This window comes from Alnus glutinosa, chromosome 12, assembly GCF_958979055.1.
Source record: "Alnus glutinosa chromosome 12, dhAlnGlut1.1, whole genome shotgun sequence".
In the NCBI taxonomy this organism is placed as follows: domain Eukaryota; kingdom Viridiplantae; phylum Streptophyta; class Magnoliopsida; order Fagales; family Betulaceae; genus Alnus; species Alnus glutinosa.
The window spans coordinates 17,043,584-17,331,941 of NC_084897.1; the positions used below are offsets into that span (position 1 = coordinate 17,043,584).

General features: G+C 38.4%; 9 protein-coding genes and 1 long non-coding RNA gene across 18 annotated transcripts; 4 read left to right on the forward strand and 6 right to left on the reverse strand.

Moving 5' to 3' along the window:
- Positions 1–522: 522 nt before the first annotated feature.
- Positions 523–3,732, reverse strand: LOC133852117 (uncharacterized). Its single transcript, XR_009895894.1, has 3 exons — positions 3,281–3,732; positions 2,118–2,153; positions 523–846 (listed from the first exon to the last, which is right to left on the reverse strand). It is a non-coding gene; the product is annotated as an uncharacterized LOC133852117 (long non-coding RNA).
- A 1,569-nt stretch (positions 3,733–5,301) lies between these two features.
- On the reverse strand, positions 5,302–8,536 carry LOC133883042 (large ribosomal subunit protein uL14x/uL14z/uL14y). The gene is made up of 4 exons (XM_062322222.1): positions 8,387–8,536; positions 7,488–7,772; positions 6,837–6,878; positions 5,302–5,516 (listed from the first exon to the last, which is right to left on the reverse strand). The coding sequence occupies exons 1-4, from the start codon at positions 8,397–8,399 to the stop codon at positions 5,434–5,436; spliced, it is 423 nt and encodes a 140-aa protein (XP_062178206.1). The 5' UTR covers positions 8,400–8,536; the 3' UTR covers positions 5,302–5,433.
- Positions 8,537–11,690: 3,154 nt separating this feature from the next.
- On the reverse strand, positions 11,691–48,835 carry LOC133851359 (peroxisomal ATPase PEX1). Of its 2 annotated transcripts, XM_062287741.1 has the most exons (17): positions 48,439–48,835; positions 48,108–48,281; positions 46,562–46,661; positions 42,087–42,578; positions 40,658–41,395; positions 38,700–38,791; positions 37,769–37,842; positions 37,355–37,577; positions 34,928–35,021; positions 34,621–34,775; positions 33,878–34,108; positions 22,137–22,337; positions 16,902–17,027; positions 16,725–16,786; positions 13,565–13,682; positions 12,524–12,808; positions 11,692–12,292 (listed from the first exon to the last, which is right to left on the reverse strand). In XM_062287741.1, exons 1-17 carry the CDS (start codon positions 48,640–48,642, stop codon positions 12,254–12,256), a joined length of 3,408 nt encoding a protein of 1,135 aa, XP_062143725.1. In that variant the 5' UTR covers positions 48,643–48,835; the 3' UTR covers positions 11,692–12,253. The 2 variants fall into 2 exon arrangements, with proteins under 2 accessions (XP_062143726.1, XP_062143725.1); XM_062287742.1 differs by lacking the exon at positions 48,439–48,835 and having other exon boundaries at positions 11,691–12,292; positions 46,566–46,661; positions 48,108–48,151.
- Positions 48,836–61,701: 12,866 nt separating this feature from the next.
- On the forward strand, positions 61,702–85,255 carry LOC133851619 (histone-lysine N-methyltransferase SUVR4). 3 transcript variants are annotated; one of them, XM_062288118.1, is made up of 9 exons: positions 61,702–61,966; positions 63,390–63,498; positions 63,778–64,979; positions 65,416–65,681; positions 68,778–68,844; positions 69,019–69,069; positions 79,838–79,932; positions 84,581–84,768; positions 84,865–85,255. In XM_062288118.1, exons 2-8 carry the CDS (start codon positions 63,459–63,461, stop codon positions 84,585–84,587), a joined length of 1,728 nt encoding a protein of 575 aa, XP_062144102.1. In that variant the 5' UTR covers positions 61,702–61,966; positions 63,390–63,458; the 3' UTR covers positions 84,588–84,768; positions 84,865–85,255. The 3 variants fall into 3 exon arrangements, with proteins under 3 accessions (XP_062144102.1, XP_062144101.1, XP_062144103.1); XM_062288117.1 differs by having other exon boundaries at positions 63,390–64,979; XM_062288119.1 differs by lacking the exons at positions 61,702–61,966; positions 63,390–63,498 and adding an exon at positions 63,599–63,692 and having other exon boundaries at positions 84,865–85,254.
- Positions 85,256–85,901: 646 nt separating this feature from the next.
- Positions 85,902–87,587, reverse strand: LOC133851620 (plasmodesmata-located protein 3-like). Its single transcript, XM_062288120.1, has 2 exons — positions 86,566–87,587; positions 85,902–86,189 (listed from the first exon to the last, which is right to left on the reverse strand). The coding sequence occupies exons 1-2, from the start codon at positions 87,332–87,334 to the stop codon at positions 86,056–86,058; spliced, it is 903 nt and encodes a 300-aa protein (XP_062144104.1). The 5' UTR covers positions 87,335–87,587; the 3' UTR covers positions 85,902–86,055.
- A 1,843-nt stretch (positions 87,588–89,430) lies between these two features.
- Positions 89,431–90,450, forward strand: LOC133852599 (uncharacterized). Its single transcript, XM_062289371.1, has one exon. The coding sequence runs from the start codon at positions 89,431–89,433 to the stop codon at positions 90,448–90,450; it is 1,020 nt and encodes a 339-aa protein (XP_062145355.1).
- A 15,315-nt stretch (positions 90,451–105,765) lies between these two features.
- LOC133851402 (hypothetical protein At1g04090-like) lies at positions 105,766–110,213 on the forward strand. The gene is made up of 2 exons (XM_062287814.1): positions 105,766–106,174; positions 108,348–110,213. Exons 1-2 carry the CDS (start codon positions 106,072–106,074, stop codon positions 109,946–109,948), a joined length of 1,704 nt encoding a protein of 567 aa, XP_062143798.1. The 5' UTR covers positions 105,766–106,071; the 3' UTR covers positions 109,949–110,213.
- A 1,050-nt stretch (positions 110,214–111,263) lies between these two features.
- LOC133851618 (protein CHROMATIN REMODELING 20) lies at positions 111,264–200,351 on the reverse strand. 6 transcript variants are annotated; one of them, XM_062288113.1, is made up of 27 exons: positions 200,107–200,351; positions 194,398–194,591; positions 178,829–178,997; positions 176,013–176,075; positions 170,206–170,301; positions 170,036–170,128; positions 159,857–160,047; positions 159,498–159,777; positions 147,830–147,943; positions 147,099–147,182; positions 146,387–146,929; positions 143,570–143,859; positions 142,484–142,574; positions 142,169–142,405; positions 141,539–141,658; positions 140,754–140,920; positions 137,063–137,204; positions 134,581–134,730; positions 134,431–134,486; positions 134,059–134,344; positions 124,485–124,587; positions 122,840–122,901; positions 118,297–118,523; positions 117,411–117,614; positions 116,739–116,817; positions 116,397–116,665; positions 111,264–111,987 (listed from the first exon to the last, which is right to left on the reverse strand). In XM_062288113.1, exons 3-27 carry the CDS (start codon positions 178,946–178,948, stop codon positions 111,603–111,605), a joined length of 4,452 nt encoding a protein of 1,483 aa, XP_062144097.1. In that variant the 5' UTR covers positions 178,949–178,997; positions 194,398–194,591; positions 200,107–200,351; the 3' UTR covers positions 111,264–111,602. The 6 variants fall into 6 exon arrangements, with proteins under 6 accessions (XP_062144097.1, XP_062144096.1, XP_062144100.1 ...); XM_062288112.1 differs by lacking the exon at positions 194,398–194,591 and having other exon boundaries at positions 178,829–178,950; XM_062288116.1 differs by lacking the exon at positions 194,398–194,591 and having other exon boundaries at positions 146,387–146,830.
- Positions 200,352–239,753: 39,402 nt separating this feature from the next.
- Positions 239,754–272,192, forward strand: LOC133851400 (probable inactive ATP-dependent zinc metalloprotease FTSHI 5, chloroplastic). Its single transcript, XM_062287812.1, has 19 exons — positions 239,754–241,002; positions 241,835–242,306; positions 243,191–243,391; positions 243,474–243,767; positions 243,870–244,139; positions 244,980–245,069; positions 245,158–245,289; positions 246,259–246,432; positions 253,687–253,808; positions 254,324–254,525; positions 255,078–255,206; positions 265,433–265,615; positions 266,710–266,829; positions 268,134–268,319; positions 268,462–268,536; positions 269,423–269,482; positions 269,869–269,976; positions 270,819–270,899; positions 271,859–272,192. Exons 1-19 carry the CDS (start codon positions 239,933–239,935, stop codon positions 271,931–271,933), a joined length of 4,044 nt encoding a protein of 1,347 aa, XP_062143796.1. The 5' UTR covers positions 239,754–239,932; the 3' UTR covers positions 271,934–272,192.
- Positions 272,193–272,861: 669 nt separating this feature from the next.
- Positions 272,862–276,427, reverse strand: LOC133851114 (leucine-rich repeat receptor-like protein kinase PXL1). The gene is made up of 2 exons (XM_062287429.1): positions 273,539–276,427; positions 272,862–273,439 (listed from the first exon to the last, which is right to left on the reverse strand). The coding sequence occupies exons 1-2, from the start codon at positions 276,180–276,182 to the stop codon at positions 273,042–273,044; spliced, it is 3,042 nt and encodes a 1,013-aa protein (XP_062143413.1). The 5' UTR covers positions 276,183–276,427; the 3' UTR covers positions 272,862–273,041.
- Positions 276,428–288,358: the final 11,931 nt, after the last annotated feature.

The following is a 288,358-nucleotide window of genomic DNA, read 5'->3' on the forward strand; positions in this document are numbered from 1 at the left end:
TGGTCATGGCAAAAAACAAGAGTTTTTTGTCCACTAATAAGCACTCGACACGTCAGTTTAGCACACCAAAGCACTATAGGATGAAAACACCCAATCACACCAAATTTATCCCAACCGCTGAAATCCCATCCCCATTCCCCATCACCACCGTTGCCACCACAACCACAGTCACCACCAATGGGACGGCCAGCGGAGTCGGAGTCAACCTGGGCCGACGGTGAGTGACAGCCCGGACAGCAGGGTTGGCCCGAAGGCCACCCCCAGACCTCAGGGATGGCCGCGCGGCCTGGTGGCAGCCACCCTAAATTCCGGCTTGGAGCAGTGGCGATGGCGGCGGCGTTTGGGCTAGGATGGTTTTTTTTTTTTTTAAGACTAAAAGAGTGAAGGGGAGAGTTTAATCCAATGTTTTGCTAGGTTTTGTTAATATTTATTTTCTTTTGAGGTGTCAATTTATTATTGGAGGGTAAAAACCAAAAGGTTTTTGCCACTGTTTAATTGAAGTTATTCCCTTTACATCAAGAATTTGCCTTAATCAATTATTTAGATAGTTAGGATGTTGCAAACCTTACAATATTCTGCTTAGGAATTGTCACGCCCCCGTTTTGGGAAATAAGGGAAACGCGAACTTGAGTACTAAAAGTAAATATTTAAAATGGAAGCGTGCATTTACAACATATAAATTTAAAACTTCCTATTTTTAAACCTTTCTATTAATAACACTTTGAATTCTCTAAAAGAAACAAAACATACTATACAAAACTAGGGTCCGGCCGGTTCATCACGAACTATCGCTCTCAGCAAGGTCTATGCCCTTACAAGGAAAAGACTTCGTCTTACTGTTGACATCTGGAAAGGGGTGGAGGAAAAAGGGGTGAGTTCGACAACTCAGTAAGGAAAATACAACACCAGGGGAAAAACATATGTTATAAACATTTATGCCATAATCTTTAGTAATGCATAATGACAGATTTATTCTACTCACTGATAAGAATTAATTTCACATATGATGAGTTACATAATGAATATTGTCTTACAACCTGAACCAAATATATGTTGATTTTAATTTATTTTAGATGATTTAAGTGTTTTTTTTTTTTTTTTTAATATATAAGATTTCGATGATGTTTAGAAGTATGAATGTGATATGGGATTTTAGATTGAGTATAAGTTGGAGATTCAAGTTATGAAAAGTTGTCTGAGAAGTGATATGCTAGGCTGTTTATGTTTTATAAGAAAACACAAATTAAAGCATGATTCATAAAATGAAATGTATTGTTTTAAGACAGGTGGCATGGCATATGAACAATTAAATAGAATTTGTAGAATATGAATAATGATATAAGAATGACAGTTTATAAATGAGAATGACAGTTTATTATGATCCAGTATATTCTTTTTATCAGTTTTCTCTTTAATCCTTTCTCTGTGGTTTAACCCTTTACAGACTCTAAACCGCTGTTACCCGTGAGCGGAGCACGTTGGCTTTTGTCACACAGACCTATGGACTCAGCCTGTCGTCACAGGGGAGAGCCGGTTCCGAGTTGGGGATCTTCCCTAGGTGAAGGCCAACATCGGCTGGTAGCACACACCAACACATGGTATGCTTGCCATGCTACCCTATGGGTACCAATCCTAACTGTAATAGTGCCTCAGGGTTAAACAGTTACTGCACATGAACGATTTTCTGTAATACTGTAGGCTCTGCTTTATCTGTATACTTTGCTTTAAAACAGTATGAGCCGCGTTCATAACTGTAGTCATGTGCAGAATTTAAAACTTTATATTCTCTTTTCTTTCAAAACTGTATTCTTGAATAGAGTCATATACTTTGGAATTCTCTGTAATCATATCTTTCAAATGCTCTCTTTTTCATCATTGTAAGTATGCATAATTCATAACTTTGAAATACCTTTGATCATATATGCATAAATCAAAACTTTAAAATGATCTTAATCATAACTGTAATTTATGCACAAATTCTTGAATAATAACATATGAGTAATAAAAGCTTGTCATTAAAAATCACATACGTAAATGCTTTGTAAAATCCCCAACACTTTTTCAAAAGATTTATAATAAAATCTTGTTGGGGGTTTTTCGGTGTTGTATCCCCTTACCTGGACTTTCCATTAGCGTCAGAATCGACCTTTTACCTAGATCAAGCACAAGGATGGATTTAGCGGAGCGTTCTGAAATTCAATTCTAAAACTTAAACTAATTTATCCTATATATATATATATATATACAAAATCTCTATCCAAAATTAAAACATATGAGATTTAATACAAAGTCTACCAATTCAACTAAATCCCAAACCCAAGACAAATCCTCCCAAAATCACTCACGATCAAAATAGTAACCATAACTCAATACTCTCAAAACACAGAGCATGATCCTAAACTTAGTAAATCCACAATCATCCCAATATCTAGTCTTCAAATACCACTAAACTTCCAATAGTTGAACACAACCCGAACACTTACTAAATCACCCAAATCAAAACATCACCATACTCATAATTGGTCAGAACACTATATTCACATACTAATTTAACCAACTTAAACCAGCAATCTCTTTAAAAACCATTAATCCTCAATTTAAGCATTAAATCAACCAACAGCAAAACTTATAAATTGATTTGGTCAGAACAACCTAAATACCAACACATATCTCTCAAATATAACATAACTGAAATAGAAACACCAAAACCCATGCCTACAAATAAAATAACCAAAACAATACATAGTCGGCCAAAGAACCCATAAACAGTTCACAGCACAATCCTCCAAATAACATTCCAATACCTATCCAATTGAAACAACCCAAAACAAATCTCCAAAACACCCATCAACAAATAATAGTATTTCAGCCAAGATCAACAAACAGGAACCACAATACTCAATACCACTAAAACAGAGACCCAACTCAAGATTATCAATGCATAACCTTCACTGAATTGGTCCAAATAGGAAACTAAACCAAACCTACAAATCAGTCCATCACAGTCAACAACATAGACAATTTCAACCTCAAAACCATTTGTCCATAAGCATCATAAATCCAAACACTACTTAATCGGTTAAGACACCCAAGAACTCAAATATGCCAAAGCACTCATACACCCACTGAATCAGCCAAGAACAGAAAACAAAGTACTACAAACACCCAATCAACTTATTTAAACACAATCGTTTGAAAAGCCCCAAATTAATCAAACCCTAATTCCATAATAAGCAAATTAACCCCTAAAAATAAAACATCATAGGCTATAAGAAATTACCCCAAGGATTTTCATAGAAAATCCACCGGAAAAGCCACTGATTCCGCCGGAAAAGTCGCCGGAAAATGCTTAAAAACCGGGTCTTCCTCTCGGGTCTGATGGGTCAGGGGCTTCGGGTCTTCGTCTGGGTTGCTGCACACAGGTCACAACTCGCCGGAAACCACTGCTAGAATCACCGGACATCGCCGAAAAACCGCCATGGAGAACCGGGTCTCACTCGGGTTCAATGATTCACGGCTTCAGAGGATCAGGTTGCGGGTTTGGCGGGTCGCACGGACTTCACGGCTTCACGATTAGAGCTCCTCCATCGCCGGACTTCAATCCCAGCTGCCGATCATGGAGGATGGGAGCTCCTGGGCTCACGGGTCCACAAACCGCCCCGTCGGGTCACCCACTCACGGATCCACCGAACCCCCCTCTCTCCCGATCTCACAGTCTTCCCCCCTATCTCACGCTCCCTGACTCTCTCTTTCCCCCCCCCCCTCAGTCTCTCGATCTCCCTCTCAGTCTCTCTGTGTCTCCGTTTCGGGCGACCAGAAGAAAAGAAACGAAGAAGGAAGAAGAATAGAAAGGAAGAAAGAACAGAGGGTATCGGGCAGGGAGAATAAAAGATAAAAAAAAATTAGTTTTTATAAAAAGAAGAAACTTGCTGATGAAGTTTGAACAAAACTTATCAATTAAGTTTACTTGACTTATTTAGTAAGTTATATATATATATATATATATATATATATATATATTAAAAAAGAAAAAAGAAAATTGGGATATTACAGGAATCATATTCAATGATTCATTCGGTTTTTTCTTCCGATCCACACTTTAATAAAACTACACTTTAATAAAACTACACTGTTTTTCTAGCACATGAAAAATATATATTTTTTAAATAGTTATATTAAAAAATCATGCATTTCTCACTTACTGATTAAAAAATTGTATGTTTCTCACATGTTAAAGGACACATGACAAATTTATAGATTAAACTACAAAAAATTGAGGGCATCAATTCTGTTAATCTTTGGGGGTGGCTTTTTTCTTTTGTGAAAAAAATAATTTTTTAGTTTATATATTTAATATATTTATATTTTTGACATAAATTTTCTACAAACTGGTTTGTAGAAAACTCATACAAATCAACTTCTAAAAGTAACATTGTCCATTAAACTACTAAAAAAACATGTGAAAAATACATTCAATTAAAAAAAAAGTGTTTCTCACATGCAAGAAACGCATGTCACTCTAATAGTTGGTTTGTATAAAATTTCCGACATACCAGTTTGTAGGAAATTTATGTCATTTATTAAAATTGGCATATATCGTCATTTTATTAATTACAACGTTACACCAAACGAAATCCGTCAAATGTTTTAACTAAATTTTACTCTGAAAACTAAATTATTTTTGGCATATCTCATATGAGAAGGGATTGAATCTGCTTTTCTGCATATGGATCGTGCATATTCAATGATTAATTTTAAAAAATGATGTTAGAATTGTATAATAGTAGTATAAAAGTTGTAAATGTATCATATCTCATCTCATATATGTCTAAATTCTCTTTTATACGACAATAAACAATTTGTAATTTAGGTCAATTACAAAAATTAATTTAGCATTTATCCCTCATAAATACTACAAACATTTTAAAAAAAAAAATCAAAATCATGAAAATAATTTAATCATACATAATAACGTAACAAGCTAACAACAAATAATAGTAATAATTTATAATTATTATTTTAATAAGAGTGGTACTATTCCCATAGGACAGAAATTTCTTAATTTCTTAAACTTCTAGAAAATTCTTAAGAGCTTCTAAAAGTGACATGTCTCTTACTAGAAGAGAAGCACATTTCTCACAATATGGCGTGTCTTTTAGATGCCGGATTAATTGTAGGAGTTCCTACCATCCAATTTGTAAAAAAATTATATCCATTTCATTATTTGGCATAATATAACTTAGAAATTATTCCCAACTAAAAGAAACCAAGGAAATGAGAGGCAACAGAACTCCAACCAGGTGTAAAAAGATAGACTTTTCAATATCTATGGTAAAACTTAACCTCGTTAAGCTAAATCCTCAGCATTAAGCCAGACGGTTCAGAACATCAAAAAAACCATTCTAAAGAGTTCAGTGACAAAAATCCCAACATTTAAACAATGGCATTGGCGGCACTCGCAATCCTTGGCCATAGATCAGCACACTCCTTTCCAATTGGCCCAGTAATAGCAGACCCTGCAACCAGAACACATCATGCACAAAGAGTTTAGAACTACAAAAACAAAAACAAAAAAACAAAAAAAAAAAAGAAAGAATCCATAAGAAATGAATTCCATTAAAGATCACCCAACTTAATTAACATAATAAAAAAAAAAATGAAACAAATAGTAACTACGTACTAACTCAGCAACATCTCCCATAGACCATATAGTTCCCAAATGCGGCAGCTCAAAATGGCTTGGCAGAATTGATATGCTATTTTAAAATACTGCAGCTAGCTTAACACCATAGTGTTTACGAATTCTCCAGCTTAAAGCTCCAGCTTAAAGGACAACGACCTACCCATTACTTGCTAGTAAAATGAAACAGGAGACGGCATCTATAGTGGAAGGCGGTGAAATGCTGGCAAGGTCCAGCATTTTTTACTATCTACCTCCTTTTTAATCATCTCAATAATCTATAGTTAAGTGGCTTAAAAACAAAATATTAATTTTGTTCCCTTTTGATCCTTATATGTGTTACACCATATGTTTTAACCCGTTCATTTCATTTCACAACTTATCTGACGTGTTTGAAACACCACCATTCTCCAAGTATACCCCTAAACCCAAGGGTACAAGACAACTAGATTCTATGCCTCAACAGGTTCAAACAAATTCCCAACCATATGATCACCAAATTTTTATAAAATTCATCAGATGAAAAGGGTATTATAATCAGTACTAACAACTCCAAAAGATCAATGGTTAAGGCACACAAAACACTGATAATTCAGGAAAAAAAAAATCCAGCTACTAGCCAACAAGCTTTTGCTCAAATGGCACCTCCTCACCCTATAAGAAGAGGATGAAGGGTGCCGGAATGGGTTCTAAATCATTACATGCTTGTGTAACTTACTGAAAAAAAATATATGCTACCAACAAAGCTATGAAATGCTAACCAACAGGCCCCGTAAGTTTTACTATAAGCATCATATAATTGAATTGTTATTAGTATTTTCATTATAATAATAATTATTGTTATTATTTTTTTCTTTGACAACAGGGGTGTCCCCACCTTCGGTGAGACTAATCCCCTGTAGGGAACTAGCGCAGCAACCCACCGCCACGACTCCCCACTTAAATCACGAGTTTTATCCCGGGGGGAATCGAACCCGAGACCGTGCGCCTCACCACACAATCCCTTGCTCGCCCTTACCACTAGGCCACCTCGTGGGTGGTATTATTGTTATTATTATAACGATTATCTTTATTATCATTACTACTAATATTATATTATTTGTGCTTGGACAGTTCAAAATCAAAATAACTAAAACTGAATTCATGATGGCTGTACCTTTCATTTCGCCCTTGGGGTTGACAATAACACCAGCATTATCTGCATTTGAATGAAGAGCTCTTTATCAGAAAACTTGAGGAACAGAGAGATTCTCCTAAGAAAAATGTGATCAAGAAATATGACAATTTTAACTACAGATGCAAGAAGATAATACACCAGAAGTTATGTTCATGACAAGCAGGTGATAAAAACTAAACTATAGGTACTAGTTTAGATACACAGAATTTCCATGCAAGGATAAGAGGTAAAGTGCATTGTTAATTCCATAAATGCCTCTACATTGTCCCAAAGAAGATGCATTAGTTTCACTAATATATTCATGCTTGCATGCCACAACAATTACTATGATATTGAACGAGAGCAAGCATCATAATTACCTATTGCTTTCTAATGCCTAATTGCATATAGATCAGTTTTTTAAAAAAAATAAAAAAAATAATAATCTGTTATAAAACTCTTAGATAAAGTGAAATTTTTAGAACAAAGAACAAACCAATAATATAGAACCTTCCAAAATAGTTTGTTCTTAAAGCATCCTAACCTGTTGTTAGGCAAAATTGGTCCAATTTTCTACACTCCTTATGACGTCTTAACAAACAAACAAATGATATAAACATATCCATATCAACATATACAGAAAATAGCAACCTTCGAAGTACATAAAAACACCATCCTTTCGGCGCCACGGCTTGCGCTGCCTCACAATAACAGCAGGCAAGACCTTCTTTCGGAGGTCGGGCTTCCCTTTCTTGACAGTGGCCATCACCATGTCACCAACACAAGCGGACGGCAGGCGGTTGAGGCGACCCTTGATCCCCTTCACAGATATTATGTAAAGGTTCTTGGCCCCGGTGTTGTCTGCACAATTCACAGTTGCTGCGACTGGAAGACCCAGCGACATCCGGAACTTGTTCCCAGCACTTCCTCCACGTCCTGCAATTTAATAAATATAAACAATCATGAATACATGAATGGAAACCATATCCCCTATTTCGTATTGGGGAAAAGTTCAGAAAACTTGAAGAGTTTCATAACCTCACTCAGCTAATCCCAATAAAACTCAAACATACTCTTTCCCAAATGAAACTTTTGAAGTTTAGAATAAAAAAATCCCACTTGAATTCACGTAAGTAAAATGCATTGCTAAGTAGAGTTGTAGTTTTGGATTTCTGGGAGCTAAAAAGGAAAAAAGCATGAGAATATTTTTAGCCCAAACGTATAAATTGTGTGCGCGCTTCCTTCCTTATGTTTCAAAAAATTTCTACGATAAACCAGCAACCAAGGAGAACGAGAGAGATTGACTTCCACAAACAATTGTCAGAAAGCAATAAACTAGAACCAAATTCTCTGTTTGGTAACTAGGACTCAAAAAAAAAAAAAACTGTTGCTGAGAGAGCCAAATAGAACGCCGAAACATGGCCTAACTTTTTGGAAACCAAAATTCTGAGAAACAATCCCATTTCTTTTCTTCAGTTTTCTTTCCACAGTTTTCTGAGCATCCAAACAGAGAATAACACTAAAACCTAATTGGAGATAGAGAGAGGCACCTCGCTTCGACATGGCTGAGGAGATTGGGCGGCTTCAGATCTGTAGAACAAGAAGACTTCAATCGAGGTTTCGGCTCTATAGGAGATTTTATATTTAGAATTTGTTAGGGTTTTCGCTTTGCAGTTTGGGCCGGGTAAGCTGGCCTTCTTTTACCCGATTGGGGTAATTACCTTTTTTTTTTTTTTTTGAAGAGATTGGGGTAATTACCTGATTCTGGGTTTTACTTTTTTCTTTTTTCTTTTTTCTTTTTTCTTTTTTCTTTTTTCTTTTTTCTTTTTTCTTTTTTCTTTTTTCCAGCTTATATGCTTTTGTTTTAAAAAAATCTCCTATAAAAAAAAGAGTCCAGCTTTAACTAAAACAAAATTTGGTTAAGTCGACGTTTACTGTAGAATTTTTTTTCTTTTTCTTTTTTTTTTAATATTGTTTAAAGGGCAGGAAACCTCTCTTTTCAACGGCGCGAGAAGGAGGAAAAGAAAAATACAACTCTCTATTTTGATTAGGGGTGAAAATAAAAGTAGATAATAATCACATGCATCTGCTATCCGCATCTAACCGCTATCCGTTATTCTCTAACGGATGCGGTTTTAAGGTATGCAAATACAATTAATAACCGCATCCGCATTCCATTTACATTATATATATATATATATATATATATATATATATATATATATATATATATATATATAATTAAATTCAGTAAAACAACGTCATTTTGAATTCAGTAAGTTTAGGATCTTTAGATTATGTTAGATTTTTTTTCACTATAATCTCAAAGTTATACCTCACTACATTTACTTCTTCCTCTCTTTTTTCTTCTCTTTGAGTAATCCAAATATCAATTACTTTATAAAACAATGACCATCTATAACTGATAATCATGAATTGTGTAGCAAGTGAAATCTTAATTTATTTAAGCTTACATATAGTAATAACCGCATTATTTAAGTTTGCATATAGATTTGGATTGTAATCCAAAATGATCATTGCCGCATATGCGGTTAGCGAATAATAACCGCATTTAATGGTGCCACAATAACCGCGCAGATGCATATATCTAAAAGTGATAACTGCATTATGCGAATGCAGATATTACTAACAACCGCATCTGCATCCGTATTTTCACCCTTAATTTTGACTTCCTCATAATCAAAACAAATTATCCTTAATAATAGGGTTAAATATCTCAAAGACACCTATAGTTAAGTATAAGGCCCTAACTACAAGCCTTTAAAACAAGAAAAACCTTTTTATTGTGAACACAAGAAAAAATGACGTCGACTCTGGATAAATGGAAATCAGACCCTTATTTCCAATTGCAAATTGAAGGATCTGGAATTCCACCAAAACCTAGTTAGATATAGGGCCCATTGTTACTAAAGCCCAAGAGAGGCCCAACAGCCTAATTCAAGCCCAAATAAGGCTCGTAGCCACAAAGGTCCTGAAGGAGCCCAGAGGGTCGATAAAGTCTCCTCCCCCCTAGGTAAACAGAACTAACCTAATTCCTTTCTCTCTACACACTCCAAAGGGGTTCTTTTCCTGTGAAGAAATTTCTTGCCCTCAAACTCTCTATTTTTTCCTTTCCATAGCTCAAAAACACTGACTTCGGTGTCGATGTGCCTCTGGTTAGAGGACCGCTGGCCTTTTGACGACCCCTCTTCATCTTCTTTAGGTTGCAAAGGAAGGCTTAGTCTACCGTGCGGATGTTGGACAATTTTGGATTTAACACAAGTTGTTAAGGATAAAATCCCAAGAATTGATAGAGAGGGGACGGTTAAAAAAAAAAAAAACAGCAGAAAAGTATATTTTTGTTTTTAAAATTGATTTTTTTATATTAAAAATGAGGGAGAGGGGACGTTCGGCCTCTCTATCAATTCCCTAAAATCCCATGATTCAAGCTGACTGACAGCCCAACTCATATCCATTTTTTGCGCCCAAGCAGCTCTACATGCTTCTTGTGTAGCAAGCCCTCCTTAGCCGTATTTTACTTCTCTTCCAGCTTAATCTAACTCCTAAGATTTAAGCAAGCATAGCTGTGTTCTCTCATGACAACCAAAGATATATATCCTCTCAATTCCTTCTTTTTTGTTTACTTGTATCACTACATTAAAAGCTTTCCTCTTTTGTGCTTTAGATTCTGAACTTACTGTAAAGGGCTCTCTTCATCTTTGGCTTTACATGAGAAGAACAACTACTCTAGTGTTGGTTAAAATAATCAAAACAGATTTCTTATAATTCTTTCACAGATGTTGTCCAAGACTTCATTGACAAGTTCGTTTTTTAGAAACTCGTGCGTTTCTAGAAAATGAAGTTTTGATTGGATTGACGTAGATTTATATTAAATTTTTGGACGGAAGATAGACGAAGGTACTATCTTTGTTTTTAACTATAAGCAAGGTACCATCAACGATATAAATTAAAAACGATGTGAGAAAAAATAAAGTCGTTAAACTCCATGTAGGGGTAAAAGGTCTTTAGCCAAAGAGAAGAAAACTTGATTTAAAGATGGCCTAAGGGGAGTAGCCAACCACAGACCCGGCCTCCAAGGGTGGTCGAGTCACCCCTAACTACTGCCTTTTGGGGTGGTTGAACCAACCCGAAAGAGCTATGGAGTTGGTTCGGCTACCCCAAAACCAAGGTGTTTTTTTTTTTTTTTTTTAACATGTAATTTTTTATTTGAGGGTAAAATTGTGATTTAATAAGGGCCTTGTCAGAAAAATGACAAGAATTTGTAGCGATAAATCATTTTATTACAAAGGCATGCCACAATGACTTATAAGCTAATTTTGAAAATAAATAATTTTTTTGTTACAAGTTCAAATCCCATCGACTAATTTAGTAATTTTTCCTAAATAAATAATTATGCTTTTTACATTGTTATTTGGGGAAAAAAAATATATTGAGCTGTATATATATGTGTATATATAAAATCAAATGTTTACTAAGTTTTGATTTTCTTTGCATAAGAATAAATTTTGGTAATCTTCAAAAAATTCATATAAATTCCATCACCTCACAAGAATGTACATATTTATAGAATAGAAATGTTTGCTTTCCATCTTTCTTTAAAGAATGAGTAGTGCTATTCTTCACGCCTATTTCACACCGGCTAATGTAACATCTTTTAAATGACTTTCATTTTTTCTCTTTTCTTTTTTTTTCTTTTTCTTTTTTTTTTTTGGTTGTTTTAAGTGACTAACATGAGAAGTCACTTAAAACACACAATGTCAACCAAAGTAAAATGAGTGATAAATGAATATGAAGAATAGCAGTACTACTCTTACAAAATTCCTCCTATATGCCTCAGCTAATTAAACTTGGTCTTATAATAATGCCAAACATCGAATTCTACAATGAGATCACAAATCCTCAATTTACATTTATTTCACATTCTCCAAAGTTCACTCTCTCAAATGAGATATGTTATTTCTCCAACTCTTGTCCATCTTTTTTTTAAATCTACTAGTGAACAAATTCAATGATAGATTTGAAAAAAATGTGAATGGAGTTAGACGAGAAATAAAAATAGCATATCTCTTCTCAAATTAAATCTAATATGGACATGTACAGACCTAATCAAAGTTTTTTATTCAATTGGATACTTTAATTTTATGTTTTGAGTTTAGAGATATTACAATCAATTGGGATTTCTACATTTTAAACCAACCCCCCCCCCCCCAAGAGAAATTAAAAATGAATATAAGAAACGAACAGGAGGATATATATGTAAGACGAGTAATGCTAGCGGTGATGTATCCCCCAAAGCCTATGTGGTGTTGTCCCCCATATTTGGTGCATGGAGATTGGTCGGTACACCATATAGCACATTCCACTCATCCGGTTGGTTACAAGAGCTCTGTTATTTGTCACGCTAGAGTTGCCCTCTTGCCTTTGGCATCTCTTGTCTGCAAATAAATTCTGTTAGTCACAATATGCTTTTCTATAAAATTGAGAGTAATGCTATTTAGTAGACTACTATACGACTGCCATACAACTGGGATGACGTGACAATGAAAATCATCCCTTCATTTTTCTTTTTACAAAGCCTTTGCTAATCCAAAAGCCAATTCTTACTGTCACAACATTCCACAAAAGCTACTAAAAAGAAATGGAGAGAGAGAGAGAGAGAGAGAGACCTGTGCAGCAACAGATCTCTTTGAACCCAGAAACTCTCCGTAAATGCTATACAGTCTCAGCTTCTCCGTTTCTGAAACAGAGGGTCTTGCCTTAGAAGCAGTAGATTTCAAAAGAGCATCAGTTATTACTGGCTTTCTATTTGGCTCATTGGCATCCGCACTGCCCAAAAGCTCATGAACTGCAGCAAGCTGTGCATCTGAAAGCAGAGCTTGGAGGTCAGCCCCACTAAATCCTTCTGCTATACGAGCTATGGCATCTAAATCAACGTCCTTGGCCAATGGTAGCTGCATTAATTGATAAAAAAGCATTACAATATCATATTTTAACTTGACAGAACAAGTAGACATAAAGAAGGCTTCATGATGTGGCTGAAAATACAATAAATAATTAATGATAATATTTTTCATTAGTCATCTTAATATTTCCACAAAATTCTAGTTTTGCTAGAAGGGACTTAAGGGTCTTATCAAGAGAAAAATATTGGGTCAAGCCACAGATTCTTGAGATGTAAGGCTCCAAATAGGAGTTTGGCCAAATCCAGATTATAGGGCAACTATCTCAGATTAAAGTTCCAATCAGTGTGAAAGAGGTATAGCATCTTGTGATCTTTTAACCAATGCAAAGGATATTTGCGTGAGGCTTGGCAGAACCCTGATGTAACTGAATTACCAGTTACTCTGAGCAAAATAGACTATCATATGGTTAATTAGGGTTTCTAACACTTCAAAGAAAGATTTGGCATCACGTGAAGAAAGCAAGCTTATAGGTGGATCCAATTTCTTAATTTTAGTTTATAATTAGCAGAAGCTATGACTGGTTCAGGGCATCTGAAATGAATATTTCAAGGCAATCCTTTATCCCCATTTATTATAGAATTTATAGTGGTTGTGAGTTGTAAAAATGGGGGAACTATCCTCCTCACATTCAAATCTATTAAAAGTTAACGTTTACACGGGAATTAAGAACTATGCATTAATTAGTCTGTGCAAAACTAAATAGAGACTAAAAGAGGTGTACATTAATTATATAGCCTTACATACCTTTCTAGAGAGAACTGTAAGAATATCCAACCTCTCACGCGGGGATGGAAAATCGCAGAATAGAAGGCGATCTAGCCTACCAGGTCTCAACAGTGCAGCGTCAAGTAAATCTGGTCTACTGATTGACATGAAAAATGTATGTTAATTTTCTATCAGACATAGTAATCAATAAAAAAGCAATGTTGGAAACAAGACAGGGTAAAGATGATAGAAACATTCCAAGATGGTGACCTCGTTTTGCACATAAGCATAGGAAACTATGAAATAAATCTAAGGAAGCAATATGCACTAGCTTTTTAACTTGCAGCTGCCAATCTCGTGTATGTTGCTGATTAAAATCAGTTCGACTTAATTAGTGCCCCAATGGAAGACCACCTGTATTGTTATCATTAAACTGCAGTGAGCCTCCTGAAATTCATAATCATGCTGGCACTCCACCTCTACAAGTTTATGCTTTCCACCAGTGAAGGTATAAAAATGCCACTTAATGTCCAGGAAATGACCTCTCCATTTACTTTACTGTGTTCCTCTCATGGACATGGGCTCGTAGGATATATTTGCTATGTTGCAGATCAGCTCAACGGGGCTAGGAGGGGGCATGAAGGCAGCATCAAAAGTTACTTTATTCCTGTAGTTTCAGAATTTCCAGCAAGCACAGGCAAAGACAACAGGCATGGACAAAATTTCCAGTGCCTACGAAATTAAGGCCTAAAGCTCTAGATCCATGAAAGTAGAGTATTATAGGACGAGCCAAGGCTTTGTGCTACCACTACAGCTCCAGGATATTTTAGCACAAGAAATCCCTAGCTTCGAAAAGTGGCTTTACAGCATGTATTTGGAAACCTTTTTCATAGCCTTAAGCAAGGTTATATGTCGCTTCCCCTCCCCCTTCAGCGCACGGGGTTCTGTTGAAGGTCTTGTCCAGATTGACTAACCGAAGAAAGTAATAATTACCGGTAAACGTAATTAGATTTGAGACATTAGATTTTGAGATTTTTCTCTAACAATTACCAGTAAAGGTACTTGCGCCAACTTGCCACAAGGCTTATAACAGTTCTTATACTGAAAAATAATTACTGCTCCATGATGTAATTAAAGAAACAGGAAAAATTGAATAGTGCCCATCAAAACTCCTTTAGCAAACTTAATCAGCAAAGTTTTCTAATAGTATTAGAGAAATTGTCCCAAAAGTCCCTGAATTTCGCCTCTATGACAGACAAGGACCTGAGTTTCTAATTTTAACAATTAAAGTCCTGAATTTTGCCCTCGAGACAAATAGGTCCCTCCAAAATTTTCATTTAGTTTTTAAGGGAAAATTGGCCGCCTGTTATATTATTCACACCAGACCAATGAAAACGTGACACGAGTATCAAGATACACATAAGCCTGCCACATAGGCAATGACGCCTAAAAATTAATAAAAAAAAATGGTGGAGATCCACCTGATTGCCACCCTCCACCCCATAGAGGGAGGTGGTGGAGGGTGGCTCCACCCCCACAGAGGGCCAGCAGGGGTGGCTCCACCGCCGCCCACCTAATGGGGGGGAGATCCACCCCACAGAGGGGCAGGGTTAGAGAACTCCACCCTTGCACACCTTTGCAAGGGTGGCTCTCCAACCCCCACAAAGGGGTTGAAGGGGTGGCTCCACCCCCGCCCACCTCTGTGGAGGTGGAGAACCACCCCCTCCACTCCTTTGTTGGGTGGATCTCCACCCCCACTACCCCCTCTGTAAGGTGAGGAGGGGGGAGGGGGGAGGGGGGAGGGGGGGGGGGGGGTGGAGCCACCCTCTACCGCCTCCCTCTATGGGGTTGAGTGGTGGTGGGGTGGATCTTCATCCTTTTTTCTTTTCCCCCTCTTTTTTTGTTTTTAAAATTTTTTACGTAATTTCCTATGTGGTAGGCTGAGTGTATTTGGATACATGTGTCACGTTTTCATTGGTCTGACATGGACAATATGACGTGTGGAAAGTATTCCATTAATGATTGGACAAAAATCTGCGGACTGACCTATTTGTCACTCGAGCAGAGCTCAAAATTTTAATTATCAGAATTAGAAACTCGGGTCCTTTTCTGTTACAGAGGCAAAACTTAGGAAGAAAATTTTCCTAGTATTGAAGACAAAGTTAACCTGCTTACCAGATTAATATCAAGAAATTTATTATCTAAGAGGAATCTAAAATCAGTATTAGGGGAAAATACAACTTAACCCATCTGTGGTTGGACAGTAAAACATGCAACTCCCCCAAAATTTATTTTGTGATACCAAAAGTTCCAATGGTCCATATTAAAGTAAAAAGACTAGCACGTGACCATATAGCCAATTATACGATACCTTCTCCTATGACATTTTAACACCCTCCCGAAACCGATCTCTTTCTTCATGATAAAAACTAACGAAAAGAAAAACATAAAAGCAAAAACTTTACATAATGATTAAGAGAAAAGAGAAGAAAAAGATAGAGGAAATAATATAGGCTAATTAGGTCACAAATATATAATCAATTTCCACACCCGAAACAGACAAAATTGCAAAAGAAAAATATTTACCTTTCTTTCCTTTTCCCACATTTTCCCAGCAGCCAAAACCTAATTACCTGCTTTTTCTCTACTAACAGTTCATTGTTTTAACATCAAAGACAGGTCCTACTCTTCCTCACTTCATTGAAAACAATTCCAATGCAAATACGTCCTAAAGCAACAACAAAGATACCAAATCCAAACATTAATAATATAGAAATAGCACCAGAAGAAGTTGAAACAGAGGACTCGTCTTCGTTTACACTAAACTTAGTGTGATTTCATCAGGGCTGTCACTCAAGCAAAGCCACCAGATACAACTACCAGCAGTCCACAATGACTCCATCTCCAATGATTTTGAGACTCGTATCCATATCCAAAAGTAAATGAATCTCATTTTTCACCTCCAACGGTCACTTCCACAACAACAACTCTTCCAATGGAAGTCGTAAATGTGATGGGTGATGCAGCGCTATATGTTTTGTTTAGGTCATGTGTAAGGTTTCTTCAATTAATCCAGATGAAACGGGGGTTTAGTGTCACAAACTAAATTTCAGGGGGTTTCCATGTTTTACAGCCTGACCACATGGGGGTAAAACATAAATATCCCATAATATTGTGATTATTGTGAGGAGAGACTAACCTTGTTGCAGCAAAAACGAATACACCAGTCAAAACTTCAACACCATCTAATTCCGTTAGAAACTGCAAAGAAGGGAATTTATTTATTTATGAACAACAATGCAAAGAAGGGAAATGTAACCATTAGAAGATTAATTCAAAGCGAACAGAAGGTGGTATAGGCACACAAGAGACTGACCTGATTAACAACACGATCAGTTACTCCAGTATTATCATGCCCTCTTTTTGGGGCAATAGAATCAAATTCATCGAAAAAGAGAAGGCATGGTGCTGCAGCAGCTGCTTTTGAGAAAATATCCCGAACCTGAAACCAACATATAGGCATCAGCAGCAGGAGTATGCCTTACACTTCACTTACAAAAAGTCATTCAACATATTTCCAGAAACAAGAACCCACCAAAAGATATAGGGCCTCATTATATATGTTCTATCTTCAACTCATTGTTGATTTACTCGTCTATTATAGAGTCCAGTAAAAATAAAGTATTACATAACAAAAGGAAGCAAAGAAATAAATACAGAACACTTGATCTCAATTTTGTTTCTAGTTCCTGAGACCAAAAACTTGATCTTTTTTTTTTAACAACTAAAACAATTTATGGAGAATTAAAAGGGTGTCTGACTTAGTAAACATGACACATACAGGGGAAACACCAAACAATTGAGACCTAAAATTATAATCATCAAAGAAATCTGCAAAAGAATGGACTGAAGAACCGCCAAAAGTCCCATCTACTTCTAAAGCGTGTGCAGATAAGAAATTTCAGCTTTGGCAAGGAAAGCTCAATATCTTCAAGGTTCTAGAATTTCTCTCTTTAATACACCATGAGGCATGAAGGGGTCACATTCCAAATATAGAGTCCCTATGCCGTCTGAAACATCCTTTCCAACAGGCCAGCAAACCCACCCCTGTCCAGGGCATAACAAACACTAAAGTGAACAAAGAAAGTAAGAGAGACCACATATATCTTGTTATACAGCAAAAAGGATATACACTAACTCTTCACTCCTTCGCACATTGAATGCCAATTCATAAGAATCATCCTCCTCCTTGATAAAGTTATCAACAGTAATAATCTTAGCAAGAGCAGCTGCCTAGACAAAGAAAACCACTCTCCTCTGCACCTTTGACCTACCAAATGCTTTTTCCCTAGGAAGCATTGTCCACATCACCTCTTAACACTTTACAATAAGTTTAACTTAAAAAAAATTCTATGTTTAGAAGGAACTCACGACTCACGAGTCTATCATAAGCATCTCTACTTACCTCCTCTGAATACAGCAAATCTAAAAAGGACATTAAAGCTTCAGTTCACTATCTTGCACAGACCTCACATCTTGGGCATTAATGGTACTAACTGTCAGTAGTTCATACCTCATAATCCATCACCAATTCAACCTTCTCAGCCCCAATATTATATAGAGGATGGAACAAGTTTTGGAGAAAATCTCACTACACCACAGGTCAAGCCAAAACCAAACCCTAATACAATCCCCTATCCAAAATTTAACGAATTCTGTGGAACCTCATTCAAACACTCCTAATGTGCTTCCTCATTCCCAACCCATAAGATCCCCTAACAATGCCAGAGCACCATTGACTCCAGTTCACCTTTTACTTCACCTTCACTAAACTTCCTTATGCCCAAACCCCCAGACTGAATAGGAGAACAAACCTTATCCCAATTTACAAGACGATATTTGACTTCCTCCCCTACAGCACCTCACAAAAGTCTCTTTGGAGCTTCTCAAGCCTTTTAGAAAAATTGGCATTGGGAATAAAGATAAGAAATATGTGGTCAGATTTGATAATGTACTCTTGAATAAATTAATCTTCTGCCTTTACAAAGATGAAACAACTTGAACCCGATCAATCTCCTTTCCATCCACTCCACAAGTGCATCCCACAAGACCCTTTCCTTTCCTTAAGCCAAGAGGTAAACCTAAATGAGACATCAGAGGTAATCGAACCTTACATCCTATTAAACCAGCAAAATCCTCAGACCCTTACACCTTTCTGGCTGGCATTAATTCAATCTTCCAAAAGTTGACCTTCAATCCTGAAAATCACCTCAAACACATTGAGCAAATTTCTGGGTTGATTTGCATCTGCATCACAAACAATAAGACAGTTATCCAACAAGAGGTATGCAAGAATAGATCATTGCAAACCAAGGGAAAAACTTTTTGCTTCACTTAATCAGGTAGGAAGTGGCAGTTCACAAACTGAGGGTTTAGCTTCAATCTCTTTCAAACTGTTTAGCAACTTGGAATTTTCAGCACTAGTAACCATATTGAGTAGCAAATAATACTGAGAAACAGAACTTGAAATTCTAAAGGAGATTAGATGTCCAACATTAGAAACCAAATATGTGTTAAGAGTCCCACATTGCCAAGGTATACTTGGGTTGTGGGCTTTATAAGCTTTGAACAAACCTCTTCCCTTAAGGTGCCTTTTGTGGAAGAGTAAGGTTCAATGGACTTTATCATGGTATCAGAGCTTTAGGGCCTTGGACAATATTGGGCCTTCCCTCCCGTTGTGCACGTGTTTGGACAATAGTGCCACACGTGAGGGGGTGCGTTAAGAGTCCCACATTGTCAAGGTATACTTGGGTTGTGGGCTTTATAAGCTTTGAGCAAACCTCTTCCCTTAAGGTGCCTTTTGTGGAAGAGTAAGGTTCAATGGAATTTATCAATATGATCAAATACTGGTAGCAAAAATAGAGAATACCACTTCTTCAAGTACTGGTGGATTTCAAACTCTTAATTCTGGGCTTTTCATAATGACATAGGACCAGATTTGTGATGACACAATAACAAGAGAGAGAAGGAAAGATAACCCTAATCCACAAGGGTTTGCCTGAGAATAAAACTCCCAACAAAGAGTACCAAACTCCAAATAAATTCATACACCCACCCCAACAAAACCCTAATGAATATTACAAGCTTCATATAACCATCAGCCAACTAGGTATCCAAGTTATCCTGGCCTCCAATAAAACCCAGAAATAGAACAAGTCCGGTCTTATTACAAAACACAAAAACCCATAAATCTAGCCCACTCCAAATTTTATTTAATATTATGATTCTGAAAATCAAAATTCACTAATAAGTATTTAATACTTAGCGTCTTGACTGCCAACAAATGTCTTCGGTAGCTTGGCGCCTCCATCCCTACTGCCTCCATCAGTGAGAAGCACTTTTTTAAAATGATGCTATCCCCAACTCATAAGCACACTTGTGAAGGATCCCAAAGCTTGACTTGAGAACAAACAACTGCCACCAACTACACAAAATTTCAGTGAATTATTGAAGCTACCAGTGTAATTGATCACAACTTCAGGATCAACCTCAATGAATTATGGCATAATGGGCTTCCAGATGATGCAGGATTCAAGTGTAAAATAACTGGCTGTAGTTATACTTTGCACTCCATGTGTTCAATAAAGGCCTTATCAAGTCTCTCAACTCAATCGTGCAAGATTCAAATTCAGTAAGAATATCAAGAGTACCCTCCATTCGCTAAAATGTTGCCTTGGTCTCCGCATAATTGTTGCCAAACTCCAAACCAAGGGTATTAAATTCTTCTTTCTTCACCATGGTTCGAAAAACTTATGTGCAAACTAGAGAAAATTTAGGCTCTGATAGAAGGACCTGGATTTTGTTATGAAACAATTACAGGAAAGAGAAGGAAAAATAACCTTGGGACACAAGGGTTTGCTAGAGAATCAAATCTCATGGCCAACAAAGAATAACAAACACCAAAATCCATAAACCGACAATTAGAACACCCTAATGCCTATTGCAACCTATTATAACCATCAGGCAACTTGGTCCCTACATTATCTTGTGCTTCGATTAAACCCATGAATGGAAAAAGCTCGGCCTTATTGCAAAACATGAAATCCCTATAATAAACACACATCAATCTGGCCCATTCCAGAATTTATTGAATTGCTAAAACACCATTACTGACTGAAATTAAAAATATTGAATGTTATAAATCTGAAAATTCCCTAATAAAGTTTATTTATTGTTCTCAATGTTCCTGCATGTAAAGTTCTAAAATAAAGAGATTCCCAAAATTCTTTGAGAATATTTTAGATTGAAATCTCCACTCTAGCTTCCAAATCATCAAGCCTTTGAGATAAATGCTCCAACTGAAGTTTAATCTCCTTCAACATCTGCCATTTTTTTTTAATGTAAAGCCATGGATAAATCTACTTGGATACCACTGAGGTACAAAAAGGTTGCAAAAGTTGAAATTTGCTGCAACTAGCCAGCTAGAGAACAAGTTCTAGTAATCCGGCAATGTTCTTTTCCAGAGTTTTTGTTAAAACTATATAGAAATACATCCATGGCTGCATTTTCACAGATGGAATCACAAAGCATTCATTAGCTATACTCTTATATGTATCCTGGTTCCCATACTGTGGCTACTATTCGCATTCCAAAGCATAAACACTGATGATAAAAGAAACAGTTCAATATCACTATAAATATTAAACAGCTCCCAAAAATTCCAGCACAGCATGAAAAGATATGAATGCCTACTGAAATTCAATTGTTTCTCTTCAGTGCTGCGTTAAATTGGCTAGCCTCTCAAAGATTAATTCAGCCAAGTCAGCATTAAACTCCAGAACATCATGAATGAATACTCCAGGGTGAAGTAATGCAAAGGCCTGGAGACTGTATACCGCTGACTGTGCCATCCAGCTATGAGTTTCAACAAATATCATGTCCTCTATGCTAAGCCTAGTGTAACAATACAAATATGCTGCTACAGCTATGTTAGCTCAGACTTTTCTACTTGGTCTATAAAATTTAAAACTTAGCATTAAAACTGAGGTTCCTAGGTACACATTATTTTTAGAGGATAAACTACAGCATTTATTTGCATGGAAAATATAATTAAAATGATAGTACTGAAGTCTCAAAGGAACTAAAGGGAATAGAAGAAAGCCAAACCATAGAGAAACTAATAAAACTGGGTTTAAGAAGAAGATGATAGAAGGTGATGAAGACAATGACAATAATTGTTCTTCTTGTTCTTATTGTTGGCATCATAATCATTTTAACCTTCCATATAAGAATCCTGTATCAAAAAAATTTGTGTAGAGAATACCACCAAAACTCTTACTCCCAAAAGTACTTTTCACATATTGATTACATATGTACAGAACTACAAAGAAAGATTACTACCATGAGGCATACATAATTTTTGTAGAAAACAAAAGCATACAGCCAATAAATCAAGAAATATGAGAACCCTCGGAAAAATAAGACTGATAAATTACATAAATTTGAAAAATCAGGGGCTACTAAATATAATTTGAAACTTCAGGAAAAAAAAAAATCTATAAAATTAGTATACAGAAGATGGTAGTAAGGAAAGGTTTAATTGGCCTCTTACAGCTTGCTCAGAAGCACCAATATATTTGTTTAAAAGCTCGGGCCCTTTCACTGATATAAATCGCAAGGAACAAGCAGCAGCAGCAGCACCCACTATATGTGTCTTGCCACAACCAGGAGGCCCATATAAGAGAATGTTTGACCGCAACCTTAAAGGAGCTTGTGAAAAGGTATTTGGGAACTTTGAAGGCAACTCAATGATCTGACATTGACATTATGAATCAACAAAGGAAGAGAATAAGAAAATACTAATGAAAGGTTAGAAGAAATTCTAAACCAATTTGGTTCGATAAAGAGGTATATGATGAGCACTTGTGAAAATGAGAGGAATTAAGAAAAAGACCAAGCTATTCTAATAACAGGAGTAATTATTTGCTTCTATCTTTAGTCTCCTTATAAAACAGTTGACATGTTGACACCAAAATAATTGTTGTTTCTATTATTTTTACCTAATTTACTCACCCAATCGACATGCACAAACGATCAGCTCATCCTTTTACCAAGTACATGAAAAGCAATGAAATTCAATTTCTTCCAGCCAAAAAGAAAGAAAATGAAATTGAGCTTCCAGGATAAGCTGGCAATTGACGACCATGGTTTTTACAACTATTGCTACGTCATAATGTCAAAATTTCAGATGTCAAAACACACGTGAACTCCTTAGGAGATGTTTTTCTATTACTTTGGTTTCTGACAAGTGTTTCTGGAAACGAGAACGAAAAATAGTTGTGTTGTTTTTTTACCGAAAATGGTTTTTAAGAACATAAGACAGAACTTGCGTCTGGTTAGGTATTAAGTCCATTTTCTATGTTTTCTTCCTCATATAAGTGACCAAGTATTTTTTTTTCTCAACCAAACAATAAGGGTAAATACGTCTTTTTAAGCGTTTTAGAGTTTTAAGTACTCGTATACAAACCATTTTACCCTCACAGCAATATCACTCTTCTGCTGCCATCTCTCTCTCTCTCTCTCTCAACCATCATCACACCTCCTTATAACCATCATCGGAGCCCCCACCGCAGCACTTTCAGCCATCTCTTTCCTCAGCTCTCTCGCCTTTTTTTTTCTCAGCCAACCTTGCCAAAAAAAACCCTCGCTGGAGGGGTGGCCGTAGTCTATGACCAAGCTATGACCACCCCTTTCCTCAACTCCCTTGCTTTTTCTTTTTATTTTTTCAGTCACCCCTAGTCAGAAAACCTTTGGCCAAGAGGGTGGCCAAAGCACCTTCCGACCACCCTTGTCGGCCATCCTTCTAATCCGGTGACCGATCTGGCTGTTGTTTGGTAACCAGTAGTGAGAAGAGAGAAAGAAAAGAAGGAAAAAAAAAAACAGAGATAAAAACCCAAGCATGCCGTTGATAGGATTCAATTTTCGAATGAAGCACTGTACACTTATAGTGGTTGTGCATATGTTTTCTGCCCTTTAAAATGTTTTCTGTCCTCTACGTTTCAGTTTCTGAAAACATAAAAATAAATAAATAAATAAAATGTTTTTGGTTTTTGCTTCTGTGCTGTTTTCTGTTTTCTACAAATTGTTTTTGGAAACAAGAAGCCAAACGCTGCCACCACCAGCAAAAACAGTTTTTTGGTCTTTGAAAACCAGTTACCAAACAGGCCCATGCATCCAGAGTTCGTTATCTGAGGTCTTTCAATGAATTGTCACATTTTCGTAAAATTTTCAAGTGTTCAGGCATTTAAGAAGCAGGGACAAATAGATATTTCCCACATTTCATACTTTTCACCAAAATGTAAACATCAGCATATTACACATGGAGATTTTCCAAATATGTGAAAAAGGGTTGCAAATACTAAATGGGCTTAGATCTGAGGATCAATTTCTTGATGGCTTTGTTCTGGTGGCATACATGAATTTTGCGTCCGAAGGTCTTGGGAGGTCATCTTTATCCAGATTAGTTGCCGCGTACTTCTCTGGGTTTCCCATACCTTGGATAAATTTTATTTTTATTTATGCTCTGTATGAGAAGCAGTTTATTGTAAAAGAATTGTATTTTAGCCGCCGCAGGCTTGTTCATTCCTTACAAGTGCTTTCACTCAATGGATGACTGCCAGAGGTGTTGGGATGTAGCATAGGAAGTGTTAACTCTCTCTCAATGGCGAGTTCGTCCCGTTGGTGGTCAGTAGAGTCTAAGGAGTTTGCTTTGTCGGTGGTGGGTGGATTCACAGGCATTAGGATCTATGAAAAACGAAAAGGAGTGACAAGGTCCATTCTTATAGGCAAGGATGAGGCTGCCTGGTTGCTTAAGTCTTTTCATGATCTGGTTATGGTTCATGACTGTAGAGTGTTTTGGAATCAATCCGTTTCGGGATTTCCGCGGATTCTTGCGCAGCAATGTGCAAATAGGCATGGTTACTTTCTGACCATAGAAGAATATGAGGGTAGAAGAAGGAAAGGTTCTGTCTTGATGCCTAAAGGGAAATTTGGTGAAGGGTGGAAGCGTTTCGGGGAGGAGCTTCGTTTAGCTTTTAATAGTCTACATGCTGGCAGTACAAGCTATTCGAAGCATTTTCAAGTAAAGGAAGTGTCAAAGCCTAAGCCTAATTCTGAGATGAGGAGGAGCTATGCTGAAGTTTTGAGAGCTTCTCTGCCGAAGGATAAGGCGTCATATTCTTTTACCGAGGAAGATTTCCAGACCCGGGCGACGTCTTCGGCAAAGGGTTCTCATGATCAGCTGCTCGTAACGGCAAAGCTGATTACAGCAGAATCTGCTAGGTTGAAGATAGAAAAGTTGGTGAATGATTTTCCGGCGAATCCTGCTGGGCTGAAGATAGGAAAGATGGTGAAGGATTTTCCGGCGAAACCTGCTGAGTTGAAGATTCAAAACTCACTCTCTGCTTTGTCGGATAGCGAGTCTGCTCAGACCTAAGGGGTAGGGTGGCGGGCTCTAGCCCCTCTATGTTGCCCTCTGCGCCACGCAAGTCACATTTCGGTGATTGCCTCAATCTGCGCAGCATCAGGAAGACGTAGGAGACGTTGCATGAGGAAATCGGGTATTGTGTGAAAGGTTTGCATTTGTTGGAAGACGAGTTGATGGGTAGTGGTTCAAAGCTTCCCGGTCCCAACTCTTTTCCCAGGACCCAGTCTAATTCCTTGGGCTCCAGTCTTCCTCAGCCCAAATCCATGATGCCCGCAAGACCCTCTTCGACCCGAGGTCCACCAAAGCTAGCCCAACTTTCTAAAGGTAAAGCCCCCTTGCATTTTCCCATCAAGAGGCCCAAGTTTTTGTTTAAGTCCAAGGCTGGGTCGGTTCTTCGCCCTATTCCAACTCCCCAGTTCTCGTTGGACGTCGGTGCTTCTACTTCCGTTGTGCAGTCGGAGTCGTTGGGTATGGGTTCGGCCATTTCGAGGTCCGTGTTTAGACCAGGAGTTCCTGGCCGGGTTTATCAGCGTCGGAAAATACAGAATCATCATTCTTCGGCTGTTTGGAAAGTTAAGCCGAGGCAGACCAAACCGGATGCGGGATTGAGTCAGAGCAGGGAGAAGGAGGCGGTCTCTTTGATGATTGGGGAAGAGGACACCTCTCTGGCACCCGAGGAGGTGCTGTGTGGTGGGGTAGGAGAGCCAAAAGTCTTGCAATTAGCTGGTAGACAGTCGGAGGAGTTATCAGTCTCTTTTCTTGGGCTGGAATCAGACGGCTTTCATTAGTCTGGGCTCGGCTCATCTGTAGTTAGAGAGACCACCGATTTAGGAGAGAAGGGTTCTGTCGTTGGAAATGGAGTCAGTATGGCTTTGTCGGAAGAGGGTGGAAGTTTATTGATGGCTCCGCAGATATCTAGTTCGCAGGTGTGTGCTGGATTGGATAGTTCTGGGTTTGGTGTGGATTTAGTGGCTCAGAGGCAAGAAGTAGGCAGTCTTGAGCTGGTATTTTTTCCACATTTTAAGGTAAAGTGGGTATCGGTTCAGAAGCATTTTCAGTGGGACCTCTAGTGGAGAAATGTCTCTGGGAAGGAACAGGAGACAAAATGGAGAGTGGGTCTACTTTTAAAGGCGTGGTGGCTGAGGAGGGAGCTCATCTAGAATGTTCTTCGTTTTTGCTAGAGCACAGTCCTGAAGGCCTCTTGCTTCAAGACAAGGTAAGGGATGGTAAGGGGGAGTTAGAGAGTTATGAGCCAATAGTTATTACTCCACCGGCTGTGGAAGGTGAAGATGGGCAGAGGGTGTCGCCTAGATGGGTGGTGGAAAGAATTAAAAGGTTTTATCCAATTATTGGGCTATCTTGTGGTTGTTTCGAGGACAGATTGTTGGCTTTGTTTGAGGAGATTGAAGCGGCTAGAGACCTCTCTTTGGCTGAACCTAAGACCAAGTATTCGCCTTCACAAGGGGTGAAAGGGCAGAGGGAATTAAATAGGCTGGCTTGGTCTATTAACTATGAGAAGAAAGGGGATCATTCTAGAAGAGGCAGGCATAAGGGTAGGGGTCCATCTTGCTTATATGACGCCTAAAATATTAATGTGGAACGTTAGAGGGCTTAATGCGATTGAGAAAAGATTGGAGATTAGAGGGCTTATAAGGGTTTGGAAGGCGGATATTGTATGCTTGGTGGAGACAAAGATGGTTGTTATCTCTAGGGAGGTGGTACGAAGTTTATGGGGTTGCTATCATGTTGATTGGTGCTACTTGGGTGCCAATGGAGCATCGGGTGGGATTTTGTTAATGTGGGATAGAAGGGTGGTGGAGAAAGTGGAGGAGTGTCTAGGTAGATACATTGTTGCTTGTTCTTTGCGCAACACTAGAGAAAACGTAGTTTGGGCTTTTGGGGGGGTTTATGGTCCGAATGATGACAGGGAGAGGAGGGATTTGTGGGCTGAGTTAGCTAGATTGATGAGTTGGTGGTATATGCCTTGGTGTATTGGGGGAGATTTTAATGTGGTTCGTTTTCCTAGTGAGAGATCTAGTGGTGCTGGCTTCTCTGCAGCTATGGAAGAGTTTCAGACTTCATATTCATGCATAATTTGGTGGACCTACCCCTTGAAAATGGCCAGTTTACTTGGTCTAATAATCAGGAAGATCATATTTGGTCTAGAATCGATAGGTTCTTAGTTTCTCCGGAGTGGGAGGAACGCTTTCTTGAAGTGTCACAGAAGAGATTGACAAGACTTCTCTCCGATCATTTTCCTTTGTTATTGGATTGTGGGACAACAAGACGAGGAAACAGGTATTTTAAGTTTGAAAACATGTGGCTGAAATTCGAGGGTTTTGTTGAGCAGGTTAAAAAGTGGTGGATGTCTTATGAGTTTTCTGGTTTGCCAAGTTTCATTTTGGCTAATAAGTTGAAGGCTTTGAAGTGTGATTTGAAGAAATGGAATGAATAAGTGTTTGGTGATATAGGGAAGAAGAAGAAAGAATTATTGGAGGGTATTAGAGAGCTGGAGTTAATTGAAGAATGCCGTTTCCTAGAAGAGGATGAAAAAGTTCGAAGGGTAGATATGTCGAGAGAGCTGGAGAAGACTCTTCTTTTTGAGGATATGAGCTGGAAGCAAAAATCTAGAGCTTTGTGGTTAAAAGAGGGGGACAAGAACACAATTTTTTCACAGGGTGGCCAACTCACACTGTAAATTCAATCAAGTGGATTCTTTGAATATTAACGGTATAATTTCCAGGAATCTTGCAGAGATTAAGGAGCATTTAGTTCAATTTTACAACAATCTGTACTTTGAGAATTGTTCTTGGCGGCCTAGGGTGGAGGGTCTATCTTTTTTATCCATTGATGCGGATGAGAGCATTTGGCTAGAAAGAGCATTTGAGGAGAAGGAGGTGTGGGAGGTAATCAGAGATTTGAATGGAGATAAGGCGTCGGGTCCTGACGGATTCACTGCGGCTTTCTTTCAGAAGTGTTGGGATTTTTTAAAAACTGACATTATGGATGTTTTTGCAGAATTTCATGCTCGAGGCAAGTTTGAAAAGAGTTTGAATGCTACTTTTGTCTCTTTGATTCCTAAGAAGACTGGTGCCATGGATGTGAGAAATTTTCGCCCTATTAGTTTGGCAGGGGGGATTTACAAGATTATTTCAAAGGTTCTTGCAAACAGATTTAAATCCGTTTTGGGCAAGATTATCTCCAACACTCAGAATGCGTTTATTGGTGGTCGACAAATATTAGACTCTGTGCTTATTGCAAATGAATTAGGCTTGACAATTTTTGACACGACCCGCGAACCCGGCACTAACACGACACGAAAAAACCAGGTTTGGGTTTGTTATTATCTAGTTCGGGTCATAATTGGGTCAACACGATTATAACCCGGTTAATTTTTTTTTGGCCCGCTTTAGCCTTTAGGCCCAACCGTGACCGTCAGATGTCCCTCTCCCAAACCCTAATCACACCTGATCTTGCCTTGGCCTTTGACATCCGAAACCACAACAATAATACCCCAACCCAGCAACAAGCGCCGCCGCCTCCTTCCAATCCTTTGCCAGCTTCCGCCACCACTCCTCCGCACCCCAGCTCCGCCGAGTTCACTGCCGATTCAGCGGACTTGGGTTCTGGGGCCGCCGGGGAGGAGCCCGCGCGAGCCCTCAAGCGGCAGCTCCACAAGCGGTTTGTGGACGCCGTCGTGCACTTGGGGATCAAGAATTCGGTCCCCAAGACAATATTGCAGCTGATGAGTGTGGATGGGGCCGCAGCTGATGAGTGTGGATGGGGCCGATGGGCTTACCAGGGAGAACGTGGCCAGCCATTTGCAGAAGTACCGCCCCTATCTCAAGCGAATGGAGGGGCTCTCTGGCGGCGGCGAGGGTGCTGGTGGCGGTGGTGGCGCCGGTGGATTGTCTGCAACCACGGATCCCGCCACTGACCATTTGTTCGAGAGCTCACCGGTGCCGCCGCATTTCCTGCATCTGGGGTGACCTAATTCGAACCATTTCTTCACACGCAGCAAGCAGTAAACAGGTTCGTCCATTCGTGGCCTGTGGGAGTCGGGGTGGCAACTAAACGGGTTCGTCGGGTAACCCGAGTAATAGGTGCGTCGTGTTCGGGTTACATGTTTAGACCCGATTAATATTCGGGTCGGGTTCGTGTTATACCTGTTTATGCAATCGGGTTGACCCGAACCCGACTCGTTTACCCGAATTGCCAAGTCTAAAATGAATGTGTGGATAGTCATATTCGATCGGGGGACCCAGGACTCCTGTGTAAGCTAGATTTGGGGAAGGCATATGATCATGTGAACTGGGATTTCCTGCTTCATTTGTTGCAGAGATGTAGTTTGGGGGAAAAATGGAGGGATTGGATACGTTTTTGTATTTCTACGGTAAGATTTTCTATTCTTGTAAAATGGAACCCCGTCAGATTTTTTTAGTAGCTCTCGTAGTTTACGACAAGGAGATCCTCTTTCTCCTTTGTTGTTTGTGGTGGTTATGGAGGCTTTGAGTCGGATGCTGACTGCCGCATTGGATCAGGGTAATTTGACAGGGTTTTCAGTGGGTTCCAGAGATTTCGAGGCCTTAGTTGTGAATCATCTTCTGTTTGATGATGACACATTGATCTTTTGCGGTGCTCAAGAAGAACAAATTCGACATCTGAGATGTATCTTCTTATGCTTTGAGGCAATTTCTGGTTTGAGAATTAATTTAGGAAAATCAGAAATTGTTCCAATTGGTGAAGTAGAGGATGTCGAAAGGTTGGCTAATCTTCTTGGATGTCGGGTTGCATCTTTGCCTATGACTTACTTGGGTTTGCCTTTGGGGGATTCTTACAAGTCCACTTCAATTTGGAATAGTGTTATTGAAAAATGGAAAGGAGGTTGGAAGGTTGGAAGCGGATGTATTTGTCGAAGGGTGCCCAGTTGACTCTTATTAATAGTACGCTCTCTAATATTCCTACATATTACTTATCTTTTTTCCTATTCTAGTGAGGGTGGCTAATCGTCTTGATAAAATTCAAAAAGATTTTCTTTGGGGTGGCATTGGTGACGAGGCCAAATTTCATCTAGTGAATTGGAACAAGATTTGTACTCCTTTGCATGCAGGTGGGTTGGGAGCTCACAACTTCATCCAGTTCAATCGAGCACTCTTGGGTAAGTGGTTGTGGAGATATGGTAGGGAGAGAGAGGCTTTATGGCGATCGGTGATTGATGCCAAATTTGAGAGTTTAAAGGGTGGGTGGTGCTCAAAAGAGGTTTCGGGTTCTTTTGGAGTGGGTGTATGGAAACATATAAGGAGGGGACGGGAGAAATTTCGCAATTTTGTTCGTTTTGAAGTGGGGAATGGTTCAAATATTAGTTTTTGGCATGATTGGTGGTGTGGGGATAGTTCCTTGAAGCAATGCGTTCCAGCTCTTTTTAGTATAATAAGGAACAAAGATGCAATGGTGGCGAATAATTTGGTTGTTCATAATGGTGTAATTCAGTGGAATGTTCTCTTTACGCGACAAATCCAGGATTGGGAGATGGATATGGTCCTTTCTTTCTTCGATCGACTATACTCCATTTCGGCTCGACATGGAGAGGGTGACAAGTTAGTGTGGAATCCCTCTAAAAAATGTTTATTTGAGGTGAGATCCTTCTATGAAGAGCTTATTAGGAAAGATGGCCCATCTTTTCCATCTTTTCCCTGGAAGAATATTTGGCGTGTTAAGGCTCCAACAAGGGTGGCTTTCTTCGTATGGTCAGCTACTTTGGGTAAAATATTGACGCATGATAACTTGTGTAAGAAGACTGTTATAGTGATTGAGTGGTGTTGTTTATGTAAGAAGAGTGGGGAGTCTATTGATCACTTGTTGCTTCACTGTGAAGTCGCCCGAGATCTTTGGAGCTACATTCTTATTTTATTTGGGGTAGAATGGGTTATGCCACGAACGGTGTTGGAGTTGTTGAAAAGTTGGGGGGCGGCGATTGGGTGTGGTCATGCTAAAGAGGCTTGGCGGTTAGCTCCTCTGTGCTTGTTGTGGTGTATTTGGAGGGAGCGAAATACATGGCTGTTTGAAGATATAGAGACATCTATGGTGGAGCTACGGAAGCGGTTGCTCAATACGTTATATATTTGGATAGCGCCCTATCATAGTTTGAGTGTTTTTACTTATGTAGACTTTTTAAATTTATTCTTTGTTCGTTCATTTTAGGGGTTCTCTTGTATACTTCCCGTGTATAAGGGTTGCGCCCCTCTGCGCGTTTTTTTATAAATTGCAATTACTTATCAAAAAAAAAAAACTAAATGGTACAACACCAAGTGGAAAAGAAGACTTAGAACCAGGAGAAAACAACAAAGTCAGAAGCATAAAACTCTAGCCGGGGCAAGGCAAGAGGGCCTATGATGTGATGTTTTAGTCTCTGGGTTTTGTGGGCTGGTTTTGTCGGGGTCTTTGGGTTTCCTCTTGTTTTTGAGTTTTTCGGGTGTTTTTCCTCCCTCCCCTCTCTCTCCTGTTTTGGTTTCCTCTTTGTATACTCCATGTATGCTTAAGGACACCTTTTACGCTTTTTATAAAGTTCTCTACTTATTTATCAAAAAAATATATATATCAGAGAAACTTCACTTAACTCCCCTGAACTTTTATTACTTTTGCAATCTCCCGCTCAAAGTTCAAAAACTCTCAATTTAATGTATCGAAATTACAATTTGTTGTAATCTCTTCCGTTAAGATTAGGGGTTAATTCAGACCGTCAAAGCCCCACTAGAAGCTGAATAACACCATTCCACGTGTTGACATTCCCACAAGCTACACATAACACAAATTGAAATGAACTCCAATTTAGATTCTTGCAAACAAATAATATTTGTCTTCCACTGTTTGAGCAAGTTTTTGACTCTTAAGGCGTTTGTCACCTTCATTCAACCCTTTCACATTCAATAATAACACTTAGACTCCATAAAGAACCAAGCATTGCCCTCCCCTTAACTATGCCTTGGCTAGAATTACACCTTTCGAATCATAGTTGATGGAACAAGATAATTTTTTTAATTCTCTATTTTCTTTGTTGCCCAGTTTGGAACTAGAGGTCGACTCCTTCTGAGAGTGGCTCGCTTCGATGGCTGTGAGTAAGGCCATAAATTCCTCTTTGAAGCCCTCACCCGATAGCCCCACAAGATGCTGGATTTCCATCACTTTTTGCAATATCCAAGATGAAGACTTTGCCCCTGCACTTTTCTCATTCGCAAATGGGAAGCAAGAACCAAGCGGGATGGCATCCTCCCCAGAGAGCACTTCCAAATCCAAACCGGCAGTATTACATTAACAAGAGGACCGCTCTTATCGCCGGCAAAACCATCGAAGAAGCACTAAGCCAAGCGGAGCAACCCGCCGCTTGACCCACTCCCAAACCTGAGCCTGTACCCGAAGGAGAGGTCTCCTTGGTCCAAATCTTTCTCACCCACTTAAACATGGGCTTAAGTTGGAACAAACGTTTCACTTGACTTGGGTACAAGCCAGTCTTACTTTTGATCGCCTGATGGGCTTTTATGTGCATATTCAGGCTTTGGGCAACAACATGTGATTTTAAAGCAATATGGGCCTGCGCTGAGTGATTGGGCTTCTCCGTTACAGTTTCAGCATGAACCACTTTACTTTCTAAAACCCGGTCCACTTCCCCTAACAGATCCTCCAGTTGTCTTCTCAAAATTACGAAGGGCCCCATTGACGCATGCCATACCATTCCCTCTTATTCCCACGTGTCGTACAACAACGCGAACGCGGGGACCGGTTGCTACTGCATTCCCTCCTTGAACGTTGTCATTATGGACCTAAGGTACAGGTCATAAGACTGCAACGGTCCTTGCGTTGCCATCCTTGTGGGACGAAGAGCCCATCGTACACACCACAGACTGCCTCACACCCGTCTCTATCGACACTCGTTACGCCGTCACCCCCAGCGCCGATGGGCCGTCCTGCTTCAGCCCCGCGATACCTAACACCTCCGCATAGGTCCTACTATCAACACCTTTCTCCCGCATCTTTCCCATTGACACCAAAGGAACGCCACCCACGGCGTTCGACAACGAACCACTAATGGGCTAGCATGGATACGGATCTCTGCTCCCCTCACCGAAAGACACATCGAGAAAAGCCACCACCTTTCTAAGCTCAATGGCACAACTTCTCTAGCACCTTCACACCCCTCTGAGATTACAATGAACCCTCGCCATCCGCCAACCCCATACTCCACCACCACCAAATACCGGCCAAACCTATTAGAGCAACGCTGTGCTAAGGCCTTGCTCCCACCCCTCGGCAATTTAAAAAACTCTGTCAATTCCTCTCCCTAGACCAGCATCTCCACCGTGATCAACTGCCATGCAACACTCCCCTTACCCAAGTACACTATTTGAGATACCCCTCAACTCTTTTCAACCAAACGCAACACAAATACCCCTTCTGCAGCTCAAAAGCTTGGTCTCTACCAAAAACCAACTCAAAAAACCCATCATAGACAACCAACAACCGTGGACTACAACCACGCCAGCAACCATGAAGAGACACAGCAAAAGAAAGATGTCAGCACAAGCCTACACGCACCGACAAGAGAGGGAGGATAGAAGAAATGATGGTTGATTTCTCTTAATTACATAAAAATTCTATTTTTTAACTTAATAATCATTAATGTCTGAATTAATGATTATTAAGTTAATATATATATAATGAAAACCACACAAAGCTTGCAATATAAAACAATCAAAACTTAAAAACTATAAATCAAAAAGAAAAGAGGCAAGTTAGCGATTTAACACAACACATTGAAAATACTAATGAAAATTCATGACTACAAAATTAGGAAGCAAATAGAAATATTTTACCTCTATAATAGCATTCCGAATGTCAGTAAGACCACCAACATCATCCCACCCGGAGCGACCGACTTCAGGAGCAGATTTAGTGATGTCACGCATGGCAACTGGAAGGAATTCATGCATTGCCAGGGAAAAATCTTCCTTGAGTAATGTGGGTTTTTCATCCTTGTCAAATGCAGAATGAGAAGGCAAAAAACGAGCAATGGCAGCATGAACAGATCTATCAACCAGTATTTCCTGAAAGAATGTGATTGTTTAACATTTATGGTTTCAAAAGCAGCATCTAAAGTGCTTCGCATGTTTCATTGGGAAATTACCCATAATTCCCCCCCCCCCCCCCCCCCCCCCCACCAAAAAAAAAGTAAGCACTTGAGCCAAAGTTCGGGGGTTAAAGCTGGCCCTATTTTGAAAACAGAAAATTCATGATCCTAGGATAAAGGTATGATAAGGCTCTTCTTCCTTGGTTTGCTAGCAAGACATCATTTTCACTTCAAAATTGACCTTAGTCACCATTTCTAGCTGTACTTTCTGCAAATAGTTCCATGTTTTCAGGTTAAGAAAAAGAGCAGTAAACATGCTCCGAAGCTCTCACCTATATAACCATGTTTTAAAGAGAGCACATAATAGAAAGTGCCAAAGAGCAACAGATAAGGTTGAAAACTGCAGTACTATGATGACCATTAAGGCTTGCAATAGAAGATGCTTCTTGCAAATATAAAATGATACTAAATATGAATCAAGCTCGATACCAGATCATATGCATCATAGCCATCACATTTGGAAGCTATATCTAGCAAGATTTCATCAGAACATTGTAAGGAACGCCTCTGAATTTCATGCTTCAATATAGCCCCACGTTCTAAGGCAGCAGGAGCAGGCAGTTGAACATGGAAGTCAAACCTTCCTGATAATGACCAAATTCACAAACGCAACAATTCAGTATATGATTTTGAAGGAGTAAGATGAACCTTGCACCACCAACTGCAAAACGAACCTTGCACCACCAACTGCAAATATAGGACATTACCCATGTTATACATGTAAGAAGATACAAACCTGAAGAGCTCAATGATTGTGGTATAGTCTCTAGTGACTTGACAGAAGCTACGAAGGCAATAGGACCAATTCCACATAAGCTCTTCCTCTTTTCCTGTTCGGTGTAAATAAATCCTATTAGTTGACAAATGGCTAAAGACAACAAAATTTAGCCACAGCCACTGTTTTTAAAACAACTTTCAGAACAAAAATTTAGTACATTGCATTGGTATCATCAAGAGCCAGTACAACAAATAACAAGAAAAAAAGTTCCATGTACGTACTTGAACAATAAATAATTAATTAAGAGCTGCAAAGACAATATATATATAAAAAAAAAATTAAAAAAATAATAATAATAATAATCTTCACTCAATTCTAAAAAGAAAAGATTGCCTTTTAAGAGAAGCAAGATAAAGATCAAGGAGCACTACAACATGGAAGATGGTGCCTATCTGCATTTTTTGGTATATTTGGAGAGAAAGAAACCTTAGGTGTTTTGAGAACCTAGAGAGCTCCCTAGAGGAGGTGTTAGAGTTGTTTCTCCATACGTTGTATCTCTGGTCGATGGCTTTTTTGTACCCTTTATCAATCAGCTTTGCTGATTTTCTTGTTTCTTTTTCCTTTTCTAGTTAGGTGTTTCCTGTTGTATACTTCTAGTGTATGTAGGGGCGCCTTACGCTTTCAATAAAACTAAATTTACTTATCAAAAAAAAAAGAGAAGCAAGATAATTAGAATAGAAAATCTACATATTGAGATCATGCATTTACATTCATTCCTCCTTTAAGGTTTGCCCTATTTTCAAACTACTACAAGCCCAAAGTGGCTGAAGGGTCATAAATTCATATGATTAGGATTACTTACCAAAACATTGAATTATATAGCATTTTCTATTAGCTCTGTTGCAATCTAGTGTGACAGGGAAAAGATATTACTATGATTATCATCTTGGTAACCCATAAAAACTTCAATAAGTTATTATCTACAAGCATTTATTCTTCCTGGTCAAGTGTGTAAAAGTAACTACTTACCACTTATGTCTACATCATTAAGTAGACTGATTGCAAGGGAAACTCGAGGTAAACCATAAAATACAACAGCAAAGGTGAGGGTGAAAGAGGTGTGACTCCGATATACTTTAGGGCTTATCATTGGCAAGCTGGCAATGTGCAATCATAACTTGTTACTAGTGCATTAGTCTACTTCAAAGTAAATTCATACTAGAATTTATGGAGACTCCAACTCATGGCCAGACTTGGCACCTCCCACCAACCCTGTCAGCCTCTCTCCTTCTTTACCTCTCCCCCACGTCTCCTATCTTTCTCACCTTCTTTCTCTCTCTCGGATCCTTTATCTCTTCCAAAATATTGATCATCAAATTGATTTTTGCAAGTAAGGAAACTGGGGATCATAATCAAATCTTGATCTTAGGATTACAAGACTGTTATTCTGAGCTTCTAGTTCTCTGCATCTCTAATCTTTTAATTAACCGATAATTAAAAGAAATGTAATTTTTTCAAATATTACATAAAGACATACCTCAGTTTTATGGATAGGGTTCAGTAATCTTGGGTGCATCACAAAGAAAAATCTCTAGTGTTAGTGTTAGTGTGTCTGTCAACTAGATATACATTGTTGGCCCATTTCATAAAGCTTGTCCTTTCTTATAGTTACTAAAATGATATTGGACCAAGTTGTTTGTGATGTCTTTGTTCAAGTCATGGTTACCCCAATTTCAGGTAATTTATTCTCTTCGGCATGTGAAAGGACCGCAATTGGTTGAATTTTATCTGGCAAGCCTACACATAGGAGAGTTAGTTTTAATATGTATGTCAATTCCATATACATTATTGGCCCACTCCCTAATAACTTTAGCTTTTGGGATTGATGGTTTCTAGCATCTAGTGAATACAAGAGCTCATTTAAAGGAGTCCTTTTCAGGGAGCTTCCGCTTCAAATTGACCATTTTATTTCCTTCTCTTCCCATAGTTTAGCTTAATGAACATTTTATCCTTGTAATTCCTTTTCTGCATTCAAATGGCTAAATCACAAATAAACTCCTTGTTTTAGGGATAATTGCAGACTATCTCCTTGTCTTGTGGAAAATACCACTAAACTCCCTTGTAGTGCAGAGTAAAATGATATCTTCTTACTTTCTAATTGACATATCCTCCCACACGATGCATACATGTCACTTTAGGAAAAAGATGGCCCTCAGTGGGGCTTAAAAATTCAAGAGTCAGCACAGCAATTATGTTCTTGGATTCTGAACCAGAACAGCTCTGTTCTTACCCTTTTTGAGGGCTAATATTTGTGTTTCTTATGCACATACTTGTCACGTGGGAGAATCCATCAATTGGGACAATAAATATGATGATTTCACATAATCAGCATCAGCGCTACCATTCCAGGAAATGTGGAATTAATAAACCAAACATAATCATTACCCCATATTCATCCATAATGTCCGTCAGAAATTCTGTAAGTGCAACAACAGATGTTGAAGGTTGAGATCCTTCCAAGTCGGAAGAGGATGAAATAATGCCGTCGAGATCATCAAAGATGACAATTGAAGGTGCGTGATCCAAAGCATCAGATATATAGCTGGAAAGTTCTTTTTGAATGATCACGGCCTTTTCTGAAGCAAGTCGAGTGCAAGAGACAAAAATGCTGCATACACAAACCTATGTTAGAGTAGTTTATACAGATTTCATTCCAGGAGCCCCCGTCTTGATTTAGTTTTTTTGGGAGGTACAAAGAAGTTCAATCCATGGAGTCAGCTCTCAAAACCAGCATTTCAAATATGTCAATTACCAACTAAGAGAGGAAAAAACCTTAACGCATTAAACATAAGTCCATACATGTGTGCTAAGAAGCCTTCATGATCTTCAAGGAATTTAGCAACAGCTCTTGCTAAAAATGTCTTTCCAGAACCCTAGTAGTCAAAGGTGTGCCAATTTAAAATATTAACTTCGATATTGATATCAAAATAGTTAGATATAATAAATAAAACCAAGAATGTAAATACAGAGAACTATCTTATTATTTTACACTCCAAACTTTATGAGAACTTTGAACACGGATATTTAAAAGAAAAATGCAAAAAACACAGGCATAATACCTGTAGGTGTAGCCATCAATTTAGCTGGTACTAACTATGTTGAGTTAAGTTAAGCTAAGTTGAGACTTATAAATAGATGGTTTCAGAAAACAAGCATGTAGTTCAAAATTTACACTCTTCAAAAATGTAAATAATTGGTGAATCACTAGTATAAGAGAACAAAAACACCTTAATCCAAAATCTATGCACATCATAATCAACCGTTTCTTGTTACATGGGCATACAGAACCTAATTTGGAAAATTGTATACCAACCTAGACAGAGCTTTTCTTTCTAATTAAGTACCAACAGGCCCCAAATTATGCATTACCCAGACTTTAGAACAATTTTCAAAGAGTGTGCTTGAAAGCCTTGAAAGAATTTTTAAATCCAGAGGGGCCTAAACAGAATAATGGGGATCAAAATCAACTGAAATTTTTGTGTTCAAATTTCAATTTCCAAGCTTTTGTAAATTTGAGTTAATTAGCCGAGTTCAGAAGACAACTAATAAAAATGAGAATTACTTGAGGAAGCATGCAATATAAAGCTATGCAATGGGTTTCATAAACAGAAGAGCACGCAAGTTATTTTGCCAATTCCCATGACATCTAATCTAGCGGCAGTGACAAGATTCTTTGCCCTTCAAATATTATATCACCAAAAGAAAATCAAAATTTAAAAGATGGACTCACCGGAGGTCCATATATTAGAACATGCCCAGGGAGAGGAAGATTGTAAGAACTGAACCACATCCCAGAAGAAGGAGATAACAAGACCATCATCCCTGCATTTGGAACAACTTATAAGGGAAAGACCAAGCTTTTGACTAGGGGAGGAAAAATGGTTTAGCGTCCTCATGGTCATCCATGAGAGAGAGAAAAACAATTTTACACGGAAAAAAATGTGAAAGTTCAATCCAGGACCTAATTAAAATGTCCGTGTAAGGAAGTAATGACAGCATGTCAGTGAAGATGTTGAAGATTCATTCAAGGATTAATTGCAAGTTGCACTGCCAGCATCCATGGAAAGTAAACATACAAAATAAGTCCTGAAATGAGATGCACAGGGTAAGAGTAGAAAACGTAATCATGTTTTCCAAACTTCCAGCAGAGTACAACTTGAGGTTGGGCATAAGAAGTATGTGAGTGGATATTGGGTGTTGGGATTGCTCTGTTTCAAGCACAATTGCATGTAATGCTGCGAATTTATGCATACAAAGTAAACCTCAGCCTTACTGAACCATAATCCACCAGACCACCAAATGGCAAATGGTATGTCACATTTACAATTTTTTTTTTTTTTTTGATAAGTAAAAAGACTTTATTAATGAAAGCGTAAGGCGCCCCTAAGTACACATGAAGTATACACAAAAACAACCAAAGCTAACCCGCAAAAACCCAATAGAACCAACGAAACCCGAACCCCCGAAATCGAAGAAGGACCCCAAAACAAACTACAATAGCACCCAACTAAGAACAAAACAACCCACCACCCACCCACTAAAGCACACAAACCTACAACATGTGTGCCTTGTCTTTCCTACTCCTAGAGATTTACAATATGTTGCAGTATGTCACATAAACATGTGCTAAAAACATGCTCAAAATAGGACCCAGCACAATATATTCATTACGCCTCTGGAGTATATCATGCTTTAAATAGGACCTTAGCCTTTGCAGAGCCAGGAAACTAAAAAATTGAATGGTTGATGAAGCCAGATTAAAGGAAACAGTAAAAGAGTAGAGAACAAGAAGTAACAGTCTTTTAACCACGGGAGTGAAGACAAGCAGGAAGAGACATTCATAACAATAAAAAATAATAATAATAAAAATAAATAAATAAATAAAGCCATCTATGCACACAAATCTTCTGCAGTGATACCATACAGTAAAACGATATGTACTCTTCATAGAAGAGTTGGGCTAAGTACAATAGAGGAACTTCATTCCAAATTAATTTTAGCCATAGTTTTGGAACATCAGGCTTCTTACTTGCTCCCTATTACAAACATCCTACAGAGGCTTATTCCTTAAAACCTTTACTTTCCAGTAACAAACTCAGCTAGCCTGACCTTGAGAGATGTCTCCCATTATCCTGATCAGAAGGCTAAAAGATTGGTCAGACACATTTCTACACTGTCACCATCATATATGCCTTGGTGATACTACCTTTTAAAATACACGATTCCCAGCACCTAAACATTGAACCAAAACTTCAATATGACTAGTCATCTGTAACAACCAGGTTAATAAAATCTAAAACCAAAGTCTATAATCACACATCACCTAAATATTGAACCAAAACTTCAATATGACTAGTCATCTGTAACAACCAGGTTAATAAAATCTAAAATCAAAGTCTATAATCACACATCAAATTAATTTTTGGCCCATAAGATCTGCAATAGAAACAACCTTGAGATTCTGACATGTGTTAAGAGATAAGGAGATGTATATCGTTTTTCATAAATCTCCAACCCGACCTTTTGCTGTCTCCATCATCACACACGCTCGTAAACATGTGTGTCAGAGTCTACACAGCCATTACAGAACATCTATTGTATATTTCGCGCAATGGACAACAGAAGCTTCACAAAAGTAAAAATTGATAGAAGGTATTGAGTAAAGAATTTCAAAAATAAAACACTTACTATTAATAACATCAGATGCAGTTGTCCCCATCCAACTCAAGGAAGATAGATCTGAACTAATGTCTTTGTCAGAGGCTCTCTCTTGGACAGCATAGAAGGAGACAGGGTTCCCTAAATTCAGATTTTCAAGCGCACCACCCAGACTATTGTTCTTTTGATCAAAAGCAATCTCATATGCATTAACTTTTCCACCATGAAGAGATTCATCGAAAATAATCAATAAATACGAGATTTCGATCGGCATTTCCATAGTCTTACTTCTTTCTTCCAAAGAACCATCGGATGAAGCCTGTAACTTTCCATTAGTCCCACGCTTACAACCTTTCACCTCAAAGTGAAGCAAAGTTTCATTTCCCAAAAGCAATGGACTAATGTCTGCTCCTCCATTTGAAGCAATAGCATCAACTTGCGCCAGAAACCATGCCCGGAGAAGACACTGTAATCCGTTTCCACTGTCAGACTGACAAGCATCCCTCTCATCCTCCTTACGAGGAGATTCATAACAAAGAGCAGCAACAACTTCGTCATGGATAGACCAATCTACATGATCCACATAGGAGCCCGAGCTAGTTTCCAGAAGCATGTTTTTTACCTTGCGACTTTTATGGGTATCAAGCACTTCTAGACCATTTTTCTCAAGAACTTTATTCTTCCCAAACTTCTTAAAGTGGCAAGGAGAAAGCGAGAGAAATGGGATATCCTTTTTCAAATTAACATTGCATGCCCTTAGACAAACCCCTGAAAGCATGAGAGCATTTTCATTTGAACAATCTGTTTAATAAATGAATTGTTGAACTACGAGAAAATCTTAAATAGGATAACTTCTATACAAAATGCTTCTCTTTTAAAAATAAAAAATAAAAGCACCAAGCTTACTACGACTAATTGGCCATTCAGAGGAAGACAAGATCAAGCCACGGATAATACCAACTCATGAACTTAAAGCTAGAGAAAAGTAATATGAAACTTTAACAAATCTACATGATAAAAATGCATCCAAAAATTAAAATCAGGAGACTAGAAATAATTTGGCAGAAGACTGCAATGGCAGCGGAAGGAAGATGAGCACCACTAAGTTTGGCATTTAGGCAGCACTAACCAGCCAAACCACATAAGGGGTTCAAAACTCAAATTGCTAGATAGAATAAAGAAAGAGTAACAATGCAATAGTATGACAGTTGGCATATGAACAAGCCTGGAAATGAAATTCCAGTATAAAAATGGGCAAAGATCCTTTACAGTTGATATGCATTGTCACATTTCCAAGGTGCCACAAAATATGACTGGAGTTTTTGGGATCATTGTGTACAACTTTTTCCCTTTTAAGTTTATCGATAATGATCAGATAGCCATTTCAAAGTAATTGGAAAGGAAGCAAAAAGGATGAAGGTAAAGAGACTTTATTGGATGTCAGGAAAAAGTAGCATACATGAATGCAAGCCAACTCCCAAATAAAGACGAAGAGACTTTGCAATCATTACATGTCCTTTAGCCACCGATTCTGAAATTAAAAGGTGAACAACTGATTGACGATTTTTCTTCTTGTCAGTTAAATTTCCAATGTCAGCAACCTTTGGAGTTGAACTGCTTTTTGTTCTCAAGGCATCATTATCAGAATTTTTTAAGCTTTCTTCTGGTGATGACCTTGGAATTATAACAACCAACTGAGGAGAATCTAATGAGAAGCTTTTAGCTGTTTCTGAGTGAATAAAAGCAACAGAAGTGAGCGCCACACCAAGCTCAACACCATTAACATAACTTCTGTGAATAAATCTCCTGTCTGGATCTTGAATGCGCAATAGTGCCCTTGCAAAATGTTGTTCTTTAGTAGAAGATTGCATGTAATGACCTTCCTGTGAGTTCACATTTTTCTTGCGTCTCTTTGGAGCAACTGCAACTTCAGTTCCTGGCACAAGTTGCACTGAGAAAATCTCACAAGTCAGAGAAAGTTCCAGCAGGCTAGCATATATAACCTCAACTATCATGGTTTATTAACCATATGAAATAAAATATTCAAAAATTTATGATCTTGCAAAACCATGCATGACGAGATCTTCAAGGTTCACAAATACAGTTAATATGTTATCAATACTAGGAAAGAGAAGACAAGAGAAGGAAAATTGATTCAAGCACTATATGAAACTAATGGCCATAATCACTGGTTTCCAGCAGCTTGCTATAGAACTAATAATCATTAAATCTGCAGCTTAAATTAAAAATGAAAATGATTCTCATAACCGATACAGTGTCAGTTCCCATATATTACTAAAACGGCACAGAAAATACTAATCAATAAAAATTATGAGGCTTTATATCTCCAACTTTCCAGTGTCAGTAAATATCTCCAACTTCATAATCACACTAACTAAAATAAAATATATTTGTGAACAGAAAGGAACATACTTTGCCACAGAAGACAATTTGATACTTAATTTGCAACAGGAAATAAATGAAACTTTGTTTCTTTAACATGGCAAGGCCCAGTCCTTTTAGTCTTCCCAATAAAACCAAATCAAAAACTCCTAGAAATGCTGAATTTTAAAAGTTACAATAAGTTCCAACCTATTTGGGTGGAGTTTGATAGGTCTCACCAACATACGCTTCTTCTGACAAAACTTTACGTATTTCGGCACAGATGTTTTAAAGAAATTTAACAAAAGAGATCCATCTATACTTTCCAATATTGCACAAGAAACCATATAGAGGTAGTAATGCAATTTTAATTATAAATATTTACACCTTTTCTCAAAAAATTGTAAATAAAATATAGAATGGAAGACAACAGCATAAGCAATAGAGAAAAAAGGACAAAATAATTTTGGTGTGGTTTGGCCTTAGAGGCCTACGTCCACCACTAGGAAGTGCCCTAGGCTACATCTTTATTGTATTTACATGCTCTATTTATAGGGAAATTGTGGTAGGTGAGGTAAACTAGAAAAGGTAATCAAATCCTAGAGATTGATTACAGACCTACAAGGAAAAAAATCAAGGCTTTACAAGGAAAATATTCTAAATATTCTAACATCTCCCCTCAAAGTCAAGGTGGAAGCTTGAGTTTGGAAATAAAATAATTGCATTTATTTTTATAATATGGTGAGGCAAGGACAAATATTTGGGTGTGAGCTAGAGCCAGAATCAAGTGTGACTTGAAGCAAAATCTGGGCGTGAAATTGGCGGAGAGATTTGGTGATGCGGGCAAGAGAAGGCAGAGAGATTCGTACACGATGGCAAACAGTCGCCGAAGGTGGCAATCTGCCGTATACGACGACAACGAAAGGAAGGGTCGGGCGGTTGCCAAGTAGTGGCTGGCGATGGGCCAGCGGTGGCATCAGGCTGGACAATGGCCGGGCAGTGTCAACGATTGGCTAAGACGGCAGGTGGCTAGCGTAGACGAACCGAGAAGTGGCCGGCAGTGGCGGCCGGATAATGGCTAGCGGTGACATTGGCACAATGGCAGGATAACTGGACCAACTATGGGCCAAATATGGTCAACTTGGGCCCAAGACTGGGTCAACTTTAGCCAAAAGACGGGGTTGACTTGGGCAAAAATTCTAGGCCCACTTGGGCCAACTATCGAATCAAGTAACCCGAGAATCCAATGCGAGCGTGCAGCGCGTGAGAAATTATAGACGCGTGAGGCAAGCGCATGGAGCCTCTTGGAAACGTCGTGTGGGTGCGTGGAACTTTTATTTGGGCTGATTCTCGTGGTGTTGCATAGATCAGCTTTCGACCTTTCAATTGGTGTGCTCACAGAATTGATAAGATGCTTGGAAGGCAGTGATCTGAAGGAGACATTGGTTGAACGGTTGTGAGGGATATCCGGAAGAATGCCGAGAGTGAGGCACTGCCAAGAAGAATGCCGGAAAAGGGAAGAGAAAAAAAAAACGGAGTCCACAGGAAAGTGGCTTTGATTCTATGTAGAAATTTGTAATAAAATATAGAATGGAAGACAATAGCCTAAGCAATATAGAACAAAGGACAATAATTTTGGGGTAGTTCACCCTTAGAGACCTACGTCCACCACTGGGAATTGCTCTAAGGCTACTTCTAACATCTCCCCTCAAACTCAAGGTGAAAGCTTAAGTTTGGAAAGAAAAATAATTGCAGTTTTTTTTATGATATGGTGAGGCAATGACAAATATCTAGGCATGAGCTCGACCTCTAGATGTGTTGATGAAGCAAATGAGGATCGTGTGCGGCAGTACCAAAAATTGGTTCATGAGCTCAGATAGAGCCAGAATCAGGTGTGACGTGAAGCAAAATCATCTAGGTGTGAAACCGGCGGGGAGATTTGGTGATGCTGGCAGAAGAAGGCAGAGTGGTCGTACACGGTGGCAAGACTAGCCAACTTGAGCCAAAAGACTAGGCCCACTTGAGCCAATTATCGGATCAAGTAATCCGAGAATCCAATGCGCACGTGTAGTGCATGAGAAATTGTAGATGCACGAGGCTGGCGTGTGGAGCCTCTTGGTGACGCCGTGTGGGCACATGAGACCTCTGTTTGGGCTAATTCTGGTAGTGTTGCGTAGATCAACTTCTGACCTTTTAATTGGTGTGCTCACAGACTTGATAAGCTGCTTGGAACACAATGATCTCAAGGATACAATGGTTGAACGGCTATGAGGGATACCGAGAAGAACGTCGAGAGGGAGGCACTGCCGGGAAGAACGCTAGAAAAGGGAAGAGAAAAAAACGGAGTCCACAGGAAAGCGGCTCTGATACTGTTTAGAAATTTGTAATAAAATAGATTGGAAGATAATAGCAAAAGCAATAGAGAAAGGTCACAATAATTGTGGGGTGGTTTGACCTTAGAGGCCTACATATACCACTGAAAAGTGCCCTAGGGCTACATCTTTATTCAAATAACTTGAATAATACAATTGAGTTACATGATCTATTTATAGGAAAATTGTAACAGGTGAGGTAGAGTAGAAAATGTAATCAAATCCTAGAGATTTGCTTACAAACCTACAAGGAAAATAAATCAAGGCTTAACAAGGGAAATATTCTAAATATTCTAACAAAATTATGTTTCATTTGTTTTATCAGAGATCCATCTAGTTGTAGTGATTAAGATGATGTTCTATCACATACGCTCAAATAGCAGACTAATTAACATAGATATTATCCAGCTATATTGGCTAATATCTATGAAAAAATCAATCTTTTTATTTACTCATTCGTATAAGATACATATCCACATTGGATATCTATCAAATATAGATACGTCAAGTATTTTGAGGTATCTGAGCTTCATAGCTCATAGAGTACCACGATATTCGTTGCCTAAAAAATATCCAGGATGATAAAACAAAGTGCATCTTAACTCTCACCAAACACTCAATATGTGCTTATATTTGCTTACTCATAGCTTCCACTACAAAAACAAATAACATATTTAAAGACAACACAATATGTACTATAAAAATACCAAAAAAAAATTAAAGAGAAAAGACAATTAAAGATGTGATCCAAAACTATGTTGACGAATTTGGGGCGCCTTTTACGCTTTTTATAAAATTCTCTACTTACTTATCAAAAAAAAACTATGTTGACAAATCATGCATGCAACGATAAGGTTCCCAACTACATAATCTGATAAATAAATGCTTCAACTCAAAAATTAACATGTGCAAACATGGAATTCAAACAATATCTCAATCTCTAAAAATGTAGAAGATCATCAATTTCAGATACCAAGAATTCAGGTTTTTTAGCCTCTTCAGAGTAACTGAATGAGTAAAACCGATAATAATGTAACAGACAAGTTAGTTAATTCATGGGTGAGAAATGGCAGCAATTCTCCAATGAAGTACCAGTAAAGTTCTTTAAACTTCAGGTGAACCAAGTAGCGTTACCATTTGAGTGAGAACAGGAAAACAGGAATTACTAGATATATCTTACCCACCGCTTTCTTGGGAAAGGCTGAAACCACAAGGAATGTAATGACAGTGCGGCCATGCAACCACAAAGGAAATTTCATTGCTTCATGGACAATTCTGACCTGTATTTAGTAAAAGAAGGCATTACTAATGCTAAAATGTGCAAAGAAGAGGCTATACTCTGCTACAAAAAGGCAAATAACTAGAAAATGGATTTTATGGAAATGAAAATAAAAAATCAAACAGCACTACTTTAAAACTGTTCTAAAGGCATAGTTCCATATGGACATCAGATCCACTTCAAAAGCAGTAATAGTACATTTGGGATGAGGGAGAAAATAGTTTTGGATGTACAGAGGAGGAAAAGAAGACTCTTTACATGACCAAAAAATGAAACCAGACCATCCATAAAGAACTCTAGAGCTATGCAAAACAGAGCAAATAAACCCCAGTATTTAGGATTGTCTCACCTAGAAACTTAAAGAATGTCCCTATTGGCTAGAAATTAAGCATGTTCAAAGAGGATAAAAAATTGTGTGATCTCTTCCATGTATAAAACTCAAGGCAGAGAACTGAACTAGCCCAAATTGGATTGTCTCCTTGTTGCTTATTTCTTTGAGAAGAGAATCAAATAGTTTTAGAGACCTAAAAGTTCAGCTATCAAGTTTTAACTTTGAAGCAAACGAATACGTTCTGCCTAAAAATATAGACATCAACTACCACCAATCTGAAAAAAGTCTGCAACAAGAACAGCTCAAAGACTATTCCGTAGAGCTTGCAAGTAGAACAATATAGTTCCTATGCTTTTCATGCATAACATTAGGATTATATGATTTCTGGGTAGAACTCCACGCTGCTCAAATCTGTACAACTTGTATGTTGTTTGATAGTCTTGCAATAAGTTTGAATGTTGAATTCAATGGCTCATTATTCATCAAGGTATGACACGCCAGGAATAGCACCTCCAAGGCACTTATAAACCCCATCAAATCTCCAAGTATATTTTCATATGCGATTGCAACTTTTTATACTAGCTTTTATTAAGTGTTTGGACATTTCCAAGCTCATAACTACATATGCCTTCAGGCTACTATGTTTTCCAAACAAAACTCTTGGATCATGTTAACTATGTAGAGAACAACTTCTTCCAGCTCAAATCTTTATAAATTACTGTTTGAACATTTTCAACCCTTCTCTTCGCTTATGGTTGGCCTTTGTCTGATAACAATAGAACACAAGATTGAGTCATGTAGAAGTATACAACAGCCACAATTTAGGATCCAAGAATGGATACAATAATCATCCAGCTGAGATCAAACAAACGAACCAAGATTTCCTTTTAGGTTTCCAAAACCCATTTTGTTTATATCAACAAAGTAGTTCCACAAATAATCTCCTTTTAATTACTACTCTGTACCATAAACTGGCACGCGGCACCTAGTTCTTGAAAGGAAAATTAAAAAAGAAAACAAAAACAAAAAACCCAATAAAAGAATAACCACAGCAAAGGGATTATTTGGGTTTAACCGGACACCAAGAAAGATTCACAGAATATGTAAGAAATGTACCTGGTTCAATATAGCTACCTCTGCATGCTCCGAATTAAGCTCCAAAACTTCCCAATCATCCTCACTGTGGGGTTCTATAGTAACCATAGTAGCCTTTGGCACATTGGAAACAGCTCGAACTTGAACTGTAGCATGATCTGGCAAGGAAATGCATTCCGCGAATTGCTGGGCAACCTATAGTGGAGTCGAAAAACAACAACATTTATTTTCCATCGAACACAAAGAAGAGCCTTTAGCACATAATATACACTATAATTGAATAGCTCGGTACAGATAAGTAAGCTATTGGGCACAAACATGGCGGGGTCGGAGAGGAAATGAGGAGGGGTACCTCAATTGCGGAAGAAGTGGACGTGGCGCCGGACCAAGCGACGCGCCAGAGCTGGTGATCCTTGAGAGAGCGAAGCTCGAGAGCGAGAACCTGAGGGAGATGGCCGAGACCGGAGCGGGTGGATTCAAGGGTTTGGATCAGAGGAAGAGGTAGCGACACGAAGCAGTTCTCAATTCCCCCCACCAACCTCACCTCCAACTCCATCCAATTCAGTTCACAGTTTCTGAGAGAGCGATAGAGATTTTTGCCTATTAGAAGAAGATAGGGAGTCAGACTTGGCAAAATTGTTGTCCCTCTCGAAGCCTTTTCGAACTCCGAGGACGGGTTGGTTGTCTGCCCCTCCTCTCGCCAGCGTCTTACGCACCGCTTTGCACTGTGTTCACTGTCGTTTGTCGGATGGCTAAAGCTTGGATGAACATAATTCTTAACATATTCGTATTTTTTTTTTAAATTCCAACCGTTATTTAATTATCATTTTCAACAATTTAATTTTTATTATATTTTTTGTTTTAAAAATGATAAATATTTATATAAAAAAAAAAATCTCAATTATTTAATTTAAAAGTATTTATTGGACTTGCCAATAAACTTTAACTAAAAGGGGACTATTCTTATACAACCTCTTTTACACAACTTCCACATAACCAAAATATATTGGTGGATGAATCAAAAAAAAAAAAAAAAAGGAGTGATTAGTGCACAACTGTTGTGCACCACTCTAGAGACATGGGATGGGTTCCACATGGGACCCACCCTATGTCTCTAAGACCTTGCACAACAAGAGTCATTTTTCAAAAAAAAAACACACACACACACATATTGGTGGGACCCATGCATGTGGGTCCCACCATACATAGATCCCACCAATATATCTTTGCTTATGTAGAAATTATCAAAAGGAATGTGAAAAAATCATTTTTCTAACTAAAATGGTATTTCTTCTTTTTGTAGCAAATGGAGAGTAAGATGATGAATTCATGTCACATCGATTGCATGTGATAACTTATTAATAAATAAATAAATATTGATTAGGACTTCAAAAAAATGGATTCGACTTGGCTGCTATAGTTTAAAGTAGTTTTAATTTTAAACTACAGCACCTAATCCTATAAAAAAATGAAAGGCCGAGAATTAATTAAGCTTTTTTTTTAAAGCAAACCTTGTTTTTTAAAAGTTATGTGTTTTTTTCTAATTAAAAAGGCAGTAAAGGGTGACCAGTGTAATTACCTTATTTGGACGTGACCATCGAGGTTTCCACCCGGCACCCGCTGTGGAATGTTCAGTTTGAGCCATAACTATTGCCTTGAAATGCGAGTCTATCACCAAAGTCCACCAAAATGCAAGTTGGTAAACTCTCTTTTTAGTAGCATCTGGTTCACGGACTGCTACCGCAAGCAAGTTCGAATCCATGACCGCTATGAAGAAAAGCGGGGGAGGAATTGAACCTTATCCCCTGCTGCTTTACTAACTCGACTACCACCTTGGTGATTTTTAAAAGTTATGTTGTGTGAAGCAAACGTTTGCTTAATGTTTCTTTTTTACACCGTTGAAGCAATTTGGGCAAGAAAAATAGGGTTTTGGTTAAATTTTTGCAATTTTCAATCTCCACATGAAGAAAAAATTTTGCTTAGTAAACTATTTCTCAATAGGCCAAAGGAATTGGGACATTTGAAGGAAAACCCATGGAGGAACATGTGAAGAATAGCGCCAAGTGCTCTGCTGGACGAGGACAAACTCATTTCTCTTGCTTCTTTTAGCGGCTACAAATTATAATTGGGGAAGCAACTCAAAAAATAAGAAAGGCTACCATTAGATCTCTTATACAACACGACACTACTCACTACCACTTGCTTACCAAAGGCAGAGTAGTTGATCTTATTTATAGCCAAAATGCATAGTCTTATACGATGAGCTTAGATAACTAAAGCAACAAAGCCAAAAGGCTTTTCATACAGGCTTAGTACCATAAGAGATGTGAATTCATAATATTTATCTCTATCAATTGAGGGATCCATATATTGGTATTTATAACCATTATACAACCTTACAACTTCTACATCAATAATGAAATGTTACAACTATTCATCCTCTATCTAATTATACATATTCTAACATATGAATTAATGAGAGGTTACAACTATTCATCACCTATCTAATTATACATATTTTAACATATGAATTAATGAGAAGTGATATCTCTTCAATTATCTAATCATTTTCTTTAACTGTACAAATTATATGAATGGTCTCTTCATTGGAATGTTTGTCATTAACACTTTGAGTTGGAACTTTAACAGTCTTCACTATATAACTATGTTTTGAATTGAACTGTGCTTCAACACGTCCCCTCAAACTCAACGGTAACGAATGAACATTGAGTTTGGTACGGATATTGATAAACCGAGTAGACACAAGGGGCTTGGTAAACACATTGGCGTGTTGATATTTACTGGAGAGAAAATAGATTCGAAGATGCCAAGATGCAACTTTATCCCGAACAAATTGACACTCAATGTCTATGTATTTTGTACAAGCATGAAACATCGGATTCGCCATGGGATATGTAGCACTTATATTATCACACCAAAGAATAGGACATTATGGTTGAGAAACACCAATTTCGGTTAAGATAGAGGACAACCATGTGGGCTCCATTGTAGCATATGCAAGAGCACAGTTCTCAACCTCTTTGCTAGACTGAGAAACCGTGCTTTGCTTCTTAGCCGACCAATAAATTAAATTTGAGCTCGAATATATACAATAACCACCAGTAGATTTCCTACCATCTGGGCAACCTGTCCAATGTACATCAGAATATGCTGAGAGAGTTGTATTAGAAGACTATCGAATAAGAAAATATCATAAGAGAGAGTCACCTTTAAATATTATAGTATTCGTTTGATTGTGGTCAAATGAGTGAATGTAGGTTGCTGCATAATTGGCAAACCTTATTAACAACAAACATAATGGCAGGACAAGTGAAATAGAGATATTGTAATAAACCTACGATACTATAATATAAACTTAGATCATCAAAGGAATCTCCATCCAACTTGTGCAAATGATGTGTTGAAGACATGGGAGATGTCATGGACTTAGCAGTGAGCATGTTAGCTTTTTGTAATAGAGACATAATGTGACGTTATTGAGAAAGCATGGGACCATTCGGTACCTTGGTAACCTCCACACCCAACAAATAATGGAGAGGATTGATGTGGTCGTTGTGTGTACAAAAATATCAATAACAAAATTACCACTCGCAATAGTACGAATCTTTATAGGATAGGACTATATTGAGGGTGTTGAACCTCAAAGACTGCGTAGGTATTATTATCAAGCTTTTCGAGATTAAATATAACTTAATTTAAAAGATGTTTGATTTTTGTTTTCTACATATAAATACATAAAAGTAAAAGACATAAATGTAAATAGAGTAAGGATGAGAAAAATAATAGGAGATTGATTTCACCACTCACCGCATAACAATGGTCAACCATAAATTAACAAGAAAAATTAATACTATGCATGATATATGGCTCGTCTTACTCGAGTAGTCAATAAATTACCTCTAAATAATAAATAGGGATAATTACACTTTACCCCCTTGTTTTATTCACGAGTTGGCAATTTAGCCCCCAATGTATCAAAATTGTTAGATGATCCTTCCGAACTTGCCAACGTGTGGCAAAATTTACCTTCCGTCCACTCATCCATCAGTTTGAGCGGAAAGTTGATCACGTGCAACTCAAGTGACCTTTTAATGCATTTTACCTTCCAAAAATACCCTCGTTTATTTCAGCCTTCTAAAAGCGCGTGAGCATCAGCCACAACCCCAGCCGGCCCTTGGTCCCGTCATCGACGTTGCTACTGCACGCGACACACAACGACTTCACGAGCGGGAGGAAGATCCCGCCTACAAGGGCGAGCATAAACAGAGCTCCCATAACCGAATGCAGAAACAGAGCTCCCATAACCCTTCGTGGTACGATTCGGTTATGGTCTTCAACAAAAAAAAATACTCCTGACAAATCGCACCCTAACCCTAAGGACGAGCTCCCAAACAAGGACACAAACTAGTACACATCGAACTCATAGGGCATGGCCAAGGGCCACGTGGCACTGTCTTCGGAGATTCTCTGCACCTTCAACCGCGACATATATCTCATTATATGCAAGCATATGATCTTTTGTACAAAACCTCTCTCACCCATCAGAAATAAAGAAAAAAGAACATGATCTCTTTCTCTCTGTCTCTCTTTCACTAATCCTCATCAAAAATAGGGTGGAAGAAATGAGCGACAACACATTGGCCACTGAGCGAGAAGATGGAAGCAAAAGAGTGAGCCAACCCCACCACTATGCCCAACTTCACCTGGCCCCTCTTGGGAATCGAACGGCCAAAAAGCCTCGGAGAGAAGCCTCCACCATTGGCCATAGCACTCCTAGCATCTGCCATCTATGTTCTTCTTTCCCTTGATTCTTTTTGAAGATCCTAAGGACGATAGCAAAGGTTGTTGGAGTGGTGATGACTGATGAGTGATGAGTCTCTTACTTGTGGGTGTTTGGTGTGGTGGGAATTTGACAAATGTTATATAGGGGCCAGTGTAATAAAATGCCCTTCAATGTTGGCGATAACTACAAGCCCTGCCCTTTGCTTTGAACTACAATTGTTTAAGGTTTTTGTCATTCTCGCATGTTCTAGTAGTGTGAACCGATTACCTGAAGACTTGAACCCGTGTACCCCGGGTGAAGCCGAACCAATCTCATCCAACCCTCTCAACCTAGGCACCTCCACAAGTATGCCCACCAACTTCAATGTGTGGTCTGGTCTTTAGTAAGCCATGAGTTTGATGAAATTGATCGCAACTAGTGATCAATATCTCTGTTCACCTTTATGGTCGTCAGTAACTAGTGATAGATGGTAAGATACATCATTGAGATAACAATTATAAACCATTGTATATCTGACTAGTTCTGTTTAACCGCATTGGTGGCATGCATTGGGTTTTGTAAAGGGATTGACATATATATCCCTCGGGTGTGATATTCTTCTTGTTTTGAAGGGGCGATCACCGATTCAAGCATATACAGATTTTATGAGGAACTTCAGAGATACATTTAGATTGTTTCTTGGGGTTATCATAACAGTACGATGATACCATGAAAATTTGGTATAGTCGCAGATATCCCTTGATAATAAAACAGGAGCTCAATGTATGGACTGTTCATTTTACAGGGAGTTCAAGTCGGGATGGGTCCAGCTGGTGAACTAAGATACCCTTCATGCCCTTCCTAGAAGCTAACATGGGCTTGGCACTCACGTGAACTTGGAGAGTTTTAGTGCTATGATAAGGTAGGCAGAAAGTTCAGCTTCTTTTACAAGCTTGTTCTGTAGTTGTAACTGTAGGAGGTTGCACTGATGTTCAATTTTTTCTGTTATAGTGTTATAGCTACTCTATCTGCTTGCTCTTTGGTGCATGCATTGGGTAAGATACATCACTGAGATAAAATACATCAGCCAAGTGTTTTTGTTTTCGGAGGATTCGTTGATTTTGTAAATCATTTTCGTGTGTGTTTCTCTTTAGTAGCTTCCACGAAAAGACCTCATGAGAACTGTGTTTCTGGAAACGGTGGAGTTAGAGAAAAGCAGGTGAGGCCGAGCCCAGAGGTCAGGTCGCCTTCTTCGTCGAACGTCTCAGTTAGGAAAAAGATGGTAAGCTAATATTTCTTTTCTTTTCTTTTTAATGCATGTGCGGGTATAAGGTCTAGATGGGGCAGGGGTATTTTGGGAAGAAAAACGCACTTAAACAGTCACGTGCAACTCACGTGATCGACTTTCCGTTCAAATTGACGAGTGAGTGGACGGAAGGTAAATTTTGCCACACGTTGGCAAGTTCGAAAGGGTCATCTAACAATTTTGGTACATTGGAGGGTTAATCGTCACCCTGTGGATAAAACAGGGGGGTAAAGTGTAATTATCCCTAATAAATATAATTCTTCTTCGGTTAGAACGGACCATCCACCTAACTACTAAGATGCGGTACTACCCGTCTTCCCTAGGTATGGACTAGCTACATCTTTAATATGATACACACAATCAATAGAATAGTATAATCCATATTTGGTTGGTACGACCTGTCTATCTAAATTACACTAAATTAGGGTGTAATACAATCCGTCTTTCCTAGGCATGACCTATCTAATAATCTTGATCATATATCAATTAAAACTGTTGTATAACAATCATTCACATAATTACAGAAAATACGAAGGATTGAGTTCAATCAATATAAAAGACTTTCTAAGACAATATAAGAAATTCATAATGATTGAATATAAATATTAAGATTAATTATCATAGTTATACAACCATCATGCATATAAAAAATCTCAAATTAAAATACAATTAAATCATTATTACTTGGAAATGGCTACATCAACACTCTAGTATGAATTTAGCCGCTCATCGTGGTGTTGGGATGACCTCCTGTCATGTTATTCTCTTCTTCAACTTGTCAAGCCTCTAAGAAGAATTTTCTGCCTAAAGCTAAGCACACATTCTCTTGAAGCTTAGGGGGTCTATTTATAGAGATTATAGGATGCCTAAAAGTCCTAGGAATACAAGAAAAATCGGAATTTAGTCTCTTAGTCCAAGTAAGAGATTGAAAAATCAATCAAATGAGGAAAATGATTCCAAATTCATCCAGATTTGTGATATTTTATTGCAGGGTAATTTTAGAATAGTAAATGTCCAAATTACGCAAAAATTATCTATGACTTATTTGTTGCATTGTTTATTAGCTTTCCAACGCCATCAATTCCATTGCAACCCAAGATCTGAGCAGAAAGTTATGATCAAAACATTAAGACGTATGCAAAATCCAAATTTGAATCCAATCCGATTTTGACTCTTATTGGAAAAATTCTGATTTAATCATTCCATTAATTTGATTAAACTTAACCGCATCATATAGGTCCTCTATTATGATTGGAAAAATTTAATCATATTTTCTAGATCTTCTCAAAGTGTGCTTTAAGCCCAAAATCAATGGAATTAATTGCATGTTTATTTAAAACTTGAAAACAATAAAACAACATAAAATCAAACAAAAACAAATAACAATGCTAAGAAATTAACATATGCAAGTTAAGGGGCTTGAATGTGTAACATTCGACGCTTATCAAGGATCAAGGTCCTTCATCGCAAACTCCATTCAAAGCTGGACAAGTAGATCCTCAATGGATGAAGAAAAAGGCCCAGTTCAACAATTTAATAATTTTTTTTTATTCTAAAAATGATAAATATATATATATATATATATATATGAAAATCTCAATTATTTAATTTAAAAGTATTTATTAGACTTGCCAATGAACTTTAACTAAAATGGTATTTCTTCATTTTGTAGCAAATGGAGAGTAAGATGATGAATTCATATCACATCGGTTGCATGTGATAACTTATTAATAAAAAAAAAATAATAATTGACTGAGACTTCAAAAAAAATCTATGTAGTATAAGATCTAATTTTTCTTAATTTTTTTTTTTTGTCAAAATATATAATTTTGAATAACAAATAGATAAAGCAACATTTATGTTGGTAACCACCCTTTGTAATTCCTAGCACTAACTACAGTTATATGCACCTCCTTTAACTATATTGTGTGAAAAGGAAAAAAAAAAAAAAAAAAAAAAGTACTTCAAATTCAAATTGATATAGTGTTGAACTGTTGTGGGCACTCTTGTATTTATTTTTTTAAAAAAAGTTATAAAAAATTGCAAAGATTCGGGAATGGATATTTTTGCAAATTCTGTTCAATTATGACCAACACCTAAATCCTAACAATTTTTTTTTCCACAAAAAGTGAGAGATATTTTGGGAATTTTAACATGATTTAATGAAAAATTCTAACGAATGATTGAAATTGAAAAAAATTAAAAAAATGAATACTTTAAACTGACACTTTTTAAATTTTAGGTACATTTTCTCAAAAGTAATGAAAAATCAAAAATTATAAGTGAAGTTCTCCCATATGGTGATGGGTCACATGTCACACTCTAATCCCATAAAGGGATCAAGGAAGTGATTTTGTGCTCTCGAGTGTGTAGTATAAGATTTATAAACTCTTCAGTAAATCCAAAGCAATAAAAATAATATTCTTAATAATCCAAAATAGTTTTAACCAAACTATTAATCCACAACAATTGAAAAACATACTTAACCATTGTTAATGAAAACTCTTATTGGCTACTCTATGTGCCACCAAGCACTTATTCTAAAATCTTGTTGTGACCCATCTCACTTACTGATTACCCCGGCTTTCTACATTCTGATCGACATCATCTGGCAAAAAATAATAATAAATAAATAAAATAAAATTGTGAGTTTGGAAAACTCAGTAAATAGATACACAAAACAACTTTTTGTCCCAACAAAGTTTAAAATAAGGAAAAATATATTTTACCCCCTACAATTTGACAACTTTTTCAGTTTTGCCTCCGATGTTTAAAAAGTGGCAATGTACCCCAACAAAATTTCTAAAATTCTCAATGTAAGCACTCTGACCATTTTATATTTTTTTATGACTTAGTCCCATTTTCAGCCCAAATTGGAACTCATAGTTGGCCTTCATATTTGACTCATAGTTGGTATTGTTTTGTCTAATTGTTTGGCCCATTTTCAACATATTGTTGTTAAAGGCTCATCTTTAGTCACCGTTGCAGGCTGCCATCAACTCCGGTCACCGCCCACCACTGTCTCCTGACGCCACAATTTCGTTGCTTTTCTAGTCACCATCTCTAGCGATTTTCTGGCCATCTCCAGTTTACCAAAAAAAAAAAAAAAAACTCTTTTCAAACTCAAACTTCAAAAAACCATTACGTTGAATTTGATGGGGGATGTTAAAAAATATGATAATAATAGAAAACCTTATCATAAATAGGATTAAATTACCTTAAATTTTGGGATTTGACGTTGATTGAATTACTCTAAATGAAGAGATTTAGTTAGGATTATGTTAGATTTGAAGAAATTCAAATCATTTTTAAAGTCTATAAATAGGTCTTTTGTTCATAATCATATGAAGCAATAAGATCACATTATAGCCCTATAGAGTTTTATTTTAGTGGTGAACGTAGATGTCTAGCAACGAATCACTCGTAAAATCCTTGTTTCATCTTTCTCTCTTTGTTCCACTATTTTATTTATTTATTATTTCATTATGAATTTATTCAACTAGAGCCAAATTAGTCACTAAAATTTTTTTAACACCATTCAATTGCATGCTGACTTGAGTAATAAAAGAGTTATAAGACTATTATTTTATTTTATTTTATTTTTTGATAAAAAGATCATCTCCATATTATCCATTTTGTGGTTATAATTTAAAGTTGGTGCATATAATGGTGTACATAAAGTCAATACTTGCATTTTTTTTTTTAAAAAAAAAATTAAATAATGTACTATCATGTACACTGTTAGATTCACCAGAAGTCCATAGGGCTTCATTCAATCTAAAATTCCAAATGGAGGACAATCCAGAGATAATTGAGAAAGAACTATCTGTCAAGGAGGAACTGAACTCCCTTTTTGAATAGGAAGCTTTGCACTGAAGACAACGAGCAAAAGAGAATTGGTTGAGGTATGGGGATCAAAACTCAAAGTACTTTCATGTTTATGCTAGCCAGAAAAATCGCATAAAGCATTGAGATGATATAGGATATGGAAGGCTGGGTATGTTGGACAAAAGAGGACAGTGAAGATGCCTTTATATTCAGTACTACAATAACCTCTTCACTGCTGGAGATGACCTTGATCTGGAGGGCTGTGTTGGTGCACTTGACTGCAAGGTGACACCAACGATGAATCATAAATTACTGGCAGAAATCACAGTGAACGAAATTTTTGTGGTTTTATAACAAATGGCTCCCCTGAAAGCTCCTAGCCTTGACGGGTATTCTGTATGCTTCTATTAGCACAAATGGGCAACAATACACACTGAGGTATGCTCAGCTATTCTTAATTTCTTTCATACTGGAATGTTGGATAGTAAGATAAATAAAACCCATTTTGCTCTTATTCTTAAAACCTAGCAACCTGAAAGTGTGTCTGAGTTCAAACCTATTAGCCTTTGTAATGTGTTGCACAAATTAATTTCTAAAGTTCTAGCTAACCGGCTTAAATTAGTGTTACCATAAATTATATCCTGCACATAGAGTGTTTTTATTCCAGGTCAATTAATCACAGACAACATTTTGGCGGCTTTTGAGACCTTGCACTCTATGCAAACTCAAATGTGGAGCAAAACTGGGTTCATGAGCTTTAAACTTGATATGAGTAAAGCTTATGACCGAGTTGAATGGCCTTTCTTAGAGGCAGTCATACGGAAGTTGGGGTTTGTGGAGCAATGGATAAAACTTATTATGGTTTGTGTTCACTCAGTCTCCTACTCTATCCTTATTAATGGAGGCTCAGTGGGAGATATTCAGCCATCACGAGGGATTCGCCAAGGGGATCCCATTTCCCACTACCTCTTATTAATATGCGCAGAGGCCTTTAGTGCTTTATTACAACAAGCTGAGAGGAAGGGGGTAATCACTGGTGTTCCTACCTCTCCGAGGGGTCCAAGCTTGAGTCATTTGTTTTTTGAGGATGACTGCATACTTTTCTGAAAGGCGAACTCAGTTGAATGGAGAAGAATTATGAGGATTTTGGGCATCTATGAAAAAGGCTCTTAGCAATAATACCAGCCAAGAGAGGAAGTAGGAGATTTTGAGATTATTAAGGCTGATTGAAACCCATAAGATTGATACCTATCTTGGGCTTCCTTCCTTCGTGGGCAAGTCAAAGGTACGGGCTTTCAGCTTCATAAAAGATAGGGTGATGAAGAAGATTAGTAATTGGAAGGTTAAGTTTTTGTCCCAAGCCGGAAAAGAAGTGCTGCTAAAAGCGGTAATCCAGGCGATAGTGACATACAACATGTGTGTTTTTCAACTTCCCACTACTTTATGCAAGGAGATAAACAGTTTGATGCAGAATTTTTGGTGGAACCATATGGCAAAAAAATAAAAAATCCACTGGATGTCCTAGAAAGATTGGGGCGATCCAAAGCAGTGGGAGGCATAGGCTTTCGAGATTTGGTGCGTTTCAATCAGGCTTTACTTGCTAAGCAAAGGTGAAGGTTAATCCAAAACCCTTCATCTCTCATAGCGCAAATCATTTGAGCCAAATACCATCCGCGGTGCTGTTTTATGGAGGCATCCTTAGGCACTTGGCTTTCCTTTGCTTGGCGAAGCATCTGGAATTCCAGGGAGCTATTGCATCATGGATTAGTATGGCGGGTGGAAAATGGTTGTAAAATAACGGTTTGGGGGGGACCAATGGCTGCCCACTCCACAAACTTATCAAGTGCAATCTCATCCCTGAGTTATTGATTGACAGTCTTTGGTGGCCTCTTTGACTAACCCTATTTCCAAAAGCTAGAATGTGGATTTAATTCAAGAGGTATTTTTGGGTGATGAAGCTCAAGTCTTTGCAGATATCCCAGTTAGCCCACTGCTGCTTGAAGATAAACTAATTTGGCATGGAGCCACTAGTAGCATTTTTACGATGCGCAATGCTTACCACTTGGGAAAAGAAGTACAAGAACATGTGGCAGCTCAAAGCTCAAATTCTAGTGCAGGATAGGATATGTGGAAGGCTTTATGGGCTAAGGAAGTTTCAGATCTAGTGAAAATGCTTACTTGGAGGGCCTGCCATAATATTCTTCCTACACGTTTAAGTCTTTTCGAGTGGGAGATATTAGAAGATGCCAAGTGTCCATGCCGTGGAGTTGAGGAGGAATTTTTAATTCATGCCTCTGGACATGCCTAGCAGCCCAAGATATGTGGGGTAGCAAAACACCCCCATTCTAGAAGTGTAGTGGTATAGGTTTGAATTTAAGGGAATATTTGAAGATTGTTTACAACGTTTCAGCAAAGAGAGTATAGAGTTGTTGGCAGTGGTGGCATGTGGAATATGGTTTAGAAGGAATAAGTATGTTTTTGAAGGGGTTTTTTTTACCCATCTAGATGAAGTATATACTACAATGATCAAATTCGTACGGGAATATAAGGAGTGTAAGCAGATGGACTAGCTTGTGAACCACTCTGTAATAGAAATTGGCCCTAGTCGAGAACGTGTGATGTGGAGTCCTCCCTCAACTGGTTTTATAAAGATTAATTGGGACGCTGCCATAAATAAAACAAAGGGCTATATTGGTTTGGGAATAATAGTTAGGGATTGCATGGGACTTTTTTTGGGGGCTCGAAGTCTCACTAAAATTTTGCTAGTGGACACCAAGATTGCAGAAACCATAGTTGCACCGGAGGCCGTTCAGTTCGCGAAAGAGGTTGGATTTCTTGATGTCATTTTTGAAGAAGATGCAGCTCATATGATTTCAAAAATTAGCTCAATTCCTCCTTATCTCTCTAAACCTGGACACTTTCTGGAAAGTATTCATATTGAGAAGCAAAGTTTACGTACTTGTAATTTTCCTTTTGCTTATAGAGAAGCCAACTCAACATTCCATTGTTTTGCCAAAGAGGTTGCTTATACTACGATTGATTTGTGTTGGCTGGAGGATACTCCTATTAGTATATCCAATATTGTTTTTAGGAAAGCCCTACGTCCCTAGATCCTTGCCTTTCTGAGAGTCAAGTGTTTCGATTTTTTTGTTTTGTATGAAGATTATGATAATTTCTATTAAAAAAAAAATAAAGAAACGCCATGAAATGGATTCTGTCTAGAAAATATTAACTCAATGACCATTTATATCATAATAAAATTTATGAAATTAAGTTGGGACTTTAGTTGATCGAATTAAGTTGAATTCAATTAGATATGCTAAGATCTTAAAAATAAAAAATAAAAAATTAGATATGCTACGATGAGGCATAACGACATAATAATATCCTTATTTAGCGCACGTGACGTTTTTCTTTATATTACGTAAACTTCTTTTTTTATCTCTCTATTTTATTGGTCGATTATAAAAGTGTATTTTGAAAGAAAAAACAAATAATTTTGTTGGGATTCTGGAGAACAAATCAAACACGGAAAGGTCCGATATACATAACCATTTCCCGCACAACTCTCCCGCTCTCCCATGTACTCTCATCACTAACAAAATATCGTGGCCCACAGTTAACAGACACGTCATCAAGTACAAAATGATATCCTGGACTTCACCGCGCCCGATAAAGCAAAACACGACCCCACCGAATCCGATCGCCTCTCTCTCGCTGTTTCGTGGAGAAGTATATATAAATCTGCGTCTCTCCGATTCGCTGCGTATTAAAAACATTCCAACCGTGGGCCCTCAGATAGTCCATTTTCATCGAATTTCTGGGCCCCGAAATACTATCAGAATTCCACGCCAAAGTCTCTTTTGCATTTCGTAGCGGGCTCTCAGATAAGACCTTTCAGAGGGAGCTCTCTCTCTCTCTCTCGGATTATCGGTTCTTCGGAGACTCAAGTTTCCCGGATTTGTATGTTCGAGAAAACCTTCCGATTATCTCAGTCTCTCTTTTTTATGTTGTTGTTTGGTTACTGAGAAAAGCCTCCGGAAAGAAGAGGAAACTTCGTGAAAGTTAGGGTTTGATAAAACTTTTTAGATGTACTTGTAAAAGTATTTTGACGTGACATAAAAATAAAAGTTGTGAAAGTAGTTTGAAAAAGTATTTTGATGAGATATAAAAATGAAAAATAGTGAAAGTAGTTTCGAGTGTTTTGCACTCGTTTTTGTTTTTAATTTTATTCTTTCGGCGAAAAGCAAAAAGCTCCGTAAATAGCGTTTGATAACGAGGATTATCTTGAACTAATATTTATTCTAAATGCATTTATTATTTTCTCTGATCTTGTTTTCTGCTGCATGATTTCAGTTTCTCCCTTTTTAATGTTGTTGTTTGGTTACTGTGAAAAATCTTTGGAGAAGTGGAAAATTGCCTGAAAGTTATTATTTGTAACTACATTGTTTATGCAATCTGCGATTTTTTCTTTCTCGGTTTTGGCTTTCTGTTACATTATTTCGGTTTCTCTCTTTTTGTGCTGTCGTTTGGCTAACTGAGAAATGAAGTTGGCAAAGAGGAGGAAAATTGTGTGGAAGTTGTTACTTTGAACTCGATTCTCAATTCCAAACGCGCTTGTTTCTTTTTCTCTGTTCTTGTTTTTCGTTACATTATGTCTAACACCAAACAGAGAGTTATTTTTGGTTACCACTATGTATTTTGAGTCTTTGGTTACTGGTTAGTGAGCATGTTTGTGGAAAATTGTTTTTTGGTTGGTGAGAATGCGTTTGAGAAGGGGAGAGAAAGTTGGACATTTGCAATGGTTAGTTTAAAGAAGTTTATTTGTATGACTAGTTGTTGTTTGATTATCTGAATGAGACTAAAGTGAATTAACGTTTGGGTAGGGAACTGTGACAAGCATCATGAACAAGGCATGTGTAATGTGTGTAAAAAGATAAAGAAGCCAATGTTAACACATATCCTTAATAACATGGAGAATCTAGTGGGTGGGTAAGAAGGTTCCATCCATCATGCCATTGAACCCATAATTTCCCATTAAATGTAGAACATTTGGCATGTGATCCTTTAGTGGGAATATATATTTCTTTAGTGGGAATATATTTGGCGGAATGTCACCCTTTTACTATCTTTTCTCAGAAGAAGTACAGTTGGTAATTCCTATAGTTTGTCTGTTTTTGTTATATAGCCTCTCTTTATTGGTTGAGTGTGGTTATGCATCTCAATTCTCATGGAAATCAATTGTATTCTATTATGTCCATGTTCCTCTTGAAATAAGTCCGTTTAGACTTGGTTTTGTTTTTATCAATAGGTTATAATAGATGATGCTCAAACACGCGCGCACACACACACACACACGTAATCTAATCAATCACATATTTTGCAGTGAGTCCAGTCCAAAGGGTGGATGATGCCATGGACTTCAATGTGAAACAAGGGAATCATTTATTCAGTTATGCACTATATTTGGGAAGCCTTGGATAATGAATATGCAGGTATTGTTTTTTTCATTGAGACATTCAACTATTCAATAGACAGGAGCATGGAGGTTTAAGACGTGGTGAGTTAGTGAAAATTTAATTCTCCATTATTTTTGGGTTTGGTCATGGCTGCCGAACCGAGTGTTTTCAAGGCCTTCAGTTTCAGGGCCTTCAATGCAACGAGGGCCTTGGGAATTCCTGATAAAGAGGTGAAACCAGTGCTAAAGAATCTCTTAAAAGTCTTTGATAATAATTGGGAACTAATTGAAGAAGACAATTTTCGGACACTTGTAGACGCGTACTTTGAGCTAAAGGAAAATAGCAAAGATGATATGCAACATAATGATGGGTTTGAAAGATCAATAAAAAGAAAGCATTTGGAAGAACAAGAAGATTGGGTTTCATCTTCCCAACTGCCCAACACTCATTTGATTGGCAAAGGGAAGGACCCCATTTCATCCCTTGTGGTCACTGAAGATAGATCTATTGTTGTTAATTCTTCTTCCAGTACGGGTATAGATGTCTGTGATGCTTTACCTATTACAAGACCAAAGAAGAGAGCTCTTGGGATACATAATTCCAAAACAGGTTCAAATTGTAATGGTTCAGACTGTTCTGGGCATATAAATTCACATAATTTGGTTCAGACTGCTGTGGAAAAGAATGAAATACCTACAAAAATTTCTGGACAGGGTACCGTGGAGCTATCTCAACCTTGTTTAAGAGACAGCAGAACTGTAGGTACTTCCCAACTGCCCAACACTCATTTGATTGGCAAAGGGAAGGACCCCATTTCGTCTCTTGTGGTCACTGAAGATAGATCTATTGTTGTTAATTCTTCTTCCAGTATGGGTATAGATGTCTGTAATGCTTTACCTATTACAAGACCAAAGAAGAGAGCTCTTGGGATACATAATTCCAAAACAGGTTCAAATCGTAATGGTTCAGACTGTTCTGGGCATATAAATTCACATAATTTGGTTCATGATGAAAGGAGGCCCTTCTGTAATTCTCCTGATATAACAAAAGGTTCAGAAAAAGTGAAAATATCATTGGTATATGAAAATAGCAGTGAAAGTCTTCCAAAATTCAATTACATTCCACATAATATAATTTATGAGCATGCCAATGTAAATATTTCACTGGCTCGGATTGTGGATGAGGATTGCTGTTCAGGTTGTTCAGGAGACTGTCTTTCATCGTCAATTCCGTGTGCATGTGCTCGTGAAACTGGTGGAGAGTTTGCCTACACTCCAAAGGGTCTGCTGAAGGAAGAATTTTTAAGCGCTTGTGCGTCTATGAAGAAAGAACCTCAAGAGCGCCATTTTGTTTATTGTCAGGACTGTCCATTAGAGAGGACTAAGAATGAGTTAATGCCTGAACAATGCAAGGGCCATTTGGTCAGAAAGTTTATTAAAGAATGCTGGAGAAAATGTGGATGTGACATGTCGTGTGGAAATCGAATAGTACAGCGAGGTATAACAAGCAAGTTGCAGGTGAGATTTCCCTTGAATTTCTGACAGTGGAAACAGCTTGACTTCCCATCGTTCACTAAGCTAATCAATTAATTACTTCTGCTAGTGTGTGGAAGCCAGTGCAAGTTAGAATGATATCAAAATATCGTTTTAACTGAGGTCAATAATCATTGTGTACTGAAACAATTTCAGGATTAATTTTTTAGCATGTGTTATTTTGGACTCCAGGAAAGTTTTTCTGCTGAAAATACCTGTTGTTTTTGTAGTTGTTTACGGCAATAACTGGTTCATTTGTATAAATCCAATGGTAATTAATTTTTTCAAAGCTACATATGTTATACTATTATATATGTTATGATAACAATAGTAACAACAATAACTACAATTTCTTATTGGTGATATTTATTCAATATGATAGTTCTCATCAGTTTATTCTTTATGACTTTTAAATTTTCAGGTGTTCTGGACTCTTGAAGGAAAAGGATGGGGACTTAGAACACTTGAGGACTTGCCTAAGGGAAGTTTTGTTTGTGAATACATCGGGGAAGTACTGACCAACATGGAGTTGTATGACCGGGTCCTGCAAAGCAGTGGCAATGAGAGACATACATATCCAGTAACACTTGATGCAGATTGGGGCTCAGAAGGAGTTTTAAGGGATGAAGAGGCACTTTGTCTGGATGCGACATGTCATGGAAATGTCGCAAGGTTCATCAACCATAGGTAGGATTTTTGTTTTGTTTTGTTTTTTGAAATGCCTTTCTGCAATTTAGCGGTTTATTTGTTGCTATTGTTTTTTGTCTTCATCTTGGTAGATTATGGTTTTCTATTTTTAAATTAATCTAGGAAGTTAATGTTAAAAAATTTCTTTTTTGTTTTTAGATTTTTCACGAGCAAAGTTCTTTGTTCCATGATTATGGTTGTTTATTGGAGTTGCCTATCATCTAGAATTGATGGCACATTTAGATGAGACATTAGAAAATATTATTACTAGTTCAAGGCTCTCCTAGTTTTATCCTGCCATGTAAATTGAAAGTTTTGAAAACAGACTTGAAAAAAATGAAATCATGAGATTTTTGGTAATGTTGAGAAGCAGAAAAAGCTTCTCTTGGATGAACTCCGAGATCTTGATGTTATTGCAGAAAAAAGAACTTTATCTGATATCAAGAAGTCGAGAAGGCCGAGATCATTAGCAGTTTGAAGAGGACAACTTGATGTTATTGCAGAAAAAGAACTTTATCCGATATTGAGAAGTCGAGAAGGCTGAGATCATTAGCAGTTTGAAGAGGACAACTCTAATGGAAGAGGTAAGCTGGAGACAGAAGTCGAGGGCTCTTTGGTTGAGAGTAGGAGATAATAATACAAAATTCTTTCATCGTGTGGCTAATTTGAATAGAAGAAACAATATTATGATTCTTTAGAGGTTAATGGCTCTTCTTCTTCAGATGCTACAGAAATAAGTAAGCACATTGTGCAATTTTACACTCTTCTCTACTCTAGAACAATTTACTTGGTGACCTTAATTGGATGGTCTTCTGTTTGATTCTATTGGTGATAAGGAGGCTACATGGATAGCAATGGACATCAAAAAAATTTCGTCCTATTACTTTAATGGGTGACGTCTACAAAATTATCTTGGAAGTCCTAGCTAACAGGTTGAAAACGGTGTTGGAGGAGGTTATTTCCAAGACTCAGAATGCCTTCATTAGGGGAGACAGATCATGGACTTAGTCCTTATTGCCAATGAATGCCTTGATAGTAAAATCAGATCACCGAAACCAGATGTGCCTTGTAACTTGGATATAGAAAAGGCCTATGATCATGTTAATTGGAGTTTCCTGCTGTATATGTTGGGGAGATTTGGTTTTCGGGTGAAATGGTGTGAGTGGATATCACGTTGTTTCTCTATGGTGCGTTTCTTTGTTTTGATTAATGGTACTCTCATTGGCTTCTTTAACAGTTCTAGTGGCTTGAGACAAGGGATCCTTTTTCTCCCCTGCTCTTTGTCATTGTTATGGAGGCTTTGAGCATATTGTTGTTCCCTACAGTGAATAGGGGGCTTTTATCAAGTTTTTGGTGGGTTCTAGGAGTAATGATGAATTCTTAGTGTCTCATCTCCTTTTTGCGGATGATACCTTGATCTTTTGTGAGGTAAACCCTGATCATCGCTGTAATTTGAGGTGCCTTTTCCTATGCTTTGAAGCTGTCTCTAGTTTGATTATTATTATTGTTTTTTGATAAGTAAGAGTAATTTTATAAAAGATGAAGGCGCCCCTGAGTATAAAGGGAGTATACAAGAGGACGCAATAACAGAAAGACCAAAAAACACAAGAGAAACAAGAGAAAAACACCCACAAAGACCCAACCACAACAGAAAACCCAAACCACCCAAACAAAAACCCAAAAACCCTCTATAACATTACATCACAGCGAATCTCTTGCTTTTGCCCGAGTAGAACCAAGACTCCTACATCATAATTGATATCGTACTCAAGGTTATGAAGTTCTCTATTCCCTTTAACCTTAGGAGTGGAGACTGGGACCTCAAGACTCTGCCCCTCAACCACTTGAGCCATGACATTCAAAAAACCCTTTACGTTCCTCTCAAAGGAAATCCCTACAGTTTGGAGGCACAACTCAGCATCAAACACTGCCCCAAGAGAACCTACAACCTCTTCGGAAACACCTCCCCTCAAAGATTCATGCGGCGGGGAAGAATGGTTGCTTGGAAGAAGGAACCCACGTCGATAAAAGTTGACCGGAGGCTCCCTAACTGCCACGGACTCCAAATGTGGCGAATGATGATGGCCCAGCGGAGAAGGAGACGTGGTGATCGCCGCCAAAGACTCAGCTAACAAAAACTTGTTCAATTGCGCATCCTTTCGCTTTCGAGAATACCTAATCAACGACTTAGACTCCGAAGGATAGATAGGCGCCCTAGACTCCGACATCACGGGAAGCGAGAGACGAAGCCGTTCACCTAACTCTTCTGCCCCTGAGGAAACATCGGGAAAAACGGACCCACAACCTGCTTTCCAGGCTTGGGGAACTTTCGCCTGACCCAGAGCCACCGCAGGAGAAGCTTGCTGTGAAGAACACAAGACCCCTGAGAAGTCACGTACATAAACTAGATCTGGGGCAAGCGAACCAAGGTCCTGGCTCATCAACTCTGGAGAAGAGAGGGGAGGGACTAGTGAAGAAGGTTCTGGTCCCGATATAGCAGAGACCTCACTCGGCTTGGACAGAGACCCAGCCAGATCAGAAGCACCACTGGCAGAATCTAGAGACACTGGAGAAGACACTTGACTAGAGGATGTTAACTGGGATGACAAACCAGACCCCACTGAAACAAACCCGACTGGGGGTGGCTCAACAACCGTCGGAGAAGCCATTGGCGCCTTGACGACTGGCCAGAAGAACCCACCGCTTCTGGCACAGGAGAAAAGGTTGCTGAAGGCGAGGAGACGCCTGACCCGAGAGATCAAAACCCACACCTGCTGAGAAAGAATCGGAACCAGAACTCAGAACAAGACCCGACTTATTGGCCATCTTAACACTGGGCCTAAAACCCCATTTTTTGGATCCAACCCGTAACTGGGCCCAAGCTGGTGAAGATGTATTAATTACTGATGGTGCTAGATTACTCTGCTTAATTTATAATTACTTGTGTCGAAAGAAAATTATTATGCTGAATCACTGATCAACTATCAATATGATATCACCATATGGTTTGGTGGACTTCATTATTTATTTTATTTATTTCCAATTTCTCATTTTCTATGTGATTCACTTATATAAATTATGTTTCTATTGTTCCAGATGTTTTGATGCGAACTTGGTCGATATTCCAGTTGAAGTGGAGACTCCTGATCGTCACTATTATCATGTACGGATTTGGCTGGCTTTTTTTGCATTTATTTCCTTTTTATTTATCTTTATTTAGAAGTAAAGGATTTTTTTTTTTTTTTTACATTTTCTTTAGGGAGGGTTTGGGTGGGGGGTTGTAACCTTTCAATAAAGAATTGTATCTAAAGAGCTTGCTTGCTTTCCTTGTTTGCAGCTTGCCTTTTTTACTACCAGGAAAGTGAGTGCTTTTGAAGAGCTGTCATGGGTAAGTAAGATCATTTTCTGAAAGTAATTTTATTGGAGTTGCTCATCTAAAGAAAAGAAAAAAAGACTGTAAAAGGTTTTTTGATTGAAAATTGTTGGATTTAACCTCCTTATAGAAAAAGAACTATGATGTGCAGTGATAACTTTGATTGCAAACTTAGGTGTAGGAAATATCTAATGTTTATATGCTAGGCAACTAAGCTTTCATATGCTGTCCTCAAGGAAATTGATGATTTCTCTGAAATTATCTAGCATTTCTTATGTCAACCTGACCTATACCCCAGGACCATGCTCTGTTAGGTCTAAGAGTACTTATAGTAGCTTCTTTAAAGCCTCTTTCCTTCCCTAAATATAGGAAAATTCTCAAAAATTCACAAAAAGCCACATGCAACAGATACCCTATATATTCCCTAAACATTGGGTAAGTTACAATGCTACCAAATGCATTGGGGTAGCACTTTAGCTTCCTTATCTATTATTTTAAATATTCATCTTTCCTCTCTCCTCTTTTGTGTTTCATTGGGGACTATGTTTGAATTTTGTAAAAGAGATGAGGATGCAAGCTTGCATTTTGTAAAGAAAGAATATTTTAATGGTATAAGAAAAGATAATGGAAGTTATTGTTGACTGTATTTAGATATGGAAGTAAAAAGTAGTTTCGTTCACTAAATTTAAGAAAAATTAAAGGGTAACTGCTGAGAGTGCTCTAAGGGTATGATTTTATTCCAGCCGGGTTAGAGGCAAGAAGTTGGGGGTTTGATGTAGCATTTTTTTGGCCTTTTGAGTTTTTCGGGTGTTCTTCCTTTGTTTCATGTTTTTCTTTTGTTGTGGTGTCCTTTTTGTATACTTCCTGTATGCTTAGGGGCGCCTTTACGCTTTTTTAATGCTATTTTGTTTATTTTTTTTTGATAAGTAAAAATTCATTAAAAAGCGCAGAGGGGCGCAACCCTAGTACACATGAAGTATACAAAGGAGCCCCTAATTAGAGGACCGAAACGAACAAGAAAGTAAAAAATCAGCGTACGGCAAACTACTCACGCTATACGCCGACACCCAAAGATATAACATATTAAGCACATTTCTACAAAGAGCCCCAACCTGAACCTCCATATCCTCAAAAAGCCTAGAATTTTTCTCACGCTACAAGCCCCACAAAACACAAAGAGGAACCTGCTTCCAAATACGATGAACAGGACCACGACCCAGCAAAGATCCCCAAGCACTTAATAAATCCAAGACACTATTAGGCATAACCCACTCCACCCCAAACAAACTATAAAAGAAGCTCCAAACAACCGAGCCACGTCACAATGGAGAAGAAGGTGATCAACGGATTCCCCATGCTTTTTACACATAACACACCACTCAACCACCACAATGCCACGCCTTCGAAGGTTGTCATGAGTTAAAATCTTTCCTAACGCTGCTGTCCATACAAAGAACGCAACCCGCTTCGGAGCTTTAACACGCCATATACCCTTCCAAGGAAAAGAAACCGCCTCGTGACAAGCTAAAGCTTTATAGTAGGTCTTCACTTCAAAATTCCTCCTCTTGGAAAGAATCCACACCGCCCTATCAACCTCCCCATGTCGAACCCGAGTAGAGTATAATTGTTCAAAGAAGGCCATCACCATCTCCAACTCCCAATCCTGAGCATTGCGCGTAAAGAGAACATTCCAATGGGCCACACCTCCTACCATAGACAAATTATCCACCACCCAAGCGTCAGGAAAACGATTTCGTTTATTACCTATAAAAAAAAAGGGTTTGATTTTATTTTCATTCCTTTTTCATGTTTTTTGTTCCTCTGCACTAAATGTGGAATATATTATTTTACCTTGCACAACTTCTTGTTATTCTCAAGCTGTCCCAAACTCGTCTCGATTATTTTCTACTTTATTCTAGTTAATCTCTTGTGGCTTCTATTATTATAAATGCTTAATAATTTATTAAGCATTTAGTTTTTTAGAAGAGCCTTGTTTTGGTGGAGTTGAGCCAAAAAATTTTCCTCTTTCGTTTCCTTGGAAAGATAAATGTTACTTCCTCCCCTTTGTGAAGGTAAGATCCGTATCTTTTCCTTTTTAATAACATAAAGAAAAAGAAAAACATTCATTAAAGGGGCTCACTTGACATCTTTTCATTCGAGTTACTTGGCATGAACAGGAGCCTTTTCAGTTGCAAGGCCGGGTTGTTCGCAAACATTCTGGGCTCCTTGCTTTCTATTCTATTACAAGTTTTATGCCGTTAAAAGTCATATGTATGCTAATATTGTTGTGTAATTTATATGGCTGATTCTGAATTCCTAATTTAATATCACTAGCTTATGACCCATGCTATGCGCGGTATTTTTTTATAATTTATTTGAAAGGTCTTTGTTAGAATAATATATTAGGGTTTGAGGGTATTGTGGTCATTGTAATATTCTCCAAAGCCTATATAATAATGTGTGAGGTAGGCTACGTAAGATAATATAACGTGCCTCCTCTTTCTTTTCACAAAACCCTAATAACATGGTATCAGAGCCTAAGGTTTAATCTTAGGGTTTAATTCCGTTCTTCATACTATACCCTATTCTCTAAAATATATATATATATATATATATATTTTTTTTTTCTTTCTTTTCCCTCGTTTGTCGTCATTCACGACAGAACCATAGAAACTCCAAAGACCTGATTGTGTTGCATCTCGAAGGAATCTAAGGCACTGGGCTTCATGCCCGTGTCTGGCAAGCGGCGGCGGCGCAATCACGGTTGTTAGCGGCGTGATCTCGCCATCATGGTTTGCTCCGTTGGTTGTCGCCGGTGTTGGTTGCGATGGCCGGAGCTGTGCTTAGTGGTGGCGTCGGTGCAGTCTGTGGAGGTTGACGTCTTCTGCGGTTGCCGGAGCCATGTTTAGTGGTGGTGTGGCTCTCCCGGTGGTTGTTCAGTGCGTGGGTTCAGTGGAGATTGGACTGACGTGGTCACCGGCCGTCTCGGTTGTCGCTGCAGAGGATCTGCGTCGGGCCGGGTCACTCAAACCCGCACGGGTCAGCCCAGTCCATTCGGTTCAGTTCCGTCCGCTCCGTGTTCCGGTCAACCCGACCCGCTCTTAACTCGATCCGGTTCATCCAGTTCCAGACCCGGTTCAGACATTCCGGATCCGGTTCATCCAGTTCCCGACCCGGTTCAGCCCATTTTAGACCCGTTCAGCTTGGTTCAGGTCGGTTCAGGCCCATTTTACACACTTTATTGCTTGTGTTGTGTTTTTGGGCTTTCTTCTTCTTGTTGGTACACTTTGGGGTAGTTTCGACTCAGCATGACTACTCCTACTAAATCAGATATACCCACTTCGGCTTCTATGGGTAATATACCACTGACATCCGTGAAATTAAATGGCAAAAATTATGTCTATTGGGCACGTTTTGTTGAGGTATCCTTGCGCGGGAAGGATTTGTATACTCATTTGCAATCAGGCAAACCGACTGATTCTACTTCCACCAGCCTTTGGGATCAGGAAGACAATCAGATTATCTCTCTTATGTTGAACAGTGTTGAACCTCACATTGGATCCTCGTGTATTTATCTTCCTACTGCCAAGGATATTTGGGATCATCTTAGTCATATGTATTCTGGTACTGGCAATATTACTTTTTTTTTTTTTGATAAGTAAGAAGAACTTTTATAAAAAAAGCGTAAGGCGCCCCTAGGTACACAGGAAGTATACACAGGAACAACCAAAGCTAACCCAAAAAAACCCACAACACAAATGCCCCAGAACACAAAAGAACCAAACAAAATACAAAAGAACCCAACTAAGAACAATAAAACCCACTACCCGTCAAAGCACAACAGACCTACAACATATGTGCCTTGCCTTTCCTACGCCTAGAGGGGTAATTCGCGTCACCATAGTTAATGGAACTATGCAAATTTAGAAGCTCCCTTTTCCCTTTAGACTTTTGACGCGCAAAAAACTGGAACTCCTCCTCCATGGCATCCCGAATAGCCAAAGCCTCCTCCCCAAAATCCCCATCCATCGCCCAATCTAATGGCAAACCATCCCAATAATCATCTTCATCCTCCTCCCACACCACAATCTCCCCGTTATGATCAAAGCCAACAGGCCAATTCCGAGTTTGGGAGAAACCATTCAAGCAACCACTCGAAGGGGAAGAAGGACCTACCACCCCGTCATTGTTGACCTCCTGAAGCGCCATGGTAGGGACTGAAATCGGGGGAATATTGAGAAACCCCTTCCTAAAAAGGCCCTGATTCACTGACGTCATTGCCTTCTTTATTGCAGGAGGTTTTGCCGCCTTCTCAGCTGGCGGCACTCCACCTGAAACCCTCTTAACAACGAAGCCAACTGACATCTTCACAGCTTGCAAAGAGTCAGAAAGTAGCCCATCATTCCACTTCACAGAATGCCTTTCCCTCAATTTTTTTGCCCTTCTGTAGTAACACTGGAAGGGCTTAGAAGCCACCACAGGGAGGGGAGAGCGCAGCTTCTCTCCTAAAAGAGCTGCACCAGCGAGCGACGGAGCGGCAGAGAGGGGATTAGGAAACTGAAGCTTCCCCAAAGGAGTAAACTTAAAAGAAGTAGAAGCTGAACCCCCCGGAAAACCCAGATCCGGTGCCGGAGAAGGGGGGAAACCGAACCTATTAAAGGCTGGATTCACACTCGAGCAAGAAACCGCCGAAGGCACCTGGGACCTGCTCGACTCACCCCCGGAAAAAGACTCCGTTCCTGTATCTGTCCCTGTAACTGTCGCCGACGAGGACTCCGGCCTAGGATAGATCCCGACATCAGCCGAAGATGCTGGACTCACGCCCACTTTATCTCCCAACGCTGACACCTCCAAACCCCCAGGAAGAATCCGATTTAGAATCAACCCAGAGGACATCTCCGTTGTCGTCTCCGGCGAGGTTGGCGGCGGACAGGAAACTTTAGGTTTCCGCTTGATTCGGGTCACGCGAAAACCTAAAGGTTTTCGAAACAGCCCCGACCCGGTAAATCGGCTCAGAACTCTCCCCACGGCCCGGCCCAAAGCCAAATAAAAACCAGAACCCAACTTACGCCACGTCCGCGATCTCGAAATTTCAAATTTCAAATGAGAGTCCTTACCTTGCGGACATACAATCTGGTCTTTGCCCAACATATCAAGCCGGTGAGCCTCCAAGGAAAAGCAATCCACCGCCGATCTCGGAATATCCTCTGCATGCCGCACTGCCGGAAGAAGATCGAACTCGTAAGGTGTCGCCCGCGAAGCCCTTAGCCTGGACCGACCATCACCCACTATGGGCATCTTCTTCGCAACAGCGGTCGAATCTGCCCTCACAACCTCCGCAAAAGAAGGCCCCGTCCACTTTGGAGCCAGGCCCAGAGTCATCCGAACTTCCTCCACAACCTTCTTCTCCGGTGTAGATGAGGAGCCGAGCCTGCCACTCACCGAACCTGAGACAAAATCGACAACCTTTCTCAGCTCGTCTGAGAATTTAAGCCATCCCCACCCTCTACTCGCATTTATGAAGTCTGCAAACAATACTTTGGACTCGAGCAAGGTGCTCAGCCTGTGAACGAGTATTACAATCAGGTTGTGGTCATCTGTCAGGAGCGGGACATGTATCAACCACTCTCAATTGATCTACAGAAAATGGGCAAGCAACGTCAAGATGTGGATGTGGTTCGCTTTCTTCTCGGTTTGAAACCTGAGTATGAGTCAGTTCGTGCACAGATCTTGGGTAGTTCAGATCTCCCATCTCTTCTTGAGGTTTTTTCTCGTATTCAGCGTGCTACTCTATCTGATCATGGCCCTGTGTTGAATTCTGACCGTGAGGGTGATCGCGCTGCTTTTATTGCTGCCCGTGGTGGTTCTGGTAGTTCCCGTGGAGGACGTGTCAGTAGAGGTGGTCGTGGTTTTCGCGGTGGACGTGATTCTCGAGGTAGTGGTCGTACGGGCGGTCGTGGGTCTCGCAAATGCACTCATTGTGGCTGAAACAATCATTCTGTGGATTATTGTTGGGATCTACATGGCACACCATCTGGGTTTGCCAATCAGGTGTCTTCTCAAGCAGATTCTCTAGCCACCTCTGGACCCCCTGCTCCGTCCAGCCTCAATTTGGAGTGTGATGTCATCTCCAATCCGAAAGATGAGTATGCTCAGTTCTTGGCCCATAAGCAAGCTTCTTCCTCTTCCACTGCTACTCTTGCTCAGTCAGGTACTGCATCTCACTGTCTTTTATCCTCCACTAGCAACCCATGGGTTATCGATTCTGGCGCAAATGAACACATGACTGGTTCGTCCACTTCCCTTTCTGATTATCATTCTGTTGTTACACCTAAAAGTGTCACTCTTGCTAATGGTTCCCTCTCCCAAGTGGCCGGCTCAGGCACTACCCATTTGAGTCCTGACATTGAGTTGTTGTCCGTTCTACATGTTCCCGGTTTTCCATTTAATTTGTTATCTATTAGTAAAATTACCAAAGCCCTTCATTGTTCAGTTAGTTTTTACCCCTCTTTGTGCATTTTTCAGGATCTCAAGACGAAGAAGATGATTGGTATGGGGCATGAAGTTGGTGGCTTATATTATCTGGACCTCGCACCTACACCCGCCTCTCACGCTTTGCAGTCCTCGGCCTCCGCTCTTCAATGGCATTGTCGTCTTGGTCATCCGTCTCTTCCTACTTTGAAGCATCAAGTCCCAAGTCTTCGTTCTGAGTTATCTGTGTCTTGTGAAGCTTGTCAGCTTAGTAAGCATCGTCGTGTTTCTTTTCCGTCTAGAGTTGTCCGTAGGGTTTTGAGTCCTTTTGAGTTGGTTCATTCTGATGTATGGGGTCCCATTAATATCGCGTCCAATAAATTCCATTATTTTGTGACTTTTGTGGATGATTTTTCCCGTATGACATGGTTATTTTTAATGAAAAATCGTACTGAGCTATTCTCTATTTTTCAAATTTTCCGCAATATGGTTAAAACTCAATTTGCTCAGAAAATCCGTCTCTTGCGTTCGGATAATGCCAAAGAATACACATCCGGTCATTTTACCTCTTATTTGTCTGATAAAGGCATTATCCATCAAACCTCTTGTGCTCACACTTCACAACAAAATGGTGTGGCCGAACGCAAGAATCGTCATTTATTGGATGTTACACGTTGTCTCTTGTCTCATATGCATGTCCCCAAACAATTTTGGAGTGATGCTGTTCTCACTGCTTGTTATCTCATTAATAGGATGCCCTCCTCGGTCTTAGATGGTGTTTCTCCTCGTTCCCTTTTATATCCTTCTTCCTCCCCGTTCTCCTTGCCCCTTAAGGTATTTGGGTGTGTTTGCTATGTCCATAATTTAGGTCCCGGTTTTGATAAACTTGACCCTCGTGCTACTAAATGTGTATTTCTTGGATATTCCTCCACTCAGAAAGGATATCGTTGCTATAGTCCTGTTCTTCGACGCTACTTCACTAGCGCCGATGTCACATTTGTTGAGTCTCTCCCCTATTTCCCTGCTACAACTTCTTTGGGTGACTCTTTTCTTGCACCTGATGTTGCGTCCATTCCGTTGCCTGTTCCATTTCTCTCTGAGCCTGCCTCTGCTCCTCCAGTCTTGTCGCCACCACACTCGCCTGCCCCACTCCAGGTTTATACGTGTCGACCACGCCCATTAGCTCATGCTCCTCCACCATCATCCTCACCGTCTTCAGATCCAGTGTTTCCACCTGCATCAGACTCCTTGCCCATTGCCCTACGGAAAGGTACACGTTCTTGCACTACTCACCATCCTATCAGTCAGTTTGTATCCACTAGTTCTTTATCTCCTTCACTATCTTGTTTTATTTCCCACCTCTCTAGTATTTCCATTCCAAAGACAGTGCATGATGTTTTATCTCACTCCGGTTGGAGGCAAGCTATGGAATTGGAAATGAGCGCCTTGCATCAAAATGGGACGTGAGAGCTTGTTCCTTTACCACCTCATAAGAAGACTGTTGGTTGCAAATGGGTCTTCACAGTTAAGTTTAATCCTGATGGTTCTGTTGACCGATTGAAAGCTCGGCTGGTTGCTAAAGGCTATACACAAACGTATGGTATTGATTATGATGAAACTTTCTCACCCGTTGCCAAAATTTCTTCTGTTCGTGTTCTTATTTCTTTGGCTGCTACTCTGGATTGGCCCTTGTTTCAATTGGATGTCAAAAATGCCTTTTTGCATGGGGATTTGCATGAGGAGGTTTATATGGAGCAACCACCTGGGTTTGTTGCTCAGGGGGAGTCTCCAGGCCGTGTCTGTAAGTTGAAAAAGGCATTGTATGGTCTCAAGCAATCACCGAGGGCATGGTTTGGAAAATTCTCTGAAGCAATATTGAAGTTTGGTCTTCAGAGATGTCAGACGGATCATTCAGTATTTCACTTACACACTAGTGCAGGCTATATATTTCTTGTGGTATATGTAGATGATATTGTTATTACTGGAGATGATTCAGAAGGCATTGCTCGTTTAAAACAGTTTCTACAACAGCAGTTTCATACAAAGGATTTGGGCAAACTTCGATATTTCCTAGGTATTGAAGTTGCTAGATCTCGAACAGGTATCAACTTATCTCAGAGAAAGTATGCACTTGATTTATTAGAAGAGACAGGTCTCTTGGGTTCTCGACCAGTTGATGTTCCGATGGATCCAAATAAGAAATTATTGAAGGGTGAAGGTGAATTATTGAAGATCCAGGCAGGTACCGCCGTCTAGTTGGGAAGTTGAACCATCTTACTATCACCAGGCCAGATATCTCATATGCAGTTAGTGTTGTTAGTCAGTTCTTGGAGGCTCCTCGGGTTTCACATTGGGAAGCTATTACTCGCATTCTTCGGTATTTGAAGAGAGCCCCTGGTCTAGGAATACTTTATAGACCAAATGGACATCTTAGAGTCGAAGGTTTTACTGATGCAGATTGGGCAGGTTCTCCTTCAGATAGACGATCTACTACAGGTTATTGCACATTCTTTGGTGGTAATCTTGTCACTTGGAAGAGTAAGAAACAAATAGTAGTGGCACGATCTAGTGCTGAAGCAGAGTACAGGGCAATGGCTCATACTGCTACTGAATTGACCTGGTTACAACATTTCCTTCAAGAGATTGGGTTCTCAGCTCCTACTCCTATTCCGTTATTTTGTGATAATCAGGCTGCTTTACATATTGCATCTAACCCAGTTTTTCATGAAAGGACTAAGCATATTGAGGTTGATTGTCATTTCATCAGAGACAAGATACTCGATGGAGATATATCTACAGCATACGTGAAGTCTGGAGACCAGTTAGCTGATGTGTTTACAAAAGCTTTGTGTCGGAACCAGTTAGAGTGTATTTGTAACAAGCTGGGCTTATATGATATATATGCTCCAGCTTGAGGGGGAGTGTTAGAATAATATATTAGGGTTTGAGGGTATTGTGGTCATTGTAATATTCTCCAAAGCCTATATAATAATGTGTGAGGTAGGCTACGTAAGATAATATAACGTGCCGCCTCTTTCTTTTCACAAAACCCTAATAACAGTCTTAAAGAGATTATGAGTAACAAATTCCTTCCCCTCACTCAACTGACTAATTGGCTACCAAAATGTCAATAAAAATTAAAAAAAAAAAAAAACATAAGCCATATAAAAACTTTGAAAAACCAATGTTGTCCATCAATTAAGCACGTAAACAATGTACATTACATAAAAAAGAAACCTAAAAAAATAACTGCGTAGACTAAAAGATTGTCATACCTGATATAAAACATAACGATAGGAAACTCTCCTATCTCACCATCATTTCAATGAATTAAGTGTAAATTTCTCAAAAGGGAAAACAATTAATTTGAATAAAAAATAACATATAAATTACAAAAGGAAATAAAGACAAAAAATAGAAATTGTATGGAGATGGGTAAGAGATGGTTAGAGGATGGATATTTAAGAGCATCCATAGGTATAAGAAAACAAGTGTCTTTTCCGTATACTTTTTTAGGTTTCAATGAAATTCATAGGTATAAGAAAAAGTCTTGTCAAGTAGAGATTTTGTATTTCATCCATCCTTGGCATATATAAAGTGGAAGAAATTACTTTTAGAACAGAAGTAAAAAGTAATATAAAAATTTAAACTGAAAATAAGGACAAAAAATGAATCCAAAAGTATAGAATCACAGAAAATAGGGACAAACAAACGAATTATTAACCATTCTCTTTTGAACATGGCCCTGCAAACACAATTTCCAAAATCCAATCAATGTTTTTTTAAAGAAAAGATTTCATCAAATAAACTAATTGCAAATTAACAACTAACAAAATCCATCTCAATCTCTCTCTTGATCATGGAAAGAGATCGAGTACTCGTCAAAGTCAAGGGTGAGAGAGAGATATTTGAGCTTTTAGGGTGAAACAGACGTGAGAAACTTACGTTCGATGTAAAGCTGACGTTTATTCTGAAGCTTACGTTTAATGCGAGGGGGAAGCGATGTTTGAATGAAAGTGTGAAATAGTGTTTGAGTGAAAGTGTGAAACATGGTTTGATTGGTGTCTTAAACCAAGTCTGAAACCGATGTCTTGGGAAGATAAGGGATGTGACTTAAATGCAAGTTTGCATTGTTTTTAATTTAAGGGACATTTCTCAATACTTTTAAGCCACCACTTGTCGCAATGATAGGCTCCCCTCTTATTGATTCCACTAGTGTGTATATATATATATATATATATGATATGATATGATATGATTGATGGTCTGGATTTCCTAATTGCTTCGATTATCTACATGAAATTGTTGGCAGGATTATGGGATCGACTTTGCTGATCAGAATCATCCTGTTAAGGCATTTCGTTGCTGTTGTGGAAGTGCGTACTGCCGTGAGATGAAGCAAAAAAGGTGAGTTTCTCCTGTGATTATTTTTGTTTCATTGGGTGATTGTTTTAGCATTTTATTGTGGCTCAGTTTGAGTAAGAAAGGCTAGAAAAAGAATGACAAAATTGCATTTCCCTCACTTTTTGCATAATTTAGTATTAGGTGTGCCACGGGCCTCCCCCTATCTGTTTTCCCACAGGAAACAGTTTCCCTCAAATCTCTTTCTTCACGTTTGATTGCTTGATGCACCATTATAAAGGGCTATATTAGAGCTGAGCCAAGCCGAGCTTGGGACTGCCAGATTCGGCTCAAATACATAGAATAGTGGCTTGAGCTCAGCTCGAGCTCGAGCTGAGTTTTGAAGGGTTGTCGAATTCAACTTGTTAAGAGCCTAGCCGAGTTTGAGCTTGGCTTGAACTTGGCTAGCTTAACAAGCCGAGCCTCCAATCAAGCTCGAGCTCGATTGGAGTTTTATAATAATTTTTGTTGGGTGCTTTTTGTGGGTTGGCTTTGGTTATTCCTGTGTATACTCATTTTGTACTTATGGGCGCTTTACACTTTTTCTAATAAAACTTTTTTTATATAAAAAAAAAATTATTTCAAAAAATATATATATTAAAATTCAGTACAATTTTAACTTTGATCTATATTTCAGATTCTAAATGGAACGTTTGTAGTTTTACATATATTATGTTTATTATGTTAATATTTTTACACTATAATTATAGAATCTTATATTTATAAAACTCACACACACACACACACATATATATATATACACGAGCGAGCTAACGATTCGAGCCGAATGAGTCGAATTGAACTTATACAAGCCAAGCTTACGAGCTTTGTTCGAGTTGAGCCAAATTTATACGAGTATGTCTCATTTAATATACGAGCAGATTATTGTGTTTATGAACGGCTCATTTATTTTTAGAACAGAGACCGAATTGAGTTTAAGCGAGCCGAGTCGAACCGAGTTTACGAGACGCCGGGCTCATCTGGCACCCTTAACCATTAAAGTTTGAGTATGTTATATTTTTTAAAATGCATGGTAGACTAGGAAAGCAACTTTCCTTTCTTTTCACTTTTCCTCTATGGCTTTCTTTCACCCTACGAGGTAGGAGCTAGAATTCTCGTGTTTCATGAGAATTGTAATTCTACTCACGGGAATTGTAATTCTTGGGTTGGGTTGGGTCACATCTCTCTCTCTCTCTCTACATCCCTGACCTAGCGTCGGCGCGTGAGAGTGCATCAAGCTAGGAGACCCTCTCTCTTTGCTTCCTTATCTTTGTTGTGAAGTCGGGGTGTGAGTTCCGTCTTTCTGGTTCTTGTGTATCCTTTGTATCGCGCATAGGGGCATCAACCAGTGGTTTCTCTTTGTGGGCTCCTTTCCGTCGGCGACTATTTAACATTCTCTGGGTCGTCCGTTCTGCGTTTTGGGGGTGTCTTGAGATGGAGAAAGTTTTCTTGTGGAGTCGAAGATTTTTGTCTTCTCGGTTCTGGATGGGGCGTCAAGGCTGAGGGTGGGGGAGAGGAGAAAAAGTTTTTCTGGCAAAATCGTCATCAGTCCACAGTGCTCGGAGTGGCTTGCGTCGACGCTGGAGATTCTATTGGGTTTCCCGGAAGATCAAGAGTTCATCAAATCCTTCAGGGAAGGGTCGAAAATTTTGATTGCTCGGAGAGGTAGTAACCATGCTAGCCGTTTCCTTGAGGCAGCAGTATTCGGTTTGGGTGGCCGGAAAGGACTTATTTTGATCCCGGAAGGCTGTGGTGGGTAGGGTTGGCTCAAATTCTCAGACGAGCTGATAAAGGCCGCTGTTTTCCTTTCTGCCAAAATGGACTGGGGAGCTGGGTCCCCGTATGTGTCGGTCAATAATGAGAGGAAGGAAGAAGAGACAAAGATGGGAATGTTTCCTTGCTGGAAGGGTCCCTCCTTTGTGGAGGTGTTGAGGTCAGGTTCGGTGCCTTTCGTGGGGGGTAGTCGTTCCAGGTTGAGCGCTGCGTCGGCGGAGCCATGTGTTCTGGATTTTCATTTTTCTCCCGTCGGTGAGGCATGCAGAGGACGATTTGAGAACGGCGGTGGATTGCTTCTCTTTGGAATCACCTCCTCTTGAACTGTTGGACAAAGACCGGCTTATCTGTCCTCTAGGTAAGAAGCTTCTCTCACATTCGAATTTGAAATTCGAATTTTCAAAACGTCGCATGTGGAGAAAGCTGGGCAACGGGTTTAACTTGGCTCTGGGTTGAGCTGTAAAGAATATTTTGGACTGTTTTGTCGGGACTGGGCTGGGTCGTAAACGTTCGGGTTTTCGGTTAGCCCGATTCCTCCCGAAACTTTTAGCCTCCCGTTCATCGAAAATCATGCCGGAGATGTCACCGGAGATTTCTTTTGGGATTCCTTTGGTCCGTCCTTATTTTGGTGGCTTGGAGGATGCTTCGTTGGATACCATAGAGTGTGTGGGTATGTCATTGTCGGGTTTGCTTGGGTGTCCTCTTTTGTCGGAGACGATGGAGGTTGTTCCAGAAACAGTCGATACAGGGACTGGACCTTTGGGTGTTAGTGTTGTACGAATGGATAAGAACGGGGTTGAACCAGAGGGCTTCGATGGTGTCTCTGGGGGCTTGAGGAAGGCTAGAGAGGAGCTCGCTCCTGGGGTTTCTCTGGCTCTGTCTTCTTCCAGGGGTGGTTCTGTAGCCGGGCTAAGTCTTCCTTCGGTATTCCTTAGGTTTTCGGGTTCTGTAGTTGGACTTTCTGAGACTTCTTCTCTTCTTCCAGCACTGGAGACGTCTTCCACCCATACAGATTCCTTCTCTTCGGCTGAGATGGATGAGAAGTTGATGTCGGAGTGGGAGATAGATGTTAGGAAGAAGGTTGCTGGGTTTTGGGAGAGGTTGTCCCAGGAGTATGCGGGGAATGTGTCTGAGGAGCATAACGAGAGGTTCAGGGCTATTACGGAAGAAATGATTAAGCGTCAGAAGACTAAGGGCAAGAAAGAGCTTCTGAATCTGCAAAGCTCCGTTAATTATGGCGACTCTAAAATTTCTTCTAGGTGTAGGAAAGGCAAGACCCATATGATGTAGGGTTGTTTGCCTTGGGGTTTTTTGTGGTTTGTTTCTCGGGGCCTTAAGGTTAGGTTGTTTTGTGGGCTTCTTCTTGTTGGGTCGGTGGTGAGGCTTTTGCTTCTTGTATACTCCGTGTGTACTAGGGGTGCCTTACGCTGTTTTTTTAATAAAATTGCAATAACTTACCAAAAAAAAAATTTGTAATTCTTGGAATTTTGTCAAATGAACAACTCAATTTTCATAAATTCTCAAGATATAATTCCCAACTTTATTCGAGCGGCTCATGACTGGGAGGTGGATGTCTTGGCTTCCTTATTCACTTTTTTGTATTCCATTAGAGTGAGAAGGGAAGGGGAAGACAAGCTTGGTGGGCCCCTTCTCACATAGGGAAGTTTGATGTTAAATCCTTCTATAGGGTCATTGCTTGTAAAGATGAAGCTCATTTTCCCTGGAAAAGTATTTGGTGGACCAAGGTTCCTTTGAAAGTGGTTTTTTTCGCTTGGTCGGCGGCTTTAGGAAGATTCTTTTCATGGACAATCTTAGAAAGAGGCATGTCATCATGATTGATAAGTGTTGTATGTGCAAAAGGAATGAGGAATCCATGGACCATCTTCTTTTCACACACATATATATTAATTGCTAAAACTGATCAACACTGCCATAGCAATTAGGTTGTTTACTAGTAGTAAAATTGAAACAGCTAAATTTTTTGTTCTCCCCCTCTTCATGGCGAATGTGGTATGCATGGACAAAACAATAGGTATATAACAGCTTCATCGGAAGAGCTTGCCCCTTTCTCCATCGGGAATAGTTTAACTTGGCCTTTTGGCATGGTTTTTTCTTGCGACTTCTGGTCATCACATAATGGTCCCAAAATGCATCAAGAATTGAATTTAATGTGGGACATCAAGAATTGAAAATGCATTGAGAAATAGAGCTTTTGTCTATAGAAAAAAATATGAAAAGTCTTTTTAAAAAATGACCTCATTTTCAAGCTTCCTCTAAAATGCAGTTTTGTGCTTTTTTAAAAAGTACTTCTGAAGTTTTTTTTTAATGAAACGAACCCTTTTTGCTTGACGCATCTCTTTATGTATTAAAAGTACTTTTTTAAGCTTCTTAACACAATTCCAAACAAGCTCTTAGACAAGGAAAGTGGCACGTGAACAATTTTCACACTAACCTCTGACAACAATATTCCTGATGTTTACTTATAAAAAAAAAACAATATTCCTGATGCTAAGGCTTTTAGTGTAAAATGGAACATCAAATAGGAGTGTGTTCATAACACTAGTAAAGGCTGCATTGCATAGTATTTTTGAAGTTTTCATTTCCCTCTATTAAACTACTCACAAGTCTCATGACATGATTTGAATTCGGCTCCTTCGTCAGGCCTAATAAAAGCTGGATCTTGAAAAGAAATCAATCTGTAGCTTTTGATTCTCTTGTAAAATGGACCTAAACTAACTGGAAAGGGTCAACCATCTTATAGGAGAAAAGGAATACTTGGTTCATGTGCTCTGCTTCATATTTGAAATTGAACAGTTGACTTAATTCGGCAGTTTTTTTACTTATTTTTTTTCCCTGATAACTTTAAAATTTTCTTGTACAGGAGCTAGATGGCAACTTTGCACACATTTTGTTTTTGTGGATAAAGATTGTACTAAAGGAAAACTCTTGAGAGATGAATGGAGATATTTTGAGAAATTGCACGAGGATGTATTTCATACACAGGGTTTTTGAATGGAGTCGTCCCTGTCAGTTTTGGAGGGCAAGCAAGCAGGCAGTGGGGGAGCATTTGTAAGTATTAATTTCCAATAGCTGTTTGGGTCTTCCTCATCAATCATGGCTGCTTATTGAAAAAGTGACTCGTTTTATTTTATTGACGGAATGCAGATTTTGTATCGTTGGCTCAACTTCATTGCATAGCTTGTCATGGCATACCATGTACGTCCTACAATTTTAGGAAATTTCAGTTTACTTTTAAGAGCGTAGAACTACTTCATTTAGTCTCATTCTTCTGACTCTCTCAAAATTGTGGACCCATGTTTAGTTTTGTAATAAACTTCCTTCAAATATCTGTGGCACTGATGGGGTTTAAAAGGGGAGGAGGTAATCTTCTGGAGTTATAGTAGGGTGGCGATTCGGTATTTTAGGTGACAACACTGACAAGGCAAAGGGTATGTGAACACTAGTTTTTGTTTTTATTTTTTTGAATGAGGAAAGTATTTGTATTAATTCGAAAAAAAAAGATGTATCACAAAAGTCAAGCAAATACAGTGGTCCTAATCCCTAATTTACATTACAACTTGCTCCTATATTCGAGAAGACACCAAATATTCTATTCTCCTTTAGGGGAGAGAAATTCTAGACGAACCCTAGAAAACATACACCCTCACATCTTGAGAGACTAGAACCAGTAGTTAATTAAACAATTTCTGGTGGCCAATCCAATGGGTCGGGCCATTTATTTGAACCATTTGCAATACTTTTTAGGTTGTTCCTTTACACTATTCCGATTGTATTGGGGCTTTTGTCAGGTTGCCCACCCCTTTATTTGTATTCTATTTTTTATGTAATGTTCCCTTTTCCTTTTCCCTTTATTGAATAGATAAAAATAATAAAAAATAATGATGATGATAATAATAAAAGCAAGGCTAAGATGAATTCACAATAATTCCTAAGCCTTGTATTAAATAAGCACTTGCAAAAGGCGTAACCATGATGCATCCAAAGTCAAATTAGTGAAAAGAATAGAGAATACGTGCTCAATTTTCTTCCCAACCACATCCACTCTTACCAATCCTATCCTTCAATAAATCAGACTCTCTCTACCATTATAAATATTTCTTCTTCTTTTAAAAAAAAAGGAAAAAAAAAGGAAAAAAAAACAGATGAGGAAGTCCACCCACCAGGGCCGCCACAGAAACAGATAAGAGTATAACCTGCATCATATAATACGTGCTCCCAAATAAGAGTATATAGCCCTAGCTTGCAGAATAACTGCTGCATTTTACTACCAAATAACATAACAGAGACAAGGATGGAGAAAAACTAAGAATCTGTGATCGATGATCTATATATACTTTAATCATCCTCTTTCTTCCCCCACGATCTGATAAGCAACAAGAAAATAAACCCAAGAAATAAAGCTGCTGCCCCTCCCACAACAATTGCTGCTGCTTTCCCATTGCTATTGTTGTTGCCTCTCTGACCATTCTCTGGAAAAGAATAATAATAAAAAAAAGGTCTCAATCTGGGGCAGTTTTACGTCAGATAGTAATAACAATGGGATATGTTATTCCTATGTCACGATAGCATTAATAATGATGATGGTGATTGTTATGGAAGAAAACCATTTATATAACTTCAATATAACAATTTTATGGATGAAGAAATACCCAATAATCTTTCACTAGCTAAAAAGACAAATACGACATTTCAAATAAAAACCAAAGAAGTATTTGCGGTCCGAAAAGAAATTCTTCCATTTATAGCATGCGCTTTTTATATGCACAAGAAACACAACTTTTAAGAGACGATTAACCTAATTTGTAAGAAATTTATATCTTTTGCAGCCCGAGATGTGAAGTTTACCTGGGTGTGGATTGATTGGTTTCCCGTCTGGGTAGAAGGTATAGCTTATAAAGCACTTGTCCAAATAGATTTCACCCGAAACTGATTCCCCACATTCTTCCTGGGCTATTTGCTCTGCGCTGCTCACGCATTCCCCACACTCACAACCTCCTAAATCACCCTCGCACTGTGCCATCATCTGCACCGAGTCATAACTAGTTGCATAGAACCCGTTATTGTGCACGACACCGTTGATCAGAGTGGCAAACGCCGTGTCCCGGAGCTTTGCAAATCCATCGACCACCGCCTTAGACTCCCCACAAGTCTTGTAGTGCAAGTTTGCTTCGGAAGTGCTGGTTTCATGAAAACCATCGGCTTCATAGTATGTGTAACACCCATAAAGCTGAACCCGGGCTGCCATTGCTTGGCTGCACAAGGTGTTTGACATTTGAGAAAGTTCGTTAACGCAGCTGTAACACTCTTCACCACTGATATCCCCCCTGCACTGAAAGAAACCGGAAATGGCCGTCTCGCTTTCGCCTTCAACGGCTTTGAAGAACTTTGATTGAGAGGAGTGCGCGAGGAGGTCTTGGAAAAGAGAGGAAAGGGAAAGGGCTTGTGATTGTGACTTAGTTGGGTCTGTGAATGTCTGGCTTGCGCAATCCTTGTATACTAAGGTGGCGTAATCTGAAGAGGATTCAAGAGGCTGCGGGAAGAAGAGAGCCAAAAAAAGTATAAGAACCAGGGCATAAGATGGAAGAGAGAATGATATCAAGGACGTTGAACTCATTTTTGATGGCTTTGCTGCTACATTGGGTTGTAAAAAAGCATGAGTTGGGTTGCCTGAATATGGATAACTATCATTTTGGAGAAGATGGCTTGGGCAGTTGGGTTTTGAGCTTGGTTTTTCCTGCCTAATGTACCAAACTATGGATGAATATGTTATTTCTAGAATTTGTCACCAATACTTCAAATATTAATGAAAGGTGAAGAATCCTCCACTTTAATTTACGTACAACACCCATCTAAATGAGTCAAGCACTCAAGCCAAATTAAACTTGGTTGGACCTCAAATTGTTGATTATTTAGAACGGACAAAAATTTCTTTAAAATTGGGGTGGAGGAATTTTTTCTAACTCAATCTGTAAAATATATATATATATATTTTATTAATGCTATTAGAAAAGCGTGAGTCTCAACCCATCTCATTAATTTTTTCTCCTAATTATTTGTGTAATGTCAATTACCCTAATCCAATTACTCATTGGACCATACACTCCAAACTAATAATTGAAATTCAATACATCAATTAAAAATAAAAGAAATGCAGATCAAATAACAGATGCGGAACTATATGAAAACTATCGTCGATTCCAACTGTGTATATTATCCAAACCTTTACATTTATATAAAGTTTATTTTGGTAATATCTATGCATCAGGGCGCTAGTACTCAACCACTAGCTAGGAATCCTGATTGAGCCAAATCAAATATTGTAATTAACATTTGTTGAAAAAATGAGAAAAAAGAAGAAGAAGAAGATACTTTCTGCTTGTAAAAACATGTCCAAAATTCCTAGTTTTTATGGCCATGCATAAGCCTCCATCGATACGAAATTACAGCCCCATAATACTAAATAATTAAGCTTTTGTTCAAATAAATGGAAAATCTGTTCTTAACCAGAGCTTCCCTTCGGTTGCAATCCACCAGCAAAAACGTCTTTGGTGCCCTCTAGATTTCTATATATTTTTTTTCTATGCAAAAACGGGTAGGAGTAACATCCTTATATGGGCCTGACGAATGACAAGAGGGACTTACACGAATAATACATAGGGCAATTAATGAACTCCTGGGGTAGAACATATCCGGAGCAAAACCCATAAGGAACACCATAATATATTGTATAAGCAATTAAGTGGTCGAAAACTGATATTGCTTCTGACAAATCTATGGTTATGTTCAAAATGCTCTGTTTCGATGTCATCTTTTTGAGATGAATTGGCTTGAAATTAATGCAATGGGGGTACTTATACAAGGGATTATCATGTGTTTTCTGCAAAAATGGTATTGAAATAACGTCTTTATTTAATTTGTATTATATTTGGATGAAAAGGAATCGATAACATAATTTTTGGAGGGAATGTTAGTTCAGAAGATAATTTAAGGTCAGAGTTGCTTCCAAGAATTAATGAGTTTAAACTTTAAAGATTCTGATTTGATTTAGAGTTTGGTGTATTCCTAATACAATTCAATTTTAGAAAACCTAGCTTTTTTTTTTTTTTTTTTTTTTTTAATTGTTTTTAATTTTTTTTCTTCCCAAAAATAAAAGGGCTGCTAAAGTTAGAACCAAATGAGAGCTAGGACAGATGTGGGTGATATAATGAGTGGGGTTAGTTCTTAAATTAAGGAGAAAAATGAAAAAAGAAAATGCAGTCAAACCCAGATGGGGAAAGACAGGTATGACAAACCTGAATAAATCAGGGTAGTTATTAAGGTAGTTAATTTCCTCTATTTTAAGTTCTAGAAAAGAGCTATAAGGTACAAATCCAGATAGCCTCATTTTCTCAATTAAATTAAATTCTACCATTTTTCCTTTTCTCTATTTTTCTTTTTTGTGAAGAAATTACGATCACACAAACACAAACACAAAAACATGAACATCCATTTATATTTCTAACGAACCTCAAACAACGCAACCGCGGAACCTTCGGCCCTCCAATAAAAGCCTCACGAGCGAGTCACCGCCCTCGATCTCCCTTCCCTTCATCTCTTTCTCCAACAACTTCTTCACGAAAATCCATCAAACACTTTCTCACCACGGCGCATATTAGCATCCTCACGGCCGCCGCCTCCGTTCTTGTTATTATCGTCGGCGTGATCGACGTTATGTCGTTCCAACTTTTGCAGATAAATTTGGTCTCGGCGCAAGACCTGGAGCCGCTGTCCAAGTCGATGCAGACGTACGCCGTCGCGTGGCTCCACCCGGAGCGCAGATTGTTGACACGTGTCGACAGAGACGGCCACACCAATCCCAAGTGGGACGAGAAATTCTTGTTCCGCGTCGACGACAAGTTCCTCAACAAAGAAAACTCCGCTGTCATGATCGAGATATACTCTTCGTCGTGGCTGCGCGACACCCTCATCGGCGCCGTTCGCGTCCTCATTAGCAATCTCCTCCTTCCCTCGTCTCGCACCGAAGGCAAATCCAAAATGCGGTTCTTCGCGCTTCAGGTCTCCCGCCCCTCCGGCCGGCCGAAAGGGATTCTTAACATCGGCGTCGCGCTCCTCGACAGCACCTTGGGTAGCATGTCGATGATATATAGCGAGCTTAGCTCGTCGGCCGCTGGCAATAAGGACCCACAAAACCCCAGGGATGAGAAAGTCGAGAGAACCCATTCCAAGATCCAGCGGAAGCGCTCCCTGAGCGAAGGAACCGATCTATTGGGCGAAGGATACACTATGAAAATGAGCTCCATATACGATGAGTCGGAGGTCGCAGCGCCGGACAAGGGCGGGACTGCGCTGTCCTCCGATGTGGGCCAAGTGGTCCCTGCAGCGGTAGGGAAGGAACTGCGTTTGACAACCGGCGCCGGCGAGGACGAGTTGGAGAGCTCTCTGTGGGATGAATGGACGGATCATAGTAGCGTGGAGGGGCTGAAGACGAAGATCGCCAGGTGGCAGATGACCCTTCCGCCCATATTTGATAACGAGTACCAAAAGTTTGGGTCGCCGAGCAAAAAGCGCACCGGGCACCGGCGGAGCCGCTCGGCCGGTGGCGGGTTGTTTTCGTGCTTTGGAAATGCTTATGGGTTTGAATTTTCCATTGCTTGTGGTGGTGGCATTAGAAAGAAAAGGATCGACAGTGCGAGAGTTCGTCTGATTAGCGCATCAGAAATTACTTTTTGATGATCAGTTTTATATATTTATATATAAAATATATATAAATTGAGAGTAAATAGAATTTGGTGAAGGGCGCCGGAAGGCAGCAGATCACAGTAGGGAATGAATGACTCTGGCCTCTCTTCCATTTCATTATTTATTTAATATATTTATGTATTTACATTTGTTTTTCTTTTTTCGTTGGGTTTTTAAACAAAACGAGAGGCATTGAGGCGTTGAGCCTTCAAGCGAATGTAAAAATGGACGTACTGCGTCTTTTATGAGTCTATGACAATAATATAAAGAGGAAGGATAGAAAATCATATTTTTATCCTATATATATATATATAGTTATTTTATAATTTTGGAGGGACCGTCTCAATTATTCTTTGAATTAATTTTTGTTAAAAAAAATTAAATACCTTTGACCCCGGTGACTTAGAGACATTATTTTCTTCGCCTGTGATTTATTTTGTATCACAAATAATATCTCGTTTATGGGTAAAAATAGAGATGATATTTTCGTTCAAAAACTTAACGAAAGTATACGTCATTGGCCTTAAAAAACCAACATGTATCCTTATGCCTAACTAAAAATAATAATTTTTTTTTAAAAAAAATAAATTAAAAACTTTTAAATAAATAAAAATAAAAATAAAAATAAAAACTTCTTTTAAAAAAAAGGGTGGCTCGAGCCAACCCTTTTGGCATAATGGAGGTAGCTTCAGGCACTCCTAGGGCCAATCTGGAATCACCCCCACAAGGCCAAAAAAAGAAAAAAAGAAAACTTAGGGTTTGGCTAATGGGGGGGTGGCCACACCCCATGCCAAACGGGGGTTGGGGGTGGTTTCGACTATTCCCATTTTTCGCTATGGGGGTTGCTCGAGCCACCCCTCTAGTTATTTATTTATTTATTTTCCTTACAAAGAGTATTCTTTTAATGTTCTTTTATTTTATTTTATTTATTTTTATATATGTTTTTAATATTTTTAATTATTTTATTGTTTAATTTTATTTTTAATCGGTCATAGGACACATGTCAATTTCTTAAGAGTGCTGACATGGACTTCAGCCAATTTTTGGATGGAAGTACTATATTTATCTTTAACCATAAACGAGACGAAGGTACTATATATGTAATATGAAATGATGCACATGCGACAAAAAAATAAAGTGTTTAAACTACATGGAACAAAAAAGTATTTAATAAAAAAAATATAAAATTAATCGATATTGCCACGTCAGCATTATAAAATAGCATTACTCATATATAGGGGTGGGTATCGGGGAATCGGGGACGGTAGGGGGTTTTCCGCCTACCGTCCCGACTTTGTCGGTGAAGTCGGTAATTTCACCGACTTCTTTCCGACATGGTCTATTTCGACTATTATCATCGCCGGTTAACCGGCGATGGTAACGGTCGGTAATCGGGTAGAGAGAGGGGCTTTGCAGTTATTTTGTTTTCAGGCCAAATCAGTCTGACCGATGAGAAAAATAAAGACGAAAATGAAAGAGAGCAGATGAGGAAGACGCAAATGAAAGAGAGCAGATGGCTGGTTCTTGTTGTTCAGAGAATAGTCACCTTGTGGCTTATGCAGCAGGTTGGAGACTATTTTTGGAGACCAATGGGTGTTTTTGATAATTTTTGAGAGAGAGCAGTGGCCATAGCCCCTCCCACAGTGAGCCAGCCTGGAGTAGTAGCCGGTGTACGAAGTTGAAAATGAAAATAGTGGAGAAAGAAATAGAGGGCAGATAGAAGATGCATGGAAGAAAGTGAAAAAAAAATAAAAAATTGTCCTGATCCTAAGCTGACAGACAAGGGAGTCTTTGGTAAACTAAAAAGTAAACTTTTAAAAGTACTAGAAAAAAAAAACACCAAAAAAAATATTTCTCAAAAGTAGACAAGAGACATCTCAACCTGAAAATGATAGTAAAAAATAATATGTCAGAAAAAGAAACAAAATTCATTCATAGAAGAGAGAAAATTTTGTTTTTGAGAAAAGAAATCTTCTTTTACACGCCTCTACTGGCTCTACACGTCTAAGCAAATTAAAGGTTGACAAAGGAAATTAAAATTTATAGAAGAATATTTAACACAATTTAATGAGCAAGAGTTGGATGGATTGTCGAACCACAATGAGCAATTATTTTATTATATATATATATAGACTAAGACGTTCCTACATTGTTTAGTTGCAGGCACACTGCTCCAAAAAAGCAGTGTTCTCAACCCCTAGACTAAGACGTCCCTAGACTAAGACGTGTTCTCACAAAATTGACTCAGCCGTGTTCTCGAGCTTTGCGTCTAACATGTTAATCTATGGCGTGTCAGTCTTAAAAGATGCGCGTAGATAATTAATAAACTTCAATAACCAAATACACGTAAATAAGAAAGAAGGCATAAAAGAAGCGTCAGTTTTGCTAGTTTACCCTTAAACGTGACTCACGGCTCAGCAAGAGATTGAGAAAGAATGAGTTTCCGACGTTGGCAACAAGAAGAGAGAAACAGATAATCAGCCTTTTAGCCTTCAGGTTTGGTTAGGTTTTTGAATTTTTTAAGAGTGGAATATATAGGATGGAATAACAAAGAAGGAGGAGGAGGCGGATAGCGTCTGGTTTTACTTTTTGTATTACAAAACGGTTGTCTTTTTATTAATATATATATATATATATATAAGTAAACAATATAGTCGGTTCGGGTCGGTGCGAAAACCGACTGCACGGCCCTCATTTCGCCTACCGGCCGAACCGACGTCGGTAGGCGAAATCTGTACCGCTTACCGGCTACCGGATGTCGGTGGTGGCTCGGTGTCGACGCGGTGATGGTCGGAGGGCGGCCGGCGGGCGGCAGGCGGCCAATCTGCACAGTCCTACTCATATATAAAGATCTCGTATGATTCTTTATTGTCTAATGAATCTACCTCTTTCTTCTTTTTTTTTCTTTATTATTATTATTATTATGAGGAAAAATTTTCAAATAGCACAGTTCAATCTTCCGACATCCGGTATACATGTACTAGTATTTGATCTTAAGATCCCACGAATGCAAGTCTACTGCTGTAACTAAAATTGTAGGCATTTCCCAGTTCTACTCAGAATTTCCCGAATGAGCTCAATAGTTTTTTTAATGAATAAGAATTAGGGTTAAAAACAAACATTTTCTCCGAAGTGTGTTGGAAAAAGTTCTTTCAACCTAATCTATAAAATTGACATATGTCTATTTTATATGTAAGAAACACATACTTTTTAAATTGTAGGCATTTCCCAATTCTATGTAGAATTTTCCGAATGAGTTCGATCAATAGTTTTTTTAATGAATAAAAATTAGGGTTAAAAATAATTGAAAATATATATACACTTTACCCCCCTCCTATTTCACATTTTTTTCAATTTTGCCTCCAGAGTAAAAAAATTTGCAATGTATTCCAACCAAGTTTTAAAAATTTTCAATGTTATATCTATCCGTTACTTAAGTTTGTCTTTTTTGACAGAAATAGACCAATGTGCACGCGCGATGCACGTGAGTTTTTAAGAGAAAATCTCTCCAAAATATCCCTAAAAATTATATATATATATATATATATATATTTTTTTTTAATAAAGAAAAACCAAAAATAAAAATAAAAAATGGGGGTGGCTTCGATGGACCATTTGAGGGTGGCCAACCACCCCCCATTCGGCCCGCCTAAGGGTGGGGAACCATCTCTATGGGCTATGGGGTGGTTCGGCCACCTCCATGTGGCCAAATGGGGGTAGCCGAAACCATCCCCAAAGGGTTTGGGGGTGGTTGAGCCACTCCCTAGCCGAATCCACCCCCCAATTTTTCTTTTTATTTTTTTGAGTGTTGATTTTTTTTTTTTTTTTTTTTTTTTTAAGAAGATTTTTTAGAGAAATTTCGGGGAGAATTTAATTATCTTAAAAACTCATGTGTGATTTATTTTCGTAAAAAAGGACAGACTTAAGTAAAGGATGTGCAACATTGAAATTTTTTTAAACTTGGTTGGGGTGCATTGCAAATTTTTTCATTTTAGATGCAAGATTGAAAAATTGGTGAAACATTGGGGGGCAAGGTGTATTTTTTCCAAAAATAATGATTTTCTCTAAATTGGATTGTAAGAAGTTCTTTCAACTAAATCTATAAAAAGTGTCGTCAAAAATATATACTTTTTAAAATATAGCAAGAACAAAGTTAGAAGAGACATGTTTTTTTAATAAAATTTCTTACAATTCTGTTTTTATTATTTAAAAAACGTGTGCTTCTTTCATTTAAAATGAATATATGTCATTTTTATAGATCGAATCTCCAATCCAGTTTGAAAAAAAGAAAAAGAAAGTCCAATTCAAAAATGTTCCCTCCAGTTTTTATGTTTATCAAAACCCTCTATACATTTTATAATGATACTTGGCATTATATAAATATATAATTAATAATGGCTTGGTTAAAAACGTAAGGAATATACAAATGGAGTGTCTCAGAAAAGAACATGCATGGTTACTAGCTTCTATAGTACTCTGTGAAACCATTCTTGCTACACAAACGTGTGTATATCCATACAAGCTCTATTTCTCTCTCGTTTTCTTGAGTGGTGATCAGGCACTTAGACCGTAGGTATTGCTCTAGACTCTAGTAGCGTACGTACGTACGTACTTTATCACCGGGAGAAGAATGTTGGAAGCTTAAGATCGAGCAAAGGCACCGGAACAACTGCATCAGATCTTATTTTTTATATAATTGAGAGCAAAGTATATATATATATATATTATATATGCTGTGGGAACACTTTGGTCTCAAAAAAAGGAAAGAAAAAATAAAGAGATAATAGTAAATTCCAATACACATATACATATACAGTGGACAATAACGTCGTTTATACAGTAAGTGGCGTCACTTTTTTTTTTTTATTTAAAAAACAATTGCGTCGTTTGCATTGAAAGGATAGATTTTTTTACATAATGTCGTTTATATATAAACGACGTAACAAAACATTAGTTTGCACGCAAAATGCCTTTTTTTTAGTGACATGCGTGTTATTCAATGAATTTTAAACCCCAGAGTCGCTAGTTTTTGAGTTTTTCCTTTAATTTGGTTGTGCTTAATTTTGTACTGAAGATTGGGTAATACTACTCAGTCTACTCATGGCACTTTATTAACCCTATGACCCTTGTTTTGTAGACACTACAAAAAAACAAAGGCATTCGCCACGTGGCTACAGTAGCGGTTACTGTAGCCACGTGGCCAGGTTGCCACGTGTCATAATGACAATGTGACAACATGCAGGTAGGAGACAATTCACCATGTGTATTATCTACACGCGGCCATATGGCCACGTGTATTTATTACACGTGTCCATATGGCCGTGTGTAATAAATACACGTGGCCATATGGCCGCGTGTAGATAATACACGCGGCCAGACGGACACATGTATTTATGCATGTGTTCAGATTACCAAGTGGATTTATAAACGTGTCTGTCAGGCTGACAGTCCGGACACATGTATTTATTACATGTGTCCGTATGGCCGCATGAATTTTATACACGCATCCATGTAGCCACGTGTTCCAATGACATATGGCCATATGTGTGCCACGTGTCTTGAGACACGTGGCAAAATGTTTTTTTGGGGAAAAAAAAAAACAAAAACAAATATAGTTAAGGTTTTGCACACTATGCATACTAATATTCTATATACATGCATAATGACTCGAAATGTACACTATATATGCATATAAATTCTTGTATTTAATTTTTAATTTAATTTAATTTTAAAAAAAAAACTAAAATCTTAATATTATTACTATATATATCCTAACCTTAAATTTATGCTTTATATATAGGGTTTATAGCTATATATAGTATAAATATACACTTAGGGTTAGAGTTTATGGCTATATATAGTATATACACTTAGGGTTTATGGCTATATAGTAGATACACTTAGGGTTAGGGTTTATGGCTATATATAGTATAAATATACACTTAGGGTTTATGGCTATATATAATACATACACTTATTATTAGGGTTTATAGCTATATATAGTAGATACACTTAGGGTTAGGGTTTATGGCTATATATAGTACAAACACTTAGGGTTAGGGTTTATGGCTATATATAGTACATATATACACTTAGGGTCAAAAAGTTCTTTAAAATTCACGTATGCATCTGTTTCCAGGGAAGCTCCGATCTCGATGGACATGCCCATTTATTGTTCGATCAGTTTTTCCTCATGGGGCCATTGAGATTGAGGATCCAAGGAATGACAGTACTTTCAAGGTGAACGGACAAAGACTGAAGCAATTTTTGGAGTTGTAGAGCCTGGAGGTTGAGACGACTCTTTTGGAGGATCCGAGCTACTCGGAGTAATTGTCGTCAGGATGGAGAGTTTGGCTGAAGACTGAAAACTTAGTGCTTGTGGGAGGCAACCCTCATTATTTTTCATTATCATTTGATCTTGTTTCTTCTATTTTAGTTGTAATTTTCAGGACAGTGTCTGCCGTTCAAGTTTGGGGGAGCATTCTCTTGCAGTGTGCCCATCTTGCATCGCCCATTTCGGTATTGTATTTCTAGTCACGTTGGGGACAATGTGTCATTTTAGTTTGGGGGTGGGTTAGACATTTCTGTCTGTTATTGTTGATTGTTTTTGTTGATATTTTGATTTGACTGCTTTCATTTTCAAAAATATATATATATATATAATTTTTTTTTTTTTTTTGCTAAGTTGAGCATGGTTACATTTTACTATGGTTTGCATATCATTGGTTTGTTTAACATGTTAAATTTTGCATGTCATTAAAATCTGAAATCTGTTGACTCATCTGTTGGATTAAAGAGACTTGACATGTTTAAATCATTTATCACAAGCACTCTAGCATAGGATTTGTGAGGCATGAAATTTGATTTGAGAATGTGTGTCTTGAGACTTGTAGGATGATTTGTTGATAAAACCTTGGCTTATTATCAAAAATAATAATAATAAAAAATTTTGATTAGAATAATATCACAAATTTGAGTTCTCATTGAGTAATCGGGCCTCTTGCCTCACTAAGCATTGATTGTTTGCGTAAAAAGATGAGAATTTCAGGTTGGTTGTTTGTTGGCTAGTTTGACTTCGTAACCTTTTTGACTTGAGTAATTAAGCCCCTAGGGATGTTTTTACATCTAGTGCCCTAAAACCATCTGGTTTGGGAGTCACTGGCCCAACACTCGTTACATAGGTCAATTAGAAAGCTTAAGGGAGTCAAGCATTGCACAACCGACACAAAAATAATGAATAAAAGTAATTGCACAGTTAAGCCTTGGTTATATTCATCTGATGGAACTCCTGTGAGTTTTTGGATACACATGCTTTGAGAAAAATTGAAACATCATGATTCTATGTTATTCACACCTTACACTTTTGAACATGTACTGTCTCAATATTCCAACTGTGAGTTGATCGATTTTTGATAACCTGATGATGTGATATTCATTTTGTTAAACATGCTCATGATATGCGAACCATGTGTTTGTATGAGGATTTTTACTCAATTAGTAATATAGCATTTCAATGTTTGTGGGTATCCTTTTTGGCAAACCCTCACGAGACTGCACTCGTTCACTAGGGAGTTCTAGGGGTTTAAAAGGCTTATTGCATGTGCTAAATGCAATCGTCTCTCCCACGAAAGAGGATTTATATTTCATGCTTGATTTTGTTTTTGTTTTTCATTTTGTTTTTCTAAGGGACTAGCAAAATGTAAGTTTGTAGGTATTTAATGAGTGCCAAATATTGCATATTTGGACCCCTTGATTTATATTTGTTAGACCTTTGGCCTTGTTACTTTCTGATGTTTTGGCTAGTTTTTGTGTTTTTGTGTTTCGTAGGACATTAAGAGAGAAATGACAAAATTTCAAGGAAAAATACTCTGAAATTCGGAAATCCTGGAAAGTCGATCGATCGAATGTTAAGTTCGATCGATCGAAATTTTGCCTGATGTCGATTGATCGAAATTTTGACCGATGTCGATCGATCGAAATTTCCCAGAACTGACTTTTGCAGACGCGCACCAGAACGCCCAATCCGGGGCTTCTCCATGACAAAAAACATTTCTCCCTCTGATTTTCGCAGGAGAACACGCTGGTTTCGTGACCTTGGTTGTCTTTAGCAAGAGAGGAACCCTAGAAAGGGTAGATGAGTCATTTTATATGGGTTTCTAACCATAATTTCCTTTTATAGAGCCATAGCCATGCCTCATTGTTGGAGAGCAATTTTTTCTCAGAGCAGTAGTTAGGTTTAATTTCGTGCATTTTGTAGTTTATTTCAGTAGCTCTTTTCTTTAGACATTTGTCTTTGTAAAGCTTTTCTTCTATTTTTATGTTTGTTTTTCAAGTTTTTGTGGTGTTCTTAGTCATGGGAGGCTAGAACTCTCAACTAAGGTTGAGGATGAAACCTCTCCATTGATGACACTCACACTCTTGTAGTACTACTTGCACATTTAATGCTATATCATTATGTTGTTCAAGTTCCATTAATTTAATGCTTTATCTTTTGCAATGAATGTGGTTGGTGGTAGAAATAGGACATTTAATGTGTTTCAACCGATGGATACATTGTTTTATCGGTTTGAAAGATGATATCATACAATGGATGATTTGATTTCAAGTGGGTACTTTTTGTGATTTATCTTTGAGTTGGATTCATTTAATGGTTCTATGGTTTATGGTTAAGAAACTTGAATGACACCCTAAGCTTAATGTTTTTTGGGTGTTCAAGTGGAAACCAAGAGTGTGAGTTGTTGGATTTGGTTTGGTGAATTCCTTAGCCTTAGTCCCTTTTTACATATTTCATTTCTTCCTCTTGAACTTAGCATTTTTGGTGCATGTTTAACCCTCAAACTCTTGAAACTAGGTTAGAATGAGGTTGATTAAGCAAAACACTAACTTTTGACCATTGACCTCGTACTTGCATAATGCTATATTGCAAACGATTTGTGCGCTTGCGAGTATTCTTTAAATCTCACAACACAATGCGTAGGCGACCTGTGAACGGATGAAGCGGATGTGAGAGCAGAATGACCTCCCCCATTGTCTGGGATCCAAAAGTTATGCCAGATTTAATCACGATGAGGTGAGAACAAATATATGTATATGTTTTTTCATATTTGTGCCTAATTGTTTTTCATTTTTTACATTAAATGAATATTATTGTTTGTTATATATTTCAACTAGATGGGGACATGCATCTACATCTGGCACACCCCCCATTCGCGCCGAGTCGTTCGTGAAGACGCACACAAGGAAGGACGGCACTTACCTGAATGAACGTACACGGGTCCTATGCGTATGCTATTGATCTATTTTACTAATATTTTTAAGTTATGTTTATAGTAAAGTATGTATTCAATACATGTGTATTTTATGTTGACTTTGTTCGCAGGAGAGGATGACCCAGGGTTTATCCAGTGACCCTGCCGTCACACAGAGTGTCTTAGAAGACACGGTGCATTGGGCATCGAACGATGCGTATGAACAGGCGGTTGGGAGGCCTGAGTACGCGGGGAGGGTTCGGCAGGTTGGGCAGAACGTTACTCCTGTTTGTGGGACGTGTTTCTCGTACAGGACTCGCTCACAAGGGGGACCATCTGAGGGCACATCTCAAGATTGGGCCATACATGCCCGGAAGATGGAGGAAATGGAGGCGATGCTACGGGCCGAGAGAGAGAGGAATGACGCCTACACGTGGCAGACTATCAACCGCGTGTACAAATATACACGTGGCACAGTGGCCATGTGTTTTACGGTACATGCAGCTGACTGTTTGCCACATGTAATATATGCGTGGCAGATTGTCAGGCGCGTGTTTCATGTGCCACGTGGCACAGTGGCCACGTGTATTTACTGTACACGTGGCGAATTGTACATTTAGCAACAACCGGATCTACCACGCCTCGCATACGTGGCAAACTGTTTGCCACATGTATAGCCTCCGTACACGTGGCGACCTGCAAGTGGCGAAAAACAATTTTTTTTTGTAGTGAGAGAATATAATTGGGTAATACTACTCAGGGCACTTTATTAACCCCCTCCTTTTTTTTTGACATGTTCACACAAGAGGGGGAGGGGGATTCGAACTAGTAACCTCCCCTTAATGAGGCGTGGTCTCCAGTCAATTGAGTTACTCATTGGGGACACTTTATTAACCCTATGACCCTTGTTTTGTAGAGAATATAACTATAACGTATAGTATTTGATGATAGTAACATACCATAACCACTTCTTTTCATCAGTTAGATGACTAATTAACACGACCGTGCTCTCTCACGCGTAACTGTCTAGCCAGGCTCGAGCGTATATGGTAAGCCTAGCTTGAATCAAGGTTGTGGCTCCGCTTGGCCCAACCTGAATTTGACTGTTTCTCAAGAAACTTTGAGTCGCATGTGAGAAGTACATAATTTTTAAAGAAATGAGAAATGCTAGAGTTCCTTCTAAGAGCACTAGCAACAGATTCTCAACCATTTTCCCTAATTTAGGGAAAATTTAGGGAATCAAACCATCTTTTTTTCCCTATACAAAAATACTCCACAACAGCTTCTATTCACCTTTCCCTATATCAGTTAAATAATATTTTTGGCCTTTTACTCTTTTTATTTTATTTTATTTTATTTTTACTTTATTCCTTAAGCTGCCGCATCTTTTTACCTCTTCTTCTTTGAAGCCATTGATGCCATTTCTTTTCTTTTTCTTCCAGTTCTCTCACCTCTGTCTTCTTCTCCCTCTCGTTTGTCTCTCTCTTTTCTTTTCTTTTTCCATAAAATCTCTTCTTTTCTCTCTCTCTCTCTCTCTCTCTCGTCTCCATCTTCTTTCTATTTCGTCTATCTATTTTTTTTTCTTTCTTCCATAAACTCTTCTCTCTCTCTCTTGTCTGCATCTTCTTTTTTACTCAATCGCTCTCATGTTCTTTGTTTCTTCGTTTTTTTCTTTTGTTCACTCATCTGTTTTTGATTGAGAATGAGAGAGGACAGAGAACAAGAGAGAGACAGAGGCGTGAAGGGAAGAGCGTCGTTGTCCATCTCTGTCCATCTCCGCCGACGGCATCAGAAGCTTCAAGGAGGAGGAAGGGGATTTTGTGGGAGTTGAGGTGGGTGGGTGGCGGCGGCAAGACCCGCAAGGAGAGAGGTTGAAGATGACTGAATGAGTGAGGAGAGAGAGAGCTGTTTTTTTTTTAGGTTGAGGATGCGTAGAGAGAGAGGAGAGAGACAAACGTTTTTTGCCATTAAAATAAGTTGTTGGGAAGCTACAGTGCTTCCCAATCTGTAGCTTCCCAAGGGTGACCCTCTAAAATAGGGTAACTGCTGTGACTTGATTTTTTGTGACTTTTTTCAAATTTTCCTTATTTTAGGGAATAGAACTACTTATAGGACATCTGCTACTAGTACTCTAATATCTTATGGAAGGACATAAATATAATTAAAGAGGATTCGGCTTCCATGCGGTAGTAAAAAACTACCGCATGGTGCTGTGAAATTTGTGTGGTCTACATTTTGCTAAGTTTGGCATTTTTCCTTTTCAATATATTTTCTTTACCAGCTATAAATGTGTTCACTTCATTTTTGCTTTTTCTTTACTGTTTCTCTCTCTGGTTTACTCCATTACAAACCAAGCTTCACAAACTTGCCGAGGTCCCTCTCTCTTCCATCTATAAACGCATATACAAAACCCACCAAGTCACCAACCATTTTACCCACCTTTGCTTTTCTGTCCTTAAATCCACCCCATCTCTCTCTCTCTCTCCCTCTTCACTTTCCCTTCTTCAAGATTAGAAGCCAGATCCCTAAGTTAACCCCCTTGATCTTCTTCCTTGAGCACCTAGAGAAGCAAAGGAACGGCATCTTTTCAAAACCAACAGAGAGTCAATATGTATAGATAGAACAATGTAAACCTCAAACAATACAAAGCTACAAAAACCCAGATGCCCCAAAAAATACAGTTGGAGAGGAGTAGTTTACAAGAAGGGATTGTGGCCTCAGGTGGGCCAAAAAGAATTCAGAGAATGATTAAAAAAAAAAAAATGGTGAGGAAGGCCAGACTTGAGTCTCTGTATATATATATATATATACAAAGAAATCAAAGTAAAATTTGTATTTTAGGATCCAACGGACAAGTGGGTCACGAGATCTTTCCATGGAACCGCCACCGTTAACAGTATGCCTTGGCTTTGAGTCTTTGACCAGTAGTCTCTCACGCCCAGTGAAGTGGAATGGGCATTACCGGCGCTCTCATTGCGCCAATCTGCCTCTCCCAAATGCAGGTTTCGGAAACTCTGCTCAATATCAAACACCGCCAGAAGAAGTGATCAAGCATCGTTATTTCGACAAACAAAAAGATTTTCTCTCTAACTCTCCCTTCGTTTTTCTCTCAGAAAAGCAAAGGTGGGTAAAATGACTGGTGGGTTTTGTATATGTGTTTATAGATGGAGGAGAGAGTGGCCTCAGCAAGCTTGGAAAGCTTAGTTTGCAATGGAGAAAACCAGAGAGAGAAACAGTAAACGAAAAGTAAAAATGGAAGTGAACGCATTTTTTTATAGCTGGTCAAGAAAATATATTGAAAAAGAAAAATGCCAACCTGGCAAAATGTTGACCACAAAAATTTACAGCACCATGCGGTAGTTTTCTACTACCGCATGAAAGCCAGATCTAATTAAAGAATTATATCTGTGTCCTTCTAAATAACATGGATGTAATTTTTTAATTTTTTTTATTACATTTATGTCATTTCAGGAAGACACCAGAAAGAGCTCTAACATTCCTCTCAGAGAAATACTGTAGAAACAAATTACAAAAAGAAACAAAAATAAAAACAAACTAACAACTGAAAAACCCAATTAAGACAGACAACTACCACATCACCAGAGAAAACTAAGAAAAAGGAAGTCACTTGAAAATGCAGCCTTGCGTCCCACTAAGATGAATAAAACCATCCAGAATAAGAGAATCCTAAATACTTAGATCTAGTCCAATTTTAAAAGAATCAAACAAACTAAAAATAAAAAAGTACTACAAAAATGGAATCTCCATTACAGACAATGAGTCTGAAGCCAGTTAAGTTGAAAACCACGACACAACAACACCCAACAAAAATATAAAAATATTTTGAGTCTTTGTTAAGAATTGATATATGGACACTCAATACAGAAAATGATCATCTTCTGGTACTTTTGGAGTCTTTTTATTTATTTATTTATTTCTTATTATCAAAATATTGGTGGGTTAGAAGTTAGAACAGACGTCGCACCCAAAGCAGATGGGGGCGGCTGAAGTGGTTAAAAGTTTGAAGTCCAATGGGGCGGCTCTGTGCTGAAATTTATTTGAACTAACCTCATCATTATCACGCATGCCGTACGGCATTCATCTGACGGTGACAATTTGGTGGATTGGATCATGACAATGATAATATATATATATATATATATATAGAGCAATGCAACCAATCCTTTTCCTTTGAACAAAACATCATGCATCTTCCACTGTGGATTACGAACATATATATATATACCCACCAACTTCAATCATTTTGCTTCTTCTTTTCTCTTTTACATCTAAAATATCTAAGATGTAAGCCCTATCCAAACTAGAGCAATCTTATGGATTATTATTATTATTATTTTTTAATTATTTTTTATATTTAGATTTTAAAATTATTATTGAATCAAAATTTAATAATAATTTATATTGAAGTAAAGATAATTTTTTTTTTAAAAACATAAAAATAAAAATAAAAATCATCACTTCCCCTCTCCAATTCTTCATAAGCTGCTTTAATTAACAAGAACAACATCATTTTAACTTTCTAGAGGCCAGGGAGTTTCTCTTTCTCTCTCTCTTAAAAAAATTATTATTTATTTTGTAAGCGAGAGTTTCTCTTTTTAAATCTTTAATTAAGAAACTCCTCCTTTTTTTTTTTTTTCTTTTTTTTTTTTTTTTAATTTTTTTTAATTTTTAATTTTTTATGGTTAATGGCATCATATATTAGACGATAAGAGAGAGAATTTGTGATGGTTTCTTCTTCAAGTAAAAGCAAATCAAAAAGCTTTACAAAAGTAGGAACGACGCATTGGAAATCCTGATCAACTTCATCTATCTATATTTGACGACAGCATTAATTTCCAATTTTTTGAAGAACTAAATTTTTTAATATCAGATAAATATTAAAATAATATGAAACTTAAAATTTTTAATACCGTTAGCATTATTCAAAAATAATATGCGACTTAATTCTCACAATCATGAGAAGCTACAAAATATAGAGATCGAGAAGAAAACAACGTATATTTTTTTTATTTATTTTTTTAAGTTACGCATCAAAGTTTGTTCCAGTTTTGAGAAATGGGAATTGATTGAATAGAGTACACTTTTTTTTTTTTTTTTTTTTCTTTTTCTTTTTCTTTTTCTTTAAAGTAAGGAAGGGGGACCAACGTCATTTCCCCCTTTGAGTGTTCATTCAATTTCAAGCTATCATAGATGTCCAATTCGATACGCGCTTCTCTGAGCGCGTGAACATCACAGAAAGGCTGATTTTACCTTTTTCGGGCATAAAGATGGGATAAGATAAATAAGCTGAGATAACATAGTTTTTTGACTTATAAAGGGGAGAAACTAGAAAGCAATAATTGTTGCTTTATTATCTACAAAATAATAATAATAATAATAATTGCTTTCAAATGATTTGCATCTCGTTTCTGGTGAGTTTTATGATAAATTCTATTTCGATTTTTTTTTTTAATTGGCACAACTACCAAGCCTTTTGACTAACAATTTGGTTGAGATCCAATAAAAAAAAAAATACAGGAATTTTTTTGAAATTTTTTTAATGATTCAGTTTTAATTTTAATTTTTCATAAAAAATATAAAACAAAGTTGAAAAAATAGGACCCTAGGGGAGATTGGAGGAGGATTCCAAAGAGTTGGAGGAAAAAAAATGTGATCGGATAGAGGGTTAATAATTTGTGTTCGTGCATCAGGTTTAATTGTGTTGACGTATAGGTATAAAATATATAGGTCAATTTTAATTTGATTAATTTAATTAAACGAATTAGACTGTTTAACTCGAACATTCTAATTTTGTGTTAATTTCGAGTTGATTAAAAATAATTAGCCATAATAAGAGTTTTATAAAAAAAAGAAGTTATTAGTGTAGGTAGGTAGCCCCCGCCTGTTAAGTACGATCTCAAATAAATAGTTTTTTCTGATAAAAAGGATAAGTGAGGTATAGGTGGCTTCCTTTCTGACTGGACAAACCAATAACTCCAAAAGGAAAGAAACCACGTCGGCGCTTCAATTTTGACGCACGTTCCTCCTCTCTCACTCAACGTCTCTCTCTCTCTCTCTCTCTCGCTTTCGCTGCAACCGAAGAAAAAGGTTCAAAGTGTTACCGGGTCTATCTCTACCTCTCTCTCTCTCTCTCTCTCTCTCTCCTGTGCCTGTGAATTTTCTTGGAGTTATAGAGGGAGAGGGGACTGTCAACGTTACTATCACTCTCTCTCTCTGCATATGTTCTTGGAAATACAGAGAAAGGTGGAAGAGATTGACTGAGGATCAAAAACTTTGGAAATAGTTTCTGGGTTTTGTTGAAAATTCTTTAGCTTGTTAGGGCGAGTGAATTTGCATCGTTAAGATGTTTGGGTGTCAGTGTTTGTGCTGGGAAACTGAGTCCGAGTTCTATTCATCTGAGCCTGAGCCTTTCTCTCTGCCTGCACCTCTCCCAGACTGGCCAGAAGGTATATGCCTCTCGAAACAAAGTTTAGTTAATTTTTCATGACTCCCAAGAATTTCTTTTTGGAAAATTATTTGTGGGTTTTTGTTCTTTTGTGGTGAATAAGTAATATGTTTTGGGAGTAGCTTGCATGCAAAGATGGGATATATGGGTTTGAATGACTTGTTTTTCCGATTTACTCGTACTTTTTGTTTTTATTTGTTTTAGTTATGATGATTATGATCATGATCAGTTTGATTTTGTGAGTTAATTTCTGTGGTTGTTTGTGCTCTTAGAAATACGTTTATGGGTATCTGGTGTTGATTTGTGGGAATATGCTGTTAGATGCCTCTCTCTCTCTCTCTCTCTCACCTTGTTCTGGTGGTAGTGAGTTAGGTGCTTTTGTTTTCAGTAAAGTAATGGGTCATTATGCGTTTTTTGAGATAGAGGTACCTGCCCTGTCTGCAGATCATGCTGATATTATGGTTCATGGATCTAGTGCCTTCAGATTAAAAAAAGAAAAAAAGAAAAAAACCTTATTCAAATATATGAATAATACATAAATCAATTTCAGTTAAAACTAATTTTTATATTTCAGTCCTTTCCCCTTAATAATATCAGCTAATTATACTGGTAACATTATTATTTTTTTAATAAAATTGGTCATTTTCAAAACAAAAAAACATTTGATTAAAAACTTCTCTCTTTTTTATTTTTTTTATAACATTATTCATGCAATCTCTATATCTCTGACTAAGAAACTTGTTTCCTATTATGTTTCACATTATTGCTCAGGTTTTACTTCATTAATATTAGCGCATTCTGTGTGAATTACTCCATTAAACCACAATATGGTATATCATTTTATGCCATAGTCCATTAAAGAACCAGGTTTTACTTAAAAATGCTGCTCTTTATATAATTTTTCATTTATATCTATACTTGTCAAATTTGAATGATTAGCATGCAGTTTTGTCTTCTTGTATTAGCTGATAGATCTTGTTCAACACATTGATGAATTTGATCAAAATTTTGATATGTAGAGAATCTTGGCTGCCTCGAATGTTGAAATTTGCCCTGAATATGAATTCAAATCAATCTTATGATGATTAACGATATCGAATTTCCAATTTTGGTTTTAAGCATGGGACAAAGGGCATATTTTTTTTTTAGAAAACTAATAGTGTATGAGGAAATTTACAAAACTAATGGCACTTATTAGCATTGTAAATTGAATGAACTGCTCAGATTGTCCCTTTCTTCAATTGATAAAACTGGTGGGTGGAGTTCCTTTTCTTAATCATCATATTTATGAAGTGTCTTTGTTTTCTGGAAAGTTGTAGAAAGACTTTTTATCCACTATAGAAAACATCGATAAATAATTAGTTCTCATTTTAATATTTTAGTATTAAATTCTTGGAATTTCCATCTGTTATTTGTGCTTTCTCTCAAGAAACTTTAATAGATTTCATGTGCTGAAGCTCATTGAACCCATCAAAGACTGCCATGGAACTCCTTATTGCCGTAGTCCATGTTTGATGGATATTTTAGAAAAATTTTGCTCCATCAATGCAGCACCCTTATGCCTGCTTTAAGCTTTTATTATAAAATGGTTTTTTTCACATTATGATTCATAATACGGACACCATCTTTTCAATTGCACCTGATATTTGCATGCATCATCTGACGCATCTCTAAATGGCTGGGGTGAAATCTGACATGAAGAAGAATAGCACAAAGTGGAGACCGCAAATCTGTTTGTAATTCACAATTTTTTTTTTTTTTTTTTTTATGTATAATAATTTATTAGAAGAAAGGCAAAGCCCTCGTGAAAAGTACAGAAGAGAATACAACCACCCTAATGTTGTTCAAAATCTAATTATAATTCAATAATTCACCATCTTTTCCTCCTTTTTTTGAATTCTCAAGTTTTTATGAAGGCGTTGGTCTTTTCTGAAAAAAAAAGCTGCAATTTCTGACAGTTATTTAAATCCAACAAGTTGTGTTTCGAATTAGTTAGTATATTAAGAGTAGATGTCTTGGGTAATAATACAGGAGCATCTTATTTGCCACAATGTATAAAGTATTACTTCAATTATATTATTGTTCACTTGTAGTTAACTTTTCACTGTGCCCTTCAAAAGTATCATGAATATTATCAGCTTGCTGTTCTAAATTGTGTAGTGTCATCTACTCAGGCCAAGGTTTTGCTACTGGAAGAATATGCTTAGGTGAAATAGAAGTTCTCAAAATCACCGAGTTTGAGAGCATTTGGAGCTGCGATCTGTTGCATGGAAAAACAAAAGGTCACGCATTCTACAAACCTGTGGGGATCCCAGATGGCTTTTTCTGCCTTGGTCACTACTGCCAGCCCACTAACCAGCCATTGAGAGGGCATGTTCTTGTGGCTCGTAGTGCCGCTTCTCCTGAGGAGGAAGTTGGTTCTATCCATGAGCCACTATTAGGCTTGCCAGCTCTAAGAAAACCCCTTGACTACACACTAATCTGGAGTGCAGAAACACAGCACAATGGTTGTGGTTACTTTTGGCTTCCAAACCCTCCAGTGGGTTATAAAGCGATGGGATTTGTGGTTAATGACAAGCCTGAGCAGCCCAAGCTTGAAGAAGTTAGATGTGTCCGAGTGGATCTTACAGAAAGTTGTGAAACATGTGATCTTTTACTTGCCACAGATTCAAAGTCTTCCAAGTACCCATTTCAGGTTTGGAACACAAGACCCTGTAAAAGGGGCATGTTGTGTAGAGGTGTTTCTATTGGGACGTTCTACTGCACCACCTACTTGGATCCTGAAGAAGAGTTGGATATCGCATGCTTGAAGAATCTTGATTCAACCCTACATGCTATGCCAAATCTGAACCAGATTCATGCGCTAATTAAGCAGTATGGGCCAACCGTTTTCTTCCATCCTGATGAGGTTTATTTGCCTTCATCAGTGCAATGGTTTTTCAAGAATGGGGCACTTCTATACCAAGATGGCAATCAGATGGGTGAACTCATTGATTACAGGGGCTCAAACTTGCCTAGTGGTGAGACAAACGATGGAGCATTTTGGATAGATTTGCCAAACGATGATGAAGCGAGAGGCAATCTCAAGAACGGAAACTTAGAAAGTGCAGAGCTCTATGTTCATGTAAAACCAGCACTGGGAGGAACTTTTACTGATATAATGATGTGGGTTTTTTGCCCTTTCAATGGACCTGCCACCATTAAAGTTGGGTTAGTGAGTATTGCTATGAGCAAGATAGGGGAACATGTTGGTGACTGGGAGCACTTCACCCTCCGTGTGAGCAACCTCACTGGAGAACTTTGGAGTGTGTTCTTCTCGCAGCATAGTGGCGGTGAATGGGTAGATGCTTTTAACTTGGAGTTTGTTGAAGGGAATAAGCCCGCCGTATATTCATCAAAAAGCGGTCACGCTAGCTTCCCACATCCAGGGACATACCTTCAGGGGTCATCGAAGCTGGGAATAGGAGTGAGAAATGATGCTGCCAGAAGCAAATTTATTGTTGATTCGAGCACTAAGTATCAGATTATTGCAGCTGAGTATCTTGGTGATGGAATCATTAAGGAACCATGTTGGTTGGAATATATGAGAGAATGGGGTCCAACTATTGTGTATGATTCGCGATCAGAACTCGAAAAGTTAATTGATCTTCTTCCACTCTTTGTTAGATTTTCAGTGGAGAATATATTTGAATTGTTTCCAACAGAGCTTTATGGTGAAGAAGGGCCAACTGGCCCAAAGGAGAAGGATAATTGGGAAGGAGACGAAATATGCTAGCTTTTCCTTTCAAAAGTATTATCTGATCATTTTCTTCCCCACTTCAGATGTGTTAGAAGGGATTGGTGTAGTTACTTCAGTCACCAGATTTCTGCCAAATCAGGATAATTGGGAAGCAAGATAGATGTGTATCCTGGTAGATTTACTGCCAGTGTAACAAATATGACATGTAATTCTTGTTGGTTCATCCATTTGTCGAGTGCAGTGAACAAATGCTTTCACTGCTTGCAGGGATCCTACTCCTATAAGATAAATTCTGTTCCAATTGGTTTTCTTCATTAATTATTGGCTAAATTTCCTAGGGTTAGACTCGTATTTTATTTTATTTTTTGAGAAGAAAGTTAATATTTCCATTAATCAAACTGGAGTACAACCAACAGAATGTTACATAAGTTACCACCAAACTGAGTTAAAAGGTTCAGACCAATACAGACAAATGTTACAAATAAACTTAGCCCAAACAATAAGAACTAGGTTAAAACACCACATAGCAACCTGTCAAAAACAACACCTTTTGTATCAAATCATCTACCAAAGTGCAATTTTGTCCTCCAATAAAAAATAATAATAAAAAAACAAAAAAAAGGTAGTTTAACCACTTCAAAAATAACCCCAACCCAAAAAGTGAATTGAGAGAGTGGCCAACCACTCACTCCCAAACTGTTGGCCCACTAAGGCCTCCAAGAGTGACTTAACCACCTCTTCAAACATCTTTGTGAGTGGCTGACCCACTCCAGTAAATGCCAATTTAAGGATGATCAACCAGTCCTTCAAGTCAACTCTAGAGGTGACACAACCACCACCAAGTTTTTTTTTTTTTTTTTTTTATAAGTTTTTAAAATTAATTTATTTGAAAGAAGAATGTAATTTCATAATCTCAGTCAGAAAAATTGACAAAATTTGTACAAAATGATCAATTTGATATAGGAGCATACAACGAGAATCTTTTAAATACTTTCCTTATCATAGGGATCGGATCAGTTTGATACAAGTCCAAACCCTAGGGGCCAATCTAATAATGTAGCCTTAATTATTCAATAAACCAAAATCACTTGGCTGAATTAACTCTTGCAAATTCTACTAGAATCGGGGCATGTCATCAATTAATCAGGGTTTCCCCTGCATACCCATTATGCAGCACGTGCACAACGGGGTTCAGGATCATCCGGCCACCATGCAATTTATGTCACAGAGCTGCCTAAGAGTCGCAGAGAAGAAACAAATTGGTACTTTGTATAGTCTTTAAGGACTATTAAACCAAAAAAAAAAAAAAAAAAAAATCCTAAGCAGAAAAGATGTTTTAACACTACGTAAATTACAACATCAATGCCACAAACGGGACTAGTAATTTCATTAGAGTTTATTATACTGAGTTCAAATTTACAACGGCCAAATTCCCACCAGTACAAATCACAAAACAACTATTTCAAAAGTAAAAACCCTTGCCCCTCGACAAAAAAACAAGGAAAACATAACCAAACAAAAGGGAGAAACCTCTGAATATAATAAAGGCAGGAATTTAGGACCTATAACTACAAAAAAAGAAGTTACTATTGTGCTCAAAAGGGCATTGAACTCGTAGCTTTTGCCATTTATAATCACAAGCTAATTACATCAGATCAACAACGTATCAATAAAATGGAGGGCATGCTCTTCACCTTGCTACTCTGCCATCCCGGTTAAGGTCCTCCCAGCTTATCTCCTGGGCACATTCCCCACAAACTGTACTGCAACCCACTTTGGTGCCCTGGCTTCTAAGGGTCAGCAAGTGTGAAAGGTTAGTGCATTTCCGCTGTACCATACGATTCCTCATCTGGGATTCTGAGAGGCTGCTGGTCTCATCAGGTGCAGGAGGGGGCATGCTTGACACTGCCGCTCTTTGCTCGCATGCAGATTCATTTACAGGAACTCGCTGCACTTCCTCCCATTCCATTGTTCTCTGGTATACTTCCCAAGCCATGTCTTGCTCTTCTTTTGATAGCTTTTCTTCCTCATTCTCTTGCAAAAGGGTCTCATGTTCATGGTAGTTGGAAATCCATCTGGAATCAAGGGAATGCATTGAGACAATCTATCAAATGCTTGAAAATTCTTTCGAGATGCTGAATTAAAATAACAATACATAAGAAAGCTAGTGAAGCCGACAATATGAGCAGTAACTCCAGTTTAACTTCAGATGGTTTGGCTTGAACTCTGCCCATGTCATACCTCATTGTCATATCTTTTTGCACAGCTAGTTTCAAGCCTGGATGAAGGATGAGGACTATGGTATCCTATTGGTTATGGACGAGCTTGCTTAATATACTATGGATGATGTGTCTTGGTCATGTGATTTGTGGATTAATTGTATTAATCTATAAAACTTGAGTAAGGGTTAGATATAAGTTTGTACACTGGAGATCGACTTTGAAATCTAATGGATTTAGGTTAAGCAGGATAAAGACTATGCATACAAATGCAAATTTATAAAAACGAAGAGTAAAATGAAGAGATTGGTAAAATTAGATGGTCCAAAGATACCAACATGGTTAGATTATACAGAGATTGTGGGGAACATTTCTCATATAATAGGAGCAGGAAAGATGAAGCAGAGCGGTGCATCTGAGATACCATATCAGATCATGTGATTCAAAATGTTAATTAACTAAAGAAAAATTTTATAGACTTACGGTAAGATCAGTAAGCTTTGGTTCAAAATGTTGGTTAATAAGAAACAATATGTCTATAAAATAATGTTAGTAGACATGAGAATGGTCAGGTGGGATGTATGGAACCACCAAGGAAGATAGGACAAGGAACGAAATCAATCCTGAGAAGGTAGGATGACACCAATTAAGAATAAAATGAGGAAGAGGATTTTCAGATAGGAAAAACTACACTTCCTCAAACTTACACCCAAATTGCAATGTCTCCCCAAACTTTAAAAATTTGCAATTGTACGCCGAATCTACCTAGCCCTTTTCCTTAGCCCCTCATCTGTAATAATTTTCGGTTAAATCTGATGGAAAATGTTTATTATACCCCTATCATTTATGTGAAAATACATTGCCTTGAGATTAAAAAAACTTCCATGGTTATGGGTCTAAAATTTACGTCAAATTTAACGGAAAATCCTAACGGGGAGGGGGCTAAGTGAAAGGGTTAGGTAGTTTGGGGGGTGCAACTTTTTAAATTTTGTGAGGGGAATTGCAGTTTGGGTGTAAGTTTGGAAACCCTTTCAGATAATTTGAACTAGTATAAATGCACTAGTACTAAAAAGTGTTGAAAAGATTTCTATGAAATAAGTCCAGCAGAGATGAGGAACTTGTGAAATGGAGGTCCACAGATGCACCAATACAAAAATCTAAGTTATATTAGGGGAAAATACACTTCCCACCCCCAAACTACTAAGTACTAACCCCTCTTACACTTGGACCAACAAATTTTAAGAAAAATACGACACTTACCTCTCTCCAACTACCACTTCGTTAGAAATCACACTATCTGTCAATATTTGGTGTTAAAATGGTTGAAAAATCCCTCACATGCCCTACACATGATTTTTTTTCTTTCTTTTTTCCAAAATGCCCTTACAATTTATTAAAAATAAATAAATAAATAAATAACAGCCTGTGGGGGGGTGGTTCGGCCACCCTTGAAATAGAACATGGGGTGGCTCTCATGGCTGAGTGGTGGTTTGGCAACCCCATCAATTTTTTATTTTCCCAATTGTTTTTAATTTTAAAAAAAATATATATTTTTAAGGACATTTTGGAAAGTTAAGTAAAAAAGAGTCACGTGTGACGCTAAAATGCTCTATCCAATCCCTCAATTTCTCCCAAAATCCGCATTTCTTTAACAAATAAAGAAAGAACTCCCAAGTTACATGATCGTATGCCTTCTCCAAATCGAACTTGCACAACACCCGAGTTCCCTGATCTAATCCGACTATCCAAACATTCATTAGCGATTAGCACTGAATCCAATATTTGTCTACCTCTAGTGAAAGCATTCTGCGAGTTAGAGATAATCTTCCCCAACACTGACTTTAGTCTGTTTGATAAAACCTTGGCAATAATTTTGTACACCCCACCCGCTAAGCTAATTGGCCGGACATCCTTAACGTCCACAGCTCCTACATTCTTTGGAATAAGAGAAACAAGTGTTGGTCGCCAAATGAATCGAACCAGAGTGAACCGGTCAGGAATGTCATTGAACCGGCTAAGACAACATGAAACCAAGGTAATCTGTACTCAGAATAAGGATATCCTTATCCCTAAGAAGAATAAGTAGCACCACAAACCAAACAAGAATAGCCTTCTCCACAACTCGCCAGAAAAACTGCTGGCAACGATCAGACTTCACTGGAAACCATAATATATAGTCGGCGACACCAACTACATCCTCCAATGGGCCAACAAACAACCACCCACGCCACAAACAATGCCGGTGAGCACTGGCTCCAGCTGCAATAGTGATGAGAATTCTTTGGCGACACTCAGAACGTGCCGACGACCACTACAACGACGATGAACACTCTTCGGAACAACCACGAATCCAACGACACCAACTACGACCGCTATACTTCTCAGAAACACCTCATACAACACCAAAGATCACAAAACGCAGCTGTGAAAGGCTACAAAGCTACTAGAACTCGCCGGAGACGGCGAGACAGTGCTGAAAAACACCACCCCGAAAACTCAGAGCTCATTGGCGACACCAACTACTACCTCCATAGAACCAAACAACAACAAAACTTGTCTCCGGCCACTGCACGCAGCACCAACCACCACAGAAAACGCTGATCACCACCACAGAACAACAAACTACACCAAAAAAAAACCAACCCAAAATGACTCTGAAACTGGACGGTTTCAATATTTTTTATTTTTATTTTTGTTTATTTATTTATTTTTGTTTATTTTTTCACATAGCACGATGAATTGCTCTTCTAGAGCGCTATCAGGGCATTGCCCGTGTGGGTGTGGGCTAACCCACAGGGGCAGGGCTGCCACCAAAAAAAAAGAGAAAAACCAATCTAGGGTTTTGCTAAGGATCTAAACATGCTCTGATACCATGTAGAAAAGCAGAGAGAAATATTCTAATTGCTTGATTTTGTGCCACAAGGCTACATTGGTTAAAGAGGAAAAACCTAAAACCTAACATGGAAAGGAATAATAAAGTTATTACAATGTAATCAAATCAACATAAATAAGCATTATTTACGGTGGATCAAATATTCAGCAAAACTTCAACACTTTGTTCTTCCTGATCCTAAGTATTTATGCACAAGCAACGAAAAATCTTGCCCCAAACAAGTTGGATATTGAAGGGAAGCGGGCAGATTCTGAAAGGAAGATAGAAAAGGGAAGAAAAAAAATTCCCTACCCCTTTTTTCTCTCCTCGGCTTTGGGTTTTGGTGTGATAAAGGAGGGAGGGAGGAAGCGTGGTGTAACAATTATGGGTGTCCGCCGAACCAATTCAGCAAATCATATGGGTGGACGAAGCACAATGCTAGTCATGGAGGGTTGAAGGAAGAGAAGCAACCTTATGTTTCGTCCGTGGTAAAGGTGCAAGGAAAGAGCGGTGAGAGAAATGTTAAAAAAAAAACAAGAGAAAAGAAAAGAGAAATAATAAAAAAAAGTTATGCATTAAACTACAATATCACACCACGAGCGGTGAGAGAAATGTTCAACAAAAAAAAAAAACAAGAGAAAAGAAAAGAGAAATAATAATAAAAAGTTATACATTGAGCTACAGTTCATGCCACGTGGCGTGATATTGTAGTTCAATAGGTTTTGCATTTTTGGGTTTACATAAGTTGATGGATGCATTTTTTGCCATTTTAGCTTAAAAAGGGAAATGACTAAGCCATCAGGAGTGCTCTAATAAGTTCAAACTTTGACCTTGTAATTCACCTCCAATTTCAATTAAATCTTTCACGAGTTGACCTTGTAATTAACCTCCAATTTCAATTAAATCTTTCACGAGTTAAGCCTTGTTAAGGGGAAGTTTGAACCCACACAAGAGAGGAAGTGCTGGATATTAATTAAATAATTAAGTTTATTATTTTCTATCAGCTTAAAATTTAGGGATAAGTAGTTATTTAACATAAACAAATTCAAGATTCACCAAGAAATAAAGAAAAGAAAAACTAAAAACCAAAGGCGTCACATATAAAGAGCAGTAATAAAGCAAAAATTATGCAATTGCGACATATTAAATTTTTTACAAAGATTGCTATGATTTGGTACTTATCAAAAAAAAAAGATTGCTATGATTTGGCCTATCCTGCACATTGTTACCAAGCAACTACTTACATATCTAAACGAGTCACAAGTTTCTTTCCAACATTCTATGGCTTCAGGCAACATCATAAGAAAAAAGAGATATAGAGAATAACGAGGAATCACGACAAGTCATTGAATAGACTTATATCAATAGATGCTTAAAGAATTAAAGAATCTACCTAGGATAATGCTTTCCAAGTAAACTTTCCATTATATTGTCGGAAGAGCAGCTTCCATGAGAAAGTGGCATTGTCTGCTTAAGAGAATTTTCAACTTGGCCAGTCATATTATCGTTCCTTGTACGTCCATTCTCTTTACCCAGCTCGGTCAAAGTGTCCAGGTTCTCTTCATCACCAAATTCAAAGAGATGCATCTCCTCTTCTTTAGAAATAGTCCTACCTACCTGTTGTCTATCTACCACCCTTGCAGCCATGCCCTCCTTTGTCACCTATTAAAACCATTCATTTCATTAGAGATCCACCGAGAATCAGAACCATTAAGTGCATTTAGCCGTCTACTACCTGACGCTTATATATCTTTTCTTCCATAGTTCCATGGGCCATCAGTCGGTAAGCAAACACAGGCTTTGTTTGGCCATACCTGAATATATGGGAAACATTTTGATGATGAACACACAATTTATTCATAAACTGTATCAAGTACGGATTTCTTTCTTGTGCAGATTCTAATGGACATAAAAGTTGCAAAACCTGCTACTCCTTGTCAAACAAGAACTTTGATTTGACTCTGCAAAAATGGTTTCATTGTAAGGATTTGGGGTACCCAAGGGCTCCCTCATGGAAAACACATGTGGTGATCTTTCATTACGACGGCTCTAAATGTGAAAGCACAAGCATGTGTTAGGAGTTTAATCACAGCGTACCTCCCACCCTTTACAGAGTAATGGATTTAAGAATTTAACAATATAGTATTTCAGTTTGGGTTATTTTTTTGGTAGGGTTATTATTTCGATCTCTCTTTCTAGTGAGTCTGGTGTTGTCTTTGCCTGTGGAAGCAGCCCATTTTAAGGGTGAACGACATGATCCTTGTATAATCATTGGTGTTTTACCTTCTGTTTATCTACTTTACTTGATTTCAACAACCCAATCTATTTCTAGTACTTCAGTGGTTCCAACACAGATGATAACAGTAAGTTTGTTATAATTACAATGAAAACATGAGTCAGAACCCACCTCCAAGCTCGATATATAGCCTGTAGATCATATGTCGGATTCCAAGAACCATCAACTATAACTACACGATTAGCAGCATGAAGATTAATCCCCAAAGATCCAGCTCTTGTTGAAATCAGAGTGCACTTCACCCTCTTATTTGTGGGCTCATTAAACCTCTCAACCAGCTTTTGCCTATCAGAGCTCTCGGTTCTTCCATCTAGCCTGTACAGAGATCAAACAAACGAGCAACTTCATAAATAAATTTACATACATCGGGCATCTCACATCCATAACAACATCATTTTATCGTTATCACGTATAAAGTAATAAGTCAGAATCAGAATGAGCAGCTCGTGAGTGAGACAGCAAGATTGTACTTAAAAAGGAAAAAAAAAAAAGTAAGGAAAAGTGATTGACTTAATAAGCAGCAATTTCCTTCGCTCAAAATTCCAAAACAAAATGTTCTCAGGTATGTATGTTTGATACACAGCATATAATATGGAGGGTGGCACCACATTAAGTTTGACAGGGCCTAAACCATTTTCACATTCAATGGTGAGATATTTTACAGATTAAAGTCATTCAAATAAATATACAAATTATATAGATTAATAGCTTCCAAGTTCTAAAACAGTGATGTAAAATAATTTTTATTGTTATTCATATTTGAGTGGTGATTAGCATTATATGGATGTGCCAACAAAGAATGTTAATTTCTTACTTCTCGATAAAAAGAAACCTTTAATTTATGATTTTTTTTTTTAATTTTTTTTTTAAATAAAACCACACTAACTGCTTTAGTCATGTTAGCCCTTCCACGGGTCAAGGAAATACACAAATTCAAGAGGTTTCTGAGAGAAACATGTCTGTTAAACCAAAACTGTTTAGGGAGATATGTACCCACCTATACCAGTCTTTTCCTTTCTTCCAAAACTTCCCTCTTTTGCCACTTCGAGGTAATCTTGAAAGATAAAGTTCTATTAGATCTAGGGTCGGTATGCTCTGGCTAAAAACCAATACCTTATCCCCCACATCAGAAGACATGGTTAGGATGTCAAGCAGCAAAACCATCTTGCCACTGTAATCAAGCTCTTTAAAATTGCTTTCATGAAGAAGATCATTCCACCAATCCTGGAAAAAGATAAATATCAAGCACAAAACTTAAAAGCAAGGAGCAGAGAATCATAACAATGTTAATATGAAAAGTTATAAGGGTGAAGGAAACTGTACAATGGAATGATGCTAAAGGAGGCACCATCCAGCATACCTCTTCCTAATAAAAAGTACCCTCACAAATGGATTCATCAGAAAGTTTATTTATGAGAACTTTGGAAGCAAGGACAAAGAGTAAACAATGACTAATATGTCAAGCATCGGATTTAGATGCCACTTTGTAGAAGACCCATCCTTGTGTTTTTGGATATGTTTTGTTATTATGTGTTATGTTCTTATGTTTTCCTTTTGAGCTGATATATAGGGTATTTGTTTCTGCTTCACCACTCAATATATGGGTTTCACACTTTCAAAAACAGTAACGCTAATCAGTGGGTTTCCAGATAGAAAAATTATTTTCAATATCTACACTTTGGGTACATTGATATTCCAAATCAAATAGATAGGAATGTGAATTGTATTACTAGGAATCAATGTTACTGGGAATAATAATCATGATATAACCACTTCTATTCATTTGTTTAGTTGAAACTATGCAACAAAATTCAGAATTAGCATATTGTTTTGACAGTTGCTGTATCATTTTCTTAATTTAATAATTTTTTTTAACAAGTAATTCAATCCCATTAGAAAGCATGGAGAGGCACAACCCTACTACAAAGAAAGTATACACAAGAAAACTCTTATTATAACTCTTATGAGAGAGAAAGAAGAAAAAAAGTCCAAAACATCAGAAAAACTAGAAAAATGCATGCTATTATACGTCGCTATCCATGTATAAAGGGATTTAACTATCTTCAAATACATCACATTAAGCACAAAGGTGTCATCCTCCAAACTTTAAAAATGTTACGGCTTTCCAACTGACTTCTCCTACTAGCCAACAACTCTATAACCCTTCTAGGCATGACCCATTCAACACCAAAAAGACGGAAAAGTACAACCCAAAATTCTCTTGCCACTCCTATGGAACATACAACACCGATCAACTACTATGACGTTCCTCTTCCTTAAGTTGTCCAAAGTCAAGATTTTCCCTAATGTCGCCGTCCACACAAAGAATATCACTCTCGAAGGAGCCTTAACTCTCCAAACACTCTTCTAGGAAAATGGGGAACCACTGAACCAGTAGGAATGGACAACACATGACAAAATGCCTGACTTCAAACTTCTGCCTTTAAGAGGGGATCTAACATATTTTATTCTCCTTTGCCACAATCGATCAGAATACAAAAGCTCAAAGAAAGAAGAGACCAAATCAACCTCCCATTCATGCATTGGTCTGGTAAAAGATACATTCCCACTGAATACTTCCATTATGGAATTGCACATGATCTGCCACCTACACGTCCTTACAACACGCAATACTAAACAAGTTTGGAAAAAATGTCCTCAATGGCTGTTTCCCACGCCACAAATCATGTCAAAACTTGATCTTAAACGCATCTCCCACCCCATATCTAACAAAACTCAAGAAAAGTCCCGACCCCCTCATATTTTTACACTCGCACCCACCGCCTTGAAATACCAACCTCCCATCATGCAATCAAATTTAGTTTCCACCACAGATCTCCATAGAGCCTCCCTCTTTGTAGCATAATGCCATTACCATTTCCCCAGGAGAGCTCAGTTAAACCGAATCAAATTTCTTACCCCCAAACCATTGGTTGACATCAGAGAACAAACCTTCAACCAATTGACTAAGTGAAACTTAAACTTATCACTAATTCCACCCCACAAAAAGTTTCTCTGAAGTTTTTAAATCCAATTAGCCACACCTACTGGAGTGAGGGAAAAGAGACAAGTAATAAGTAGGCAAATTGGAAAGAATGCATTTTCTTTTTTTATTAAAGTCAACCTACCTCCCTTAGACAAATAAAGCCTCTTCCAACCAGCCAAACGATGTTCCATTCCATTTTTCACCTATTGGAGTGAGGGAAAAGGGAACAATATGAAGTTCCTGAAGGAAGACACAAATACTTCATTGGAAAATATGCCACTCTACAACAAATAGTACGAGTCAAATTGTGATCAACTAATAACTAGCTCTTATTTAGCCAAAATTATTTTGAACCCCAAAACTGCTTCAAAACAATAGATGAGATACTAGAAGCTCATCATTATTCCTCAACCCCACTGAAAAATCTGATAAAAGCCTCTTATCCATTGTGGCAAACATCATCCTACTCAATCTCCATAACAACTGCAAACAACAAAGGGGATAAAGGATCCCCCGTCTCAATTCACGACAACTATTAAAGAATCCAAAAGGAAAACCATTAATAAGAATGGAGAAACTCACCGTAGAAATACAATGTGCTATCCAAGCTCTCAATTTCTCCTTAAAGCCACATCTCTTCGATAAATAAAGCAAAAACTTCAAATTAACGTAATAATAGGCCTTCTCCAAATCCAATTAACACAATACACCAAATTCCCCCGATCTAATCCAACTATCCAAACCTTCATTAGCTACCAAAACTAAATGCAGAATTTGTCTTCCCCTAATAAATGCATTCGAAGAACAAGAAATAATCTTCTCCAACATTAAAAAGTATCAATCTATATATTACACACATTTAAGTAATAGCTATAAATATCTATATATTTTTTTGATAAATAATGTCTATTCAATCAAAGCGCAGAAGGGCGCAACCCAAGTACACAACATGTATACAGGATAACCCCTAACCCATAGATAAAGAAGAACACAATTCTAAAAAATTAGAAGAAATAGAATCAGACAAAGTATTCCATGTCACTCTACGTATACAAGGTTTGTAGCACTAATTTCTTCATTGAGCAAGCCATTCTCACAATCGTCAAAGCTGTATGCATTCCATTCCCTCCATAGACACCGCATCAAACACAGTGGAACCATCCTCCATAACTGCAGCACCATGCGGTTGCCCATTTGTCCCCTCCAACTTCCAAACTTGCTTACTCTTTGAGGCATAACCTATGCAACACCAAAAAGCTGCAAAAACGCACTCCACACCTCTGTAGCCACCTTACAATGAAGGATAAGTGATTGATGGACTCTCCACAAGTCTTAAACATACAGCACCACTCCATTATAATAATATTCCTCTTCTGTAAATTATCCAAAGTTAAAATTTTCCCTAAAGTTGCCGCTCACACCAAGAATGCCACTCTCAGGGGGGACCTTAACTTTCCAAATACTCATCCAAGTAAAAGTCAATTGTACAGGAGTAGACAAAACCTGATAGAAAAACTTCACTTCAAATGACTTCCTTCTTGAAAGAATCCAACAAATTTTATCCTCTCCCTCATACCTTACTTTTTGAGAGTACAACTCCTCAAAACATCGAGAGACCACTTCCTCCCCCCAATCATGCACAAGTCGAGTAAACATAATATTTCAAAGAATGTTACCATTTTGGGTCTACATATTCTCCTTCACCCATGCATCCTTACCACATGCAATAGTAAACAATTCTAGAAAAAGGATTTTCAAAGGTAGTTCCCCACACCACACATCACGCCAAAACAACACTTTAGAACCATAACCTACCTCATATCGCACATGATGTGCAAAACCATCCCACCCCCTCCTTATACAGGGGTGGATACACGAAGTGGCTTTGTCTTGGAGGGGTTCCTCGTAACAAACAAACAAAAAAACAATACATTTCCACACTCCCACTCCATAGGGTCCCCCTACCTCCTTAGAACACCAACCACCCCTCATATTACCATATTTGATGTCTACCCCTCATATTACTATATAAAAACTTTTTATCACAAAATTATATTATTTGATGTAGTTATATAATTGTCTGATTAAGTATTAATAAGTATTGAATATGGTACAATATGCAATACAAAATTCAAATCACATGTGCAATAATAGCATCAAATTTTTTATTTTTACTTCAATCGTGTTTCTACTTAAATTTTTGTTATTTTTTAAAAATTTATTCATATTAATTGATAGAATTTATAAATTAATTTTTTTTTTTTCTTTCATGAATATAAGCCATTCATGGGGTTTAGGAAGAGCTATTCTCACCTCCTATGTGGGGAATACATACCGCCCAAATCACAAAATAGCTATTCTATGTGGAATAGCTAGTACACAGGAATAACCAATTAAGTTTCTATTTAGCATACCAAGCGTATTCACAAATACTTGCAGTTGTCGTCATTTTTTTTTTTTTTAAATTACTAATGACTAGTGATTGCTTGCAATGAAGGAATTTTTTGAAAACACCCTTGAATATGTCAACGACACAATTTCTTCAAATTCTCACCTCTTGAAAAAGGCCATTACCATTCTTTCCTGGCAGATAATCATTTGTGCTCTTTGACTTCTCTGTTTAAAATGAAACATAATCATTAGTAACCTATTTACTAATATAATTGAAGTTCAAAGAAGAAATTGGCAAGTCTGAGACATTGGAAGAAAACAAAAAGAAAAAGGAATTCCATTCATTCCATACACAATGTAAACCAAATATCCCAGAACAGAATACCAAATTTTCAATGCCAACTTGTAATAGTTGCAGCAGAAGCATTTATATCTTTGACATGCCAGCGTCTATTGGCTAATCTTTACTAAAAACAGCCATTACCAAGCGATAATGGTGTTTCTTTGAAATTGGTCATTTAGAAATTATTCATTGAATTAAAAATAGTGATACATGAGTATGGCACAAAAGCCAGTATTGACATGCAGCATTAGATTTTCAACATAAAGCACAAACACAACCAAGAAGACAATCTCACCAAAATTGCAGAAATATGGATGGTACCAAACTAACTGTCCTATTCAATGTGTAAGCAAGGGACACCCCCTAACACCAGAAAATTCAAGGTTGGCCTAGCATGATTTATATCCATTTTGATGTTGAAAAAAATTCATACTGATGATAGGAGAATCAGTCCAAGCTACGACCCACATAATGCCGGACAAATTATATCAAATGCCAAGACAAGCTTGCTTTCCTTTGTCGAATGGTCCCATAGCCTATAGGAAGATTTCTTAACCTTCTCATGGAAACCAAGTATACAATATAACGCACAGAAATACACAAATTGGATACCCTAGAATAGATATTTACAATGAAAATGAAAGAAGAGACAAACACACACACACACACACACACACATCTGCCTTATCCCCATTATCGGAACTTTATATCATTTAATTTATTTATTTTTTATTTCTTATAGAAAAAAGACCCAAGTTCTATATATTGCTCTGTAGAAACTTTTTCCAGTTGTTTCACCTCATAGATTATAAACATCGGGTGCAAGTTGCAGTGTCCATTATAAGGTTGATCATGCAGGCTACATCTCAGAAATTGAAAAAAGCTATATCAGGATACAACTGAAGCCTAACGGACATCTGCTGGAAGCATGTGTCTAGGTATTTCAAAGCCACATATGCTTCTTGAGACAGCTTCTCAAAAGAAGTCTCTCCATGACTCCTATTAGCCAATATTGTATATTTCATCTAATTTTATCAGTCTATAAAAAGCTTAGGATAGGTATTTGTCAATCAATAAAATGGAAAAGAAATGAATAAGAGGACACTAAAAGTATCTTTTGACATAATGTAAGAAGACGAGTCCCATCAAGCAGTTAAATAACTTCTTCTTCTTCTTTTTTTCCTTTTTTTTTTTTTTTATAAGAAAAAAAAAAAGAAAGAGATATAACAATACATGACAAGCAAGCGATAGGATTTACATGTATAGCATGTGCCCCTAATTCCCATATATTGCAAAAGAGTAATTAGGATCAACCAAAATAAATGTACAAGTCCAGGAGTAACTCATAATAATTTACGACATTCACAGGAAAAACATGAGATAGTAAGCCAATAACTATCATGGTCAATACATAGATACCCATAGACAAGTCTTGCAATTACAAAATCAAGAGGGGCAAAAATACCTCCAATAACCATATTATAATCTATGTTTTCATCACTAGAGCTGTCATCCACATAGTCTTTGCCTTCTTTTGTCAATTGCAAGATCCCAGGATGGTTGCATATCTACTAAAAACAATAAACCTTCTCCATTAAAACAAAATACATAGGCAAAGTAGTATCAATTGAAAAAAAATAAGATTTTATATGACCAATGACCTTCGGCTCAAACAGCAGTAGTTAGTTTATTTTATTTTTAAGTCCGCAAATGGCAAATGATTTGGCAGCATCCAATAATTTCAAGAGTCAATTAAAAGTTCCAATTATGTTTAATAATGTTAAAACAAGCCTAGAAAACTTTTATAGTATCTTAGCATCTTATAATATTGGCAGACATCAACAACATATTGACTGAACATTGTACCCTTACTATTCATGACCTCTTTCTCTTAAATCATCTCTAAATAACATACATTTTAAAAAATCTACAAGACATTCTTTATAGGTAGAACACCAAAAATTCGTCATTAGACCAGACAGGTACCACCATTAACCACAAATTCTTGAATGTCAAACATCTATATATGTGCACTTGAGCATGTTTGTGTGTAAAAAGTACAACTACTATAGCCAATATACTAAAAACTTTCCATGACATCTGTTATTAATAAACAAAATCAATTATATAAGAAATGAGATAATCAGTTATAATTCAGGAAGAAGGTAAGTTTAACAGACAGCAGTTAGGTAAAATAGACGCATGCATAACTCTATTCTCACAAGTGACAGCTTAACTCAAACAAACCTTAATCCCAAACAATATGGGCTTGGGTATTCATCACCCATTAATTATTTTGGGGTTGGCCATATGTATTCTTTCCTCTATCCTATCTAAAATTATACACACTGTCACCTCCCTATGTAACAAATTCTCAATACTTCTAACCAGGTAAATTTAGGCCTCCATCTACCTCTTTTCCCTCCAACTTAAATAAAAGCATTCTTTCTCACAGGTGTATTAATCGATCTCCATTGCACATGACCAGACCATCTTAAGTGACTCTACCTCATCTCACTCATCTATCTTAATGTCCTCATTTCGGCCATGTTCTTTTTATGAATGTTTTCTTTCTTAATAGCACAACGCTCTATACCATATAGCATAGTTAGTCTCATAATAGGCTATAGAAAGTATCTTATGGTCACAAAATATCAAAATACTCTCAATGTCCTTCAGTTCGCCCAACCCCATTCTTATGACTCACATTCTCTTCAATTCCCTCATTCTTATTAATTACTGATCCAAGATACCAGAAGAGTTCTTCATATCTCTTCACAATCAAGTTTTATTAACCCTCCATCCCTATAATTTTAATTTTAGTTAACTTACGTTCATATACTTTATTTCAGTCTAACTGAACCTAAAAACTCTAGATTCTAAAGTATCCCACAAACTTCCAAGTTGAAAGTCCAACTTTAATCTCATCAACTGACACGATATCATCTACAAAAAGCATATACTATTGGACCCCTATTAAAGCTAGCAATACCACCATTGTCTGTTGCTGTAAAAAGAGATCTTGATTCTTTTAGCAATATTCTTTCTACACTTGGAAGATTTTATAAATTTAATATAACAAAAAAAGGGTTCCTAATTAATATTCTTGACCTCATAATTGGGACCTAAAATAGAGATCCTAATTGACCCATTTTTTTTTTTACAAGTAATCGAAATATCATAAAAAGCGGAAAGACGCAATCTAGGTACACATGAAGTATACAAAAGATACACCTAGTCAGAGAAAGAACAAAGATTAAAAAAAAAATCATGCAAACTAGACAAAATTAAGATAGTCTAAAGCAGTTGTCCAATGGTATAGAGTATTGAAGAAAAAAGACTCTAGTTCCACTACCATCCTCTCGTGGTCTTCAAAACTTCTATAATTTGTTTTACTCCAAAGAACACCACATTAGGCATGACGAAACCATCTTCTACATTGTTACACTCTGAAGATTGCTATGTTGCCCTCTCCAACAAGTGAAAATGTCTACCGCTTGTCTAGGCATAACCTAAGCTAGCCCAACACAACTGAAAATAGCGTTCCATAAAGCATTAACAATTTCACAATGGAGTAATAGATGATCCACATACTCCCCACTCCTCTCACATACATCACCAATCAACCATGACACGTCGCTTCCTTAGGTTATCCAAAGTGAGGATATTCCCTAGGGCGGCCGACCAAGCAAAAAACGACACTCTTATAGGGACCTTGTTCTGCCAAATACTCTTTCAAGGGAAATGAGTACTATCATGAGGAACAAGAACATTGTAGAAAGATCTAATGTCAAATAACACTCTCTTGGAAGAGGCTCAACACAGCTTGTCTTCACCTCCCCGTCTCAATCTGAAGGAGTGCAACAAATTTAAAGAATGAAGTAAAGACATCCACCTCCCAAATGTGAGCCGCTCTAATAAAGCTTACATTCCACTAATGAAAGTCACTCAATACTGTACAATTTCAGGAAAACTTCCTTAAGGACCTGATCTCCACATCATGCGTCATGCCAAAGTCTAATCTTAAAGTCGTCACCTACCACAATTCTAGCGTGACTAAAAAATTCCCCCCACAGCCCCTCCTAATATTTTTCCATAACCCCACCCCTATCAACCCAAGAACCTCATTTGAACACCACCTACCCCATGAGCCGCCATATTTAGAATCCACTACGACCCTCCACAAGGTCTCTCTCTCTCTCTCTCTCTCTCTCTCTCATGCAAATAGCGCCAAATTCACTTCCCCAAAATGGCATGATTGAACAAAAGCATGTTCCGGATACCTAACCCTCCCTCAGATATCAGAGAACAAACCTTGGACAAGCTTACTAGGGTGAAATTTGAACTCTTCATTGAGCCCACCCCATCAGAAATCAAGCTGTAACTTCTCTATGCAATTGGCAACACCAGCAGAGAGGGGAAAGAGAGATGTAATACGTAGGTAAATTGGACAAAGTGCTCTTAATCAAAGCAATCCTTCCACCCTTACACAAGTATATACTCTTTCGGCCAATAAAGCGGTGCTCGATCCTCTCAATAATACCATCCCAAATAACTTTAGCCTTAAAAGAAGCTCTGAGTGGAAGACCAAGAAGAAACCTTGCAACTCAAAATACTAGCTAGTCCATCAACATTATTGACATTATCCATAGGAACTAATTTTGACTTAGCCAAATTATTTTCAAAGCAGATACAACTTCAAACCATAAGACAAGCCACACAGATTCCATAGGTGATTTGGGTTTAGCCCTGTAAAATAGCAAGGTGTCATCTACAAATAGAAGGTGGGAAATGTTAGGTGCACCAATATTCCTAAACCCCATAGAAAAGCCAGATAGAAAGCCCCCCATTTACAATAGCAGAGGGCATTTTACTTAAAGCCTCCATGACGATGACAAACAACAAAGGAGACAAAGGATTTCCCTATCTAAGACCACGAGAGATACAAAAGAATTTGGACAGAGTGTTGTTCACCAAAATAGAAAAGCGCACCGAAAAAAATACAGTGCGGTATCCAAATACACCATTTCTCTCCAAAACCACATCTCCTAACCAATATAACAAGAAATCCAGATTGACATGATCGTAAGCCTTCTCAATATCCAATTTGCAAAGCACACCTGGCTCACCAACATGCATTCATTAACTATAAGAATGAAGTCTAGGATCTGCCTACTTGTGACAAATGCATTTTGGGGCTTTGAGATCTCTACAACCATTCTCAAGTTGTGGGCTAGAACTTTGGCGATAATCTTGTGAACTCCACGCACTAGACTAATAGGTTGAAAATCCTTAACATCGACAACCTCAGATTTCTTTGGAATGAGAGCAATGAAAGTGGCATTAAGGCTTTTTTCAAACTTGCCTCTGGCGTGAAAATAATGAAATACACTAAAAATATCTTCTTTAAGCACATCCCAGCAAGCTTGGAAAAACACAAAGTAAAATCATCAGGGCCCAATGCCTTATCAATGTTCATACCTTTTCAACACCTCAAGGAACTCACTCTCCTCAAATGGTCTTTCTAACCAAGTGGCCTCCTCATCAATGGAATCAAATGAAAGGCCATCCAGATTAGGGCCCCAACTAAACTATTAAGTAAACAATATACCATTGAACTGCACAATGTGATCCCTAATCCTAGTATGATTGGAAGCAAGTGAGCAATTTACCCCCAACGATTCAGTGGAGTTATTTCTCCTATTCATGCTAGCCACTTGATGGAAGAGCTTGTGAATTAATCACCCTCTCTTAACCATAGCACCCTCAACTTCTACATTCAACTTACCTCCTCCAAAATAGTAGCCCTCTCCAAATCACTTATAACGTTGTCCTTCCTCAACTTCTTTTCATCACATAAAGCTCTCTTCCTGCAAACCATCAAGAGCTCATAATTCATCCAAGAGAATCTCTTTCTGTCTTTACATTACCAAACATTTGCTCATTACAGACGTTTTAGTCATCTTTCAAGGCCTTAAGTTTGCAAACCAAAATGAAGCTCATGGAGCCTTGTATATGATAAGTCCACCACTATTTCACCCTGTCCACAAAGCCTTCTGACATTAACCAAATATTTTCGAACTTAAAATATCTTCTACCACCCTAAATGCCTCCACAATCAGGAAGAATGGGGAAATGGTCTGTGCAAAGTCGAGGCAACCTCTTTTAAGACAAATCAGAAAAAATGGGCTTCCCAATAAGGAGAAACAAGAAATCTATCAATTCTAGACCAAGAGCGTTGTTCGAACAAATTACTCATATTCTCTCAAGCATAGAATAATATTGAACTACTAGTATAGTTGGCCAGTTGTCAGAACGGAGTAGGGGTGTAACCCTATATCATTAAATAGTGAAATATAGCAGCTCTCTAGTGGACGTAGACACATTGTCGAACCACATAAATCTGTCTCAATTTTCTCTTGTTCTCTCTCTTTCGATTCCGTATTATTCATCGTTATTGTGCACGGTAACAAGGGTGGATCCCAGTTGTTTGACCACGTAAAAGTCCCTCCTACCAGAGGAACATCCATGAGGCCCTAGTAAAAAATAAAATTTGAGAACTCCATCATAGCAGGACAAAAATGGGCTTCACCCGATCTTTCAAGACAAAAATGGGCTTCACCAGATCTTTCACTAGGAAAATGGGTGGGGTTAAAGTCTCCCCCAAGGCACCATGACAAGGTCCACCAACTCAACAAGCCATCCAATTCTTCCCATAAGTACCTTCTATCAAAATTGGAATAAGGCCCATAGATACCCACAAAAACCCAAGAGAATCCAACTTTGACGTTTCTAAAAGAGCATGCAATAGTAAACTCCCCCACACTCTTCGATTTTCTCCAACACTCTCCTATCCCACATAAGTAAGAATCCGTTGGAGCCCCTCTAGAAGCTAAAATAACACCAACCCACATGTTGACATCCCAAGAAACAACGCACAACACTATTTTATATGAGCTCAAATAACAGCTCCCTCATAAAACACACTCACATTCCATAAAAACAATTTAGGCTTCATAAATAACCAAGCATAGCCCTCCCCTAAACTCTGCCATAGCTAGAACTACCACCTTTCGAATCATATTTTGATAGAACATAATAATCTTTTTGATTCTCTGTTTTCTTTGCTAACCAGTTTGGACCTACGGGCCGACTCCTTCTAGGAGTGGCTGGCTTCAATGGCCGTAAGCAAGGCCGTAAGCCCCTCTTCGAAATCCTCACATGATAGCCCCACTAGATGAATTTCCCCCAGTCTCAACAACACCCAAGTTGAAGACTATGACCCTGCACATTTCTCATTCGCAAACGGGGGGCAATAGCTCAATGGTATGGGATTCTTCCCAGATAACACTTTCATCCATATTCATGCAAGGTGGGATTACATTAACAAGAGGACTATTCCTTTCCACACCACCTACATCACACCCACCCATCTCCGAGGATACAATACCTTTCCCATTATCAACACTACCAAAGCGCCCCCCTCCCTCGGCACAACTCTACAGAGAAGGAAGGTAATGAAGAAAGGGAAAAATCCGACAAATGAACCCACTTCCCCACTTTAAGAACAATAGTCCACTCTGAACAGTGAGGAACTATGACGACATCTAAAGAGCCCAAATTGGAGGCAGAGAGCTTCTCTGACGCTCTAAAAACTAAATTGGCACTCAAATCATCATTTCTCAAGCAAATAGAATTAACAACATTACCTTTGCTAGATTCAACTCGCCGAAACAGACAAGGCAACTCTCCAAACCTACAAACTTTACCGCCAACATCCAAATCAGAGAGCCCAAGGTTGAGGAAGACCATCATAGCCTCATGGCCCAAAAAAATCCAAAGGATGGGGGAGAGACAAAGGTTGCGACTAGACATCCGAAGGCTCTATGGTGGATAGAAGATCGCTAGCTAGCATAAACTCAGCATCTGCACCCGCCGAAAGTTTCTGATCATCTACCACACATACATCCAAGACATCGACGGTTGCTAGAGAACCACAGTGCTGAGCAGAGCTAGCATTTGCTTGACCCACATCTGTGCCCTCTTGACCCACTCCCGCAACCAAGCCTTGACCCAAAGAAGAAACCTCCTAAGCCAATGTTGAAACGTGCATTTCACTTGATTGGGATAACGGTCTTTCTTTCTGTTAAACGCATGATGGGCTTTGTTATGCGGAACTAGGCCTTGGGCTATCATAGTTGATTTTAAGGCAGGTTGGGCCCTCATGGAGTGAATACACTTCGCCACTACAAAATCAGCTTGTTTGAAAGCCGACCCAATAGATTTTAGGCCCTCATCCACTTTTGCAAGAACCTAATCCACTGTCTTCTCAAATCTCGGAGGATCCCACTGACACCCACTGCATCACCCTCGTACTACCACCCCTCCTGTATCAACGCGAAAAACAAAGATCGATTGCTTTTGCATAGCTTCTTCAGACATTGTCCATCTTGATTGTAGTATAGATGAAACGGTCCAAGCGGTTCCCTCCCAGTAGGACGAGGTGCTCACCGTAATAAGTCCCTGAGAAACTAGAACCACCATAGTCTTCCTCTTCACTACAGCCTCTGTCGGTGCTTGGTCCACCATCACCACCAGTGCTAATGAGCACTCCTGCGTTTGCCCCGACCTACCTAAAACCTAAGCATAAGTCCTTTTGCCAACACCTTACACCAGTTCCTTCCCATTGACACCAAAGAAGAGCCACCCATGTCATTTGACTGAAAACTACCGGGGTTGGTGAGAATAAGAAACTTTGCTCCCCTAATCGAAGGACAGTTTGAGAAAAGCAACCACCTTTCTCAGTTCGGCAGCACAACTACTCCATCCCCTCCCTTCACGCCCCCTCAGGACGTTGTAATAAAACCTCTCTATGCTATGAAAGACTTGCTCCCAACCCTCGACGATTTAACAAACTCAATCGACTCTTCACCTTGGGCCAACACCTCCACCATGATCGACAACCATGCAACACTCATCTTACCCAGATACCCTACTTTGGATACCCCTCAACTCCTTTCAAGAAAACATAAAACTAACATCCCTTTTGCTACCAAAAGCTCGAAGGCTGTGGAGTCAACAAAAATCCAACCCAAGAATCCCATAAGAGACTACCCAAAAACCGTGGACTACTTGGCATCTAGAGTTTCCAAGAACTTCTGTGTCTTTATTTTGACAGCCCCATCTTGAATTGATCTTGTAAGCTCATCCAAATCCAATGCAAAGAGATAAAAGGCCTTGTTTGTTAAGCCTCGTTACAGTACGGGATAGTGCTTGGCCCTATTCACTACACTTTTTCTCACTTTTTCATTTTTTTCAACAACAATTCACATCAAAACATTCTCACTTTTTTCACTTTTTATATCACATCAATAATTTTTTTTTTATTACTATTCAAATAAAAAATTCACTAAAATACAAATTTTTTTCATTTTTCTATACAAATTCCTTTTACTTTATATCACATCGTCCTTTCTTATTAATTTTAAAATTAACAACCCCACTACTCTGTTCTGTACCTGTCTTTGCCAAACAACCCCAAAGACTTGATGTTAATTCTCAACATAAAACTATCATGATAAGAAATTCAATTGCATACCTTCACTAGTTCTCACACTCGTTATAGCTTCATCATACATGCATTCAATCACGCTAACATACTTCAAGGGAATTATTTTCTAGGCCAAAATCTGTCACATTACCTATCTAGGTACCATATCTTTAGTTTTCTCTAAGTCGATAAACACCATATGGAGATCTTTACTTATTGCTTATATTTCTCCATTAAACGCCTAGGAGTATAATTCATGTTGACTATCCTAGAACAATAACAATCAATCCTCCCATGTTGTTGTGTCTTAGCCAATGATAAATCACTCTCCCAAAGTTCCATCATAAGTTGATTTAATTCGAGCAAATTTGGGTACCTTCTTCATTCTTGTATTTAGGTATGAAAGTGCTTTTCCTCCTAAGGAGATAGTGCCTAAAAGTTCTCTAAATACTCTCCTTTCTCTGTCTTCAAAGTAACCCTCATAAAGTCCTTTTAATCTTCAAGTAAGGTGATAAAAATGAGTAAAAGGTTACAAATATAAAAAAGTAAATTAATTATTTAAGATTTTTGTGTTGATATGCTTGAAGATGTGTATGTCTATATGCATAAAAGCACGTAAGAATGTGTCACAAGCCAACCATCTTAAGGGCCTTTGTGCATATGCATGGCCACTTGCCTTACAAATATAAAAAAGTAAATTAATTATTTAAGATTTTTGTGTTGATATGCTTGAACATGTGTATGTCTATATGCATAAAAGCACGCAAGAATGTATCACAAGCCAACCCTCTGAAGGGCCTTTGTGCATATGCATGGCCACTTGCCTCAACTCTCCGAGTCTTAGTTCAAGGCCTTTGTAACATTCATGTACTTAGTCTGGAGAGTAGGAGCCTTAGTCTCATTTCTATAATTATGCAGACTAAATGGACACTCTAGGAAATAGTTCGTAAGCCCAAGGCTGAGAGAAGCTGAAGCAATGGTTAGAATCTACAGTCAAAACTTGGTAGGGTGTGGCAACTTTCCTAAGAAAAAACTGAGATTCAAGTAAAATAAAAGGGCTTCATGTTCACAAAGACAGATGTTTACTCATGCTAGGTGGGTAATAGCTCAGAATGCTCTCTAGGGGGGAGAGCCTAGTTGGCGGAATGTTGCACTAGCCACTAGTATAAGTGAGTCTCTTTGTTAGCATTCATCATTGTAACTCTCTCCATTATATTAATAGAAGTACTACCTCCTTTTCCTAAATTCGTTTGTTGTGCCAGCTAAACTATTTTGCCTCTACATTGCTCTACTCTTCCGAGCTAGACATGATACTGTAATGTTGGTGCGTGTGCCTTCTGAGATACTCATTGGATTACTTGCTACGTGCTTGGGGACAGTGGGGAAACCTCTAACTAGGACCATGACATGGTGACAGTGTGCATATAATGTGCCTAGGTGTACTAATGCAGCTTTGAGAACTTGACAAGCAAGTAAACAAGAAATATACCTGAGCTAAGGTCTGGTACCCAGCAAAAAAACTTATGGAGATCTTGTCCTTAGTGAATCCATGCACATCAAGGAATCTCTTGTATAGTTTCCTTTGTACGGGAGAAAGCTTTACAGCTATTACAAAGACAGTTTTAGGTGGCAAATCCTTCTTCACCACATTCATGTCCATTCTCTGGACAAATCCTTTTAACTGTTCATAAAGGATATGAGACCTTTGGTTCATAATTTTAACGTCATCAAGAGTTGAATTAGTATGCTGACCGTTTTCTATGGGATTTTGGAAGCTGCACATAAGGAAAGCATAATTAAGATACATGGTGAAAACAAAAATCAGACAGCAGTCAGAATAATGAAGGTAAAGAAGTCTTGCCGGTTCCTAAACTCATGGCTGCTTCCGAGAAAACCCTCTCTTACAAAATCAACCATCTGTTACAAATGAAATTCCAAAAAGTTTCGGAACAGTGAAACAATACACATTATATAAATAGTCAAAAAAATTATGGTCTTTCTGTCAACATACACAATAATATTCCATGAGGTTGTTTTGAAGAGGTGATCCGGTTAATGCAATCCTTCTCTGGCATTTCACTTGTTTCAAGGCTTGGGTCCTATCAGCCTTAGTATTCTTAATCAAATGGGCTTCATCACAAATAAGTATATCCGGTCCATCCTAAAGAGTGAAAGGTAAATTGTCACATAAATGCAATAAATAAAAGAAGATTTGAATGAATAGCAGTGGCTATACTGAGCTGCTAAAGAATTGGATACAAGATACTAATGATATATTTAGAACATGCAAATTGAACTAGAAGAAACATTCTCTATTGTAAATCTAGGCAAACACATAATGTCTTTGAAGAAACTTGGAGATTATTTATAAGAGCTGATTAATTAACTGATGCAATAGGGATGAACTGTTATTTATTTTTAAAATTCAACAGAACAACTAAATTAAAACGAACACGACTTGCAAATCTGATTAATTTTAGTTGTTACTCAAATAAAGCATACCATGGAAAATACGTATATTCAAGAGGACTTGATAGTAGAGTTGAGATTTAAAATAACAAGCAGATTTCTACTAATAGAGACACATTCAGGGATTAGAGCCTGATGTAATTGGCCAAGGCCTAAAACATGCAATAACACTGTTGTACTGGAAAGAAAAAAAAATTATGAAAACTATCATGACCTGAACCTATTCTCACAGTATAAAGCTTAGGTGTCGTCCAACAATAACTCAGAAATTGGGATAGAGTGATTGAATAAGCCGAAGGCACAAATGCAAGAGCATCAAAATCCCCATTTTGCTCGGTTCAAAGAAGACCAGGCAATGACATCTATTTCTTAGGCAACAAAGGAGTGGTTATCTCAATTCAAATAAAGCAAGCTTAAATCCCAACCAATTGGGGTTGGACATGTGTATTTTTTTTCCTATTTAGTTCCAGTCTAACACCATATTCTCCATCAGACTATTATCAAAACATAGGAATGGTGGGAAGCGAATAAATAACTACCTGAAATGGTAAATTCAGAAAATATTGACGTGGTTTTAGAGTATAAATGAATATCATATAAATCATCCAGAAAAGCAGGCAATGACCAATATGAGGATCATTCTAGAGACTGGTGTGAACAAGAAAGGCCTACACCAAGTCCACTTTTTCCTTTTGGGAAAGACAAGGATAGTCGGTGGGGCACATAGAGCAAGTGGCTCATAGTGGATCTTGCATTGATGCTATTGATAAGCAAGTTATATCTGAAGTAACAAAGGACCGATATAAAAAAGACCTGTGACAAGATGCCTTTTTTCATATAAAGTTTACTTATATGAGGCAGAGCCTCAGTATACAGGGACTACATAAAGGAGAGAACCATACAACATTTTTTTTTTTTTTTGTTGATGAATCTGTACAACATCAAATGTCTTAAGAGAGAAATATTTTAGTCATGTAAACTGAAACAACAATAGCCACAGTACGGTCAATGACGTAGAACAAATGAGTGACAGCAAAACTATGGAGAGCAGTGCATGAAGTGAATAGCCCTAGAAGATGCATGGTCACAAAAAATGACAAAGTTGCAACCTCAGGAAAAAAAAGCCTCACAGCCTACCATACCACGGGAAATGGAACCCCTGCAATAGCAGAAAGGCAGAAAAGAATTCACAACACCCCATGCCAACCTTGCTGATTTCAATTTTTTAGAACTTTCATATTGAAAGCAAGCAGATGAAAAAATTGAAAGGATGGAATGTACGTGTTGTCCCTCCCAAATTCATTAAATAGTTGGTTTTTAACAAGTAGTGGTATAAAAAAGATTTGCTAATAGCTTCTGATGATCTTATGTTCAGGTGTCAAAGTCCTTCAAACCATTGACATGTCTTCAGGTTTTTGAGGGTGTTTTCCTTTGTTTTTAGTTTTCTTTTTGTTTAGGTGTCCTTTTTGTATACTTCATGTATGCTTAGGAGCGTCTGATTTTTTTAATGCTATTTCTTTATTACCTATATATATATATAAAAATAAAAAAAAACCCCTCCAAGGCAGGGTCACTTCGTGTACTCACCCGTGTTGGGTAAACTTTGAACCCGTGCAAAGCACTCCCTCCACATGGATCGGGTAATACTCCGGCTTTGCTGGCGGGCTGACCCCAAGAAATTGATTGCACCCAAGGAGATTCGAACTTTAGACCAGATGGAAATGCCACCAAGACCAAGGCCCTTACCAGTTAAAGTCAATTCCTTGGGCTATTTTTCCCCAAAAATATTGAAGTGCTCTATTAATTTATAAACAACTAATGTAATTTTAATTACTAAGAAAACAAGATGATAAATGACAATCCTACCAAACACTGTATACAAACTAATTTTACAATTTGGTCAACACAAGTAATACTGAAGTCCAGTAAGCTAGAATACCCCATAATCCACTTTAAGCATGGCAAATAATTACACATTTTAAGGGATGTTACTGAAGAGAATTTAAGAAGTCAATAACAGTCACCTGCAAGGCATTAAAAATTTCTCTAGCCATGTGCCGATCCTTCATATTCTTCGCAAGGGATAAGTTCCTAAAATTTGCATAGCCAATCAAGAAGACACCACCCTTGGCTCTCCACTTTGCAAACAATTCTGCTCTTCTTTCCCTGTGAAACCACATTATCAAGTCAATAAGTAGCCACTGGAGACCGATGGAGAAAGATATAATAAAGTTCATAAATCGTAAAACTTGATGTTCATTAATCTTTCAATAAAAAGTATACAACCAAGAGATGGGAAAAAAACCTATTCACTTTTTCCATGCTTTTGACGTACACAATCAAATGATTATTAGTTAAAGGCTCACAGGAGCCTTAATTCTCTTGTCAGTTGGCAACAAAACAAATTACTATAGTGCAAATTAATCAGTTTTCACAAATCAGAATTATCCTTTTTTTTTTTTTTAATAAGTAATTGGAATATCATTAAAAGCGAAAAGCATAACCCAGGTACACATTTAGTATACAAGAGAAACACCTAATTAGAAAGAGAAAGAAGAACAAGAAAATCATGAAAACTAAGCATCAAAGGAGCTACAAACTTATTAGGAAAAAAAAAAAGAGCTACAAACGGAGCTATCCAAATATAAAGAGTATTAAAGAGACTTAAGCTCCATCTACGTTCTCTCGCGGTCCTCAAAACTTCTATTACTTCTTTCCTTCCAATAACACCACAAAAGGCAAGGAGGCACCATCTTTCACACAACAAAACTCGAACTGCTACAACTAGTACACTAACAAGTGAACAAGTTAAATACTTGTCTTGGCATAACCCAAGACAATTCAAAATAAATAAAAAAGACATTACATAAGGCACAAGGAACCTCATAATAAAGAAGATGGTCTACAAACTCGCCATTCCTCTTGCACATACAACATGTATCGACTACAATGACCTGCCGCTTCCTAAGGTTGCCCATGATAAGTATCTTCCCTAGGGCCGTTGACCAAGCAAAAATAGCCGCTCTCAAAGGAACCTTAGTCTGCAAATGCCATTATTACAGACAAGAACACCATAGGAGGAGTTAACAATTAACAACCCTGTTTTGGAAGGGCCCCACCAAACCTTGTCTTTACCTTCCCGTCTAACTCTTTAGGAATACAACAAATTGAAAAACAAAGAAAAGACATCTACCTCCTAATCGTGAGCCGCTCAAATAAAGCTTATGTTCCAATGAAAGGAACTACTAGAAACCTCCAGATGAACTGCTACGAAAGTATCCTTCAAACAAGTAATACTATATAAATCCAGAAAAGCTTCCTTAAGGGCCTTCTCCTCACACCACACGTCATGCTAGAATTTAATTTTAGAGCCATCTCCAATATCAAATCTAGTATGAATAGAAAACATACTCCAACCCCTCTTGATATTCTTCCACAAACCCACCTTATACGGCCGATGAGCATTATTAGAACACCACCCACCCCCACCAACTGCCAAATGCACAGTTTAATTCTTCCATTAAACTACATCTATCGTACCATGCCACTTTCTAAAATCATTTCAAGCGACCCAAAGTCACCTACTGATTCTCCAATTTATAACCGTCATTCTATGTTTTGAAATAACATTTTCCTGGCTATCATCTAAACCATCGAGTTAGATGCTACCAACCATTAAATATGGTGTAGTTCAAACCCACCCTATCATACACACCCATCCCCCTTAATAGAGAATTAAAACCAAGAAACCCAACGTCTAAATAACACAACTTCTAGACACCTAATTGCACTAGTACTGCATGACTTTCCTAGCTCAATAGATTTCTATTTTTATTTTTACTTTTTTTATATAGGTAAAGTAAATTCATTAAAAGCGTAGAGGGGTGCAACCCTTGTACACATGAAGTATACAAAAGAACCCCCAAAGAATAGAAAAAGAACAAAATTTCAAAAACTCAAAAAAATTAGAAACAGACAAACTATTCCATGCTACTCTCCATGTATAAAGGGATTGTAACACCATCTTCTTCAGCTCTAACAAATCCATTCTCACGATTTTCAAAGCTCCTTACATTCTGCTCTCTACAAAGACACCACATTAAACACGAAGGACCCAACCTCCATAATTTCAAAGTAGTATGGTTTCCCATTTGTCCCCTCCAACTCACCAACAACTCGCTCACCCTTCGAGTGATAACCCAATCAACACTAACCAACTGGAAAAGTGCACTCTACAATTCATTTGTAACCTCACAATGAAGGAGAAGATGATCAATAGACTCCACATATTTCTTAAACATATATCACCACTCCATCACATAACATTCTGCTTTCCTAAATTATCTAAAGTTAAGATTTTACCTAAGGTCACCGTCCACACAAAGAGCGCCACTCTCGAGGAAGCCTTAACTTTCCACATACTATTCCATGGAAAATGGGAATGCACAATAGTAGATAACACCTGATAGCAAGAGTTAACTTCAAATAATTTCCTTTTAGAAGGAATCCAGCAAATTTTATCCTCACCAAAGACCACTTCCACCTCCCAATCATGCATAAGTCTTGTAAAGAAAATATTCCAATGAACCTTTCCATTCCAAAATTGCATAAGATCTGGCACCCACGCATTCTTACCACGAGCAATAGTGAAAAATTCTAGAAATGAGAACTTCAAAGGCTGCTACCCACACCAAGCATCATGCCAAAACCACACTTTAGATCCACCTCCTACCTGACATCTTTAGAAAAAGCTTCCCACTCCTTCCTTATACATTTCCACACTCCCACACTATAGGAAACCCCCCCCCCCCAACCTCCTTAGAACACCAACTTTCCCACAAACTATCATATTTAATGTCCACAACCGATCTCCATAGAACCTCCTCTATCTCCGTAGCATACCTCAACAACCACTTACCCAAAAGAGCTCAATTAAACTAAATCAGATTTTTCACCCCCAAACTAAAATTATCGGAGTACATATTTTTGACCACTTCACTAGATGAAAATTAAACTCATCACTAATATTTCCTGAAAGAAAGTCCATCTGAAGTTTTTCCAGTCAATTAGCCCTCCTACCGGAATAGGGAAAATGGGGAAATGATATGTTGATAAATTAGAAAGAGTACTTTTTATCTAGGTTTTTAATAAGTACTTTTTATCAAAACTAACCTGCCTCCCTTTGATAAATAAAGCCTCTTCCAACCCACCAACCTAAGTTTCATCCTCTCAATAATGTCATTCCAAATGGTAGAAACCTTATAAGGATCTCCAAAAGGAAGACTCAAATACTTCATTGGCAACAAAGCCACTCTACATCCAAGAATGTCAACCAAACCCTCCACATCTCCCACATCACCTACGGAAACAATCTCTGACTTAGACAAATTTATCTTCAACCCCGACATTGCTTCAAAACATAAGAAAAGGCATCTCAATAGAAATAACTGTGGCTCAACTAAGTTCAGCAAATACATGCATCAGAACACTCCTTGATCACAACACTTCCTAATAGGGCCATCAAGTAAGGAAATGTCTAACAAGTCCAAATCATGGAATTTGTATGGAAAGATATATTTCGAGGCATGAATGGAGTACATTAAGAGCTATGAAGATATCTATGTGGTACAAGAATATCAACGCCTACCATAGAGAAAAATCCTTGTGTATGTGTGTACATGTTTTTATAATTGATACTAAGAAAGGATATTAAACCTTGATACATCTTCCAGCATGAAAATGCGGAGAGGCTTTAACTCTGAAGGCCTCCACTTCATGAACTCTTTCCGCCAATTGTGCAGCACGTTCACAGGAGTAACAATGAGTGCAGTTCTTAATCCAAGGTCAATACTTCTCAAAGCAGTATACAAGAAAGCTATGACCTGAAAATACAATATGACAAACAGACAAACCAATTCCATAAACTAATCAAATAGAATACAAGCAAAGCGAAGAGTATCTCCGGATTAAATACATATACCATTAGAGTAAGTAGCTAAAACAAGATAATCTTGACATGCTTAGAAAAATGTAAATTAGCAACTTGTTGATGGTCTTTGGGCAATTTGACATTTCCTACCGCATAAACAAAGGGTGGAGGGTGAGGTTGTGAGTTGTACTTACCAATCAACAAAGGTTCAAACTCTCTGATTCTGTTATTTACAAAAGAAAAAGGCAGGGAAACTTAGATAAAATAGATCATCCAAACTACGTGCAGGCCTTGGTAAGGTCATATATATCAAACTAAGGATTAATTCCAAGTAATTGGCATCATCTACGTGAGTCTCACACTTCTACTCATGTCATGCATGGTCACTCCTTAACCCTTTTTGCTCCAATTTAATCAAATCATTCTTTCGTAGCGCATTCAAAGGTCTTCATCACTCCACCAATACTCATGGTCACACATTCTTCCAATACGAGAGACAACATAAAAAAACCATGCATGCACACACTTGAGCATACACTGCACATAAGCCAAACAGACACAGCATATATACCTGAAAAGTTTTACCAAGGCCCATGGTATGAGCTAGAATGCAACCAAGACCTTTATCCCCAGACTTTACTTTTCTGATGGACTGTATGATATTTTCCCACATAAATCTTATCCCTGCAACCTGCAATAACAGATCACATAACATCATAAGAAATTGTATGACTTCGAATTCAACTTCCTCCTTTCTAGAAATTGTATGTCTTCCTCCTTTCCAGACTTCGACTTACCAATCCAATTACACAAACTCAAACCAGCAGAAATATAGTGCCAAGACTCAAATTGGTGTGCGAAAATAGTATCAAAAGTCAGACAGGCAACATGCAATATAGAGCCACAAGAATAGTTTGGCACGTCTAGGCCAATCTGGAACAGTTTGAACAAGAATTTCGTCCTAATTCAGTTTCCTTTAAATTTGTCAGACAAGGTATACTTCACCAGAACATATAAAAATCAAATAGGAAAGCACATTTTACGGAGGACCAGGCATACAAAATCAAGCAATGTAATCACAGGCACACATTAGACAGGGAATGTTGATAAATTCAAGGCAAAGAACGGGAGACAGCCAAACAGAAACACCAGTAAAAGGAATCCATGTGAAAAGAAAATGTGCAAGAAAGATAGAGGAAACCTGATGGGCTTTCAATTTAGCAGAGATGCTTCGAGGAATTCTGACAGCTTCTTCCCCTTTCTCCCTCACAACATTCACTATATAACCAGTTGAAGCGTCACCAAGCACTTCAACATTAGCACCTTCAGATAAATTCCCCATACAGCCTGCAGAGTTAATTGTCTTAGCTTTGGTAGAAAACTGATCTTGTAAAGATTTCAACTGATCTTGTAAAGATTTCAAACGTTCTTGACGTTCCTACAAAAATTCAAAACATGACAAATAATTTGTTAACCCCAAAAAAATGGCTGAACAAATCAACAAAAAAATGGGTACCTTTTCGATTGCAATTTTCCTTCTGGTCTCTTCTCCTAATTCAGCATCGTCAAGGATCCTCCGAATTTTCTTTTTCTGCCTTCTCTTGGAGCTGATACAAAAGCATAGTATATTACAACTAGATACAAGAAAGAAACCTATTAAGATTTATAATAGATGAAAAAGTTCATAGCTCAATTAAAACCTATCATCCAAGTCACCAAGACTGACCTGCAAAGCTCATTAGCAACAAAATTAAAAAACTAACGCAAGAACCAAGGCAAGGTAAACATACAAAATTCATTTAATCATCATGAAATGTGGCTCAACCTCATTCTTTGATTTGTTAAAATAGCCAATGAGCTCTAGCTCAAATGGGGATTCCTCCCCTCTTACGAACAGATAAACAGTAAGATCATGGGTCGAACACCCACTGAGTGCGTTTTTAAATTACTACGAATAAAAAAGAAAAAAATATATATATGTAAAGAAAATACCCTTGGTTAAACAAAAAATTCACAAGTCATTACAACCAACTTTATTAACATTTAACATTAAGCTTAAGTTATTAAGGTATGATAGAACAGAACTCAGGTATGCATGCCTCAGGCATAGAATCCAGATCAATGTAGTGCACATCTTGAGTTAATCTCCGACTTAAAGACAATACAAGAAGTCAAGTCTATAAAATTCAAAATACACCAAGGTTGGAACAGGGGTTTAATTGCTTGAAAGCGGTGCCATCTGGCTTGATGTGGAGCATGTGATTGGTGAGGAATAATGGATTTTTTGAAGGCAAAGACAAGTCCATGGGTGAGGCCAAAAGGTTTTTCTCAAGGCCCTATCAGAATGGGTTTTAATTCATCCTTCTTTTGGCTCTTTGTTAGATGATACTCGTAGTCTTAATATTTGGATTTAATCTGTAATTTCTCTTTTCCTCTTTCATTTTTACCAGGGTGCCCCTTTCAGTAATCCAAGTGTACTTGGGCTTAGGCCTTTGACACTTCTTTATAAACATAATACTCGTCCAAAACAGGAACAAAAAAAAAAAAAAAAAGATCTGTAAAATAAACAACAAATCCTCATTCAAATTAGGGGATAATTTACCTGAATGCAATATTTACACCGGCATCTGAATTATCAGAATCACTATCAGAGCTAGAAACCATCAAATCTCCAGATCCCATAGCTTTCTCTAACTGTAATGACAATCCTTGCAGCACACTTGGTTGGCAGCAACAACATTTCCAGCCTGATGTCTGAATCTCAGACAAGCATTCTCCACCGATATTCCTCTTTATACAAGTGGTACAGAATAATGTCTTGCATGATTTGCAACTTACCAAGTCATCGCTTCCTCCACACCAACCACAATAACACTCAGAGCAATCAGGATCCTGCCACAACTAATTAACTCAGTGCAAATTCCAACATGAAACAGGACAAATATTTCATTGTAAAGAGACATTTAAAAACACAATAAATCAGTTTGCAATCAGATCCAACTAATCTATGTGATGGTAGCCAGCGGCCACAATCACACATTATTAATCTGCTTCCTGAAGAATCAAAGCATTTCTTTACTCAGAATTATCTCCAATATACCAAATCACAACCATTCTGCCTATAGATTGACACCCTCATATCACCAAACATTCACCACTATTTCGATTGCCATTGCATTGCCACCATCACCATTAGTGCCAGCCATACAACTCTCATTGTTGCTGGGCAACATTACAAAGTGAAAAATGATAACTACACAACCACTGATCACTATTCAGTATAACCCCAAGTAGGTTGGATCCAGCCAGTTGTGCAACACCATTAATGTTGGAGACAAAATCATATATTAATCTAAACAGTCATATCCACCCAAAAATAACACCACTAATAAGTATTGTTCGGAAAACTTGGGGACAAGATTTGCTTACTTTAAAACAAGCAAAAACCAACTAAGACTTGAAATCCCATTTTAATATCCCAATTCAAGAGGGAAGAGAGTGACCGATTTCAGAAGAGATTTGTTTTTTGATAAGTAAAGGAAATCTTAACAAAAAAAAAAAATGTAAGGCGCCCCAAGTACAAAGACAGTATACAACAGACACCTAACTAGAGTGAGAAAAACCCAAACAACCCACACAACCCAACTAAAAACCCACAAAACAGCAAAAGCCCTCAAACCTGAACCCACAAAACACCAAAAGCCCTCAACCCGAGGCACCCACGCTGAAAGACTTGAGCCTTGCCTTTCCCATATCTAGAGGACGCACCTGCAAAATCATAGTTTATGGAGCACTCTAAGTTCGAAAGCTCCCTTCTACCTCTAGGACTAGAGCACTCATGCCAAAGCCACTGTCTGATCGACCTTCTCCTCACACGAAACCGCCACCACAAGAGTGGCCAGGGGAAAAAAGCCCCAAGAGGGGGGGGGGGGGGGGGGGGGGGGGGAATCCCTATTCTAGCACTGACGACGCAACTAGAACTGTCGGATTAATCCATCCCTTCCGGAGAAGGCTGAGCCACAATTATGGAACATGGGTTGAGAAACCCCCTCCAAAGATTACACCTCGCCAAAGAGGTTTTCCGGACAACATCACTCGCTATCGCTAGGCCATGAATAATCCCTGGCGAGGTCTTGGATGCGATCTCACCAGATGGCAGAGTGAGTGGGCTCAGGCCGAAGAAATACAGGAACGAAATTACTAAGAGACCTTTTAAACCCACTTTACCTCATATATATAACATAGAATATTGGCTGCTATTTTTTTGCCACGTCATGAGCATAAAAGGCCTTGAAAGAATGCTTAATGCCTCAAATTAAGTCTATCATAGTTCTTTCCCAACACCCAAGTTCAGACAATTTTCTCTAAAGATTAGTCTAAAATGTTCAGAAAAATTCTTTATTTCCCATTAGTTGGGGATTTGGAAGAAGAGTTATGACAAAGTTTTTTTTGATGAGTAAGGGAAAATTCATTAAAAGCACAAAGAGCGATCAAGTACACAGGGAGTATACAAGAATGACAACTAAGAAGAAGAGGAAAACAATACAAGAAGATCATGATAATTTATCACTATAGGAGCAAGAAATGCAGCCATCCAAGAATACAAAGAAAGAAAGAAAAAAGAAATGAGCTCATCAATGGTTCTTTCTTTATCCTCGAACTGCCTATCGTTGCGCTCCCTCCGCAAGCACCATAAGAGGCAACAAGGGACCATCTTCCACACAACCGCACTCCAAGAGTGACCACCCATCCACCAACAAGCAAAAAGATCTACCACCCGATGAGACATAACTCAAGACAGACTGAAGCGACTAAAAAAGGCATTTCAAAGAATGCAAGCGACCTCACAATGTAGGAGTAGATGATCCACAGACTCCCCATTCTTTTTACAAATACAACATCTATCAATCACAATGACTTGCCTCTTTCTGAGATTGTCCAAAGTAAGGATCTTCCCTAGAGCTGCCACCCAAGCGAAAAAAAAAAACCACTTTTAAAGGAACCTTGGTCCGCCAAATACTTTTCCAAGGGAAATGAGCTGTCTCCTTGTAAGCAAGAATCCTAAGGTCTATTTGAAGTCTTGATTTGTCCTTTATCATATAATATTATGGTTTTTACCATACCACAAAATTTTAGACCTCATTCTTGCTGGCTGGATGCAAAGGAAAAGAAGTAGCAAAAATTCCAATAATAACTCTATAAGCACCTCAAAGTCTAAAATACTTTAAACACAGACACACACACAGAGAGAGAGAGAGAGAGAGAGAGAGAGAGAGAGAGAGAGAGAGAGAGAGAGAGAGAGAGAGAGAGTCAACATTTACAAATACAATCACTATATAAGAGATGCTACCAAAATTAGCCCAATCAGATATATATCATAAATTCTCAATACACACAACAAAGTCACTTAAGTCCATACCTTCACCTGCATCTTTTCTTCCATTAAGCATTTGCAATCCCAGCAAATGATTACTTTCAGAAGTGGATGTTGGTGCACTTCAACAGCTATTTTACTACAAGCAGTACAGTCAAACTTCTCATTTGGACTCAGCAAAGGAACAGAACCAGCACCGGAGTCTCTGATTTTTTCTTTAGAATCAGATTGAGAGTCCACGTTAGCCCCATTGCAAACTGAATTATCCTTTACAAAATGAGTTTCATCATCACTATCTATGATAATAGCCCGACTCTTCTTGTTATCAGCTTTTAGCTCCTCACTCTCATTTGGACGCTTGGAGCCTCTGGGTTCAGTATAATCAGGCAATGCAGACTCAGAAAGCAATGAATCACCATTACTTATTGGTCTTTTCTCACCAAGATCAATAGAACTTTCAGAACCTTCAAGAACATCAGTCTTCACACTCTGGCATGCATCAGGATTAGAATTGTCAAGGTCAGAGGTGGACTTGTCTACATTGCTTTCTATCACGCAATCAACTGGGCAAACATATTTCTGATTGACCTCCAGAGTCGAACACAAAAACAAGAAGGATTTCAAAAAAAAAAAAAAAAAAAAGAGAGAGAGAACATCATCATGTCAACTCAAGCATCAACAATGATAACTGAACAGACTTTAAAAATATTCTAGACTGACGCAAGAAAAGAGAATAAAGACAGCACAACGAAGAGACCTGTTTATATCTCTTCCTGTGTTTCCTCTGTTTCAGATGAATTTGCAGCTTCAGATCTATATGTGCGTCATCTTCTTCTTTAACCTGTAAATGTACACCAATATAAACTACAATTTAAATTTAGTCCAAAGATACCAATACAAAAGCTCAAAAACACTCAACAGGTTCATTCTATTTTGCATCACAGAATGACTATGAACATGCAAAATGAAAAAGATGCCTTGTGCATATAAATATTCTAAACTATAAACTGCATCCACCAGGAAAAATGACCCAAACAATTTATGAGTCTCTCATTTAAGTAATAATATTAGAGTGTTGTCAAAAAACTTGACAGAAAACTAAAAACACTAAAGATATGCATTTGCAAAACATGTCTGCACGACACATCAATAGTTTTTAAGTAAAGAGGTCTATGCAATACATGCCAATTGCCAGAGTACTAGTCTACAATTAAGATTGCACGTGCCCTTTCTCTGTACAAGGTCTGACCATTCCACTTGAATAATCAGAGAATATTTTTCATCTGTTCCATAATATTTATGATTTAATCAAACAGTATCAAACTGTCTGAGAGTGTAGGTAAAGCCTGATAGCATAAATTTAGAAAAGTAAAATCAAGAACTCATTCAGAAATATCCAGCACAAAATTAGTGAACCAACAGAAACAAGGCTGGTAGGGGAGGGAAAGAAACAGTGATATATCAAGGACTAGAACAATGTTGCCAGACCTTTCTAAAATTTTTCTTTTGTTCTTCAGAAAGATCTAGCTCTTTTTCATTTTGAATAGCAGCCGCAACAAATGGATCATTAGAATTGCCATCAATGTCATCAATCTCTTCCACCTGAAAGATTTTTTAAATAACTTGTTAAAAGAGAAACTGAGTTAAAATAGAAAATGAGGATAACTTCCATCTAGTTTCTGAAATAAGAGAATACAAAAAATTAAACTGCTATACAAGGCAAACAAAGACAGAGCAAATTCACACAAAATAGGGGGGAGAAAAGGGAAAAAAAATTGCCAGAGAAATATGCCCCTTTTCAATTAGATTGAGAAACTCATACATAAAAGTTTCCTTCTATGCTGTTCTTCAAACTTAGTCCTTCAATGGATGCTTCTTACTCACCCCCTCATCTAAATAAATTCATTCTAATATAAGGTTGCACACAATAATCAATCCAAATCATCAGGCAATCATACCAGAAGTAGCACACGTACATAAACAAATGCACACAAACAAAAAAGAGTGAGCAATACTAACATTTCAGTCATTTATTATAGTTTGGCTTATATATATAAAATAAAATAGTGAGAGCGTTGCAGTACATTATGAGCCTCTCTCTTTAGTGCAAACCCTAGTTTGATATGGTATCAAAGCAGATCTTAGGTATATTGCCTTTACAAAAAAAATTTCTTTCTTGTTTTCTAAGCCTTCTTTTCCAGATTTTTTCCTTCTCTTTTTCATCTGCCTGGTCTGCTAATTGTGCTGCCAGCATAGGCTTCGGGTATCCTAGATGCCTGTGGTTGTAAGGGTATGGATCCGGCATCACAAAAACAATTGGGATGCTGTTGTTGTCGTCCTCGTCGGTAAAGCCCTTACCGTAGTTATGTTGTGTGTTCTAAAGAGAAAAACATTACATGTAACCCCTATGCCACATAATGGGTGTAGGCCCCCTAAAAAAAGGCGCGTGTAAAAATAAACAAAACACTTCAAGAGAAATAAAATAAATAATTTAATGATCGCTCTTTTTAGTGTGTCGGAATTCGTGTGATGGTTCGAAAGCGGTTTCAAATATTCTTCGCATAACTTGGAAGACAATTTTATCCTGCAGGACTAAGTTAGTGACCGAGTCGTTTTGGAAATAGAATTGATCCTTGTGAATGGGCAGAGCCAAGTGCTCTTATTTTACGAAGGTAGGGATGATTGCTTCCATTACTGACCAGTGAACGGGCTTTCCCCCCACGGGGGAACGAGTGCAGCTAGCCCAAAATAACTCCCGGGGGAGGCATGAGTGTTAGCAAGCGACACGGCCTCCGAGCCCCTTGCTGTCGCCCTAAAAAAGAAGAAGTACGGGGGCATCTGGGCTGGGTAGCATATAGAGTGAATGAGCCTTTACCAGCCTCATGAATAATTTCATTACCCTCATAAGCAAGATCACGTGAACGAACATATAGAGTGAACGGTTCGTGCGCTTGCGAGTACAATTAAAAATCCAACAACAGGTTGTTCAGTGTCATTTGTGGTTGTCACCCGTGTCTGTAGGGAAAAAGAAAAAAGAAAAAAAAAAAAAAAAGATCTTTATGTAGAAGTTGTTTGCTTTCTTATTGGCTTGAAGTCAGGGTACGAGCCTGTTCATGCACAGATTTTAGGTGGTTCTAAGCTTCAATTTCTTCTTGAGGTAAATTCTAGGCTCCAACTTTCTACACTATCAAATAACAGTTCTTTGTTGATTTCTGATCAAAGTGGTGACCAATCAACTTTGTTGCCGCCCAGTGGTAGTTTTAGAGTTCATGTGGGGACGTGGAGGCCAAGGTGGTCAGGGTTCATGTGACAATCATGACTCTCGGTAAGGTAGTCATAGTGGAGGTCGTGATTCTTGTAAATGTACTCATTGTGGTCACACTTAATCAATTTAAATGGGGCATTTGCAGGTGTTTAGGGTCCTAATTATGATCGTGATACAAGGTCTTTATGGGACGAATTAGCTAGCTTGCTTCATTGGTGGAATTCGTCGTAGTGCATTGGGAGAGATTTCAACGTCATTCATTTTCCTAGTTACATTTTGGTTGAAGCCCATTCGTATTCAGCCATGGAGGAATTCTCAAACTTCATTTTCGATCAGAGTCTCATCGATATTCCACTTGTAGGTGGAGATTTTATTTGTTCGAATAACCGAGATCCTCCCTCTTAGTCTAGAATTGACAGATTTCTCTTCTCTCCTGATTGGGAAGCACATCTTCCTAAAGTGTCCCAGAGGAGGCTCCCAAGAATTTTTTTTTTTTATAAGTAAGAAGAACGTTATTAAAGAAAGCGTAAGGCGTCCCTAAGTACACAGGAACAACCAAAATTAACCCAAAAAAACCATAGCACCAAGGCCCCAGAACACAAAAGAACCAAAACAAGCTACAAAAGAACTCAACTAAGAACAAGACTGCCCACTACCCGTCAAGGCACAACAAACCTACAACATGTGTGCCTTGCCTTTCCTACGCCTAGAGGGGTAGTTCACGTCACCATAGTTGATGGAACTATGCAAATTTAGAAGCTCCCTTTTCCCTTTAGACTTCTAACACGCAAAAAACTAGAACTCATCTTCCATGGCATCCCGAATAGCCAAAGCCTCCTCCCCAAAATCCCCATCCATCGCCCAATCTAAGGGCAAACCATCCCAATAATCATCTTCATCCTCCTCCCACACCACAATCTCCCCGTTATGATCAAAACCAACTGACCAATTCCGAGATTGGGAGAAACCATCAAAACAACCACTCGAAGGGGAAGAAGGACCTACCACCCCGCCATTGTTGACCTCCTGAAGCGCCACGGGAGGGACTGAAATCGGGGGAAGATTGAGAAACCCCTTCCTAAAAAGGCCCTGATTCACTGGCTTCATTGGCTTCTTCATTGCAGGAGGCTTTGCCGCCTTCTCAGCAAGCGGCTCTGCACCTGTAACCCTCTTATCAACGTAGCCAATTGACATCTTCACCGCTTCCAGAGAGTCATAAAGTAGCCCATCATTCCACTTCACAGAATGCCCTTCCCTCAATATCTTTGCCCTCCTGTAGTAACACTGAAAAGGCTTAGAAGCCACCACAGGGAGGGGAGAACGCAGCTTCTCACCTAAAATAGCTGCTCCAGCGAGAGACGGAGGGGCAAAAAGGGGTTTAGGAATCTGAAGCTTCCCCAATGGAGTGAACTTAAAAGAAAAAGAAGCATGATCCGCCGGAAAACCCAAGACTTTGCTAAAATCATTTCTCAATTCTTCTTGATATCTCATTCCTGATAATAACACTCTGTCTATGTTATGATTGTCACAAATAGTACATTATGGATATCTATGTGATATCATTAGCTGCAATCTTTGTTTCTCTGGAAAACAGAGCAGCACCGTTGCTGCCCAGAGTATTTACTTTGATTTGATGCCTTAATCATGTCTCAAATAGCTACATAGATTTGTAATTTTTCTACATTTTCATGGGATAGATTCAATCATGACTACCGAATTCGCTAATTTTTCCTTGTTTGCTCTACATCATTATTGGTATTGAAGGTGCTATTTACAAGAGATTTTTGCAGATTGGAAGGGTTACCATAATTAGGTCTATGAGTCGATGGTCTGTTGAGTCGAAGGACTTCGACTTGTCGTTGGTGGGAGGTTTTACTGGAATTCGGATTCGAGAGAAGTGTAAAGGAGTGACGGAGTCTATCCTTTTACATAGAGATGAGGCAGTCTGGCTGATCAAGTCGTTTGATGAGTTAGTTTCGGTACAAGATTCTAGAGTTTTTTGGAATCAATTTGTTGCTGGCTTCCCCCATATTCTTGGACAGCAATGTTCTAATAGGCATGGCTTTTTCCTGCTAATAGAAGAATATGAGGGCAGGAAGAAAAGTGGCTCCATTTTAGTGCCGAAAGGGAGATACGGTGAGGGTTGGGAGCGGTTTGAGTTGGAGCTCCGCTTAGCCATCAGTCATCTTCAAGCGGATCAGTCCAGGGTCACGAAGCAGACTAGTGCACCGAAAGTTCCACTAGCTGGGACTAAATCGGAGACAAGGAGGAGCTTTGCAGAGGTATTAACTTCGTCTCTGCCAGTGAGTGAAGAGCCTTTTGGTCCTTCCAGTCAGCCCTTAGCAAGAATCCCAAGGTGGTTGAAAGCTTCAAAAGAAACAGGGAAGAAGAAGGCCCATTACCAAGTGCAGGCTCTAGCGTCCCGTCTTTGCCACCTAGGTGTTTCTACTTTTGTAGACTTTCTAAATTTATTAGATGTTCCTCCCGTTTAGGGACACTTTTGTATACTTTCCATGTAATAGGGTTGCGCCCCTCTGCGCTTTTTTATTGAATTTGAAATTACTTATCAAAAAAAATTCTTCTTGATTGTGGAAACTTTCATGGGGTTAGAAAGCATTTTAAGTTTGAAAATATGTGGTTAAAATCATAGGATTTTTTTGAAGACATACAGCAGATATGATTTGTTTTCCTTTCCATAAATCTTTTCATTTACAGCAATTCCATATTAGTGTTGCTTCTCTATATAAACTAAGTGTAGATATATCATTGGGGTATTGAGAAATAAGAAGAATTCTACCTTCATATCTTTCATCATGGTTATCAGAACAAAAGATCATGATTTCAAACGCCGACTCTACAATTCAACCATATTTCAGTTAAATATTTCACGTATTAAATATTTATCAAATGATTAAATTTACTTACGTTTATCAGCTTAGGCTTTTGAGATAAATGGAGATTTAACATGATAGCATAGCAAAAAGTCCTGAGTTCGAACCTTGTCTCTATCATCAATCTAACATTTCAATTAAATATTCCACGTGTTGGTCTCACATGTGAGGGTGAGTGTTAGGAGATTAATTGAAATAATTAAATTCATCATTTCCTATCAACATAAGCTTTTGGCATAAGTTGCAATTTTTTTTTTTTATATAAGTAAAAAATTCATTAGAAAGCGCAGGGAGGCGCAACCCTAATACACAGGAAGTATACAAAAGTGTCCCTAATCAGAGAAAAGAAACGAACAAGAAAGTAAAAAATCAGTGAATAACATACAACTCGGGCTATGCGCCGACACCCAAAGATATAACATATTAAGCACATTTCTACAAAGAGCCCCAACCGGTACCTCCACATCCTCAAAAAGCCTAGAATTTCTCTCATGTCACAAGCCCCACAAAACACAAAAAGGAACCTGTTTCCAAATATGGAAAACAGGACCACGACCCAGCAAAGTGCCCCAACCACTCAATAAATCCAAGACACTACTAGGCATAACCCACTCCACCCCGAACAAGCTATAAAAAGAACTCCAAACAACCCGTGCCACGTCACAATGAAGAAAAAGGTGATCAACGAATTCCCCACGCTTCTTACACATAACACACCACTCTACTACCACAATACCACGCCTACGTAGATTGTCATGAGTTAAAATCTTTCCTAAAGCTGTTGTCCAAACAAAGAACACCACCGGCTTCGGAGCTTTAACACGCCATATACCCTTCCAAGGAAAAGAAACTGCCTCGTGACAAACTAAGGCTTTATAGAAAGTCTTCATTTCAAAATTCATCATCTTAGAAAGATTCCACACCACTCTATCAACCTCCCCATGCTAAACCCGAATAGAGTATAACTGTTCAAAAAAAGACATCACCATCTCCACCTCCCAATCCTGAGCAAAGCGCGTAAAGAGAACATTCTAATGAACCACACCTCCTACTACAGACATATTATCCACCACCCAAGCATCAAGAGAACGCGCAATAGTGTACAAAGCTGGATAACAGAGCTTGAGAGGCCTGTCCCCACACCATAAATCATGCCAAAAGCGAATATGAGACCCATCACCCACCTCAAAACGCAAATACTTGGCAACATTATCCCACCCCCTTCGAATAAACTTCCAAACACTGACACCATAAGGCCCCATCACCGGTAATGAACACCAACCTCCCCTCACACTCGCATACTTCACCTCAATCACCGATCTCCACAAAGCATTGCGCTCCTGAGAAAACCTTCAAATCCACTTCCCCATTAAGGCTTGATTAAAATTAATAACATTACGAACTCTCAGTCCACCAACCTTGATTGGAGTACAAACTCGATGCCAATTGACTAAATGAAATTTAGTCTCATCACCCATACCACTCCATAGAAACTCCCTTTGAAGCCGCTCTAGTTTCTTAGCTACACTCACAGGAATAGGGAACATAGATAAATAATAAGTAGGAATGCTAGAAAGAGTATTGTGAATCAACGTCACCCTACCACCCTTGGATAAATAAAGTTTCTTCCAACTAGACAACCTTCGTTCCACCTTCTCAATAAACCCATTCCAAATAGAAATAGATTTGAAAGACGCCCCCAACGGCATACCCAAATAAGTCATCGACAGAGACCCAATTCTACAACCCAGAATATGTGCCAAATAAGTTGTAATTTATCATGGTATCAGAACCAAAAGTCATAAGTTCAAACTCTAACTGTGACATCCCACATCGCCTGGGAATGAGGATGTGCTTATATGTATAAATGCACCATTTATGACACAATGCGTTTGAAAGCCGTGATGGTTATGAATCTATCAGAACTCCGCAGTTAAGCGTGCTTCTGCGAGAGCAATCCCAGGATGGGTGACCTCCTGGGAAGTCTGGTTTGGGGAGCCAAAAGCGGACAATATTGTGTCATTGAGGGTGGATCGTTACAAATGATATCAGAGCCATTGCCCAGCCTGAGATGGTGGGTGCGTGCACAAGCCAATGAGGGACGCCAGCGGGGACGCTGGGTCCAAAGAGGGGGTGATTGTGACATCCCACATCGCCTAGGAATGAGGATGTGCTTATATGTATAAATGCATCATTTATGACACAACGCGTTTTAAAGCCGTGATGGTTATGAACCTATCAGAACTTCGCAGTTAAGCGTGCTTCTGCGGGAGCAATCCCAGGATAGGTGACCTCCTGAGAAGTCTGGTTTGAGGAGCCAAAAGCGGACAATATTGTGTCATTGGGGTGGGTCGTTACACTAACCCCACAATTCACTCCTCCATTTCAGTTAAATATTTTATGTGTTAGACCTCACATGTTGAGGGAGTGTTTGAGTACACACGTAAGGGGGAGTGTTAGAATATTAATTAAAATGATTAAATTTATCATTACTTATCAACTTAACCTTTTGATATAAGTAGGATTTATTATGGTTTCAGAGCCAGCGGCCATGAGTTTGAACCCAGAGTCCACAATTCACTCTTCAATTAAATTGTCTATGTGTTGCGTCTCACTTGTTGAAGAAGAGTACGAACCCACACGTGAGTGTTAGAATATTAATTAAATGATTAAATTCATCCATTTGTATTAGCTTAAGCTTTTGACATAAGTGATGATTTAACTGGTTTTCCGTAAAACTTAAAATAGTGGTGGACTAAATGCTTTGAAAAAAAGGGAATAGAGAGGTCAAGAATCTAGAATGCTCGATCAATTTCGATGCTAGGGGTGTGGGTTCTAGCAGGGTAGGCAAGAGATTGGGGGTTTAATGTAGCCTTTCTTGGGTTTTTTCGGGTTTCTTTTTTTGTTTTCTATTTCTCTTTTGTTTTGGTATCCTTTTTGTATACTCCATGTATACTTAGGGGCGCCTTTGCGCTTTTTTAATGCTATTTTGTTTATTACCTATAAAAAAAATGCTTTAAAAGCTAATTTAAGAATCTAAAACGAGGAAGTGTTTGGCGATGTAGAGAGGGGAAAAAAGTTTCTTCTGGATGAGTTATGAGGTCTTGATGTTATTGAAGAAGAGAGCCCTATGTGATGAGGCGAACCTTGGGAAGGTTGCAACTATTAGTGATTTGGAGAGGACTACTCTTATGGAGGAGGTGAGTTGGAGGCAAAAATCGATGATGTTATGGTTGAGGGTAGGTGATACGTGACGAAGTTTTTTCACAGACTAGCCAAATCAAACTGAAGAAAAAACTCTATTAAATCTTTGATTTGTTAGTCGTACAGTTTCATCCAACCATTATGAGATCAGCGAACACATATTGCAACTCTATAATAGCTTTCATTGGAGGACGGAAAATTTTGGATTCAGTTCTCATAGCTAATGACTGCAAGGATAGCCGAATGCGGTCAGGGAAGGCGGGTTTGTTGTGTAAATTGGATTTGGAAAAAGCGTATGATTATGTTAATTGGGATTTTTTGCTCTACATACTTCAGCGGTGTGGGTTTGGGGAGAAGTGGAGGGATTGGATAGAATTTTGTATATCTACGGTAAGATTTCCCATATTGGTGAATGGCACTCCGTCTAGTTTCTTTCAGAGTTCTCGTGGGCTTAGGGAAGATGATCTGCTATCTCCTTCGTTGTTTGTGGTGGTTATGGAATCGTTAAGCCAAATGTTGGATGCGACTGTACTCCAAGGTTTGTTGACAAGTTTTTCTATGGGAACCAAGGATAATGAAGAATTAGTGGTAAATCATTTGTTGTTTGCGGATGATACTTTAATTTTTTGTGGTGCACAGGCAGGACATGTTAGAAATTTGAGGTGTACTTTCTTATGTTTTAAGGCCGGTTCAGGGTTGAGGATCAATTTAGATAAATCAAAAATTATTCCCATAGGTGAGGTGGAATATGTTGATTCTTTCGTTCATATTCTTTTGTCGAGTTGCGTCGTTGCCGTTGACTTATTTGGGTTTGCCCTTGGGAGCATCTTTTAAATCTATTTCTATTTGGAATTGAGTTATTGAGAAAGTGGAAACGCCGGTTAGCTAGTTGGAAAGAAACTATATTTATCTACGGGTGGTCGGGTGACACTGATTAAAAGTACTATTTCTAGCATTCCTACATATTATTTATCGTTCTCCATTCCTGTGAATGTGGCTAAGAGATTGGAGAGACTTCAACGGGAGTTTTTGTGGAGTGGCATGGGGGATGAAGTAAAATTTCACTTAGTAAACTAGCACAGAATTTGTACTCCAATTAAGGAAAGTGGTTCGGGAGATCGAAATGTGATTCAATTTAATAGAGCTTTATTGGGGAAGTGGATGTGGAGGTTTATTCAGGAGCGCAAGGCTTTGTGGAGATCGGTGATTGAAGTTAAGTATGGGAGTGTAAGGGGTGGCTGGTGTTCTTTACCGGGGGTAGGGTCTTATGGTGTGAGTGTATGGAAGTATATTCAAAGGGGGTGGGATACTTTTTCTAAGTTCGTGCGATTGGAGATGGGAGATAGATAAACAAATGCAGCCATCCAAAGATACATAATATAGAAAAATAAAGTCTTAATCTCCACCAGAATCCTCTCACAGTCCTCAAAACTTCTGTCATTTATTTCCCTCCATAGACACCACAACAACACGAATGCACCATCTTCCATACAACAATACTCTGAGCGCTACCAACAGTCCACCAACACGCTTATAAATCGACTACTTGCCTAGGCAAAACCGAAGACAACCCAAGTTGAAGTTGTCTCGGGTTTGAAGATTTATTTTGCTAAATGAGAATTAGTCCATGTCAAAAATGTCGATAACGTGGAAAGTCTGGCTCATATTCTTGGATGCAGAGTATCTTCTTTGCCTATGAAGTATTTGGGTCTATTAGGAGCTTCTTTTAAGGCCAAATCTATTTGGAATGGCATTATTGAGAAGATAGAGCGGCATTTGGCTAGTTGGAAGTGGTTGTACTTATCTAAGGGCGGTAGGATTACTTTGATTAAGAGCATCTTGTCTAATTTACCTACCTATGGGCTTTGCTAATCGTATAGAGAAGTTACAATAGGATTTCTTGTGGGGCGATATTGGTGGAGGTCAAATTTCACTTGGTAAGTTTTTCTAAGGTTTTTACTACGATATCTGAGGGGGTGGGGGGGGCTTAGGGGTCCGAAATTTTTTTTTTTTTTATAAGTAATTTCAAATTCAAAAAAAAGCGCAGAGAGGCGCAACCCTAATACACGGGAAGTATACAAGAGTGCCCCTAAAAGGAAGGAACAACTAATAAATTTAGAAAGTCTACAAAAGTAGAAACACCTAGGTGTCCGAAATTTACTACTGTTCAACCGAGCTCCTTTGAGAAAGTAGTTATGGTACTACGCTTCTGAGAAAGATACTCTGAGGAGATTGTTAAATATGCCAATTTATGGGGTGGGTGATATCCTAATCATGTTAACATGTCGTATTGGATTTGTCTTTAAAAAAAAAAAATTTTTTTTTTATAAGTAAGAAAAACTTTATTAAAAAAAAAAAACGAAAAAGCGCCCTTAAGTACATAGGAACAACCCAGCTAGCCCACATAAGAAAACTCACAAAGACTTCCGCACTCACAACACCCAAAGCTCCCATAAAACCCAAAATCCAGACAAAACCCCCATAAAACCCAAACTACAGAAGAAGCCCCCATCCAAAATACAGAGGGAAAAACCCACGAACAACAACCTTCAAAAGATCCCAAGCAAAAACCAAAAGCCCGAGAAACGACCCACAAACCAACCCAAGCATACAACTCTACAACATAAGGTCATTTCCTTTCCAACGCCTAGCGGAAGGTTTAGCGTCCCCATAGTTGATAGAGCTATGTAGATTCAGAAGCTCCCTCTTGCCTTTGAACTTTTGGCGCGATATCATCTTGTCAAGCTGAAATTCTTCTTCCATGGCATCCCGAATTGCCAACACCTCCTCCCCAAAAGCACCCTCTTTGAAAAATATTAGGAAGGGTTAGGGGGGGTTTTCTAGATTTATTAGATTTGAGGTGGTTGATGGTTCTAAGATAAGATTTTTTTAACATGATGTGTGGTGTGGGGATCAGACTTTACAGGTAGCTTTTGAGGAGTTATTTACTATTGTTCGCTCTAAGGAGGCTTCCTAGCAGATCAATTACAATTTTTTAATAACTCTCTTTAGTAGAATATTAATTTTATCTAAGTGATGCATGACTAGGAGGTACAATTCTTTTCTTCGTTCTTCAACCGTTTGTATTCCATAAAACTGAAACAGGGTGGTGAAGACAAGCTTAGTTGGTCCCCTTCCAAGAGATGGATGTTTGAAGTCAAAATGTTCTACAATGCATTATCCCATAATAGTACTCATTTCCCTTGTAAGAGTATTTGTCAGACTAATACTCCCTCAAGAGTGGCTTTCTTTGCTTGGACGGCCACTTTAGAGAAGATCTACACTATGAAAAATTTAAGAAAGCGGCATATCATAGTGGCAAATTGGTGTTGCATGTGTAAGAAGAGAAGGAAAATTGTTGATCATCTATTGCTCCATTGGGAGACAGATAGTGTCATATGGAACTCTATTTTTGGTCTTTTTGGAATAGAGTGAGTCATACTTCAACGAGTGGTGGATCTCTTGGCTTGTTGGAGAGGACAATTTGGTAGACATCATAGTATAGCAATGTGGTGTGTTTGGAGAGAAGGCAATGATAAAAAAAAAAAAAAATTGAAGATTGAGAGAGGACGGTGGCAGAATTAAATGCATTTTTCTTCAAAACCCCTTACCACTAATGGCTGCCTATAATTGTTTTCATATTTCCAGTATTCATGATTTTTTTATCTTTTAACTTTTTCTTGATAAGTGTCTCACTTGTATAATTCTAGTGCACTTGAGATCGCACCCCTTTGCGTTTTAATGAAATTCATTTACTTATCCAAAATAAAATAAAAAGTGAAACTCAATTTGTCACCTCATTGACTCCAGGAAACTGAAGTCCCATCACTGCAGCTTGCTGTGGAGTGCTGGCCAAGTAAACAGAGGCCCAATGCTTACTGCCAAACGAAGTATCATCATCAGCTATGCCATCAGAAAGTATTTTGTTGAGAGAACACCAATCAACCACGGGATCTTCTATTACAGCATCCTTGCTTCCATCAGGATCTTCTGTTACAGCACCCTTGCTTCCATCACCAGCAAGTTTTTTCTGCAGAAATCCGCTTGCACCCTCCTCCAATAATTTACCATGTCGTCTAAACCCACAAAAAAGAACCGTATAAGTTAAACATTAAACCTTGCAGAATTTATGATGCCAAAAGGGGAAAACAATACCTTCTAACAGGCCGGTGGATTTTAAGAAACTTCTCAGTATCAGCTATTGACTCAGTAATTTCACCAGTCATCTGAGATCCTACCCAGTGTACCCTCTTTTTCCAAGCTTCAGTGCAGCAACCATTAGGAGCCTCACTTTCAATCCACTTAAAAAGGCTTGGTAGCTCAATGCCAGCCCCATCAAGTTGTTCCTGCTCAAAGTAGTCGGAAGAAGAATGATATAACCACACTTAATGAAGAACCATTGAGCATGACTAAACAGCCTTCGACAGAGAACAAGCTAAAAAATAGACCAACAAGTAATATTTGCAACAGTATGGTCATATAACTACATAAAGAATAATGATACTATAGCAGAAAACAATAAGCCATATTTCATGTCAACTAACTATTTTGTAAAAGATGGAGGTTGGATAAACGCTGACGTCAAAGAAAATACAGTATGTTCAAAATCAAAATTGAGAGGCTGATTTCGGTTTAAATGAAACCCAAGTATGGAAATCCGATTAAGTCCTGATAACATCCCTAAATTATGAACGATTAGATCATTTGTTATCTCTAGGTCAACTTTAAAATATGACACTTTAGCCAATGAGTCCAATCTCAAATAGCACATCTATTCTAAAACAAAACCAAAAAGAAAAAGATGGAGGGGGAGATTTCGAGTTCAAGGCCTACTATGTCCGCATGTAATTTGCCATTTTTTTTTTTTTTTTTTTTTGATAAGTAAGAAAACTTTATTAATAAAAGTGTAAGGCACCCTTAAGTACACAGGAAATATACGCAAAAGCAGCTAAAGCTAACCCGTAAAGCCCAACAAAACCAGCAAAACCTAAACCCCAAAAGCCGAAAAAACACCCAAAAACAAACTACAAAAGGGCCCAACTAAGAAACAAGGCAACCCACCACCCGCCAAGGCACACCAACCTACACCATGTGTGTCTTGCCTTTCTTACGCCTTAAGGATCTTTCGCGTCGCCATAATTGATGGAGCTATGCAAATGCAGAAGCTCCCTTTTTCACATAGACTTTTGGCGTGCAATCATCTTATCCCAGTAGAAATCTTCTTCCATGGCATCCCAAATTGCCATGGCCTCCTCCCCAAAAGCCCCATCTTACGCCCAATCCAAGGGTAATCCATCCCAATAATCACCTTCCTCCTCCCAAGCCATAATCTCCCCGTTATGATCAAAGTCAACAAGCCAATTCCGGGATTGGGAGAATCTATTTCCCTCAATGGAAGGAGAAATGATGCAACCCTTCGCAAGGGAAGAATAGATCAACCGTAAGAGACTCCAATGTAGAGCAATCCAACACAGACCTCGGATTATCATCTACAAACCTCACCACCGGAATAAGGTCAAGAGCACATGGCTCTAACGGCGAAGCCCTCCTCTTGAAATGATGACCCCCCACGATGGGCAATGACTTCACAGCAAAGACCGAATCTGACCTCAACACCTCCACAAATGAAGGCCCTGTCCAAAAAGGAGCCAAACCCAACCTAGACCCTTATTCCTTCCCATCTTTTGCAAACGAGGAACCCAAACCGCAACCCATCGTGGCAGAGAGGAATTCTATGACCATTCTTAGCTCGCCAGAGAATTTGCGCCAACCCCACCCTCCATGACCCTCAAGGATCAAAATGAACCCTTTCCAACCACCCATCCCAAAAGCGGCTGCCTCTAAGAATCGGCCAGCTTGGTTCCCCCCTCTCCGAGCAATCAAAACTTTCGACCCTTCCCTAAATGATTTGATAAAATCTTGATCTTCCGAAAAACCCAAGAGAATTTCCAACATCGACGCAAGTCATTCAGAGCACTGGGTACTCATTATGAGCTCGCCGGAAAAAAAATTTCTCTTCTCCTCCACCCTCAGCACTGACACCCCATCCAGAACCAACAAGACAAAAGTCTTCGACTCCACGATAAAACTCCTCTCCATCTCAAAACACACCCAAATCTCAAGCGGTCGACCCAAAAAAGGTTCACATTGTCATCGGAGGAGAAAGACCCAAAAGTGGAATCGCCTATTGACGCCCCTACGTGCGAAACAAGCAAGACCCAAAGAACCGGAAATTCGAAGCTCAAACCCCAACAGCAAACGAGAAGCTAGGAAGCGGAGAGAAAGGATCTACTAGCTGGACGCGCTCTCACGCGCTGGTAAGGAGGGAGGGAGAGAGAGAGAGAGAGAGAGAGAGAGAGAGAGAGTTGAAAGGAGTAACAAAACTGAAAGCAAGAAAGCAGGAGAAACACCCATTAGACCCCAGAAGAGTAAATGGATCTATATGACCACATGAAGACATTAAAAAAAGTTTGACCGCAGACCCAAATCACAACAGAACTGGATCAAGAGGACAGTCTCTTGACCATTACTCAACATTCTCATCCTTACTTCACCAAAATTATTCAATGAAATAAACCAATTCAGAACACAAGCTTTAACTCTTTATTCAACTACTAGGGAATCAAAAGAAGTGCCACCAAAGATCCAGCATAATCACCCCTTCACAACCCAAAGACAAAAGGAGTGAGCATCGAAAGCCCTCCTGTGATTAATCTCAAATGCCATAATTGGCCAATCTAGAAAGAGAGAAGCCCAAATTAACTAGAGACCATGAGCAAATAAAAGGCCACATGGACAAACAAAACATTAACAAAATAAAAAATAAGGAGATATACAACCAAATTCAACCAACATACCATGAGAATCCCAAAAGGATGATGTTCCATAGTGGGAACGAAATTATGGAAAAGATATGATATCTACAGCAGCTAGAAAAGAAACACGAATCAAGTAATAAAATGCGAAGATCCCATGTAATCAAAGAATAACAACCATCTATCAAAGTCATTGTTCCTATGGTGACAATTGAGTCTATATTATGGCTGTTTAACATAATTCTTGTAAGCTTAATGCATTTGATAAATAATTAACTGATCCACATATCATTTTTTTAGCAATCTATATCAAGATTAATGAGTTTACATGTTTCGTTTTATAAATAATTCATTTCATTGAAAAGTGCAGAGGGGCACAAGCCTAATACATGGGATGTATACATAGAAAGTCCCCCTTACATGCTAAAAGAAGAACAAAAATCCACAAATTCAAAAAAGTTCAAAGATTGAGAGATACTATACTCCCCAGTCCAACCAAAAAGCAATTTGAACAGGATGTTCTTGAGCTCTTCCTTTATCTTCTCACAATCTTCAAAACATCTAGCATTCCTCTCTCTCCATATACTCCACATTAAGTACAATGGGGCTATCCTCCACACATCTAGAATTGAGCGACTACTTATTTGACCTTGCTGACAATCTAACAATTGACCATCCTTGGAGACATAACCCAATGGACTCCGAATAGGATTGCACTCCATAATTCTCTTGCACCTCGTGATGGAGTAAAAGATGATCAATAGATTCCCCGCCCCTCCTACGCATGCAATACCAATCCACCACTATGCAAAATCTTCCCATAAGCTGTTGTTCACACAAAAAAACTCTCTCAACTGGACTTTAACTTTTCAAACACTCCTCCAAGGAAAATAAGAACCTCCCGAAGTAGATGATAACTAATGAAAAAACAACCGCACCTCAACTGTTGGAACAAGTGGCTCATATTCTCTTAGGCATAAAGAGTAATACGAGATGCTAGTATAGAGGCCAATTGTTGGAGTGGAGTGAACGTAGCGAAGTGCGGCAATATTTTGGGGTTTTTAAAATGCGTCCGTACAATTAGTGTTCTCATATAAGTATGCTATGTTGTAACCCTAAATCAGTTAATGAAATATAGCTACACTCCTGTGGACGTAGGAACATTGACAAACCACGTAAATCTGTGTCTCAATTTTCTCTCTCTCTCTTCGATTTAGTATTATTCATCATTGTTGTGCACAATAACAACACTATCTGAATGAATATAACACACCAAAAATGCAAGCACCAAATCTACCACCCAATCTTGAATAGTTCTAACAAAAGACACATTGCACTGAATAACGCCATTAGAAAACAGCTTGTTGTCCACAACTCATGCCTCCATACAATGAGCAATACCAAATAACACTAGGAAAGCTTCCTTCAATGGTTGATCCCCACACCAAGCATCATGCCAAAAACGAATCTTAGATTCATCATCCACTTCATATCTAATACATCTCGAGAAGACTCGGCACCCCCTCCTAATATGTTTCCACACTCCAACACCAAAAGGTCCCGCTACCTCCTTAGAACACCAACCACCACTCAAACTATCATATTTTGCTTCCACAACCAAACGCCATAACGCATCCCTCTACGTAGAATAACGCCATAACCATTTACCTAACAAAGCTTGATTAAATTTAATCAAATTTCTTACACCCAAACCAACATATTGCATAGGAGACCAAATTGTTGACCATTTAACGAGATGAAATTTAAACTCCTCTTTGATACCTCCCCATAAAAAAATCTCTTTGAAGTTTCTCAATCCTATTCACCACACCCAAAGGAATGGGAAACAAATATAGTAATAAGTTTGGACAAAGTACTTTTGAACAACGTCAACCTCCCTTCCTTCGACAAATATAGCCGCTTCCAGCCCGCCATTCACCTTTCTATTTTTTCTACAATACCATTCTATATAGTAACTGACTTGTATGGCGCCCCTAAAGGAAGTGCCAGATATTTCATAGGTAACACAGCCACCCTACACCCAAATATATCAGCCAACCTTTCTATATCATCCTCTGACTTCGACCAATTAATCTTCAACCCCGAGACCACTTTGAAACATACAAAAAGACATCTCACCTTACGAAGATGTTCACCATTAGCCTCGTAAAAAAATAAAGTATCAAACGCAAATAAAAAGTACGACAACCATTCTTGCAGCATTTCTCGATCCCACTGTAAAACCATCCAAAAGATCCCTATCCACTATGCCCGACATCATCATACTCAAAGCCTCCATTACCACTACAAAAAGTAAGGGTGATAACAGATCCCCTTGTCTTAAACCCCAAGTACTACTAAAGAAACTAGATGGGGCTCCATTTATTAAAACTAAATAGCAAACCGTAGAAATACAAAAAAGCTACCCAGGCACTCCATTTCTCCCCAGACCCTCACCTTTCCAACAAGTATAACAAGAACTCCCAATTCACATGATCATATGTCTTTTTGAGATCCAATTTGCATAATAAACCTGGTACTCGCGATCTGAGTCGATTATCAATACACTCATTTGCAATCAAAACCGAATCCAGAATGTCTCCCCTTAACAAATGCATTCTGTGAATTTGGTATGATCTTCTCCAACACCTGTTTCAATTTGTTTGCTAGCACCTTACAAATTATTTTGTATACAACACCCACTAGGTTGATAGGACGAAAATCCTTAATATTCACTACACTAACTTTCTATGATATGAGAGATATGAAAGAAGCAATAATACTTTTCTCAAACCGTCTTTCACTACGAAATTCTCTAAAAAATGCCATTATATCCTCTTTCAAATTCTCCCAACATTTATGAAAAAAAAAAACCCCCAAGGAAAACCATCAGGCCCCGGGCTTTATCTCCATTTAGATTTTTAACCATCTGAAAAACCGCTCTCCTAAAAGTCTCTTTTCAACCAAGAACCCTCCTCTTCACCAATTGATTGAAAAGAGTCCATTCATCTTTGGCCTCCAACTATACTATTCTGAATAACTGTATTATATGCTCCCTTATCTTTGTAGAATCCGACAATAAGGACCCATAAACAAGTAAAGATTCAACATTATTATTTCTTCTATTTAAGTTCGTCACCCTGTGAAAAAACCGTGTTCTTATCTCCCTCTCTCAACCAAAGAGCTCGAGATTTCTGTCTTCAGCTCACTTCTTCATAGAGAAGCCACCTCTCTTCCAACACTCTCCCTAGCAAAATCCTTCTTCATGCCCTTTTCCTCCTCAACCAACACTCTCCCTTCCCCAATGACATCTAGCTCTCGAATACCCTACAATAAAGCCTTTTTCCGCTTCCCTACATCTCAAAGATATCTTCATTCCATTTTCTCAAATCACCTTTTAAATCTTTCAATTTGCACGCCAATACATAACTAGGACAGCCCTCAAGCTGATAGCTATGCCACCATAATTTCACTTGACCCACAAAGTCCTCAGATTTCAGCCACATATTTTCGAATTTGAAATACCAACCACTAGCATTAAGGGGAAATGATCCGACAAAAGTCTAGGGAGTCTCCTCTGAACTACATCAGAAATTGTTCCTCCCATTCAGGAGAGAATAAAAATCTATCAGCCATAATTGTTGGACCAAGTGAGCTTAACACCCACAAGAGGAATGTCCATGAACCCTTGTTCAAAGATGAAATCGAAAAACTCCCTCATAGCTGAAGAATATTGGGTATCTCCTAATCTCTCACTCGGATATCGAATAGCATTAAAATCTCCTCCAATGCACCAAGGCTTTTCCCACCAACTCATAATTCCAACCAGTTCATCCCAAAGCATTTTCCTGTCATAGTCATTATTAGGACCATATACGCCCGTAAATACCCATTCAGGAGCCACTGCCATCCCCCAAACCTTTTCCCAAAAAAACATCATAATTCTTAGAACCATGCTCCAACGTCAGCACCTTCTCCGAAATTCTCATGCTGGTGCAACATTTGCGGAATGCTCTCCTTTATCTTCCACAGTATTCTGGGAATATCTTTCTCAACCCCGATACTCTTCCCCCAAACAATCATACCCACCCTTCCGCCTCACACGCTTCCTCCCTCGCTTGCAAATGAGAAATTATATCCAAACTCGTGATGAATGTGGTTACACCTGATGCATCACTCTCAATTCCAACCATATTCTGCTCTTTGGCAATCTCTGAGCAAGACCCATAATCTCCTACCACCACAATCTCCATCGAACTACTTGCGGCCAACGAAACTTTGGGCGCTCCCCACCATCGGTAAACTCCTCTTCCCCAACCTCCTTATCAGCAACCTCTATCCTAAAAACTAGATGATCTGCATCCTTCTCTATGCTCTGGCTTGTCCCCGTCGTGACATCAGTCGACCCCTGATTCACTCTCCATTGCGCCCTGTGCTAGGGAAAAGTCTAACAATGGTATACCTTACCAAAACACAACCATGTCGCCTTGTTATGTTTCTAGGCTTTCAGTCCACACATGACATTAGACTTCACACTAACGCCCCTTGCACCACTTGGGCCTTTAGCCTTAAACACGAAAGGCCCATTCTCTTAACAGCCCTTTACCGGTTCAGTTTTGCTTCCAACCCGCCCCACCTCCAACTAATCTAGATGTGTCAATTTCCTTTTTTAGAGAACCCAATATCTCCTTTAACGTCTGTTAAATTACCACTTTTCCTAAAAGCTTAAGCTGATAGAAAGATGTAAATTTAATCACTTAATCAATATTTTAACACTCTCCCTCACTTGTGGACTCAAACTTCCTTTTAATAGGTGAGGCCCAACATGTGGAATATTTAATTAAAATGTGAGGTAAATGAAAGAAACAGAGTTCGAACTCGGGACCTTTGGCTCTGATACCATATTAAATCACCACTTATCTTAAAAGCTTAAGTTGATAGGAAGAGGTAAATTTAATTACTTTTTTTTTTATAAGTAAGAAAATTTCATTAAAAAAGCGTAAGGCACCCCAAGTACACAGGAAGTATACACAGGAGCAACTCAGCTAACCCACATAGAAACCCAAGAAAACCCACAAGGAACTACAAACCCACAACACCCAAAACCCACATGAGACCCAAAATACAATAGTAAACCCCATCAATCACCCAAGATACAAAAGTAACCCCCCCATAATACAGAAAAACCCAAGATACAATAGACTCCCCACAATACAAAAAAAAACCCCAATAGCCCACATAAAAAACTCAAGAAAACCCACAAGGCCACAACCCCCAAAACCACATGAGACCCAAAGTACAATAGAAACCCCCACCAAACACCCAAGAAGCAATAGTAAACCCCCAAAATACAAAAAAACCCAAGATACAATAAAACCCTCCAAAATACAAAAAAAAACCCCTAAGCCCAATAAAAACCCAATACCCACACAACCCGAATAAAGAAAAAACCCACAAGAAACACCCAAATCCCGAATTACAAAGAAAAAACCCAAGCTACAAGTAAAAAAAAAAAAAAATGCAGTGGCGACAGCGCGTGACTGCCACATGCGGCCTCCCGCGACGGCGCCGCCCAGAACCAGCCGGAGACGATGCGGAAAATGCCGGTGAAGCCAACGGAGCGGTGCGAGCGTGGAGGAAAGGACCCAAACGCCGTAGATCTAACACCCAAACTTTCGGATCGCACACGGCCACGCGCGCCGGAACGGCGCGTGGCAGCCACCCGCGGCAGACCCGACGGCGGGGAAGAGCCAGAGACGGCAGAGATTCCACCGGTGAGGCCCGTGCACGAAGAAGAGGGCCAAAAAACCGTAGATCTACACCCCAAGAAGCAAAAGCCACGCACATCGGCGCGGTGGCGAACCACAAAAACTCCGACGACGAAACAGACAGGAAAAAGCCGGTGAAGCCTCAGACGGGACGCGTGAGGGCAGACGAAAACCCAACCACCGCAGATCTACCCCAAAAGCTGAGAAACCCAAAAAAAGACCAAAAGGAAGAAGAGAAATACCTAGATCTAAACAAAAAGAGAACCGGAAGAGGAGGGAGGAGGAGCCTCCTCCCTCCCCTAGACAAAAACAGTGAAGAGACCTAGGGTTTGGTAGAGAGAGAGAGCGAGAGGAAAATGCTCAATTTAATTACTTAATCAATACTTAAACAGCATCTTCACATCCAAGACACCTTCCACGATGTTCTTCGACATATCGGACCAGATTTGAACAACAAGATCTTCGGGCACTGATTTCGCCACCTCCTTTCCCAAACCATTTGTTGCCATAACAGGTTGTAAGTCTATCTTTCCCATAATACCCTTGCTCGAATCCTCTCTTTCCCTGTCTTTCCCTTTCCCTACCACCACTTCTGCAAACTTACGCCGCCCTAGCTCCACCAACCGCAAGTGCCCCTAATTAGAAACGTACGGCACACCATCATTGCCTCTCTGCTCTACGTGCTTCATTACCTGCCTCAGCTACAAAATGCATTATCTCCATCCAATACCTTCTTTGCCCTCCAGTATAATTATAAAACTTCTCCACCCTCCACTCCATAGTCTGCAAGCTCCAAAAACTTCCCATGGTTGTTCTGGCATTTCTGCACTATGTACACTATATCTCCAACTCTAAAGCTCCTACAGAATTCCTTCAAATTATCTTCTTTGATCATAACTTCCATCGTTTTAACCAACCAAACCAAACTCTGAAATCCGATACCAACTGCTAGAAAGATCCCTTTACTCTTCTCTGCGAATCGAACATTCCCAACTCCATACCGAATCTCGAATGACTTGCACTCGACATAAAAGTAACCCAAATAACCCATCAGAAAAATCAACGAAGTAACGGAAACAGAAAGCAGTTTCGAACCCTTACGCACCACCACCCTCCAATCCTAACGAGTTGACATGTTAACGTTGATGAAAAGAAAAAATTATGAAAGTAAACACAGATATGCATAAGAAGAAACCAACTTACCAAAATCTTTTAGCATAGTACTAGAGCCTACAATTAAATTCTACAGTCACCAGGGATGGGAGAGGGACAGCTGTATGGGCCTCAAATGCATCAAAAAATTTGAAACAAAAAGGGTAAAGGCTATGCATCACATAAAGGTTTACATAAGGAATTAATAGCATATATTCCACAAACTTCGAACTTCTGCAAGTTTAACAGCCATGCCAACAAGGTAAAATTGCAGGTTGAACCACAGTCTTATGCAGCCACCAGCCATTTGCAACGACTTCCAATGTCCAGAAGACAAGATGCCTAAAGTTAAATATTGAACCAGAAAAATGCATGATAATTTATAAAAATAAAATAAGAACAATGTAAAATTCGGTAAGCAATGGGATAAAAAATAGGTCCAAAAGCTAGCCAAGATAATCTTCAATTTGTATAACAGGAAGAGCCAAACTATTTTTTCAAAATAAGAACAGGAAGAGTCACCCTCAAGATACATGCAAGCATTAAAATATATATCCAAAATAAAAAAGATTTATTGGAAGTTGAAGAAAGAAGCAAACCAGCAAATGAGCACTCTCAGTCTCAAGCTCATCAAGCACAGCTTCCCACTCTTCTGTAAAAGTAGCCATTTCATCTGCAACAGCTGTTTCCAACTATTGACAAGTAGAAACACATAAGTTACATAAAAACAATGAAATCGAAAAAGAGGGGGAGAAGAAGAGAAACTAACATCTTCCCCCTGGAGAGTTTGTGTCAACTCCTCTCTAACTTCACTCTCCAGTTTGGCAAGAGATTCCTTCTCAAGTGCTTCTTGAGCCTCTGCAGCCTAATATGAGCGTTAGAGAACCTTCCTAAAACAAATTAAATAACACAACATTTATACTATGCATACATACACGTGCACAAATAAATAAATGCATAGAAATTCATCTTCACATGTATACAATATAATTTTTTTTTATAAATAAAGCAAATTTATTAAAAAGTGCAAGGGGCGTAACCAAGTACGCAGTACGTATACAAGAGAAAAACACCTAGCAATATCAAAAACAAGAAAACAGAGTGCAAAAAACTACAAAAATAGAGACATCAATAAAGGCATTAACAAAGATCTACTCATAGAGGGATTCAAGGAAACAAAGTTGTAGATCCAAGCTCGTCTTCTCACAATCATCGAAACTTCGAGCATTTATTTCTCACCAAATGCACCACATTAGACAAGGGATTACATTCCAAATAAAATTCAACTCCTTCCGATTAAACCTTCATTTCCAACATGCTAGGAGCTTCACCACCCAACTAGGCATAACCCACTTCACACCAAATATCTTAAAAACCATAACCCACAAGCCTCTTGCAATGTCTTTTTTTTTTATAAGTAATAACCTGGTTTTATTAAAAGCGTCAGGCGCCCCTCAGTACACCGGCAGTATACAAGAGAAAACGCAATGCTGGAAAACGAAAAAAAAAAAAAAAAAAAAAAAAAAAACAGCCCAAAAATAGAAAGAAAGAAACCCACCACACAAACTCACAGGAACCTAAGCCTACAAGCACAAAGAACCCCAATCCAACCCACTAGGAACACACAAGAAACCCACCCAAAAACCCACAGGAACCTACACCCTAAAACACAACACCCGCAGCCCACAAGCAACCCACAAACTACAGAACCTGAGCCTTTCCTCTCCTACTCCTAGAATGCACACTCGCAATGTCGTAGTTTATGGAACTCTTCAGATTCTGCAGTTCTCTCCTTCCTTTGATCTTATACCGCTTCCCCATACTACCCCGATGAAAATCTTCCTCAATGGCATCCAACAAAGCCAGGGCCAAATCTTCATCCTCAGCACCATCCGACTCCCACTGTGTAAGTCGGGAGGAAAAACGCCCAAGGGGTGAGGAGAATCACCATCCTTTCCCTGATCCCACAAAACAATCTCCCCAGTTGGGCTAAACCCTACCGGCCACTCCTGAGATTGGATCAAACCATTCGTATTGAGAGTCTCACCCTTGTCAATGGTCAACAATTTGCAGCCGTTCAAGGGGGAGGGAACTCCCGGGAGCAAGAACCCGCGCCGAAGACCCACTCCCCCACTTGGCATCGGTAGGTTTTTAACCACAGTCCCGACCAAAGCCTGAGAAGATGTACCCAAACACTGCGTCATCGGTGACCTCAAAGCTGTCATTGCCTCATCAATCAAGGAAATATCCAACTTACTAGCTTTGGCCTTCGTTTTCCGTTGATACCTCATGACCGGTTTGGATTCGGACGGGTAAATGGGAGCCCCACTATCCGCCATCACCGAAAGAGACAAGCGAATCCTTTCTCCCAACGCAGCCGCCCCCAAAGAGGGACCTACAAATCCTTTAGAGTCCGAACCCAACGCCCCAAGCAGACACGGGGTTGAGTCACAAACTGACACATCCGACCGCATGTTGGGCTTCGCCGCCCGCTCTGAGGCAAATGGATCTTCAACCACCGCCGTGCACAAGCTAGGACTTGCGCCGGAGAACTCGCCAGTATCCGACAGCCCTCCACCCATGCCATTCGTCGTCTTCACCTCCGACCTAGACCCATCTTGCCGGGCCAAAGCAGAATGAGCGAAGAAAACCGGATTCTCCACCGGAGAAGAACCCCCCATCAACGACGAGCCTGACTTGAACACCGGAAGAGTAGAAGACGACCCGTCCAACACTTCCGGCGCCGAAGAACCCAATCCCGACATTTCAGAGTCCAACCCCGCTTCGTTGAGTCCACAAACCTTATCCAGGAAAGACCTCTTAGCCTTCTTGGGGTTGGGCTTAAGGCCCAACTTCCTAGAACCATCCCTACAGCGTGGCCTGCTAAGCACAGCAGATGAGAACCTGCACTGGCCCAGTTTCAGCCCAACAGGAGAAATCCTGTTCCAGCCCACGTTAGACCCACTCACCCAATCCAGCCATACACCAACCTGCTCCAGGATCTTTCTGCAGAATGAGACGTTGCAGTCCCTTGTTCTGCACTCTCTACCTTTTCGAACACTGGAGCCATCGACACAAAGGTCTTTACCCACCGGATCAAAATGGTTTCTCTCCCAGGCGGAACAGTCCACCGCCCGCCGGACTATCATGCAAGACCGCTCCTTTATCGGGAATTGCTCCTCCTCGCACCAGGCCACCTCCTCCTTCGAGACCAGAGTCCGGCCACCAAAAGCATGGATGGTTGGCGGCGAGCAAACCGCCTCCGCGAAAGACAGTGGACCCGCTGCATTTCCCATACAATCCCCCACCTTCTTCCCCCTTGGCTTCTCCTCTGGCGAGGAAACACCGAACCCGCACCCTACCGAAGAACCAAGAACTTCTATAGCCTTATGCAACTCACTAATAAACTTGAGCCAACCCCAACCACCCCGCCCCTCAGGAATACGAAGGAGCCCTCTCTGAACGCCCACCCCATAGACCGCTACCTCCACAAACCGGCCATTAGTGTTACCTCCAATACGAACTATCGTCACCTTCGCCCCCTCCCTAAAAGATTTGACAAAATCAGACAGACCATGACCACCCATCAACACCTCCATAGTCGAAACCAGCCATTCGATGCACTGGTTACTGAGGAGTACCGCACCGGAATAAAATTTCCGCTTTTCTTCCACCCTTAGCACTGACGCCCCTTCAATAACAAAGAAAGCAAACGCTTTTGCCTCCACCAGAAATCGTCTATCCATCCCTCTTGCAATGTCACAATGAAGAAGGAGGTGATGAGGAGTTTCTCCACTCTTTTTGCACATACAACACCAATCTGTCAATATGATGTGATGCTTGCGGACATTATCCATAGTAAGAATTTATCCTTATGATGTTGTCCATGTGAAAAACGACACCCATGAAGGAGCCTTAGACCTCCATATGTTCTACCAAGGAAAGAGTTAACTAGAACAGGAAGGATAGCTTCATAAAAAGGTTTTACCCCAAAAGATTGTCTTTTGGAGGGAAATCACTAGGGAAGCGGGTCACATTAAAAACGCCTCCAATGCACCAAGGCAAATCCCACAACTAATCAACCTCGCCAACTCCTTCCACAACAATCGACTGTCAACATCTGAATTAGGGCCATAGACACTAGAGAATGCCTACTCAAACTGGTCGCTAACACTTCTAAATTTACACGCTACCATATAATTACCCACGCATTCTTCAATTCTTTCCACAACTCTCCTATCCAAGCTCACTAAAATACAACCTGAAGCCCCTCTAGAATCCAATGACACCAATCTAGATGTTGCCCACCCCCACAAGCTTCACACCTTACTTCTGGACACCAATTCCAATTTAGTCTCATGTAAAGTCACTCTGTCAACCTTCCTCGTCTCAAGGAGATTTCTTTTACTCATACATTTATTCCTCGCATTCAAACCTCTAACATTCCAAGAAACTCTGGAGGAACGAACATTAATTGGCTCACAAAAAATAAGCTCACCCCAAAGAGAGATATCCAAGGCCGCCGCTCAATCAAGCCCACAACCTTTTGTAACCCTCAAAACCATTGCAGGAGGCAGTTCCTTTCTAGGTCTACTAATCTCTCTTACATGCTCAGCCAAAGAAGGAATCACAATAAAACCCAAGTTGTCCACCTCATTGCTCCCCCACCAACAAAAAAGAGTCTGGGTTGGAGTAGCCTTGGTGGTGCCCTGGATCAGACCTGAATTAGCCTCACCAACCTTCAACTGGGCAGATCACTCCTCCTCTTGTTTCTGGCCCACGCTACAGACCCCCCACCCTTTTCTCCACGCAATACGAAGAAAAAAGGCCTCATGTTCTAAACCAGGGACGAAAACCCTCTTCCCCTCCCTCAAAACAATAGACCAATCCACCCAAGATCCAAAAAAGAAACAACTCCATTACCTGAAGGCAGACCCACACTCGAGAGCTTGGAATCCCTCACATCCAGAACAAAGATGTTTACTTCTACCACCAAACCTCCCTGACCCAAGAGCTCAACGTCTGCGATGGGGGCCTCTTTACTTGAGAGGTACTGCACCCCTACGAAACTGGGCATTTCTCCATCGAGAAGGGGATCCAGACCTGGGGACAACCCTCTGAACCTCGTCGCCAATGAAAATTTGGTTGTAAGGTTGAGGGAGGCGCCGCGACTGGGAGACCCAGGAGGAATCTCGGCAAATCCGCTGCTCGCAACATCCCAATTTCCTCTCGGAAAGGTGTTGTTGTTGACATGGCTTTACGGCGGGGCTACCAAAGGAGTTGCTTGACCTGAACACGTGCCAACACTCACAAAGGCCCGATTCGCACTTGGATCATCGCAGGAAACAGATGGAGGCCCAGTTCGTGTTTTTACCAACCATTGAAGCTTGGGTTTTAAGCAGGGCCAAACCAAAATTCAAGGCCCAGCAGGAAACTCAGGGCTTTTCCTTCTATAACCTTCTTCGCTTGGCCCAACACTGACGGATTTAGCTCTCGAGAAACTTGGGTCCCTCCTGAAGGGATAGGCTTTGAGCTTACCACAGCCCACGAAGGGCTTTCGATCTTCTTTGAACCATCAAGCTTCAGGCCCAAGTCCACCTCCCCAACTAAACACTCCATTTCACCTTCACATCCTCCACTTGTTTGCTCAAAGCTTGAATGACAGTATGAACGTCCTTACCACAAACGCCAACCACCTTTGAAACATTGTCTTGATCGGCAAATGTTACCCCGTTGCCAAACACGTCCTTGTCGCTACCACCGACTACCCCGCAGACCTCCCATTTGTTAGCTCTCCGGACTTTCAACATTGACCCATCTTGACTAGCAAAGCTTGCTTCAAGCAACCTCTGCCTAGACACCACCTCCGCAAAGGATCGTTTATCAACCACCATGGCACACTCTACCAGCATCGGAGGTCTTTTTCCTCCATCATTAGGTGTCTGGTGGGCTTCAATAAACCTCTGCAACTCACAAGCAAAACCCAACCATCTCCTACCCCCTCTTCCTTCTAGAATAACCACAACCTCTTCTACTGCCACCACCATACTCCACGACAGCCACAAAATGGCCTAACAGATTCGAACCATGTTAACCAATAAAAACTTTAAACCTCTCTCGCAACGACTTCACAAACCCCTTAGAACTCTCTGCATGAATGAGAGCCTTCATAGTGTCTAGCAACTACAACACAAGAGCCTTCCCCATTACTATTGATCAGACGAGCCCTCTACTTCTTTCATAGACCCGTAAAACCGGTACCCCCTCCACCCAAACAAATTCAAAACATTTAGCTTTGACGAGGAACCAACTGGAAGAAGCCATCTAGACCAGCCAAGAAAAAAGGGAGCCTTAAAATTAAGAAAACAACCCCACCAAGACTAGCAGTGAAGGGACGCGCCTACACGCACCGTTGTGATAGACAACATAATTTTAATGTGTGTGTGCGTGTGTGTGTGAGCGCGCACGCACGTATATGTATGCATTCATACACAAGTATACATGCAGACACAAGACACACACACTAGCAAACATAGACTTAACTGAAAGGTTAAACTCAATCAAGGAAATGCATACCTTACTCTCAACTTCCAAGAACTCAGCAATTAGCTCTTCTATTTCTTTCTCACTCAAAGGTTCCTGCACAATGAAGATGAATACTAATCCAAGTCCAACAAAAGCTGAAATGAAATTAGAGAGTATAAACAATAGCATTTAAACATTGAAATAAAAATTTGGGTAAACTACATTTTCGGTCCGCAAACTTTTAAAAATGTTTGTATTTTGATCCATGTTCTTCAAATTGTGTCAATGTTGTCTCCCCCAATTTCTAACACTGTTTCAATTTCGCCCTTCCTTCTAAATCCTTTAAACTAATATAACAGTGTCAGCATTGAGAAACTTCAAAGAGATTTTTTTTAAGGGGAAATATCAATGAGGAGTTTAAGTTCCATTTAATTAAATGGTCAAAGGTGTGTTCTCCTAAGCAAACTAGAGGTTTGAGTTAAGAAACTTGATTAAGTTTAATCAAGCCTTGTTGGGTAAGTGGTTTTGGCGGTATGCAATGGAGAGGGGGGCTTTATGGCATTTGATGGTGGAAGCAAAATATTTTTTTTTTATTAAATAAGAAACGAATCTCATTAAAAAATTGTAAAGCGTCCCTCAATACACTAGGAGTATACAAGGGAAACACCTAAGTATAAAGAAAAATAGGCGAGAAAGTCAACAAAATTAAAAAATAATGGGTGGACATAAGTCGTAGTCCAAAAATACAATGTAAGATAGAACGAGGATAAAATCTCTTCTAAGGTACTTTCCAGATCCTCAAAGCTCCTATTGTTTCGTTCCCTCCATAAGCACCAAAAGAGGAAAATAGGCACCATTTTCCAAACCACATCGCTCATTGACCTTCCAGAGGACCACCAACAAGCAAGTCGATAACCCGTCTGAGCATAACCCAAGACATCCCAAAACGATTAAAGAGAGTACTCCACAAAACAAAAGTCACGTCGTAGTGGAAAAAAAGATGATTCATAGACTCCACAGTCTTCTTACACATATAGCATATGTTTATCACGATAACATGTCGTTTCCTAAGGTTGTCTAGGGTAAGGATTTTGCCAAGAGCAGCAGACCACGCAAATAAGGCAGCCCTTGAAGGAGCCTGAGTGCGCCAAACACTTTTCCAGGGAAAGCGACTACCCCCAGAGAAAGCCAAGGAGTAAAAGAAGGACTTGACCTTGAACAAACCTTTTTTGGAGGAGACCCACCACATCTTATCTTCGTTGCCTCTTCTCACTTTGACCGAATGTAACGCCTGGAAGAAAGAAGCAAAATCATCCACCTCCCAATTGCGCGGCTCTTTGAAGATGTAGAGACATCAATGGTAGAACTACGGAAGCGTTTGCTCAATATGTTATATCTTTGGATAGCGTCCCATCATTGTTTGAATGGTTTTACTTATTTAAAATTTTTAAATTTATTCTCTTCTTGTCCCATTTAGGGGCTCTCTTATATAATTCTCATGTATAGGGGTTGCGCCCCTCAGTGCTTTCAATAAATTGAATTGCAATTACTTATCAAAAAAAAATTCATAGAAATCTAACAAAAATTGTTTCCAATACACTACACTCTACTCAAATCGCTATTAGAATGACTTATTTGAGAGTCGAGATTAATGGCAATATAAAAACTTTTTTGTGTCCCTTTGAATCCCTCAACCATGAGGGCAAACTGACTAGGAAAAGGCTTAAAGAGACGAGAATGCATAAGCCTCTCCCAATCTCCCTTGAATTCATTGAGGTTGGGGTGGGAAGCCATTGGAGAATGAGGATTGGTTAGAGTTAGGATTTTTTTTTTTATGAAATAATTTTATTAAAAAACAGCAAAACCCCCGTACAGTTAGAGTTAGGATTTGTAGTGGATGGAAAAGGTGGAGTTGTGCTCAAGGGGACAGTGGAGAGAGACATTTGTTTTGGTTAAATATAAATTATGTTTAATCAAAAGTGGAAACTAAAAACCTAAGAATTTCTGAGTCACATGGCATATAGCATGTTTGACATGTCAAAAAATTCAATCATGTGACTTGCAGATGATTTTTTTTTTAAGATATGTAATTCAATCTCATTAACTCTAGCACACAAGAAGTATACAACAGAAACCCTCTATTAGTGAGAAAAAGAATAACACAAATCCAAAAAAAAAAAAAAGAGAAACTAGAAAATTATAGAGTATTATACGCCGCTATCCATGTATAAAGGGATTTGAATATAACATGTTTTAGATCAACCACCAAAATCTCCTGATCTTCAAAGCTCCTTGCATTCTACTCTTTCCAAATACACCACATTAAACACAACGGAATCAACCTCCAAACTTCCAAAATGTTACGACTACCCAAGTTCCCACCTAACCAACAACTCTCTTACTCTTCTAGGCATAACCCAATCAATACCAAAAACATGGAAAAGCGAACTCCATAATTCTTGTGCCGAAGAAGAAGGTGATCAATGGACTCCTCACTCTTCTTGCACAAACACCACCAATCCACTACTATGACGTTCCTCTTCCTCAGATTATCAAAAGTCAAAATTTTCCCTAATGCTGACGTCCACACAAAGAACGTTAATCTCAAAGGAGCCTTATCTCTCCAAATACTCTTCCATGAAAAAGGCTTAATTTAAACAAATTTGGACGAAAGAATTAAATAAACAATTCTGAAAATTGGGGGACAATGTTGCTGTAGTTAGAAGACTAGGGACTAAACAAAAAAGAATAATAAAAGTTGGAGCATTAGAAGTGTAACTTTCCCTTCAAAACTTGGAAACTTAATATGAAAGACAAACTCTTGCAAGAAAGGTATGAAGCAAATTAGCTTCTACAAATTCACTTACCTCAAGATGCAATCCTTCATCTTGTCCCGATGTTGATGGTCCCTCGTCTTCTGAGCCATCAATAAAAGATTCACCAGAAGTGCTCTCAGCATCTTCCACTTCCTCTGGCTTTTCTTCCATGTCTTATTCAAAACAAATTGAGCAGAAAAGCAATCCTTGAAATCAGTACCTGATAAATAAATCAAATATTTTTTTGAAAGGTAAGCAAAAAAATATCATTAAAAAAACGTAAGGCGATGTAAGAATATAAACCAGTGCAATTTATTTCACCCAGATCTTATGCAGAGTGCAGCAAACAGGTCAACCAAAAATAAAAGGGAGAAAGGACACCATCATGTATCAAATCATACAACTAATATTAATAACATCAGTATCAAGATAATTACACCAGAAAATCCCCATTATATCACAAAACAATAACTATAAAACATAACCATAGTCTAAGAGACCGTGGCATTACCCCATGGCAATTGACTTTTTGGTCTAATAATGTATAAATCAATAGCTATATGTTATTAGGTTAACAAAAGTAAGGAAAAAAAAGATTCATGAAATATATGGCAGAGACTATGCTTCAAATACTCAGATGTGAATAATACTTGGATGTGAATAAAATAATTTTTTTTGATAAGTAAGAAGATTTTATTAAAAAAGCGTAAGGCGCTCCTAAGTACACAGGAAGAACCCAGCTAGCCCACCAAAAAAAAAAAAGGTAAGCCCCATGAAACCCAAAAAACAAATGTAAGCCCCCAACAAACACCCAAGAAACAAAAGAAGCTCCCCAAACCCACAAGAAACCCAAAAAAGAAAGGTAATCCCCCAACAAACACCCAAGAAACATAAGAAGCTCCCCAATACAATAAAAACCCCTATCAAGCACCTAAACCTACCCCGAAAGCCCCCAAACAAGACCCCCTACATCATGAGAGCTTTTCCTTTCCAACGCCTGGAGGAAGTGCTAGCATCGCCATAATTGATGGAACTCTTCAAATTCAAGAGCTCCCTCTTGCCTTTTGTCTTCTGGCGAGCAATCATCTTGTCCCGATGGATTTCTTCTTCCAAGGCATCCAAGATAGCCAAAGACTCCTCATCATGAAAACCATCCATCACCCAATCCAAGGGCAACCCATCCCAAAATTCGTCGTCCTTCTCCCAAACAACAATCTTCCCATTTTGATCAAACCCGACAAGTCAATTCTGAGATTGGGAAAAGCCATTGCCCTCTACGGGTGGAGGAAAAATGTGACAACTTGGGGGGGAGGGAAGTCCTTCCACTCCAATATCCTTAACCTCCCGAGGCGGAGGGTTGAGGAACCCCTTCCGAAGGAAGCTCTTCTTCGCCGAACCCGCATACTTCTTCACTGGAGGAGCTGCAACTGTACCCTTACAGACAGGCGTCTTCAAAGCTACCAGTGAATCAGCTAACAACACATCTTTCTATTTCACAGAATGGCCTACCCTGAGTTCTCTAGCCTTTCTGTAGTATCTCTGAAAGGGCTTAGAAGGCTGCAAAACAAGAAGAGAACAACGGATCTTTTCTCCCAGCACAGCCGCCCCTGATGGAGAAGGAATAGGAGCCAAACCAACACAACCCCCAACTAAAAAGTTTGGTAGAGAGGCATGAACAGAGCCAGAACCCACTTTAGACCTAACCGTCGCCGGAGCAACGTCCAAGGTCGCCGGAGGCAGCAAATCCAGAGCTGGCAAAGGGGGGAAAACGATAGGGGAGGGAGGCAGGACAGGTGCGACCGCAGGAAAACAGGACCCACCCCCAGAGCTTGACACCCCTTAACCCACCCCAGATTCAGCCGTCGTCGATATCTCCGGCCGAAGAAGACACCCACGAACGGCCATCGAAACAGCACCCACAAGAGCTTTCGGCTGCTGCAAGACTTTGGGTTTAGGTCTCGGAAGAAACCGACCCAAACGAAGGCCTTTGCGTTTAAGTCCCTTACTAGTCCCAGTAGACCGACCCAACCTTTTCCCAAACACCGGGCCCAAAGCCAAATAAAGGCTAACGAGCAAATTTCTCCACGTGTGCAAGTTCAAATTCAAAAAAGACCCCCTATCTGAAATCGCCCCACCTCGTGCAAAGAACCTAGGAGAACGAAGCTGCTTAACCATCAAACAAAGAAGTTTATCCAAATCCAACAGAACAACCGGAGGGATCTCCTTCACAGGGCGGTCCCCCACCATTCTAGTGTCCTTTGTCCTAGGGAGCCGACCCCCCACGATGGGCGTCACCTTTGCTGCCGGCACCGGAACCAAACTCACCACTGTCGCATATGAAGTCCCCGACCTTTCGAAAGATAAGCCCAGTGTTTCCCCTTCCTTCTTCCCACCCAGACTTACCGTTGCAACCGAGGACTCACTCCCACAGCCCACTGCAGCAAAGAGAAAGGCAGAAATCTTACTCAACTAGCCGGAAAACTTGCGCCAGCCCCAACCTCCGCGACCCTCAAGGATCAAATGAACCCTCTCCGACCGCCCAGCCCAAACACTGCCGCCTCTAAGAACCAGCCATCTTTGTTGCCACCTCTCCGGGCAATCAACAACTTCGGTCCTTCCCTGTTTGACTTGATAACTCTTGTTCTCCAGGAAAGCCCAAGAGTGTTTCCATCGTCGAAACAAGCCACGTAGAACATTGGGAGCTCAAGACGACCGCGCCATAGAAGCCCTTGTCTCTTCTCCTCCACCCGCAACACCGACGCCCCCTCCAAGACCGAGAGGACAAAGGATTTTGACTCCACAAGGAATCTCCTTTCCATTTCGAGGCACACCCAAGCTCAAAAAACCAACCCAGAAAAGGAACTCATTCTCGCCAGAGAAAACAACCACCCAGTCGCAAAACCCACCAACTAACTGTGAATAAAATAATCCAAGGAAAAAGATTTAAAAGTTGTAATATTTTGCCATTTGTTACCAACAGGATGTGAAATGACTAATCCATACTTTAGATATTAGTGTCAGGGATACCTTGCCCCTCACATTCTTCGAAGTAACTATCTGTATCCCTTGTGGGGCAGTAAAGATATGAGCACCCCGATCAAAGAGGAAAAAGAAACACAAAAGATAAAAATAAAATCCTGAAGTACAAATCCCTGTAGTTTTAGTGTACATAAATTTAACATTTAGCAAAGGATATTTTAGCAAGGATATTTTGAACATTTCTTATAGGTAAAGAAGCAATTAGAAAATTGGTAATAATTGATAAGGGTATTTTGGATATTTCTTCAAGATCTTCTAGGATAATTTGGCCACTTTTTGAATCTTTGATACTAATAACATTTGGAAAGGATTTCCAGGGGTACTCCCAACATTTCAAACAACTAAATGGAGGGCGCATTGAAACAGATACTTCAACTTAGGGGCCCAAACACAAAAATTTAAAATTCAGAGAGTGCTTACAAATGAAATGGTAAATTAGAGGAGAAAGTATAATTTATCCTCTCTTTTTTTTTTTTTGGAATTTAGCTAATGGAGTGATTCTCATCCTCTTTACAAGTTACAACAACGCCTAAATTTAAGAAGTTTGACTCCTTCAAAATCATAAGAGTATTTTAGCTGAACAACTTTTGCCTTAAAGAATTTATGTTTTTGCATATAATATACAAACAGATATATATGTATATATATCTGTGTACACACACAGATATACATGTGTGGGTAAATGTCCAAGAACTATATACTCGAAAATATGATCAAATACAGTAACCATATCCTTCCTAAAACAAATATATCCTAGCTAATTAGCCAAGTTTAATTATAAGGGCGTGCTAAGACGTTCTATGAAAACTGAATGGCTCGATCTTGTTCAACCAATCAAAGGTCAAAAATATATCAGCTTGAACAGGCAGCATTTTCAAGCTTTAACAATGACGATGGCTGCAAGTGTTAAGATAAACCATTTCTCAAAAAATATTTACAGTACAAATATTATGTATAAAACCCATGGTTCGAATTCAATCTTCATGGGAAGTTGAAACACACAAGCCCTAACCCACTTTGACTGTTCTATTGCATTCATCTTCAGCAGCATAATAAGAATTCGTTTCAATTAATTTCAACAGACAGACAACCTTGTTGTAACATAGGATAAGTTGTTCCAGCATACAAACATTCTGCCACAATTATCTGTTCCTCTAAATTAGATTATCCACCATGAAGATCTTATCCTAGTAGTTGTGCGAACAAAAAGGCTACTCCCTGGGGCACCTTGGATCGCCACATAGATCCAGTAAATCCAATACCAATCCTAATCTTATCATGTAGAGCAGAACTGAAAAGGATTAAAAAAATAAAAATAAAAAATAAAAAGAAGAAGAAGAAGAATTCACCAAATAATTGGACCAGTTTACCTATTCAATCGAATTGGACCAGTTTACCTATTCAATCGGACAAATAATGATTGGACTAATCTGATAAGCATAATCACTAAGTACAATACTTCCAAGTTATGTATCTCTACAAAGCACATATTTGTGTATCTTGAAGCCATGCAGTTAGACATTAATCATTATAACCATTGGCATCATCTCAAATGAACTTTAAATGCTACACCACACAATCCAAAGCTGCCCTTTATTATGGCATCATGCAATATCAAAGATTTCAAATGAGGTACAAATCAAGTCATCGACAGATCCAAATCCAAGATCACTCTTAACATAGATTGCATATGATATTGAGCGGTATGGGGTATTTAGGATTTTGTTATGTGGAATCCAAGTCTTTTGAGTTTCAGTCTGAGGTTAGTGGTGGGGTGCGGTTCACCAAGAGGAGTAGATGAATTTTTCGGGCGGTCATTCTGGTGTGGCCGAGTTTGTTCTGGTTGATGCAAGCAATGGAGGGATTCATCAAGGGAGACGATTCCAGCGAGAATTGGAGAACTTATCGTCAAGGGAGCATAGCATACGTGGTGCAGAGACGAGGGAACAAGCATGGAAGATTCATTGAGCTGTCGGAGTATGGAAGGGGAGGAAGGCGAAGTTTTGTTGTTATCCCAGAAGGTAGCGACGGGAAGGGATGGTTGGACTGCTGGGTTCTGATGCAGAGGTTGAAAGGCTATAACGATAAACAATGTCAAGGAAGGAAAACTGAAGGGAAGCAAATTGTTGTAGCACCAACAGTGACCAGTCTACGTCGGGATGGGCACTCGTACGCGGTGGCGTTTGGTGCTTCAGGGGAGATTTCAATGTGGTAAGGTTTCCAAGTGAGAGATCGGGTGATTCTGGATTTTCTGCAGCTATGGAGGAGTTTTTGGAGTTCATTTTTGTGCAGAGATTGGTGGATCAACCTCTCCAAGGAAGTCAATTTACTTGGTCCAATAGTCAGAAAGATCAGGTATGGTCTAAAATTGCCAGATTCCTATTATCTCCAAAGTGGGAAAAACATTTCACTGAGGTGGCACAGGGGCGATTGCCTAGAATTTTATCCCCTTTAAAGGTGGATTTGAAGAAATGGAATGAGGAGGTGTTTAGTGATGTGAGGAAGAAAAAGGAGGAGTTAATGGAGGGTATTCGTGATTTGGATTGTATTGATGAGGGTCGGGGATTAGTGGAGGAGGAGCGTATAAGGAAGACAGATATGACTAAGGAGTTGGAAAAAACACTTCTTTTTTAGGAGATAAATTGGAGACAGAAATCTCGTGCTTTGTGGCTGAAGGAAGGGGACAATAATACGAAATTCTTTCATAGGGCGGCCAATTCGCATCATAGATACAATCACGTGGAATCTTTGAGGATAAATGGGCCTATGTCTAATAATTCCTTGGAGATAAAGGAGCATATAGTAGACTATTATAACGAACTGTACACCAAGCAGAGTACTTGGAGGCCCAGGGTGGATGGACTTTCTTTTACATCCATTGATGCGGAGGAAGGTATTTGGTTAGTACAAAGAGTTTGAGGAGCAGGAGGTGTGGGAGGTGGTGCGAAACTTGAATGGTGATAAGGCGCCAGAACCGGGATGGGTTCACAATGGCTTTTTTTCATAAGTGTTGGGATGTTTTGAAAACATACATTACGGCTGTGTTTTCAGAATTCCATAATCGATGCCATTTTGAGAAGAGTTTTAACATAACATTTGTTTCTCTAACTCCAAAGAAGACAGAAGCTGTGGATGTAAAGGATTTCAGGCCGATAAGTCTGGTGGGAGGGGTCTATAAACTCATTTCCAAGGTACTTGCTAATAGGTTCAAATCAGTATTGGGCAAGATTATTTCCAGTTCTCAGAATTCTTTCATTGGAGTTCTGCAAATTTTAGATTCAATTCTCATAGCTAATGAATGCTTGGATAGTCGAATTAGGTTGGGGGAGGCTAGATTGTTGTGCAAATTGGACTTGGAGAAAGATTATGATCATGTTGATTGGGATTTCTTGTTTTACATGCTTCAGCGGTGTGGTTTTAGGGGAAAGTGGAGGGATTGGATAGAATTTTGTATATCTACGGTAAGATTTTCCATCTTGGTGAATGACACTCCATCTAGTTTTTTACGAGTTCTCATGGACTAAGGCAGGGGGATACGCTTTCTCCTTTGTTGTTTGTGGTGGTTATGGAGGCGTTAAGCTTGATATTGAATGCGACGATGAACTAAGGATTATTGACAGGTTTTTCCATGGGATCCAGGGATAATGAAGAATTAGCGGAGAATCATCTATTGTTTGCGGATGACACTTTAATTTTTTGTGGTGCGTAGGCAAAACATGTTCGAAATTTGCAACGTAATTACTTATGCTTTGAGGCTGCATCAAAAATGAGGATCAATTTAGGAAAATCAGAACTTGTTCCCACAGGCGAGGGGGAAAATGGTGATAATTTGGCTCACATCCTTGGGTGTCAAGTTGCGTCTCTGCCAATGACTTATTTGGGTTTGCCGTTGGGAGCGTCTTTTAAAGCTACTTCTATTTAGAATAGAGTCATTGAGAAAGTGGAACGTCGGATAGCTGGTCGGAAGAAATTATATTTGTCTCAAGGTGGTTGGTTGACTCTAATTAAAAGTACTCTCTCCAACATTCCAATTGGAAGTAGCTTTAAAAGATGCTCCCAACGGCAAACCAAAATAAGCCATCAGCAGAAACGCAACTTGACACCCAAGGATTTGAGCCAAATTATCAACATTTTCCACCTTGCCTATGGGAACAAGTTTTGATTTTCCTAAATTGATCCTCAACTCTGATGTGGCCTCAAAGCATAAGAAAATACATCGCAAATTTTGAACATGTTCTGCATGCGCACCACAAAAAATTAAAGTATCATTCGCAAACAACAGATGATTCACCACTAATTCTTCATTATCCCTGGATCCCACGGAAAAACTTGTCAATAATCCCTGGTTCATCGCCGCATTCAACATCAGGCTTAACGCCTCCATAACCACCCCAAACAACAAAGGAGAAAGCGGAACCCCCTACCTTAGTCCATGAGAACTCGTAAAAAAACCAAACGGAGCGCCATTCACCGAGATGGAAAATCTTACCGTAGATATACAAAATTCTATCCAATCCCTCCACTTCTCCCCAAAACCACACCGCTGAAGCACGTAAAGCAAGAAATCCCAATTAACATGATCATAAGCTTTCTCCAAGTCCAATTTGCACAACAATCCAACCTCCCCCGACCTAATTCGACCATTCAGCATTCATTAGCTATGAGAACTAAATTCAAAATTTGCCGACCTCCAATGAAAGAATTCTAAGAACTGGAAATAATTTTGCCCAATACTGATTTAAACCTATTAGCAAGTACCTTGGAAATGAGTTTATAGACCCCTCCCACCAGACTAATCGGCCCGAAATCCTTTACATCCACAGCTTGTCTTCTTTGGAGTTAGAGAAACAAATGTTATGTTAAAACTCTTATCAAACTGGCGTCGATTATGGAATTCTAGAAACACAGCCATAATATCTTGTTTCAGAACATCCCAACACTTCTGAAAAAAAGCCATTGTGAACCCATCCGGTCCCGGCGCCTTATCACCATTCAAGTTTCGCACCACCTCCCACACTTCCTACTCCTCAAACTCTCGTAGTAACCAAATACCTTCCTCCGCATTAATGGATGTAAAAGAAAGCCCATCCACCCTAGGCCTCCAAGTACTATGCTCGGTGTACAGATCGTTATAACAGTCTACTATATGTTCCTTTATCTCCAAGGAATTATTAGACATAGCCCCATTAATCCTCAAAGATTCCACGAGATTGTATCTACGATGCGAATTGTCCACCCTATGAAAGAATTTCGTATTATTGTCCCCCTTCTTCAGCCACAAAGCCCGAGATTTCTGTCTCCAATTACCTACTCAAAAATAAGCGTTTTTTCCAACTCCTTAGTCATATATGTCTTCCTCATCTGCTCCTCCTCCACTAATCCCCAACCCTCATCAATACAATCCAAATCATGAATACCCTCCAATAACTCTTTTTTCTTCCCCATATCACCGAACACCTCATTATTCCATTTCTTCAAATGCACCTTTAAAGCCTTCAACTTGTTTGCCAAAACATAACTAGGCAGGCCATGAAACTCATAAGACGCCCACCAAAGGTTTACTTGTTCCACAAAACCTTCAGATTTCAGCCACGTGTTTTCAAATTTAAAATATCTACTCCCTTCTATTTGCGTCCCACAATCCAATAGTATAGGAAAATTATCTGATAAAATTCTAGGCAGTCGCCTCTGTCTCACCTCAGGGAAATGTTTTTCCCACTACGGAGATAATAGGAATCTGTCAATTTTAGACCATACCTAATCTTCCTAGCTATTGAACCAAGTAAATTGACCTTCTTCGAGAGGTAGATCCACCAATCTCTGCACAAAAAAATGAACTATGAAAACTCCTCCATAGCTGCAGAAAATCTAGAATCACCCAATCTCTCACTAGGAAACCTAACCACACTGAAATCTCCCCCAAAGCACCATGGCATCTCCCACCAGCTCATCAAACCAGCCATCTCATCCCACAAAACACTCCTCTCCCTGTCATTATTAGGCCCATACACACCCCCAAACGCCCACACAAAATTATCATCGGTGTTGTGCAAAGAACAAGCAACTGTATATCTTCCCACACACTCATCAATCTTTTCCACAACCCGCCAATCCCACATAATCAAAATACCACCCAAGACCCCACTTGCCCCCTTATAACACCAATCCACATGTTAGCATCCCCATAAGCTCCGTACCACCACCCTAGTAATGATTTCCATTTTCGTCTCCAACAAACAAACAAAATCTTCCGTCCACTCTCTGAGGAGCCCTTTAATCCGCAATCTTCTAGTCAGCACATTGAGCCCTCTTACATTCCAAATTACTATTTTAAGCTTCATAAACACGAGAAGAGTCCCTATCCTTTCCTCACATTCTAATTGACTGTTCCCCCTTCTTATCATAATTAATGGACCAATCCAACCTCTTTCTCTCCCACTGGCCTTTCATCCCTGATGTGGAGGTGACCATAGACATAAGTCTCTTCTATCGTTTGATCTCTAGTAGCTTCAATCTCTTCAAAAAGTGTCATCAACTTATCCTCAAAACGATCAAATGACAACCCTACGACTTTGTAAAAACCCTTCACCCACTCAACCACCCATCTGGGAGACACACTAGAAATGGGCTCCTTAACCACACTCACTGCCAAGGGTACAATTGATAGTGGGCCACTATCCTCCAACTCTTCCCCTTCTCCATTAACCACATCTTGTAAGAGGAAAACTTCAAATTTGACATCATAAGCCTCCATAGAAGACAAGAACTTAGACCCCACCATCTCACCAGGATGACCCACGGAAATGATAGCTCCCATCTGGCCAGACAGATGGAAGAGAGTAACTAGTTGGACAGAGATTTTGAGGAGCAAGAAGTTTGGGAGGTAGATCTTTGAGCCTATATAATTAAAGGTGGGGTGTGGTCTGAGGGATGGGTTATTTTGGATTTTGTTACGTGGAATCCAAGTCTTTTAAGTTTCGATCTGAGGTTAGTGGTGGGGTCTAAGTTCTTATTGGTGTTATATATGCAAGAGGAGTGAGGAGTCTATAAATCATCTTCTCCTTTTTTTTTATGAATAATAATAAGTTTTATTGAAAAAAGAGGAAAATCCTCGTACATGAAGAGTATACAAGAAAACAAGAGCACCAAAGAGCTAGCTACTATACAATGAGCACCAAGAACTTGGTGTTGTTACAATCTAGAAAACAAATCAAATCTACCAAATTCCCTAAAGAGAAGGTAGGAACATGAGCAAGGGCCCAATCCAGGAGAGATCTCAGGAAGGAAGATTTAAGAAGAAGCACACTGGACTCACTATCCTCATAAATCATCTTCTCCTTCATTGTGAAGTGGCAAGATAATTATGTTTCGACAAATGGGAGCTATCATTTCCGTGGGTCATCTCTGTCCAACCAGTTAGTGGCAAGATAATGTTTCGACAAATGGGAGCTATCATTTCCGTGGATCATCTCTGTCATGATAGCTCCCATTTGTCGAAACATAATTATCTTGCCACTTCACAATGAAGGAGAAGATGATTTATAGACTCCTCACTCCTCTTGTACATACAACATCAATCCATCCCTATGACATTCCTCTTCATTATCCAAAGTCAAGATCTTCCCTAATGCCCCCGTCTACCCAAAAAACGCCACTCTCGAAGGGACCTTAACTCTCCAAATACTCTTCTAATGAAATGGGGAACCAGCAAGAATGGCCAACACATGATAAAAGGAACTTACTTCAAACTTCCGCTTTTTGGAGGGGATCCAACATTGTTTATCCTCACCACCTTGTCTTAATCTGATAGAGTACAAAAGATCAAAGAAAAAAGTGACCAAGCTCACCTTCCAATATCACTTCATAGCATGTAAAACAGCTTTTGAACCAATCATTAGTAGTCATTTCCCTTTCTTGCCCTATATTAAAGTGCTCAGCAGCTTCTTTTCTTTAAGTTCATTAGGAGATGCCGCATTTTATAACAAACTAAGTGGAAGTTTTGGTGACTCTTGGATGATTCAAAGCATTGAAAAATAAATTTATTTGAAGACAGAAAAAAGAGGGAGAGGGAGAGAGAGAGAGAGATATGAGGCATCAAGGCAATTTGATATTCAATATAACTGCCTTTCAACAGTCTTATTCGAGGCAATTACATTTCAAACAAAAAAATTACAGTCATTCGAGGCAATTACATTTCAAACTTTTTTGGTTGGGGGTTTTTTTGTAGTTTGGGCTTTATGGGAGTATCTTCTGGATTTTGGGTTTTTGGGGGCTTTGGGTTTTGTGTGTGCGTAGGTTCTTGTGGGTTTTCTTATGTGGGCTAGCTGGGTGTTCCTGTGCATACTTCATGTATACTTAAGGGCGCTTTTCGCTTTTTTAATAAAGCTTTCTTACTTATCAAAAAAAAAAATTACATTTCAAACAAAAAAATTTGGTTAACTTCCACATGTATCGTACAATCCTTTATTTACATCTTTATATGCCTACAATCCTTTGGAAACATTTAATTTATATAATGTACAAGTTCTTCAATACAGAATACTTCTTATTACTTTTTTTTTTTTGATAAGTAATTGCAATTTATAAAAAAACACAGAAGGGCGCAACCTTTATACACGGGAAATATACAAGAGAACCCCTAAAAGGGACGAAGAAAGAATAATTTTAAAAAGTCTACATAAGTAAAAACATTCAAACTATGATGGGACGCTATCCAAATATATAACGTATTGAGCAACCGCTTCTGTAGCTCCACCATAGATGTCTCTACATCTTAAAAAAGCCGCGCATTCCGCTCCCTCCAAATACACCACAATAAGCACAGAGGAGCTAACCGCCAAGCTTCTTTCGCACGACCACACCCTATCGCCGGCCCCCAACTATTCAACAACTCCAACACCGATCGTGGCATAACCCACTCTACCCCAAATAAAATAAGAATGTAGCTCCAAAGATTCTGAATGATTTCACAGTTAAGTAACAAATGATCAATAGACTCCCCACTCTTTTTGCACAAATAATACCACTCAATCACTATAACATTTCTCTTATGCAAGTTATCATGCGTCAATATTTTGCCCAAAGCAACTGACCAAACGAAGAAAGCCACCCTTGTTGGAGCCTTAACACGCCATATATTCTTCTAGGGAAAAGAGGGAAAAGACTGGCCATCTTTCCTAATAAGCTCTTCATAGAAGGATCTCACCTCAAATAAACCTTTTTTAGAGGGATTCCACACTAACCTGTCGCCCTCTCCATGTCGAGCCGAAACGGAGTAGAGTCAATCAAAGAAAGAAAGGACCATATCCAACTCCCAATCCTAGATTTGACGCGTAAAAAGAACATCCCTCTGAATTACACCATTATGAACAACCAAATTATCCACCACCCTCGCATCTTTGTTCCCACTATACTAAAAAGAGCTGGAAAGCATTGCTTCAATGGTCTATCCCCACACCACCAATCATGCCAAAAACTAATATGTGATCCATTCCCCACTTCAAAACGAACAAAATTGCGAAACTTCTCCCACTCCCGCCTAATATGTTTCCATACACCCACTCCAAAAGAACCCGACACCTCTTTCGAGCACCACCCACCCTTTAGGCACTCAAATTTGGCATCAATCGCCATAAAGCCTCTCTCTCCCTACCATAAAGCCTCTTATTACTTATGGAAATTATGAGCGGTGTACTATCTGTTTACTACTCCTTCAACTTGGAGCTACTGCTATGACCTAGTCTTTAATTCCTCCCCTCAAAAACTCTTTCAACTAATAAGGTTTGTATTTGAATTATTCCCCCTTCAATCTAGAGAAGTAAATGATGGAGTGCGATTGAATTTTGATGAAATTTCAGCAGTCATAACCACACTTCATATGATTCAACAAAATATCAGGAAGGTACTCCTACAAGCACTTAAAATAATAAATACCTATTTAAATTTGAGAGATGCCTCTATGCCTTACTCTTTGAGAATACAACAACTCGAAGAACCTAGAGACCACTTCCACCTCCCAATCGTGTATAGGTTGTTCTCGACTGTAAGGGCATCAACCGGTGGATTTCATTCTTGGGTGGTATTCTGCTTCGGCGAAGATGTAAATCTCCTGTGGGCTGGCCGTCTGTGTTTTGGGGGTTTCTTGCGATGGAGAAGAGCTTTATTGTTGAGTCGAAGTCCTTTGTTTTCTCGGTGGTGGAGGGGGCGTCGGTGCTACGGGTGGTGGAGAGAAGAAAAGATTTTCTTGGCGAGGTCATTATGAGCACCCATTGTGCTGTCTGGCTTGCGTTGATATTGGAAGTTCTTTTGGGCTTCCCGGCTGATCAAGATTTTGTCAAGTCTTTTAGAGAAGGGTCGAAACTCTTGATCGCTCGGAGAGATAGCAACAAAGCTGGCCGGTTCTTAGAGGCGACAACTTTCGGGTTGGTTGGTCGGAGAGGGAGCATTCGAATCCCTGAGGGGAGTGGAGGATGGTGTTGGCATAAATTCTCCGGCGAGCTGAGAAAGGTCTCAAACTTCTTCTCGGACATGGTGGGATGCGGGATACGATCATCGTCTGCGATGGTTAAGAAAGATGGGAAGGAGGATGGGTCAAGAGCGGGTTTGATTTCTAAGGGTACTGGCCTTTCGTATGCGGAAGTGCTGAGGTCGGGTTCGGTCCCAGTTGTGGGTGGTCGGAAGTCCAGGATGAGGGCGCCGCTGGAGGAGCCGTGCGTTCTTGATCTCTTTCCGATTTTGAGAAGAGATATCCCAGAGGATTCTCGCACAGCGGTGGATTGCTCTCTTCTGGAGTCCATTCCGGTTGATCCGCCTGACCTGGGCAAGTCCCTTTGTCCGCTGGGCAAGCAGAGTTCTCCAGGGTGTTCTGCTCGAGGCAAGGTGGCGTCAGCAAAGGGGTTTAATTTGAATTCAAATTTGTATACGGGGAAAAACATGCGGAATAGGTTTTACTTGGCTTTGGGCCGAGTGGTTGGGATATTCTTGGGCCGGGGTTCTAGGTCCATTCTGGGTCTTAAACTCAAAGGCTTGTTACCGATGAAACGGTCTTTCGGGTTTGGGCTAGGTCGAAAACGTTTTGGTTTTCGCATGGCCTGCTTTCTGCCGAAATCTAGTGTTCCCCGTCCGTCGTGTAACAAGCCGGTGTCAACGCCAGAGATGTTTCTAGTTCGTTCTCCTTCTGGGAGTATGGAGATTGCCTCGCCAGATGCCTCTGAGGTAGCGGGTTCTACGTCGCCATTATTTTCTGTTCCGGCGTCTCCCTCTTCTATTCCAGTGTCTTCTGGGCTGGTGACCTTGTTGTCGACAGATCCTGGGGCTATTTTTACGGATTCTATGGCTTCCTCAGAGGCTGGTCGGAAGCTTTTTCCACAGGTTCTTGATCCTGTGGACTTAGGGCGTGGGTCGGAGACTTCTGCCTTGGGTTCTCAAGTTTCCATTGTGATGGGCTCGCCGGAAGGGAGGATTCTCCCTTCCTCTTCCCTGGAAAAACCCACGCCCAAGCCTCTTATTCAGTACAAACGTAAAGGGAGGAAGCCAAAGCCGGTGGTGGGTCAAGGAAATCATGAAGATGTGGGTTTTCTCAGGCGGGGGTTTCTTGAGTCGAGCTCCTCCTCTCTTTCACAGGCAAATCGTAGTTTCTCAAGCGCCCACCCTCTCAATTCTGCGGGTGGTCTCTAGGCTACCTCTCCTTTGGAGCTGTCCTTGGCGTGCTCTATGTATTTTGGGGATAAGGGGGATAGAACTATGGCTTTCCTCTCTGCCTTTGATGAGGACCATAGGAGGTGGGATATGATTGAAGATTGTAAGCTTTAGGGGCTTAGGGTTGGGTTGTTTTGTGGGCTGTTCCTTGTTGGGTCGGTGGTGAGGCTGTTGCTTCTTGTATACTCCGTGTGTACTAAGGGCGCCTTACGCTGTTTTTTTATAAAATTACAATTACTTATCAAAAAAATTTGAGAGATCATTTAAGCCCATATTGAGTTCAATAAATACCAAAATATATCTGGAAGTTTTATTCTAAAATGCATTCCTAAACCTTTATCTCATGCAGGAAAAGTCACCAATAAACACACTAAATCAATGATATGCTAACAAGTTAGAGCTTTTACAATGACACAATAAAATTCAAAGATCAGTAATGAATTCGCCAAAAGACCCATAATTCCATGAACTTGCATTGCCTGTTAGGACAAAATCCTTAATTCCCAAAAGCCATAGTATAAAAGTAGCCTTTGTGAAGACTTCCACTAGGAAATAAATACTTCCAAATTTTTAATATACAAAACAATTTTTTTTTATAAGTAATGAAAAACTTTATAGAAAAAGTGTAAGGCGTCCCTAAGTACAAAGGTCGTCATATACATAGGGAGCTCCCAATGCCCAAACCCATGAAACAGCAAAAACACCCACAATCCAACCAACTCAAAAGGATACAAAACAATTTTTTTTTATAAGTAATCGAAATTCATTAAAAAGTGGAGGGCACAATCCAAGTACATAGGAAATATACAAGAGAAACACCAAACCATAAAAAGAAAAAAGATCAAGAAAATCATGAAAACTAGAAATATAAAAATAAATCATACGCAGCTCTCCAATGGAAAAGGGTTTTGAAGTAGAAAGTCTTTAGTTCCTCCACTGTCCTCTCACAATCTTCAAAACTACAATCATTTCTTTCTCTCCAGATACACCACATCAAGCAAGACAAGATGATCTTCCACACCATTGCACTACGAATAGTACCACACTGCCCTCTCCAACATGGGAAGAGATCCACCACCTGTCAAGGCAGGACCCACTTTAACCCATAAAGGCAAAAAATAGAACTCCACAAGGCATTAGCAATCTCGCAATGGATTAGAAGGAAATCTATAGTTTCCTCACTCTTCTTGCACATGCAACACCAATCCACCACTAAGAAATGTCATTTCCTTAAGTTATCTATGGTGAGGATTTTCCCTAAAGCGGCCGGCCAAACAAATAAAGCGACTCTCAAGGGAACCTTATTCCGCCAAATGCTCCTCCAAGGGAAATGAGTATTGTCATGAGGAATTAGAACATTATAGAACAATCTGACATCAAACAACCTCTCTTTGAAGGGGCCCAACAAAGCTTGTCTTCATCGCCCTATCTCAATCTGATGGAATACAACAGATTGAAAAACAAGGTGAAGAAATCCACCTCCCAGTCCTGTACTGCTATAATAAAATTAACATTCCATTTATGAGTCACTAAAAAGCTATAATTGATCTACAACAGAAGCATCCTTTTTTTTTTTTTTTGATAAGTAAGAAAAAAATTTATTAAAAAGCGTAAAGCGCCCCTAAGTATACAGGGAATATACAAAGGAACCCAGCCAACCCACAAAATAGCACCCTAAAGACCCACAAGAACCAAAACACCCAACAACACCCAAAACCTACATGAAACCCAAAACCCAAATACAGTAAAACCCCCCATAAAACACCCAAACCAGCCTCGAAAGCAACCCCACCCAACAAACCCTTCAAAACCCACGAGAAACCCCAAATACAGAGAAACCCAAATCCCAAATATAGTAGAAGCCCTCGAAAAACACCCTCAGAATACAAAGAAACCCAAAATACAAAACAAAAGCCCAAAATACAAGGAAAAAAAAAAAAGGAGGCGCATGACGTCACGCACGCTGACGCGAAGTGGAGAAACCACCGTAACGACGTGGAAACAGCCGAAGAAGCCACCAGTGAGGCGCTTGCAAGATGAAAAGGCCTCAAACACCGTAGATCTACCCCCAATCTTCGGACCCGCCCTCGGTCACGTGCCCCGGAACGGCGCATGGCTGCCACCCGCAGCTGTGCCCACGTTGGAGAAGAGCCGGAACACAACGGAGAGGCCCCCAGTGAGGCACGTGCACGGAGAGGAGGGCCCAAACGTCGTAGATCTACAACGGAAGCATCCTCGAAGCGAACAATATTGAATCAGTCCAAAAAAGCTACCTTAAGGGTTTGATCCCCACATCACACCTCATGCCAAAATCTAATCTTAGAGCCATTACCCACCTCAAATCTAGTATACCTAGAGAACTCCCCCAACTCTTTCTAATATTTTTCCACATACCAACCACATAAGACCCATTAATATCATAAAAACTCCACCCACCCCACAAGCTGCCATATTTACAATCCACCATCACTCTCCACAAAGCCTCTCTCTCATAAGTATAGCTCCATAACCACTTTCTCAAAAGAGCTCAAATTAGCCAAAGTGATCTTAACCGAAATAATCCTACCACCCTCACACAAGTACAACCGCTTCCAACTACCCAAACGACGCTATATCTTTTCAATAATGCCATCTCACATAGATTTGGCCTTAAAATGTGGTCCCAACAGAAGACCTAGATACTTCATAGGCAATAAAGAAACCAGCAGCCCAGAATGCGAGCCAAACCTTCTACATTACTAACATAGCCAACAGGGACCAACTCTAATTTAGCCATATTAATCTTCAAACCTGAGGCAGCTTTAGAACACCAGAACAAGCAACGCAAGTAACAGAGGTGATCTGGATTTGTCCTGCAAAATATCAAAGTGTCATCCACAAATAGAAGATGGGAGATGTTAAGCCCATCAACATTCCTAGACCCCACAAGAAAGCCTAATAAAAAATTTTAAAAAAAAAAAAAAAAAAAAAAAAAAAAACCGAATCCATTGCAACAAAGATCATTTTACTCGGCCTCCATAACAATGACAAAAGGCAAAAGGGACAAAAGATCTCCTTGTCTCAAGCCACGAGAACTATTAAAAAATCTCGTCGAAGTGACGTTCACCGAGATAGAAAAACGCACCGAAGAAGTACAATGAGCTATCCAACTAACCCATTTCTCCCCAAAACCTCTCTAATTCACATGATCATACGTCTTTTCAATATCCAATTTACAAAGCACACCTAGTTGCCCATATTTGATCCTGCTATCAAGGAAATTATTAACAATGAGAACGGAAGCTAGAATTTCTCCACCAGATTAATGCATTTTGGGAGTTGGAAATAATCTTCTCCACGACCATTTTCAACCTATTGGCAAGTACTTTGGCAACAATTTTGTAAACTCCAACCACTAGACTAATAGGGAGAAAATCCTTAATACCGATAGTCCTTGATTTTTTCAGGATGAGAGTGATGAAAGTGACATTAAGACTTCTTTCAAACTTGCCTCTAGCATATAAATCAAGGAAAACCCTCATTATATCATGTTTTAAAACATCCTAACAAGCTTGGAAGAGCGCCATAGAAAAACGATCAAGGCACAGAGCCTTATCGCAGTTCAACACTTACACCACCTCAAAAACCTCACCTTCCTCAAACGCTATCTCCAACCAATTAGCCTCAACCTCACCAATGGGGCCAACAATTGAACTGTTCAGTATACAAACTATTATAGTACTGATCTGTAAAAATTGTAATATTAACCATCAAAGGCTCAATGGAGTTATTTCTTTTATTCGAATTGGCCACTTGATGGAAAAAAAAAAAAAAAAAAAAAAAAAAAAAAAAAAAAAAAAAATTTTGCATTTGTCACCCTCACTTAATCACAGAGCCCTGGATTATCTCCAACCCGCTCCCTCGAAAAGTGTAGGACCTCTCCAAATCACTTATAAACCTTAGCCTTCCTCATTATCTCCTCATCGCATAAAGCTCTTTCTTCTTCTAGAAGATCAAGGTCTCATAGCTCATCCAAAAGAAGCTTTTTTGTCTCTCTACATTGCAAATACCTCATTCTAGACTTTTAAATCAGCTTTCAAAGCCTTCAGTTTGTGAGCCAAAATCAAACTAGGAGAACCTTGAAAGTGGTAAGAAGACCACCATTGTTTCACCCTTTCCACAATTCCCGATTTTAACCACATATTCTCGAACTTAAAATATTTTTTTCCTTCTTGAGAATCTTTGCAATCAAGAAGAATTGATAAGTGATCCGACCTCATCTGAGACACTTGAGGAAATTGAGCTTCCCAATTAGGAGAGACTAGAAATCTATCTATTCTAGACCAAGAAGGAGGATCCTGGTTGTTCAACCACGTAAAAGTTCTTCTTACAAGAGGAATATCCATGAGACTCTAATTAAAAATTAAATCTAAGAACTCCAACATAACTGTACAAAAACAGGCTTCACCTGATCTTTCACTAGAAAAGTGAGTAACGTTGAAGTCTCCCCAATGCACGATGGCAAGTTCCACCAACAAATTAAACCAGCCAATTCAACCCATAAGAACCTTCTATCACAATCACAGTTAGGACCATAGACACCAGCAAAGGCCTAGGAAAATTGATCTAAGACATTTTTAGCATAACAGGCAACGGTAAATTCATCCCCACACCCTTCTATTTTTTCCACCACCCACCTATCCCACATAAGCATAATCCCAACTGAAGCTCCTCTTGAGTCTAAACAACACAAATCTACATATTGGCAGCCCACAGACAACGCACAAGGCTACAAAACATGTGCTCCAATTTAGTTTCCTTTTTTTTGATAAGTTTAGTTTCCTAAAATAATATATATCTTCTAGTCTCTGCGAAATTTATAACCCTTGAGCCCTTATCCCTCTCATGCAACGCTCTCACATTCCAAAATAGCAAACTTAAGCTTCATACGAAACCAAAGAAACCCCTCCCCTTCACTCTGCCTTGACTGGAACTTCCACCTTTAGAGTCATTATTTATAAAACATGACAATCTTTTTAGTTCTTTGTTCCCTCTATTACCCATTTTGGAACAGGAGGCCAAATCCTCTTGGTAGTGGCTCACTGCTTTCCCATACACTTCACAACCGTTGGCGTTCTAAGCCTGCGGTGCTGTAGCTTCGAGCCCTGCGAGACATAGTATTAGCTGATTCGAGCCCCTACTCAACTAACGCCTCCACATACAACCACTTGTTATTAACCTCAACCGAAGCACATGGAAACAACACCGTAGGACGCACATTCATGCTAGACAAAGGGTTCCCACCTAGTGACAACCCAGAACGAGAGGCTTTGTGGACGCCGACGAGAGATAGCTAGGAAGATTCTAGAATCCTCTGCAACTCGAGAGCAAAACTCGACCAACCCCTACCACATTTACCTTTAGGTACAACGACAAAACCCCTTCAGCCACCACCACTATATTTCACGACAACTAGGTATCATCCATAGTTATTTGAACAGCATTGGACGATGTAAGCTTTGGAACTCACAATGGAGGATTTCAAAAATTCTTTCAAGCCCTTTGCTACTTGTGGAGCTTCCATGGTGGCCAATAGCCAGTGCACGCTCACTCTACCAAGAGATACAAAATGCACGATACTTCTGCAGCTTTCATAAAGTCGTAAAACTGATATCCCCTCCTTAAAGAAGAACTTGAATAACTTACCTTCCACCTAGAATCTACTCAAATACCCCATTACAAAACACCAGAAAGGAGAAACTAGACACACATTGTTACCGAAAAAGCCAACAGACAACTGAGAAATGTTGGGACGCGCCGACAGGGGAGAGATAGAGAGGGGGAGGGGGAATTTATGCCTCAAATATGCCTAAACGAAAAATTTTAGATTACAAAACAATTAACATAACTTCAATAACACCATGACCAAAAGAGGCAGAAAATCTAAATTTTCCCAACCCTTTAATTGTGCAAGGCTCTCCAAAATTATCATAACACCAATTAAATCCCACTCTTCACGTTCGAATTCTCAAAAAACATGAAAAATAAAAAATAAGAAACAACATCAAATGTGAATACCACCATATCAACTTAGCAAGAATAATATATCACCATTTGAAAGCATAAATTAAATTTTAATGTCATAAGACTAACCTGAATCGAAATATAATTAAATGAATAAACCGAAATAATACGAAAATGCACCTACAAGCACGCATTGCACACATCCAATATAAAATTAACTTTCGGCTACACCATACATAGACACACATAAGTCTATCCATAAGCACATACATATAACTAGTAAACCACTAGATATTTACTTTTCCAACTCGCACTGAAGCAATACATTAAATAGTGCTTTCACAGCTAACCAAACAATGTCTTAGCAGCCCCGAAACTATCAAACTTGTCTCGTAAAGGCAATAATCAACGCCATTAACTACACGGATCTATGAGAACCAAAAATTACAAATAAGGAACTAAAAGCACGAAACCACGCACACGAGTCTAATAAGCCGAAGAATTTATACTCGACACATAAATTAAGCACTAATCGGAATGAAAGGCTGTGAAAACCTAACGAGAGCGAGTTGGAGTGTTGGAGGACTCACCTGATGGGCTAGGGCACGGCGGTAGACAGAGAGAGATAGCACAATCGGCAAGGTTCAGAGGAGGGAAATGCTTTATGTCAGTGAGGAGATGAATGCGAGATGTAGAGACAGACGGACGTTAGAGGTAGAATCCGGGGAGGGGGCTTATTTTCTCTTTTTCTCTTTCAGAATTCGAACCATTCGTTGTTTTTCTTTTTCAAGCTAAAATTGTCCACCAAAAATTGTAGGACAATTTCAGTTTGTAAATTTTGATGACGGCTGATTTATATATAATATTGGTTCACTAGCCCATAGAGCCGAAAGGGCCCAACTTGAACGATGCCATGGCCTAAGCTCTATATTACATAGGGATGTAAGTTAACCGGTCCATTCGATAATTCGCTCGATACCCACTCGGTTTTGTCCGATCCAAACTCAAGTTCGATACTATAAAAACTCACTCGTTACTGTAAAAACTCGCTTGATTAGTAAGTGATACAAACCCGACTCGCCCGACAAAGTTCGATAGGGGCTCGCGAACTCAGCTCGTTTAAAGCTCGACCGGATCGCTCACTTAGCTCGTTAGTCCGACTCGTTAGTTTGTTCATATTTATATAGAATATATTAGACTTACTACTTGCTCACATTTTACATATACCATAATTTGTACTCTCTATTTATATATAATAACATGGTGTTAATTTGTTACTTATAGACTATAGTTATAGAGTAATGATTCACTACCACCTAAATATACAACTTTTCACCACCTTGCCTATGTGGCAAGGTGGTCCCTCACCTTAATTTATTTTTAAAAAATAATAAAACTCAAAAAGTAGTGGGGGACCACCTTGCCACATATGCAAGGTGGTGAAAAGTTGTATCTTTAGGTGGCATTGAATCATTACTCCTAGTTATATACTAGAATAATGATTCACTACCACCTTAATATACAACTTTTCACCACCTTGTTTATGTGGTAAGGTGGTCCCTCACCTTAATTTATTTTTAAAAAATAAAAAAACTCAAAAAGTAGTGGGGGACCACCTTGCCATATAAGCAATGTGGTGAAAAGTTGTATATTAAGGTGGCATTGAATCATTACTCTATAAACTATATTTTATGATATGCCTTATATAATTACATATTATATATTTATGTTACTAATAAATATATAGATGTTGTTCATCAACTCATGCTTTAACTCCACTTTGATCACACGTTGAAAAATTTAATAACCTACATTGAGCTCTAGTTTAGTCAAGTTTGTCGAGTAACCCAGCTTGGCTCGAATAGCATTCTCAACAAGCTTGAGTTCGCCGAAGTTTTAAGGGAGCCGAACTTGAACACACATTTCATAGCTTAGCTCTAGTTTGAGTTCGACTATTTAAACTCGACTCATAAACGAGCCTGTCTTGAAATCATAAAGCTTGGCACAACTCGATTACAGCCCTTACTATATATCACCAAAAGTGTATACGATGTGTGTCATTGTCAACAACTACAGTCCATGAGCCAACATATGCTATCACTGGAAGGCCATGACCCAACCGACATGCTATCGCAGGCTAGTTGAGACACCATTATTACGGACCCACACCCATCATATCTCATCTTCAGAAGGTCGATGACCAGTCCTAGGTCAATCACCTATCTGATGTCATCTCACAAAGGTCGACGATCCAGCTTAAACTAGTCTAGGTCAATTACTTATCCTATATCTTATCAGAGGGTCGACCACCCAACCTTAAACAAGCTAAGGTCAATTGTAAACCATCATATAGCATATCGGAAAGGTTAATTGTAAACCCCCTTCATATTTATACAATTATAAATTATCTTGAGGCGCTATTATTATATCTCAACAATAAATACCCGAAGAAATTGCTATTTTAAAAAAATATACATAATTTTCACATAGTGCATTAGAGCTTTATGCATAAACATCTATACATATGTTTATAACCATTTACATCATGTGTTCATAATATGTGCAATGCTTCCATATCAGTGTTACTACACAACTTAACAAATTATAATTACATACCAAGGCATCTATGTTGTCTAACTAAACCTAGTCACATTAAGTCACTATTTCTAACGGGACCCAAAAGTTGTATAATCAAAACATTATAAGGTCATAGCTACTACCTAATCTCAATATAAATCTCTCTCTTGTTCTTTTCTTGAATGGAAAGAGAAATGACAATATATTTTTCATTTGACCATTCCCGGCCAAACATTCGTTGGCTAGTCAATGAGACTATTTTTTGAATAGTTTAGGACTTAGAGTCTTTTTAGCTCGATGTTATAGATTCATGTTAGGAATTTCGCAAATTGAATGTTGGAGAATATCAAGGGAATTACTCAAAGAATTGTTATGCACAAGGTGTGTAAACTCACTATGGAAGTAGATAAAAACTTCACTCATTATATTGCAAATGAAAACTATAGATTTTCTTTAAAGTACGAAATGATATAATTTTCTCCATATGTTGTGAGCCCCAAATGTATTATAATTATTAAATCATGTTTCATTTATCAAGTATGCGTTATCAATGCAAAAGTTATGAAAATTTTATATATATATATATATATGCCAACCTCGATTGTACAAAGATCAAGGTACAAGTATGTTTACGTTACTGTGTGGCGAGTGTATAGGTACGAAGGATCACCTTTAATAGGGATCAATATGTTTTGCAAACCTCAATTGTATGAGAGTTATGGTACAAATATGTTATGATAACCTCCACCGAATGATAATTTATATACGAGTACGCTATTATGATTTGATGAATGATATGAAGAACACTGTTTTATGGAAATGAAATGCATTTATTCCTTAAGGTGAAAATGTCACGAATCATGTTTTGCTTTGTAAAATACTCACTTTTCATTATTTAGCAAACATTTGTGAAAATCCCCCAATGGCATGATGTTGTGAAATGTCATTTTGAGTTTATTACAATGACTTATTGCATGATTTACTTCCATGTAGTACTTACTCACTAAGTTGTGGACTTACCCATGTATTATTTTTACCTGTAAAACATGTATTGTTTTATAATTGGCTTACCCATAAATGTCGGATTTGAGAAGAACCTCGAGTGAGATACGACCAATTGGCATAATGATAGAGATCAGGATAATCCTTGAGGACTCATAGCTAGATTTCTTATGGCATTAGTACTATTGAGTGATGTTATAGACTTTTAGTTTCGAGGCATGCGTATGTATTAAGGATTAGTTTGGATATTTTGTAATGATAATTTGTATTGTATAAATCAAATTAAATGTAAGGATTCTTAGTAGATTGCTCTGGTTTTAATTCTCAATGTTGATAGAATGACACAAATCACATGTTTCCGCTTTTTAGTATTGTCTTTGACGAGTAGAGGATTCCTAAGTTTTGTGCCTCGCGAAATTTGACTCAAAGGCTAATCGTGAAGTCAATTACCAATTAATTAATTTATCAGGATGTTACACCTTAACACCTTAGGTTATAATTAGAGCATGTTTATCCTTAATTAAAGATCGAAGCTAAATATATACATATGTCTAAACAATCTTTATGATAAGGTGCCACAGGCGGCACATCAAAATATACACTAACTAACTGACTAATATAAGTCAGCCTATCTCAAAATGGAGGCTTCTTGTTAGCCTTAGGAACAAAACCCCAAGCAAGCGTAAGGTTCATCGTCCTCCTCCTCACTTATGGTGTTCGTAAAATTACCAAAATTTTATAGGCAGATGTGTGAGTCCACATCTTAGTAAATTTAATCTAAACTGACCATTTGTAAGCAGCTAACGCAATTTTTATTGCATTAGGAAGATGACTTCAAGGCTGAAAAAAGTTGTAACTTTGAGTTGCCGCATTTATATGTTAGATTGAGGTGATTATTTCACTTATTGGGGTGCATGATATAATTATGGTTTCATAACGATTTTGGAATTGAGCTAGCTCTGAGTTGAAACTCAAGAGAGATTAAATGTGCTTAGTCCAATGTAACTAAATGAGTATAGGGCATGCTAAGACATTTTTCCTACCAAGATATGTGATGATGGTCTAGTTGGAATTTAGTATAGTTCTCTTGAAAACCCTTTTTTTTTCTCTTTTTTTTTTAAAAAAAAAAAAAAGGAAAAAAATAAACGTATGTGTACTAGTAGGTCGCACAATATATTAACCTCGATGAATGAGACATTAATTGGTTTTACGAGAGAGATGAACAAACTACACTATGCCCATTATGTATAAGTGAGAGATGTTAGGCTTTGAGTTCTAATAGACCAAACCCAAATGGAAACCCATAGTGAGCCCATTTTAGCTTATTCAATAAAAGTATATTACTTTTGATTATATAAAATATGGGATGGCGAAAATGTATAATTAAATATAAATATTTATTCATATTTAACATAGTATGTAGTAATAATAACAAGTATTTATATTATATCCAATGCAAACTGTATATTATTTTTTGGGTCTCAATACACCAGCTAGTAAATCTAAAATCTCTAAAAATATGATAAGACCAACATATCCCATATAAAATTCAACTACCAAATTACATAGTTTTGGGTCCAAAATGGTCCAACTAAAACACTCAAAAACACAACTGTTAGTTTTTGTGTTGGCTGCATTCTGTTGGACAAATCACTATCATGTACTGTTGCTGATTTCACAGGGATGCTGTATTAGTTCAGAGTTTTTAAATATTCAGAGTTTATTTATCTGATATGGAAATGGCCTCATTATGACAAGATCAGTGTCACAAGCGTCAAGAAGGAATGCCAAGACTCGATGAAGACTCTGCAAAGTCTACAGCCCAGCAAAAGTCGGATTCCGAGTTTATCGTCCGAACGACCTAGTGAAACGCCTGGACACTCATTAGTTAGTAACATAAACAATGATGCTTCTAATCAGGGGTTCAGTCAGTTTTCAGAAGTCTTCTTCAGGGATATGTTTCTAGAAGATTCTGCACAGATTCCAAGTCAAAGAAATCGGATCCCTTGCATCCATCCGGACGACGTGATATTCCGTCTGGACGCTCAACTGTCCAAGCATCATCCGTCCGAACAACGAGAACTTTCCGTTCGGACCTTCCCGTGTGTCAAGAAGCTTTGAACTGTTCTAGCTGGCATCTGTCCGGACGTTTTAGCAGCACGTCCAGACGCCACTCAGTGTTCGATCAGCTATGGGATTTCTTTCCAAAACACAGATATGGGAAGACAGCTACAACTGTCCGGACGATGTGGATTCTCGTACAGACGCACTCATCCATAAGGCAAGTCGCGCATTCAAAATTCAAACATCCGGACGACGGTCTTCATGGTCCAGATACGCAAGCTTCATATATGGAAATTGCGTGCATCAGATTCATCGTCCGGACAATAGATGTGATGGTCCGGGCGCGCCAAGCCTTGATATGGAAATTGCGTGCAGCTAAAGTGCGACCGTCCGGACGATAGGGCAACACCGTCCAGACGCGGCTCAATTCATGAAAGGATTTTGTGAAATTTGGAAAGCCAATCGCACAGTTGTCCGCCCGGACAGCTTATGTCTTCCGTCCGGACGACACCTAGGTATTTCAAGCTAGATGCTCATTTGAACTTGCAGCCTATAACTAGAGGTCCCTAGGCTTGATAATTGTAAGAATTTTGTAGTGCTTAGAGAGTTATATTTTAGAGTTATTATGCTGAGTTAGTCTCTCTCAAGCCGTTGCTAAGTACTGTTGCTATGCTGAAACTGAATTCTATCTTAGGGGTTAGCCCTAAGGTAAATGATTCCATTGAAAACCCCTTCAAGTAGGTGACCAAGTTGGGAGGCGTTCGTGTTGGGTTACACGTTAGAGTTCAAGGTACGACCACTGCATAAAGGTATGCGAGTGCTACTGCTTTGTAACTAGCTTTGTCTTCTGAATAGTGGATATCCTGGGTTTGGCTGCCTCGGAGTGATTTTTCTCTTAATTGAGTTTTCATTTCGTCAACAAAATATCTGTCTTTTTATTTTCTGCATTGTGATATTTTGTTGCACACTATTGCACACACTTGTTTAGATTAGAAGTCATCTATTTTTCAATTGGTATCAGAGCGGGTACACTCCGTTTAAAGGATTTAATTCCTGAGTGGGATCCTTATCTCTTTGTGATATTTTGTTGCACACTATTGCACACACTTGTTAAGATTAGAAGTCATCTATTTTTCAACAACGATATCAAATTTGGTAGTACAACATCCCACTTTTAACACTATTCCACAACTCAAAACAATATTATTTAAAATGAAGGATAATTGAGAATTGCTATCTAACAAGTCTTGCTCTCGCACATTTCCTGATAAGCCTCCATACGAATCTGTAACTATAACATACTTTAAATGTGATATGCAGCTTAATAAATAGAATAGTGAAGAATATGAAAAAACATGAATCGAGTTAAGCAGAAGGACAACTAGATAAAAATTATGTTTAATGCACAATTGAACTGGAACAAAAATAAAATAAAAATAAATAAATAAAACTTTTTTACACTTGTGGTACCACTAGGCATGTATAGTGAATAACCAAAGCCATCAAGTAATCATCATCTCACTTGTCCAATTCAACTTTTATATCTATAATTTCTTAATTTTTCATTTCAAAATATGATATTTCTTTATCTAGTAGCATATCTGTAAGAAAAAGATTCTCTATATTGATGACAAAAGTTCTTGAGGTTGTTACATTAAATGATTGGCCTAACAAGATATGTGACTTGCATGTTTCTCTTCTCAATTACTTTTAACGAGAAAACTACAAATTTCACTTTAGTATGCAAGGAAAAAAGAGGTTTAATGTCAATTATTAAAAACCAAATAGCTAAATCATAATTAGGATATACAAAAAAGAGATAAATTGTTATATCCTAAGGACTAACGCGGATGTTGGTGAGGAGCAAGGAAAATCCTTATAAAGAAAATTGGTGGGAAACAAAAAACAATTGAGTGAAATGAACTTTTATTGATTAAGGGTGAGGTGAAATAGTAGTTGATGGAAGTGGTAGAGATAAATGAATTTTGTAACACATCTTTTATAGAAAGGTCGTGTAAACAAAATGACTACATTTTTTGGGAAACAAAGATCATGGTATTGTAGTTATTAGGTTATGCTTACGTTATAAAATTAGGAGAAATTACATCTTACCCCCTGGAGTATCCACTCATTTGCGTTTTGGCGTCCAATGTTAAAAAATCGATGATCGACTCCTCCCCTGCCCATTTTTTTAACCAAAACATTCGAAAATGCCCCTAGGTGGGAAAGTGTAAAAACAAAGGGATAATTGCGCCGTTGGTCCTTGGGGTTGGTCATAATTATTTTTCACTCCATGTGGTTCAAAAAGTTCATGGGAGGCCTCGTGGTAAACAATAATTACGAATCACTCCCTGGACCAATTTTCCATCCACTATGTTAATAGATTCTGTTAGTTAGTTACGTCACACCCAATAGGAAGCCGACACATGTCCATTACAATAAAAAAAATAAAACAAAGGGGTCTGACGTGGCTGACTAACGAAATCTGTTAACCTAGCGGATGGAAAATTGGTCAAAGGAGTGATTCGTAATTATTGTTTACCACGAGGACCTCCCATAAACTTTTTAAACCACATGGAGTGAAAAATAATTATGGCCAACCCCAAGGACCAACGATGCAATTATCCCAAAAACAAAAGAATAAGTTTTTTTTTTTTTTTTTTTTTTAAAAAAAAGCTTAAATAAAAAATTATTATTATTATTATTATTATTTTAAAAAAGAAGTAAAACAAAAATTAAATAAACTTTTGTTTTTTGGTGGCTGCATATGATGGTAAGCAAAAATATATAATATGAAAACCCAATGACAACACATAATATTTAAAGTGCAACGACAATCTAATCCTGTAATTAAAAGAACATCATCCGAAGGGAGAAAGGCCCATGGCCAAGGCGAGATGTCTTTAAGTATTAGGATTAGACGAGACAACTTTCTCGTTATTAACATCCAATATTATTAACAACTTGTCGCTAACTTTTAGTCTCAAACTTTAAGATAACAAAGCTCCGAAGAGAGATTAATATTCTAAATTAGTCAAGTATATATCATCAAGTAGATTTGATATGATTATCAGGTAACTCCACGGAAGCGTAGTCATTCTCAATACATAACCCATATGTCTCATCCTTTGCTTTATCACGAGTAAAAATTTTCTCAATCCATTCATGGTGATCAAATCATTGTTCATCCAAAAAACATTTGAGAATGCAAATCTTTTTCAATAATATGAAACTCCTTTCAAATTATTGACAACATGAAAATCATGCACTCAAAAATATAGACAAAATTGATTTCATTATGTGTTTTTATCTCAAGAACTTGAAATCTAATTTCAAGTACTTCTTAAAACACATCCAAACAAATTGTAACCTTATTTTATTTTGATCAATAACATGTCATATACATTATACAACATATTACATAATCAAAGAATTTTCTTTCCATGATTATGGACCAACAAGAAATCATACTAGTTTTTAACATGTACCAGGAATTCAAAATTCCAGACTTGGTATGCATTAGAAAACATAATGAAACATGTTGAGAAAAAAAATTCAAAACACCGTTTCTACTTTTCCAATGCGTTAACCAACATTTTTACATGGGAAATCAATCGTCACTTCAATTTTTAAACAATCAAAATTCATGTACAAAAATTCAAAATAAAATAGTTGCTACTGGAATTCAGAAAATTTCAGATTCATTGATGAACGAATAACAGATCATAACTCTTTAGATTTTCATCGAAACTTGAATCCGTTAAAATCATTAAGTACATCACGATTTTTTCATGCAGAAAACCATTCAAATAATTTTGAGGACTTGTTTAAAGCATCCTCAAAAAATTGAAATTACAGCAGCTGTTGCTGGAAATCCAAAAAGTCCATATCTGTCGACAAACGAAGAACGGATCATATCTCTTTCGATTTTCATCAAAACTTGAATCCATTTGAAACTATTGCATCAATCATGATTTTTACATGCAGTAAATAATCCCAAAACAATTTTAGGAATTGCTTAAAGCATCCTCAAAAAATCGTAATTACAGCAGCCCTAGCTGTAAAATTACAACAACACAGTTTGGTAAAATAAAAGTAATGAAAAAAAATACCAAACATGGTCCTATTGAGTTGAAACATTCCAAATCAAATACATACATGTTAATAAACAAGTTTTTGGATCGAGAACGATCAATAAAAAAATATCCTCTGAGCTGTTGAATTAAAAATCCAACACAAACAATATATCATAAAGCCGATAAACATGAAGAGTGAAACAATAAGACTCCTATTGGTGTGTGTGATCAACCAATTAACCAAAATATAAATGCGAAAAATAAAGAACACATATTTTTGTGACGAAGTGAAAACTCTTTGTATCAAAGAGAAAAAAAATACTCCGGGGCAGCCAAACCTATAAAATCCACTATTCAAAAGAAAAAAGGTAGTTACAAAGTAGTCGTACTCACATACCCCTGATGCAGTAGTTGTACCTTGAACTCTAATACTTACCTATATGTAAGTTCTTCCCAACCAGACTGCATGTCTGAAGGGTTCTTCAATGGACTCATTTAGCTTAGGGCTCCTCCCTAACTTAGATTTCAATGGCTGATCGAATCACACATAATACTCTAAGAGAGCTAGCACATTTAACAATATCTGCCTAAACACCATTTCTTAGCACACAGGAATTCTATGCAGATTCCCACATAAATTACTAGCGCAAAGCCCCTTTAAATAGGCTTTAGACTAATTCTAATCAAACTTAGATTTCCATAGGTGGCGTTTGAATGGTGCTTGTGGCGTCCAGACCTTCACTTGAATCTTTAGTAAATCTCTGAGGCGCGTTTGGACCGGTAATCTTAACATCTGGACGGTTGCATGAAAAACCTTTCTTCGTTTGCAGTCATTGAATTTTTTCGTCTTGACCATGTTTGAACGGGGACTTATTGACTTTAGCGTCTTCTGGGCCGTCCGGACCTCTTCTGGACCTTGAGCTATTGAGTTCAGCGTCTACTGTAGTGTTCAGACCCTGATCGGACATTGAGTTTCTGACTTGGGGGTCCAGACGATTTGTTGGGAAAACTGACTTTTTTTTTTTTCTGAGTTGTAAGGTCTCCAGAATATTTCATTATCCAGGATGTTTCCTTCTTAGTGATATTCTGTGCAGATTTCTTCCTTGTTCACCCTTTTCCATACTGAAATAAATCTTCTGCTAATATTCTCCTAGAAACCTTTGGAAATATGGTGTCCTTGTTATGAAAATTCCTGTAAAGGAAATTCCTTGATATGGAAGCGTTTTTGTCAAGACAGAATGAGCCAATTAAAATAAACTAACAAACTCCCATTTTGGCCATTTCTAGGACAAAAACGACTTAAACCAAAAATAAAAATTACTCACCCTTTTTGCCTTAGCAGGACAAAGGGTAAACAGAGTAATAAAGCAAAAAAAAAAAATCATAAAGGTTTAAAAACAAAGAACAAAATGGTAAAGATGTTCATGAAAGTAGCCTAGTCATAAAAATTTATCAAAATACATGATAAAAAAAAAAAAAAAAAAAAAAAAGTGACGTAGCACTTAATCCGCTAGCAGTTTTCTGAAACAGAGAAGAAAGACATGCAAAAAGATTCTATCACACATATAAATAGAGCACGCATGTATAAAGAATGGATAAAACAATTATGAGGCAGATCAAACATATCCAAACACATACAAGAGATATGAGTAATTTATGAGCAACAATTTCTCAACAGAATGTTAACTAATGCTCCGAATGTTTCGATATAAAATGGTTTCCGTCGTAAAATAGTTTCAGGGAAGTCATTTTTTAGGAAAATGTTTTTCACCGAAAGGATTTTCCGGTGTTTGGCGTGTACGGAAAATCAAAAATATTTTTTATATTTTCATTCAATCGTATTAAATAATAAAAATCAATTTTTATTCACAACATATAAATATTAGGGTTAAGTACTCCTCTAGTCCCTGAGTTTTGGAAACTTTATTTTTTAGTCCTTGAGTTTCAATTTGCATCACAGATGATACCTCAGTTTTGAAAAATGACCGAATTTAAAAAATGACCGAATAAGTACCTCGGTTAACTTCTCCGTTCAAAAACTAACGGACCGCCACGTGTCAACCTCTGAGGTTGACACGTGGCACTATATAAAAAAATTAAAAATCTTTAAAAATGAATTAAAAAATAATAATATTAAAGAAAATTAAAAAAAAATTGAAAAAAAAAAAAACAAGGGTGCCAAAACCGATCTTGAATTTTATTTTATCTTATTTTTATTTGTCAAGGGGTGGCCGAACCACCCCATGGGGGTGGTTCAATCACCCTAGACCGGCCAAACGGGTGCCCGGCCACCCCCATGGTTGCCAAGGGAGGTGGCAGCCACCCCTTGTTTTCTTTTGTTTTTTCAATTTTTTTTTAATATTATTTTTTTTAAAATTCATTTTTAAATATTTTTAATTTTTAATTTTTTTTATATAGTGCCACGTGTCAACCTCTGAGGTTGACACGTGGCGGTCTGTTAGTTTTTGGACGGAGAAGTTAACCGAGGTACTTCTTCGGTCATTTTCCAAAATTGAGATATTATCTGCGATGCAAATTGAAACTCAAGGACTAAAAAATAAAGTTTCCAAAACTCAGGAACTAAAAAGGTGTTTAACTCTAAATATTAATGTAAAATAATATAAAAATACCAGTGACAAGTTTCCGTCACTGACTAGCAGGATTCCATCCACTTTCACCGGAATCCGGCTACTATTGCCAGAATCCGGGATAAAGGTCGAAATCTGGCCATTTATGCCGGAATCCGACCGTTTTGCCAGAATCCAACCATTATAGTCGCCGGAATCTGGCTTGACCGGATTCGGCGAAGGTGTCCGGGATCCGAAAAAGGTGGCTAGAATCCAGTGACAGTGACCGGACGCTGTCAAATTCCGGCACCGGCCAAATTCTGGTAGTGGTCGACTGCATCGTTTAAAAGAGCGTCGAATGAGTCTGCCATTTGGGGAAAATGATTTTCGCTTTTAAAAAGCGTAAATCATTTTCCGAAATTTACTAAGCATTTTTTGTCAAATGAAAATTATTTTCCCCGTTAACTATTATTTTCGCTCCCACCAAACACTGAAAAAAGCTGAAATCATTTTCCAGAAACCATTTTACATCAAAACAAACAGAGCATAAGATCAATTTACTCAACTCATGTCATCCGTGTCGTGTGTAAAAGCTTTCTCAATAAGGCATATGTTCACTTATAAGGTTGAAAACACTGAATTTTCTAACTAAGAGAAAATAACTGTTAGAATAGTCAAAAGTCAAACCTTATTTTACAAGGACCTAACCACCTCATCTGATACACTCGCCCTAAATGACAACCCTTTTTCTTTAACTTAGTCCATTAGTGATCGTCTCTTACAGCAATGTTTTGATTAGTGACTCTTTCCATAGGGACAAGTGCAAGAGCAATTTTAACAGCACAATAAGCAATGGTTCTTTTTATTTATCCATATTTTCTGAAAATTAAATGCTTTCTAACACTTGGTGTTGCAACCTAAAAAGAATGACAGAATTTATAGGTTCTAGGTTCAACTATCGAGTTGGTCAATGTGACCATCTAGGCAACAATTTATCTCTTAATAAAAACTTCAATGTTAAAAACCAGAGATAAAAGAATTTACCTTAAGAGAGTTTTGGATAGTGCACAAATTAATCACAGGAGAGGAATAAACCATCTAACTTTTAGTTGAAGCAGATAAAATTAAGCATATATCAAACTAAAATTATCTCAAGAATATGGATGGATATGTCATCATTGCACACAAATTGGGATATCAATTTTAAATACATAAGATAGCTGAAAATATGTATAAAGAATAAGCTGCATGATCTCCCTTTTTAAAAAAAAAATAAAAAGCTAGATAAAAAAAAAAGGCATGCTTTTATGGAAAATACTAAAGAACACACTAAAGCCTAATCCTAGCTTGTAAGAGGACATGTCACAAATACCAATGGCTTTCCTAAGAGATTCATACTTGCCACCATCGAGAGGTTTGGTAAGGATATCAACCAATTAGTTGTCAGTGGGCATAAAAGATAGAGATACTACTTGGGATTCAACAAGATCACTAATGAAGTGATGCTGGATGTCTATGTTCTTGGTGTGAGAGTGCTAAACTGGATTCTTGGAGATGTTGATGGCACTAGTGTTGTCACAATGAACTTCCATGGTACCTTGTACAAAGCCATAATCCAAGAAAAGTTGCTTCATCCATAGCAACTGAGTGCAGCAGTTGCCAACAACAATGTATTCAACCTCGGCTGTGGACAAAGAAACAGAAGATTGTTTCTTACTCGGCCATGGCACTAGATTGTTACCCACATACAAGCAGCCGCCAAACGTGATTTTTTCTATCATCAGCATTACCAGCCCAATCTGCATCAGAATAACTGGCAAGCACAAAATTTGTTTCTCTAGAATATCAAAGCCCATGATTAATAGTGTCATTGACATACCTGATGATGCGTTTGACAAAAGTGAGATGAGATTCCTTGAGATTAGCTTGAAAACGAGCATAAACTCCCACGCTGAAGGCAATATCAGGTCTGCTTGCAATAAGATACAATAAGCTCCCAATCATGCTCCAATAGAGAGTTGAATCCACACTTTTCCCTGTAAGATCAGCACTTATCTTGACATTTGTTCTCATAAGTGTACGAGCATGACTTTTTCCATTAAGTCCAAACTTCTTGACCCAGTCTTTAGCATACTTGGACTCATAGATAAAAATTCCTTCAGATGATTGTTTGACTTGAAGCCCAAGAAAGTAGGTCAGCTCTCCAAGCATACTCATTTCAAACTCTTGCTCCATCTATTTAGCAAATTCATGAGCTTGATAGTCAACAGTAGCTCCAAATATGATATCATCAACATATATTTGAGCTATAAGCTTGTGCTCACTTTGGTTCCGAATAAATAAAGTTCGGTCGGCTTGTCCTATTGTAAATCCTTTAGACAAAAGATAAGAAGTAAGGTGATCATACGAGGCATGAGGAGCTTGCTTGAGACCATACAACACCTTCTTCAACTTGTAGACCTTGTTAGGTTATGATTGGCTTCATTCTGGTTAGACAAAGTCACTTGTATGTAAATGTGCTTTTAACAGGGATTCCACTATTCAAAGTACCTTCAGAAGACTCTGGACTGCTTGCAATTCAGAAGAATTTCGATTCCTTGTCAGCTGTCCGGACGGCGTGTCATCCCGTTCAGACGCTCATCTGTCCACTGTTCCATTCGTCCGGACGATGTGCCATACCATCCGGACGCCGACAGACCAAGCATCATTCGTCCGGACGACTTGGTTTTCCGTCCGAACGCCTCAACAACCCGTCCGGATGCCTCTCAGTACTCGATCAAGCTTCAGATTCTTTTCAAGTGCAAATATGGAAAGATTGCTGCAACTGTCCGGACGCGCTCATTTATAAGGCAAGAATCGCATTTCAAATTCATCCGTCCGGACGTCTTTCAGCATGGTCCGGACACGCATTCAACAGATATGGAAATTGTGTATTCAACTTCAAACGTCTGGACGCCTGCCTCTAATGGTCCGGACGCGTGCTTATCAGATATGGAAATTGCGTGTTAAAGATTAACCGTCCGGACGGCCATCCCCCTTGGTCCGGATGCGCGAAGCCTCATATGGAAGTTACTTGCAGCGGATGTGCGACTGTCCGGACGACAGTGCCTCATCGTTCGGACGCGGCTCTTAAACAGGAAAGATTTCCAGCGAAAATCTCAAAAATTCTGGTCACACAATTGTCTGTCCGGACGACCAATGTCCATCGTCTGGACGGCACCGGTATATTTTACAGCAGTCACCCATTTGAACCTCAGCCTATAAATATAGGTCCTTGGGCATTGAGAACTGCAAGAATTTGGTATTGAATTCCACTAGAGTTTAGAGAGTATTTTGTGAGGTTAATGGAGCTGATTTTTTTTTCTCTCAAGCCATTGCAAGTGTGATGTTGCTGCGCTACAACTGAAATCTATCTTAGGGGTTGGCCATAAGGTAAAGGATTCCATTAAAGATCCTTTCAGGTAGGAGACTTGGTTGGGAGGCGTTCGTGTTGGGTTACACGTGAGAAAGCAAGGTACGACCACTACATCAGGGGTATGTGAGTGTTACTATCTTGTATCTAGCTTTGTCTTCTGAATAGTGGATATCCTGGGTTTGGCTGCCCCGGAGTGGTTTTTCTCATCTTGAGTTTTCACTTCGTTAACAAAAATCATTGTGTCATTTATTTTTCACATTGTTATTGTTGTTAACACTTTAAGCACACACTTGCCTTTTTATTTTTGAAGTCAAATCCATTTTTCAGACCTCTTATTGAAGAATACCAGTCATGAAGGCACTTTTGACAGTCATCTGATAAAGCTTGAATCCCAAATGATAAGGAATAGACATCAAGATTTTGATGGATTCCAGACGAGCCATTGGAGCAAAGGTTTCATCAAATCTACTCCTTCAATCTGAGTGTACCCCCTGAGCAACAAGCCAAGCTTTGTTCCGAATCACAATCCCATGCCCATCACACTTATTCTTGAATATCCATTTTGTGCCGATGACATTGTGATCTGGAGGTCTAGGAGTGAGAGCCCAAACATAATTTCTAGTGAACTGATGCAACTCATCATGCATAGCAATAACCCAGCTTTCATCTTGCAAAGCTTCTTCAACTTTCTTTGGCTCAAACTGTGAGAGATAACAAGTGTAGGAGACTTCATTTACTACTCTATTTCTCAGTCGTAGACCTTCATTGATGTCTCAAATGAGTTGCCTCTAGGTATGATTAAGCTTGACACGAGAGGAAGGCTCTTTTGAAAACTTAGGAGGATCAAGTTCTTCATGAGGAGAGCTGGAGTCCCCTGCTGGATTTTCAGTGATCACAGTTTCTTGAGGAGAAGCAACTTGAGAGGTAGAAGCTTTCTCATCTTGAGGAGAAGAAGGAGACTTGACTGTACTTGTGACTAAGCCAGAGGCTTCCAAAGGAGGATCTGCTGGCTGATGTGTCTCCCATTTTTTGAGTGCTTTAGTTTCTTCATCATTGAAAAAAAAAAAAAAAAAATTGACTTCTAAATACCAAGTGTGTGTTTGTGTGCAACAAAATATCATAAATGCGGAAAATAAAATAGACAAGATATTTGTTAACGAAGTGGAAACTCTGTGAAGAGAAAAACTACACCGGGGCAGCCAAACCTAGGAAATCCATTATCCAAAGACAAAGCAAGTTACAAAACACTCGTACTTACAAAACCTATTGCAGTAGTCATACCTTTAACTATAACACGAAGTCCATCGTGAACGCTTCCCAACCAAGTCACCTACTTGAAGGGGTCTTTGATGAAATCCTTTACCTTATAGCCGACCCCTAAGATAGATTTCACATGAACTGTTGAGCACACACCAGCAATGGCTAGAGAGCTAGTGGATCTTCAAATCTCCCTAAACACCCTATCTAAGCACTATAGAATTCTATACTAAATTCTTACAAATAACAAGCCTAGAGCCATCTATTTATAGGCTTCACAAAACCTAATTCTAGACAAATTCAGACTTTGGCTGTGGACCTTCCGGACGGAAGTTAGCCTCGTCTGGACAGTCTTCTGCGACCGCCTTTCCAGAATAGTGCGATTCTTCCCATAATAGGACCACGTCTAGATGGCTTGGCCGAGCGTCCGGAGGGTCTTCATTGTCACTCCTTTCCGCGTCCGTAAAGGAAACCCAGAATATTCTAGAACGCTGGATAGGGTCCGGACGTGTTGCTACGTCGTCCGGACATTTTGCAGAAACTTCCCAAACAATGTTGACTGAAATTCAACTCTGTGTAGAACTTGAAGTAGCTTGACCTAGCATCTAGATGTTGTTGCTTTAACGTCCGGACGTCTTTAACGCTGAAGCTTTTAGACACTGTGGGGCATTGTTAGTATTTTGGCCTCATTCTGTATTGGAATGACGGACGACTTCAAAGGCCAGTCTGGACGATTGCACAGGAACCGGTTGATCTGACTTGGAGATTGCATGGAATCTTCATGGACATTGTTAGTATTTTGGCCTCATTCTGTGTTTTGGACAAAGTCATTTATGTGTAAAGATGCTGTAAACAAGGATTCCACTTGTCAGAGTATTTTCAGAAGACTCTGCACTGTGAAAAAGATAGAAGATTTCAGATTCCCTGTCAGCCGTCTGGACGACGTGTTATCCCGTCCGGACGTCCATCTGTCCACTGTTCCATCCATCCGGACGACGTGTTCATCCCGACAGGATGCCAGACAGACCAGCATCATCTGTCCGGACGACGTATCTTTCCGTCCGGACCCTACACTGTATCGAGAAGCTTCTGTTCCAGCTTGCATCTGTCCGGACCTCTCAGCAGCCCGTCCAACCGTCCATCAGTGATCGATCAGCTTCAGATTCTTTCCAAGTTCAGATATGGGAAGATTGATACACCGTCCGGACGACGTGGTTTCCCGTCCGGACGCGCTCATACATAAGGCAAGAATCGCAATTCAAATATCACTGTCCGGACGTCTGTCAGCCTTGGTCCGGATGCGCGCTCATCAGTTAAGCAAATTGCCGATTCGACTTCAACCGTTCGAACGTCTGCCTCTCATGGTCGGACGCACGCATAGCAGATATGGAAATTGCGTGTTGAAGAATTTACGGTCGGACATTCATCCCCCTTGGTTCGGACACGCGAAGCTATGGAAATTACTTGCAGCGGACGTGCGACCGTCCGGACGTCCGTGTCTCACCGTCCGGATGCGGCTCTTAAACAAGAAAGATTTTCAGCGAAATTTTTGGAAAATCCTGTTGCACAGTTGTCCGTCCGGACGGCCCAGGTTCACCGTCCGGACGGCGTCCGTACATATTACAGCAGTTGCCCATTCTACACCTCAGCCTATAAATAGAGGCCCCTGGGCATTGAGAACTGCAATAAATTCGGTATTGAATTCCACAGAGCTTAGAGAAGTTCAAGATCCCTCTGAAGTCGTTACAAGTGTGTTGTGCTACATCTAAAGTCTATCTTAAGGGTTGGCCCTAAGGTAAAGGATTCCATTGAAGACCCCTTTGGAGACCTGGTTGGGAAGCGTTCGTTTTGGGTTACACGTCAGAGATCATGGTACGACCACTGCATCGGTACATGTGAGTGTTACTATCTTGTATCTAGCTTCGTCTTCTGAATAGTAGAATTCCTGGGTTTGGCTTCCCTTGAGTGGTTTTTCTCTTGATTGAGTTTCCACTTCGTCAACAAAAATCTGTGTGTCTTTTAATTTCCGCTGTGCTTAATTTTTGTTGACACTTGTGCACACATTTTGTTTTTAGAAGTCAATTTCAATTTTCAGACATCTTTTAGAAACTTGTGATCAATCACATGGCTTGAAGCGAAAACTGTACATATAACTTGAAGACTCTGAATAGGACCGAAAATCTTGTTTAAAAAGCAACCGTTACATAAAGTGTTTTTGTCAACCAGAATGTTGCCAATATAAAATACTAACAAACTCCCCATTTAGCAGTTATGGGATAAAAAACTCTTGACCGGTGTGAAAATACATTACCAGTCCAAAAATAAAGGATACTTTCCCTTTTTGTCTCAAAGGGACAAAAGGTAAATAGAGTATTCAGAGAAAAACCATAACCAAACATTTCTAAAGAAACAAACAAAGGAAGATAACAAGGTTAGGGCTTCAACAAGAATTCAGCACACACATGTATCTAAACCTGAGAAAACAGTTAGATATCTCGTCAAAAATACACAAACATATAAAGAAATGTCAAGTAATCAATGAGTATAAATTTCCCTGCAGATAGAAATTTTTCAATAGTCAACTTAACTCATGCAATGCGTGTGTGTGAAGACTTTCAGAATAAGGTATGATATTCGCTGATATAATTTAAAGCAACTGAATTTTCTAAATAAGAGAGAAATTCATAGCTAGATCGGTCAAAAGTCAAACCTTATCTTACTAGGGCCTAGTCACCCTCATCTGATACCCTCCCCTTAATAAGCAACACAATTTTTCTTGTTACTTGCACCATGAAGGAGAAGATATATAACTGAGTCAGCACAAAAGCAGTGAATTTATTCAAATAACAATGAGCTCAAAAGTATAACTACTTGTTTCTTTTTTGTCCTGCAACCTAGGGAGGAAGCCAGAATTTATGGGGTCTAAGTTCAACTAGCGAGTTGGTCAATTTGACCATCTTAGCAAAAAAAAAAAAAAAAAAATCTCTCTTAGAAGAATTTTCAGAAGCAGAAAATCAGAGATAAAAAAAAAATGTACCTTAGGGGAGCCTTGGATAGTGCACATTTTCATCGCATGAGGAAAACAACTATCTAATACAGATGCAGGAGGAAAACTTAACACAAATCAAACTTAGAATCTCATAAATATATAGGCATATTCTATCAAAGCACAAATAACTGAGATAGCAGATAAAGATCCATGAGATAGCTGAAAACTTTAGAATAAACCTTGCATCAAATCCTTTATTTTTATTTTTTAGTTTTAAAAAAGAACAAAATGTGTAGAAAATAAAAGACAATCAGTCCAAGCGTGTAGGGTAAGGGCAAACATGACCTCAGGGAGAGAGGTTGACCTATACCAAGACAGAAAAGCAGCCGCCCGACGTGCTTTTTCTATCATCCCTATGAAATACTTGCAAAATTTTGTCAAAACAACAAAAAAAAAGTATATAGGGATAGAAAAAATGGTTTCATAGCATGCACAAGATGTGACAATATAAAAGATGCAATGTAAGTGTACCTGACATGCACTAGGATTTAGGAACCACAATCCTAGGCATGTCTGACCTCACCTACTAGGTGGGTCCGCTTCCCCTTGGGAAGTAAGTGTGTCTATCCTGTCTTCCATCCTTCAGCTATAGTCCCATATATCTGATCAAGCTCCGCAAAAAGCTGCTAGCAATGGGTAATTCTTTATAGAATGGATCCTTTTTAGGCGTCTGCGGCTTTTCCTGATGATACTAAAATTTGTTCTTCTTTGGCAACCAGGCCTGTTTTACAGGAACAAACATCTGCTGTTGTCAGTGATGCCTTGGAGCAGGATATCTTGCATGAGGTCCAGACTTTCTAGGTGGGTCCTTCTGAGGCTGAGGACCCATGGGTCTGACATGACTATTAACTCCACATTGGTGACATATGGGAGCTTTGTGCACTGATGGAGCATACCTTGATAGTTTCCTCTGAGCCTAATGCTTCCTAGGAGGTCTGGTGCTAGTAGAATCTTTCTTTGGCAACTCCTTCTTTACTTTAGACCTCTGAACAAGTACGTGTGGGCACTTGAGTCGGATGTAACCGCTCAACCCACAGTGATGGCAAATAGGGACAAACTTTTGAGTAGGTTGTCTCCTATGTGGAGGAACATATTTTGTCTTGGAATTTCTTATTCCAAGTTCTTGGAATTTTAACTGACCACAATTTGGTCTAATATGTCCCACCATCCCACAATGATGACATGTAGCTAGGCTTCACTCTGTAGAATGCTTAGAATTCACAGGTGTAGTATTATCATTCTCACAAGAAGCCATAATAGCCTTACCTTTGTCGTTCTGAGGCTCTGAACCTAAAGGCTTCACAAACACAGTTCTAGAAGTAGAAACAATGTTGGAGGAATCGGTAGCTACATACCCGAGACTAGTTTTGTCAAATGAGCACTTCTGACCTGTTAGCATCTAGGAAAGCTTGTTGTCTGAGAACTTCTCCAATTGTAACTGTGCATCCATCAGTGTTTCTTCCAAGTCCGTGATTTTCTAAAGTAATGTGTCTCTTTCTGTCTTCATAGTGTTCATCTTCATCACCTTCTTCTGATTGGACTCTCTCAGCTTCATGAGTTCCATGTACAAGACACAATATTCGTCTTTTAGTTTTTCGTCACTGTGCTTAGAGTAGTGAAGATCGTCCTGGTCTTCATGTGGAGCCACACAGGCTAGAAAATTCTCAAGAGATTCTTCTTCTTTCTCAGACTCAGCGTTGAGAGTTGCAATGTACGCCTTCCCCTTAGCCTGCATAAGATTTTCACATTCAGTTCTCATGTGCCCAAAGCCGGAGCACTCAAAACATCTATGACCTCTAGGATCCTCATTCTCCTCTTCTTCTGGCTCGGCTTCACTGGGAGTTTCCCTCAGTCCTTCGATGAATTTATCAGTCTTCATCAATTTATTGATCCTATTGGCGATCATGGCTAATTCATCTTCTTCTTCATTGTCTGAGTCTTCATCAGAGGAGACTCTGTTTTTAGTCGTTTTGAAGGCCATCCCCTTTGCTTTCTTGACTGGGAGTAGGGAATACCTATAAGTTTGAAGAGATCCCACCAACTCTTCAATCTTCATAGAATCTAAGTCCTTGCTTTCTTCAATGAAAATTACTTTGATCCTGAAACGCTCTGGCAAAGACTTTAGAATCTTTTTGATGAGTTTTACATCAGAGATCCTCTTTTCAAGACTCACCATCGAGCTTCTCAAGTCGTTGAACTTGGTGTAAAACTCACCGAATGTCTCATTCTCTAACATCTTAATTTCTTCAAATCTAGAAATCAACATACAGAGCTTGGCAGACTTAACAAGTTTGGTGCCCTTATATGTTGTTTATAAGATTTGCCATGCTTCTTTAGTGATTCACAATTTGAAATTTTTGTGAATTCAGAGGGGGAAAGCGCTTGACATAAAGCATGGAGGGCTTTATCATTGGAAAGTCGTGCACTATTTTGAGCTGCAGATAGTTCGGCAGTTGTAGCCTCTGGTTTAATCCAACCAGTTTCTACAATTTGCCAAATATCAATAGATTTTAAAAAGAAGCACATACGAGCTTTCCAATACCCATAATTTGTGCCATCAAAGGCAGGAATGCAATGAAAAGATTGAGACATTATAAAAAAATAGAAGTAAAAAAGATCTCACTCAAGAAATAAATCTTAAACAAAATGTACCAAACTCTGATACCAATTGAAAAAAAAAATTGACTTTTAAATACCAAGTGTGTGTTTGTGTAGAACAAAATATCTTAAATGGGGAAAATAAAAAAGACAGGATATTTGTTGACGAAGTGGAAACTCTATGAAGAGAAAAACTACTCCGGGGCCGCTAAACCCAGAAAATCCACTATCCAAAGACAAAGCAAGTTACAAAGCACTCGTACTCACAAAACCTATTGCAGTAGTCATACCTTTAATATAACACAAAGCCCATCGTGAACGCTTCCCAACAAAGTCTCTTATTTGAAGGGGTCTTTGATGGAATCCTTTACCTTATGGCCAACCCCTAAGATAGACTTCACACGAACTGTTGAACACACACCAGCAACAGCTAGAGACCTAGCGAATCTTCAAATCTCCCTAAACACCGTCTCTAAGCACTATGGAATTCTATACTGAATTCTTACAAATAACAAGCCTAGAGCTATCTATTTATAGGCTTCAGAAAACCTAATTCTAGACAAATTCGGACTCTGGCTGTGGAGCGTCCAGAAGGATGTTAGCCTCGTCAGGACGATCTTTTGCTATTGTCTTTGCAAAATAGCTCGATTCTTCCTATAATAGGACCACATCCGAACGGTCTTCACTGTCACTCCTTTTCGCGTCCGTAAAGGAAACTCGGAATATTCTAGAACGCTAGATAGCGTCCAGACGTGTTGCCACGTCATCCGGACATCTTGCAAAAACTTTCCAAAGAATGTCAACTTAAATCCAACTCCTTATAGAACTTGGAGTAGCTTGACCTAGCGTTCGGACGGTGTTGCTCTAACGTCTAGATATCTTCAACGCTGAAAGTTCTAGACACTGCGGGGTGTCCGGATGCCATCAAAGGCCCGTCCGGATGGTTGCACAGGAACCGATTGATCTGACTTGGAAAGTGCATGAAATCTTCATGGACATCTTTTAGAAACTTGTAACCAGTCACATGGCTTGAAATGAATACTGTCCATAAAACTTGAAGACTCTGAATGGAACTGAAAATCCTGTTTAAAAAACAACCGTTACATAAAAGTGTTTTTCTCAACCAGAATGTTGCCAATATAAAATACTAACAATCATCAACCACCACATTGATTGACTCCATGACAGTCCCAGTTCTGTTGTTGAATACTCTGTAGGCACGGCTGTTAGATGAGTATCCTAAAAAGATCCCTCCATCACTCTTAGCGTCGAATTTGTCAAGATTTTCCTGGTTTCGAAGTGAAAATAATTATTGACTTATAATTTTAACCAAGTGTGTGTGTTTGTGTGCAAACAAATATCTTAAATGCGGAATTTAAATAAGACAAGATATTTGTTACAAAGTGGAAACTCTGTGAAGAGAAAAACCACTCCGGGGCAGCCAAACCCAGGAAATTCACTATCCAAAAATAAAGCTAGTTACAAGACACTCGTACTCACATACCCTTATGCAGTACTCATATCTTTAACTCTGACAAGAAGCCCATCGTGAATGCTTCCCAACCAGATCTTCCACCTGAAGGGGTTTGTGATAGATTCCTTTACCTTAGGGCCGACCTCTAAGATAGACTTCACACAAACAATGAGCACACACCGGCAACGGCTTGAGAGCTAGCGGATATTCGATTCTTCCAAAACACCCTCTCAAAGCACTATTGAATTCTATACAAAACACAAGCCTAGGGCCCTCTATTTATAGGCTTACAAGAAACCTAAAATTGCTAAGATTCGGGCTCTGGCTGGTGAGCGTCCGGACGGATGTTAGCCACGCCAGGATGGTTTTCTGCGATATCCTTTCAGAAACAGCGTAATTCTATCTTTTTCAGGTTCACGTTCGAACGGAACTCTGGAATAATCTGAAATACTGGACATCGTCCAGAAGTGTTGCCACGTCGTCCGGACGGCTTGTAGAGACTTCCTAAACAGGGTCGACTTCTGAAATCCAACTCCTTGTTGAACACTAATTGATCTAGCGTCCGGACGTCTTCATCGTTATCTGCTGGACACTAAGTGGCGTCCGGACTCCTTCAAAGGCCCGTTTGGACGGTTGCACAGGAACCGACTATTTTGTCTTGGATTTTGCAAGGACTCTTCATGGGCATCTTCTAGAAGCTTGTTGTTAGATACTTTCTTTGATTTGAACATTGTCTGAATACATGTTAAATTTCAACCATTTATAAAGTGTTTTTGCTTATCCAGAATGTAGCCAATATAAAATACAAACACGAAGGATGTAGCACTTGCTCCCAAAAACAGAAAAATATTTGACAGTTGGCTTATTTCCCCTCTAAATTTCATATGGAGTTTTGTTGGTTTGAGGCCTCAGGTAAACTAGATTAATGATGTGGCAAGCAATATTAGCTTGTCCCCAAAAGTGTTGAGCTAGATCGTTATAATGAATCATAACTCGAGCCATCTCTTGAATCACCCTATTCTTCCACTCCACTACACCATTTTCTTGAGGAGTGATAGGTGAGGAAAATTCATGCTGAATGCCGTAGGATTTGCAGAATTCTTCAAAACTCAAGTTCTCAAACTCTCTCCCATGATCACTGCGAATTCTCATGATTGGGCAGTTTTGCTCAATCAGAATCTTCTTGAATAATTGCTGAGCTTGATCAAATGTATATGATTTTTCCCGAAGAAGAAGCAGCCAAGTGTACCGGGAACAGTCATCTACAATGACTAGGATGTATTTTCTGCCTCCCAAGCTAGCAGTTCTTATAGGCCCAATAAGATCCATATGAAGAAGTTCAAGATTTCTAGAAGTAAGAACACCTGATGTCTTCTTGTGAGCTGCTCGAGTTTGCTTTCCCAGCCGACGTGGACCACATAATCCCTTGTCCATCTTGTTAATCTTGGGCAGGTCCTTGATTACTTCTTCGTTGGCAATCTTGATAGATCATGGTAATTCAAGTGCCCAAGCCGCTGATACCAATTCTCATAATCATCAACTGTCACCTTGTTGCACTTGATTTGAGGCTCTGAGGAAATACTAGACAATCCATAGCAGTTATCTGACTTTCTTCACCCATCAGCCATTTGCCATTGCAATCGAAGATATTGCATTCTGTCTTTGAAAACTGCACTATAAGATCATTGTCGCAGAACTGATTGATGCTGAGTAAGTTGGCCTTGAGTCCTTCCACATATAGTGTTTCTTGAGAACCTGAAAATCCAGGAATTTCCACGAGACCCTTTCTGTTGACCTTGGATTGACGGTCATCACCGTAAGTGATCTTTCCACCTCTGCCCATCTTGATCTTCTTAAGAACATTCTTATCACCTGTCATGTGTTAAGAACGTCCATTATCCAAATACCACAAACAAGTATCAAGTACCTTTAAGGCATTATGAGCAACCAAACATAGATTATCCTCCTTTTTAACCCAAACATGTTTTTCTCTAGGGATAACCTTATTACTTATTAGGGTAGAAATGTGTTTTTCAGAAGTAAGAATCCCTAATTTTTCACTAATGATTTGAACTTGTTCACTTAGGGCTCTTACTTGATTCTCAAATCTTGGTTCATCCTTTCTAGGCACAAGTTTTTTATCCCTAGATTTTTGAAAACAATTTGGTCGAGTATGATTAATAATACCACAATGATGACATGTACGGATAAATTTAGATCAAGAATTTTTTGGTTCATCTTTTTCCCTACACTTTTTAGGAGTTTGACTATTGGTCATGTTAGGCTTAACAAACATGATTTTAGAATCAGAAGCAACATGTAAAGGAGAATTAACAATATCAATACTCAAATCATAATTAGAAGATTTTTCCAGAGAAATTTGAGATTCTTTCAATACATCTTCTAAAGACTTAATTTTATCAATCAGTATAACTATTTCAGTTTCAAAATCTTTAAGTCTTTTCAAATGTTGAATGTTAGAATCTCTAATTTTAGCATATTTCTTAATCAAATAATAGATACTCTGGAATTCATATATTAATTTACAATTATCAGAGTCAAACAAAGACATGATAGGAGTCACGGAAAACACTACAAAAGGGAGTGAACCCGCTCTGATACCAATTGAAAAAAATAAGACTTCTACTAGTGTGTGTGTGTGTGTGTGATCAACCAATCAACCAAAATATAAATGCGGAAAATAAAGAGCACATATATTTTGGTAACAAAGTGGAAACTCTTTATATCAAAGAGAAAAACCACTCCGGGGTAGCCAAACCCAGGAAATCCACTATTAAGAAGAAAACGCTAATTACAAAGAAGTTGTACTCACATACCCCTAATGCAATAATTGTAGCTTAAACTCTAACACGTACCTATACGTGAGCGCCTACCAACCAGACCGTCTGTCTAAAAGGTTCTTCACTGGACTCCTTTAGCTTAGGGCACATCCCTAAGCTAGACTTCAATGGTTGATCAAATTACACATAATACTCTAGAGCTAGCACATCTAACAATATCAGCCTAAACACCTTCTCTTAGCACACTGGAATTCTATACAAATTCCCACATAAATTACAAGCACAAAAGCCCCTTTAAATAGGCTTCAGAAATATTAATTCTAATCAAACTCAAATTTCCATAGGTGGCGTCCGGACCTTCACTTGAATTTTTAGTAAATCTCTGAGGCATGTCCGGACCGGTAACCCTAGCATCTGTACGGTTGCATGAAAACCCTTTCTTCATCCGTAATCATCGCATATTCGTCCGAACCCTGTGCAAACAGAGCCTTACTGACTTCAGTGTCTTCTAGGCCGTTCGGACCTCTTCCGAACCTTGAGCTACTAACTTCAGCGTCTACTGTAGTGTTCGGACCCTGATCAGACACTGAGTTTTTGACTTGGGCATCCGGACCTTGGCAAATGGGCATCCGGACAGTCTGTAGGGAAAACCGACTTTTTCTTAGCTGTAAAGTCTCATGAATATTTCATTCTCCAGGATGTTTCCTTCTTAGTGATATTCTATGCAGATTTCTTCCTTGTTCACCCCTTTCCATATTGAAATAAATCTTCTGCAAATATTCTTCTGGAAACCTCTGGAAATACAATGTCCCTGTTATGTAAATTCCTGTAAAGGAAATTCCCTGATATGGAAACGTTTTTGTCAAGACAGAATGAGCCAATTAAAATAAACCAACAAAGAGCTTGTATATGTATAAAATCTAAACTAGGTTTTCTTGAAGTTGGCGATGCTACCACTTGGTGGGGATCATGCGTTAATCAAAGTATGCACAGTGGAATACCTATCCCAAAATAATTTTGCTTCAAGATAAACAAGGCTAGATAAACAAATAATCATGTTCAGTATAGTTACAATCGAATTTGGCCTCCCCTAAGCAATTAGGGCCATTTAATTTTGGTTGAGTTGCTCCTTGCATATTGAATGAAGAACGTGTTCTTCGTGTTCTTGACTCAACCTCTAGATCTTCTCTCTGATAACTGAATATGACTGTGAGCGTGGACTCATAACTTTGATGTAGTGAATTGGTGAATAATGCTTCACCTATGGCCCTCTATTTTTAGCCTTGGATTTACACTCATGTTAAGGTTATGAGATAAGCTGGAGTTGTAGCTGAGATAGGACTGAAGTCATAGGAGAACTATAACTCCAAGCCCTACTATCTAGGATGCACTGCCAATGGGAGAAATTACTCCCCTTGCCCCTACATCACACGGCCATGGGGAGAAAATATTATCCCCATGCGTCTAGGGCTAGGGTTAACCCACTGCTACTAAATCTTAAGCATGGGCTTGGGTTTTATCCCTAAGGCCCAATGTTCATTTATCTCCACTTAAGCCTTTTGGAATTAATTTCAATAGCCTAAAGCTCTTTACTTGCTTAAGCTAAATCATCTCTAAGTAATGAGCCATTTAGGAATCAAATTCCTTTGACCCAATGTTTTATCAAATAATACAATCCAAATAAATAAATGCATAACTAAGGCTCATATTAACTAGTCAATTGACATCAGCTTAAAGAGAGACATAAAGGAAAAATACAATTAGCTTCAAATAGGTTTGTGACGATATCACACACCCTATTTATTATATATTATCCCTCCATGGAATCATTCCGTAGTCAAACTAAAGTCAACATTTAATTACATGATTTATCTTTTTTGTACCTTGTGAGGTTTTCTTTTCACCTTGCACAAACACAGTTTCAGTATATACCACTGAAACATTCAAACCTGAGCTTTAGAATAATCATCTCATTACATCTACATCAAAAGGAATATTCCTTATCGCTTTGTTCCATGACAAAGAATTTGAATTCCTTATTAAAGAATGTGTTCCCACAATGCTATATGCGATCACTCAACGCACAGAAGTGTTGACCAGGGATTTGATCTCATTCTTATACATCGAAGTGACAAATATTTTACATATGAGTTCACAATCTTCTCAGGGTTTAGAGTAATTGTTATAAGTCATCGTGTACATACATGATTCTTAATCACAGTGTTGAAATAATGATGATTCACGTAGTCCGTTCGGTACATGACACTACATTGCACTTACACCAACATATCAACATGAAGCCCTTCATGCTTATCGTAATCAAGATAGATCGTTAAGGTTGACATGTTATAGTCTAGATGGATTTTTCAGTTCTATTTATAACTACGAACAATCTTTTATAAATTACAAGAACCTATGACTATGATCTTCTTTGTAATAATCTCATTACTCACACTATAGTCAAATACAATGTAACTTAGGGACTTTACACATATATGATATGAAACATATATGTACATATAAAACAATAATATATATGTCAAATGATCAATATCATATAATTAATTAATTATATAAAATCATCATCATGCAATTAGAGTTTTGGACACTAGTCCCAACAATAAATGTAGTAAATCAACTTTGTTAGTTTTTGTGTTGGCTACATTCTGTTGGACAAAATCACTTCTATATAATGTTGCTGCTTTCATAGGGATGCTGTTTTATTCAGAGTCTACACTTTAGTTATGAGCTTCAAGAAGACTTTGTCAGAATTCAAATCAGTCAGTTCAGTTCCTTTGCATCCGTCCGGACGACGTGGTATTAGGTTCGGACGCTCATTAGTCAGCAACATCCGTCCAGACGATGAGAACTTTCCGTCCAAACGCCCATCAGTGTCTAGAAGCTTCAAATAGTTCAAGTTTGCATCTGTCCGGACATAATGGCAAATCGTCCGGACGCTCTTCAGAGTTCGAGAAGATCCCAATGTTCCAGTGAATCTGTCTGGACGACGTGGCTATACCGTCCGGACGCCATTTAGTGTTTGACAAGCATTAGGGTTTTTGTCTCAAGACACAGTTATGGGAAGACGGCTACAACCATCCGGATGATGTGTGATCCCGTCCAGACAATGTCCTCCATAAGGCAAGTCGTGCATACAAAGTTCAACCGTTCGGACATCAGTCTTCATGGTCCGGATGATCAAGCATCAGATATGGAAATTGCGAGCATCTGATCAACCGTCCGGACGCCCAAGTCTGCCGTCCGGACGTGCGTGCCAGCGACTCCGATTCTGACTAGAATTAGGGCTTTTAAAGCATATAAATAAGAGGCTCTAGGCATGCATTTTTTACAGAATTCGATGGTGAATTCCTTATAGCTTAGATAGGATGTTTAGGGAGATATTGAAGATCTGCTAGCTCTCTAGCTTTTGCGAATGTGTGATTTGACCAGCTGTGAAGTCTATCTTAGGGGTTGGCCCTAAGTTAAAGGATTCCATTGAAGACCCTTTTCAGGTAGTAGACCTGGTTGGAAGGCGTTCGTGTTGGGCTACACGTTAGAGTGCAAGGTACGACCACTACATCAAGGGTATGTGAGTGCTACTACTTTGTAACTAGTCTTGTCTTCTGAATAGTGGATATCTTGGGTTTGGCTGCCCCGGAGTGGTTTTTCTCTTAATTGAGTTTCCACTTCGTTCACAAAATATTTGTCTCCTTTAATTTTCGCATTTAATATTTTGTTGCACACTGTTCACACACACTTGTTAAATTATAAGTCATTTTATTTTTCAATTGGTATCAGAGCATGTACACTCTGTTTAAAGGATTTAATTCCTGAGTGTAATCCTTATTTCTTTGTGACTTTTATTTTTTTTATTACACATTTTATCATGGATTTCTCTCAGTTATCTGAAGAAAATTATGATATTAAGCTCTCTAAAGTTTTTGCTAAATTGGATAAAATTATTTCTCCAAAAGAGCTCAAAAAGGTGAAGCAAGAAAAAAAGTCTTTGATTGTTCAGTTATCTAAATCACATGCTTTGATTGACTCTTTGAAATCTGAGAATACCATGCTATTTGACAATATTGATACACTTGAGAATAAATTAAAAGAATCTGAAAATCTCTTGAAAAAATTCTCAAGTGATAATTTGAAAAGCATGCTGTGTATTCATTCAGATATTTCGAACAAGCCTGGTTTGACTGCTGATTTAAGTACTTCTACTTCAGATGCTTCTAATTCTGAATTAGATTCTATTGATATTAAGCCTGTGATAGTAGATGTAGCTTCTTCTGAAAATTCTTGCTTAAATAACTATGTGAAGCCTAACACCAAGGATTCAGGAACAGAAGGTAAGTTTGTTCCTATTTGTCATCATTGTGGGAAGGTTGGTCATATTAGACCAAAATGTTATCTGTTAAAATCCCACAGACCTTGGAAGAAGCAGGAGGATTCCAGAAAAGGCTTTATTGAGAAAACCTCTTCAGATAAATATGTTCCGCCCCATAGGAGGCATATATCTCAAAGAGGTAAGGACTTTGTTATTTGTAAAATGCTAATCTTAAATTTGCAGAGCCCTTCAGGAAGCATTTCAGCAAACGAAGTCAGCCTACCTGCTATCATTGTGGTGTCTCTGGACACATCAGGCTACACTATCCTCAGATTCGACATCAGCAGCCTCGGATCAGGAAAACAGAGCAAAAGACAGGTAAGTCTAGCTCTAAACCTTCCAAGCCTCATCATGCTTTTCGGCAACAACGACATTATCCTCAAAGGGATTCTCCCTCATGCCATCACTGTGGTAAGTATGGCCACATCAAAGCCGAATGCTTCAAAGTGAAGCCTCACAAGCCCAAGAAGAATCAGACCAATGAAGAATGTCCTAGTCAAATTGATCAATTGGGACTCGAGCGTGCAGCAGAAATGCTCGCGTGCAGGGAACCACCCGCACACTGAGGTCGAGCGCAACAACAATTGGGCTTGAGCGCATTCAAAGGCGGCTGAACAGACGGTAAGGTAGAACCTGAAATTGGGACGTCCCACATCGCCTGTGAATGAGAATGTGGTTATATGTATAAACAGATCATTCTGGACACAACGCATTTTAAAGCCGTGATGGCCATGAACTTTTCAGAACTTTGCAATTAAGCGTGCTTCTGCGAAAGTAATACCAGGATGAGTAACCTCTTGGGAAGTATGGTTCGGGGGAGTCAAAAGCGGACAATATTGTGTCGTTTGGGGTGGGTTGTTACAGAAAATGAAAGAAGTTTTACTTCTACTACTCACACTGGGTGTTCTAGAAGGCCACAAAATCAACTAGAGTTGCTCTTGTATTCTATAAATAGATCATATATTCATGCATTCAAGAGACTCACAATAGATAATATAATTCAATAGGATTAGTGGCTACGTTTTTGGGAAAAAAAATGCAGAAATTCTAGCAACTTCTTGGAATGGATTTCTCATTAATAAAGGCCATTTTCAGCATCTTCATGAGCGGTTAAATCATCCATAGGGTATTGATGTAGCTCTTTCCAAGTATTAATGGTGTAATTATATTTTTCATTGGGAATTCTATTAACATGAATGATGGCCGTTTAATCTTGAGATTATGCTTTAATGTTTATATTCAATTTTAGTAAATCTTTTATCTTGTCTTAGAAAGTCGTTTATTTCTATTGAACTCAACCTTCGTATTTTCTGTGATTGTATAAATCATAGTTTTACAACAGTTTTAATGGACACGAAATCATGAGGGTTTGATAGGCAATGCCTAGAAAGGATGAACTATTCTATACCTTAGTTAGTTTAATTTAGGTAGAACAATTCGTGCTTGCTGAAAGATGAGTTATACTTATCCATTGATTATGTGTATGCTAATTAAGAGATTTGATGGTTCATACCTAGGGAAGACGGATTGTACTGCATGTTGGTGATTATTAAGTGGACGATTCGTTCTAACCGAAGATGAGTTATTATTATCTCTTAATAAAAGAATTTTCTTGAGGGCATCGTTGGGTGCTCGACAAACACACATGAGTCATATCATTCATGTGAGTGAAATTTTCATGTTAAATGCAATTTACCATTATTATGCGGTTAGCAGTGAAATTAATCCCCTATATCTTTTCCAACTTATTTTACTTTACGTTATTATTTAGTTTCAATTGAAAAACAAAAATCAAACATTTTTTATGAATTAGATTAGAATTAATTTTAGCAACTTAACAACAACCAAATGGTCCTTGAGGTTCGACACCCTCACATCGACCTATCCTATAAAGATTTGTTTTATTGCGAGTGCTTATTTTATTATTGATACACTTCAGACCACATCAATTTTTGGTGCTATTGCCGGGGACTGTTATAGTTACGTCATTAAGTTTTTTTGTGATTAAATCTAATTTGATTCGTAGTTTAGGACATGTATATATTAATTTTCAAGTTTCTGTTCTCATTTTTCTGTTTTAGGTTCAACATTGTCAGATTAGGCTTGAGCGCATTCAGATTAGGCTCGAGCGTATCTTAATTGGGCTTGAGCGTAGACTCCCAGATCAATAGTACTGAAGCTACTACACAGCAAAAAGCGGTAACACCTAAACTTTTTCTTGTTAATTTTTTATTTTAACTGTTTTCTTTTCTGTCCTTTTCAGTGAATGTAAGGTTGTCGATTGCTTTCATTACCTACTAGCTCTTGCTCTCATTATGAGCAAATCCAGGCCATCACTGTACCGAAGACTGGTAAAACAATGGACAACAAGTTTGAGGAAAAGAATGAAGAACAAGCTGGGCCACCAAAGAAGCCTACTCTAGCCAAAGATAAATGAGTGATACAAGATCTTCCCTGTGACGACCTAATTTTTTGTTTTTTATACAAAATGGAATCACCACAATGGCATGGCGATTAGTCATAAGTCATAAGCCAACATCAATCATTCATAATATATCATAGATAAACCGGTAGCAACATAACTAAATTCATGAACTAAAAAGTGTAATTACAGCATCAGAGCCATATATATGTCTATCTATTTAAGGCTTAATCAAAATATTATATATATCAAAGAATGACTATACAAAATAGGTGTCACATGCGACACAAGCCATATATATCATGTCTATACAAAAGATGGACTATCCATAGTCCAAAAAATACAATCGTCACAATAAACTTTAGTCAAAATACCCCAAATATAAAGCCATTGGGTCCTCATCGACGTTAGCAGTACCTGCAGCTAAAGCATCAACATCTACATGATCGTGGTGGTAGCCACGTCCCGTGACGTCCGCATAGGTGGAAATATGAGTCCACAAACTCAGCAATATAAAACTCAGTAAGTTTTGCAATGAGCCAACATTTAGGTTATTACCAAACATTTACAACAACCGTTACTCTTAGCAAAACATTTCTTTTCTTAAAACATATAGTAGCTGATAAAGTAAACAATGGTATTTTATAAGCAAATATAATCATACCACGTAGTTGTGATCATATCTACGCGTTCCAATCTCCCACTTGGAAGCACATACATATAAACCCATCTGTCACATGCTATACATATATACATCATATGACTCAGCTATACTCATATACCAGATTTCCATACCTTCCGAAAATACAAGCATATGAATACATTTTGAAAAATGGAATTGACTTCTAAAATAAACAGCAAGTGTGTGCATAAAGTGTTAACAAAAATAACAATGCGGAAAATAAACAACACAAGAATTTTTGTTAACGAAGTGGAAATTCAAGATGAGAAAAACCACTCCAGGGCAGCCAAACCCAAGATATCCACTATTCCCTGATGCAGTGACCGTACCTTGCTCTCTAACGTGTAACCCAACACGAACGCCTCCCAACTAGGTCTCCTACCTGAAGGGGTCTTCAATAGAATCCTTTACCTTAGGGCCAACCCCTAAGATAGACTTCAGTTTAAGCGCAGCAACAGCACACACAGCAACGGCTTCAGAGAGATCGGATCAGCTCAATAACTTCATAAAATAACTCTCTAAGCTCTAATGGAATTCAATACCGAATTCTTGCAATTCTCAAGCCCAGGGACCTCTATTTATAGGTTGATGGTTCAAATGGGCGACAGTTGTGATAAATACGGGCGCCGTCCAGACAGTGGACATGGGCCGTCCGGACGGACAACTGTGCGACCAAAATTTTGAGATTTTCATTGAAAATCTTTCCTGTTTGAGAGTCGCGTCCAGATGGTGAGGCATTGTCATCCGGACGGTCGCATGTCCGCTGCAAGTAATTTCCATATAAGGCTTCGAGCGTCCGGACGATTAATCTTCAACACGCAATTTCCATATCTGTTGAGTGCGCGTCTGGACCTTGACAGGCAGGCGTCCGAACTGTTGAAGTTGAAAACGCAATTTTTATATCTGTTGAACATGTGTCCGGACCATGATGACTGACGTCCGGACGGTTGTATTTGAATTGCGATTCTTGCCTTATGAATGAGCGCGTCTGGACGGGAATCCACATCGTCCGGACGATTGAATTTGAATTAAGAACTTGCCTTAAAGAGAAGCGCGTTCGGACAGGAATCCACGTCGTCTGGATGGTTGCAGCAATCTTCCCATATTTGATTTTGGAAAGAATCTGAAGCTTGGTCGAATACTGAGAGGCGTCCGGACGGGCTGCTGAGACGTCCGGATGGATGCAGGCTAGAATAGAAGCTTCTTGATACAGAGAAGGGTCCGGACGGAAAACCACGTCGTCCGGACAGATGATACTTTAGTCTGTCGGGCGTCCGGACAGTATGACACGTCGTCCGGACGGCTGAAGCTTTGGACAGATGAGCATCCGGACGGCTGGCAGGGAACCGACTTTTCTGACTTGCGGAATCCCTGTTAAAAAGCATCTTTACAATGAAGTGATTTTGTCCAACAAAATGCGGCCAATTACAGACTAAGACATTTAAGTAGTTAACAAAGGACATCATATCTCAGCTATACCCGTATACGAGTTTTCCAAAGCTTCGGGAAACACAAGCATACGAATACCTTTAAGCATAACATCACATGAAAACCATCATATGCAGTCTAGTTGTAACGATATACATATGTTCTGTTCCATTCAGACTCATAGGCATATTGATACATCTAGCATGAAATTACACTCAACACTCAACACATAACATAAAACATCATCATTTAAAGCTATAATATGCTTGTTTTCTTGCTCATTCATATTTTACATTCTTACTTTCTCATCACTCTGGGACTTGTCCCGACGGCTTCTAGGATATTCTTTCGCATACATACTTATCATTATGAGGGACTTGTCCCTAGGTAGTGAGAGTTTGCAATGCACTCATTTCGAGGACTTGTCATCTATAGCATCATCATTAAGTTAACATCATTGAGGGATTGCCCCCAGGTACTTGTTCCTTAGTGTAATGCTGGGGACTTGTCCCGATATTTTAATATCAGCTTCTAGGATATTCTTTTGTATACATACTTATCATCGTGAGGGACTTGTTCCTATGTAGTGAGAGTTTGCAACGCACTCATTTCAAGGACTTGTCCTTCATAGCATCATCATTAAGTTAACATCATCGAGGGCTTGCCCCTAGGACTTGTTCTTTAGTGTAATGCTGTGGACTTGTCTCAATACTTTAATCTCTTATGCACTTTTCTCATTCGTGTTCATGCTCATGCTTCATGCTATAAAATCATCTTACTTTTGCTTTCATGATCATGCATTGCTCATCAACATTTCACTTTCATACTTTACAAAACATGACATAAAATCCTTAACACATCATCAAACTTGTAAAACATATCTATTTTCTTAATCTCATAAGTCATCATATCTTAACATAATTCAAAGTATCAAGCAATCTTAAAATATATATTATCTCAAGATATCATCGGCTCCGGTTTAGGCAAATATAACATTTTGCATATTATAAAACTGCAAAACTTAATATCTCTTCTTACTGAGTTAAATACTCACCTAGTTGCTTGAATAACGGCTTGTGAACGAATTTCCCAACGTAAGCTACGCAATGCACCACTTGATTTCTCACCAAAATGAGAATCGATGATCGCAAGTTGTCTAGAACACTTTAAAACAATCGGTGAAAACGTAGATCCTACCCCGAGAATCATGTTTCTGGCGTTGGATTGACGTTTGGAAGCTTCAAAATACCAATATCTAGGGTTTTGTCTCAAAACCCTAAGAGAGAGAGAGAGAGAGAGAGAGAGAGAGAGAGAGAACGACATAAATGAGTTGGAAATCGTCGTCCAACAATTTCAATATAGGCCTGTCCGGATAGGCAAGTGGGCTGTCCAGACATGCGTGTGCGTGGTGCCGCTCTTGGGTAAAGTTGTCCGGACACGCTAAAAAATTGGGACTTATTGGAAGTCCTTTCCCAGACAGGCCCTCTGGACATGGCAACAAACACAAATTTTTTGCCAAGGGTGTCCGAACATAACTAAGAAATTCACCTAAATGCTTTTGTAAGTGTTTTTCTCTATACTTTACCTAATTTCTCCCTTAATTAATTAATTTGTGTTCTAAACCATTAATTAATATCTTGGACGTTACATTCCCTCTTCAACCACTGGCACTCTTGAGATGCCATATAAACCTAAGGCTCCGTTCCCTGAACGCCTTATAAAATCAACTGATTTGGGAAACAAGGAGCAAAGATCCAAGATATGATGGAAGTCTTCAAGCAATTAAAAATCAATATCCATCTCCTTGATGCTATCAAGCAGATTCCTTCATACTCCATGTTCCTCAAAGACTTATGTACTCAAAAGCACATAACAAGGAATCACACTTCGAAGAAAGTCTTACTCACAGAGCAATTCAGTTCTTTCCTCTAGTAGAGCATTCCTCCAAAGTTCAAGGACTTTGGTGCTCTTACCATTTCCTGCATCATTAGTGACCACAAGATTGGGAAAGCCCTCCTTGACCCACACTAGCTTTACTCAGTATATTTGTAGCTCAACATAGGGGAATTGAAGCCCATAACGTTTATCTTGCAACTTGCTGATCGATTTGTCAAAAAATTGCGTGGAATCATTGAAGATGTCATCATTTAGGTGGACAAGTTTTACTTCCTAGTGGATTTTATTGTTCTCGATACAGAACCTGTCCCCAATCCTGACAAGATGATCCTAGTTATCCTTGGTCGACCTATCTTAGCCACAACTAATCGTGCATAAACTGTAGAACGGGGATTATGGAGAAAAATATTAGGAATATGAAGGTCAAAACTGAACATCTTCACTGCCTTCCAACACCCACCAGATACAAGTGAGTGTTCCTTCTTAAACATTATAGAAGAATCTATTGAAGACTCACTGCCCCACCTGTTGATAAATGAGCCCCTAGAGGCATGCTTGACCCACTTCAACATTGAAGGCTTTGACACGGAGTAGTACATTGGCCAGGTTCACTCTTTACTTAATATTGCAGCCTTGATCGACTTTCCTCAATGGAAAGCATCTAAGGAAGCCTTGCGTCTGACTTCAGGCATTCCTCCCATTCCTTCCCTAGAATCCCCATTGAAGCTTGAGCTTAAACCTCTCCCTGATAAGCTCAAGTATGCCTTCTTTGGTTTGAATGAAACTCTTTCGGTCATCATTGTTTCATATTTACAGAAACACTAGGAGAGTAGTTTGTTGAAGGTGCTGCAAGAGTATAAGGAAGCTATTGGTTGGAGTGTGGCAAATCTTAAGAGAATTGACCCTTCCATTTATATGCATCAGATTCATTTGGAGGATGACACTAGATCTCCTTGTGAAGCACAACATTAACTTAATCTGAACATGAAAGAGGTGGTCATGAAGGAAGTTGTCAAGTTGTTAGATGCCTGCATCATCTACCCGATCTTAGATAGCAAGTGGGCCAGTCCCACTCAAATGGTACCCAAGAAGTCAGGCATCATAGTAGTTGAGAATTTTGCAAGGGATTTAATTCCGCAGCGCACAACCACCGGATGGTGTGTCTGCATTGATTACCGAAAACCCAACTCCAACACTAAGAAGGATCGCTTTCCACTCTCATTTATTGATAAGATCCTATAGCGTATTACCGGCCAGAGCTACTACTACTTCTTAGACGGCTATTCCAGTTATAATCAAGTAGCCATCGATCCTCAAGATCAAGACAAGATGACTTTCACTTGCTCTTTTGGGACATTTGCTTACTGGCGTATGCCCTTTGGGTTACACAATGCTCTCACTACTTTCCAAAGATGTATGATGGCTATCTTCTTAGATACGGTGGTGAAATTTCTCGAAGTATTCATGGATGATTTTTCTGTCTTTGGACCCTCATTTGATCAGTGTCTCCATAATCTTTCACTGGTTCTTCAACGCTGCAAGGAGACAAATCTAATTTTGAGTTTTGGGAGAAAAGCCACTTTATGGTTCAAGAAGGTATTGTTGTGGGACACATTGTATCCAAAAGAGGGATTGAGGTAGACAGAGCAAAAAGTTGAGCTAATTGCTAATCTTCCACCACGTACTTCGGTGAAGCAAATTCGTTCATTCATCAGACATGTCGGCTTCTATCGCCGCTTCATCAAGGACTTCAACAAGATATTAATATTTACTTTTTTTTTTTTCTCTATTTTTATTAGGCTGTACAATACTTAGCTCCCTTAAGCTTTCTAATTGACCTATGTATCGAGTGTTAGGCCAATGATTCCCAAACCATATGGCTTTAATAGAAAAAGCAAAATAAGTTTTTGTGGTTCCATCGATTTGTAATAAGTTATTTATATTGTTGTATCTAAAATTAACAAACATGTCCTTACACTTAACTTTTTTCTAAATTTTTGACAAAAAAGGGTAAATGCCTCATAAACAACAATCAAATTATTACATGTCTCACTTATAATAAAAAATTTGGCCAAAAAGAGTGACCGACTATATTTTCTTTTTTTAATTTATATATATATTTTATTTTTAATATGAATGACACACGGCATAATTTAATTGATGTTGACATAGCATTTGACAATTTTAATAAAAAAATTGGTCATATATTAAATGCAGAAATTTATTTATTATTTTTGGATATCATTGTTAATTTTGAGGACATTTTTAGTAATTTTGGGTCAATTCCGATTGTGGTATATGTGTTGTCACCAAACTAAGGAATTAGAATAATTATTCTATTTTACTTTTTCTCATTCTCAGTAATAACTATTTATTTTTCTAATAAAATATCTATTCCGTAAATTAAATGAGGCATAAGTTTATTGCCTGCTGGTGTAAACTGACTTTGTAATTTTTTTTTTCTTCTAATTTTTATGAAATGAAATAGGCCCATTTTTTTTTTTGTTTTGAACTTTTTAATACCGGTTGAAAAAGAGAGGAATATCCAAACAGCCAGCAGGCTGGTCACCGCTTCTCTTTTCAAAACCTTACCTTTACGATCTTTCACTTCTCCTTAAACCCTTCTGTATGAGTGTATGTGTGTCTCTGTTTCTCATCGAAACCTTACAATGGATACTAATACTACTTCGATAGGCTCTCCGTTCCCTTAGACTCTCTCTCATGGACGCCATTCTCTTCTCACTTCCACCAGCCAATCCGTTCACCTACATATGCCCACCTCCCTATCGAACACCTTCATCTCCGTCGCTCACCACGAAACGCCGCATTCGAATCCAAAGGCCTTTCGCCAAACCTCACAAAAAACCCACAAATGTCTTTCCATTTGGAAGTCATTCCAGCTCAGTTAGCTTCCCACAATCTTCCAGAAGCTCCAAATTCGAAAACCCAGGAGCAATATCAGCTGTGGAAGCCTCTATCAGCTCAAATTCTGAGTACCCAGTAGAAGAATCCCTTCTAGAAGATTGTAGCAGCTCGAATTCTCAGTTTCCCAACAAGGAATCATTGAACTTGATTATACATTATGCAATTTTCGGTAGAAGTATACTCAAATGCATTGCAAAGCCAATGGTGTACGCATTGTTATGTATTGCGGTCGGTTTCTCTCCAATTCGGGGATTTCGAGCTTGTGCAATTGCTGTTCCGGTGGTTGCCGAAGCAATTATGGGTAGAAAAGAGAATGTGAAAGAGGGGGAGTTGATAAGGTTGAGTTCCAAGGGGCACGAGTATTCGGAGTGCACGCGGACATTGCTAGAGACGGTATCAGAGCTATTGAGGAGTATAGAGAAGGTTAGGAGAGGGAATGGGGATATAAAGGAAGTGGACGCGGCATGGAAGGCGGTGAAGTCAAAGAAGGAGGAGTTGCAAAGGGGAATAATGAGTGACTTATATGTGCAGGTGAATGAGTTGAAGAGAGAGAAGTTGGGGTTGGAGAAGCGTGCGGAGGAGATTGTGGATGAGGTAGTGAAAGCAAAGGGAGAGTATGAGAGGTTGGTGAGGAAGGGGCAGGAGGAGGGGAAGGAGAGGGTGGAGAGGTTGGAAGAGAATTTGAGGGGATTGGAGGAGGAGTATAATAGGGTGTGGGAGAGGGTTGGCGAGATTGAGGATGGGATTGCAAGGAGGGAGTTTGTAGTGATGAGTTTTGCGATTAGGGAGCTTTGTTTTATTGAGAGGGAATGTGAGCAATTGGTGGGGAGGTTTACCCGGGAAATTAGGCTAAAGGGTACTGACAGGTAAAATTGGATGACAATTTTAAGTATGAATGGATGTATTTGGGTCTTTCTATTCAAGAATTTAAAGCGGATTTTTTAAAACGTTCATAAAGTAGGTTTTTGGTATATTGCTAATCTTTCAAGCTGTAGTTTATTTATATCGCAATATGAATGTATTGGACAGAATAAGATTGTGGGAGTCTACATTACGACTATGGTCAGAATCGAGGCTTATAAGTTAAAATTTCATTAGTGTAACTTTGGTGTATAATGTGATTTAAAATAATTTATCTCTCCTTGTTATCATAGAGTTAGATTGCTAGACATTGCCAATGAAGGCCAATATCTGTTTTGATTATCCAATTCAACCCAACTTTTTTGGCTTTGATGTTATTTAGTATACTTTGGTAAGCTTTTGTCATTTGACTGTACTTCTAAGCTGTGGCGAGGACAACAAATTGGTTTTGAAATTCTGTGAAAGGAAAAACCATACAGTGGTTGATGATACTTGTAGTAGTTCTCCACTTAAGGAACTTATTTTTGCCCATAACTTTTTCTAAATTTCAATAAAATTATTTTTGTTGGTGGGATATGATGTTGAAAGTAACTAATATTATCATTATCAGCCTATACTGCTTCTACTTGCTATGGTCAACCTCTTGCGTCTATGATGCTTCTCAAAATTTAAGTTATATATCTGTCTGTCAGTGGTGTTGATGAAATATATCTTTGCAATTTCATACGTGATAGTTCTTTTTGGTTTGCCTGCATTATCTTCAGTGAGTCTCTCCTTATAAACAAGTCAAGGAAGATTTATTTTCTTATGTTAGCATTGGTTACCATGTGCTTGCAGTCTGCCAGAAAGCTCGGTCACCAAGCTTTCTAAATCTGATATTCAGAAAGATTTGGAAAGTGCACAAAGGAGACATTTGGAGCAAATGATTCTGCCTAGTATCTTGGAGTCGGAGGATCTTGGACCTCTCTTTGATCGAGATTCAGTGGACTTTGCTCAACGTATTAAAGAAGGCCTTAAAGATTCAAGGGAGCTACAAAGAAATATGGAGGATCGTATAAGAAAAAATATGAGGAAGTTCGGTGATGAAAAGCTTTTTGTTGTAAATACACCAGAAGATGAAGTGGTGAAGGGTTTTCCGGAAGTTGAGTTGAAATGGATGTTTGGAAATAAGGAGGTAGTAGTTCCCAAGGCTATTAACCTCCATTTGTACCATGGTTGGAAGAAGTGGCGTGAAGAAGCCAAGGCTGACCTAAAAAGAAACTTGTTATCAAATGTTGACTTTGGTAAACAGTACGTGGCCCAAAGACAGGTATCATTTTGCCTTAAATATGCAGTATTGGTCAAATCTGGCGGAAGCAGACATTTGTGTTTATAATGATTTTGTTATTTCATTCTAATGAATTTGAGCTCAAATGCCACTCTCCTTGTAAAAGAGAAAAAGGTGGACGGTGAGGTTGTGGGTTCAAAAATCATTAGGTGTATGTGTAACTTACCAATTTAAAAAAGGGGTTTTATTATTTCATCATTTGTTTGTACAGGATAGGTCATGTTAACGGGATCCTTTTGTTTCATACCACCTGCTCTTTCCTTAGAGACTGTCTTCTGAGTGGTCCAAATTAAGTTGACCCTTGAACAAACTCACACCTCCAATAGAAAGCTTTGCAGGCCTTTTGTAAAATTTAATCATTCAAGATCTTTGGTTGCTTCTTGCTGCCAATCATGGATGTCATTCCTCATAATGTGTCCACTTTGATAGTTACTAGAGTCAATCCTGCTTTCAATCCACTAGTCAAATTTCTGTTTGCTAACTATAAGATGCTTCCTTTTACTTATAAAAAAAAAAAAAAAAAAAAACTATAAGATGCTTCCTTTCATCAATTTTTCTTTTTGGTAAGCTTGATATCAAAATAAAACCTTACATTTTATTTATTTTTAAATACTTTTTGCTGGGGTTTTAAAACACGCCGACTGTGGTTGATCAATATACGGTTGTCTCTAAATATTGAGGATCTCCGTTCAACAATTAAGAGTGATATGACCTAGATTTGCTTAAGATAATGATTTATGTTCTTTTAATGTTAACATCGGTTTTCTACTTATCAAAAAAATGTTAACGTCGGTTTTCTGAATGTGAAGTTGGACATATTCTTTTGAAGGGTTCATGCTATTAACCATTTTGCAAATGTTCATTAGGAACATATTCTGCTGGACCGAGATAGAGTGGTGTCAAAGACTTGGTATGATGAAGAGAAAAATAGGTGGGAAATGGATCCAGTGGCTGTTCCATATGCTGTGTCCAAGAAACTAGTGGAGCATGCCAGAATCAGGCATGATTGGGCTGCCATGTATATTGCACTAAAGGGGGATGACAAGGAATATTTTATTGATATTAAGGTTTTTTTGCACATACCTCTGTTTCTTTTTCTCTCTATGAATTATTATCTCTATGCTTATAATATTGGCATTCTCATTTCAGGAATTTGAAATGCTCTTTGAAGAATTTGGAGGGTTTGATGGGCTATATATGAAAATGCTTGCCTGTGGTATTCCGACTACTGTTCACCTGACGTGGATCCCTTTTTCTGAGTTGGATTTCCGTCAACAGTTTCTCTTGACTATGAGGCTGTCTCGTCAATGCTTGAATGGATTGTGGAAGAGTGAAATTGTATCATATGGAAGAGATTGGGTTCTTCAGAAAATTATAAATATAAATGATGACATTATGATGATGATCATCTTTCCTACTGTGGAGCTTATAATTCCTTACCCGGTATCAATTATTTGGACTCCTGACGCTGTCGACACTCACTTTATACTCTTACTGTTATTGTTATTGTTATTATTATGTCCTGTAATTCGTGTTCTATTACAGGTAAGGATGCAGTTGGGGATGGCATGGCCAGAGGAAATAGATCAAACCGTTGGCTCAACGTGGTACTTGAAATGGCAGTCCGAGGCTGAAATCAGTTTTAAATCCCGAAAAACAGATGACACCCAATGGTTTCTATGGTTTTTCATTAGAACCATTATATATGGATTTGTTTTGTTTCATGTTATCCGGTTTTTGAAGAGAAAAATTCCAAGTCTTCTTGGTTATGGGCCTTTACGTAGAGATCCAAACCTGTGGAAGTTGCAGAGAGTGGTAGTACTTTGGTTCTTATGTTATCAACTTTTTCTTCTTCTGATTCTTATGTTAGATTTAAGTTTTGCATAAGCATTAAGTAGGATCCCATCATTACTTGCCAATATTATCTAATTACCATGGTTCTGGGGAATTTTTTATGGCTCTGATGTCCATCACTGTTCACAGGCTGACTTCTATGTTGAAAGTTCTTGGTCTGTGATTTTGCTACCCCAAGTTGAAGTACATAATTAACCTGAATAAGTATTAACTTATAGTGGCAAAACTACTCATGAAGGCTTCATCTTGCTACCACATTTTGAAGTTGTCCCAAAATTATTCACCTTAATGGTGGATGACCGTATTCTTGTGACTAATCCAATGGTGGATGACCATGCGCAAACTTGACATTTCTTTTGGTCAAACTTGCTAACATTATCCTTTTAAATGGAAATAAAATATTTGAAAAATGGAAAACTCATATTTCTAGACTTTATTGAAATCACGAAGATGATTTGTGTTAAGTTAGTTAATATCATTCCAAGTGCTCCATGCCATATATAATCTGTTTTGGGCATTATGTTGCCTGGAGCCTTGAAGAAATCCTTACTTTCAGAGAACGACATAGCTTGGTAGCTGCAATATCGGTTTTGACTTCAGTTTACCCACTGAAAGGATTTTGGATATTGTTGACACTTAGATGTCCTTTGAAAAACGAGTTTTAGCCAGGACAACTGACTCTGTCTTACTAGTCTGTAGTTAGATATTCGGTTATTAGTTGAACCATAGTGCATTTTCCCCTTTTGGGACTTTGAGGTGCAGCTGACTGATTAAAGTTATTATTTTTATGCTATCTTGCAGAAAACCTATCTTAAACAGAGGGTGAGGGGAATCAAAGATAAGAAAGAAGCTGGCATTGATCCCATAAAAACTGCTTTTGAGAGAATGAAGGTTCATACTTGCACTACAAAGCTTCTGTAATTTATAGTCAAACGAATTTCAAAACAGGCAAATTGTCTGATCCATAGATTGTATGCAGAGGGTGAAGAATCCGCCAATACCTTTGAAAGACTTTGCTAGTGTTGAGTCTATGAGAGAGGAAATCAATGAAGTTGTGGCATTTCTACAAAATCCTAGTGCATTTCAAGAGATGGGTGCCCGTGCACCTCGGGTATGTTATTCTTAAGATGATGTATTTTGGTCTCTTCTTTTCTTTTTTTATTCAAAAAAAAAAAGGGTAAACACAACTCAAGTACCAAGAAGGTTATGAACTTGTGACCCTACCCTCCATCACGTACTTTTGTGGGAGGAGATGACATTTGGTCTGAAGACCATTGGCCCTATATATTTCATATCAGCCTTGTTGCGACTTGCGAACATCATGACACTGACATCTCTCTGTATGTATTTTTTCATATTTCATTATGATTTGAATTGGTAATTAGGAAATTGAGCTCTTATTATGAAGAAGTAAACCTAGTGACGGTCAGTTGTTTTCAGCATTGCATGTTATCTGAAATTTGATATGTAAGATGAATAAATATCCTGTCATTGTTCACCGTACAAAATTCTAATTATTGGGGCCTTAAAATGCATGTATATCTAAACCATACTTGTATTCTTTATAAAGCGTTTCTGTTACTTAGGTTTTGAATACCAAATACATAAAGTTTTGAGATTGTTCTAATAATTTTAGACAATATGCTCACGTTTGACTAGGTATCAAGCATCAATTATTATTTTTCTTCTATTTCTTTGTATGCTAGAATGAGATTCTCAAAGGATATACCCACCAACTTTTCCCTTGAAGTTTTGTAGCATAAAAAACTGTTCAATAGGAGGTTAGAAGGCCTTGATTCTAAGGCCCAAATTCTTGTATGGCAAGGTTGAAATTGTGTGGTTGTCAGAATCTGTCCATACTTTTCTTGAGGTATTTTATTTTTAAAATTTTTAAATTGTTGTTGCTTTGGGTCTGCAAATGCTTTTGTTTTGCATTTTAACTCGAGCCATGTGCCCTGAATGGTGTCAGAATGTTTACTGGCGCTGTAAGCCAAGATTTTGTTTTGGATAAGTTGCAAAGCTAGATGGTCATGTCAGAAGTTGTATGATCAACTTCTCACACTCCACGGTTATGTTGCAGGGAGTTCTGATTGTAGGCGAGAGGGGAACAGGAAAGACATCTCTAGCATTGGCTATAGCTGCAGAAGCCAAGGTGCCTGTGGTTAAAGTTGAAGCCCAACAATTGGAGGCTGGACTATGGGTTGGCCAAAGTGCGTCGAATGTTAGGGAACTGTTTCAAACAGCCAGAGATTTGGTTGTCTTTCTTAACCTTATTATTAATTTCATTTTTTCCTTTATATATATATATATTTTCTTTTTATAAGTAATGTCAATTCATTAATAAAGCGTAGAGGGACATAACCTTAGTATACATAGAGTATACAAGAGAACCCCTAAAAGGAAATAATAGAAAATAAATTTAAAAAATCTGCATAAATAAATACACTCAAGCTATGCTGAACTGCTATCCAAATATATAACGTGTTAAGTAAATGCTTCCGTAACTCCAACATAGATGTCTCTACATCTTCAAAGTGCCGCGCATTCCGCTCCCGCCAAAGATAACACAACGGAACTAACCGCCAAACTTCCTTAGCTGAACCACACCCAAACGAAGCACCCCAACTAGTCAACAAATTTAGCACCTTTTGAGGCATAACCCACTCTACCCCAAATAAAGTAAAAATGTAACTCCATAGATTGCGAACAACTTCGCAATGAAGTAACAGATGTTCAATGGACCCCCCACTTTTTTTATACATACAACACCACGCAATCACCACAACATTCCTCTTTCGCAGATTGTCATGCGTTAAAATTTTATCTAACGCTATTGTCCATACAAAGAATGCAATTAGTACTTTGCTTGTTTCTTTTATTTCTTTTTTTCTCTTTTCTAAATAAACTATTATAAAAAATAATATTGATATAATTATGTGTGAGTTAAGAGAGGAATCTGGATCCACAACCAAGGTGTAGTAGAGAGGCACAACCCAGTACACAAGATTTATACAAAGTCAGTCCCCATTGAAGGCTAAAAGAATAACAAAAATCCACAAATTCAGAAAAGTTAAAAAAATGAGAAATATTATAGCCCCTGTCCAATTAAAAAGCGATTTGACCAAATCGTTCTTTGAGCTCTTCCTTCGACTTCTCACGATTTTCAAAATATCTTGTGTTCCACTCTTTTCATATGATCTACATTAAGCACAATGAGGGTATCCTCCAAACAACTAGAATTGAACGACTACTACCCACTTGACCTCGCCAACAATGTAATAGTTCTATCACCCTTTTAGGCATGACCCATTGGACTTTGAAAAGGGTAAAAATTCCACTCCATAAATCTCTTGCCGCTTCGCAATGGAGGAGAAGATGATCTGTAGATTCTCTGCTCCTCTTACACATGTAACACCATTCCACCATTATTACTCTTCTATTTCTCAGAGTATCCAAAGTCAGAATTTTACCAAGAGCCGCCGTCCACACAAAAAAAAAAACTCACTCTGAAATGAAACTTTAACTTTTCAAATACTCCTCCAAGGAAAAGAAGAAGCCCCCGAAGTAGATAACTCGTGAAAAAATGATCACACCTCAAACTTCTTCCTCTTTGAAGGAATGCGCCGAATACAATCCTCTCCACCTTGTCTCCATTTAAGAGAATACAACACCCCAAAAAATGCAAGCCCCAAATCTACCTCCCAATCTTTCAATACATATGTGAATCCTGGCCAAAGGTGTGTGATCAATTTCTGTGAAGCTTAACTTTGAATAAGTATGTTAAATTTACATTTCCACCTTTGAATAAATATACACGTTTTCTGTGTTGCTATGTTTGAAGAATGTACTTACCAAAAGAGAACAAAAAAAAAAGTTTCTACACGTAAAAATTGCCATAGTTTGAATGCAATGTGAATCATAGGATTAGTTTCGAAAAGTTGTGTGTAAAATTGCTACAATTTGAATGTAATGTGAATTATAGGATTAGTTTGAAAAAGTTTTGACAAGTGTTTTGGATTTGGGTTTTGAAAAAGGTAGAAATTTAGAATTAATTTTGTGGGGGCCACATTTGAAAAAAGTGTTGTATGTAGGGTCTATGAAAGAAAATTTGTTTGGTAAAATTTTGAATAATGTTTCTAAAAAACAAGCAATTGAAGAGTGTTTCACAAAACAAGAAAAAGTAACAAAAAAAAAAATGTTGGATTTAGACTCCACGGTGATGCCTGCGAGTTTTGTGGTTTGTTTTGAAAAACATGTTAGATATGGGGTCACATTAAAATCCGTATGGATAAATGATATTTTATAAGAGTTTTTAGCGTTTTCTTTGGCATTGCTCGGGTGAAGGATGCGTCAGTGGCTGATAATTTGGAGAGTTTGGGCGGGTCCATTCAATGGAACGTGAGCTTTGTTAGAGAGGCTCATGATTGGGAAGTCGATGTTTTTGCCTCTTTCTTCCGGGTGCTGGACTCTACCAAGGTGAATAATGAGAGGGCAGATTGTCTCAAATGGGTCTCGTCCAAGACAGGTGTGTTCAGGGTGAAGTCATATTTTGGTTCTATGATGTGTTCTGGAGGTAGTCGGTTCCCATGGAAGAGTGTGTGGCGGTCTCAGGCTCCCATGAGGGCAGCTTTCTTCACTTGGTCTGCAGCTCTAGGCAGAATTCTTACCTTAGACAATCTCAGGAAGAGGCACATAATTATTGTTGATAGATGCTGTCTTTGCAAGCGGGATGGGGAATCAGTGGACCATATCCTTCTGCATTGTGATGTGGCCTCAGCTCTATGGAACAACATTTTCTCTCGCTTTGGTATTTCTTGGGTCATGCCTAGGAGGGTGCTTGACTTAGTTGCTTGTTGGTGGAAGTCTGGGAGATCTGGGAGCGCTACTTCTTGGAAGATGGTGCCTATTTGCATTTTTTGGTGTATTTGGAGAGAAAGAAACCTTAGGTGTTTTAAGAATCTAGAGAGCTCCCTAGAGGAAGTGTTAGAGTTGTTTCTCCATACCTTGTATGTCTGGTCGATGGCTTATTTGTACCCATTATCACTCAGCTTTGCTGAATTTCTTGCTTCTTTTTCGCTTTCTAGTTAGGTGTTTCCTGTTGTATACTTCTAGTGTACGTAGGGGCGCCTTACGCTTTCAATAAAACTATTATTACTTATCAAAAAAAAGAGATTTTAGCGTTAGAAGTGAAAACTGTTTTTGAATAAACTTTTTTTTTTTTTTTGATAAGTAAGAATTTATTAAAAAGCGCAGAGGGGTGCAACCCTAGTACACATTAAGTATATAAAAGAGCCCCTAAACAGAGGAAAGAAACGAACAAGAAAGTAAAAAAATCAGCGAACAGTATACTACTCGAGCTATGCGCCGACACCCAAAGATTTAACATTTTAAGCACATTTCTACAAAGAGCCCCAACCGATACCTCTGTATCCTTAAAAAGTCTAGAATTTCTCTCATGCCACAAGCTCTACATAACACATAAAGGAACCTGCTTCCAAATACGGAGAACAGGACCACAACCCAGCAAGGTGCTCCAACCACTCAATAAATCCAAGACACTACTAGGCATAACCCACTCCACCCCGAACAAGCTATAAAAAGAACTCCAAACCACCCGTGCCACATCACAATGAAGAAGAAGGTGATCAACGGATTCTCCATGCTTTTTACACATAACACACTACTCTACCACCACAACATCACGCCTCTGTAAATTGTCATGAATTAAAATCTTTCCTAAAGCCGCTGTCCAAACAAAGAATGCCACCCGCTTCGGAGCTTTAACACGCCTTATATCCTTCCAAGGAAAAGAAGCCGCCTCGTGACAAACTAATGCTTTGTGCAAATTCTTCACTTCAAAATTCCTCCTCTTGGAAAGAATCCACACCACCCTATCAACCTCCTCATGCCGAACCCGAGTAGAGTATAATTGTTCATAGAAGGACATCACCATCTCCACCTCCCAATCCTGAGCATAGCGCATAAAGAGAACATCCCAATGAACCATGCCTTCTACCACAGACAAATTATCCACCACCCAAGCATCAGGAGAACGCGCAATACAATACAAAGCTAGATAACATAGCTTGAGAGGCTTGTCCCCACACCATAAATCATGCCAAAAGCGAATATGAGACCCATCACCCACCTCAAAACGCAAATACTTGGCAACATTATCCCACCCCCTTCGAATAAACTTCCAAACACTGACACCATAAGGCCCTGTAACCGGTAAAGAACACCAACCTCCCCTCACACTCCCATACGTCACCTCAATCACTGATCTCCATAAAGCATCGCGCTCCTGAGAGAACCTCCAAATCCACTTCCCCAATAAGGCTTGATTAAAATTAATAACATTACGAACTCCCAGTCCACCAGCCTTGGTTGGAGTACAAACTCGATGCCAATTGACTAAATGAAATTTAGTCTCATCACCCAAACCACTCCACAAAAACTCCCTTTGAAGTCCCTCTAGTTTCTTAGCTACGCTCACAGGAATAGGGAACAAAGATAAATAATAAGTAGGAATGCTAGAAAGAGTACTGTGAATCAATGTCACCCTACCACCCTTGGATAAATATAGTTTCTTCCAACTAGCCAACCTTCGTTCCACCTTCTCAATAACCCCGTTCCAAATAAAAATAGATTTGAACGACGCCCCCAACGGCATACCCAAATAAGTCATCGGCAGAGACCTAATCCTACAACCCAGAATATGTGCCAAAGACTCTACATCTTCCACCTCGCCAATAGGGACCAATTCGGATTTGCCTAAATTGATCCTCAACCTTGACACTGCTTCGAAACATAAGAAGGTACGCCTAAAATTTCGAACATGCTCGGCTTGTGCTCCACAAAAAATTAAGGTATCATCTGCAAACAGTAGATGATTCACCACTAAAGATTCATTACCCATGAAGCCCACTGAGAAGCCTGATAGTAAGCTTTGGAGCATAGACGCATTCAACATCCTGCTAAGCGCTTCCATAACCACCACAAACAGCAAAGGAGAAAGAGGATCACATTGCCTAATACCCCGCGAGCTCTGAAAGAAACCAGAAGGGACGCCATTAACCAAAATGGAAAATTTTACTGTAGAAACACAAAATTTAATCCATTCCCTCCACCTCTCCCCAAACCACACTTCTGAAGCATGTAAAGGAGGAAATCCCAATTCACGTGATCATATGCTTTTTCCAAATCTAGTTTGCACAATAATTCGGCCTCCCCTGACCGCCTTTGGCTATCCAGGCATTCATTGGCTATAAGAACTGAATCCAAGATTTGCCTACTACCAACGAAAGGATTCTGAGAGCTCGAAATAATTTTTCCATACACTGATTTGAGCCTGTTAGCAAGGACCTTAGAAATAATTTTATAGACCCCTCCCACCAAACTGATAGGCCTAAAGTCCTTAACCTCCATCGCATCAGCCTTCTTAGGAATTAGGGAAACAAAAGTTGTATTCAAACTCCTCTCAAATTGGCACCTATTATGAAATTCTGAAAAAACCTCCATAATATTTTTTTTGAGAACCCCCCAATATTTCTGAAAGAAAGCTATAGAAAAACCATCTGGACCCGGTGCCTTATCCTTGTTCATCTCCCGCACCACCTCCCACACCTCCTGCTCCTCAAAGCCTCGTTCTAACCAAAGACACTCATCCGCATCAATGGAGGAGAAAGAAATTCCATCCACTCTAGGCTGCCACGAACTCTGCTCAGTGTACAGAGAGTCATAATAATTTACAATATGATCCTTAATTTCCACCGGATTAGAAGACAAAGCCCCATTGATCCTCAAAACTCCCACATGATTGTACCTTCGATGCGAATTGGCCACCCTGTGAAAGAATTTAGTGTTATTATCCCCTTCCTTCAGCCGCAGAGCCCGAGACTTTTGCCTCCAATTAACCTCCTCAAACAGGAGAGTTTTTTCCAGTTCCCTGATCATGTCTGACTTCTGAACCCGCTCCTCCTCCACTAGCCCCCGAGCTTCTTCAAAACACTCAAGCTCTTTAATACCTTACAATAATTCATTTTTCTTCTTCCCCACATCACCAAAGACCTCCGCATTCCATATCTTCAAGTCCACTTTTAAAGCCTTCAACTTGTGAGCCAGCACATAACTCGGCAGACCTTGAAAATCATAAGACTTCCACCAACGTTGCACTTGATCTACAAAGCCATCGGATTTGAGCCACATATTTTCAAATTTGAAGTATCTTTTCCCTTCTCTTTGCGATCCACAATCCAACATCAAAGGAAAATGGTCTGATAAAAGTCTAGGCAAACTACTTTGTGACACATCAGGGTAATGTTCTTCCCACTCTGGAGATAACAGAAACCTATCAATTTTAGACCATACCTGATTATTGGACCAAGTGAACTGCCCTCCTGGAGAGGAATATCCACCAAACTCTGCCCATGTATGAACTCCGAGAAATCTTCCATAGTAGTAGAAAAACCACCAACACCCGATCGCTCACTCGGAAACCGCACCATAGCAGTGGAATAAACTTGCAATATTCTAACGTAAGTTTTGTTATTGTTTTCTCTTTTTTTTTTTCCTTTTTTTTTTGGGGGGGGGGGGGGGGGGGGGACTCATTGATTTTCTAAGATGTATCATTATTATTAAATAAATTTTAGAATATCTTGACTTTTTTGTTAAACTTAACTAACATTTTTTCAGCATATTTAATTACTGTAATCCAAAAGGACAATATCTAACACATGAAGTGAATTTAAGAATCTTGATCCAAATAAGATGCAAATATTTGGCATGAAGCCTCTAGTTATTTTCAAAAGTGGATTTTAATCTCTTTAGTAGCTTTGTTATCACTATTATTTGTTTCATGGGTGGATATAATTTACATACTCGTCAATATTGAACCCGTGACCTAACCTTTCACCATTATTTATGGGAGAAGGAGATGCCATTTGGCTCAACTATTATCGACTTATTAGCGTAATTTGTCTTAATTTCATTGATGACATTTTAGTAAATATGTTTATTATTATTTTAACCTTATTTATATGTTAGTTAATACAATTATCCAGTGATATCCTCTAGTTTTCAAAGAATGAGTCCCACATTTTTTGGACATAGGCTGGTTATGGGTTTTATGTACTTGTTAGACTCAACCTACTAACTTAAGTTTTTGGGTTGAATGCTCTAAAATGATATAGGAGTTGGGTTGTTTGTTTTTGGACTCCATGTGCTTGGCCCATTTGCATACGTTGCTTGCTTTGTTTTTGAATGTTGGCTTGGTTATAGGTTGATCTATTAGTTTGGCAAATCCACATGTTAGTTTAAGCATTGGTATGGATGCTCTAAGAGAAGCTGTACTATGTATGCTAAATGGTGCCAACATCATACTTCACCGTATTTATTTTAGTTTGGGAGCTTAATTTATATTTTCAGATATGTTATCCTTGTAAGAAACTGACAATATTTTTGATTTTTTATCTTCTAACTATTGCTAAATTGATAATGCCTCTTCTAGGCACCTGTCATCATATTTGTGGAGGATTTTGACCTCTTTGCTGGTGTGCGTGGGAAGTTCATTCACACGAAAGATCAGGATCATGAGGCTTTCATTAATCAACTTCTTGTGGAACTTGATGGGTATCAACTCTTCTTTCTGGTCATTTGGATAACAATTTTTATTTTTATTTTTTTTTAAAAACCTTTGTTATGCCGTAATGTAAGATTATTAGAAGGCCAAACTGTTTTTCCTGGTTTTGTAGTTCGTTTTTCTAAGGGTTATCCATAAGGACTTCCCATATTTTTCATAAAACCTATGCATATACTTTCACGGTGCTTGCTTCTTACTTCTCCATATGGAGGAAAATCCATATTGACATCTGCTTCAATTGCATGTTGCTTTATGTATTTTACATAGTAATCATTGTTCAACCATCAACTAAATAAGTACTTGCGAGTATGAATATTCATTTAGTCATATACTCTATATTGATGCTTGTGTTGCCTCAACTTGAAAAGTGAACAGTACATCTTTTCACCTTAGATGCTGTTCATATTCATGCAATTTAGTATGATAATAAATTTAATTGTCTATCAGTAGTAATGGAGCAGTGTGCATATTGTACTTTTCCAATCTACATTAAGAATTGTTGCAGGTTTGAGAAACAAGATGGGGTTGTTTTGATGGCTACTACTAGAAATCTCAAGCAAATTGATGAGGCCTTACAGCGACCTGGTAGGATGGATAGGGTATTTCATCTTCAAAGGCCAACTCAAGCAGAGAGGGAAAAGATACTGCAAACTACTGCAAAAGAAACCATGGATAATGAGCTAATTGATTTGGTCGACTGGGGAAAGGTTGTTGCCAATCAGTTTGTGTTATTTCAAGTTTCCTTTGAGATCAGTGAACTTGTCCCCATAGGTTGTAGTCAAGTTGTTAAGATGGTAGTGTCTGTTTCCATAGTGCACTTCTACTGCATATTATAATAACACATCTCTGAAGAGTTATTTGACTGTTCAGTGTTATTGCCTAAACCTGCAACCCCATCTTGTTTTTAGATTCTGTACTTTATCAATCCTTGGTTTAATCATTTGAATTTTTGATTACCTTTTGATCTCTATGAGTTCATTCTTGCTATAGTTATGAGTGGTGTTTTTAACTCATTTGCACAGTGTCAAGATAGTTTTCTCCTTTTGTTGTCCATGGCCAATTATTATTCCTACTTGGAAAGCAGTTCATTACTATTTTTTCAGTGTCTATATTCGATTATTACTCCTACTTGGGAAGCAGTTCATTAAAATTTTGACCTTCAGTGTCTATATTATTCCTCCTTATATATAATGTATAATTGTGATTGGACTACTTCGTTTGTAATTTTCTCTTGATACATCAACATTCTCTGCCTTCAGGTTGCTGAGAAGACAGCTCTTTTACGGCCTATAGAACTAAAACTTGTTCCTGTGGCCTTGGAAGGTGGTGCTTTTAGGAGCAAATTTCTTGATACGGATGAACTAATGAGCTACTGTAGTTGGTTTGCGGTAAGAAAGAGCTGATGCTTTTATCTTTTCTCATGTAATTATGCATTTGGAGGAATATAGGGGCATTTTAGGTTTCAACTGCTTTCTAGTTTTTCTGAATTTTTGGATTTTTGTTCATCCTTTTCTCCTTAACGGGGGGTTTCTTTGAATATTTCCTGTGTACTAGGGTTGCACTTTTTTATTGAAATTGATTTACTTATCAAAATATTACTCAAATGATGCATTGAAATGGAATACAGGTTTATAGCACTGTGCTGGTTCCATCATAAATTGATTATTTCTCTTGTGAACATTCTTATTTTCCTTTTTAAAAATTCCAATTATTCCATTATTGTTGTCTGTAGTTATTTCTTTAAAATACACTTATCTGTTTGCTTATGAGTAAATGAAACGAACTAAACAGTGGCAGAAAATACATTTTAGTTTTCTAAACTTTTGGTATTTAATGAAAACTATTATGAAAAAGGGGACATCTACAACAAGGATAGGGCATTCTTCATGAAAAGGAAGGATGAAATACAATGAATAAAGGGCAATGAACTGAGATTCTCATTCTATGGGTATAGACACATATCACACATGAATGAGCCATCTAAGCTTATAGTTTGTACAACCTATTAGCAGTTGACCCCAGGCCTGAGGTCCAAATTCGCTTTCATTCTGATTGACGTGTGCGGGATTGTATCTATAGGAAAGGCCCAGGTTTATAATATAATTGCACGTCTCACATCTATAAAAGTAGAAACTTGAACTCTTTCCGGCCTTCTACATTGGAATTTCTAAGTTGGTTTCACCTTCTAAGTGAAAGCCCTAGCCAAAGCCTTGACTATCACTAGATCTTGGATTCTTAATTCCATTTAGGAGAGTGAGAAACTGAAGTTTTATCATTTCCAGAAGAAAGAAAAATTTAATATTCTATTCACGATATTATTTTTATGGTTGTGGTCATAAATATATTTTAAAACCACTTATTTTGAAAAGATAGTTATGTTTCAACAAAGAACAATATTGACAGTACCCTCTTCAGCCTAGAAAGAGGAAAAGTATTTAAATGGATTCTCTCCTTTTCACCTAATGGCTAGTAATAAACAATTGAAAGAAGAAGAAGAAAAAATTGAGAGAAGAAGAAGAGGAAAAACAAGATAGTATTTTTCCCTTCCTGATACTACCATACGGTTACATGGGCTTAAATTGAAGAGAAATATAAGCTATTATGGAAATATACTTATTGCATATTACAATCAGAATAATGGGAAAGGCACTGGGTGTTTTATGTAAATTGGACCTGGAGAAGGCATATGATCACGTGAATTGGGAGTTTCTGCTTTATTTGCTGGAGAGGTGTGGTTTTGGGGAGAGATGGCGAGGTTGGATAGCATTGCATTTATACGGTCCATTTTTCCATTATCATTAATGGGTCACCTTTGAGGTATTTTAGTAGTTCACGAGGACTACGACAAGGGGATCCTTTGTCTCCTTTATTGTTTGTGGTGGTGATGGAGGCTTTAAGTAGGATGTTGTCTGCAACGGTGGAGAGTGGGCTCCTTTCTGGGTTCTCCGTGGGTTCAAGAAATCAGGAGGAAATGATAGTGTCACATTTGTTATTTGCAAATGATGCATTACTTTTTTGTGAGCCTAGTGTCGAACAATTCTGAAACTTGAGATGCTTGTTGCTTTGTTTTGAAGCAATATCGAGACTGAAAATAAATTTGTTAAAGTTTGAGATTGTTCCAGTAGGCGATGAAGGGGATGTGGAGGGCTTGGTTAGCATTCTTGGGTATGGTGTGGCTTCGTTGCCAATAAAGTATTTGGGTCTTCCTTTGGGTGCTCAGTATAAGGCTTCCAATATTTGGAGTAGCATTATTGAGAAGATGAAGAATAGATTGGCGGGTTGGAAGAGGTTGTATTTATCAAAGGGCGGTAGGTTAATGTTGATCAAAAGTACTCTGTCTAACTTGCCCACATATTATTTGTCCCTGTTCCCTCTTCTAGTGAGAGTGGCTAATTGTTTGGAAAAACTCCAGAGGGTTTTTCTTTAGGGAGGTATTGGTAATAAATTTAGGTTTCATATGGTGAATTGGTCAAAGGTATGTGGGGTTAGGGGTGAGAAACATGCTTCAGTTTAATTGAGCATTGCTGGGTAAGTTTTTATGGAGGTTTGCTATGGAAAGGGATGCATTGTGGAGGAAGGTGGTGGATATCAAGTATGGTAGTATGAGAGGTGGTTGGTGTTCCAAGGAGGTAGGGGGACCCTATGGAGTGGGAGTGTGGAAATGTATAAGGAGGGGTGGGCTGGTTTTGCACATCATGTGTGATATGAGGTGGGTGATGGTTATAAAGTGTTATTTTGGCATGATGTGTGGGGTGGGGAACTACCTTTGAAGATCCTTTTTTCCAAGATCTCTTGTATACTTCTTGTGTACTAGGGTTGTGCTCGTCTGCGCTTTTTCAATGATGTGACATTAGTTATCGAAAAAAGAAAGAAAAAAAAGGAATTGTTCATTATTGCATGTGGGTAAGGATGCATGGGTAGAAGAGAATATGCAGATCCAAAATGGTAACATTCATTGGAATATTCTGTTTACTTGACCTGTGCATGATTGGGAGGTGGAAGTGGTCTCTCGATTTTTTGAGTTGTACTATAAAAAAGTAAGGTATGGAGGTGAGGATACAATTTGCTGGATCCCATCGAAAAGGAAGTCATTTAAAGTGAAGTCTTACTATCAGGTATTGTCTACTCATCTATGGTCCACTTGTCTTTGGAAGAGTATTTGGAAAGTTAAAGTTCCCCCGAGAGTTCTTTGTGTGGACATTAACTCTAGGAAAAATCTTAACATTGGATAACTTACGTAAGGTGAATATTATTATGATGGAGTGGTGTTGTATGTGTAAGACTTGTGGAGAGTCCATTAATCACTTGTTCCTTCATTGTGAGGTTGCAACAGAGATGTGGAGTGCACTTCTTCATCTTTTTGGTGTTGCTTGAGTTATGCCTCGAAGGGTGAGCTAGTTGTTGGGAAGTTGGAGAGGACAGCTGGGCAATCACTTGGCGTTGTACTTATGGAGGATGGTTTCATTGTGTTTGATGTGGTGTTTATGGCGGTGATGTAATCTTTTTTTGGGAGTTAAGCTAGAGACTAATTTGAGTAAATCTCCATTTATTTTGTAGTCTAGTCTAATAAGGAATAGATATTCTTAATAAGGTTATAAGCTATTCGTGAGTATTCTTTCTTTTAGGGTCTAAGTCAATGATGGCTAAACCTAGCCTTATAACATGTAGCTATTATTCCTCTAGGGTTTTTGCATGATGTAACTGACGGTTAGACCTAATGATTATGTCTTATGACCTAGCCGTCTCCTATTTAAGCATAATCCTAATGAATAAAATATCATGCTTGAGTATTATCAAAACCTAGAACATCTTTTGGTGTCTTGGAGGTCACGGCTCCCTCGAAGTAACCTATATCCTTTTCCCTTAGTTCTTGTGCTGTTTGGTTCACATCAAGTGGTATCAGAGCTAGATTTCCTCTTGTTAACAAGCAATTGTTAATCATAGAGGCCCGGTTGATTGTTTTCTACAGCAATCACCGATCCACACCATCACCATGTCTTTCCAAATCTTTTTGGGTGCAGGTCAACAAGCAAGGCTAGAAAAGATGCGATTAGATTACTTAGTGTGGAAAGATAAATCTAGCAAACAGATGGAGGAGCACATGAGAAGAATTAAGGCCTTGTTTGGTTTGTGGATTAGATCCATGGAAAGGAATAGCTATTCCTACGGAATAACTATTCTTTTGTTTGGTTGTACATTATTTATAGGAATAGCTATTCAGTAGGAATAACTATTCCCTTACGAAGAAGAATATGTATTCATCTACCTTATTCATCTCGTGTGAATAAATATATTGTTCCTTTTGCCCAAAAGCCCCAAGCCCTCTCGACACCAAGGCTGAAGAAATTTGCTAATGTCTCCTCTCCTCTCTCTGTTTCTCAACCCAGCTATCTCTCTCCATCTTAGCAATTATTCTACAACAAAATCACATGCCATCTACATCCTCTCTCTCACCCCCCCTGCCATATATTTCTGTCTCATACCTCTCTCTCTCTGTTGAAATCGCAACTTGTGGGTTACGTTGTGTATTTTTTTATTTTTTTTTTATTTTTTATTTCTATTTTTTAATGTTTTCTGTCGATAGCCAATTGTTTTTCTTGTCTGTTGAAATCGCAAATTGTTTTTCTTGTCTGTTGAAATTGCTCTGTTGGTGGCCAATAGAATGGTCTCTATTTTTTGTTGTGGGTTACGAAAGGCCACTGTTGTTTTTTGGGTTACAGTGGTCTCTGTTGTTTTGGTAATTAAATGGTCTCTGTTGTTTCCTTACGGTTCAATATTTTTAGTGATTAGGCCTTAATTGCTTTATGGGTTACGGTGGTAGTAGGCCTTAATTGTGTCTTATAGTCTTTGACATAGCCTATGAATGGTCTTTGTTCAGTATTTGTGTCATACAGTCGGTATTTTCTGTCTTTATCTATGGCTTCTTCTTGTTCTTTTTCCTGTTACTCAATTATCAAGAAAAGAAATTAATTACCTCATTCTATTGTCTTGTTCATAGTTGAATGCAGACTAGTGGATAATGTAGAACATAAATTTCTAGGAAGAAATCAACCAGAGAGAACAAAACTTGGAAAATATCTCTGCAGAAGATTACCTTAAGCAGAAAATATCTCTACAGAAAACTTGGCTCATAATATATCTAATACTTTTGGAATCAGAGAGAAGAGGCCATCAAATAAGATGGATATAGTTAAATTAGAGTATTGGAGTTACTATTTTGCACTCTTGTCTACAATCAGAGATAAATAGCTTTTGACCAAGTGAAATTGGTGACAATGCTAAAATCCACATAAAGGTGGTGATCTTCGCATATGCACAAACATGGATTCTAAATTCCATTTGAAAAGGTGTAGAAAACAGTGAACAATAACTACTAAACATATAAGTTTATGAATATATCATAGACAAGTCAACTACTCATAATAGGATACCTGGTCAATTAAGAACCGGTGCTAGACCATTTTTGGATGGTTAAGATGTTTGGTGAGCCATAAGTGATTTTATTTAAATTTTATTGAGTATTATGAGACAATTTGGTGATGTGCATTAGCAGCAGCTTTATTTTAATTGATGAGCTTTTCCTTCATTATTATGACTCGTTCTACAAAATGATGTCAAGTTAGTTGATTGCTTTTCGTAGGTTTTTTTCTTAAAAAAAAATGATGGTGATATAATGATTATGTGCTTCTTTTTTTTTTTTTTTTTTTTTTTAATTTTATTTATTTATTTATTTTTATAAATTATTTTGTAGGGTAAATGTATATGAATAAAAAAGGCACGAAATTGACGGAATAATAATAATAAAAAGTTGTAGTATGACTGTCTATATTTCTAAAATAAAGAAAAAATGTCCTTAAGAATGTAAATTATATTTGTATTATAAGGGTGTTTTAGGAAATTTGATTACAATATGATTCTATTCACCAGCGTCTTGCATTGTACCAAAGAAAGGAATACATATTCAGTGTTCTATTTCAACGTTACAACCAAATAAAAGAATATGAATAGTTATTTCATTTCACCTTCTTCTATTCCTAGTAATAGCTATTCATTTTCCTAATGGAATAGTCATTTCACGAACGAAATGAAGCTTAAAAGTTTTTCTCCACCATGCACCTCTTCAGCAAGCCAATCCCCGCCTATAACACCTACCCCATTGGCACCACCCTTAGTCGTAGATCTGTGCCATTCTGTCCACCAATAGCCACTGTCGTCCCAGATGCACTGACCACCACATATCTGCCATTCGTTTCACATACTCGCCGTAAAACACCGCATCAAGCAACCGCTATGGTTTCCTTGTCAACCCCGAGTAGCCCACCTCGGCCGCACATCCAGAAATCACCAAACCTAGGCTTCTAGATGTGCCGTTAACCACCATGCCGCTGAAAGCTTCTCATTGTCAAGTCTTCCCACCCCACACACAATAGTTACTATATCACAGCCCAGCTGTCACACTCTTAGAAATAAAAGAAAGAAGAGACATGTTTTTGCTTGGTTTGGGAAGAGAAGAAGAAGAAGAAGTTGGTCAAGGACTTATCGCTGGTCAAAGAAGTTGTTCAGGATCATGCCGTTGATTGAAGCTGACAAAGCCTTGGTTTAGTTTTTAATATTAGTTATTTTCGTAATTGTTAAGTGATAATTTTAGAAGGGTTTTAAGGGATTTCAAGGGTAGTTTTTAGAATTTTGACAAGGAAATTGTTTGGGGAAGGGAATGATGTAATCTTTTTTTGGAAGTTAATTTAGAGACTATTAAGAAGTAAATCTCCATTTATTTTGTAGTCTAGCCTAATTAGGAATAGATATTCCCAATAAGGTTATAGGCTATTTGTGAGTATTCTTTTTTTTAGGGTCTAAGTCAATGACGGCTAAACCTAGCCTTGTAACATGTAACTATTATTCCTCTATGGTTCCTGCATGATGTAAATGACGGCTAGACCTAATGGTTATGTCTTATGACCTAGTTGTCTCCTATTTAAGCATAATCTTATTGAAGAAAATATCATGCTTGAGTATTATCAAAACTTAGAACATCTTTTGATGTCTTGGAGGTCACGGCTCCCTCGAAGTAGCTCATATCATTTTCCCTTAGTTCTTGTGCTGTTTGGTTCACATCAGGCAGGAGCGGAATGCACACAGCTTTGACAATTGTGAGAATGAATTGCTCAATTTAAAGAAGTTGGTTTTCCAAACCTTGTATACATGGAGAGTGACTTGGAATACTTTATATGTTTCTACTTTTTCTAAATTTTTAGCTTTATGTTCTTTCTCTATCGATTAGGGGTTCTCTTGTATATATCCTGTGTACTTGGGTTGTACCGTTCTGCGCTTTGAATGAATACACATTATTTATAATAAAAAAAAAAATCAGAATAATGGGAATAAAATCAGCAGCATATATGAAGTTTCCTTCTTCAACACCCCCCCTCAAGTTGAGGCAAAGATGTTTCGCATCTGTAACTTGCATAAGGCTGAATGAAGAACACTAATGGACACTCCATTTGTCAAAATATCCGCAAGTTGGTCTCTCCTATCTTCACCTAAGGTGTACAAATCAATCCTGCACGCAATTTTTCGTTGATAAAATGTCTATCAATTTCAATATGTTTAGATTGATCATGCTAAGCTAGATTATGAGCAATGTTGATCACGATTATTACAGCGCCTGACTTTTCTGCCTACAAGCGGGATATCCAAGAGACTTGCTTAAAATGAATTCGAAAAACTCCATCATATATGGGAAAAGTTGGGTGTCGCTACATCATTCGCTTAGATAGCGAATGGTGTAGCGACACCCAACTTTTCCCAGCTATGATGGAGTTTTTTTAATTCATTTTTAAGTAGGTCTCTTGGATATCCAGCTTGTAGGCGGAAAAATCACGTGGTCTAATAGTCGTGATCCTTCGTTGTGGTCTAGAATAGACAGATTTCTTCTCTCTTCTGATTGGAAATCCCAGTTTCCAGATGTTTCTTAGAGGAGGCTTCCTAAAATTTTACCAAATCACTAACCTTTGTTGCTGGATTGTGGTGGGTATTTTAAGTTTGAGAAAATGTGGTTACCGTCAGTGGGCTTTGTGAATAAGGTGAAACAGTGGTGGATGTCTTATAGCTTTCAAGGTTCCCCTAGTTTTATTATGGCGTGCAAATTGAAAGCCTTGAAATCTGATTTGAAAAAAGTGGAATGAGAAGGTATTTGGCAATGTTGAGAAGCAGAAAAAAGGCTCTTTTGGAAGAACTCCGAGTTCTTGATGATCTTGCAGAAGGGAGAGTCTTATCTTTTGTCTTTTGTTCTTCATAGCAAGCTTCTCCTGCTTCTCCCTAGGCTTGGAAAGCAGACTGTGGGTCAGCTTCTCTTGGTGTTTCCTTAGGGGCAGGAGAGTTGGGTGAATGGCTTCGTCTCTCACTTCCCATGATGTCGGAGTTTGGAGCGCCTATCTATCATTCGGAGTCTAAGTCGGTGATGAGGTATTCTCGAAAGCGAAAGGATGCACAACTGAACAAGTTTTTGTTAGCTGAGTCTTTGGCTGTGATCTCTGCCTCTCCTTCTCCGCCGGGCCATCATCCTTCACTACCTTTGGAGTCCATGGCAGTTAGGGAGCCTCCAGTCAGCTTTTGTCGGCGTGGGTTCCTTCTTCCGCGTAGCAACTCTTCCCTGTCGGTTGAGGTGGGTGAATCTTCGAGGGAAGGTGTTTCCGAAGAGGTTGTAGGTTCTCCCAAGGCAGTGTTCGACGCTTCGCTGTGCCTTCAAACTGTAGGGATTTCATTTTGAGGGGAACATAAAAGGTTTTTTGGATGTCATGGCTCAAGTGGTTGAGGGGTAACGTCTTGAGGTCCCAGTCTCCACTCCTAAGGTGAAAGGGAATAGAGAAATTCATAACCTTGAGTGCAATATCAATTATGATGGTAGGAGTCTTGGTTCTACTCGGGGAAAAAGCAATTGGGTTGCTGTGATAGTGTAATGTAATGTTATAGAGGGTTTTTGGGTTTTTGTTGGGGTGCTTTGGGTTTTCTGCTGTGGTTGGGTCTTTGTAGGTGTTTTTTTCTTGTTTCTCGTCTTTTTGTTCTCTCTATTTTTGTGTCCTTTTGTAGTCCTTTTTGGTTAAACATGAATTCTTTTTTATCTTTTTCAAAAATCCATTTAGAGTACTTCCTCTATCCTCAAGAGCGCTTCATCTTTTATAAAATTTTTCTTACTTATAAAAAAAAAAAGTTGAGAAAGGCTGACATTACTAGGGACTTGGAGAGGACTTCTCTTTTCGAAGATGTGAGCTTGAGGTGGAAATGTAGGGATCTTTGGTTGAGAAAGGGAGACAAGAATACTAAAATTTTCCATTGTCTGGCTAATTTGAATAGAAGAAATAACAACGTTGAATCCTTAGTTGTTAATGGATCCATCTCTTCATATTCCACATAAGGGAGCATATTGTGTAGTTCTACACGTCTTTATTCTAAACAATTTCGTTGGCGGCCTAATTTGGATGACCTTTCATTTAATTCTTTCGGTGCTAAGGAGGCTTTGTTGTTGGAAAAGCCTTTAAGGAGAGTGAGGTCTTGGGGGTGTTGAAAACTCTAAATGGTGATATGGCCCTGGGCCTTGATGGTTTTTCTCTGGCTTTCTTCTAGACCTGTTGGGAGGTCCTAAAAAAAGATATTATGAATGTCTTTCATGAGTTTCATGCTCGAGGTAAGCTTGAAAGGAGCCTCAATGCTACATTTTGTTTTTAGTATTTTTAAGTTGATTGATTAAGCTCGGTGCGGTTTTAGTCAGAAGTTGTGTGAACTAGAAGGTTTTCCTGCTTTAATAAAATGATGGGGCTTTATGGAAATTATGTTCTCACCTTGGTTACATTTTGTTTTATGATTCTTTAAATCTTCGAGAGTTGTTATCTTTGCTTGACAAATATAGATTGCAAACATAGCTTACTTTGTTTTTGAGGTTTGCAATACGAATTTAGTTCATTTAATCAACATGAGCTAAGCTACTTATCAAAAAAAAAAAAATAAATAAAAAAAAAAAAAAAAAAATAGTCAACATGAGCTAAGCTGCCTTTAAATTGTTATAGATCCTTGATTACTGTTTATTGCCTTTTGACCCTCAAACCTTAGATCTTGTAGAGATATATAATTGGTGTCAACAACAGCATTATCCTATGGCCTGCATAACTAACCAGATCCCCCTTTCCGCATCCAGAGAAACACTTTTCATACTCATTTATGATTGTTTACATTTTTCTGGCCCTCTTAATATTGTATAAGAAGAAAAATTTTAGATTTGTGTTCTTTCTCTTTGGATTAGAGGTATTCTATATGCATCCTGTATACTTTGGGTTGCGTCCCGCTGCGCTTTTTGAAATATACATTACTTATATAAAAAAAATATTGTATAAGAATGACTGTATCATGTCAATTGCTGCATGCTTTCTTCAGTTCTCTCTTATAAGTTCTTGGATCCAAACATTTATTTTAGGTATATGCCATAAATTGTCTGATTTTTTTCTTTTCTTTCTTTAGTGAGGTTTGTTTACTATTTTCAACCGTGTCTAATGCATGTTATTCTTTTCTTTTTCTTACAATTACTTTTCCTAAATGAAGCATAACTTTACTGCTTTTGCAGACTTTCAGTCGTATTGTTCCCAAATGGGTACGGAAAACCAAATTTGTGAATATAGTAAGCAAATTGCTGGTGAATCATCTTGGACTGACATTGACTAAAGAAGATCTGCAGAATGTGGTTGATCTAATGGAACCATATGGTCAGATAAGCAATGGAATAGAACTTCTAAACCCTCCTCTTAATGTAAGGAGCTATCTAGTACATCAAGTATGAATGGGTGACTGCATTGCTTCTAGATGTCATCTTAATCTGTTACTTTTAAGTTTCTTACTCCATTTCTTAGTTTAACTATTGTGCTAGTCCGAACTTCTATTATCTACAATTTTCTTAATCTTACTACTATATATATATATATATATATATATATATATATATATTTTTCTTCATATTATTCCTGAGAGAATTGGCTTGTTTTTCCATCAGTTTATTGCAAATTACATGGTGAAGTTTGTCTTATTTTCGTTCTACCTATTTCTATTGCATTGTTAGTTTGTTCTCATTGCTGTAACTAATTGTCAAGAAGTCACTGGAAAAGAATTGAGAATTTGAATTTATTAACAGTTGTGGGTGAAGCAGATAGGTCATTTTCTCCTGTTGTTCTTTTAACACATTTCAAAACCTTCCTAAAAGGCACCTTCTTTTGGGAGGGGCTTCCAAGAATCAGAACCTCTCTCTTGATTGATTGTATATATTGTATGCTCTGATTTTGGGTGTGGCTTTTTGTTTTTTCTTAGGGTAAGTAAATGATGCCTGGGTTTCCAAAAGTTAACAAAGACAAAAGTTTGTAAAGCTGTATAATTGCTTAATAGGGCTAAGTGCAAATGCCATGTATATCTGTTCCATCAGTAGTGTATATCTCATAAAGCTGGATGAACTTTATTGTTTCTTAGATTTCCTACATTTTAAAATGAAGCACAAATGTTTATGTAATCCCATTCCTCCTAGGATTTTATATTTGATTGTAAAAGGTCAGATTGTGCTTTTCTACGTCTCATAGTGGAAAAGAATAAATTTTGGATTTGAAATGCCTAATCAAATCTTTTATTTCTCTATTTATATATCGGATATCTCATCTTGTTGGTTAAATCCCTTCCTGATGATGTGCTGCTAACAAGGCCTACCTATTCTCCCAATGCAACCAGGACTTTTATGCATTTTGAAATTTTCAAAATGATTCTTCTTCAGGGAGTGTGTTGTACTTTTCATACAGGAAGATAGGTTCCTCCTGTTGCTCTACAAGTTTGCAATGTACTGATAGGAGTTTAATTATTTGCCAGTGGACAAGGGAGACCAAGTTCCCCCATGCTGTTTGGGCTGCTGGTCGTGGTCTTATTGCTCTTCTATTACCAAATTTTGACGTTGTAGATAATCTATGGCTCGAGCCTTTGTCTTGGCAGGTTAGTCATTTTCACATCATCTGAGTTTATGTGTCTATCATATGTTCCGTGTGTAACTGCTCTAAAGTTTCTATGCCTATGTATAATTTCTGGGATTTTCTTGCCTCTTGGAATGGCCTATTCAGACCTCTAGGCATGACCGATATAGGTATTGTTTAGATATTAACTATGAAAACTGTAGTTGCTAGCATTTATCACATGCTATGTTTGCTTAATTTATTACCCCATCTGTCTGAAGTTGTGTCACGTTTGAAAAAACACAAAGATTAGGCAGACTCAATTAATGCATTGCATTGACACATTATATGTTTGGTACTGTTTTTCAAAAATTGCCCTTGTATAATTTGGATCGTTTTCTTTCATGCATTTTTATCTGTTTGAAGTAAGCATGGTGTTGGAAAGTGAAAATTGTAATGCTGACTTTTAAAATTGACACTATTTTTGGGTTGGACTATAGTCGAAAGTGTGTACCACCAATGAAAGGAAAAAAAAATGGAAAGTATGATTCTCAATTTGGGACAGAGGAAGTATTATTTTTGCAACTTTTTTAGTTTATAACTTTAAATGGCTGAAATGATACTTTTCTTGTTAATAGTCTCGGATATTTGGTGATATGATTTATGATATCAGGTTGGTAATGTAGTAAAATTATGCTCATTTTTATTGTACTCGCAGGGAATGTACTCATAAAGTTAATACAGTACTTCCTACTTTAAAAAATTTTGATTTTGGTAACCTTGAGGTACTTTTATTGCTTAGATTGGTTATGGAAGATAGGGAAGAGATGGAATCAGATGTCCCTAATGTGTTTGTGCACTAGACAAGGATTGGCCCATGCTTTCAAATTGCATATGAACAATAACAAATTGCATATGGAAAATAAATGTTGTTCTCCTTTAATAAGTAAAACCAAACATAATCTTCTTTGAGGTAGGTATAATCTTAATACAAGCCCCCTTCAGATAAGTCAATTTGGATGTGTTAAAAATGATTCTTAAGAGCAGGGGAATGCATTCAAGATTATGTATGAGCATTCAGTATCCTGAGATTTGTCTATCTAATAATTAGATTGACTTTGGAGATCAATAACAACCTTATTTGAACTGAGGCAAGGCCAGTACTTGTATTTGTATCCAGTCACTGCCCAAAGTTCTTCTCTCAGCTTCATTTTGATATTTATGGTAGTTGCAGTGCTTTTAGTCTCAGAAAAAAGGTGGAACTGTAACATTTTGGTGGATATGTACGTCTTTTTTTTGGAGGCTGCACTGAGTGGAGCACTGATTGCCTCTTACCCCTTCTTACAGGGAATTGGATGTACAAAAATCACGAAGGCAAGAAATGAAGGCTCTATGAATGGAAATTCAGAGTCAAGGTCATACCTTGAAAAGAAGCTTGTATTTTGCTTTGGTTCGTATATTGCAGCTCGAATGCTACTTCCTTTTGGGGAAGAGAATTTTCTTTCTTCTTCAGAATTAAAGCAGGCACAAGAGGTTGTTTCATGCGACACATTATGCTTCTGGAATATTTTTTTGATCTTTCAACGTTAATTCTATTTGTGAACAAGAAAAACCTATTGAACTTAATTTTGAGCTGCATAGGGATTATTCATTCATTCTTATTTGGGTGCAACAGATAGCCACAAGAATGGTGATTCAATATGGCTGGGGGCCTGATGATAGTCCTGCAATTTACTATCATAGCAATGCGGTATTCTCCTTTCTTTAAGTCTAAAACTAAATTATCACACTACTAAGTTGTTTCATTGTGACAGTCAAGTATATTTTTAGAGCACCTGCAAGATTAAGTAATGAGTCAGTAGAGAACACCAGAATTAGGGTTCTCCTGCTCATGTATAATATATAATTGCCACACATTTTACAAGTACATAAATGCCCTCCGATATTATAATCATAAAATAACATAAAAATAACACATCAACATGGCTTGGGATCATCGCATGTATTTTTTGTCGCATTGGAGGGACTTAATTTGATTGGATCATGCTTTGACGAAATGCCAGTACATTTCCGTTTCTTGCGGTGCAGCTGGACCAAACTGAAACCGACTGACTGTTGTTGGTTCAGTCAATTTGGTTAGTTGGCTTGGGGTGGCTGGATTCCATCTACCAACACCGTCGGTTCAGTCATTGGAATCCGGCCAATACTGACCTGCAGGATTGGTGCTCACCCATAGTGGTCGGTGTGCACACCTTAATGGTGATGATGGTTGCTCTAGCAATGCATGATGGCCACGCTGGTGCTGAAGAGATGGCCAAAATTGATTCTAAAATTATGATGACCCTGGATGTGACTTCTAACATTTGGATGAGCAGTGGTGATGACTGCTGCTGTTTTACGCGTAGTTTTAGTTTATGGTGGGCAATCTTGCCATTATATATATATGTATTTTTTTTTCTCGTTCATGAGGAAATTCTATATAGTTGATGAAGTTCAAAGCAAGTTCTTGACAATTATATTGGACGGAGGCTGCAAAGGACAATGTTTTCTTACCAAGCTGGACTCTTTTAAAAATTTCAAGGGCCTCATAGGTTTGGTGGTATTTTGTTTGACTTTTCATGTTTTTACTGGTGTAGGTTACAGCTTTAAGCATGGGCAACAACCACGAGTATGAGATGGCAGCGAAAGTTGAAAAGGTAAGTGTATGTTGTGATTTCCATTTTCTATAATGACTCTTCAGCTCTTACTCCCCCCTTCCCTTAAATGAGTGTCTTGCTTCTTTTTTGTTTCTTGTCCAACAATTATCTTATATCTAAAAGTCTGAACTTTAAAATTTTCACTTTCCTTTTATTCCTAAATGTGAAATGTGCTTAATGGAAATGTCAAAACACCAATAATACAAAGTCAATTGTGAGAGTATCTGAGTATTACATGTTTCTCCTTTAAAATGGGTGTTTCTTTTTCAATAAAGACTTCATTATGGGACAAAGGGAGCATGTGAGACGCCAAACACCAGCTATAAAGATAGTTATTTGCTATAAGATCGGTTACCTACCTTTAATTAATGCTCATTGTTTTGTAGTTGTATGATTTGGCATATTATAAAGCAAAAGAAATGCTTCAGAAAAACCGTCAAGTTCTTGAAAAGATTGTGGAGGAGTTGCTTGAGTTCGAAATCTTGACTAAAAAGGTAAATAACCATTATTTCAAACTGTTCAAATTATCATGTTTGTTGTATTATTTCCCTTAGGTTGTGTTTGACATTGCAATTTCGTAGATAAAAATGCGATTTTAAACCAAATCGCAAAAAATGAATCATATAGAATTGTGTTTTTAAAAAATTGCAATTTGAAAATGCAGAAAATTTGCATTTTCAAATCTCAGGCAAGTGAGTGCTTTTTTGAAAACGCAAAATTTTAAAGGCAAAACTGTGATTTTGCCAAACACTTAATTTCGTTTTTAAAAATCACGTTTTCAAATCGCATATTTTAAAATCATTATTTTTAAATCGCACTTTTGGAATCACAATCCCAAACGGACTCTTAATATGACTCTTGCGCCTTTTGAATTTCCGCTAGTCAATTGTTTTAAGTCTTTCTAACATATTTTTTTATGGGCTTTGAGAGGTTAATTTGGAGATCAAAATATCAAATTTTCTGTTCAAAATACGTGTGAGTATATATGTATACATATGTATGATTTCCACAAGTACTAGAAAAAAAAATAAAAATTAGCATGATAGATGGAGCTAAAATGCCTCCCATAGCATTGCTGAACATATAACTTTTGTGCAAGATGTATTTAATTGGATTCGTTAGGTCAAATCTGAGTTTTTGAATTTGATTCAATTACAACTAAATTTCATTGGCTTGAAAGTAGTGGATATATATATATATATAGTACATGAGTTTGTTGTACTCGATCCCCTGTTACCCCCTCCCATTTTAATTGTGACTGTTACATTTTCTGGATATCACTAATGACGGTTTTTAATATTGTTAATGTTATGATTGACTCTTCTACACATAGCAGGATTTGGAAAGAATGGTTGCAGACTATGGTGTGATTCGGGAGAAAGAACCATTTTTTCTTTCAAAATCTTGTGATAGAGAGGTATGTGCCAACTTATAATTCATTATTGGGATACTTGGTAAGTTATGATTAAAATGCTTTATTGTCCTAGTGGCTGATCCTTTAGGCAGTGTCCTCGATGTAGTGCATTCATATTAAGCCTTTGTCTTGACCACCCCTAGAAAAATAATAGTAAAATAAAGAAGAGTTCATAGCATCTGGAGTTCTGTCCCCTCACTTAGCATATAGATGTAAGAAAACCACTGACTTGACTGGGGTTCTCTGTGTTATTCTGCTGTAGAGCCTGTAAACCAAGCAGAATTTTCTGAATCCTACAGTTATATTAACAGGCCTGCACCTGACATTGACACTGTGACTGCTTTGAAATTATGGGATTGTGGTCATGAGAATAATTAATAATTTCAGAGTTAATCCTTGGAGAAGTTTGGAAAATTTTGGATAATTTTTTTTAAAATAATTGTGTTTTGAATAAGTGATGCATGATATTTAGAAAAAAGCAATGTCATCTTTCCATAATCATCATTACAAGGTTTTCTGCATGAGTTTGTAATTGTCAATAACTTTTGAGTTTTTGAATGATAGATGATGAATTTATCCCCGCATGCAAAGGAGTATCCTTTTCCTTAATCATTAACCCTGTCCCTCGTGATGGTAGGAATTGAGCCTAGGTCTTTTGTACAAAACCCATGTTAAAGTATTTATTAAATGATTACTTATCAAAAAAAAGTATTTATTAAATGATTAAATTCACACTTTCTCATTAGCTTAAGTTTTTGAAATAACCAGTAATTTGATATGGCATCGGAACAAAAGTCTTGAGTTCCGATCCTGACTCTACAATTTATCTTCCATTTTAATTAAAAATATTTCTTGTCTTAGGTCTCACTTGCTAAAGGAAATATTTCTCTCTCTCCCTCTCTCTCTCTCTCTCTCTCTCTCTCTCTCTCTCTCTCTCACTTTTGCCCTCCCCTTTTTGGCAGACATTGTCTAGTGGCTTTCTTGATGGTGGTAATACAACAGGGACTGCTCTTTTAAGTGCGCCAGCATCAGGCTAGGCTCAATGAGCATGCAGCTCTGAAGCTGATGCCTACTACAGAGTTTGCTTCTTATACATCATTCACGGATTATTCATAATGTAAACTAATCGCACATAAAGCAGTTTTGGGTTGAGAAGAGATGCCATTTTTCCTTCTCAATCATCTTTATTGCTTTTATGATGGGTTGAAGTCCTTCCTGCTCGCTTTTCTCTGCATTGTAACTTTAATTGTTAATAGAAATTACATATATTAAAAGCTTTTGTTTTTTGTGTGATGATGTTTATCATGAGTACTTGTATATATATTAAAATTTTGTATTTTTCGGTACATCATTATGGATTGGATCTGTCTTTCTAGTGGGTATCCCTAATTCTCTCATCTCTTGAACCTACTCATTCCATTTAGATCCAAAAGTGAAATGATCCTCTCCTAGTTCTTTTATTCCAGGTTGTGGGACACATTAAAATTAAGTGAGTACCCAAAATGAAAATAAAGAAAATATTTATGATGGTTTAAACAAACTTCTTATACGAATTTAAAACTTAAAACTTAAATAAATAAATTACAGAATATATATATATATATATATATATCACGTCACTATTCCACTACTATTTTACTATGCTAACATAACTCTCCTACCCCTAAATTAGCCCTGTTAAAAGAGAAAAATTCAACGGTGAATTGACAATGCAACATCAGTATAGTGAGATAGTGATGTGATATTGGTGGGTATATACCATTACTTCAAGAGAAAACTTAATAGCATCAATATATTTTGAATACACCCTCCTGCCCGTCCGCCCACCGTGCACAAAGACATTATTTTAGTATGTATATTCTAATTGATTTCTAATAAACAAAAACAGTCTTTGACATGGCAGTCAAAATCATGTTAAATAGGAGTTGGAGTGGTAACATTGCAATTTCTCAAGCAGTTGATATCATAAATGGAATAAAATTACAACATTATTGATTTGAGATAAAATAATTTTATATGAACGTTTATCTTCTTGATGCCTGCAACTGGACACATGATATCATGACATCAACTGGACTGAACAAAAAAGAAAAAGAAAAGAAAAGAAAAATATTTACTGAACAGCAGCCTGTTTAGAGATTGTTCCTACAAAAGAGCTATTACAGGGGAGGTGGAAAAGATTGGCTTCTCCTTTGTACCGTTGTGACAAATGCTTTTCCTTCTTGGCTTTGCCTCTCCAAGCATTGTTATGATGTCCCTCATAGATGGTCTGTCCCTGGGGAGCTTTGCAGTACAAAGAAGTGCGATTCGAAGGACGAGAAGCATCTCTTCTTGAACATGTTTGCAATCACCAGCTATGTTGGTGTCCAGTGCTTCTTCTAAGCCTCTCTTGTTTTTGATCTTCCTTCGAACCCATTCGAGGATATCGATTGATTCTCCAAATGCAGGATCTAGGGGCATTTTCCCAGTCACAAGCTCCATAAGAACCACGCCAAAACTGTATATGTCAGTCTTCTCGTTCACCTTCAGAGTGTATCCGTATTCTGTCATTGAAGAAAAGAAAGAAAGAAAGAAAAAAATGAACGAAAATTCCTCTAGTTTTACAAATATATATATATTGGTGTTCATGCAATGTAACTAACCAGGTGCAATGTATCCATAAGATCCAGCCACCATGGAAACTGTCACGTTCTTATGAACCATCATCCTTGCCAGCCCAAAATCTGCTATCCTTGCCTCAAAATTGTCATCAAGGAGTATGTTGTGGGACTTGATATCCCGGTGGATTACCGGCGGGTGGCAGCCGTGGTGGAGGTAATTCAGCCCTTGTGCAACGCCAACTGCTATGTTATATCGCGAAACCCAGTCCACCAACAACTTTCCGGCTTGCTTACAGTGAAGCGCCATCCCCAGGTTCCCGTTTGCCATGTACTCGTATACCACCATAATGTCGGTTTCGTTATGGAGATACCCTAATAGCCTTACAATGTTCCGATGCCGAAGCCTCCCTAGGAGATTCACCTCTCTCAATAGATCATCACTGTTTTCGACATCCGACCCCGTCCTCCATAGCTTCTTAACAGCAATGACTGCGTGTGGCCGATGGATTTCAGCCTTGTAGACTACACCAGTTCCCCCCATGCCAATGAGATTTGATTCTTTAATGCAAGCTAGTATGTCGCTGCTGGTGAAACTGATCCTCTGGAATGCGACTAGCCTCCAGGGCCATTGTTCATTGCTCTTCTTGAACAAATCATCAATGAAGCTGTTATATAAGTTCCATCTTCTATATAGCCACCTTCCAGAGAAAAAAGCTATTCCAAGAGATAAAATTATTGAAATTCCTACAATAAATCCCACTAGGATGTGTTTGATATGCATGTTAATCCTCCTTGGCCCTGATGGTGCGGAAAAAGTTTGAGAACATGGTGGAAGTATGCCGCCACAAAGACCGGCATTGCCCATAAGCTCATTAGGATTTATGGTCATTAAAAAACCATTTGAGGGAACAGGACCCTCAAGCTTGTTGAATGACAAGTTGAACATTTCCAAGGCTGGAGAGCTTCCGAAATTTTCAGGAATCCGACCAATGAGAGAATTGTTGGACAGATCAAGAATGGCTAATGTGGGCATGGTTGCAAGTGCTTTGGGAATTTCTCCAGTTAACTGGTTCTTTCCAAGGTTTAGATTCACCAGCTTTTGGCATGAAGCAATACTCTCTGGAATTTTTCCAGAGAAGCGGTTGTTTGAAAGATCGAGCATGGAAAGTGATGGGCAGTCTTGGAACTGATCTGGGATACTACCTTCCAGATTATTGTTGGAAGCAATGAAGCTTTGTAGATTCGGAATAGAGAAAATGGTGGAAGGAAGGGATGATTTAAGGTTATTCGAGGATACATCAATGAAAGAAAGCAATGTAGACAAGGTGATATCTTCTGGGATTTGTCCAGTGAGATTGTTGTTTGCCAATTCCAACCTCTGAAGCTTTGGGAGATCTCCAAAACCAACCGGAATGGTCCCCGAAATGCGATTGTTTTGCATCCGAACACGGATCAGCGACTTACATTTTGCAAGACCGATTGGAATGGGGCCGGAAAAGGAATTGTTGAAGAGGATGAGTTTAGTGAGATTGCCTGAATTACACAAACCTGGTGGAATCTCACCCGACAACGAATTCGACGACACATCTAACCATTGCAAGGGGGAGTTTCGTCCAAGATTTGCTGGCAAAGGACCTGTCAGAGAATTCTTCCATAGCTCTAGTACCTCTAACTTAGTCAACTCACCAAGCGTGTTTGGAATTGGACCAGTCAGTTGATTGCACATCAGATTCAAGAGCTGCAAGTTCTTCAATCCTTCAAGCTCAGCTGGAATCTCTCCTGAAATCTGATTATCGGAAAGATCCAGAAACACCAGTGACGTAATGTTTCCAATTTCTGGTGGAAGTTTTCCTGTAAAATTGTTTTTGTACAAATAAACTGTAGTAAGTTTTTTTAGCTTACTCAATTCAGGTGGAATTTGGCCACTGAGGCTGCCAACCGCCAAGTCAAGATACTTGAGATTTGTAAGGTTGCCTAGCTCCACTGGGATTTCACCTTCAAACTCATTGTATCCAAGAATTATAGTTTCTATGGAAGAAAGTTGCCCGAGCTCTCCTGGAATCTTTCCAGTGAGATTATTCCCAGAAAGGCCAAGGAACTTCAGCTTCTGCAAGTTCTTGAAAGATGCAGGGATTGACCCTTCAAAGAAGCTCCCTCTAAAATCGAGTATCTCAAGTGATGTTGCATTTCCAAGATCATCTGGAAGGAAGCCTGAGAAATTATTGCTGGAAGCATTTACTGAAGTCAGCCCTGAGGCACTTCCAAGACCTGTAGGGAAGTTGCCAATGAAGTTATTCTGACTGACATCAATGCTCTCCAGTGAAGTAAGATTGGATAGTGATTTTGGCAATGATGAAGAAAACCCATTACAGCAAATATTGAGAGAAGAAAGACTATGCAGGCCTTGAATGCTGTCTTGTACATAACCACTGAGATTCATGTTGGAGAGATCAAGCTTCTCCACAAAACCTTTGAAGTTGCACCAGACTCCCGTCCAGTTACAATGGGGTGAAGGTGAACCTTTCTCAACCATTTGCCAATCCTTCAGGTTATCCAAAGGATCGACAAGACTAGATTTTATTGATAGCAAGGTTGACAATTCATAATTTGGTAATGTTTGAGTGCCCACAGCAAAAACCAGAGAGAGGCCAATGCAACAGCAGAAGAACAGCAAGTGGGTTTGCATTTTGTTGTTCTTGTGGTTTCCTCCCTCTTAATTGTGTGGCATTTTAATATTTTTTTTGGCTCTGTGGAACAAAGGAGCAAGAAGGTGGCAACAGGTAGTTATATGAATTTGAGAGAGAGAGAGAGATATTAGATTATTGTGTATCCGTGGGATCTTGGGATCTGCACCAGCTAATAATCTGCAACTCATGACTGTAATGCTTTGGACTTATTGGAATTATTGTAGACATTGAAACATGGAGAGAATGTGTTTGCAGTGACTGCTCATCATTAAACTTGGGTTTTTCTTATCATTTGATTATGGTCAATCGAAGTGGGTGATTAACAAATAACGATGCTACACTTTCTTTCTTTTCTTTTTTTCATTTTCATTTCTTAATTTTTACGGGAAAATGAACTTGCATCCCTACAATTTGCCTTCTTTTTGCTTTTTTATTTGAAATTCATTATCGAGATTGAACTGTGTAACTTCCCTACCTTATTTCTATTCAAAAAGGTATCCTACCTATAGGAAGAACAAAGGCATACTTTTTCTCATGGGTGACAATTCATGCTCGTGTGTCGGATTGAGGCATGGGCATAAGATTATATTGGTCAATGCTAATCCGACCTATTTAATTAAACGGGTTAGACCCTTCAATATTAACCCATTAATTTTGTGTTGTATTTGTGTCGACTTTGCGAGTTGTATAAAAAATTGTCAGCCCTATAGTTCCTTCTTTCACTTGACTTGCCTCGATCACTTTCCTTCTATTTCATAACAAAAATAATTAACCATACAGTCCACCGTAAAAGAAATCCTCTGACTAGTCCCTTTTCTTCTACATTTGGTTCACTTTCTCCCTGCATTAGCCTTACAGTCAAAGCATCATTGGGTGCTGTCATTATCTTCCTCATCGTTGCTGTTGCTACTTAATACAAAACAAGGGCATGGATAAGTACTTAACCGATTTTACCATTCCTTTATTGCATGTAATTCAATTTTAGTTAATGTTAATAAATTTATATATTTATGAAGGTGATTAAATTGTCCTCGAACCTCAATATGATTGATGGACAGAAGAGAATCTCATCACGTTACAACTGGGGGAAAGATTATATAAACAAGAGACAAGTTGGAACTTTCTCCCATGAAACACAGAAGCAGATAATGGAAGGAAATGTTTTTGAGACAATCATTGTCTGCGCCCACCAAACACCATTCCTTCCAATAAACAATTGCAGCCCATTTCCTAAGCCTCCACATGCACTGCTCTCTGGCTCTACGCAAATTATTTATATCTAAAAAGTACAAGAATCCCGTATGAAAGCCAATATTAAAAACTTGTGCAATTAAAGGGTAATAATTGTAGCCATTTAACATGGTGGAGATCTGGAAGCCATGTGGAAGGCCAGCTTCCTAAGGAAAGGACTCAAATTCCTGATCATTGATCACCTTGCCTTTGGAAGGTGCTTACACACACATCTCTCTCTCTCTCTCTCTCTCTCTCTCTCTCTCATCAATTTTATGTATATATACATGTTTTGCTATATTTTTGTACCCATTTGGGAATCCATAAGGAGGAACAAGATTAGGTGCCCCACATGGGCTTATGCTAAAGCCACCACAACCATTAATCATTCCATCTTTGTAGGGGGATGGGGGAATCAAATTGTGGGCAGCATATGAATTCAATGGCGGTGGTTGCCCTCCTCCAGCAGTATCTCCAATTGACATATTCAATTACTATAAGCACTTGAAAAGGACAAATGATGAAGAAAAAAATAAATAAATAAATAAATGTAACAAGTACAAATTTTTCTGTGTTATGCAAATTTAACTGATGGTTAAATTATGTATGGATCATGTCATCGTCTTTGGCCACAATTCTTCTGATGGTTAGATCACTCATTTATTTGAAAAAAAGTTAACGAAGACAATTGTTCAAACTTTTTTTTTTTTTTTTAATTGAATAATGAAAGAGTTCCAAGAGAGAATCATTCACACTCCTGATCTGAATGGAAAAAAGAGTGGATGATCCTAAAAATGAAAATGGGGTGGGTTTCCCAATAATAGACCCAAAAGCTTTTGCTCTTCACAATTCTTAGTAGACTCACTAAAATAGTCAATTTTGGTGAGCTAATTTGTTGAAATTGTCCAAAATGAATCCTCAGTAGCTTCACCAATTTGGCAAAAAAAAATTGGTAAGTGAACAATACTATCCAATAATAGTGAACACTGTCCACTCACCAAAACAATAAAAAAACTATTAAAATTCTCTCTCTTCCTTCTTTTATTTATTTATCTCTTATGCACCACACACAACCTTCATTTTGAAAAATATTATTTAAATGAAATAGTAATAATAGATACCTAAAATGGTGAGGTTGCTGGAGTGCTTTAAAAAAGTAAATGACTAAAATAGAATAAAAATGGTCTTTAATTATTTTTGCTAATAAGATTTGGTGAGGCGACTAAGAATGCTTAATATTATAGATTTGAGCTTGTTTGGGATTGTGTTGCCAAAAAGAGTTTTCTAGGAAAAAAGAAAAAATCATTTTAAAGCTTTTTCCAAAAGTACGTTCTAACCATTTTAGAGTAAAAAAGTCAAATAAGTACTTTTAAAGTTTTTTATTAAACAAGCTAGTTTTTTGTTAGGCACAGCTGTTTAGGCACTAAAAGTACTTTTTACGTTCTCTAACGCAATCCCAAAAAGTCTCTTAATGAGAGTTACATTATCATTTTCATGGAGGATATGGTAATGAGAGTTACATTATATTGTACAACTTCCACAAGGTTACAATAGGTTCTGAGACTTTTGGTGATGCATTTTTTATAAAAGGGGTAAAATAGTATTCCCGTTGTAAAATTAATGAAAATAACAAGACAAGATAAAGAGATTGTAAATATGAAACTAGTTCTTCAGGAACTATGTATGATTCTTCTTTATAATTGTGTGTTTTACAAAGTATCCAATACTCCCTTTTATAAACATAGAATCATAGTGGGAGGTTAAGGAATATGAAATGATAGGACATGAATTAAAATGCTACATCAATGTATTACATGAATGTTATGGAATTCTAAAAGATGACATGAATGTGTAGAATTCCAATAGATGAAACTAAATGGTCATCCACCAAATGCATGAATGTATTCATAACACTCCCCCTTGGATGACCATACACTAAGAATATGCCTTATTAAAACCTTGCCAAGGAAAACCCAGTGGGAAAAACCTGTGGCGAAGGAAAAAGAGTACATTATTCTTGTGTGTCGTCATATGCTTTAGGATTGCCTCATTAAAACCTTGCAAAGGAAAACCCAGTGGGAAAAACCTTAGCGAAGGAAAAAGAGTACAATCAGCATAATCATTTTACTCCCCCTCATTAGGATGAAGAGCTTCAATTGTTTATGACGAAAGATCCTTGAGTCGGCGCATTCCAATGTTATTCACCAACTTCTTAAATGTTGCAGTTGGTAATGTTTTGGTAAATAAATCTGCTAAATTGTCACTTGATCGTATCTGCTTCACATCAATATCACCACTCTTCTGGAGTTCATGTGTATAAAAGAATTTTGGTGAAATATGTTTTGTTCTATCACCTTTAATGTATCCTCCTCTGATCTGTGTGATACAAGCAGCATTATCTTCATATAATATTGTCGGGCTATCTTTGATTGTGGATAAACCACACTTTTCTTGAATGTGTTGAATTAGTGATCTTAGCCATATGCATTCCCGACTTGCTTCATGAATTGCAATAATTTATGAGTGATTTGAAGAAGTAGCAACAAGTGTTTGCTTGACAGATCTCCATGAAATAGCAATACTTCCACATGTAAATAAATATCATGTTTAAGATCTACCTTTATGCGGATCAGAAAGAAAACCCGCATTTGCATATCCAACTAACTGTGAATTTGAACCTCTTGGATAAAATAATTTCATGTCAGTTGTTCCACGAAGATAACGTAGAACATGTTTGACCCCATTCCAATGCCTTCGAGTTGGTGCAGAACTGTATCTTGCTAGTAAATTAACTGAAAATGCTATATCAGGTCGTGTGCAATTTGCAAGATACATGAGTGCGCCAATTGCACTAAGATATGGAACTTCAGGACCAAGAATTTCTTCGTCATCTTCCCGAGGACGAAAAGGGTCCTTTTTCACATCAAGTGAACGAACAACCATTGGAGTGCTCAAAGGATGAGCTTTTTCCATGTAAAAGTGCTTCAGGACCTTTTCTGTGTATGTTGATTGATGAATAAGAATTCCATTTTGAAAATGTTCAATCTGTAAGCCAAGACAAAATTTTGTCTTCCCAAGATCTTTCATCTCAAACTCATTTTTTAGATAAGTGGCAGTTTTTGTGAGCTCTTCTGGAGTCCCGACAAGATTTAAATCATCTACATAAACTGCAATGATAGCAAATCCAGATTCTGATTTCTTAATGAAAACGCATGGACAAATTGGATTATTCTCAAATCCTTCTTTCAATAGATATTCACTAAGACGATTGTACCACATGCGTCCGGATTGCTTTAACCCGTATAAAGATCTTTGTAGCTTGATAGAATAAATACTTCGGGATTTTGAATTACATGCTTCAGGCATTTTGTATCCTTCAGGGATTTTCATATATATATCATTATCAAGTGATCCATATAAATATGCTGTAACCACATCCATTAAACGCATATCCAAACTTTCTGTAACTACCAAGCTAATCAAAAATCTAAATGTAATTGCATCCACTACAGGGGAATATGTTTCTTCATAATCAATACCTGGTTTCTGCAGAAAACCTTGTGCAACAAGTCTTGCTTTGTATCTCACAATTTCATTTTTCTCATTACGTTTTCGTACAAATACCCACTTGTATCCAACAGGCGACACACCTTCTGGTGTTTGGACTACAGGTCCAAATACTTCACGTTTTGCTAGTGAGTTCAATTCTGCCTGAATTGCTTCCTTCCACATTGGCCAATCATTTCTACGTCGACATTCTTCGACGGATTGTGGTTCAATATCATCATTACTTCTGGTAATGTCAAATGCAACTTTAAATGAGAATATGTTGTCGACAACAATTTTGTTTCTATCCAATATTTCTCCTGTACTTATATAATGTATTGAGATCTCATTATTTTCAGGTACTTGTTCCTCTTCAGGGGGTAACTCTTCAGGAGATTCCTCTTCAAGAGGTTCCTCTTCAGAAGATTTCTTTTCAGGAGAATTTTGTACAGAAAGTTTGGATGGATCAATTTCCGTTGCCTGTTTTGTGGGTAAGGCCTCTTCAGGAGCGCCGATTTTATTTCCTTGTGCTTTTCTCTTCCGGGGAATCTTATCCTTTGCACCAATAGGTCTTCCACGCTTCAGGCGTGCCTTAGACTCATTTGCTGCTGTATTAGTTAATTGTCCTACAGGAACTTCTATCTTTGTTGGAGTATTAGCAGCTGGAATGTGAGACTTAATTATTTTCTTGTTGTCAGTAAATGCATCCGGCAATTGATTTGCAATACTCTGCAAATGAATGATCCTCTGAACTTCTAGTTCACACTGATTTGTACGAGGATCAAAATGAGATAACGTCGAATTATTCCAAGTGATTTCTTGTCGTGCTTCTGGCAACGACTTTTCTTTCCCTATTGATGGAAATATATTTTAATCAAAATGACAATCTTCAAAACGTGCTTTAAAAATATCACCAGTTAAAGGTTCAAGATATCTAATAATAGATGGAGAATCAAAACCAATATAAATCCCAAGTCTACGTTGAGGTCCCATCTTAGTGCGCTGAGGTGGAGCAATTGGAACATATACAGCACAACCAAAAATGCGAAAATGAAAAATATTTGGTGGTTGACCAAATGTAAGTTGTAAAGGAGAATATTTTTGGTAAGATGTTGGTCTGATCCGAACTAATGATGCAGCATGTAATATTGCATGTCCCCAAGCAGAAATAGGTAGTTTTGATTTCATAAGCAAAGGTCGAGCAATTAACTGAAATCGTTTAATAAACGATTCAGCTAAACCATTTTGAGTATGTGTATGAGCAACAGGATGCTCAACATTAATACCGATTGACATGCAATAATCATAAAATGCTTGAGATGTAAATTCACCCGCATTATCCATCCGAATAGATTGAATTGGATAATCAGGGAATTGTGCCCGTAATCTAACTATTTGGGCAAGAAGTCTAGCAAATGCAACATTACGAGTAGAAAGTAGGCAAACATGTGACCATCTAGTTGATGCATCTATTAAAACCATAAAATATCTAAATGGCCTACATGGAGGGTGAATTGGCCCACATATATCCCCTTGAATTCTTTGTAAAAATGATGGAGATTCAAGAATTACCTTAGAAGGGGATGGTTTTATTACAAGTTTACCTTGAGAACATGCAGCACAAGGATAATCACTTTGTAAAAGAATCTTCTGGTTCTTTAAGGGATGCCCATGAGAGTTCTCAATTATTCGACGCATCATAATTGTTCCCGGATGTCCAAGACGATCATGCCAAAGCATAAACATCTTTGGATTAGAGCACTTTGGTGCATCACAACATGTGATTCAATTGTTCTTATTGTTGTATAATACAACCCGGAAGAGAAAGCAGACAGTTTTTCCAATATGAGCTTCTGGCCCGAAATTATTGAAGTAATATAAAGATATTCGTCACTGCCTTCATTAGTGGTTTCAACATGATAACCATTTAGAAGAATATCTTTAAAACTGATTAAATTTCTTCTACATTTAGAAGAATACAAAGCATCACCAATACAAAATTTTGTTCCTTTTGGCAATATAATATTTGCTCTTCCAGAGCCTTTAATTAGGTTTGATGAACTTGATATTGTATTGACACTAGTTTTGTTTAATATTAAGTATTGAAAATATTTCTTATCTCTAAGAATTGTGTGCGTTGTACAACTGTCTGCTAGACACAAATCTTCACCAATCATTTTGGAATTAATTATTCCATCAGTATGACCCATACCTCCATACATAATAAAATAAATATTAAATTTCATTAATCAAAATAAAATTAAAATTGACAACATAATGAAAACATATATATATATATATATATATATATATATATATATATATATATATATATATATTACTACAAGATTACTGTGATTAACAAAATTCACTTTAATCCACTTTTCTTTCTCTTTTATGGATGCTTGATATAGGTCGATCAGAAGTTTAGGCGTACGGCAGGTACCCGACAAATGTCTTTTCATATTACACATGTAACATTTATCGAAGTAAACCTTTATTTTTATATTCTTTCGCCTTAGTGTGGTTCCACTTCTGGTGGAAATGAACATTTCTTTTGTAAGAATTATGAGTACGTTCCCATTGACCTCTATAATATATATATATATATATATATATATATATATATATATATATATATATATATATATATATATTGTCTACCACGTCCACGTCCACGATAATGGTTTCCTTTATTACCACAAAATGAGGTTCCATTTGCTTCAGGAAATGGTGTAGAACTCGTTGGACGAGATTGGTGATTTTTTATTAATAGCTCGTTGTTTTGCTCAGCCACAAGAAGACAAGATATTAGTTCAGAATATCTTGCAAAATTACGCTCTCGATATTGCTGCTGCAGGAGCACATTCGAGGCATGAAATATGGTATATATCATCATAAGTGCACAGTTTTAACTGTGAGCTGGTTTTAAAGAGTGCAACTTCAGGTGCATCCAACAATAATGAGCTTTTTGGGAACATAACTGTCTTCTGGTACTTGTATCTGTAACGACCCACCCCCAATGACACAATATTGTCCGCTTTTGGCTCCCCATACCAGACTTCCCAGGAGGTCACCCATCCTGGGATTGCTCTCGCAGAAGCACGCTTAACTGCGGAGTTCTGATAGGTTCATGACCATCACGGCTTTAAAACGCGTTGTTGTGGTATCAGAGCACGCCGCAGCCATGGTGACCCCACCCACAATATTGTCCTCTTTGGTATCTTGGGACTACTCGAACCCTCAACCTCAAGGTTTTGTTCCTTACACCCAACCATTTGGGCTCCAGACGCGTTGTGTCATAAAGGGTGCATTTATACATATAAGCACATCCTCATTCCCAGGCGATGTGGGACGTCACAATCACCCCCTCTTTGGACCCAGCGTCCCCGCTGGCATCCCTCATTGGGCTTGTGCACGCTCCCACCATCTCAGGCTGGGCAATGGCTTTGATACCATTTGTAACGATCCACCCCCAATGACACAATACTGTCCGCTTTTGGCTCCCCATATCAGACTTCCCAGGAGGTTACCCATCCTGGGATTGCTCTCGCAGCGGCTCGCTTAACTGCGGAGTTCTGATAGGTTCATTGCCATCACGGCTTTAAAACGCGTTGTTGTGGTATCAGAGCACGCCGCAGCCATGGTGACCCACCCACAATATTGTCCTCTTTGGTATCTTGGGACTACTCGAACCCTCAACCTCAAGGCTTTGTTCCTTACACCCAACCATCTGGGCTCCAGACGCGTTGTGTCATAAAGGGTGCATTTATACATATAAGCACATCCTCATTCCCAGGCGATGTGGGACGTTATCTCTCCCTCAAATTATTCCACAAGGTCAATAAATCTTTTACTATAAGATACTCATTTTTATTTATTTCATCATGTAGATGATGGCGAAGAAAAATTATTGCTTTAGCGCGATCCTGCAGGGATGCTTGATTTTCATTCATTACTTTATCACGATCCTGCTGGGATGTTTGATTTTCATTCTTAATAGTATTTCCAAGATTCATAACATCAATATTCATAGCATTATAAAATGATAACATTTTAGTTCATATTAATCGCACATGGATCATAAGATTTATATGTTATAATATGATTCTTAAAACAATAAAAATTTCTAAGCATATGTTAGAATGTTAATTAACAAAATAGATAATAAGATTATTAAATCTTAAAGAGACTTACAATGAATTGAGAATATCCCACGGATAGCTTTTGATGTTGAAGATCAAAAGAACACAACAACTGGCTAGAGCTTCGTGCTGATAACGTGTTGTAAAATTAATGAAAATAATAAGACAAGATAAAGAGATTGTAAATATGAAACTAGTTCTTCAGGAACTATGTATGATTCTTCTTATAATTGTGTGTTTTACAAAGTATCCAATACTCCCTTTTATAGACATAGAATCATAGTGGGAGGTTAAGGAATAGGAAAGGATAGGACATGAATTAAAAGGCTACATCAATGTATTACATGAATGTTATGGAATTATAAAAGATGACATGAATATGTAGAATTCTAATAGATGAAACTAAATGGTCATCCACCAAATGCATGAATGTATTCATAACAATTCCCCTATCTCCTTTGGGGAAGACTCATTATTATTAGCCCATTGGGTTGGGCTTTCTTTTTCTCTCTTGTTTTTCTTCTTATTTTTAGTAAAAGGGCTACTTCAGATCTTATGGGCTACTTCAATTTAAGGCTGAAATTTCCTTTTTCCCCCTTGAGGACTTCAGGCTGGAATTTGAAACCTTAGCCCAAACTTAAATGGCCCAAAAGTTGTTCTTAAATTTTGACTTTTGTAAAAAAAAGAAGAAAAAAAAATATTCAATAGAGTTAGGACTGTAATCGAACCGAATCAAGTCGAGTATTGAATGTTCAGGCTCGGTTAGTTTAATTTTTTTCGAACAAGGGTCGGAGCTTATCACCGAACTAAATAATCTGTTAAAGTTCCGTCCATTTATTTTTTTTTAACGAATTCGAGCTTGTTCACGAGCTACTCAATTAATTTAATCATTCAATATATAAATTAAATGTTGCGATTGTTTATTATTTTTTTAAATTAATACTAATTATTAATTACTTAATTATGGTTAAGATTCATTGTTTGAGTAATTAGAGAAATTAACTCAAATCTTAAAGAATCTAATCCTAATTTTACATGTTTATCTTATAGTATATATATGCATTACACACACATATATACATACACAAGCTCACCCATATATTTATTCAAAAAAAAAAAGAAAAAAAGCTCACTCACATACACACAAATGCACTTACATCAAGACTCACAATTACAATAATTTTGCATTCAAAAAAAAAAAAATTACAATAATTCAACTTATATCTATTACATTACGAATAACATTTTGTTTTTGTTTATGATTTTTCTTTTTTAAATGCTTAACTAAAAATAATAAAAATGGAGTTATATGAGCTTATATGAGTCGAGTCGAGCTTATACGAGCCAGGCCTAAATTTATACGAGCCTGAATTTTTTGTTCAAGCTCTGTTCGTTTAATAAATGGATCAATCTCGAGCTGAACTAATCCGAGCCAAGCTTGAGCATGTTCATGAGTAGCTCTGCTCACTTACAACCCTAAATAGAGTACATGCAACCCCGCTCTAAAAATAACATGGAAAATATACACATACCTCCTTTAAACTATCATTCATTGTCAATGTCCCATCCCAAACTACAAACTATGTCAATCTCCTCCCTAAACTATCAAAACAATGCAAATATCTCCCTCAAGGCCAAAAATAACCTTAAAAAGTTTTTAATAAGACAAAAATAAATAATAAAATGATTGCCTTGGTTTTTCATTGTTTTCGTTCTTTTTTTTTTATGGTTTTTTATTTTTTATTTTTTTTTTATTTTTTCAGTTTTTAGAAAAACAAAAATTAATTGTCTTCGTTTTTTTTTTTTTTAGATTTATTTTTTTAACTCTTTAGTTTTTTTTTTTTTTTTTTTTTTTTTTGATTTAAAGATTTTTTTTAATTTTTTTTATGAATGGTATTTTTGTCATTGAAGGACATTGACATTGGTTTGGTAGTTTAGGAAGGAAATTGATATAATTGATAGTTTGAGGAGGCCGAAGGGGAGACATTGACAATAAAGTAATAGTTTGAAGAGAGTACATTTTTTCATTAAAAAAAAAAAAAAAAACTTCTTGATTTGAACCAAAGAAGCATTGTCTCACATTACCATTTTTTTTAAAAAAAAAAAATATATTATTTCTTTTCTTCTCTCTTCGTAAGATCTTGTAAAAACTAAAAAGTGCCTTGTTCTTCTAAAGGTTTGGCACAAAATACTAGTAAGGGAGCAAACAAAAAAAACAAAAGAAAGAGATCATTGACATCGATCTCCTTTCTTGGAAGGTATGTTTGGGTTTGTGATCATAAAAAGTGCGATTTAAAAATAGTAATTTTAAAATATGCGATTTGTAAAAGTGATTTTTAAAAACGCAGTTAAGCATTTGACAAAATCTTAGTTTAACTTTTAAAATTGCAGGTTAACCTTTAAAATTTTGAGTTTTTAAAAAAACACTACTTTGCCTGCTATTTGAAAAAAATAGTATTATTTCGTTTTCAAATCGCAGTTTTCTTCTTCTTCTTTTTTTTTTTTTTTTTTTTTTAAAAAAAAAATGCAATTTCCAAACGATTCATTTTCTACGATTTGGTTTAAAATCACACTTTCTGCCTAAAAAATCGTAATCTCAAACGTACCCTTAACCATTTTTAAACTAAATGGTTCAAATTATATTGTAAAAATATTTTCTACTAAAACAGATATTTATGATATAGTTGATTGCAAAGCCGAGTCCAACGAACAATGCTTGCAAAATAAATGGAAACAGTCGGAGACATGCCGTGGTTTGCTGGTGAAGAAACTCTTCGATGCTTAAGTTAGTAAAGGAAAATGATGTAATATCGCTCTAAAGTGAAAGGGCTAAGTTTTTTTTTTTTTTTTTTTCTTTAAAAAAAAGAAGGTTGTATATGAGAATTATTGTGTGATTGTACGTGAAATGGTCGTATACATTTTCCCTGTTATCCTATCTATTTTTTTTCTTTTCTTTTCTTCATCACTCTTTCAGAGATGTGTCTTCCATTTTCCCTGTTATCGTATCTTTATCTCCCGCTAGATCTTGTAAACTCCTGTCCATTATTCTTTGTCTATTCTTCCTGCAATTAGGGTGTCTGCTTTCTCTGGCTAGAGATTGAGAATATTTTTATTTGTTGACCACCATTTCATGGGTTTTAATCTCTATCATCGAAGTATTTCTATTTGGTGAGCATCATGTTATGAGCTTTAATTTCTGTAAGGTTTTTCTAGGTGTTGTTTGGAGTTTGGTTTATATTTTCAATTTCTGTTAT

Coding starts and splice junctions, on each gene's coding strand:
- LOC133851618 (XM_062288112.1), bottom strand. CDS start 178,948: ATGGAAGAAAAGCCAGAGGAAGTGGAAGATGCTGAGAGCACTTCTGGT. Junction 170,302..176,012: donor TCTTGGAAGTTGAGAGTAAG/GTATGCATTTCC, acceptor CGCTCATATTAG/GCTGCAGAGGCTCAAGAAGC. Junction 170,129..170,205: donor AAACTCTCCAGGGGGAAGAT/GTTAGTTTCTCT, acceptor ACTTGTCAATAG/TTGGAAACAGCTGTTGCAGA.
- LOC133883042 (XM_062322222.1), bottom strand. Junction 6,879..7,487: donor TGTTTTTATGTACTTCGAAG/GTTGCTATTTTC, acceptor ATTCAAATGCAG/ATAATGCTGGTGTTATTGTC. Junction 5,517..6,836: donor CCCCAAGGGCGAAATGAAAG/GTACAGCCATCA, acceptor TTCTGGTTGCAG/GGTCTGCTATTACTGGGCCA.
- LOC133851620 (XM_062288120.1), bottom strand. CDS start 87,334: ATGAGTTCAACGTCCTTGATATCATTCTCTCTTCCATCTTATGCCCTG. Junction 86,190..86,565: donor ACCAATCAATCCACACCCAG/GTAAACTTCACA, acceptor ATTCTTTTCCAG/AGAATGGTCAGAGAGGCAAC.
- LOC133851402 (XM_062287814.1), top strand. CDS start 106,072: ATGTTTGGGTGTCAGTGTTTGTGCTGGGAAACTGAGTCCGAGTTCTAT. Junction 106,175..108,347: donor TCTCCCAGACTGGCCAGAAG/GTATATGCCTCT, acceptor TCATCTACTCAG/GCCAAGGTTTTGCTACTGGA.
- LOC133852599 (XM_062289371.1), top strand. CDS start 89,431: ATGTCGTTCCAACTTTTGCAGATAAATTTGGTCTCGGCGCAAGACCTG.
- LOC133851619 (XM_062288117.1), top strand. CDS start 63,609: ATGGCTGCCGAACCGAGTGTTTTCAAGGCCTTCAGTTTCAGGGCCTTC. Junction 65,682..68,777: donor GCAAGGTTCATCAACCATAG/GTAGGATTTTTG, acceptor CTATTGTTCCAG/ATGTTTTGATGCGAACTTGG. Junction 69,070..79,837: donor CTTTTGAAGAGCTGTCATGG/GTAAGTAAGATC, acceptor AATTGTTGGCAG/GATTATGGGATCGACTTTGC.
- LOC133851114 (XM_062287429.1), bottom strand. CDS start 276,182: ATGCAAACCCACTTGCTGTTCTTCTGCTGTTGCATTGGCCTCTCTCTG. Junction 273,440..273,538: donor TTATGGATACATTGCACCTG/GTTAGTTACATT, acceptor CTTCAATGACAG/AATACGGATACACTCTGAAG.
- LOC133851359 (XM_062287741.1), bottom strand. CDS start 48,642: ATGGAGTTGGAGGTGAGGTTGGTGGGGGGAATTGAGAACTGCTTCGTG. Junction 35,022..37,354: donor ACATTATGGATGAATATGGG/GTAATGATTATG, acceptor TACACCGAACAG/GAAAAGAGGAAGAGCTTATG. Junction 17,028..22,136: donor TTGGTGCTTCTGAGCAAGCT/GTAAGAGGCCAA, acceptor TGTTGGTTTCAG/GTTCGGGATATTTTCTCAAA.
- LOC133851400 (XM_062287812.1), top strand. CDS start 239,933: ATGGACGCCATTCTCTTCTCACTTCCACCAGCCAATCCGTTCACCTAC. Junction 241,003..241,834: donor AGGCTAAAGGGTACTGACAG/GTAAAATTGGAT, acceptor ATGTGCTTGCAG/TCTGCCAGAAAGCTCGGTCA. Junction 255,207..265,432: donor GCTACTGTAGTTGGTTTGCG/GTAAGAAAGAGC, acceptor CTGCTTTTGCAG/ACTTTCAGTCGTATTGTTCC.